We start from the raw sequence: 279862 nt of genomic DNA on the forward strand, positions 1-279862 counted from the left end.
AACAATGATTGAGAAAGTAATTGGTCTATGAATTTGCGAACCAAAAAGTTTTTGTAAATGTCAAAAGTGAGTTCGTGGAATAGATGGATGCTGATGTGTTTACAAATATATTTTTTAGTTAATTTTTGTTTTTTTAAACGCGATATACCCCTATTGATCACAAAGATCCAATATTACTTATTTATACATACTGTTAGCATTATATACCTTCTTTATGTGTCATCATGTTACAATAGGATATGTTACATAATTATTGTCTGAAATACCACAAGAAAAATTTTGAGTTTTTTTATTTGAAAATTATTTAAAATTAGATAATATTAATTTGGTTCTTAATATTTTATAAAAATTAATAAATAAATCATCAAAAAACAATCGATTAAGGAAGCGACATCATAATAGGGAGCCTAATCTTTAAAAATTTGAATGTATTAATCCTATTTTAAGAGAGAAGTCGAGATCCGAAGTTTAAAGATTATACTATATTTTTTTAATAAAAAAAAAAAACTCCTGAAGCAGAAATCCGTCTCCTGCCGTCAACTTATTCTACACGTGTCAATCATTCATTGGCTCCAAAATATTCCACCTCAAGAATTCCAGCTACGACTCTATAAATATACACCCCCACAATGCCATTTGTACGAACCGTAATCTTCCGTATAAAGAGTAAGAGAGAGAGAGAGAGCAATGAGTGAAGCGCTAAAAAGGAACTACAGAGTAGGGGAGGAGATAGGGAGGGGAAGATTCGGTGTCGTATTCAGGTGCCACTCCGTCGATACGGGAGACTGCGTCGCCTTGAAGTCCATAGAGAAGCGGATCATCCAAAACGACGCTGCCGATAGCCGGTGCATACCCAATGAGGCCAAGTTTATGAGCCTCGTCTCCGATCATCAAAATGTGTTGGGGATTTTTGATGTTTACGAAGATGATGAGTTTCTTCATTTGGTGGTGGAGTACTGCGGGTCTACGGATCTGTACCAAAGGATCACTGCCCGACCCGATTTCACTGAACTTGAAGCCCACCTAGTCATGGTGAGTTTCGTTTCTCGTTTATGACGGGTAGTTCAGGACAATAACTGTTCTAGGATACATTCTTAGAGAACGCAAAAAGAGTGTTTATGGACACAAATTTATTAATTTAGTCAAGAATGGGTTGGAATTCGCAGTTTTTCTGTGAATTTCGAGTTGGATCATTGCGTTTTGTTTGGGGTGCTGGACTGAAAATAACAATTTATAAATTATCCAGGTTGACTATTCGATGAAAATAAGAATTGGTGATATGTATTCAAATTATGCTTTTGCCCTTTGATTTTATTTATTTCTTGTATGTATGTTTGGTCTCGTGAGTCGAAGTTCTCGTGCTGTTTGTTTTGCTTCCTTTTGTTTTCGGTTTTTTGTTAAATTTTGTAATTAATATCTGTTTCCCGAGTGAAAAAAGTGTGCAAGAATATTGATTAAACCGAAACATTTAGATATATCATAGCTAGATTTGGCTAGGAATGAGATACCTAAAAATCTGAGGTGGTTTTTCTTTTTATTTTTCCTACTTATTCAGTCAATTTAATTCTTGAATGGTTGATTGTTTTCTTTAGAGGGCTAAAATGATGCAGTTTTTCTTATCGACGATCTTTTGATATATATATTCATGTTTACCAAGTTGTCACCAGGCTGTTAAAAAAATTTAACGATCCGTGTTTGTTATGTACTTTTAGAGCAACTAAAAAGTACTTGACATAACTCGTTCAAATTAGTCACAATTTGGTATTTTCAGGTACCACTAATGGAAGCCATATCTCACTGCCACAGCCGCGGTGTAGCCCACCGAGATATCAAGCCAGATAACATCCTCTTCAACAGCGATAACGTGCTCAAGCTGGCGGACTTTGGCTCTGCTGAATACTTCCATAGCGGGGAACTAATGTCTGGCATTGTCGGGACACCATACTATGTCGCCCCTGAGGTGTTGGCTGCGCGTGAGTACAATGAAAAGGTCGATATATGGAGTGCAGGTATCATATTGTACATACTGATAACCGGGATCCCTCCTTTTTACGGGGATTCTGTGACAGAGATCTTTGAGTCTGTGTTAAGGGCGAATTTGAGATTTCCTAAGACTATTTTGAGCTCACCTTCTTGTGAAGTGAAGGATTTGTTGAGACAGATGCTCTGCAAGGATGTGTTTCGAAGGTTTTCGGCTGAACAAGTGCTAGGTTTGTGATTCATGTTTTCTTGTATATTCTTGAATTGTTGTTTCAACGTTGCCTCTTAGTTTGTAGGGTTTCATAAAAGAATGTTATTTCTCATTGCAAGCGGCATGTTTGCAAAATTTGAGCAAGTTATGAAATTGAATATAAATTCTTATGCACCAACGTGTAATCAGTTTCAACAGTATTTAAAATAACATAAGTTTAGTCTTCACCATTTAGGCTTCTAGGAACGCATTGCTTCCAATGAGTTGGGACGTCCCTTGGCTTGTGTTCTTTTATGCTTCATAAAATCCTTTAATACTGAGAGCCATTGGTGATTTGTGGCGAGCATTTATTTTTTAGGCCAAACGGAGCAAAATTCAGCTAGCCCCCTTGATCCACTATGCCCCGTCTCTAATCATTTCAAGAGCTTGTTAAACGTGATTGTTCGTCTTCTATCCACTGCTGAAGATCAAATATCAAATGTTTTGCAGTCTTTCAAAATCTTGTTTTCATATTCTTTAGCATCGAAACTATGATTAAATTTACAAATCTTTTGCAGCACATCCATGGATAATAAGAGGTAAAGTCTCCAGAACAGAGAGCTGCTATCTAGCTCGAGAAGATGTTTTCAGTTCTTCCAAATATTAGACAACATATCTTTACACTTTACTATAGCAGGCAGGAGCCTTTGTTAATAGATAGGTACGTAGATGTTGATAGTCTTAATCTCTGCTCAAGCGTCGGCACAAGTTCTTGCATACCGGCAGGAGTAACCTCGATATTTTCACTTGCTGCGAATCTCTCTCTTTCCATCGAGTTATGTTAGTTTCTGAACTATTGCAGTATCGATGGAATGAACGACTTTTTTAAAAAGTATTTTTTTGGGTAGATGGAATGAATGACTTTGAACAATTCAACCTTCTTTGATTTGCTTTCATTTTTACTTTAGATGATTTTTAAGAAAAAATGTCTAATATATAATGCAAGATTTGATAGTTAAAAATTCAGACCATAATTTGTCATTCCTTAATAAATTAAACATCTTAATCCTCATTTAAATGTAATTACATATATGGTTGTAAAACTAAGGGGGGTTTATTCAATCTAAACTTTTAATGATTTTTATGGAATTTTAAAATCTAGAGGTATTCAATCTAAACTTTTAATGACTCTATATTCCTCTCTGGCCTCGAAATATATTTTAGTGCAAGTTTTGCATTAAAATAGTGTAAGTTTTACATCAAACACAACTTCTATTTTCAACTCAGATTTAAAAAAAAAAAAACCGAATATTCTCGAAATGTTTTTATTTTATTTTACATACATTATTTTCATCATATATTTATAAATTTACGGTGTGTTTGGAGACGTATAATTGAGCTTGGAATTGGATTTGAAAATATATGGATCTATAATTTTATTTTGTATTTGGTTTAAAATTTAAAAATAGTATTTAGAAATTCATTTTTTATTTGAAAACAAAATCGGAATTTGAATTTCAAAGTTTAAAATTTTAAAAAATTAAAAATTAAAAATAATCTTAACTTATATTTCCTTATATAATTTCAACTATATATTTGTATTATATAAACTACATAAACTCTTATATAATTAAATAACTATGGTTAGTGAACACAAAATAAATTATGAAAATAAATAATCAAAAATAAAATCTAAATATTCAAATTTAAATTCTACGAAATAAATTGTTTCAAAATTAAATATTCAACCACTTCTTAATTTTATAAATAAAAAACAAATTATTAATGAATAAAAAATTGTTCTATCTTCATGACAAGAGTATATCTCAAGAATCAACTATGCAAATATAAAATAAATAAATTTATTATTGAATCCAATAAGGAAATATAAAAATGTGAAAAGATAATAATGAAAAATATTTGTTATGGATATTTTTTTGAGATTTATTCAAATTTAAATCTAGTCAGTTTTGAAAGATTTGTTTACACAATGAAATCCAACAAATCCACTAAATTTCTTAAAATCCAATATCATTTATAAAATCCAAGTAACCAAACGGTTAAAACTAAGATTCACAATCAAAATCTCCATAAATCACTCAAATCTTTTCTCCCAAACATAGTGTTAATGAGTACTATTAATATGATATGAAAGTATTATATTATAAAAAAATAATTATTGTAAAATTTAAATAGTTCTGTTAATTAAATATAATCATCTATTATATGAATTAATACACATAAATTATTAAAATGATAAATGTCTTAATACATAAAATTCAATTAAATAACACGATATATATTATATTTGTACATTTTATTTTGCATTATTATCTATTAAATTAAATTATTTATCAATTATTTATAATAATAAACAAATAAAAATAATAATTTTTTTGCACCAAATTTGGCAGAGGAAATTTGGTGCCTCCGCAGTCAACCTTACACCAAAATGACATTTCACGCCATTTTGGTGGGTTAATAATATATGATATAAAATATAATTATTACATTCTCAATATACATACATACACATATATATACATATAAATATAAATAAATATATATATATATATATATATATAATAATAATAATAATTATTACGCCTTCCCTTATAATCTTATTTGTTATATATTAACCCAAAAAAACAACTTACAGGTACAATAATCAAACGGGAACAGTCCTATTCTCACCATAATTCTGTGCCATCGTCTCTTCTCCGCTCTCTTCGTTCTCTCCGGACATATCCTCTAACGATCTTCCCTTCGATTCCGGTACCAACAGAGTGAACAACATCCCCAAAGCATTCACACAACCCAGCACAATCAGTGAGTACTTCACGCCAATGCCAGCCGGGTACCCAGCATCCCTCTTGCTTGGATCCTTTGGCTGAGCTGCATATAAGAACCCGAACGCTCCGACAATCGCCCCCGCCTTTCCAGCTGCTGCCGATATCCCGTGGCATGTCGACCGCAACCGCGCTGGGAAAATCTCAGCAGGCACGACGAAAGTCGTGGCATTTGGTCCGAAATTTGCGAAGAAAAACGTTAGCGAGTACATGATCACGAACCCGATTCGGTTGTCCTTGTGAGTCCAGTGGTTGTAAGGAATGGCTAAGGCGAACATGAACACTGTCATGAAGAAGAATCCCATTAACTGGATCACGAATCGCCCGATCCTGTCAATGAGAAAGACAGTAAACCAGTAACCTGGAACTGTGCTGCAGAGGGCGATCAGTGTTTGGGCTCTCGCAATTCTGAACACCTCGTCAAGAGCATTCATACTGTTGGCCGGTGGGATCCATCCAATGGCGCTGAAAATGTCTTTCTGGAACAGGTTCTGGCTGTAGAATGCGATGTCGAGTAGGAACCAAGTAGTCGTCGTGCCGAGCAAGTGGAGGCCATGTCGTTTAAGGAATTTACGTGAAAACAACCCAAAACTGTTCCCTCTGTCCTGAGAAATCTGCTCAGTCTTCTCCTGCTCTGCTTCGATTTCAACTTGCAGCACTTTGGACATATCAGCAGCCGCTTGTTTCGCGTTCTTGGCTATCAATGCCGTGTAACGTGCAGTTTCAGGCATTTTCATACGCCAGTAGTAAGTGAGGGCAGCCGGGAGTGCACCAAACATTACTATTAAACGCCACACAAAATCAGCCTGGGATACGGTAGAAGCAGCAGCATTTTGTTCATATGTCGGGGCCGGATACGCACTCCTAAAGGCTGCTGAAATAATGATCCCCACCATCCCGCCAGCCAAGATCCCGAACCCCTGCATCGCAAACACTGCGGCAATAAACGCCCCACGGGTCTTTTTATTTGCATACTCAGACATGATCGTGGCAGATAATGGGTAGTCGCCCCCTATTCCGAAACCCAACCAGAACCTAAAGAAGCAAAGGGTCGCCATAACGGCTTTTGGCTTGTCCCCGAAGGAAAGGCCAGAAGCAACCGAACAAATAACCATCAGCATGAGTGTCATCCCGTACACCTTTTTTCTGCCTAATTTGTCACCGAGCCACCCGAAAAAGAGCTGCCCTGCTAAAGTTCCGCAGAAGGCGACGCCATTAACAGCAGCGGCCACGTTTGGGGGCAGAGTTCCGGGCTTCAACGCCCCTTCTTGGTGGTAGTATATTCGGCCTAGGAGCTTGGTAACCAGAGAGATGCAGAAGAGATCGTAAGCATCGGTAAAAAAGCCCATTCCGGCGATTATTATTGCGGTGAAATGGTACCATTGGGTTTTGGCCGCATCGAGAGCGTCAAGAACATGAAGGTGTTCCCTGGCCATTTCTTGGTTATGTTTTGGTGGTACTTATTAATGCTTGCTCAAATCCTGAAACATAGAAAGAAAGTAGGAAATGGTGACAACTTGATCACTTGATTATTTACATTAAATTCAAGATACAAACATACCATCCAGTTTTAATTAATTCATTGCATCTTCATGTGTATTCCGAATGAAAGCATACCCAACTGTGTTTTTTATCCCACTAACTTATTTAATTTTTTGTTATAATTAACTTTATTTTGATTTATACATTAATATTCGATTTTCGGTTATTTTGGTTCGATTAATCATGACCGAAAACCAAAAGTCAATACACTAAAATAAAAAACTGAAAACTCAATGCACCAAAAACCAAAATTTTTAAATTTAATGGACTAAAAAAATCAATTTTTTTCTTTTTTAAAAAAACAAACATACTAAAAACTTTAGTCCGCCAGTTTGATCTCACGGGTCAACCCTATGGTTTATATAATTTCACACTGAGACTTGTTTCAAATCATTAATGCGAGGACGGTAATATAGATTGTAAATTAAGGATTAGTAAAATGAATAAGAATAAATATTCATTGAATAATTGGGACAATGTCTTAAAATAACAATTTGCTTCATGTGGGGGGTCAAGCCCAACCTCGGGATTGGAGGACATCATTGAATAAAGTATTAATCGTATGATGCTAAGCGTTGGAAGTTGTTGAACTAAGCAATGCACTGAACGGAATCGAAAAAGTCAAGGAAGAGAAATTGGGTCCACTTATATTAATAATAAAAAAAAAAAAAAAAGCAAAGATGATTCAATAAGGTCACCCAACACGCATACAAAGTTGGGGAATCCTGAATAGATTAATAAGTAACATTTTACTAAATCTGTCATATTCAATTTGCTGTGACACTTAGTCAAACAGATTTAATTACTCGTAATAAAAAATTATGTGACACTAATTAGTCATACCAGATCTAAATTTGAGACCATACACCGATACCCTCCCCAAATTCAAATAAATAAATAAAACCGAACAAAGGTCAACATTTTGGCAGGTACATATATATATACAGTCAAAACAACCAGCTTATTACGGCGTGTTCGATTTGCAAACTCATTAACTAAATATCTTCCTACATGTGGATATATATACATATATAGCTGTCTATATAAGCAAACAAATTAACTCACTAATTTCGTTTCTTACTGGTCTGTGTGTTCCACAATTTGATTTTGTGGTTGACGTTCCATTATCATTACGTTTATTACGACGACGGACGATCCATTTTTATATTTTTGGAAAAGAAAAAAAATCCGGTCATGATTATATATTCTTTTAAAAGCTAGTCAGAAATTTCTTTTACGGAGCAAGAACAGATTAATAATCTGTACTTTTTGTCTGTACTTAACAAATACAGGAGAGAGTCTATATTCATCCTTAAAATTCACGGGGGGCTGACAAACTAGTCAACACATATTTGGATACGAAACTACGAGAATAAGTACATACGTACGAAACATGAAATATTTCTAGTTCTCTGCACCAAACCTTTTCAATATGCTGCTGGTATTATAAATCTCCTATATAATATATACACATGTGTATGTGTGTGTTTGTCTGTGTTTAAAAGGATAAAATGATATGGATTACATACCTAGATATGTGATTACAGAGCAACAGAAAATTCAGAAGTAAACCACAAACTCAGACTCTGCATGGGATTCGTCGTGTGAGGAAAAGGGATGGGAGAAAAATGGAGAGGGTGGTCTTCCTATTTAAATGCAACGAAAGGAATTTTTAAGAAGCATATTCCGATTCCTGCCGCACGGAAGTGGGCTTCTTCGCCCTTACGATTTCGCCACGTGTACGGTGGGCCCCATGAAATCCGAGATGGCAAGATCGAGGACGTTCGTATCGGGGTAGTTTATTATTACTGGGTTTTAGACTCGTCCTAAATTGGTCCAACTCTTGCTTGGTCAACTGTTTTGCTTAATGACACGTGTTTAAATGTATATTATTTCTTGATTGATCTGTTAATATGAATTAAATATTTTTCTCAGAAAATATATATATAGTTTAATACCAGAAGTTGAAACTGTAAATAAAATAGTTCTAAAAGTATTCTAATCAATCGGCGTTGTGTGAATACAGCAAAGCAAGTTTAAGCAATATTATATTGGAAAATAAATAATTATGTAATGATCACAAATAATAAATCATGTTACTTTAGATATTTGAATTAGGTTGTGCGTTTGAATTTTTATATTTTTGAGATTCATGTATAGAACTTTAAAATACGAGCTATAATCCTCCAAAATTCTTGTGTATTTTCAGATACTCGTAATCGTATTATGTTTTTTTTAAGGGAAAAACATAAACATTTTATATATGATTTTTAATACTTATTTATTTAGTTTTTAATTAATATTCCGCTACTGCAATTATTATTTCAACGGTGATGGTGAACCTCTTGCGCATGGAAAAATAAATTCCGACCGCCTCACTATATTTAATGGAACACTGCCAAAATGTATCGGCCATGTTTGGTTTCTCATTTCACCGACGGACGACGACCCATTCTGAAATCAGAAGTCAACTTCGTTTTCACAAAACGAGTTTTTATAAATAATAAAAAAAAAAGACAACTTAAAAAAAGAAATATAAATTTCGATAAAAAAGAAAAAGAAAAAGAAAAAGAAATATAAATTCCCTTGGAAGAAAAAAAAAAGATAATCATTTGAGATGATGGACGAGCTAGCCTCAAGTACTTCAAACCATTTTCCACAAGAACATTAAAACGCCCCTATATATATACATATAATATATTTTAAATGTAAATCCCTATACTTCCACGCAGATGACTGGAAACATTTTGTTATTGTTTTTGAAAGATTTTGTAATTTATAGTAATTAGAAAATAGGTGCTCTGATAATAATAAATGCTGACATAAGACACTTGGCTGCGTGAAGTCAACCAGACAGACCTAGTTTGTAGCACTAATTGCTATGCGATATATGGAAGGAAAAATTGGGCATTGAATTGAAATCTTCGACGGAGGACTGATATATCAGTGAATGAATGAACACAGAACTATATAATTTATTTATATTATTCATATATCACCTCTGGTAAATAATTAAATTCCCTTATAATTTGATTAATAAGCGATACAGTACCAGTTGCCAACAAATTTTTATGCTATACACGTTGGCTTTTCTTCTTCCATAACTGAAGTAAATGGCCATACATCAATACGGTAGTCCAAATTATTTTGCTCATCAAGCAAAAGTTAACCTTCCATTTGCCAATACTTTTTAATTTCGAGTACCTTAATTAATTATATACGTATGTACATATACATACCTGTGTGTGTTTCTGTGTAAACGTGTTTAAAAACGAAGTGTGTGTCGTATAAAAAGTTTTATTCCATTCCTGAATTTCGTAGTACTTTTGAAAAGCTCTAAAACATGTGAGTTCAAACTTCAAAGCAAATTAAAGGCATTGACAGATTATATTCTCCTATTTATGTTCACGAATCACGCCTATTGAAAGACTTTTAGGGTAATTGGCAATTTTTAGCCCCACTTATGGAAGGTAAACAAGATAAAGGGGGAAAGAATCTATAATTTAAAGATGACATTAGCGTGTATAATAATATGACAAAAACTTGTGTGAGACGGTCTCACGGGTTGTAGTTGTGAGAATGATCTCTTATTTGAGTCATCCATGAATAAGTATTATTTTTTATGCTAAGAGTATTACTTTTTATTGTGAATATGGGTAGGGTTGAGCCGTCTCATAGATTAGGATCCGTGAGACGATCTCACATGAGATCCACTCTAATAACATAACTACATTCACTTTAATATTTTTCGAAATGGAAAAGCATATGCTACAGATGAACATATGGGAATGTAATTGCTAGTTCCAACTGTGAAATTTAATATTCTTCAAAGAATCACATCACAACTCGAATTCGAGCAAAAAAAAAAAAAAAAATTAACTTAAATTCAGTTACGTATATGATCAGAGTACTCATGCTAAAACATCTTTAAGTTAGATGTTATTGTACTCAAAATAGTTTCTTGGAACTTATTCGCTTTTTGCTTTTGGAGATTAGCACTCGATCGGAAACAACAAAATATTTAATTTCTCACGTCAAACAAACAAATTATTAAGCAATCATTTTTTAGCTGTTACTTTTATTTTAATCATGACCCCCTTATTATAATACCACGAGGTCCCTTTCATTGTTTCATACAACCATATTATAAAGTTTATATGTTGGCGATTTCTCAAATTTCACACTTTATAAATTTTATTATATTACTGTTGTTTTTCAAGAATCAAACAATTGAAAATAAGTCCACGATTACGGAGCAGGCGACCCCTATTTCCCACTTGATGCCGCATTCTATAAATCGATCACATTTGACTCTCTATTATGTAATTTGAAGTGCACTCTTTTCTAAAACAAAGTAGACAAAAAGAAAAAAAAGGTGTGATTGAATCGAAATTAATATTTTAGTTGTCACCACCACAATAAAGTTGAAAAAGACTTTTTGGATTTGTGTTGACTTTGTTAGGATTTTTATTTTTTAAAAAATATGTTTTATATGCATTTAAATTAAATGTAACGTGCACGAATTGAATCCTCCGAACGACTTCGGGATTTGACAAATATCGTGTATCAGTCAATTTTTTTTTTTTGAAAAAAAAATATCAACAATTAATTTTAAATGACCCAACTATAATAAGAATGAGTGGCCTAGTAGACGTGATGAGATGTGTTACTACTTACTTGTATCACATTGGTCAGATAAAATCTTTTGGAGTTGCATATATAAATTTGGACAATCCTCCCCTCTTGAGATATCTTTTGAGATTGAGTTATGTCAAAGTCTCAATCTTAATATGATATCAGAGCTCATGTTCCACCATTATGTGTTGAGTCACTCGTTGTCTTGAAAGTGCACTCTCTAAATGTTCATTTTTGGTCATGAAGAAGTGTGTTAGTTGTCTCAAATCGGTTATATAAAATGTTCGAGAGTTGCAAATATGTACTTGATCGATATGTGGGAAACTAATTCTGAGATTGATTAAACGTCAACTCTCAATCTTAACAAAATATAATGCATTTCTATCTATTTATATTGTCCATTTTTTTTAAAATTTAAATGAATTCGGGATATCAACATCCCAACAACAGGCTTGATTAAATTATCATTAGTTCAAAAGTATAGTACCTATTTTCCTCGAGAGCACGGTCCATTAGGCTACATGGCGTGCTTAACTTTCAACTACATATATTCTCGTCATGCGTGAAGAATTGGTTCTATAATTTTTTGAGAGATTATAACGCATACAATATGCTCGAAATACGACCACTTTTTAAAATTATCCTTTTTATTTTGTTTTTTAAAAAGTCAAAGTTAATTTTAGTGTTGAAAGAGTGTATATAAATATATATTAAGATTACTTCTGAATTATACACTTAGTCCAGAAATGTGACTGTGAAGTATTTTCTTTATATCTATACGCCACCTCGCATATGAGCGTGATACGTGGATATGCATTTAATTTTATTATAAATTATAAGTTGAAGTATGTAAATTTGTCCTTTAAAGTGTAAATATGTGGGAAATGGTTAATTTTATTTTGTGAAATTTCAGTTTTATTTTTTATTTTTTATAATTTTATATCTTTTATTTTGGTGCTGATGTGACACACTGATATGATGTTGAAATGACGTTTTTATGTTCATGGTCACGTAAATACTTTAATGAAAAATAATTATATAAATAAAAGATTAGAACATAATTTTGCCAACATAATGGATCAAAATTTAGAAAAATTATGAATTATAAATTTTTTTTTACATGGCGTATATATGATTACATTGGATTAAAATTTTCTCCACGATATGTTTGAGTGTATATTTCATTGAATTTAATTGGCATGTGAATTACGCGTTATTTATAAATGTGCGTATTATAAATATACAAGGTTTTATTTCATCATGTTTATTTTTTCACAAAATTAAAAAAAGGTATTAAGTAAATGAACATTTTGAGCAAAAAAATTAATATATTTTAGATTCCACAAATAGTTAATTTAAGAATCTCACCCTTGACAAGATAACATAGACAGATATGTAATAAAACCTGGCTTAAAAACATGGAAGCCCATTTATATCACAGGCTGGGCCTGTTACATATCTGTGCATGCCTGTTTGGATAAGAGTTCTTGCAGAATGGATTGGATAATATTATTAAAAATCCGACCAAACATTAGATAAATCGGTTTAACTAACCAAATCCAAACCAATTCTTTTTACCAATTGGGTCCTAGCTAGAAGTGTATGTTATGCTCCTTTGTATTTCACCTTTGTTTTTTGAGATTTGGCCATGACGATGGAGGAATTCTTTTGAAAACAAGCCATATTTTGATTTGTTGGGTTTCTTGAGATTCTTTTCAGTTTCCCCTCTTCCGCATCAAGCTCCACATTCAGCACTTTAGCCATGTCTTTAGCTGCCTGCATCGCGTTTTTGGCTACAAGGGCTGTGTACCGAGCGGTCTCCGGCATCTTCATCCGCCAGTAAAAAGTCAGTGCGGCCGGCGCAGCACCAAACATGAGAATTATACGCCAAATATAGTCTGCCTGTGACACGGTTGAAGCCGATGCTAGCTCCTCATATGTAGGCGCTCTTTAGGCACGATCAAATGCCCAAGAGACAATTAGCGCAACAATCCCACTGGTAAGAATCCCAAATCCCTGCATAGCAAAGACCGCAGCTATAAATGCCCCACGAGTCCGTTTATTAGCATACTCAGACATGATTGTGGCAGAGAGAGGGTAGTTCCGATCCCGAAACCCAGCCAGAATCTAAGGAAGCACAAAGTAGCCATGTACACCTTGTGGAGAATCCCCGAACGAAAGACCGGAGGCAAGCGAGCAAACAATCATGAGGACTAATGTCAGTCCGTAAACTTTTTTACGGCCCCATTAATGTCCCGACTAGGGCGACACCCGTGACCGAGGAAGCGACATCCAGAGCATTGAGCACCTGCAATTGCTCTTTAGCCATGTTGCAGTTAACTTGGAAAGTCCATGCAAAACAAGCGGAAATAGAATCATTAATTAAAATGAGAGAATTAGGACCAAGAAAATGAAGTCCTACTTTTGAATTTAGGACTAAATAATTTGTTTTGCCTTGGATATATACATGACTATACCTGTCTGCAACACGAGGAAAAAATTATCCGAAAATGCAGGCTTGAGAGACACTTTATTAATAAGCTTGGAGATGGAATATATATGATATTAAAGGGATTTTAAGTAGGGAAAAAGGTATTATTTTGGAATATTATGGTATATACTCCCAAATATCGATTCTTTAGTCTAGAAATTTGCATCCTTGATTCATCTCTTTAACGTGAACACTAACCACAAAACTTTCCCATTATTGTGACAGTATCATTTATTAGGTACACTTGCAAGATATTTCGTTGTAAATACATATATGTTTTTGTTCTTTTATGTAGAATTTCATACTTCATTTTCATGAAAAAGAGTAATTGATATCTCGATCAAAAGCAAAGCCCACATTCGTTAATATCCAGACCAAGCATGTTTACCCGAAGTTTTTTCTTTTTCTTTTTGAAATACCACGTGGACAAAAAAATCCACAGCTTCGGACAGAGTTAATTATCAACAGCAATTCAGATATCATCCTCTGCGACTGCACTAATATTCTATCACAAGGTCAATAAAATCAGAGCATCGGGATCCAGTACTTCCCTACTAAGAAACTTTATATTCTATATGAGTAATTAAAGAATGATATTGATGCTAATGGATCAAAGTCACGGTCAACAAGATTCCACCAAAATTTTGATATTATATTACAATATAAAACTATAAAAATAGTTTTTTAAAAATAATTAATTGAGTAGGTCTCCTCTGCAACGGTCTCACATATCTATATTCGTGAAACGGTTCAATCATGCCTATGTTTGAGTGAACTATAATACTTTTGATATAAAAAATAATATTTTTTATGGGTGGGTCATATAGGAGATCTGTATCACAAAATTTACCAATAAGACGATCTCATGAAAGTTTTCATGTAATTTTTTATATTATAAATGATATGGTCGTTTAAAATTACAAAATATAGATAAATATTAAAAAAAAATAAGATATTAGATACAGATGAGATACATATTTAAAAAATAAATTTAATGATTTTTAAATTAAATTCTTATTATTATTATTATTATTATTATTATTATTATTATTATTATTATTATTATTATTTGAGAAGAAGTGTATTTTTGGTTTATTAAAAATCATATCATGCCACATAAATTATTTATTAAAAGCGTCTCAACTTTAATAAGACAATATGTAGATAGTATAAAGCAGTTAATTAAGTTAGAAAAAAATATTTTGTAATTTGGTTTTCGAATAATTGAATTTAATTAGTTTGAAGACATCATGATTGCATTGCTATTTTATTTTCTGTTTTGTTTGGAAAATTAATATATTAGTAAATTTAGTTAAAATAAAATTTCCATGATGTCGAAATTTGTGATAAAAGTAATCTTTTACGTCAATTTCCTTCTTCCCAATCAAATATATTTAAATTTATAATAATTTGACTCGATTCGATTCGGTTTGTATATATACTCCATATAATTATATACCTTAATGGTCATCCACATTTTGAATAATGATGCTATTGGATATATGGCAAGCTAGCATTTATGAAACTAGCTAAGCGCGCCTGCATGTATCCGTCTCACTAACCAATTTACAACCCTTCACTCCTCTATAAAAATGGAACACCTCTTCACTTCACTTCACACATCACATTACCATCTCCAAGCCACACCAATTTCAGCAATGTCAACTCCAAGCTTGCTTTTGTTCATCCTCGGAACACTAATGCTTCTGGCTACTGCCACTTCCACCGAGCGAACTGGCAGGAAATTTCTGATCGGCAGCATTCCATCGGAAAACACAGCAGAAGGAACGGCTTTCGAGCCTGATTGCCTTGGATTCGGAGATAAAGTTAGTGTAAAGAATTGCGGAACTCCACCGGCGCCAGCACCCAAACTTCACGAGACGGCCGTTTTCGAGCCTGATTGCATTGGAGTCGTCGGAGATAATAAACTTGTAAAGAACTGCAAGCCCAGACCCTCGCCCGCACCCGCACCCAAACATCACCATGCATGATTAATAATATATTTTATAATAATGCCAGTGAATGTTTTATGGATGTTAATTATATTACTACAAAAATTTTATATTTCATTGGAATGAATAAACATTATTGTTGTTCCAGAGAAATTAATTAATTCCCTTGTGTTGGTTAAGCAATTTTATTTATCTATTTGCATGTGTGTATTAAGTGGCGGAGCCGGGGTTTAAGTATCATCACCATTTATTATTATTATTTTATTTACACCGTGATTAATTATTCATATGCTTATCTGTTCATGGCCTAACTGATGATCAAATTGACATGCTTCAATTAAAAATATTCGCATCTTAAATAATATATTATGTCTAACTGAGTAAAAAATTTAAAATAATTTTTCCCCAGCAATCTTGTCTTTCTCTGTTTTTCTTTTCTTTTTTTTTCCTTCTTCCCTTTTCAAAGAGGGTTAACTGCAAAGAAATTATTGCACATTCTCCTCCATGTTTGAGATGAACATGCATGCATGTTTCTAACCTATTGATCATGGAAGATTCAATAATCTCGTTGTGACGACGATGGAGTTAATATTTAGTGTCCTTTTTTATCTTTTCAGGAAAAATGATTTCTTTATGTCTTGTCTAATTTTGACTTTTGGTCAACTGAATTTTCTATTTTTACTTTTTGATATACTAACTTTTAATTTTTGGCATTTTTGATCAAATTACTGACATGACACCGGACAAAGTCAATAATTTCTTGATATTTTATTGTGTCAAATCAACAACTTTTGGTGTCACATAAGAGTTAGTGCATCAAAACTAAAATTTGAAATTTAATAAACCTCAACTAAAAATTGGCAAAATTAGGTACCGATTTTTTTTTTTCAATTTCTTTTGAATCAACTGTTTTACATAAAAGTAAAAATAAAATGAATTTGGCTCAGCTGAGAAATGTCAATAAATATTTGGAGCTAGGAGTGGTTCTGTCATAATTAAAATATTAAACTCTAATATTAAATTGAAATATCTGAACTAATATCATATTAATCTAAAATTATAAAAAAATGTACATATAATTTTTTTTTTTAAAACAATAGTGCCACGCCGCCACTGACTGTAAGAAAATAGCAATGTGTCCTCATAGATGGCGTTTTCGGTTTTTAATTATTTTTGTTCATTTCTATATCCATCGTTAAATATGTTTTCCAATGAATATGCCAGAGAAATCAAATACATATGATTAGAACTTTTCAACTTGAACAAACTTGAAAAGCAACTAAAAGCGAATGCATGGTTTTATTGAGAGATAGGCGTTATATCTGCAACTCAAGAACAATTCATGAAAACTCGATAGTATTAAATTTATCTCAGAAATTAAAATTCAAATAAATTGGTTCTAGAAGGCGTTGGAGCAATTTTTGGTGGCTTGGATGGTGCAGGCGCCCGTTTGTGCTTAAGCACTTCATCCGCCTCGTTTAATGTCCAGAAATTGTGGGGGAGATGTCTTCTTCGGTGATGATGCAGGTGCAGGGGAAGGCGAATGGGTCGGTTTCTGCTTTGGCTTGTGTTTCGTTACCTCTTCTAACGTATCTTCTCCATCGAACATTTTGGAATGTGGTGCTGGTGCAGGTGATGGTGTATGACAGGGTTTGTGCTTTGGCGATGGTGCTGTAGCGTGTGTGGGAGGATGGGATAGTTTGTGCTTCAATTCCTCGTCTAACATGCTAAAGGTCTCCGAGTAGCGTGAGGGCGGGTGCTTTGGCGATGGTGATGGAGCGTGTGAGGGAGGATGGTATGGTTTGTGCTTCAATTCCTGGTCAAACGTCTCGCGGAAGTGGTGCTTTGGCGATGGTGCTGGAGCGTGCGAGGGAGGATGGGATGGTATGTGCTTCAATCCCTCGGCCAAAATGTCATCTACACCGAATGTTTCATGGCCAACGGATTCGATGGCGAGTGTCGAAGCAGCGAGGAGAAGAACCAACAAATTTGCAGCAGACATGATTGATTATCAATAGGAATTCTACTTTGTTGGTGAGAAAATTGGAGAGATTAGTGGATTATTTATAGGGAAAATGAGACCCTTGCATGCGAACAAGTGTCGAGCGAAATTTAGTGTAACATTTGGAGAGGCGCTTTTGCTACAAACTATTTAGGCAGAATCATTCACCAACCATATATTATAATATTTAATAATATTTAATGTCATTAACTAGCTACAACTTACTAAGCCTTTATAAAAACCTACTTTAATAAATTAGTTTATTACCCAGTTATAACTATCATTTTTTTAAAATTCTAAAAATAATTAATTAATTAATTTACCTTTGAATATAAAATATATTAATTTTAATGAATCATGGCTAACAACTTAACTATTTTTCAAATAATTAGGCGCATGAATTATCGTGTGTGTTGATTTTGAGTGTACATGTATGCTGATAATTAAACTTGTGGTGTTTACCGAGAACAACAAATTCTTTCGCCGAAATACGGTTAAGTCGATGTTATATGTGGGGCACTGTCCCCACATGGTTTGGATGGACAAGATTCACAAGCATGTGATTTTAAAAAAATTAGTGGACCCCATATATGTGTGACTAAATTTGGATCTTTGATTCTATTATAGAGTAGTGTCCCTACATGTAGGATGTAATCAACCCAAAATACATAGTTGTTAGCTACCAACCTCATGGGCTATTCTGAGCTTCATCCTGGGCTAGACCATGGGCTTTATTCATATATAGACACACAGTTTGGTCTTTGTTATGTATGTTTAAATTTTTTTATTGGGTTAGCTTGATCCAAATATTAAATAATATTATTATTGGGCTTAACTTGAATTCATGTGTTAATAGTTTGGGCCATAATTCCAATATACATTGGCCTCCCAAATATTTTCTACTCAAATGTTGATCAATCGTGTGTTATAGAACTATTATTATAAATTCATCTGATAAGTTAAATTCACATAATATTTTTTAAACAATACATATAGATGAGTTACAGAAGAAATCTTTGAAGAAAAATATAATACCTAAAATTATTTGATTATACAATCTACTTTATATTTTAAATTTTTTACTTATTCATTTGGGTATGTATTGAAATATTACGGGTTTTTTTTAAAAAATAATGTAATTTTTTTTTTTTTCAAAATTAATGTAAAAAAAAATTGTTTGCAGAAATACGGCAAACCGTGCTTACGAAGCACGGACGCTGCTTATGTGGAGCAACGTCCGTTTTTTGTAACCACGGATTGAGATCCACGTTGGATTTTTAGCGACGGGTTTCACAAGCCGTCGCTATTAACGACGCATTTAGCGACGGTTTATAAAGTCCGTCGCCTATTTGCGACGGTTTTATTAAAACCGTCGCTATATAACAAAACACCATAAATAATAATATTGACTGCATGCGATTTATGTACGCCGTTATTGTCCAAACATGATGTTTTCAAAAATATTTTAATATTAACAGCGCACATAAACATGCATGTCGTTAATAATACTATAAACGGCGTGTCTTTATTTTACTCTACGAAAATTGCATATTTATTAACAGCACACATAAATATATGCTGCAGATATTACTATCCATAGCGTGCTATTAACCGATTTAATAAATATATTAATTTAAATTATGTGCACTGTTAATTGTAAAATATTTTTAAAAACGTGCATGTTTATGTGCGCTGTTAATTGTAAAATATTTTTAAACCGTTGTTATTACCGACGGTTGTTAAATTGTCGCTATTTATGTGTGATGTTAATAACATATGCAATTTTCGTGTAACCGATTTAATAAATATATTAATTTAAATTATGTGCACTGTTAATTGTAAAATATTTTTAAAAACCTTATATAGCGACGATGTATTATTAAGGACGTGCATGTTTATGTGCGCTGTTAATTGTAAAATATTTTTAAACCGTTGTTATTCCCGACGGTTGTTAAACTGTCGCTATTTATGTGTGCTGTTAATAACATATGCAATTTTCGTGTGCTGTGCATTAAAAGCACACTGCGGATAGTAATATCTGCAGCATATATTTATGTGTGCTGTTAATAACATATGCAATTTTCGTAGCGTAAAATAAAGACACGCCGTTTATAGTATTATTAACGACGTGCATATTTATGTGCGCTGTTAATACTAAAATATTTTTAAAAATATTATCTCTGGACATTAACGGCGTACATAAATCGCACGCCGTCAATATTATTATTTATGACAAATATAGAGACGTTTTGTTATAGAGCGACGGTTTTAGCAGATGTTTTGTTATTTATGGCAAATATAGAGACGTTTTGTTATTTATGGCAAATATAGAGACGGTTTTGTTGAATCGGCGACGGATTTTAAAAACCGTCGCTAAATCCGTCTCTAATAGCGACGGAGTTTGAAACCCGTCGCTAAAAAGCCAACTGGATCTCAATCCGAGCTTACAAAGCACGGACGCTGTTTCACATAAGCAGCGTCTGTGCTTCGTAAACACGGTTTGCTGTATTTCTGCAAACAATTTTTTTTTTTTTTACATTAATTTTGAAAAAAAAAAATAAATAAATAAATATTTTTTAAAAAAACCCAAATATTACCGATTACGATATGTTAAAATTTATTCTAACCTTGATATATTGAATTTTTAGCTTTGAACTTTTTCATACAAAAAATCTAAAATGACAAATCTTAGAAGAATTCTGAAGTATGATCAGAGCTGGTACACACCTATGATCATTTTTGTTTATTTTAATACCGATTTGATAAATATCTTGCAAGTCTTGAACACAATATAATTATAAGGAATCCAGTATAATTGTTTCTTATTGAATACTTCAAATGAAATACACGAAGAAATCTCATTATTATCTTGTTTCCGGTGTTTCCTTGCAAATAATTAGGATAAAGTGACTGTACATACCCTACCTCTCATAACTTCTATGACACGTCAAATCCATGTAGTTCTAACAGACAAGATATAACATACTTCTACACTTGAGTGCGGCGCTGTTTTCGAGGTAGTCCGTAGAAATCATCCGAGAGCTCGTATGAGAGCCCGGGTTTTTGGTAGTTCGGAGAGAAGATGTCCTGGATATTCACCTGCCCGACTTCTAAAGAATTCATCCTACAGATTTACATTGATTTAGATTATCCATATAATATCCCATGTCGACCATGACCCGTGCTCTCATGGAGTATCACTGTCGATCAAGAAAGTGGATACCATGAAAATGAATCCAACTTCGTTGAATCAAATGTTGTTGGCCGCTCACAACCTGTGCAAGGTCATCGACAAGGACAATCACCTCCTCGACAATCGATGCGGTTCGGTAAACCGAAATTTTTAACCTGACCTCGGAGAAGGTCACCACCGCCATCGGGAGTACATGGCTCAGCCCCACCATCACACCATCAACGGGTCCCGAGGAAGAGGACACCACCACTATCTCCAACACATCGCCGCAGTGCTACTCCACCACCGCACCACCCATCGTCGCACTCGCAGTGGAAGAGGACACACCATTGTCTCGGACGCGCCGCCATGTTTCAACTCCACCACTACACTACTTCAGGTTCCCCTGGAAGAAGACAGCCCCAACATCTCCGACACACCACCGCGGTTCTGCTCCACCGCCACGCCGCTCCTGGATCTCATGAAAAAGAACACACTCGGTGATTCAGTTAAATTCCAATAATAATGTATGACTTATGCACATTTGCTCATACCAAATGAGAAGTAGCCATAAAGGAATAATAAAAGTGATCGATATAAAAAAGTTCTATTTATCTTGATGAATGCATATTTATTAACTTAAACTAATTATCATAAAAAATATATCGAGGGATAATAATATTAATATAACTTGTTTTTTTTACTATGTACGCCACCATTGGGTTCTGAAGTCCGTATGCATATATCCCTTCATCTGATATGGTCATGATTCCAGTTATACTGATGCTAATTTGGATCATAACGTGTCCCATGAATGGAAGATCTCAATGGGATTAGTAAAGATCTTAATTGACCAACAGAGTGCAATCGTTAGCTTGTGGTTGAGTTAAGTAGTTTCTGTCCGCTAGTTAATAACCAGAGAATTGTAGTGATCTGATGTCGAATTAATACTGGAAAATTCATGACCATCTGCATGTAGCTAGCTGGTGTTGTTTGATCATATATCTGTGCGTACCTGGGAGGATTTGTAATTTGGAGTTAGCACAACTCTTCTACTATATGATCGTGGGTGGTGTTGGGGTGTCGTTTAAGGATTTGTAATTTGGAACTACAAATTCATATAGATAATTGGAAACCGGATGCATTTTTCCCCTTGGAGAATAATTATGTTGAATTGTGCACAGATTTGTGTAAGCTCCAGTGATGAATCAATCAAATAATAGCGAAGAAATTGAAAGATCTCATTTTCCATTGATGAATGAATACCAACAATACAACCCAATCAGGGAATATTTCTGTCTGTACATTTTCTGAAAGTGAACTGACTTGTATTCACAAATCGTCCCTAATTGTATCAATGACTAAGCATCAATAAGCTCAAATCATGACACACTTGAAGTACACGTGTGAAGATTCTAACATCCCCCTCGAACGGAGAGTATGTCAAGCATACAGAGCTTGGAAACCAAAATATTATGCTGCTCAGAACACAACGCTTTTGTCAAAACATCAGCAGGTTGCTGACGGGTATAAATATGTGAAGTAGCAATAATGTTGTCCCAATTTTTTCCTCAACAAAGTGGCAATAGATCTCAATCAATGTGCTTTGTGCATTCATTGAAAAGGGATTCGCAGCACACTTTCAGCTGCGGGTATAACCAGAAACAGATTTGCGAGACATAGGACATGACACCAGATCCGAATCACAGTAGGCACTCATACAGAAATCATTTGTAGCGAACAAAAATAAACCCAAGGCAGGAGACTTTTTGGCATAGCCCAGCACACGGAGCGATCATGTGAGATTTCTTCCTTGAATGCATGAATTGGCTTTGATGTTGAACAGCAAAGAAAATATCCGGACGTGTGATGGTGAGGTAAATAAGGCGGCCCAACCAAACGTTGATACATTATAAGTAGAAGCATTAAGGAGAAGTGGATCATTGGCAGAGTCTACGGTGGCAGTATGATCAAAATCAAGGGTTGTAACCTTGAGATGTTCCATAGGAGTATGAAATGGTCTGTGCATGCCAGCATCAGTCAAGAGTTGGTTTAAGCAAATGCCATGTTGTGAGCGTGCCACTTCAATGCCCAAGAAATACTTAAAAGAAGCCAAGATCCTTGATAGAAAAATGTGCGTGCAAATAATGTTTCCACTCATCAATAGACGCAGCATGCAGTAATCCCGGTGATTACGATATCATCAACACAAACGAGAAGAAAAACGTTCAATAGTTTCCTTAAGAAGAATATATATATACTGTTTGACTGCACTGTTAATATCTTCTCATTTTCCTTCACCGTCATTCCATTTCTTGTTTCTTATTTACTTCTTTTGTAGTCGACGACATACAAATTTCCATATCTATCTTACATCTGGCCAAAAATTACACCAAACACCTTTAATTTGGTTAATAAAAAAAGAGCACACAAATTACAACTTTTCTTCCTGATGCATGTATATTTTAAACAATCAATTTGAGTTCTGTGGGTGAACAATATAATATTTTATGAGTCGATCATAGACTATCTTTATGCATGTCGAAAGATTATCTTCACTTACAAGATTTAAAGACGTTTTGTATCAGATATTTTGATTCTATAAGGCAAACTCAATTCCTATTTTCCTTTCAAAATACACGGCCAAGAAAATCTCAATATTTTGTTATTCAGGCTGATCAGTCAATTTATATGCATATATATCCTCCCAAATGTATTGAATAGTCACAATAAATAATTTTGTCACTTATAGATTTTCTCCTCTCACCAGTTACTTCTCTCTAATCAGTAATCACACGTACAACTTTCGTCATATTTATTAATTTGAAAATTATTTTCCTTTATACTTCAAAAATTCTAAATTCGCGTCCAATTTTTTTTACTACATATTAGTGACCAAAGTTGATCTACATAGAAGTTTTATATCATAGACACACTTTACGATTCGAAATTTTTAACTGATACAAAACATATATCGGCATCGGATAAGCAGTAACTAGACACATGGGTCATACACAAATATAAATAATATTTTTTTTCAGAATTAAATATTTAACAGAATATAAGTATTTTTCTAATCAATTATTACTCCAATATCAATTATATCTCATAGGGCCTCGTTATAGGTCATAGAGCATATCAATGTGATTAAGTGGTCCTCGGGTGGCAAGTGGACATTAAACAAGGATTTGAGTAATTAATTAAGTGCGATTAGGTAATGTAATGATGATATATGTCGTACGCATAGATGAATTATATTAATTAAATTATTAATTAATAGAAAAGATGAGTTTTATTGATCATTTAAATTTGAAGAATAAGAATCCATGTATGAATCTTAGATTATTAGTCATCAAAAGTCGTTTAGTTTTTCTTTTCTTTTGATAAAATTGATGATGAGAACAGCAATCAAAAAGAGAGAGAAGTCAATTATTAATTATTGCGAAATTGTTGAAAATTTTTGTGAAGGAAAAACTCCCAAATTGAAATAATATTCCTGAATTAATTATTTTCAAGAAACCTCTTGGTGTAGTGAACAGTGGATTTATGTTGAGATTATTAGCATATCTCTTTTTTGAAAGTTCAAATGAATTCTAATCACTCTTACACATTTTATAGGGGATTGTTATTGGCCATAAATTGTACCATTTTATTAAAAAAAAACATTTCACATACCAAAATATCACCCTTTTTTTGTCATTCAAGACATACATTTGTTATATATATATATATATATATATATATATATATATATATATCCAGCGTTTACATTATCATGACTTTGCAGTTCTTTGAGCCATCGGAGAGCTTCACGGATTCCTAGCGCACGCCTCTGCTACTGATGGAGAATGTTATCCAAAGATACTAACATATGCTGCATGCCGCTATCAACAAACCTTGATAATCTTTGAGATATGGAATAATAGAAGATTAAAAAAGCAGACAATAAAAATCAAATAGTATATAGGTTAAAAAATAGTATCAACAAACCTTGATAATCTTTGAGATATGGAATAATAGAAGATTAAAAAAGCAGACAATAAAAATCAAATAGTATATAGGTTAAAAAATAGTTATCAACGCGTAGAGATACGTACCTAGCATGGAGAAACTATAATTATCCGGTATTCTTTAAAAAATCCTTAAATTTCATAAACCTGTAATTGGATTTTCAATAATTTATTTAATTTACAATTGGTATTCATTGACCTGTTTCATAATTAACATCGCATTCATCAAGATTAGATGTAACTTCTATGTATAAATACTAGGATTCATAAGAAGTTTTAAGGAAACATTATACGAGAATACATCCAGATGAAAGCTAAGGGAAAAATAAGAAAAGATGAGCCCTATACAACATATATACACGCTCAAAACTCAAAAAAAGAAGAAGTTTGTCAGAACCAAAAACCCGAAAACGCAAACGAAATACATAATTCGAACTTGGAGGCGAAAATCTCGGCCTGTCTCTTGGATGTTCAGAAAAATATAAGGAATAATAATATACATATTTTGAAGAAAACTGCAGTAAGTACTCATTCAGATAGGAGCCATAGAAATTTCATTTGAAATATCCAAAAGCTGTTCTAAATATTCTCCACCCAAATCCTCAAACACCAGCATATTCTCAACCTTTATTTCCCTTGCTTTCCCTTTTCTTTGGCAACCTCCTCCTCCGCCGCCGCCACGACGCCGCCTCATTGAGTGCTTCTTTTTCAGCACCATCAACGGAGAAATCCCCTCCTCCTCTTCCTGCTTGATAGAACGCCTAATATCTCTCAAAGAATCACTCACCCTCTCCACCGGAAAGTTGAGCACTGCTGCCTGCCCTCTCATCGCGAACGCCGCCTGATCATACGCCAGTGCCGCTTCCTCTGCCGTTTCGAAAGTTCCAAGCCAGACCCTTACTCCATTCCTAGTCGAATCTCTTATCTCCGCAGCGAACTTCCCCCACGGCCGCCGCCTCACCCCTCTGTATGCCTTCTCGTTGACATGATCTCCTCCGTTATCCGGCAATGAATTCACTTCCTCGTTATCCCTCGTTTGGCCGTGGTCGTAAGATGAGTTGGATTCTGACTGTTCTTGAGCTGCTTCTGTCAAAACGCCAAACAGGAGCATTTCTTGGGAATCATCTTCGTTGAAAGGAAGGGAATTTGCTAAGGTTTTGGAATCCCAATCCCATGGCTTGACTGATGTATCAAAGGAGAAATCATTAGGGATTGAGTGGGAAAATTTTGAGGATTCCATTTGAAGTTGTAAACGGGGTTTTATGTTCTTTGCTTGTGGGTTCTTTTTGGTAGAAATTTCGATGTTTCTAGCATTAAAATGATGCGAGAGTTTCTGCTTGCAGAGTAAATAATGTTGGGGCAATGGTTATATATATATATATATATATATATGATTCTTTTACGGGTAATCTGCTTCAAAGCTTGAAAACGAAGAAATTTAATAACGAGATTGAAAATTTATTTGTTAAAATGGAACATCTTAATTAAATATGGCTTCTGATATCAATGAGTTTCTACGGGCTTGTTTACACTTTGGAATTTAAAATATATTATTTAATATATTATATTATTATTTTGTATAATTTAATTTTTTTTGTTTCGACTATTTGTGTTGAACAATCTAGTCAGTTGAACAATATTTATAAGATAGTCTATTTCAATCATCCATCCTGTTATAAAAACATTGGTTATAAAAATGAAAAAAAAAAATTATAGACTTAAATATTAGCAGTTACAGCTTTTAAAGTAAATAGTAAATGTGATGGAAAAATTAATGTGTGTTCCTCTTATCATAACTTTTTTTTGGTGGATAAACGAATATATTTCAGTTGCTTGAGTAAACAAAATTTATATGATGAAAAAGATATAATCCATTAACTATATTTAAAAATATCATTTTCAATATATATATATATATATATATATATATAACAAAAGATTCTTTGAGATGGTATCATGAGTAATTTTTATAAGACAAATATTCAATCTAATTTGATTAATAAAAAATATATATTACTTATCATTTTAAGCATGAACTCTCTTAAAAAATATGCGAGATATGTCATATAATATATATATATATATATATATATATATATATATATATATATATATATATATATATATATATAATTGCAAGTGTAACGAACAAATGTTACACGTGGTTAATTCAAAAGATACGAGGAGGCCATGTCAGATGAAAACATTGGACTCATTCCCTACCGTCGATCGATATTCCATCTCTTTTACACACACAAATAATACAAGCATAAATTTATTTCATTTCTTCGTTTTCTTTTTATAATAATTAAATAAAAGTAGTTCGCGTGTACTTATTTAATTATGATACATAAACATAAAGATAAGTATAAGATTTTGAATGAAAAGTTTAGATTGTAACAATTGGTCCAATGATTATTGGAAAATTTTTCATTTAGTCAATCAAAATCCAAAATATAATATAATAAAGTGTTATATATCGTGGATGAAATATTCGGGAATTCCTTGAAATGCATGCATTTCCTTTGTACTTTTCGTTTGTGTAACAAAATGAGCATCTACTGCGATGCTGATAGATATCGTCATTGCGTGTTTATTCTTAATTACTAATTTTATAATAATTTGGGATTCATGTGAACTAATTTAACTGTAAATCTTTACTAGCATCTTTAATTCACGTCCATGACTATTATTTGGGAAAATTAAATATTATAAATAAACTGATCACGATGAATACTAAATATGTCACATACTACGTATTTTGATAATTAAATAAAAAAAAATAGCATGTCATTAATTGATATTAATGATCACTTGCTCCACATGATCCTAAGTACAATTATGGCGTTAATTATCGTTCTAGACTAGTACACTCGAGATATTGACAATATCGTGACAAGTGAATTGGATGGGTGGAAATGTCTAAATACATACGATCATGAAAACTAATAATTCAAAATCATCGAAACCAAGGAGAGACAACAATTCAAGTTTGATTTCTCCCAAAATAAAGAAAAGTTATAAGTAGGTAAATGAGTTGGAGAGGGACTTTTCATTGGGTTCGTGACCCCGATGGGTATCTTTGAAATTTAAGTAGCATAGAAATTTCTTGTGGGTCTTGGCATATATATATATCTCAGTAAACGACCAGCTTGTGAACTGAATAATTAAGAAACAACTACTTCCTTTTTATAATAATATATTTGTTTTCCAATAGTACTCTTGAAAATTCTTCGACGCATCCTATTTTTGGATTAGGAGGAGGTTTCTTGTGCAACTTTTTACAATCATAGTTCATGCACGAACTATAATAATATTAATATTAATAATAATATTAATATTAATAATAATAATAATAAAATGCCGTTTAAGTCATTTGAAAACATACGTGACATTTTTTAAAATTTATTTATCAAACAACACCGTGAAAAGTCCATAGGAATAATTAATATGTGGTTTTTAATACCAAATTGATATATGCTTTAATTGTATTTAAAGATTGATGTTTAAGAAGCAAGTTCGTGAATCTTGGGATTAATTTAGGCGAAACTTAAATGCCACATGTCATCATCAAAATTTGGATAAATCAATCAGATAGTTATGTTTTGTGTTAGGCCAGAAATGTGACCGATACATAGTACTTGGTCCACGTTTGAATTATGGTCCCAAATTTACACTACTTTGCTCTTATTTTATTATTATTATTATTATTATTATTATTATTATTATTATTATTATTATTATTATTATTATTTTCTAGCTACTTAGTTTTAAAGGTCGAATTATCTATGGATGCCGTATTCGTGTTTGTTGCATGTTACGTCGCAACGCCTTTTTTATGACGTTTGATTTTTTTAAGAAAAAATGTTTATTATTATTATTATTATTATTTTTGGTAGCGTGTTATGATTTTTAATTGATTGAAATTTTAGCTTAAATGGTTTGCGTGAGCAAATCAGTTAATTTGTGGTTCGGGCCAACTTGTATATATGAGAATTGGGCCGTGACAACATGATGGATCTAGTAGTCCAGGATTTTGGCCCAATTGATCATTGAATTTTGTTTGTTCGTAGCCGGTGTTCTAAAAAGTCCGTTTAAGCTCCGCTTAATCGCGATTAAGCTTGAAGCTCGTTACAAACGTCCCGCTCCGGAGAAAAGCAGAAAAAACGGTTAAATTCCAATTTGACCGAATTAAACGTAATTAAGACGTTTAATTAAATGTACTTAATCACAATTAATCTTATCTATTATTTTTAAATTTTTTATTTTGAAGTTATGTATTTTTTTTAAAAGTAACAAATTAGGTTTATAATTTATATGTTTATTTTTTAATTTTAATAATGATTAAGCATTTATGTCTGATAATGATTTGACAAATATTTATCATTTTTTAATGTGGTCTAGTTGCAAGAAAAAAAAATAAAGATTGTAATTTTGATATTTTTATGCTTTTATAAATATGAGAATTATGCATCATAATTAAATTTATCATATTTATGTATTATTTTATCTATTTATTAGTTTGAGATAATTACAATTACATTAAAAATAAAAAACGATTTTTCACGCTTAAGCTTATGTTAATCTCGCTTAAACTTGAAAAGATTAGAGCTTGACATTCGCGCTTCGGGGCGCTTATCTTGTTCGTAGCTCATCTTCTGTTGACCACTTTCAACCGCCCGTGACTTCTTGAGATAAGTATCCTACTCTAATTAAAATTTGGATATATACATTAAGATTTCACAAATTTAATATATACTGGTGTATTTTGAACTCGTTGCATGTATATATAAGTATTTTTCTAAAAAAAATTATTTATAATTAAATAAAACTCAGTATCATAATTTTAAAAAATTAGGGAGAGATCATAATACAATATGAGATAGGTCATATATAAAATAAATTGTAATGACAATTTTTTATTGGTACGAGAGTATTTAATTTAGAAAAAAATGATAATCTCTTTTTTTTTTTTGTCTCTAGTTGAGATATTCTTTATAATATGATGAATGCTTAAATTTCATGCATCTCTAATATGGCCATGCAGATGCAAATCCAAACACCACATTTTCAGGCGTAGGTTATACATGGTTCGTACGTCTAATATGATTACTTGATTAACCTAGTGTGTATGATATTACGTTAATTTAGTGATTTATCCTTTGTACATTGAAATATAGTGATTATGGGTTCTTGTGTCATAAAAAAAAATTGCATTTGAATTATAATTATCCCACTTGGAATTTAAATTTACACTGGAACCTTTAATCCATTAACAATGAAGACAAGATCGCCTTACAGGAAAATAGAATCCCACTTGTGAAAACAGGGGAAATGATTTTTTTTTTTAAAAAAAAAGAAGAAGAAGAAAGAAAAGTCAAAATATTGCGTAAGTAGCAAGATCCCACTATTGAATTTCAACAATCTATATATGTTCTTACAAAAGTTTAATATGTAAAATCAACCCGTACTTATTTGACATCAATTTTTAGAATTGAATACATGAAAATATTTATATATAATGCATATATGTAACGAAATGAGGCCGTAAATGAATTTATTACTAGTATCTTCTCTTCTCCTGATCATTGTAATCAAGAAGCTCCTCCAACAACTTATCGTCAAAATACTCGAACTCGAACACTTGTCGGTTATTCTCGTCCTCCCTCCTCTGAATGGAGCTCGAACCCGGACTCGGAACAAAATGTGATGAGCTACTGGGCAAATTATACTCTTCGGGGAAGTTAAGGATCGCCAAATGACCTCTCATAGTGTAAGCCGCCCTGTCATAGGCTCTGGCGGCCTCTTCTGCAGTGTTGAACGTCCCTAGCCAGACTCGCGCCCCTTGCCTCGCTGAGTCGCGTATCTCCGCAGCGTACTTCCCCCACGGCCGCTTACGGACACCTCTGTACTTGATTTCTCCGCCACTACTCTTGCCTCTGTTGCTGGGCTCTTCGTCCATATTGTTTACCAAAATGTTCTGTTGTGGGGTGTGTCCAAAATGTTGAGGTGAGGTGGCACTTATATTACTTGGGAAAAATTCGTGTTGGAGAAAAGAGTGGCGTAAGATTTGCCACGTGGATGATCAAGTGGTGAAAAATTGATAGGACATGGATAGAACCTTCCATGCAGACCAAAGTTTTGCATGCAGTGTATCGGGGCTGGTCAACCGTCAATGTGGTGGCTTTTGAATTCTTTCTTACTTTTGGAAGTTGGGGGATTTAATTCCCGTCAAATATTTTCTTTTCTCTGGTCCTTTTTTTTTTTTTTTTCGTTTTTATCAAATTAATTCATAGTTATATAATTATATTGGGTTTTTATTTACAGTTTTTAATTATAACTAACTCGAAAAGTTCATATTCGGTACACATGTTGTATATTAGAAATATTGAATAAAATATAAAGCTATATATTTTAATTCATGTTCTTTTTACAATCTAAACTAAATTAAAAAAATCAAATTACTAATTTATACTCCTCAGAGTACGAATGAAAGCTTAAAAGAAAATAAAAATATTTCAGATAAAACAAAATAGGCTTCCCTACTACTCACATCAGTAAAATAAATAAAAGTATAGAGTGCACCTGAGATGTTAAAGATTAATGTCAGTGCATAAATTCTATTTTTTTATATTATTAAAATAGATATATCACCATTCTTATTATTTTTTTATTGTTTCAGTATCTATTTCTTATTATTTAGTAAGAAATAGATTTTATATTACGGTAAATTGGAGAAAAATAATCAAAATTAATTTTTTTTTAAGTTTAGTCTCTAATAAATGTATTTTAATTCTGCACTCCCAAGTGAGATAATATATCATATTTTCACCTCCTTAAGTAAATACTATTTTTTATTTTAAAAGAAAAATATATAAACCCAAAATCTAGCTTATAAAGTACCACGTTTTGTTTCAAAATATATCATACTATCGAAGATCTAGTACCATAAATTCATGCAGATTAAATACTAACTTATATTTAAATATCATTATTCTATCAAATAACAGTAATTATATCATGTATTATATGTAAATTTAATGCAACAATATGAAATAAGATAAAAAATTATGTTTTAGTTTCACCACTTATCATAAATTACTAAACAATCCGTAACTATTTTATCACCTTGTGATGTCTTGTTGTCACAATTCAAATATTTCTATCGACTTTTTCACAAGGAGAACATGTAAAAGTTGTGTACATATTAGTATGAACCTTTTTTTTTAATATAAGTATTATGGTATCGTACGTTTGTAACAGATGATATACATGAAATGATATTATCGTTGTATGTGTTAAGGTGGTATCACATGTTCATATTCATTATACCACAATCTAACTTATAAAGTACCACGTTTTGTGTCCAAGTATATCATATGAAATCTAATACCACAAATTCATGGAGACTATATACCAATTAACTTAACTATATCGTGAAAATCGATGGAGATGAGTTAGGGATTTACATGAGAAATTATCAAGAAATAGAAGAAAAGTGATGCAACGGAGGAAATAAAATAAAGAACTGAAATAAAATTGAATTAAAGGAGAAAATGAGATAAAATATGAAATAGGGAGTGGATTCAAAAAAAAGTTATGCACCAGGAAGCGAAAATGACAATTTTATGACATAGAGACGGAATGTGAAGTTGAGTTTATGATTATGGATTTATCTCTATTTCTCCTTCATATTAACTGTTTATTATCCTTATTTAAATTTTATTATTTTATTTATTTATATTAAATTTTATACGATTCTTAATGTTACTTAAATATGTACTTCATAAATTATATTTTATTTTTATTTTATGACTAAAATAATAATTTCCAAATATATCAATCTGATTCATCTAAATTTATTAATTTAACAGAGTAACGTTTGTGTACATTTAATTAATTTAAGAATATTGTATAAACTTGGTCTTAATTCCTTTGTAATTGTTGATACATGTATCGTGGTAATTATACTAAAACATACAAAATTAATACATCATTTTAAAATCATATTAAACACTATATAATTTTCACAATATTTTATTTACCCTCAATTTTGATATTATTATCATATTTATTAGGACACCCACATTGGTGCATTAATGGGTGTTATTAACGCCCATTAATGTTCATGCACCAATATGGGTGCATGAATTATTAATCTTGGCTAACATGATAGCCAAAAAATTCATTAGAATGAATGACATTATTTCGCAATTTGCGCTGGTTTTTGAATAACCGTCGCAACATCAAAAGCGTCGCTACTTTCGATTTTTTTTTTAAAAAAAGTCGCTATTTGCGACCTTTTTAAAAACCGTCGCAAATAGCGACCGTTTTTGAAAAACCGTCGCTAACATAATTTTTCGAAATTAATGAATATTGAAATTAAGTTATTTTTAAAATAATAATACTATTTATTTTTAGTAATATTTGTTGTAAAATTTTAAAAATATTAGAAAGATATTGAAATAATTAAAAATAAAAAAAAATTAGTAAGTGGACAGTGGGATCCATAAATAATGAAAGTTGATATTAAATGAATGTGGGTGTGTGTTAATAATGAGAAAGTGTTAATGTAATGAATATGTGGCTCGTGGACCCCATAATTTTTTATGAGATGAAGAGTTATTAACATGGATTAATTCGAACGGATGCAGATGCCCCTACACATTCTTGTCTCGGTTCGCCATTAATATAGTGGGTAACAGTACACGTTCTTCCGAATTTGGGTCAAAACTGTCGTAGTTCTTCAACACCGGAAGTTTCCACCTTCTTGCATCACTAATAAAAGTATATTTCTAAAAATAAAAATAAAGCATCTCAATTATTAAGGAAATGAAATTGACGGTTGATGACATGTTAGCATTACCGTAATATCGCATCAAAATATCCTTATTTATTTTTGTATGTGCGATTCACACAAAAAATCATAGAATAATATATAAAAATAAACGTGAATTGTTTGATACGTGACATTATACTAATTACCTTATACATGACATGATTTTTGAAAATAGTAGTGATGCAATTATGTCCAGATGAAGTAAACATGTGGGTTCATGGTGGTTATTGGATTACTTATACATAAAAATAAATAAATAAATAAATACAATTCAATTTCCACTATGGTTCTAGGCATTTAAATTTGGACTGCTTCATTTGATGCATCTATACGGTGCCATTAATATCGGGCAGATTTAAAGTAAAGTTGTATTTATATCTGTGCAACAGATTTTGTAACGAGGGAGTTGATTATTAAATAACCTTGTTTCCTCTTTTAAAAAACAGCTAATCCAATTTAATTTTTTAAAAAAAAAAAACAGTACGAGCATGGATCCTCTAAATATGAAAATGTAAATTTTGATGTTTTAAAATGTGTCAAGTTTGGATAAAATTATTGAGTAGCTAGTATGTCTTTCATCGGAAAATTTCAGTCTACTCATAGGATAATATCGTAATATTATATTTAAAGATGACTCGGGAAAGTAAATGAACATTTTTCATATATAGCATTGATACCCCATGACCTGGGACAGTAAATAGACAACTTGGAAAGTACTCGGGACGTCATTTACCCGGACAACCAGAGGCCCGAGTTCTCGGGCGTATTCGCGGGTGATAACTCTCTACTCGAGATGCCTCGATAAATATCGCACTCGAGTGCGGGAGCAGGTGATATCTTGTCTCGATAAGCGTTTCTTGACATAATCTTATTGATTGGACATAATGGAAAAGTCAAGACGTCGTGACATGAACTTTACGTATGTGGTTATAAGTGGTAAGTTTCTTCTTATAAATAGCAGTTTTGCTTTGCATTTAATTCATTCACATATATTGACATATATACACACCAGTGGCATTTATTACTCTGTAAAAGCCACACTGATTTTCTAAATTTTTACCTGTTAACTTAAGCATCAGAGTGGTCACACTGAACACCCTCCGACACCCATTTACGTGTTATTTTTCCTATGTTCAGCAAATCATTACAGCTCATTTTTCCTTATCAACTTTATATCAAGATTCAGTGGATTATCCGATCCAACTCTCTCCGTTCATCCGCATCTCATCAACTATTATGAAATAATTGATAAACGTCAACTGGAAACTACAAATTTTATAACAATAAATATAAAATATTAGAAATGCCATACGAATACTGTTGTATGAAATAAATAATAGCAAAGCGCAACGAATTTGAACCAACACAAAATTACATTCATTTAATTTGTCAGCGACCTTGGTTAATTTGGAGAGTGGACGGTGGACCCTTTGTCCACTCATTCGTATATCCTAGTGGTTGAATTCGGACACATTGCACGAAATTGTCTAGCCTTCTTATGGAGAAATATTATGATGTTTTCTTATATTTGAAAAAATAAATTCAATCCAAATATAAAATAAATGAACAAACATTCTGAAATAATAAGTTATAATTTTTTTTTTAATTTTTCATAAACAAATTGTTCTTACTGATAATAACATAATGAATTTCTTACCAACCAAATATTTTCTTATTAGATACCATGCTATATTCACGGAATATTTCATCCTGTCCTGCAGGCAGTTGGGTGTGGGGGCACTGCCCCCACGGATCGACCAAACCTATATTCACCTACTACATAGAAACTTTCTTTAGTAAAATTTCTGCCCCTGCCCTCATTTCTCAACATAAAAAAAGGTCCACCCAACCCCAAATTACATGCATTATTCACATCCAAATTTCTTCTGCCTGCCCTTCTCCCATTGCATTAAATCCCACCTAAATTTTCTCAAATCGGTCCCTCGCCCAACCTTCTAACTCCATCAATCTTGCGCTTTGTTTGAATATTTTCTATGCTCATAATTAAACAGTCCTCATAGTCATAGTACCATATTCTTAAATTCAATCCCGCCTTTCTTAATTAGCTTCTCCACGCTTGAAAGGGGACAACCTTAACTTCACCCATTCATTAATGTTAAAGACGCCGTGTTCTTAAGTTGATCTAGCTAGATTTCAAGTTTTTCTCCAATGGAGACTCCATCTCTGCATCCATCACACCCTAGTTTCCCTATTATAGCGGTCGCCATTATCGGCATTTTAGCCACCGCTTTCTTGCTGGTTAGCTACTACATCTTTGTGATCAAATGTTGCTTGAATTGGCACCGGATCGATCTGTTTACCCGATTTTCGGTCTCCAGAAGACGTCTTGTTGAAGACCCTTTGATGGTCTACTCTCCTTTGGCCGAGAATCGGGGACTCGACCAGGCTACAATAAGATCAATCCCAACCTTCCAGTTCAAGATATTAGGTGATACAAAAGATGGATCAGAAAGGTCAAGCTCTTTCGAATGTGTGGTTTGTTTGAATCAGTTTCAAGAAAACGAGAAACTAAGAATTATCCCCAACTGTGGCCATCTCTTTCACATAGATTGTATAGATGTTTGGCTTCAAAACAATGCTAATTGTCCGCTTTGCAGAACCAGCATCTCCGTCACAACAAACCCTGACATCAAGTTCCATGTAAACCAAGTTCTTGCTTCAAATCCAGCTCAAGATCCAAATCCCTATACAAATGAATCCCTTTTCAGAGATGAGGATTATGTGGTGATTGAAATAGGATTCGAAACACAAACCCGTTCAAGTAGTACTCCATTACATTTCAGCTCTGGCGAGTTCCTATCCATAATCCCTTCACCGAGAAAGACAGAACCCGGGATTTTGCGCAAGAAAAGTAAAAAGTTCAGCCATACATCGAGCATGGGAGATGAATGTATTGACAGCAGGAAGAAAGATGAACAATTTGCAGTTCAGCCCATTAGAAGGTCTTTTTCCATGGATTCAGCAGACGATAGGCAGTTGTATTTAGCTGTTCAAGAGATAATATCACATCAGCAAACGCAGATAAATAGTGAGGTAAATGATTCCGTAGAGGGTTGCACTGGCGGCGGCAGTAGGGTTAAAAGATCATTCTTTTCTTTCAGGCATGGAAGGAGTACTTCGAGAAATGCAGTTCAACCACTTTCATCAGAATCACAAGGCTAGATTTTTTATTCAATAATAATAATAATAAATAATTATTGTTGTTTTTCTAAGGTGTAAAATATATGTAGATTATACATACATCTTTAGAGATTTCATACTTTCTTTTATTTCTTGTTAATGCATAAAACTCGTAGTGAAAAATTAAATTTATGACATCTTGCTGAGTTGTCTACAGTTGCAAAAAATTAAAATAAAAAATATATTTCTTTAATATTTTTGGTGGCTTGGAGGCATCTATGTTATTTTCAAAATATAGATAGAATTAAATATGTTATATGTGTTTTGAAAAAAAATTCATATTAAAAATTATTTTTATTAGAAAAGAGGATTAATATATAAAAATCTATGATTTTAATCTCGGTCTGTGATTATAAGACATTATGGAATGAGACGATCGATGAAAATAACTTTAATTTATTTGTAAAAACAAAAATTTATATTCAATTAATATGTCATTTTTTTTTTGTAGAACGGTGCTTAATTAGTGATGTAGATTAAATTAACTTTAATAAAGCGAACATAAGAAAAGACTAGAATATTCAATTTATTTTACACATTAAAAAACCAATTTAACAAAAGATGTGACAGAAAGTGGAAATTGCAATTCGATGGCATTTAGTGGTGCTAAAATTTTGTATTATCATACGTTATAGAAAGCTGTAATTGATGGACAATATGTGTCTAATTTTGACTTAGAATTATAATTGCAATCATCATCATCATCTTAACAACTCTTCCCCCTTTTTCTTTTATTTAAATTTGAACTCTTTTTAATTTATCTTATATTATTATTATTTTTACTTCTTTTAGGAAACCTTTTGTTTGCTACTAACTTGTTTTTTCGATTTTAGAATAACTAATTATAATGCCAGGATATGAAATATTCGGTATACATATGCATATATCGCAACAGAGAGACACATAAGAAACATGTTTTGTTCTCGATATTTTTTGATAGATATGATTCGTATATAATTTTTAATTATTATTTCAGCTTTGTAAAAATGGCCTAAATTAATAAATATTTATGAATAATGCGGCGAATTAAGTTCAAAACAATAAATAGTCGGGGCTTTATTTGTGATGGGTAGATGCAGGGGGTCCCCACCTAACCCTGTATTCTTATTGGCAACAGAATGCCAAACTTAGGGAGATGGTGGCTGAATATTTTCCAGACTGGACCGGAGAATCCTGCATTATACATATGGTTACGAATTAAAAAATAAATTCCAGGTCCATTTGTTGCATTTTACAGCTGTCCAATTGAATATAGAATAAAAATTTTCTCATACAAAAGGTTGGATACCAAGCATGAAAGATTCAATCATTTTAATGAGGAAAACTAGCTAGCTAGAACATTGGATTTAGGACCCCAAACAATAAAATGTTGTTTTTACATCCAATTCATTTCATATTTTGAAACGATTTGGATCCATATTTCTCAAGATTTAGAAGTTGCGAACACTTCTTAATTAAGTCGTGATTAATTAAGTTCCTTCCAATATTTGTTGGGCAACATGAACAAGTGATTTTAGTTTATGATTGGCCATTTTTGTAAGTTCGTTGCACTATCGATGGGTTAATGATCCTAAAATTGAGCCTGATGCCGGTTCTAGTTAATTTAATGGTTGAAATTTGGCCTGAGTAGGTTTAAAATAAATTGTTAAACGTGAACATGTTCGAATTAGCACACGGACTTGACTTTCTTCCATTTTGTTGAACTTGACGATTAGCTTAATTTATCGAGTAAGAACTAAGGTTATGTTTAGGTGGACTCATAAGGATTGAATTGTTTAATAATCCAATCCAATAATTAGTTATTTTTTTATTTAATTTATTAATTATTTTAAATGACAAAACTGGAATTTATTGTCTTATTCCAAATTTAATAAAAAAAAAACTTATCATATTATTATTTATACAAAAAAACGTTATGCAATATCGTCACACATATCAACTTTGTGAGACGGTTATCTGATTTGATCTGACCAATGAAAATCATTAATTTTTATATTCAAATAATATATTACGTTATTTTATATGACCTGACTCTAATGATCACAAAACAAATAAACATTCTCTTGTTCGTGTCTGATTTCCTCTAATAACCTTTTAATTCATATTGACTTCTTTCAAGCTCGAGTAATAGTCATATATTCTACATTTATTGTAGATAACGCCATAACTCTTTGCACATTTGAAACTCAGCTTACTAATCCCCTGCAAATGTAAACACATAACTAGTAGTAAATTTCTTTTTATTGAGATCACCTGCATAATCTGAACCGACATAACCTCTAAATGTGAAATCCAATCCTCCAAAACATAATACAACATTTGAGGTAGCCTTAATTTATCCAAGGATTTCAAATCCAACTTTGATCTTTCTTCCTCATTGTACAGAACATGTACACATGAATTCCAACTGTATATAAATGATAATAATTAGCTTCTTTCTCAGCCCACATCTCTATTGGAATCTTCGTATCAATCACCACTGAATGAAAATGAATGATGATGTAACAACCAGTTTTAACTGCTTCATGTAAAAATAAATTTACTAGACCTGCAGTCCTCAATATGGCTCTTGTTTTGTCCATCAAAGTTTTGTTCCTCCGCTCTGACACTTCATTCTATTGATGTATGTAAGCCATCATGAACTGCGTTTTGATGCCTTCATGTTGACAAAATGCATTAATTTCATCACTGATATATTCTATTTCACTTTCAGTCCTCGAAAACTTGATCTTTTTATCAGAATCAAGTTCAATTCGCGCTTTGAAATCTTTAAAGACCAAAACAGATATGATTTCTTCTTTATTGGACACATTCAACATCTTCTAGAGAAACCATCAACAATAAATGAGACAAATTATCTTGTTTATCTTATGGATGCAATATGTTATTGCCAAATGTCAGAATGATATTGGTTCGCATTGATCGAACCGTTGTCACCGAGACGTCATATGCTACGTTGGCCATCTGTTGTTCCTGAACAGGTTAACAAATGGCATACGAGAGAAAATGCCATTCCTAGTAGCATTCATACGTTGAGTACCATTCTGGCTCATAGCATCATTGTTCTCTGCAACTTTTGCAGTGTCTTCTTTCTGACCCATATGATCAGATTCAGCGACTTTTGAACCAGAATCACATTTAGGATCATCAGTAGCATCCCCATTCTGGTCCAAGATAGACTCAACCTCATCTTCGAACAACTTTTGACTCATTGTGCACTATACCAGGACGAGCTCAGACCAGAACGCCTCTGAGATTTAAGAACAATCGCGCAAGAACCCTAGCTCGGATGAACGCAAACACTGAAGATAGAAACCAGCGGAAGCAGCTAAAACAGGAAACTATCGAATCGATTTAAAAGCTAGAAGCTAAAAAAAACGATGCAAAACCAACCTTGAACCATAGCAGCCATGTCGCCCAAATATAGAGAGTGGTCAGAGATTATCTTTTTAGACATAACTGACATTGCCCTTATGAACGATTGTATGAATCGTTCTTTCCTTCTATTGCCACCAACCCTTACTTTATTCACATGAAGTTGCTCAAGTGACAGAACCACCCAAAACAAAAGCAGGGCTCATACTTTCTACAGTAGCTGAACTGTTGGACAAGTTAAAAACGAGGCTCATACGCCCGACATGCATTTCTCATCTATGACTGACAAACAATAAAGGGGTTTTTTTACACTCCCATCGTAGTAAATTAAATTCATCGTATGAGTGAAATGTTCTAACTTTCTTCATCAAATAAATTAATTGATAATGAATGAAAGCACAACTGTATTTAACCTGTATGTATTTCTTTTTTCATTTGAACAAAGATAGAACTTAGTACTCAAACATAAAATAATATTTTGATACAACATGATGCAAGTGTCAAGAATATCATTTCAGATAACACAATTTCAGCTCAAGCAATCGTACGATCTTCAGACCGTATAATAATCTAGTGCCTGATACTTGTCGAGTCCAGTAGTCAGGACCTTATGAAAATAGTCACTTAACACTATCTGTGTGTAAATCGGGGGATTTTCTTCGGTTATCAGATCGTCGATAGGGCCATAAATCTTACAGGCTTCGTTTATAGGTCCAGAGAAAAAGCATGCCACTGAAATTCTTGGTCCAATGTCATTGGAAATTGCTCTATGCTTAATGCTTTTGAAGCTTCCATTTGAGACCAACTATGCCAAATTAGCACAGGAATCAGCAAAAAATAGAAAAGAACAAAAAACGCACGAAATTTTTCTCAAGCCCTACGGTTATTGGAATCGACTATTGCAAAACTATAGAATGGCAATTTAGATCGTTTACCGTATACTTCTTGGTACATTCATACTATAGTGAATTGGCTGAATGTTTGGCACATGTTTAGAAACTATGATATAGATGTTCAACGACATGTTTAATCCTATGATCAGGTGTTTGCCACATGTTTTATAATAGGATGCAATATTTGCAGAGTGAAGTGACCAAGGATGAAAATTGGATACCCAACAATGCACTTTAGAATATCACCTAAAACTTAAGAATTGCAACATTTTTATTTATAGATAAGAAATTACCTGGAGAAGATCTCCAATATTTACGACCAAACTGGCAGAAACAGGTTCGATATCAATCCACTGGCTTTCATGCATAACCTGGAGTCCACTCACAATGTGGTTTTGCAGAAGAATTGTGAGAAACCCAGCATCAGAATGCTTGGCTGTTCCAATGGTCAGGTCTGGCTCAGGGCATGCTGGATAATAATGACCATGCAACCGATGACCCTTCGAGCATTCCATACTTCTTAAGCGATCAGTTTCGAGTCCCAGACCCTCGGACAACAATCCAAATATAATATTTCCCAAAGTTTCTATATGTTTCGAGTATTCAATAGCTGAGTCCCTGGAAATACGTGCAAAAGCATTTAACAGTTGATGTATTCTTGCCAGAAAACCACAAAACTTATAAAGTGCAACATGAATTTCTACCATAGATAGAATAAAACCGAAAGTCTTATTACCAAAGCTGATTCCTAACCACAGTCAAAGCTATAAGTTCAAATTTTCATTTCAGCAGCAACGGCCTTCAAACGTATGCTATTGTTAGGTAAGTAATATTCTCGAAATCATGATACAGATCAAGCCGACCCAAATTTTCATTGATAGCAGCATTGAGACCTGCTCTGATAGTGTATGTTACGGAAACAGGAGCAGGGCCCTAAGACACGATAATTACAACGTGCGTCTATTTTTAAGTAAACAATGAGTCGAGAGGCACAAAAGTGCCACATGACACTTATCTTCCGGAAAAGTATTTATTTCACGGGGCCAAGGGAGTGTGACAGTTGCATCTTGAGAATTAGTTCATACACAAAATCTAAACCAAATGGTCCGCGAATATCAGAATTACCACTCAGTCCTCTCGCCATAGAATCCATGCTTTGCTACGAGGAAGCATTAAGCAGAACAAGGAATAATAAATTAGTTTAATTTCACTAGAAAAGTGGGTAATCACACCTGCAAGAATCGGGTAATTCCTTGGGGTCAACAGGACGATCAGGGTCTGAAAATGAAATGGTCAAAGAATCCCTCCAGCTAGCTGTTCTTGCTGCAAAAATATCATTACCACCGTTAAATCTCACACTTTTCGTGCTATCCCGCGTGTAATATTTTTTTTTCTCCTCCACATCTTGTTCATGAAACTTGCGAAAGCCATCTATCATCCCATCAAGAACAGATAACGGAATCCCATGATTCACCACCAGGAAAAAACCCCATGTCTCTGATGCAATTTTCACTTCTTCCACAACCTGTTTTCGCCTGTCAGCTTCGTGAACTTCACTGAGATCTATCACAGGAACCTTGATTTGAGCCTTTTTACAAGTTAAATCTTGGTTCAGATCCATGGATTTTGGCTTGTCGGGTTCCTGAACTTCGTCAAGATCAATTACAGGAACCTGGGTTTGCGTCCTCTTGTGAGAATATTCTTGAGTTAGCTCCTCAAATGGCCTGACAAAAATCTTAGGAACTTTCGATAGTCCAGAATCTACCAGGCCTTTGACACCAGCTTCTGTTTCATCAAAAGATTTCAGCATTTTCATTCTGTCAGATTCTTGGTCACCTGAAAGAAAATCTGTTTGTCCTGCCATCAGATCAATGTAACAGAGTCTAGCGGTTGTTTTGTGAAGAATTCTGTAAGAGAACGCGAGACATTATTGTTTTGTACTGTGTCACGGGCCAGGATATGCTCGCAATAGATAATTGATATCCTCACGTGTTAAATTTGGATAATTGTAATGTCATCTAGTTTTTATTTTTCTCGCTAGGATAATTGATACCCTCACGTGTTAAATAACATTGAAAATGAAATAGTAGTTCCGCTAGAGCCAAAACACTTGGTATCATGACTAAATTTTTTTTAAAATATTTTGTACAAAGAATTCAACTAATACATAATATACGTAAAATGATAACACATATTACCTTATAGCTTACATACAATTTTATCTTTTTACACATACGTTTTCCAAGTCCTCCACTTGAAATCTTAAGGTGAAATCCCTTTATCCTCTAATGTATTAATTCGTTTCTTTATTTGATTATTGGCAGACAATATTAATCAAATGAGAAGGAATGGTGACAGACAATATCCGTAGCAACAATGTACATATATGGTTACGCTACATCATCATATCTATCTAAGTTTATTGTTTTGCTGCAAATTGGGTCCTAGAATTGCATCCCTGCAAGATATGAGTGAGAAATATGCTCAACTAAATATTCTTTGCAGGCGAACGAGAAAATAAAAAACCTCTCAACTATATAATTCTAAAGTAATTTTATTTTCAATTTCTGACCCATATCACACATCCATACAATCCCATTTGATCCACACGAGATGAAAAGATTTGTAAATGCGGAGCCGCCGAAGATAATCAACATTTCTAGCACAAAATGTATTGTAGTTTTTGTTGGATCCGAGTTTTCTACACGCCCAAACGCAGCGGAAGTTTTAAAATTTTATTTTTATTTTGACAATCAAAATATGTTTGGACGCTCGTATGATTTTAACTAAAACATTCATAGGGTGTTAAAAGTTATACCTTTGGTGAATAAATCACGTGGCTCCAACTACTCCGGTATTAGCGGACGTAGCTCTTGTTGTAAATCCCTACGAACATTCTTCGATCTCCGAATTAGGTCCACGACCAGATTATTTGTTCCTCTTCTAACTTGCACTAGAAAATTAGAAGAATTTTGCGTAGAGTTAGAACACGAAAAATCGACTCAACACCCAAGCCGAATTTTTCTTTTCCTTTTTTTTTGAAAGAATTTTCGAGAGGAGCCCCTTGTTTGATATTAGAAGAGCCGAAAGTTTACATGAATCTTGCCAAAAGAATTTTTGGATGCATTCACGTAAAATAAGGATCAAATCCTTATAATTATGTCTAATCTTCAATTTAATTAATTAATGAGATAATTAAATCAATTTAAAGATTCTACAAATATTTTCATGACAAATCATGAAACTCTCGGATGCAATCTTCGTGAACCACAAAATAGGAATAGTGGAGGCTAGGTCAATATATATATTTATTTCCTTAAACACAATAATCTTGACCTAAATTTCATAATTAACCTTAATAGGCTTGATTAATTAATTAGGCTAGTCACACTAGTTTAATCCATTAATCAAGGCCTATTAATAACTTTAATTATTTAATATGTTGGACTTGTACTCCTACAAGCCCATTAAACATATTATCTACCATATTTAATTTATTAATTAATCAACTCAACTCTTGAGCTTAATGAATTAAATACATTATAAATTCAACATTTGAATTTATTATTTAAATTATAAATTCAACTCCTTGAATTTCTATCACCTCCAAAATTTAATATTTAATAAACCCAACATTTGAGTTTAATAAATTAAGTTCTCAAATTTCATAAATTCAACTCCTTGAATTTATTCTCTCCAAATTTCATAAACTCAACTTCTTGAATTTACTATCTTATAAATTCAACTCCTTGAATTTATTTTCTCAAAATTCAATTATCATAAATTCAACTCCTTGAATTTACTATATCATAATATAAATTCAACTCTTTGAATTTATTCTCTCAACGGGAACAAACAATCCAGTGCTTGTGTGACCCTCAATGGTTCAGGGATACAGCTAGCCGTGGGTTCACAACTCTTTGTGATTCAGGACATAATCCTTTATTCGGGCTTACCCTAGTTAGCCCCATTCTTTTCACCAACACCTTGATCAAGAATGCCAGAACTCATTTCTGATTACACCCATCGGATCATGGTAAGAGCGTCTAGTAGCATCGCCCCATGATCCCCTAGGTATCACTGATAGTGCCTGCAAGAACCAGTAGATTATGATTAACGTACAGTACGGTCCCTTCATCTCATATATCCCGATCGAATCTGCAACCATTGGTTCATCGAGGGTTGCATATTAATTCGATAACTATGTGATAACTATAATAGTGGCATCGCGTGTACTATTTGGAGAACTCCTTCTCCAACGTACATCTCGTACTCTGGCCAGAGATTCCATGCACTATTATTTCATTAGATCACATAGAATATCCACACCCGTAGGTGAGCGGTGAATCCCCGACTACAATGCACTGGCTCCTATATGTGTCGCAATTGTACCCAACCTCGCCACCTGATGACTCTCCTGGAGCCGGTAAACGAGTCAAAGCACAGCCCTAGCATATAGAGCCTCAGTGTTGTCCCGGGTCGTAAGGACTAATGGTGTACAATCATAACCACGGACTTATCCTCTCGATGAATGATAACCACTTGAAAAGTCCGAGGGAGGGTTGTTCGGTATAATCATCATATGACTACCCATCTGTATGTTTGGACATCTCTATGCCCTTACCAAGAAACGCAGTACACAACATCACAGATGCTAGTCTCGAGCTCAAGCGACCTTTATCCATGTTTTAGGCGGCTGAATCGACTAGGAACGAATTTAGAATATGCAGTGTTTACAAATGAGTTTCAACATCGAATTACGATTCATTTGTATTAAAGCATAATCAAGGACTTTATCTATGCTGCTTGCATGGGTATACAGATAAAGTATTACGAAACCATTAAGAGTTAAATTATATTAAAATAAAGATTGTTTATTTCACTTGAGTCAATAAAATCCCTAGCCAACCGTTGGCATGCAGGGCATCTACTCTAACAATCTCCCACTTGCCCTAGAGCCAACTACCCTTAACTCCATTGCTTCGCGATGCTTTTCAAACAATGGTCCTGGCAAGGGCTTTGTAAGTGGATCAGCAACATTATCTGCAGAGGAGACTCTTTCGACTGATGTCTCCTCTTCCCACAATCTCCCGTATGATGTGGAATTTCCTCAGTATATGTTTGGATCGCTCATGAGACCTTGGTTCCTTTGCTTGCGCAACGACATCAGTGTTGTCACAGTACAACGGGACTGGATCAACTCTATTAGGAATAATGCCCAACTCTTGGACAAAATTCCTCATCCAAACTACCACTTTGGGCTGCATCAGATGCAGCAATGTGTTCAGCTTCAGTGGTGGAATCCGCAACGGTGTCTTGCTTGGAACCTTTCCAAGAGACAGCCGCATCATAGAGCATGAATACAAAACTAGAGGTCGATTTCGAATCATCTACGTCACATTGGAAGCTAGAATCAGTGTAGCCTTCCAATTTCAATTCTCCACCCCATAGACCATGAACAAGTTCTTAGTCCTTCTCAAGTACTTAAGAATATCTTTCACGGCCTTCCAATGCATTGGATCAGGGTTTGCCTGATATCTGCTTGTAACACTCAGAGCGCAAACAACATCAGGACGTGTCTATATCACACCATACATGATACTACCAATGGCTGACGCATATGGAATACGTGTCATCATCTCTATCTCTTCATCAGTTTTGGGACACATAGCTTTAGATAGAGTAATACCATGACAAATTGGTAAGTATCTTCTCTTGGACTCTTCCATAGAGAATCGTTTAATAATGGTATCGATATAGGTGGCTCGGGTGAGTCCGAGCATCCTCTTTGATCTAACTCTATAGATTTGTATTCTCAATACGTAGGATGCTTCACCCATGTCTTTCATGGAGAATATACTTGCTAATTATACTTTAGTTGATTGCAATAATCCTACATCATTCCTAATGAGCAGGATATCATCAACATAAAGTACCAGGAATGTCACTGCACTCCCACTAACTTTCTTGTACACGCATGGTTCCTCAGGATTCTTAGCAAAACCAAACTCTTTGATAGTGCTATCAAATCTGAGGTTCCAACTCCTTGACATCTGCTTGAGACCATATATTGATCTCTGAAGTTTGCATACCTTATGCTCACTTCCTACTGATAATACCTTCCCATCCGCCCCAAGCTTTCTTTTGCAGATCCATTTGCATCCTATGGGAACAATTCCCTGAGGTTGATCCATCAATGTCTAGACTTGGTTTGAATACATAGAGTACATTTCTGACTGCATGGCTTCAAGCCATTTGGTTGAATCAGTATCAGATATTTCTTCTTTGAAATTCACTGGATCACATCCAACACAAGGCTCATCATGGCCTTGTTAATGAAGAAGTGTATATCTGGCAGGTGGTCTAATAACCCTATCAGACCTTCTAGGAGCTTGTACTTCAACTACTGGTTCTAGGGGATTAGTTTCAACTTCTAAAGTTGAGGGAGTATCTTGAATTTCTTCAAGTTCTATCATATTGCCTTTTCTATCTAATAGAAACTCCCTTTCTAAAAAGGTGGCATTTCTTGAAACAAACATTTTTGCTTCATTTGGATGATAGAAATAGTATCCAACAGAATTCTTTGGATATCCTACAAAGTAACACAAAGTGGATCTACTATCCAATTTGTCTCCCATTGTCTGCTTCACATAAGCAGGACATCCCCATATTCTCATGTAAGAATACTTGGGAGGTTTCCCCATCCATATCTCATATGGTGTTGTATCCACTGCTTTAGTTTAAACATTATTCAACAACATTGCCGCAGTTTCAAGCGCAAAGCCTCAAAACGATGTAAGCAATTCAGTGAATCTCATCATTGATCGAACCATGTCCAACAAGGTTCGCTTACAATATTCAGAAACACCATTCAATTTTGGTGTTGCTGGTGGAGTCCACTGTAAGAGAATCACATTCTCTTTTAGATAACCCAAAAATTCAGCACTCAAGTATTCTCTACTTCGATCAGATCGAAATGCCTTAATACTTCTTTCTAGCTGATTTTCTACTTCAGATCTGAATTCTTTGAACCTTTCAAATGCTTCAGATTTGTATTTTATCAAATAAACACACCCATACCTCGAATGGTCATCAGTAAAGGTAATGAAGTAGGATTGCCCATATTTTGTGCTAACACTTAGCGGGCCACAAACGTCTGTGTGGATCAAATCCAATAGACCATGCGCACGTTCCACGTTTCCATCGAATGGAGTCTTGGTCATTTTTCTTTTCAGACAGGACTCACGGGTAAGTATAGAATTTATGTCTGACAAGTCAAACATGCATTCTCCCACTAGCTTGTGCATCCTTCTTTGAGAAATGTGACCTAGTCTAGCGTGCCATATTTGTGCGGGATTTGGATCATCTAACTTTCTTTTGTTTGTTGTTGAAATCCTGTTTACTTGGACATTCATTCATCATTTCCAGAACATTTCTAGCGCATATAACTTCTTATGTCCGGACTTCTTGCAGTGAAATATGTTCTGACTTATCGGGCTTTGTAGGCCTTTTAAGTGTCTTTCGGAGTTTGTCTCTTATTGGGTTTTTCTTGTGAGGGGCAGAACATTTCTTTCCCTTACATTGCGGGCCACTTTTGTTCATGTCAACAAGCCCAACTAGGAAACAACATTTTCCTATTTTATTATGACTTCATAAGTCATAAGCATGTTGAATAGCTCTTCAAGGCTATCATCAATTTTATTCAAATTGAAGTTCAACATAAACCCGTCAAATGAGAAAGAGAATGACAACAAATTGATTGTCATGAAGTAACTTGTTAGGAATCACCTATTCCAGGCCCACCACTTTCTCATTAAACCCAATCATATATACACCACGCTCATGGACCAAAGCCCCATCTTGCATTTGTGTAGTAATGAGCTTTTAAAAGTGGTGTGCATCACTGTACGAGTTTCATGCACCATGCAACTCTTGCACGTGCATTCGAATGGCAACAGCAATCAAAATTTCCTCAAACTGTCCCTACAGTTCATTTGACATAGAAGCGAGCACATCACACTTTAGCTTGCACACTATGGTCCCACCATCTTGCATGCATTGTCAGTTCAACAAGACTGACATTAATGTGTATGTCATTTTCTCCGAATTTAGAACAAATTTTCCAACCAGTCTTGAAAATTAGATTCGGTTAGCTTGTTAATAACAGAAACGTATTACGTGACGAAATCGAAAATATACTGATACGGAAACAGAATAATGATTGCTGATTATTTTAAAATAATTTTAAGATATAAAATATGGATTTCATTTTATAAATCTCCCTCCCACTATTTTGACATTTCCACCACCCTCTGATGAAAAAGGGAAATCGTATTTCCTTAGTGGGCACGTAGAGTCCAATTAGCCAATTATAATCCCGAATAATATCAGCCAATTATAATTTCTAAAAGGTGGAATCCAATTGCATCCCTATGCAACCTCCGCGCGTTTTGCCTCACGTTTAATAAGGACCCAATAATATGACGCCGTTTATTTTTGCGTGTCAAACCAACCCATCAATATTGAATTGTAGTAGACGGTCGCCATGAGTTCCCCCAATAATATGAGCCGAAGTCATGAGAGTTCCACTCAATTCACATCATATGTCCGGTGGAAGTCACAGCTTTCCGGCGTACAGGCCTCCCCAATAATATGAGCCAGACATTGTCCGCGGGTAGCGATCAACATGCAACCACGGTTGATGGAAGGCAAGAAAAAAATTAAACTCTTTTAATTTTTACTTTTTCGGTTTGATATAAATTTTGAATCATATTCAAAATGAGGGATTTTAATTTTAAAATTGTCTCATCATTTTAATTTAAAAATCGCGTGCCACGAGTTTGTAAGTTTGCCGGATTCATGCAACTATATTATATAATAATATACATACATGCATACTACTATATATCACATATATCATAATATGACATTCAACAATAAATAAGGATGATCGATCGCCAACACTATTAGATCCATGTGAGCCATACATGGATCCAGGTCCAAACCTAGGTGAATGCAGGGATGCAAATGCAACTATTACAAGAGCTTCCAATATTTTACATGTCTTCATCTCGTTCATCGGGCCCACCATCTTCCAGTCTTGATCTCCCACTATTTCTAATAATTACATTTAAATAGCCATGGCACATAAGGGATACATCTCATGGGGGTGGGAACGGGCCATAAACCAGGTCCACTTTAATAATATCAAATATTAAAAACGATAAAAACAGTAAAATATCCTAACATACACCTAACACATTGGTCAAGGCTCTCGATCATCCTTCATGCATTTAATATCGAATATTAACATCAATTTAATTAAACGATTTAATTAATTGATAAATCATATATCTAATAATTATATTACTAACCACCACAATTATTAAAGAATTTAATAAATTAAATAAACTCATTTATTTAATTTCCAATTAAATCAATAATAATTGATTTCTTGTAAAAACTCATTTTTACCATAAATAATTAAAATCATATTCTAATTATTTATTTCACAAGAAAATTATTAATTTTCCAAAAATTAAATTTTCAAAATAAAAATTGAACCAATTTTCAAAAATATCAATTTTGCCCAAAAATTTGAAAAATCAGAAAATCGCACCCTAGGCCCAAACAATTCAAGCCCATTATTCAGCGCGCTTCCCGAGACGCTCCCGGGCAGCCGCCCGCGCTCCCCGCCAGCTGCCCGAACGTTTCGGGCAGTGGCGGCAGCCTCCAGCGCACAGGCGCGCGCGGCGCCGCGCGCAGCGTGCGGACGCTCCGCACGCTGCGCTGCGCAGTGCGCCGCGCACGGCGTGCGGACGCTCCGCACGCCGCGCGGCGCTGCGCGCGTACGCTGCGCGGCGCTGCGCCTCTGCGCGCAGGGCGCTGCGCGTCTCTGCGCGCCGCCCTGCGCGCGATCTGCCCGGAACTGTTCCGGGCAGATCCGAAAAATAAATTTTTTTTTTTTTAATTTCGAAAATCTGAAAATAAATTTTCGTGGTGCAAAATTTTCTGAAAAATTTTCTTGTGTGGTTAGAAATAAATTATTCAATATCTCAACCATACGATTTAGAAAAAATCTGGCTCTGATACCACTGTTGGATCCGAGTTTTCTACACGCCCAAACGCAGCGGAAGTTTTAAAATTTTATTTTTATTTTGACAATCAAAATATGTTTGGACGCTCGTATGATTTTAACTAAAACATTCATAGGGTGTTAAAAGTTATACCTTTGGTGAATAAATCACGTGGCTCCAACTACTCCGGTATTAGCGGACGTAGCTCTTGTTGTAAATCCCTACGAACATTCTTCGATCTCCGAATTAGGTCCACGACCAGATTATTTGTTCCTCTTCTAACTTGCACTAGAAAATTAGAAGAATTTTGCGTAGAGTTAGAACACGAAAAATCGACTCAACACCCAAGCCGAATTTTTCTTTTCCTTTTTTTTTGAAAGAATTTTCGAGAGGAGCCCCTTGTTTGATATTAGAAGAGCCGAAAGTTTACATGAATCTTGCCAAAAGAATTTTTGGATGCATTCACGTAAAATAAGGATCAAATCCTTATAATTATGTCTAATCTTCAATTTAATTAATTAATGAGATAATTAAATCAATTTAAAGATTCTACAAATATTTTCATGACAAATCATGAAACTCTCGGATGCAATCTTCGTGAACCACAAAATAGGAATAGTGGAGGCTAGGTCAATATATATATTTATTTCCTTAAACACAATAATCTTGACCTAAATTTCATAATTAACCTTAATAGGCTTGATTAATTAATTAGGCTAGTCACACTAGTTTAATCCATTAATCAAGGCCTATTAATAACTTTAATTATTTAATATGTTGGACTTGTACTCCTACAAGCCCATTAAACATATTATCTACCATATTTAATTTATTAATTAATCAACTCAACTCTTGAGCTTAATGAATTAAATACATTATAAATTCAACATTTGAATTTATTATTTAAATTATAAATTCAACTCCTTGAATTTCTATCACCTCCAAAATTTAATATTTAATAAACCCAACATTTGAGTTTAATAAATTAAGTTCTCAAATTTCATAAATTCAACTCCTTGAATTTATTCTCTCCAAATTTCATAAACTCAACTTCTTGAATTTACTATCTTATAAATTCAACTCCTTGAATTTATTTTCTCAAAATTCAATTATCATAAATTCAACTCCTTGAATTTACTATATCATAATATAAATTCAACTCTTTGAATTTATTCTCTCAACGGGAACAAACAATCCAGTGCTTGTGTGACCCTCAATGGTTCAGGGATACAGCTAGCCGTGGGTTCACAACTCTTTGTGATTCAGGACATAATCCTTTATTCGGGCTTACCCTAGTTAGCCCCATTCTTTTCACCAACACCTTGATCAAGAATGCCAGAACTCATTTCTGATTACACCCATCGGATCATGGTAAGAGCGTCTAGTAGCATCGCCCCATGATCCCCTAGGTATCACTGATAGTGCCTGCAAGAACCAGTAGATTATGATTAACGTACAGTACGGTCCCTTCATCTCATATATCCCGATCGAATCTGCAACCATTGGTTCATCGAGGGTTGCATATTAATTCGATAACTATGTGATAACTATAATAGTGGCATCGCGTGTACTATTTGGAGAACTCCTTCTCCAACGTACATCTCGTACTCTGGCCAGAGATTCCATGCACTATTATTTCATTAGATCACATAGGATATCCACACCCGTAGGTGAGCGGTGAATCCCCGACTACAATGCACTGGCTCCTATATGTGTCGCAATTGTACCCAACCTCGCCACCTGATGACTCTCCTGGAGCCGGTAAACGAGTCAAAGCACAGCCCTAGCATATAGAGCCTCAGTGTTGTCCCGGGTCGTAAGGACTAATGGTGTACAATCATAACCACGGACTTATCCTCTCGATGAATGATAACCACTTGAAAAGTCCGAGGGAGGGTTGTTCGGTATAATCATCATATGACTACCCATCTGTATGTTTGGACATCTCTATGCCCTTACCAAGAAACGCAGTACACAACATCACAGATGCTAGTCTCGAGCTCAAGCGACCTTTATCCATGTTTTAGGCGGCTGAATCGACTAGGAACGAATTTAGAATATGCAGTGTTTACAAATGAGTTTCAACATCGAATTACGATTCATTTGTATTAAAGCATAATCAAGGACTTTATCTATGCTGCTTGCATGGGTATACAGATAAAGTATTACGAAACCATTAAGAGTTAAATTATATTAAAATAAAGATTGTTTATTTCACTTGAGTCAATAAAATCCCTAGCCAACCGTTGGCATGCAGGGCATCTACTCTAACAGTTTTTTAAATCAATTTCTATTTCTCAAACCCCCCAAAGATATCCAGTCCCAAGTGTTTTTTCATACCAAAGTTCAATAAAATTGATATACATGCAAGCAATCTGAAATTGGTTATTACAACCTGAATTCTTCAAGACCAGACCTGTCAATAGGCCTCAAGAAAAACTTAGATATATACTCCCTTACGGTAAACTCTTTGTATTTTTTGGGATTTTCTTCTGATAACAGCTCTCTTATCGGCCCATAAATTCTTTCGGGAATTGTGGCACCAGTAAAGAACCCCGCCACTGAAATTCTTGGCCCCACCTGGTTGGCAACAACTCGATGATCTGGGCTTATGAACTTATCATTTGATATTATCTGAAAATATAGTAATAATATGTGATATCTGAAAATACTGCAACAAAAATGAACAATTATCCTTTATCGGGATACATGGCATTTAATTTATTACCGGTTCTGTGAAACAAGACTGATCTAATGTCATGTAAAATATGTCAAAGATGTTAGAAAAACATCAAATTTAGTATATAACTTGTTCATCTTCAATTTTTGTCTAATAACTTGGTTTTTATTTGTTTTGTTGTTTTTATGTCACAAACCACAAAACTCATCAAACATTATTTATCAGACATTGATATTCTCCTACGTAACTTTTAATTTATTGGATTTACGGTTTCGGACTTGCCCAATTGGACAAAAGAAAAAAAATCCAACGATGGATGGCAAATTTGCCCAACTAAAATTTCAATTTTTACCAACGATGATTGGAGCCTTTTTAGCTTTTTATACATTTCACATGTGCCTTTTTAACGAAGCAAGATTTTTTTGGGCCTGGGTCTAAGGTATTAGACACGCGAGTCGCAACTAACCTGCAACATGTCCCCAATGTTGACAACCAAACTTCCAGGCAGGGGATTCACATCAACATACTGATTTTTATGCAGGACTTGGAGGCCTCCGATCTGGTCTTGCAGAAGAATTGTCAAGATTGACGGATCCGTGTGTTTGCTTGTGCCTAACGTTAGCTCGGGCTCAGGGCAGGGCGGGTAGTAGTGACCGATGAAAGTTCGTCCTTTGGCGCATTCCATGTCACCTAGGCGATGTGGTTCCACATCAAGAGCTTCGGATAATAACTCAAATAGAGTTTGTGCCAATTTTGTAACTCGATCAATGTACTCCAAAGTTGATTCCCTGATGAACGTGATCGAACAAGTTATCACCCGAGTCAAAATGGCCAAAATTTCTTTAAAAAATCCATCTTTTGAACCACATATCGTATCAAACCTACCAAATTCAAGATCAAAAAAGAAAAAAGCTCACCTACAAATCTTGGGCAACTCATCAGGCTGAATCCGATCAGAAATCTGCAGGGAAATGGTCAACGAATCACGCCAATTAGCAGCCTTTGATCTGTACAAGTCAACGTTACTTCCATACTTCACCTTCTTCATCCTATCATCCGTATAGAAATCTCTCTTCACCTCAACATCCTGCTCATGAAACATCCTCGTCCCATCCAACATCGAATCCAAAACCCCCACAGGAATCCCATGATTCACCACGTGGAAAAGACCCCATTCTTCGGATGCCCGTTTGATTTCAGAAACAATGGTCTTGCGTTGATCACGACCTGATTCGGCTCCTCCTAGATCGATAACCGGAACTTGTAACGAATCCGAGGGGATGTGCTGCGATTCCTCGGCAAGCTCATCGGTTGGTCGAACGAAAATCTTGGGAATTTTCAGAACTCCGCTGTCAACTATCCCTTTGACGCCTGCTTTGCTTTCTTCAAAAGATTTCAGATCTTTTGTACGTTCGTAGGCTTCTGATAAAGAATTTCCGATAGTAGACAGGTTATCCATTTTTTATGGTTAATTTACTAAGAGAATTGGGGGAGAAGTCGAAGTTTGGGAGAGGATTGATCCATACGAGGATCGGCGGTGCTTATGTACGGGGAAGGTTGGTTAGTAGACGTAGGTTAAATTGAATTAATCGATCGAATCGAGTCAATTCGGAAATTCGATTCGGTTATTCGAAAATTCGATTTTCAAATTAAAAAAAATTTGATTATATTGATTAATTCAGTTCGATTATGATTTCAAAATTTTGAAATCGGTTAATCGAATTAACCGATATAATAAATATTATTATTTAATTAATTTGTTTATTTATCAATTTTTATAAATATTTTAGTTTTTATTTTAAAATCGATATAATATGTATTAATTGTTTCAAATAAAACTTGTACATTTGTGATGTGTGTGATTTTATATTTTTATGCATTTGTGTAAACTTTAGTGTTAAAAAAAATTACATATGTAATTAAATTTAAATCACAAATTTTTTTAGACTAATCGACCGACCGAATTAACCGATTTTAATTCGGTTCGGTTTTCATCGGTTATGAAAATTAATTCAGTCGGTTCGGTTATGGTTAAATATTTCGGTTCGGTTCGGTTATGGCTAACTCGGTTCGGTCGGTAATCGAATTAACCGAATGCTCACCCCTAAATAGATGTCAGTTTTTTTCATCGATGGTAAAAAAAAATTCAATATAGTTTGGCTTAACCTTGAATTAATTTTAAAATAAACCCTTAATTATATTAACTTCTAATTATATCCTTTAGCCCACGTTAAATTAGTCAAATAATTTTAAATTAAGATAAGTAATCAAATTAGACTATTAATTATTATAATTAATTTTGGTCTTAAATTAAGATAATTAATAAAAATATCCTATTAATTATGTGAAATTCCAAATATGTTAATTAACTTTTTACATTCTTTACATTATTTTGTACCAACACATACATAACTATAAGATTGTAGTTTAATTAAAATAACAAAATATTATAACGCATTAATTCATACTAAAATTTATTAAAATATAAAATTAAGGTATTAAAAATAAATGATTTGTATATATCTTAGTCATGGTTTATTAAATTAAAATTTTATAATTATTGGCAAAAGGACATCTAAATATTTATAGATCATGACATTTGCTTAACTCATATACTTAGTGAAATGACATTGATAGTAATCTGCAATGCTCATAAAAAGAATCAAGTAGAAACTAGTAATTAACACATATGCATATATAAATATAAAAAATTTAGAATAGAAAAATAATTTAAATAATCATTTTTCTCAATTTATTTTCAAAATTAGTCTGTAAAATTTTTAAATAAATTTATGGAGTAAAATATATTTATCATTAAACTTATTACTTCGTATATAATGCATTTTTTAGATTAAAGCTCATATTTTGATATATGAATAATTTATAAAATGTAAAATAAAAAATATATGATTTGGTACTATCATTAAATTAAAATATCTGACTCAAATTATAAAACAAATGTAAAAGATAAATGCATAGAAAATTTTTAAGAATTTAATAATTTTAATAAATTTACATATTTTTATTATTATTGAAATTATTCTTATGGTAAACTAAAAACTGAGTAATATTTAATATTTATTTCAATTATTATCTGAGGAATTTTGGAAAGTAATTTGGGTCAATTTTTTTTTTTTGGGACATAATAATTCACTAAGTTGTAGTCATGGATCTCCTCTCACATTTCTTCTCATTTGGGTGGCCTAGCTTCTATAATAAAAATAAAAAATTACAAACAACATTTGTTTATTTATTTATTAGTAAAATAAAATAACTTTATAAATCTTAGAACAAGTTGAAGCATTTTGAGAAATCATGCCGTGAAGATCCTATCGCGTAGATGAGCTTGATGAAGAGACACTGACGTATGGACACACATTGATCGAAGGAGATTCACTGGTACTGGAGATTTTACTCTGAAAGAAGAAGTTAAGGCAGGAAAAAAAAAGGTTCTTGCAATGTATAATGCTGTGGAGGCCTACCTTATTCAGAATCCTAATGCTTATATATGTTTAATTTCATGTTGCTCTCAACTTTCAAACGTTGTTCTTTGTGTCGTTGCTTTTCTTGACCTTTCTTATGGAAAAAGGATCTTGTAATATATGTATAACCTAATAATGAACTTGTCAAATGAAGTTTTATGGCCTTGATCTGGTTGACAAATTAAGGGTAAAATTAAGTTTTTCATTGCATAATCCCTACCTACTACCTACCTTACACTAAAACCATTAACATTTTATAACTAACATTAATGTTGCTAACTCATTTTAATTAAAATGATTACAAAATTTATTATTTGTCTACTCAAATGGCAATTCATGTAATGAAAATAACATATTTAATGACGAAAACAAAGATATTTTATATTTAAACAATTACATAATTTTTATTAAACTTGTTGACGCGATGATAAGTAAATTAATACACAGAATAAAAGTTCACTTTTTCAACCAAAACAAATACATGCATGCATTAATGAAACAAAAGAAACCTCCAAACCTTAAGATCTGTACAGCCTGTATAATTTTTCTGGGAAAACATATTTATGGTCAAGGCCTTCCATTTCCCAGATTATAATTTTCAGCTGTAAGCGACCCCATAACTTCTTCAAAGGGCTGGCCACACACCAAAGTATGTAGTAAAAAACCCTCCATAATACCAACAATACAAATTTAATCAAATTTATAACTACGCTCTTCAAATTCTTGAATTCCATTTTTTTTTTTTTTGGCTTTGTTTCTTTAGACTAAACTGGGCACACTTGCACCGAGTCTTGCCATTAAATAAGCAAAAATAATTTGTTAGTTTAAGTGGTGACATTGATTTGTGATAATGAAAATGGCAAGAATTGAAACAAGGGCCACAAATTGAAGGAGTGGAGATGATTTGTACCGTGAACCCGATGATGATGAATACGTAGATAAGACATCGATATAGAGCCAGGGGCGGACGTTTTTTTTTTTTACAAGATTCTCGAAAGCCAATATATATCTATTAACCTTGAAACGAACATAGGGAGAATTTATATATAACTCGACTGGGATTAATTACCACGACTTGGTGAGGTGAAAAATCTGCCATTTTACATCAGGCCAAGGACCGAGCCTGTGTCAAGCCACCTGGGGACTGTTTAGCCACATCTTTTCATAAATTTTTTAAACAAGGTTGGAGTGTTTTGATTTAATCTGTATTTTTTTATGTGGTTGTCCCATTTTAGCTATAATCAGTTGCATTTACGTGATTATCATGCAAGTGTGGGGACATTGGTGAATTTTTTTAAAATAAATTAATTAAAGAAATTACAATTTTATCCTTATAAATTGACATGTTTTGTATTTTAATCATTTAATTTTGTAAATATTTAATTTTCATCAAAAATTTTGGATTTTTTGATTTGGTATTTTTTCAAACTAAACTAATCGAATATTATTTATTTTTTCGCATTAATGTTCTCCTACTAACTCATAGATAGCGAGAATAAACATACACTATTCATATTAAAATAAATATAAACAAAAATAAAAAGAGAAATAAAGTAAAACAACTATTAATATTTTAAAATGAGAGAAAAAAATATATCAATTTTCTTTATTTTTGCTCAGATAGATTTCAATGTGTATAATATAAGTTTTATTTTTGCCACATGAGACAATCACAAGAACATCGTTATCAAACAAACAATATTTAGTAGATTTAGTGGCTTCAGGGGAAAAAAGACAAAAAAATTTCACACAAATGAATGATATATATAGTTTATCGAGAAAATCACTGCAAAAACTCATCCACCTAATCTACATGTTTAATGGTTAAAATTGCTCATTTTTTTAAACCATCCAACTTTAGGCCTCGATTTCCTTTCGTATTGCAGTACAACAAAGTTTAATTAGGGTCACAGTTGATGATACCCTTTTAGTTTTAGGTATATCCCTATGTGAATACTTGGATATTTAAGGTGTACTACTGCACAAAAAATCAAACTTTTCATGTCGAAAATTCAATTTTTTCATTTGAGTTCCACAAAAGTAACAAGGTTTAAATCCGCAACCAAAGAGCAAGTGGTGAGCTTTCCAATGTTTTAAAGGGAATCCACCCCATCGCAACGGGAGTGAATCATTCCACAAATTTCGACGGTGCTACAATCAGACACTAGTGAAAAAAATGCTACTGGTACTCTTGGACCAGCACCATTTTGTTATATAGCCCTTTTGTTTGGACTTGTCGTCTGGAATTAAAAGGAAACTTGGACAACCCCACAAGTGATTTCTTTAAGGCAAAAACTTGTGTGAGACGGTCTTACGGGTCGTATTTGTAAGACGGATATCTTATTTGGGTTACCGATGAAAAAGTATTATTTTGTATGCTAATAGTATTACTTTTTATTGTGAATATGAGTAAGGTTGACCCGTCTCACAGATTAAGATCCGTGAGACAGTCTCACATGAGACCCACTATTTCTTTAATTTATAACAATATTGGATGTTACGTTATTTCAGAATTTGATTTAGTTTCGAGCATGAATAGACTGTCATTAAGGTAATATTCTCCCACCATGTTCGATCTATATTATATAAGACCACAGACTTTATATTTATAATATATATACAACCTTTAAGAAATGATGAGACTTTCTAGATAGACCTCACATTCAGATTAGCTAGACAGTTTTTCATTCAAATCATTTATGAACATACACTTGTTCAATTGGAAAAGTTGTACTAATTAATTCAGAATTCTTACGACACAATTTATTATTTTAATTACTAAAATAATAATCAAAACTCTAAATCCGAATTAATTTTGATTTAGTCCCTAATGTCCTAAATGCCCAAGTACTATATTTTGACAATTAAATTATATAATTTTGAGGTTCCTCCAAATATTTCACCAATGTAATTTAAACTTATTTGGAGAACATCAATTTATTAACTCTTCATCTTCTTCTTTCCGTGAGTTTAGTTTTACATAGTATTACTATGTAATATTTATCGTTAAAAATGCATAAATTTAAAGCCAAGAAACACGATATTCCCAAATTTTTCAGATATGTAGCTCCAAGTGTCAAATTTAGATAAAGGAGCAAGGGAGAAATTCCGTCAAGACCTTAGGAAAAAGAGGAGGAAACATACTCCTGCACCGTAGTTTCCCTATACTTCGGTGGATCATCTTCGGATACCAAATCCTGGATTGGTCCGTACACATTAGAGGAAGGCCTGAAAGAAGTGCTACAGATACACGGGGACCTTGTCGCTCGCTTCGACTTTATGCTCAACGCTTTTGAATTTGTCATTTGATATAATCAGTGTAAAGAAAAGTTCAAGAACCATTAATCTAGTTAGTATATGCAATGTAGGAACTGAGTCGGGTGCACTCGGGGTTAAGTATTGATGATATGCTGGTGTTCAAGTACTCCATCACCTATTGCAATATCTTGATTCGTGCATATATTGAGTTACTGTGGTAGAACTCAAAAAACTCGAAGTTCAGCGCTGATACTTCGCAACAATGATTTACCTAATAAGTAGAGCTTACCTGCAACAGATCTCCAATATTAATCGCTAGTGCACCGGGAACATCAGGAATATCAATCCATTGGTTCTCAACCAAAACCTGAAGGCCACCGATTACGTCTTGCAAAAGCACCCATCATCTGTATGTTTGCTTGCTCCCAAGATCAGTTATGGCTGTGGACAAGCTGTACAGTAATGGCCATAAATGCGAGAACATCTGCACATTCCGTTTCTGTTAAAAAAACTTATTTGAGACCTAGAGACTCGGAAACTAGCGTGAATAACCAGAATCCTAGGCCCATCACATGTTTCGAGTACTCGATTTGTATGTTTCTGTACATTAATGCGGCTATTACCTTGTCAAGAGGATTGAAAGGAGCGCGAACAATAGGATTAACTATTTCTTCACCATTAATGTTTGACAAATAGGATTCGAATTTTTGATAATAGGTGCATGTTAAATCGATTGAGGTTGAATTTTTGCCTTTAGTAAATGTTGTGACTAGATTTTCTTATCGAAAAGAAGATATCCCTTCCACATAACTGCACGTAGCCGGTAGTTCTTCCTCCTGCAGATTTGGAGCCATGAAACAGAAAAATGTATCCTTCCAGTTCGCCGCTGCTGCAGTATACAGGTCAAATTACTGTTATAGACGAATGTTCTCGTCCCGTCACGCGTATAAAAGGGTTTCTTAGTTTCTGTATCTTGCTCATAAAACTCCTCACCCCAGAAAGTAACTCAGCCGGTACATCCACGGGGATCCCACGATTCACTATTTGAAAAAACCCGCAAGTTTCCGATGCACGTCAGATAATTCCTACGACATCCTCGTGCAAGTTTTGATCGTTTTCGATTCCTCCAAGATCTCTAACAGGAATGCTGAAATCCATCTTCTTATGTGATCTTTTGAGTTGTCGTCGATGGTATTATCGTTTGGAAGAACAAATATTTGAGGGAATGTAACGAGTCCTTCATCGACTGGTCCCTTGACATAGGAACAGTCGGTATGGATACTCATCTTATTTATTATATTATTAACATCGTCGCAGGATAATCAATTTCATCAGCATCCACGTATCCGTCGGAAGATTAGATATTCAAATTATACCCAAAATCTTATTACGCATGTATTGTATTTTCTCAAATTTGAATTATTTAGAGTAAAATATGAATATTTACTAAATTGTTGATCATAATATAAACAAAAAATAAATATAAAAATTAAAAAATTAAACATTATAGAAGAAATAACAAAATTATATAAACAAATTATTATAACATCAGTATCATACAAAAAATAATACCAACATGTACTAATAAACGCAAATTTATTACCTTGTTCATCATCTTCATTAAATCTAACGGATCTACGATATGATAGACCACTCCAAATGATTGTGGGGAATCGCATCTTACCAACTACCCCGCCTACTCAAATAGTACTGCCAACAATTTTTCTCGATCCGTTTTCCTTTTAATTCAATTTTTTTCCACGATTCTCGGTGTGGAACATCTCCCTGCCTCCCTCACATCGAGAGGGGATTCGAAGAGCAAAAGGCAGTGAGAAACATGGGTTTCTTTTCATTTCTTGGAAGAGTGCTCTTTGCTTCGATCTTCATCTTATCTGCATGGCAAATGTTAGTTCTCTTTTTCCGATTTTTTCTTTTGTTTTTTTCCTCTGCTTGTTAATTGGATTTGTTCTCTACTTAGATATGAATGCTTATTTTAGTGCATATCTATTGATTTGAAACTCTATATGGAGAATTTTCTTGTGGTTTCTGACCTAAATCTTTTTGTGTAGGTAATTTTTTTAAAATAACTTTTGAATGCGAGAAGATGAAAAAATTATATCTTTCTTGAGTTAGTTCTTTTTGCTAGGAGATTGGTCTTGCTGTTAATTTTTACATTGGTAGATTGAAGTAGTGCGAAGGATTGGAAAAGACGTGACTTTTAAATGGATCTTGTGTTTTGGAGAGTGCTGAGGTACCATGTTTGAAGTTTTCGCTAGTAGCTTATCTTGCTTCTTGATGGGCCATACGTTTTTGTAAATTTCTTTTGGGCAATAGGGATTGAGGTTTTACTTCAGAGGATCCATGTAGAGTATCTTATCTCATGAAAAAGGGGAAGGAAGAAGTGTAGAAAGTTGTTTTCCGATAGAAGCTATGCATTTAGTTGAAGTTATTATGAGCTTAAGATATGTGGACCGAGGATAGATCCTGCGCACCCCGTATCTGTTCCAAATCTATAGATGTAGGAGCTCTTTGGATGAGGTCAACTTGTAGTTTAGTATTTTCTTCGTTAGATAACTCTTTTCTATCTAGTGCCTATTGACCCCCCATCCCCTCCTTTCTCCTTTCAAGGAATAGAATATATTTTGGATTCACCACTGAACAAACTTGGCATTATATACCAAATATCTCTTTGAAAGTTTTTACATTTGAAGTGCTATGATGTTTTGGTGAAGTTAGGAATTAGCATTTGTTGAGCATATGACATCAATTGGATGGACTCGTTCTTTCAGAAATTTTGTCCTGGTATAAGTTGAAGGCAGTGGTGTTCATGAGAAGTTATTAAATAGAATTTCAATATTTACTATTTAATTGCTTTAATTTGTTCGTCCTGATCAGTGAGTTTTTTTTCCAAACCATCCTACTAAAATGTTTGTTTTACATTAAAAATTGTCAAGAATACTAGTGAACAGAAGGTGGGAAACCAATGGTAACACAGTAGAATCCTGAAAGACCCAAGTAATGGAAGATGTTCTTTGCTGCTGGTGTCAAGTGTGAAACATGGTTCCAAGAAAAGCCAATGTAGACTGGCAAGAAAAGGCAATCTAACAATTACTAAATTGTGACTTTTGGAATCATAATGTCAGAATTAAGCAAAAATTATATCTTGGATCTGCTGTTTAGGCTAATTATGTTTCATTGATAAGATCGTCAAACATTTACACCCTTCAGTTTTTGGTTTTTTTATGTGTTGTGTATGATGTACATCCTCATAATTTTCCAGTTTGCGTACATCTTTTTTATGTTGCTTTCTACCAATGTGGCTCGCATTTTTTAGGTTCAACGAATTTGGAGAGGATGGTGGACCTGCGGCAAAAGAATGGGCTCCAAAGCTCGGGCTTGTCAAGAAATCCATCGAGGGAACAATCGGGAAAAACAATTTGTACTCTGATGTAAAGCCTCTAGTATTCTTGATCCTCAATCCATTCATTAATAGTGTTGCTCCAACAAAAAGGAAAAAGAAACTATTGTTCTTTCATCATTCTGTGGATGTTGATTGTGGTTATGTACGTTTTGCAGGCTAGGACTTTTGTTGCTACCTGTATTTTTTTGAAGGGATTTGGAGGTCTTCTATTTGTTCTAGGCAGCAGTTTTGGTGCTTTTCTTTTGGTAAGATCTTCTGATCCTACGTTGATTTTGATTTGAAGGAGTTCCATTTTTACCCAATGTGTTTACTTACTTTCTTATCGATGATGCAGATGGTCTACTTGATTTTGACGACTCCCATCTTGTATGACTATTATAACTATAGTATTGGCGAGCCAAAATTTTTCACACTCTTGCACGAGTTCCTCCAGGTAATGTTGAAACCATCGTACCCATAACAAAAAACCAGATACTAATTTTGGTACCATCTCCCCTATGATGGCTTTTTGCCTCAACTGTCTGTCGCAAGTTCCTGTCATATTAAGGTGGGTTCCCATGCACAGAGAAGAGAAAAAAATAGACCACTTCATAAAGAATCAGCCCCTGGATTCAAGTATACAGAAAGATCAAACGCACTATAAAATCACTTCGTAATTTTTTTTGTATCATTTGTGATATCTGGCTCTGAGTGATTTGATTTGGCTTTTATTGGCAGTGTGTGGCATTTCTTGGTGCATTACTTTTTTTCTTGGGAATGAAGAACTCAATTTTGAGGAAGCAACAGAAGAAAAAGGCCCCAAAACCGAAGGCATCTTGATAGTGAGATAAGAAAAACAGACTTAGGATTGGAATGAAGTGCAGTTAGTTCACAAATCGACTTTTTTGATGTTGGCTTCTGTGCTTTTTTTCTATTCATCATTCGAAGTCGATTTTGATCATTGTTTATCCCTTGATGGAAAAGTGTTCATATACATGGATATCATCAACCTTACGATTCTTCTTTTCATGTTTCTTTTCAATACACTGTCCATCATTGGATGGCATCTATGCCTGTTGCGAGGTTGAATGTGAGATTGAGTATTCAAGTGATTATCATGCTTCACATTTTTTTGTTTTATTTTAATTGTTAAGTTTTAGGGGCAAAAACATCTATAACCAGCATGTCAATGAAGGGGTGAATTCACAAGAAATTTCGAACTTAATATTGAAAATTTTAATATTCTTTTGGGATTGCTCGCCCCTATGTCCCTTTTTAAGCCCGACCCATTAAATACCTGTTCAAAATTCAAAGGGTATCAACCATTAGAGTCTAATTATATTGATGATTGTTTTCGATATCTATTAAAAAGTAACACAGGTAGGGCCCGTTAGGGTATGCTCGGCTCCGGCTCCGGCTCCGGCTCGTACCCGAATCCATTGCCGTTCCCTAAGTCACTTAATTATTTTTTCCCAATTAACACGATTTAAATTCAGCCGGCCGAGGCAGGTGATGAATGAAGCAATTGCTTTACGTTCTTCTTCTTCTTCTTCTTCTTCTTCCACTTCGCCAACTGATCACCGTCCCATGGTAAGCACTAAAAATCCTCTCACGAAATTATTTTGGAGTTTATTGACCGGAATTTTCTTCTGATGCACCCAGGATTACGTTAAAACGGTTATTCCCTCTCAACTCCTCGCCGAGCGGGGCTCCAACCTTGTTGTAATAAAAATCATTGTTTGCTTTCGATTCTTAGTTTTCATTCTTCTAAAAAAATTATGATTTTTTTGTGTGGTTGATTTAGGTTCAGCTAATGTAAGAGTAGATCTACCACAACAGGATGCGCTGTTTACTATTCCGCATTCCATTGCTAGACGCACATCGCAAGTGCCTAACAAACGTTCAGGTAACCATGCAAGAGGTTTGTTCTATTCTACTTGGAAGTTTTTTCTTTTTTATGGCTAGCATATGCAAAAAAGCTAAAAATAGAGCATACATACAAAGATCCTCGAATTTGTTTCAGGTTCCCTTGCCGATACGGTTTTCTCATACATCTTTCAATTTAAGGCTATACAATATTGTCATATTACTTGCCTGCACTTATCATTTAGCTCTATGCTTTCTCTCCCAGGGTATTGCATGCTATTCCTTCTCATGAAGCTATTGATACAGTGGAGGTCGGTAGTTCTTGTCTCAGAAATTAGCTACTATAAAATGCACGTTGAACTCGAATTAGGAAGGCCTGGAAATCTTGAAAAAATGTAAGCAAATTCCCGTCGAAGGCATTGTCTCTGATGTTATATATTAACCTAAACCACAAACAAAGACTACTAGAAACATGCTATGTAAATCCTTTTTATGTTTATAGAATCTGGGTGTTGATTAATTATAGAAGTGCAGAGCACTGTCGAGGGAGAATCAATTGTGATGTGTTTTATTTGAATTTATTTCGCTCTTCCCTTATGACGATGGGTTTCTACGAAATGCTCAACTACTGTCATAAATTTGATTTATGCAACACTGACAGGGTTTTGCAACCAAGAACAAATCCTGCCTTTGTGTTATGGAAAGGTGGAGTGATAAGAGTTCTTGCTATACATCATGTACTTTGTTTCTCCAAAATAACTCGCAAGTTCTTTTGTAAACATGATATAAGACTAGTTTTGTGCCCTTGTATTCATTAGTACAAAAATGATACGACTTGGATGCTCACATTTGCTCAAGAGTAAGTGCTGCCATTAACTTGCCATGTCATCCTGGTGCAGATACTGGGCGTCCTGGATTTCAAGCGAGATGCCTGGATACGTCGCGATGACCTGATCAAGAATGGGAAGCGGTAGAAAGTACAAGGATTCTTATCTTCTTCCAGTCCATGTGTTACATAAATTCTTGACCTTGTGATGCACATATTATTACCCTATTTCTAGTTTAGTTCAGAGAGAAGTATTCATGGCTTTTTAAGAATTGCGAGTTTTCTTTACAATCCAAATTAATCGTAACCGTTGGTAGTTTGAGAAGGTTCTAGTTCAAGTAAACATGAGAATGGCTAGGCATGAGCCAGTCACATCATTACATGCGTACAACAATATTTGTATTCATATTATTTTCAACACCCTCTCTCTTCTTTAACGACCTTTGACTGAAAAAAATTTGATTCTGCCCTTGACTATTTTCTCCCACGCGTGTAATCCACATGCCCCATAGCTATATTCCACCACCAATCTCTATTCCTCCTCATATTCTCTCATTTGATTGCTCCCCAAAAATAAAATCAAAAGATATATGGCGGACATGGGGAATAGAGATCTGGCATCGAGGCGCCAATCGAGCAGGCTGCAGAGGAAGGCTCCGGCTTCAATACAGATTAGTCCGGCGAAGGAATGGAAAGTGGCGATACCTCTCTTATCGCCGACGTTGGTCCAGTCGCCCATTTTGAATAATGTGACGGATGAGACAAAGGCTTGTTATGTTAACGGTCAGACGACGGTGGCAACGGTGGCAGAGAAGCCAGTGGTGGTTGTGAAGCTATGGCAGCACCCGGCCCAACCTTTTGGTTACGAGGTCGCTCCCATTTTGCCTTTTGGCTGTACGGGAAATTTAGATAGATAGTCGGATCACATTTTCCATTTTTTGTTTTTTGTTTTTACGTACAGAGTCCAATGATAACTGGATTTTCTTTGAAGATTTCATTTTGCTTGTGAAATGATTCAGCACTTCCTTCGAACATAATTCAAAAAGCTAATCAACGATTAGAATATATCTCATCCCTGCAATTCAACTCCTCCACGAAAATATTGTTAAGAGTTTGAATGTTTGATAGAGTCAAATTCCATATATTTAAAAGACAAAAAAGCTAAAATGATCTGATCCTCTAAGATTATCTATTATGAATTTTTGTCTTTGAATTAGTTAAAATTGCGTCTTGTCCTGTAACTTAGGTATTTGTTTTGATTTGGTCCTATTTCGACATAATTTGACATTGCATAAAAAAACTGATATAACATAGAAAAATATTAGCATGCAGTGATAGAGCTATTGGATTTTGGATATATGGCAGGTGGTTGCTCCCACCACACCTCCAACTTTCTAATATTTTTTTATTAATAAACAAAACAAAACAAAATAATAATTTATTTTTCTTATTTTTAATATTTTTTACATTTAATTTTCTCACAATATATGCTAAATATTATTCATTACTATTATGATCATTGTTATTTTTAGATTAATTGTTAAATACTATATTAAATATTCTTTTTTTAATTTTGACTAATTATTATTTAACCATGTTAAATAATTCGATTTTGCCCCCAACCAAGAGAATCTAGCTCTGTCGTTGCTAACATGGTATCAAAATGAAATGTGTGGTGCTACGTTATCACTAGGGTGAAATAAGACCAAAAACTAAATAAAATAACTAACTTACATGATGATCAAGAGTTAATTCTGATTAATTAATTAATTAATTAATTAATAGGTCTCCTTTGACACTAGCTCACATATCTTTATACGTGAGACGCGTCAACCATGCTCATATTTATAATAATAAGTAATATTTTAGACATAAAAATAATATTTTCCACGAGTGATCCAACCATAATATATGTCTCAAAAAATTGACTAATAAAACCGTAAAAAAAAGTTTTTGTGTTAATTAAATGTCAAGACACAATATAGATAAACTTAGAGGACCATTTTAACAATTTTCCAATTTAAAAATATTCTATTTGGTACAATGCGTGGTTACTCCTACATTCATTTCGGCGAGGGACAATTTAAATATGATAATTAATGTCTTAAAATCTTAATATTAATTTATTTTTATCCAATGCATTTACTTCCATATTTCAAAACTAAGTTACGCATAATATAATATATTGCTTTTGAACTAGTGATGCAAATTGATTGATCCATCACAAAAGAACATTTAAATAAAAGACTATTAAAATTATACACCATAAGTGAAGTACGAACTTGTTGTGTTGTGCTTGTGTTCTGTTTTAAAGACACTTACGTTATATAATATATAAATGAAACCCCTCTCGGCTAACCAAAGATTAGCCAAAAATTATAATCATGAAACAAATTGAATAATATTTCTATCACACATATGGACCTCTATGAAAATGGCTAATTAAACGTGTATGTTAAACTCATATGCATTATTTATATTTACGCGCGTATTTTTTTTATTCACTTGCAAATTTATGCGATTGATTCGGAAATTTAGTTCAACAAAATCAAATCATTAATTTAGGGGAAATTAAATTTCTGATAATCTAATATGCAGTTTTTCATTTTTGTCATGTTGTTGTGTCAATTCAGTCTTATTTAGTTTAATAATTTTGATTTTTTTTTTCAATTTTACTCTCATGCCACCACATCATTGTTCTTCCATGTAATGTCATTATTTTTCAGTTTCACGTTAGCATTGCTGTGAAAAAATAATATAAAAATTAAATTAGTGAACTAACTCGTTAATTGAGCGACAACATAAAAAAAGACTTGCAAGTTACAGAGATCGATAAGTTTCACTTTTAACTACCCAAAAACCTTAATTTTTAGTCACTAGCTGACCAAAAATAACAATTAAACACATATTGATACAAAGACCAGTCAATGATTTCTCTATAATAGAATAAACGTAATAATCATACAATGACAGAGAAAAAGATAGCATACAATATACATTTTTGTTCTTTTTTTGGGTGTAAAACATTCAATATTGTTGTTCTTGATTCTCTTCAAGGGTCTTCTTTCTAAAGCCACTTATATAATCATGACTATATATCCTCAGATTTCTATAGATATTTTTATTTAAATTATATATGCATCTTTATTATAACACCCTTTCCTTTATGCCTTCTCCTGATCCACGAACTTCCTTATCCATATTTTTATTTGTTTTTGCTTCTTAATTTAAAATCAGGGTTTTTTAGCTGAATTCTATAGAAGAAAACAGAATCTAGGGTTTCATCCTTTGAATTTAGCTCATATGTAAAGAGAGGAAAACGATCGAAAACCAGAGATCAGTAGGGAACAATATTAATATATCTTCTTCGTAATTTAATAGGTAACAGATTGATCAAATCTTGCAAGTCTGGCAAACCGGTGGTGGTCCCGTGCTCCCGTAGGCTTTCCAGGGGTTGAACCAGTAAACTTGGTTAGCGATAAGCTAGAAATGGATCTCTCCGGCAATGAAAAGAGTGGAGGAGGAGGAGGAGGAGGACGCAGCCAAGATGATGACAAAGAGGAGATGAGGGAAGGCGCTGTTGAGGTAGTCAACCGCCGTCCGCGTGGCAGGCCCACCGGTTCAAAGAACAAGCCGAAGCCCCCGATTTTCGTGACCCGGGACAGCCCCAACGCTTTGCGTAGCCATGTTATGGAAATCACAAGCGGAACTGACGTAGCCGAGAGCATAGCTCAGTTCTCACGGCGCCGCCAACGTGGAGTCTGCGTGGTTAGCGGCAGCGGCTCAGTTGCAAACGTCACTATACGCCAGCCTGCGGCACCAGGAGCCGCAGTCGCACTGCAGGGCCGGTTTGAGATTCTTTCTTTAACCGGAACTTTTCTCCCTGGCCCATCTCCTCCGGGAGCCACTGGTTTGACCGTTTACTTGTCCGGCGGACAAGGACAGGTGGTGGGAGGAAGCGTGGTGGGGCCACTGGTGGCTGTAGGGCCTGTAATGATAATTGCAGCTACCTTTGCGAACGCAACTTACGAAAGATTGCCTCTTGAAGAGGAAGAGCGCAGCGGTGGTGCAGGTCCGGTGAGTGGCAGAGGAGCAGGGTCACCTCCGGGGATGGGACAGCATGGGATTTCTGACCCTTCAACCTTACCTGTTTATAATTTAACCCCAAACCTATTGCCAAATGGAGGGCAGCTGAATCATGATGCATATGCTTGGTCTAATCCACGACCACCGTACTAAGGGCCGGGCAAGGTAATTTTTCGGAAGAAAAATCCAAAAACTAAGCAATTAAATTTATATCTGGTGTGCCAACGATACCATGTCATAAAATGCTTACATCGAGTAGACAGTGTTTGCAACCTTGAAAAGATTATTAATATTACATTTTTCTTTACAAATTTGTAAAGGAAAATATAAAAATCGCTTATTTTGGAGGTGGCAAACACTCTCTGAATATTACTTTGTGTGTATAATTTTGTGTTCAATTATCTAGTCATATACGATATGAAAAATTAGTCAATATTGAAGAGAATGAAGCAAGGAAAAAAATTGAAGGTTAATCTCTAGAGAAAAGATTTTATGCTTTTATTATTACTATATGTCTTTGTAATGTGCATGTATATATATTAATCTTTGAGTCAAATGTAGCAGAGGAGTTTGTAATAATAAAAATATGGTTTGCATAAACTTTTCTTGTCATTTTTGCGTTCTTCTCCTTTCATATCTTATCGACTTAGCATGTGTGTTGTAGTTCTAAAGATTGTTATATTTTATACTATGGATCAGACATGTGATAATAATTAACTATTGAATTTCTTTCCTCTTCTGCTTGGTTAATTTCTCGTCAAAAGTCTCTTGTCTTGATGGTAAGTTCTGCTATATTTATCAGTTATTAAGCTCTTGTTATCATTGAAACAGAAATTGTAAGATAATATGTTTTTTTTTAATCTATATAAGAGAAATTGTAGATAGTTCAAAGCAGAAGTATAATTAAGCAGAATGCAGAAAGAAAATATTCAAACCTACACAAAACTTCGAGACACTCGATATGTTTCAGGAATTTGAATGATAATGTTTCATATATTATCTAAAAGATTAATCATTTTTCCTACATTTAAATTAAATTCGACATTATATTTATATCTTAAAATACACAACCCTACAACTAAAATTTACAATATAGATGACAAAAAATGCAATGAAACAAGATCAAAATTACAATCTACCAAAAAGATAATATGAATAATATAAAAAGAAGTGCGTATAACACAATAAACCTATGTCAAATAACAAATTAGATTTATATCTGAAAATACATAAAGATGCAAAACCGTTAGCAGAAATACATATTATACGCTTCTAAATAAGAATAAGAATGAAGATAAGTGAAGGAATGGTAATTAATTAAAGGTGACATGAAGGGCCATCCTCACATGAATTCACGTGTTATGCTTTATTAATCTTAAATAAACAATGATTAACGACGATATGGGCACAACGTTCCGATGCTAAAGTCCAATAGAGATGGGCCCTTTCGCTGCAATAATTACCATTTTCCGATTAAATTAATCTTGATTTGTGCCCAAATATTAAACAAGTCGATTCTCGCTTTTGTTAGGACAAAGAACCAGATATTTTGGAAAATGACAAATTAAATACTTTTAAAAAAAATTTAAGGTATATTATCTAAAAAATTGGAGTGGAGGCAAGAACGTGAAAATTACCAAACTGGCAGAAATGATCAAACTATATTGCTTATGAAAATTACCAAACTTGCTTATGAATATGGTCAAACTAACCCTGTGCCAATTTATTTACACAATTATAATATATATTATACCAAGTGTACATATTAATTATAAAACAATCTCTAAATTTTGAAACTAATATATTTATTAGAATTCTCCACCTTTACTTTTGTTACAAGTGTTGTCACCCCACCATTTGCAGATTTTGCACTTTGACACACTAAAAATAACCATGAAAAGAGCCCACCACACTTTGTATCTATACCTATATATATATATTAATGAAATATATACCACCCATTACCGCCGAAGCAATTATTATTTTGTTCAGGACAATTTAATATTCTTGTTTTTGTGGGCACTATAGTTTTTATATTGGATTGGTTTAGACAATTTCCTAGTATTGGTCTTCCCTTGAAGCCCGTTGTTTTTCAGCTTAAATATATGACCATGTTTTTAGCAAAATAGTTGGTTCTTTTTAAAGAGTTATTATAAGTTGGAATCAGTTTATTATATATGGGGCTGAGGAATTCCTAATTTTGAAATTAGTTTTAAAATGATTCAAAGCTATATTACGTAGCACATGAAGCAAATGTATTGACTACAAATTCCATTGCCATTCTCATGAATTGTTAATTAAAAGCAAAGGCTACTTCCAAAAAACCTATCATCCGCCTGAGGAAAAATCATAGATATATACTTATAAAGAGTGCGACAAAACATTTAATTTGTTGTGGTATCTCACATGCACGTTCCTTAAAAGTTAAAACCTAATCCAATTGACTTTGTTTAAAGTATATCAACAAATTAATAATACATCATTGAATATTATCAAAGCTATTTTAAATTAATTAAAATGCATCGACATCATTTTTCGCACGCAAATCATAACGTCGCAAATAATTATTTCAAAGATTTAACTCAATATAAATATAGTCGAGAAAAAAGAATATGAACTTGCCCAAGATTTCAAATTTCAGTATAATGCTTATAAAGTTTCATGTTATAAAATTTAAGTCGCATTTTTTAAAAACTTTCGAGGCAGATTATTGAGGTTGGATCCTGGTCCATGGTTAATTGATCATAAGAATATTTAGATTGGGTAGGCCAAAAACTTAATCAGCCCAGTTGAGAATAATTAAACCGCAACATTTTTTTCACCAAAAAACAACCAATTTTCGCATACTATTATGTATTATATTCCAAATTTTTGGATAATTTAATTATAAATAAACGGATCTCAAATCTCTTAACTTCAATTTCAAATCCTTAGTTAAATAAATAATTTCAAATTTATTTTTAAAAATCCACTTATTAAATAAAATATTTTAATCCAAATATATAGAATTATATAATATGACTTCACGTTTTAAACTATAGTAAAGAAAAATATTAAACAAATCCAACTTCTACATTTATATATATATAACAGGGCAACGAGATACCTCACGCCATTCTTATCGACAATATTTAGAATCAAACTTTTACATGTACAAAGTAATGAAGATTGCTTTCCTTAAAAATAATTTATTACTTAAAGAATCAAGTGGGTAAGTGGTGGAAATCTTGAAGGGCAATAAACTAGCCATAATATTTAAATATTACAGAAAATTTTATTATATTATATTATATCATGCCAAAGTTGAGAACAATTTTTTGCGATATTTATGTGGTTTCTTGCCCTTCATTGAGGTGTTTAATGTAATTTTACTGTCAAATGCAGAACATTATGTTTAATTAATTCAAAAAACCCATTTTTCGAGCAAAGCCAAACGATGTCATGTCACAAATATAAATTTATAATATCGATGTCTTTGCAAGGGGAACTTATTCATATTTTTTAAATTGAATTTTCCTCCGAAACTTTAGATGCATTATATATCATAAAAGATCATCTATTGTGCACATGACCGGAGTGTGCACATAGAGTCGTTGGATCATAAGATTCATATTATATAATGATTTTTTTTCTGAACATTTTTTCTTCATTATATTATATATTAACGAATCATTTGGTATGACTGATAGGATAAATAAATGATTTTTTATTGAATAATGAATAGTTTGATCTTGTAGGATAAAAAATGAAATAAGATAATTTATAAAGTGATTGGTTATAACAATTTAAGTTTTATTTTTAATTGATATTTTTGCCTTTATTTTTATTTTCCACTCTTTTCTCCTCTCACTCGTCCACCTTCCACACTTTTTTCGTCTTCTTGCTCACGGCCCCGCCCTCGTCAGCAGTCACTCTCCAGCTCCAAATATTTCTTTCGAAACCTTTAGTACTTTCTTCTCTGTAATTCCTAGATATATTGTCACATCTCTACAATTTTGTGCGATTCTTCATGGAATAAAAGAATTTGGTATTAATAAAAAAAACAGAGAATGAAATGGAAGACGATGGTTGTAGCTTACACGGTGAGTCGGTGACCCACCTGATTCTTATAGCCCTAGTCATTTAAGGAAAAATCGCATATCAGAAAACAGCGTTTCTAAGGTTTTTCCCTTCACTTCACGCTAATATACACTTTTTGCAGATGAATAATCACATCATGTTAATATAATGAAAATGGTGTTTACGTCGGACTTAAGGATCGAGTCGGGGCTGAACATGGGATAAAGCAAAAGATACTTTAATCAATCGTACCGAAAACTGCCTAATGCTATAATATTTATATATTTTTGCATAATAACTAAAATCACATCCCACCAATAAAACCTTTAAGTCATGGCACGTCAATTCAATTCGTGCACTTAAATGATATCGTGTCTAAAATAATATTTTTCTTTAAAAATTTATATAACTTTTAAGTAACAGGATTTTAAATGTTCCAGGGTTCCGTTTGGGTAAAACATTTACGTGGATTGTAACCGGTATAATAATTTAAATAGAAACGAAGAAAAATATGAGAAAATGATATTTGAAGAGTTCAAGTACGTAGTTAGATTCATGGATCGTCCATGCATGGCTTCGCAATTTCACATATCATTTGCACTGCCCCCAAACACCAACGAGTAACACTATTCCTTCAAATAGGTGTACTCCAATTGAAAGGCCACCCAGATGATATATTTTTCAAGATCAAAGTTTTTGTTCACACGTCCGCTTAGTCTTGCTCTGGGATAGGTGCTGACTTTTCATCAATAGTCTTTTGATTTCGATTGTATAGCCTGGGTTTACGCGGTGTTTTTTTTTTTTAACTGATCGTGCAGCCCGGAGTATTATATGTATGTTTCAACTATTTTTTTTTTTAATCTATGAAATTTAGATTTAACAATAAAAAAAAAATGTAACGAGACAGAAGATGCTTCAAAATTCAAAGATTTTTTTGTGCCATACTAATTATAGGGGCATGATCGACTTAGGATGTATAGACAACGAAATGTGATCAAAGAAGATTAACTTTGTATACCACTTTGGACTGTCATAGATGTGTATCTTTGTGTTGAATTACGGATACCACGAGGCATCAGAAAACATCTCTTATTATTCTATCAAGGCAACGATATACCATAATCGTCTGCACCAGGACTGACTCACAAATTTCTATTAGCCTGCACCAAAATATGCTTAAGCTCGTTGGCTATCTCTTGAAACGAACCTGGTTTTTGAATCACACCGTTCATCCCAATCTGGCAACATTTATCCATCATTTGTCCAACGTCACTTGCTGTCAAGGCAATGATCAATGGCCAGCTACGGCTACGAAATTTACGAATCCTCATAGTAACTTCAAAGCCATCTAAATCCGGTAGCTCAAGATCAAGGAGCACTATTTGACAGGACGATGTAGAAGGTCCAAGAGCACTGAGGCATTCGTATCCCGATGAAACAGCAGAAACCGTGCATCCCAATTTCTCCAGCAATTTACGTGTGACTGCTCGATTTACGTCATCCGCATCAGCTAAAAGAATTTTCAATCCTCTAAAAAGGGTGTTCGAATGGACTCGATCTGAAGATTCACCGAGTTCTAATAGGCCTGTTACAGCGGAAGACCGGACTTGAAACCGTAAGCCAAGAGCCATGCCTTCATCAAAACCTTCAGGATTTGATATGATCCAGATATCTCCTTGCATCAACTGCCAATAAACAAGTAAGCTATTCAGTTAGTTGCCGAACTTTTTGAATCAGCTCAAATATATCCGATCCATATCCGAATTAATTATTTAAGCTGAGCTTGAACATTTTTTAATACATTTAAGCTCGAATTTGGCATTACTTATTTTGTTCGATCGAAATTTAGTTTAAGCCATACTTCGAGCAAATTTTGATAATTAAATCCAAAATAAATTGAACTCAAATTCAAACTGAACTCAAGTCCAAAATAATTAGTTTTTAAAGTTTCCAGTTGAGTTTCAAGTCAGTTTAATAAACTTTGAATTCAAAATCGAAGTCGAATATAAAAATATGAATAGCGCTCAACTAGATTCAATTCGTTTGTACCATATCAAACTCATACCTGAACTAGTTTCCTGCAAGCGCTAAAGCTCATTCCTCCCTCCTCTCCATCATAGTATCTCTGGTAACCATGTGGAATCATGGGAAGCGTGTTGTCCGCTGACCGGGAGCTGATATGATGAATTCCAACTTCAAGCATTATATAAACATAGCCATCAGACGAGTTAGTTCGTCCGTGGCCTCTTTTTCGCTCCTTCCATCCCTGACTGCCACTGACTGGATATACCCGTAACATAAGCGAACCTCCTCGTTTACTTCCCTTCAACAGACTCCGAACCATATGCAAAACGACCTGAAATACTCGACGCTCGTCGCCCAATACATGATTTGGCAACGACTTATCGATTTCGATCACAAATTCGTAACCCCTATAAACACTAAGGCATTTGGAGAGGCAAGAAGCTTCTTTTATCATAGAATGCAATGGAAAAGGCCTCATTTGCAAAGGGAATTTTCCATTATCTTTGGCCGAAGTATCCACCACATCAGTTACTACGGCTGAGAGAACATTGCTCGTCTTAGCCATGGTGTTGACAAGAAGCTGTTGTTGGGTACTTAGTTTTTCGTCTTGTAAAATGGAAAGAAGTCCAAGAATTGAATGCATTGGACTTCTTAATCCTTTACTCATAACCATTTGAAATGAATTTCGGGCTTGACTTGCCATTAATGCATCTTGTTTCGCTTGTTGTAGTGCACGATTTTGGTCCACTAATTTGTCTCTCATAAGTTGAGATTCTTCGAGAAGTGAAGCATGAGAAAGAGCAACAGCAACCTGGTCAGCTACAACCTCGACTATCTCAAGTTCCTCATTGCTCCAAGACCGACCCTGCTCATCAGGAAGAACCAAAACAAGAATTGCATAGCATGCCGGAATCATCTCTGGGGTGCCACCTTTGAAATTGGAAACCTTAAGCATCGGCATTCGAATTGCAGCCACAGCACCAGGCTCATCAGTTCCTCCACTGCTTGCCACAGCAAGAACCGACATAGGATTCAGTATTTTCACTCCATCGCTTCCCTTGATCTTTCTCACATCTGGATCACTGGTTGGGACAGGCGAGTTTCCCATAATTGAAAAGTTTCCTCCTTTCAATTCATGTGTAAGATTAACTTCCGTTCTACCTGCATCTGGCATCCAAATAGCACAATTCTGCAAATCCAATGTCTTTGACAGCTCAACCAAAGTTGAGTACAATATCGTGTGCCGATCAAGAGATTTTCGAATTTCTTGAGTTAACATCCTAACATGCCAGCTAGCTTCTTTCTGCTTCTTAATAATTCCTACCTCCCGATCAAGATCCCATGTCTTCTTCTTCAACATATGCTCTCTCACCTTGATTTTGAGCAACAAGGGAATAAGGGTGACGAGGGTTATGGCAGTGGCAAATGAAACTAAAGCTGTCAGGAATTTGAAAATTGTGAGAGCGAGCATCAGCTGAAAGGGGTGAGGACCGTAAGTCCATCCGTTTAGCAAATGAGTCATGCCACAGAGGACAATGAAGGATATGAACTGGAAAAGCACCCATTTAAATGGAACATTCGAACAACTAACAAAACAAAGTAGCTCTATCGGAATGGAAAAGTAGGCCACTGCGATGAAAAAATCGCTAACTTTTTGGCAATCCAACAAAGTCTCGATGCTCCAAGATCCCTCGTCGTCACAATTGCAACGGGAGAATCCATTTTCAGCATCAGCTACCAAAATAAATATGGATAAAATCAAGAAACCAGACGTCTTTAACATGGCATCCAAGGCATAGATAAGCTAATCTATTTTTTCCAGTTCATTTAATTTATCCAATTTAGTCTCCAATGCAGCTCAATGCACAGGTGCAAGATTGACCAATTCTATCACGAAGAACAGCTAGCTTTCATTTTCCTGCCGGCAGATGTTTAATCAAATCAAAACCCATCAAATAGCAAATATATAATCCTTGCTTCATGATACCAAATATAAAACTGGGCGTACATTGAATAAAAAATCAAACATAAGAATAAATAAACATATGATATTGAGCAATTTTGAAATGCAATTTACTAATAGTGTTTATTTATGTACTTATTGAGATAACAATAACCTATTGGACATAATTAAACATATATACCCGCCACCAGTGAGGTGGGCATGCTCGGCGGGCACCATGTCAAAAATTGTGATATTGAGTTATACATCCATTGCCCATACTTAGGTACAGATTAGGAAGAAAGGAACGTCAGACCCAAGAAAAAAATCCCATTTAAATATACTCAAATGGGTGCTTTTCACAGCTGTGGTAGAGTTAATTATGCAACAAATTAATTCCCACTATGCTTAATTTAACAATATAAAACAGAAAAACTTTCCAAAAGACCAGACTTTAAACACAAACAATGGAACCAGTAAAATCAAAACTATGCAACATCGCCCTAATACTCTACTTTTTGGGCGAAGGGCGGGTGTCAGCTGACCAACCTCAGTCAATCGTCAATCTCCATCACAACCATGTGTCACCCCGAAAGAATTCGTTATTTTTTTTTTTTACCTTTCTCGGGGTTTTAAGAACAGAATTGCAATAACTAAATGATGGCTCTGAGAGCTATTGGCCCGATTGACTTCACAACCTAGCTTACTCAGCAACTCAAAGTGCGCCTTCGTCCCATCCAAGAAACAAATTAAGGCATAATGTTTACCCAAAGCACACTCTGAACATTGAAAAGAAGCGAAAAGAACCCAAAAAAAAGATTTTTTTTTACCTGATGAAACGCAGGTTACCAAACCTCAGATAAAAAATCTCTGTCTTTCATGCAGATAAACTTTCCATCATCCACTGATCTGTAAACTACATTCATATCATCGGCCAATGCAAAAGTTCAATCCACTGCTCCAAGACACCAAAAGCCAGTGATAAACCCATTAACGAATCCCCCACCAAAACAAAAAACAAAAAACAAAAAACAAAAAAGGAAGAAGAAACAGGAATGAAAAAAGCCAAGAAATTTAAACGTCTTCCTCAGACCAAACTGTTGGTTCGTCGCATAAACACGGTCGTTACTCCTTTTTTCCTAAACAAAAGCAAATGAAATCAAGCTTCAACACCTATAAATACATATGGATCACTAGACAGTTTTTACAACCAATAACTCAAATGGGCTCTAGTGAAAAAGTATCTTCGTTTAATTTCCAAAAAAATCAGTTCCCACAAAACTACTATTCGTGATCTAGTTTGCCAAACAGGTAGACAAGGCAAAAAATTCAATCTCGTAAAGTTTTAGAGAAGGAATATGTGTGTTATATAGATTAAAAAAAAAGATAGATCAGCGAGTGCTGCTGTTTGCATTGCGAAAATAGAAAGAAAGCAAGGCAGGTTCAATGGTTAAAGAAGAAATTATTATATGAATGAATAAAATCAAGAATGAAATGTAGGGAAAGAGAAGAAATCTCGCAGTAGGTGGGGTTGAATATGGGACCCCCAAAGGCATACACATGAAGAGAACTTAGACGCACTTTTGATAGAAAACGTCAGCCAATCAAAACCTCTCTCGCCCCATTAAAAAAGTGACATTTATTTGCATTTATATTTATTTATTGCAATCGCTCATATCCACGAATGATATAACCAATACTTTTTGGTGTTATTACTTCATTTTTATATAAAAAAAAATAGTTAAAAATTAATTTAAAGAAAATTAATAGGATTATGTCCGTTTAGATCTACATGATAAATACATACGTATAATTTCTGAATGAAAATGAATTTTTGGAAAAAACAAGAGTTTTAATATTAAATGTCATCTGTGTTTTGTACATGAGTTCTAAATAAAATAAAATATATGTATTAGCAATGATCACGACAAACTATTCGTTTTCCTATAATTTGAGATACCCTTTATTTTGGGCGACAATCATTCACCTTAACCCCCTTAATTTTTTTTAATTACTCGTTATAATTTTAATTTAAAAAAAAACGTGATAGATATCAAATACGGTAAGCAATTGAGCAGTACATTTGCAAAAAGCCGCCAACAGTATCTTGTATTGTAATGGAGCTTAACCAGATTTTATTCAATAATAATTAATGTAGCATTAAAGAAATTCAAATGGGGAGATATTTTATTTTTGACTTTTATAATTATCATACCCCCCCTTTTTTACGAATGAATGAATCGAGACTTATTCAAAGACTATATGTCACACTCATTTATGTCGCACTAAAATCTCAAGTTGGGACGAGATTTCAATTTTAAAAAAAAACGTTTTTTTCAAAATTTGTCTTGCTTTAAATTTTGTAACTTTTGGCATGAAAGCAAAATTTTATATAAATCCGTTAAATTGTTTTAACTAAAATATGGGAGAGAGCAAAGTTTTATCTTATGATCGTAATATATATAAAAATTTATTGTTTTCTATTTAAGTACAGGCGAGCTATGTTTTAAAGACAAATATTTTTATAATAGGTTCCAGCAACCGACTCTGCACCCTCCGTAAGATTTTATGTATATACATAAAATTGGAAAAGGGAAAAAAAAAAAAGTAGAGTTGGCCCCATAATAAGCCTCTAGACGCCTGCCCATTAAAAATGGAGATTTTTTTTTATTTTATTTTCACTTGTGAAATATCTTGACTCACTAATTAAAGCATCTTGATCGCAAGATTGGGTTAATAATTTTTTTTTTTTTGATTTATTCGTATAATTTTATATTATTTAATTAAAATTTTAATTTAATATAATAAAGCTTAAATTGTTAATATTGAACTTGGACCTAACACAATCCAAAGTTAGCTCAAAGGGGAGGATTGCCTAAGACCATATATACAACTCCCAGTTATTAAATACCACCAATGTGGGACAACTAACACACCACCTCACGCCTAGGAATGAACATCTGGAGCGTGAAGTTTATAAATGACTCAATTATGGGCAGAACGGGTGTCACGCCTCGAGCCCGGGCCCACGCCTGCATGACTGTACAATGAGCTCCTATAGCAACTAATTTGTATTCGTCCTTGCTTTACGAAAATGATTAATTCAAATAATGATTTTCCATTTTACAATCACTCAAATTTTATATATATATATATATATATATATATATATATATATATAGACACACACACATGACACACATATTCAAATAGTCACGTGGCATTTGAACTATATAATATAATTTAATTGAAACCTCTCTCGAGGTCTGGATTCATGCGCAAAAATGTGTTGAAAAATAATAATTCAAACCTAAAATTCTCCATATTAGCAGGAAAAAAAAGACAAGCCTGCCAAAATCAGAGGCAGTGATAATGTTATTGATACCACAATAATTCAATCGAACTTTAATAATAATAAAAAAAAGTTTCGAAATTCTTAATGAATTGTTAGTGGCAAGTGCTATCGCAAAGAAAATGACGTACTTGAGCTTAGCGCATTTTGCAAAGAATAATTTTTTGCGATTTTTTTTATCACCTACACTAGGTGGGGGAGACTTGAACTCGAGTCCTCACAAAAAGAAAAAGATGAGATACCAATTGATTTAGAAGTTCGGTTTCTTTTTTTTTTCAGCTATAATTAGGCGCATAAAGCAATTGCTTATAAGATATGATTCTATTTTAAATTAAATCCAAGGCAGCTGATCAACATTCATGAATCTCCAGGAGACGCATCAATGTATTTTACTGTATTTAATTAAAAATCATAAAATTCAAAACTATGGGTTTGAAAATGGGAATGATAATTCTTTTGAATATATCACATCATTAATTTGTATGGAGTAATATAGTTTTGCTCGTTTTTTCACTCCACATATCGGGTACACCTCTCTTTCTGAACATGACGACCTCATCGCAACTTGTCTTTCGACCCACTAACACTGAAAATCTACAGATAATTCCTATATATTAAAGAGCTTGCTCTTATGATGTACCACTTTGTCCCACAAGTTCAAAAGGTGAGTCCCACCCATGTAGCCGCTTCCGAGATGTACCACTTTTCTCTACAAGTTCAAGATGCGACTTTCATCCATGTAGCATTTTGCTCTGCATAACACATATTTCTCGGTGTTCCTGCTGGTGATCGTCGCTGATATCATTTTGTCACGTCTCAGACATAGGCCCGTGACTAGGTGACTACATAATAAGCTCATATAGAAACTACTTTGTATTCGTCATCATTTTACGAAAATGGTTGACCTAAGTGTTAGGTGAGTTTATTTAATGGGGTGGGGCCCACACATTAAATAAAATAATATAAATCTCTTATCCCACATCGAATTTTTTTGAAAAATGATTGAAGGTTTTAGTTATAAATAGAGCTCAATTCCTTGAGTTATTGTATCCCAAAATCATAAGCTTTTCAGCTTTGATAAAAAGAGAGTGCATAGAAAAAAAGAGTGTATTTTTTTCTTGAGTGCGGGAATTCTCTTTTGTGAGTTAGAGAAAATATTTTCTCGGTATACTCGGGGTTGGGATCGTGAGATAATGAGTGTATTGGTGTATACACTTGTTGTAATATTTCTTCCGATTATAAAAGTTGCAGTGCTCCGTGGATGTAGCCTATATTGGGTGAACCACGTAAATCTTTGTGTTCTTGTTGGTTGTTTTATTCCGCAATTTTTGGGTACTATATTATCATCGTGATCGGCATCGCTTCGGGGTAATCCCCAACAACTGGTATCAGAGCCTTGTTGTGAAAATTCTTAAGAATCCTGAGTATGCTCTGTGGTTGCAGCATTGTCTGATCTTCCACATCAGAAAAGATTTTTTAGATTTTTTTGCTAAGGCTAGAGAAGTGATGGTCGGAGATGATGGATCGGGACCGGGAATCAACAAGTTCGACGGAACAGATTTTTCGTTCTGGCGGTTACAGATTAGAGATTATCTGTATAGCAGGAAGTTGCATCAACCTCTATCTGGAAAGAAGCCGGAAAAGATGGAGGATGATGACTGGAAGCTTTTTGACCGACAAGTGTTAGGTGTAATACGATTGACCCTAACGAAAAACGTGGCACATAACGTGGCGGAGGCAAAAACAACGGAGGAGATGATGTCCATTTTATCGGACATGTACGAGAAGCCATCAGCAAGCAATAAAGTCCATCTCATGAAGAAGTTATTTAACTTGAAGATGAGAGAAGGTGCTTCGGTGGCTAAACACATCAATGAGTTCAACACGATTGTTTCTCAGCTAACATCGGTTGAAATTAATTTTGATGATGAGATTCGTGCACTTATTATTTTGGCGTCTTTACCAAATGTTTGGGAACCAATGCGCGCAGCGGTTAGCAACTCTGTTGGAAAAAGAAAGCTACAATTTAATGATGTCAGATATCAAATTCTTGCCGAGAAAGTTCGCAAGATGGATTCTGGTGAAGGAACATCATCAAGTTCTGTTCTAAATCTCGAGAATAGAGGGAGAGGCAGGAGTGACGAAAAGAGTTTTAACCAATGGCATAGTGGGTCCAAGTCAAGAAATGGAAAAGACAAAAGCAACTTTGAAAAGAATGTGAAGTGCTGGAGCTGTGGTGAGACTGGTCACTTGAAAAGGAATTGCAAATCAACAAGGAACAACGCTAATGTTGTTACTGAGGAGGTACATGATGCTCTATTATTATCCATGGAAAGCCCGGTTGATTCTTGGGTTATGGACTCGGGAGCTTCGTTTCATACCACTGGTAATCGTGATGTATTCGATAATTACATTGCGGGAGATTACGGAAAAGTTTTCCTGGCTGATGGAAAACCTTTGGAAATAATTGGTATGGGTGATATCCGGATGAAGATGACAAATGGATCTGTCTGGAAAATCAACAAAGTAAGGCATGTACCAAAGTTGACACACAATCTGATTTCAGTGGGACAGCTTGACGACGAAGGTCATAAGGTGACCTTTGGTGATGGTTCTTGGAAAGTGAAAAAATGAGCAATGATTGTTGCTCGAGGAAAGAAAACTGGAACACTTTATATGACTTCCAGTTTGAGAAATAAATTAGCGGCTGTGGATGCTGGAGCTAATTCAAGTCTATGGCATATTAGGCTTGGGGATACGAGTGAGAAGGGAATGAAGATACTTGTTTCAAACGGAAAGCTACCGGGATTAAAGATCGTTGAACACAAGCTGTGTGAAGCTGTATTTTTTGGAAAGCAGAAAAAGGTGAGCTTTTCAAAAGAGGTTAGAGAACCGATATCGGCGGATTTGGAGCTGGTACATACTGATGTATGTGGACCATCTCCTGTGACATCCCTTGGAGATCATTCAAGATATTATGGCACTACTGTTGACGATTCGAGCAGGAAATTTTGGGTTTATTTTGCGAAAAATAAATCGGATGTTTATGAGACCTTTAAACATTGGGAGTTAGCCATGGAAGATGTGATGGATTTGCTATCATCCAATCACATGTGGAGGTTGTCAGAACTTCCTGAAGGTAAAAAAGTTTTACATAGCAAGTGGGAGTACCGGTTAGAACATGACGGTAGCAAGTGGTACAAAGAAATACTTGTTGTAAAAGGTGAAAAGAAAGTCATTGATTACACTGATATTTTCTCTCTGGTGGTAAATTAACTACTATCAGGACTGTACTTGGATTGATGGTAAAAGAAGATTTACCTCTGGAACAGTTAGATGTAAAGACGACGGTTCTTCATGGTGAGCTAGATGAAGAAATGAATCAATCACAGGGATTTGAAGTACGAGGGAAAGAGAAAATGGTGTGCAAACTTCAGAAGAGCTTGTATGGTCTCAAACAAGGTCCAAGACAGTGATACAAGAAGTTTGATGGTGTAATGAATAATGATGGTTTTCTGAGGTATCAGGCTGATCACTGTTGTCATGTGAAGCTTGATGGTTTTTATATCATACTACTGATATATGTAGATGATATGTTGATAGCAGGAGCTTGTCTGGAGGAGATTGATAAACTCGAGAAAGAGTTATCAAAAGAATTTGCTTTGAAGGATTTGGGTGCTACAAAACAAATCCTTGGAAAGAGGATCCTTAGAGATCGGGTGAATGTAATCTTGAAGCTTGAGAAGATTCCTGGAAGCAAGAATCCAGCTGATATGCTCATGAAGGCTGTTATCATTGAAAAACTAAAGTTGTGTTTGACTTCAGTTGGTCTCCTGGACTAACAAATGAGGTATGAGCTGCTGCACTGATGGTGTGAAGACATGATTGAAATCAAGTCTTCAAGTGGGAGAATTGTTAGGTGAGTTTATTTAATGGGGTGGGGCTCACACATTAAATAAAATAATATAAATCTCTTATCCCACATCGAATTTTTTTGAAAAATGATTGAAGGTTTTAGTTATAAATAGAGCTCAATTCCTTCAGTTATTGTATCCCAAAATCAAAAGCTTTTCAGCTTTGATAAAAAGAGAGTGCATAGAAAAAAAGAGTGTATTTTTTTCTTGAGTGCGGGAATTCTCTTTTGTGAGTTAGAGAAAATATTTTCTCGGTATACTCGGGGTTGGAATCGTGAGATATTGAGTGTATTGGTGTGTACACTTGTTGTAATATTTCTTCCGGTTATAAAAGTTGCAGTGCTCCGTGGATGTAGCCTATATTGTGTGAACCACGTAAATCTTTGTGTTCTTGTTGGTTGTTTTATTCCGCAATTTTTGGGTACTATATTATCATTGTGATCGGCATCGCTTCGGGGTAATCACCAACACTAAGTTGTTATATGAGTATATTATAAGTCATTATAAAACATTTTAAATTTTCATTTTCAACCAATGTGTGACAAGATATCACATATAATGAATTATTAATTGCCAAAGTTGTTTTAATAAAGAAAAAAAAATGATCAACCACAAATGGAATATCGATTGGTTTTTTAAAATTTAAATGACACGTAAAGATTTATTATAATATTAATTATATATTTATGATGGAGTGATCTTGAATATTAATTGTGAGATTGGTTATTTTTCCTTGACAATTGAATAATTATTAATTATTATAAACTTCCTTTTCAATGCATTCAACAAGAAATTGCCATCGTTCTAGAAACCGAGAATCGTTGTTTGTTCATAAAGAGCGTCGTGGTCCGACATATAAATTTGGACAGAATTAAAAAATAAACTATGAAACATCACCTTTAGTTCAAATTTAAGTAAGTTTCTCCACTGTTAATCTAGACCTATATTCAGTCAAAGGACTTATAAATAGAGATTTGGGAACAAATTTTTTTATAAATCACTACAAAAAAACGGAACGATTAGCGACGCTTTTATAAAAACCGTCGCTCATTTAGCGACGGTTTTTATAAAAGCGTCGCTATATAGCGACAGTTTTTAAATAAACCGTCGCCTTTTAAATTATAGCCACGGTTTTATATTACCGTCGCTACAATAGCCACGGTTTTATAAAAATCGTCGCTACAATAGCCACGGTTTTATAAAACCCGTCGCTATATAGCCACGATTTCTAAAAAACAGTCGCTATTATTGCGACTGTTCCACACACCCGTCGCTATTTTATTCAACGGGTAAAACAAAAGCGACGGTCTTGTATCAAACCGTCGCTAATATAGCGACAAATTTTCATAAACCGTCGCTCAATTAAACAGACGACGGTGTAATTAAAACACGTCGTTATATAGCGACCGTGTAAAAACCGTCGCTTAATTTAATAAGCGACTGTTTTGCCACAGTCGTCGCTATATAGCGACATTAAAGAAAAACCATCGCTATACTAGTAACGGGACCACAAAACCCGTCGCCGATCTAATCAGCAAAGGTTATGCAAAATCCGTCGCCGATCTAGATCGGCGACGGTATTTCTAAAACCGTCGCTATATAGCGACGGTTTTAATGTAACCGTTGCTATATAGCGACGGTTTGTTCCAAAAACCGTCGCTATAATTCTATATATACGATGGTTCGCGAAAATTTTCTTAACGATTGTTCACGGTAGTAGCGAAACTTTATCTATTTTTTCAAAGTTTCGATTTTTTTGTTTTGTACTAACATTTTCTCGTATTTATTTTGTAGATTTCTTCGTCGGTGCGATCTTCCGTTATGTAAAACTACATGTCTTCGCTCAAATTAGGTATTAAAGTTTTTGTTTAACAGAAAATTTTTTAGTAGTTTTTTTACAGAAATTTTTCGGTACGATATTTCGTTCCCAAACTATTCAGTAGTTTTTGTATACGAATTTTCTCGATAAAAACTGTCGCTAATTAAGCGGCGGTTTTTTTAAAAAACCGCCGATTAATATAGCGACGGATTTTTTAGGACCGTCGCTTAATATAGCGACGGTTTATTAAAAAACCGACGCTTAAAGTAGCGACGGTGTTTATATAAACACCGTCGCTATATTTGCGACGGTTCTTAAAACCGTCGCAAATATAGAGACGGTGTTCTTCATAAAAACCGTCGCTATATAACGACGGGAGTTTTAAACCGTGACTTTTTTTTGGCGACGCATCATCAGGTCACGGGTTGACTGACCGTCGTTAGTACCGTCGCCTTAGGGATTAGCGACGGTTTTAGCGACGGTTTTGACCGTCGCTAATCCCGTTTTTTTTTTGTAGTGAATATAAAAATTTAATTTACATTTTTTAAATATAAATTTCATTTTGAATGAAACGATGTGTATATTGTGCATTATTTGATCTGAAGTTGACTACTTTTATGATCCACGATGGTAAGTAGTCACATTCAATTTAGTGTTAGCGCGCAAAAGCCACTACACCATGCAAATGGTACACATATTCTCACTATAACTTTAGAAAATTACGCAACATTTCAAGAGACTTAAATTTTTTTTGAACCATTTTTATGATGACGAAATTCACAATGGCGATTTTTTGAATGGCGATTAAATTTTTTTTATGATGACGAAATTCACAATCGCAAAACTTACCATTTTATTTTACTTTCGCGTTGGTTCAAGTTCAAAAAATTCCACCAAGAAACTGTATAGAAAACAGAAGCCATCCTTATTTATTTATTTTACTCTATTAAATATTTTTTAGAGCTAGAAAAGGTCTCATTCATGAAATTCTTGATAAAAAGGATACCCAATATTTTTTAACAGATTATTAATTTGGGGAAAAAAATTAGATTAAACGAATATGTACATAAAAATTTGGATTATGATAGAGTTTTTTTTCGTCCCTCTCATATATTCTAATGAGCTTCTTCTTCTATTATTTTCTGAGCTCCAATACTAAAATATTCTATCTATAACTAATACACATAGTTCAATAAATTTTAGAAATTAAAATACATATAATTAATTACATGAGAAAATAAAATTAATAGTAAATTATGAAATAGAAAATCTCAGTGTCCTCTTAAAGCAATAATTATGAGCTGGGTTTTTTTTTCCCGACAAATTTTAATCCTAAGCTTTCTCTTGGACCATCCCGTTAACTCGTTCGAATTAATTTGGATCACTCATTATTTGTTATTAATTTTGCACGACATAAATTACGTATTCTTTTTCATCCATTCAATGGTTTTTGTTTTCAAAGTCAGTACCTAATTGATTATTTGGAATTTGCATTTTTTAATTGCTAGAATTAATAAAAAAAATTCTAATTCCATAGCCGTTGGAGTTCCTATACATATGTTAAATGTATTTATTTATAACATAATACGAAAGTTGTTTGAGAAAGTCTTAGTGAGACAATCGTATAACATTCAAATTAATAAAACAAGACCTTGTATTTTTTGGAGTTTTGGTTTTTAATCATGTTGCATCGAGGTATCGTCTCTGCAGTTTGACGAAAATGCTCTTAGTACTCCGATATATACCTAAATTTAGAAATTTATATATTGTTATACTCCAAGACCTCAATCAAATTCTTACATAAAGTTTCGGAAGAAATTAATTATCAAAAAAGTTGTGGCTGATTTTTCATGGAAAAGGATTTCATATCACAAGATGATAACACAAATATTGAAACATTAATTATAATAAATAGACTACGTATATTATTTAATAGTGATTCGATAGATTTTCTTGAAAATTTGTTTTAGCAAATTAATTAAATAACTCTTCTTCTAAAATACAAATAAAAAGGAGATATTAGAAATGCCACGATCATACAAAGTTCACAAATAATGGAATTCAAGTAAAAACATAAAATCCTGTCATGCCATTTAAATCGTTTACCATGTATACAATTGGTATTGTGAACATATATTTATATATCATCTATAATATATGATTCCGCTTGATTCGGAGGATGAGACTTCCTTGTTTATACGATGTTTGGCTCAAGTTCAGCAAAAGATTAGTTTCAAGCATTATTATTTTATCCAAATATATTGATTTATCTTCCTTATAAGTTATGATTATAGTTTAGCAAAGTAAGTAATAACATCTGCATAGATATTATCATTATATGAACACAGGGTAATTTTGATCAAGTCCCTCCAAATGTTTATAATATCAATACGTCCTTCATTAAATTCCTTGAAAAAATGGATAAATATTATATGAACTCGCTATTTTTACACCATGGGTACGTAGCCGATCGCAAATTTATTTTGCCGAATTTGAAAACTTGATAGATCACAGGTCGTGACCCAATCGGAGCTCCAAATCCACTTCATTTCCCTCCAAGATCCTATCTCTATAACCCTCTTCCTCATCCACAAGTGAGGGCAATCCGATTCTCATACTTAAGTTTACCTTCATATAATCGATGAATTGCTCTTCTGGCCTCCAAACAGGAATAATATTTCTTTGATAATTTTGAGTTAGAATACTAGGGTTTGATGATGGCAAGTAAACTTTATAACTCACCTGGTGCCCTTCATGACCTGATGAAACGCGAGAAAAACACCTCGAATTCAAGTATTTTTCGACCGGTTTGATGCTTTGATTTGAGGGTTCCTCTCCTTTTCTTTTCTTGACTTTGGCTTTGTCTTTCCTATGTATGTTCATGTGACCTCCTAAAGCTTGCGCGTTAGTGAAGCCCCGTTTACAGAAAGTGCACTCATACGCTCTTCCAACGCCGGTGTTGTCTTCATTAATCAATTTCTCCGATTGATGATCAGTTTCTGCACTTGGAATTACATCGCACTTGATGTGTTTCCAGGCTTCCATCAACTCACACTTTCGGAAATTTTTTTGGAGAAATTCTTGATTGGAAAAAGTATATGTAGGCTCTTTGGGAAACAATAATCTTGGGAGCTAGGGTTGGGATCGGGAGAGAAATTAAACTCAAGACTAAGCTCTTGATCTTGACTGTTGTTCTATTTATTTCTTTTGTGATAGTGTTTTTTATTATTTTATTTTCTGTGACATATTTCTTGGTTGTTTTAGCCGGCTTCAAATGTCTGGTGTTTTTTTTTTTTTATTAAAGTCTTTGGTGTCTCCTCTCCTTCATCATCAAACAGGCACAGGCATGAACTAATTATAAGTCTTTTTGAATTTAATTAGGATTATTAACAGTCACCTTTCAGATAATTTTTTTTATATATTTAAACAATTATTTTTAAAACTTTATGATGAATTATTTATACTATATATATTTATATTTATTATTATTATTATTATTATTATTATTATTATTATTATTATTTATTATTATTATTAATGTAACTAATCTCTTCGGCATCTTTACCGAAATGACATTTTTCTTTTCTATGATGAACCATATATTAAGGTAAAAAAAGACTTGTGAGAGTTCAAATTTTGGTGTTGTATTGTTATTAAATTACTCAAATTATATTATTTTTTATATTAAGTGAGAGTTTAAATTTTGGTGGTATATTGTTATTGTTATTATTATTGTTGTTATTATTATTATTAAATTACTCAAACATACATATTTTTTACGAAATTTTACAATTTAGTTGTTCAACTTCTGAATTTTTTCACTACTTTTGATCTAATCCGATTACTATGTTCATATGTTACAACAAATCTATCATATATGATTATACAATACACTTGATTTATATCTAGGCAAGAATATTTAGCAGGTGTACGTAGAACCATATTGAGTATATATAATATTTTAGGAACATTTAATTTCAGCAGAATTAAGATCATATTTTTTCGTATTTATGAAAAGTTATAATTATAAAATTATTTTTAATTAAACAAAATTAAAAGATATATTTTTCTTATACATCAAATATTTTTCTTGTTATTGGAAAAGGACATCCGTAAAAAAATCAGACAATTTCTACGTACGTGCAGCAATAATTTTTCCTTTATAAAATTAGGATAGATTTTCATGTAATTTTGGGTATTTCATTAACGTATACAGTTAATCATTTTGTATTTAATTTTCTGGCCCACCAAATAAATCAAACTTCCTCGAGTTGAACTTATACTGTATATTTCCACGTATCTCATAAATCCCAACATTTATTTAGTAAATAAAAGAATAAATAGACGTAACACATGGATTTTTCTCAACTTCGATTCGGCATTTAACATTTGTCCTCTTTTTAAGAGAAAAATCAATAGACGGCCAAATTACGCGTTTATCTTAACAAACGACAAGACTATGAACTTTTTTGACCATTTCTTGTGACAAAAAATTAATAAAACCGCTATTGATTTGCAAATTTTAAGCTCTTTTTAAAATTAAATTAGTTGAAAAGTGCACGTAAACTTCGCATGTAAGCTACTAACGACTTGATTATTAAATTTCGTAAGACCGGATCACATTATCGAATCATGTTCACATTTGATAACATTTCAAATTAATATTCAATTTTCGTATTGAGTATCTAGGTGTGAGTTTGTTCAACATAGAATATTAATATAAGTACTGGGTGGTTTCAAAAGTGTTCATGTTTCGTAAATTAAGGTACGTAATGAATTATACATATCCGAGTAATGTGAATGATTAAATTTCTAAACGTCTTGTTTTGCAGGAATAAACTCCTATTTCAGATATTATATAACTAATGAGGTGTTTCATAAATCGTCTTTGTAAATGAGTAAAATTCATAATTTTATTTTTTTTCATCTATATGTCGTGTAAGCTAATGTAATCATATTTTGAATTATACAATAGACAAACCTCTTGCAATTATTCATAACCTAACAAAGTATACGTAAAGAGGCAAATTTAATCTTAAATTAGCTAATTCAAACCCATACATATGTCTAATTGATCTTACGTTAATGTGAAATAGATTCTTTGACAGATGAACAACATTCTTGTAGTTGAAGACCAACTTTTTCAGCCTCGTCTTTGGTCAAAGCTGCTATCACAGTTGAAGGGATGGCTAGCTAGTGTGACATGACTTAATTATGCCCTATTCAATTTAATGCAATTCTCTGATTTGGCATCTTGCAGCAGAGAATACAATATCACTCATTTGCCTCATGCATTGTTATAAAATATAAATATGACAATAAATCAAAGTATGTATAATTTCAGTATTTCTAATGTATATACCATGAATGAATAATTCTATAGTTCTAAACAGCATTCTTTACTCAAGTACTAGCTAGCTAACATGTGTAGTACTGAATTAATGCAACATGTACCTGTACTGACAATGTGGCTTTTATGATGTTAAGATATAACATGATTACATGCGCGTTTGATTATTGAACTTGTAATTTGTAAGGGCTTGTTTGGAAGTATTCCAATGAGGTGCTTCCTATTTTGGCAAAGAAAGAAGAACAGTTCCTTCTCTTTCAATTCTCTTTAATGCTTTTTGAAACTGACCAAAACATTTCATTTCATTCTATTCCGTTTTGGGAAATGTCATCATGCCATTTAACACCACCAACTTGTCGGGAACTTGCATGCTATCGCATTTTTGGGATTTCATCAATCCAGTGGCCCATGATGCATATTAAAGTGATCACATATACTACAAAATAATTAGGTCTATTGAATGATTTTTCGAAAAAAAAAATTGACAAATATTTGATTTTTTTTTTCGTGTTTATGACCACGATAGAGTTTGAGTGGCTCTTGGAGACTGATCCCGCACGTAGAAAAATGTTTCAAATTTATTTTTTATTATAACTTTTAAACCGTAACCCTTGTATTTTCAGTAAATAATATACTCAACCATCACCTCGACAAAATTGTGTTGGTAACTAGTGCGTGCAGCATGGTTAATTACCAACGCACCACAGTACTGGAGTTGGTGTACCTCGTTGGCGCATGTATTTTGGTGCGTGTGCGATATTGGAGACAGTAGACATATGAGTGATAGAAACTGATTGTAGGGTGGATGACTTGTAACTAAAATTAAGATTTCAAATTTGAGACGAGATTTTACCTTCAATATTCGTTGTAACATTTCTCGCCTACTACTAAAATAAAAAGATTTTTTTATGCATATTAATATAATGTAGGCATCATTAATATCGTCTTTTTTTTAAAGATACCTCCGAAGTTCAGGGTGAGAAATTTTTTATGTAGGGTGTAATGTGATATCCCAGCTGGTACGTATAACTTCTTGTGGTTTGACATGGCATCCATATACGGACCTCAGACACGCTTGCAACGCTTTTGTGTGTTTGAATATTGAAAAGAGATCTCGGTGTTTTCAGTAATATCAACTATGTTTTGGGATTGAAACAGGATATACGGACACCTCAATGTATATGTTAAAGAATTAACTTCTCCTGGTAATTTTTGAACTAGAGAGTGGCGGCAGAACTTATCTTAGCAAATGTTTCGTGATCTCTTTATAAGTTTCGTAAAGGAAAAACAATCATAAAGCTAACAATATGCTTAAGAAATCATATGATTTATCAAAGAGAATTTCTTTAAGTGTACCCTAGTCGAAGTTCCAAATCCAGTTCCCCTTGAGAGTATTGGCTAATCAAACCAATTTCCAGCTGGTCCAATATCACCAAATCTTTCTTCACAATATTTTCACACCCTTTTTCACAAACAAATGAACCCAGCTTTTCGACACTATTAAAGGATTTCTGAGACTCCATCTTCATCAAATCCCCTGCACTCGGCTTCAAGTTCTCAAACAAAGCACCTTCCTCCCTCGATCTCTCGAAACTAGCATGGTTACTGTCTAAACATGAAGACAAATGGGAATGAGAAGAAGGGAACAATGGAGGCAACGGAGAAGTGTGATGAGGGAATCTTGTCCAGTGAGATGACATAAAACTAGGGTTAGGATCAAAATTTTGGTTAATCTTCGGCGGAGAAAATTGCCTCAATCTTGCTCTATCCCTTCTGTGAACGTTCATGTGTCCCCCTAGAGCTTGAGCAGATCTAAATTCCCTTCTGCAGAAACTGCATGAATAGCATCTTGGAAGCCATGAAAATCCAGCTCCAACTTGGTTGTCCTCTGCATTTTTATTGTTGTTTTTGAACTCGTGGAAAAAATCCCATTTTCCCTTGAACTTGTAAACGTTCATTTCTTGAATGCTTCCTGTACTATTGTCGCTCTGTTGCTGCTTTGTATTTCTGCCCGAACAGATTCTTGATCGCTCCATTTTCTGTGTACGTAGAATTGTGAATGCGTGAAGTGTCAAAAGGCCACACAGACAATACAAGGAAGAATAACTGGGCAGGGCTTATATAAATAGAGATAGGTAGCGGGTCACGAGTTTGGGAGATACGTCTTGTTACATGGAAGCGCCGGAAATTAAGTTGCTTATTTTATTAGTTTGAGGGATTACAATAACTTATTTTTATAGCACTGACCCTTAAAAGCACTGTCATTATGTATGTGAATATAGGTTGGAATATTCTTTAAATTAAAATATAATGCTTTTAAAAAAATTAAATTAAATAATTAGAGGGCTTGTACCAGTAGTGAATAAGGGGTGAGCATTCGGTCGGTTCGATTACCGATCGAACCGAATTAGCCATAACCGAACCGAACCGAACCGAAATTTTTTTCCCGAACCGAATCGACCGAATTATTTTTCATAAACGATGATAACCGAATCGGTTACCGAATTAACCGATTAGTTTTTTTAAAAAAAATTGTGATATAACTTTAATTATATATGTAATTTTTCTTGAATACTACAATCTACACAAATGTATAAAAACACAAAATCATACATATCACAAATATATAAGTTTTGTTTGAACACAATTAATACATATTATATCGATTTTAAAATTAAAAATTAAAACATATATAAAAATTTATTAAATAATAATATTTATTATATCGGTTAATTCGGTTAACCGATTTCAATATTTTGAAAATCGTAACCGAATCGGAATAACCGATATAATCGATTTTTTTTAATTTGAAAACCGAATTTCCGAAATAACCGAACTAAATTTTTAAATTGGCTCGATTCGATCGATTAATTCGATTTAACCGAAATTTGATGCATTGATGAGTGATTTGTAGAGGTCATCAAATTCTAAGCCAGCAAACGAGAATCTGATTGGATGGAATTATGCAGTGCATGTTCCCTATGTTTGGCCACTACTGATCACTAATTGTACAACCTCGTCCTCCAAAGTTATGCCATTTTGGGAAACACATCTAGTGGATGTTCCTTATTCGTCGTTACGTTTTTATCTTAGTTTTCATCGGATTATTTCACCCTACCTCTGCAGGCAGTGTCACCAAGAATACATCCAAGGGCCAGAATTTTTTCTGGCCCAATTTTTTTTTTTTTTTAATTTTTTTATTCCTCATGATATGAATCTCAACCCTTGATCCTGGGTGTGGGCACTGCCCCCACACCCAGGATCGAACCTTCCGTTTTCATCTATAGCATCGAATTTTAGACAACGATTAATCTCATGCTTAATTAGAATCATGTCAATATATATATATATATATATATATATATATATATATATATATATATATATATATAATTATATATATATATATATAGTTGTTTGACGTTTTGAATTGTGACACTTTTTTAGTACCCAAAAAAAAATACCCAAACGTCGTTGCTAAACTTTCAGATGGGAAACTCCATCATACACCGAATAATGCTACGATCTGAATTCATGAATCTATGGGAGAATAATTAAATGACAAAAAATACTGAAGAAATATTGATACATGCAATAAGTGCGGTGGATTTGTTTGAGCGATAATTAATATCCACGTTGTTTTATGTTAGGTATGAGTTATATATACTTGTACCTGTAGAGTGATGTGCAAAGAATGAACCCCTGATCACCCCGTCACACACACACACACACACACATATATATATATATATATCTATATCACATCATTTATTGTAGGTGTTGAGTGGAATGGTCCTCAGTGCACCTTAAATAGAAATAAAGGCATATTGCTTGTAACGTATATTATCAGCTGGGTCAGAGCTTTTCCTGTCAATTTGTATGTTCTCAGGATTGACATTTCAAAACAAGCATTTATTTCTATTGGCATGTATGGGTTAGATTTAATTAAGGGTTTTAGGCGCATGGCCAAGATATAATTATATGATATGTTGACGAAGATTATATCTACACACGTATATATATGTCAAGCACACGATCGAGTACTTACTTTTTTTTTGCAATTTAAGGACTTGACAAGTAGCTGTATTCTGAATGCATGAGCTAGCCAAACTGCGAATTACATGAATCGCAATGATTACTAATAAGTAGATATTCACGTTGTTCCCTGACACCCAAAAAAATCTTTATCGTTGGAGAATATTAGCAAAACAAACACCTTAGCTAGATCACAAATAAAAGTATATCTCAGTGACCGAGATTTGCTTACCATTTTCTCCCTGAAAAGAGAGCAAGCTTTTCTCAGAACCCAGAACCATACAAAAGATTGTGCCCTATTTAGGTCAGATTTAGTGAATGACTGGTGGCCAATGAACTGATTCCATCCTCGGCTACTTCTATTTTCAATTTTTAAGGTAACACTGCCCCTACTGCAGGTATAATTGCCTTCATGCATGGTTTTAATTTTGGAAAATATATATATATGAATTTGAACCTTTTTATTTTATATCTATGATTAGATGTCATTTACAATATGTTACATAAGAAGGGCCACAAAAATAATTATGTCGGATAAAAACTTTACGTGGGTAGTTAAAAATTAATCCCGAGCATGACAAAAGCAATTAGAGATTTTAATTTTATATTATTAACAAATTTGAGAAGAAAGATTTATTAGTCAACCCTAACTAAATATAGTGGAAGACTTTTGCAAATATAAAAAGAGAATTTTATTTATTTTATTTTTTTTTTAAAAAAAAAAGCACAATTAGCTTGATGGTGAATGTGAAGTTTCTGCTCTCTTTTAGTCAGCAAAAAGACGCACACAAAATTTAAATATCATGGGCTAAGCTAAAGAAAAAGGCCCAGTTTAACTCAATCGGGTTATAGCCCAAATTAGTTCCACCCAAATCATAGGGACATTAAAAATGAAGAAATTGCATTAACCTAATAGCTACATTGCTGTCTAAAATTTACACACAGCATATGTTTTAATTCTTACGTTTATTTTGATAGCCCAAAGGAACAACTACTTCCTTAGCTTGTAAGCTGCAATTTAAGAAACTCCAATTCCATCTCCACAGCAAACCTCTTCTTCTTCTCATTCTCCACCTCCATTCTCAGCTCCTCAATCACCTGTATCATCTGCTCTTCCCTGCTGATCCCCATCGTCTCTACGCTTTCAGCTTCCAGGCACATCGACGTGATCATCTGCACAACCTGTTGCCTTTGACAATCCAAACTCTTCTTCAAAACCAACAAACTGTCCATCACAACTCCCTTATCAACACCTGCCACCATTTTGTACATCGACATTCGATCTATTTTCTTGAAGCATTGTTTCAACTCCGAAACTCACCTGTTTCAAACCTCTTTGATCACCTCCTATACAGTTTTTGAAAACAGGCTCCAATTCGAAACCCTTCTTCATTAAAGTTCCACCCACTGATCCTTCTCTGCTTCCCATTTTCAGGCAGAAACTCACACACGTTTTCATCATCAGCATCGGCGTCATCACTTCTATTCAATGACAAAGCCCTCTGAATCTTTTCCCCTTTGTACCTTTTTTCAACACTTGCCAATCTCTGCAACACATTCTTCACCAAGTAATCACTCCCCTTACAGTTCTTAAAAAAAGAATGCTTCAATAACTTATCAGCTGATGGCCTCTTTGAAGGATCCTGGTCAAGGCACAAACCAACCATATCTTTAAAAGATTTCGAAAATTTCTTTCCCTTTCCATCTTTACCCTTCTCATAATGATCAGAGAACCGAAACCTCTTAGTAATCTTCATGATCAACGATTTGAAAGGAGGTAGATGAGACAAAGGAGGCCTCCCATGTGCCAACTCCATCGCGGTGATACCGAACGACCATATATCAGCCTTAAAACTGTACCCTGTGTGTGAATGTATAACCTCAGGTGCCATCCAGTACGGCGTCCCGGCCACATCAGTAAGAATCATAGACGAAGAATTCCACTCGTAAACCGAGGCCGAAACCCCGAAATCCGCTAACTTAACCGATCCATTCGAATCGACAAGGATGTTTCCTGCCTTAATATCTCTATGCAAATGGCCTTGCCCGTGTAGATATGACAAGGCGCTTAAAGTTTCTTTAAGAACCGTCGCGATGTAGGGTTCTGCCAATCCGTCAGGGAATGAAGAAGAAATAATCGACTGCAGAGAACCGCAGGAAATGAACGGCATCACCACCCAAAGCTGGCTTTCTACAGTGAAGGAACAGTGAGCTCTGAGGATATTGGGGTGGCACAGAAGTGTCATGATCTTGGACTCGCGTCTTACGCCATCCAAATCTGCTCTCGTTTTTTCCAAATCAATGGCTTTGATTGCGACAACTGAAGAGTTTAATGGAATGCATATTGCTTTGTACACAATTGCACTAACTCCTCTCCCGATTTCATCAAGGATTTCGTAGCACCTTGAGTCAAGAGGATACTGATTATTTCGGGTTGAATCATCTTCTTCTTTCTGATCTTTGTTGTACATCTTCGTACGTGTTCTTGATTATCTTCTCTGTATATTGGTGATTTTCTTGATATAACTTGTACGTACTCGATTTCTTAAGTAAAAAGGAACAATGTGAGGTTCTCGGTGTGAATTTGCTAACTCGATAGGTTTATATCATGAGGAAGAAGGAAGAAACGGATAGAAAAGGAAGATGGATTACGCGGATTTCTTGTGAAATTCTTTTATGTGTACACACTGAAAATGAATGCTTGATTCATGTGACTTTCTCAACTGTTTAATAAGAAACAGGAAGAGAAAATTGTACAGAAACGTTCTGTCTATATAACATGATGCGTATTTATTATTCATGTTATATATAATTATCAACATTTTGTGATATCTTTAAAATTTATCATACTTTTATATAAAATAAATTTGAAATTAATAACTTCGTTAAGGTAATTTAATGATTAATATAATTGATAATATGTTATTGTTATATATTTATTCTGAATTGCATTACTTTAGTGTGTTGATATTAGTAGTAAATTTGTGATGATTGTAATAGTTTGATAAGATGGTGATTGTACTATAAAAAAGTAAATAAATATAGATTACAATGATTTGAATCGGATTATTAATCCTGGGCACTTCGATGCATCACTTCTCTTGGCTAACGCACACACACACACATCAATATATATGCATAAAGCAAAACAAACAGATAAATTGTTCCAAATTATGTTTAGTCAAATATGGATAAGCGTGGAAGAATTGCCATGCAATAAATGCTAATTAATATTAATGTACATCCGCAGTTTACTTTTTTACACAATATTGATAATAGTATGATGCACTTTTTTTATCAAGTCCTACATTTAAGACAATGAGACATACTTATAAAACAATATCTCATTATTAACATGACAAAAATTTGTGTGAGACGATCTTACGGGTCGTATTTTGTTAGACAGATCTCTTAATTGGGTCATCAATGAAAAATATTATTCTTTATGCTAAGAGTATTATTTTTTATTGTGAATATCGGTAGAGTTGACCCGTCTCATAGATAAAGATTCGCGAGATCGAGAGACTTATTCTACTAAGAATGATTAAATTAGATGAACTTCTATGTTGCGTACACTAAAGTGGTTAGAACAATTGATAAACTTCATATGAACAATTGACCAAATATCATAATATGGTTTTTTGGTTGAGAAACATAGCAATCTTGATTTTGATGATAACAAAATTTGTCATTATGTTTCTAACGTATTTATTTAACTGTAGAGTTGTTATCTCAAGTTGGAAGCTGAAACTCAATAGAACATTTCAACTTGATAAGTTTGACTTAGTTCAGCTCAATTAAGACCTAACATATCAGACCAAGTTGATCTGATGGTAGATCATATCAGATCCAATCAAATCCGATGGCAGAGTAGATCAGACCATCAAAAACCCAGTTTCGCAAAATGGTTAGAAATACGAATTTGACCGTTTCAATGTTAGAATCCACACACAACCTTTTCAAACGATCATATTTTGTATCTAATGTCTAAATCATTTTTGGAGATCATAAATATAACATATTGAAGATCAAATATACGATTTGAAATGAGATTCAAAGCATGAGCAACCTACATAAAAAAATTAGCTAGAATGAGAGCAAGTCCAATTGTGATTATACATTTGATATATACATACACTGTAAAATTCCTCATACACGATCACTCACATATATACATGATAGTTGAACTTCAAAATTTTATTGATTGAGTCTTCACACAAATACATTAAAGATTGTGTTTGTAGTCTAGGCATAAGAGACATTAAATATTATGCTGATTGTGAGGTTGCGTTATACAATCGAGTGTGCTGAGAGTTTCAATTAGGGAATATAGATAAGTCCTAAGTTGATATTAGTTTGTACAAGGAGTTGTATAAATCAAATTCTTCAGATAGAGTCTTCTTAAGTAGAAAAAGGGTGACGTAAGAGTGTCCGTTTATTTATTGCATTTAGTTATTTTTACTGTTTTTTAAGATATATTGTTGAATATTTTATGTGTTCTTCAAAAGCTCAAATATTGCATATCAAGTGTTTGATAAAAATTTTCAACCAAAAACGTTTTTACATATTCAAATTTCATATCTATTAAATGCTTTTCAAAAAGTTTAATACGAGATATTACTTTGAGTTTTTAAACTCGATTTAATTTTTCGATGTTCAATATTCAAGAATTAAGCTATTGTAGCTCAACGATTATCCTTCAATAGATCCTATCATGGTTATACGCTTATTTATAATAAAACTTTATGTAGTTATTAAATATTGTTGTTATTATTATTATTATGAATTGACGTAATATGTAAATTAAATAAAAAAATAATAGCATTTAGAAAAAATTTGAAAATTGCTCTAATTTATTTTTCAAGCAAAAAACCAAGTGTGATCCTCGATATTAATAATATTAGATGCCAAAGAGAAATTTTGATTTGGTACCATCATTAAATTAAATATATTTAGTTCAAAAAAAAAAAACAATCATATTGTAAAAAATCGTTTAATCATAAATTTATTGACTTAATAATTAAAAAAATAACATTTAAATGTAATTGTTAAAGAAAGTTTGCGCATCAAAATGAAAAATGTACAATGGGCTAAATTAATAAATTGAAATGGAGAAAATGAGTACTAAAAAGAATGGTATTTCACTAACTTTGGGTGGGTGGGTGGGTGGGTGGGGGGGGGGGGGGGGGGGGTGGTTTGTTCATTCAACCATTTCATTAAATATTTTTTAGGACAATAGTGATAACCGCGTGGGCATCATTCGAGTCTAAGTTGTTGCGGGTTTAGTTAGTATTATATTATCCCATCTTAATATATGGAAAAAAGGAGCCCGTACACAAGATTCAAGCCCTCGAACAAACATGTAAATCTTGACCATATTTGTGAACTTGTTTAATTCTGTTTTGTTGACAAATCAAACTGGTACGGAAAAATTAGTCGATTTTTAACAGCTATAAAGATAAATTTACTTGGGCGCCGAAGAGGCAGGAGACTTATCCACAAACTCCCATTCAGGCCTCACACTATCAGAAAAAGAAACCCCGTGTCCTAAAATTTTCTTGATCCATTTAACCTTACAAACAAGTTCTTCCAAGTCCATTATTGTTGCCTCTAATGTGTTGGTCTCCACGGAGTTAAGGGCGACCCTGCCACCAGCTCCATGCTCCTTATGGGGATCATCGGATTGTTCTGACGTTCTTCTGTCTTCAGAACTTCGTCTCTGAGTATTTGATGTTTCTGACATTCTTCTGTCTTCAGAACCTTGAGTCTGAATATTTGGTGTTCTCTTGTCCTTCGATTCATCTTTTTCACGATCAGACATGGTTTCTTGACCTGCTTTGTGGGCTTTAGAAAATGGAAGCACTGAAATCCATAACGCAAATGAAGCAGATATATCATATTTGATTCCACAAACATAGGAAAGTAAGATCAAATGTTTCCTGCAAAAAAAATTGAGCCAAGTGCGTGCATGTATACATATTTTTTTTGAGCGCAAGCACGTCAAGAACCTCCGCTGTTACCCATAGTAATCTTTCGAACAAAAACATGCAACGGAAGAAACAAGAAGTTCCAATAATTGGCATGACAAAAGGGCAATGATGCAAGGCAGGATTTCATAGAGTAGCGTGAATGTGATATTTTCACGTTGATGGCACTGTTAGGTGAGAAAAAAATTGGTTTAGACAAATTAGGCGCCAAACAGAACAAAATGGAATTCATTATTTTGGTAATTTATCATTAATTTTAAAATTATGCCTACCGGCCGGAATGCAAGTATGAACTATAACATAAGTAAATTAGCTCATCACCTACCGGATACAGAATCACCAACCAGAAAAAAACTTCAACTAGGCCCTAGAAACTACTCTTGTAATGCACCAGAGAGACATAACCAAAGAGACATAGAGTTAAAAGAGAGAATGATAGATGCTTCTCTGTTCATATGATCAAACAAAATATTGAAGTTCTGTTTTCAAACATAATAATGTACGCCTCATACAGATGAGAGTTATAACAACCTTATCAGCATAGGTGACTCCCAAATATTCTTTACACATTCTCAAGACTTGAGTATATAAAACAGATGACTTCCATATATCATATTCGTGCATCAACATTGTAATCTACTATTATTATAGTCTTCAAAGAAGAGAATACGTGGTTTTTAGTAACATCAGGTGGGTTACAAAGCGAATGACAAGTCAACAGACAAATCTTGACCAAAACCATCTTCTAAAATTTTGGTTAAACATTTTACTTGAAAATGATTCTGGATGGATGATCTTACTTTGATTTAGAGGTTCAATAATCCGAGCACAAACACGACCATGTTTTCCACCCTGCAATGTTTAGACAAGAAATACATACTTCAAATATAGAAAGCTACGAAGGGGTAAACTGAGCACGATGACATAATATAACACATGCGCTCTTCCCTCGACTTAAATTCTGGTTGTTGTCACTCAATTTACGCTTCAATAAAAATCAGGTAGTCCAAAAGTAACAAACCTGAGTGGGCACAGTCCAACCACGTTGTGGAGACCAATCTAGAGATGGGCGTAAATCCTTATAAAGAACTTCATAGGTTTTGCCTTCACCATGTGGCGGTCTTCTTAGTTTAAGCTAAAGTTACAGTGACCAGAATAGAAACACTAGTTAGTGATTAGTGTATTGACAAATAAATATAGCCACAATAAGAGCCAAAATCTTAATGAAAAAATATTTTAGCCTTAACATCATTTAAAATGCTTTTATACGTTCCCGAGAAATTATTGGATCAGTTGGTAATGGAAATAAAAACTTTATCATAAGCCAAGCCCAGGAAACAAATCAGCAATTATTACTGTGGCTTTGCAATCGCCCAATAACGCCTCAATTCTCCCGGACCAATAACAGTCAGTAGTCCACCAGTCCACTAAATCCCCGACCTTCCATGCTTCATCAACAATCACAGTCACCTCTGAAATCTCACTGACAAGAGGCATTTGGCTTTTACTGTAGAAGGGTGGGTAGGGTGGACGTAACATCAATTCTTTTCTTTCTCTTGTTCTCCCCACACGATAAGGATTCGTCTGATAGAACTCAGTCCATTCCAGTTCTGCATTGGTAATTGAAAAGTAGTCATGTATATTTATCTCCTGATCAGAGCAAAACCAATGGTTTACTCAAATGAGTTCATATTAAAAATACTTCTCATTCAACATATCTTGTGATTCATCTCTACAGACACATAAGCATGCATCGTCACTTCAGGACTTGATGCTTAACATAGATCTGAAGTAGCTGAATTTCCAAAATGACAGCTCCAATGACAAAAATAGAAATTGATAAATTCTTCACCACGTGATAATGAAACACTACAATAATGGCACATTTATCACCATCAAATTACTCCTCCAGTAGGCGAAGACACTAATGACGCATATTACATAAATTCTGCTCCAAGGAAAAAACATATGCCAGCAAAATACACTGCAGATACTAACTTTCATCAGGGAAGTCATAATATTCTGAGATATGTCCAGCATTCCCTTCTCTCGTGGAGATCTCTATAATCTGGTAAAAAAAATTGAAACGTACGTTAATAGCAGAAAAGAATGGTGTGGCTTTGCAAACTAGAACTTCTTCCATGTGGTCCACATTGCTCAAAAGAAAAAAAAATGGAAACGAAATTCAGACCAAACACAACCAGAAGAGGAAAACTGCAAGCATCATCCAATCTTTGAAGACTTTTCAAACTTTTACAGACGCAACCACTCAAAATCTTAAATAAACTTAATTTTAGGATTTGTTATGCTGGAGTTGGACAAGTTTCTACTATTGAATGTATTCAACTAGTATAAAAGTCATAAGATCCTAAGGAAAACATCCTAGAGTAAGATGATGCATAAGAGGAGCAGAGAAGACCTACCTACATTTGAATTGGGGACAAAATAACATCAGATATCTTCAGAATAAGAAAACCTTAACTATTAATCTGTGGCTCCATAATATTTATGAGGTCAAATAATGATCATGTAACTCATCTCAGTTGTAGTTCCAGTTACATTAAGGGGATAAAGCATAAGCAATAACAATCAATTGAATTTTTTTTATACAAACAGACAGCTTCTGGAAACAAAAACCTCTCGATCACTCTGTCTTAAAAGATAGAATATACATTTCTCGTAGACGATAAAGCTAACAAGAGAGAAAATCTAAACAGATACATAAAAAGAACCATATATTAGCAACAAAGAGAAGATAAGCAAACAGAAAGTCACATTATTTCCAATGTTCAAAGGAGCGGATAGTATTTTATGCTTGAAGCGATGAACCAGAAACATAACTCATAAGATCAAAAATAGGTTAGTTTTTAGATGGTATTTGAAACTAAGAGGTTCAAGAGGTGATATATCTGCAATCATAAAAATGGATGGATTCCATTTTCAAGAGGTGATATATCTGCAATCATAAAATAGTTGCATCCTATGCAACTATCAAAATATGTGTATGAACAAGCTAATCATTAGATCTAACCTTGAAGGTATTAAACAAACTACTCAAAGACAGGAGACCCCATAAGCATCAGAACAGAACATTTTGAGAATCCCGTTCAATACCATACCTTGCATCGAAACCATGCACCGCGATAACCATGCTCGAAAGTCCTTGCTTCAGCCAGGTCTCCGATTTTAAAAGGTAGATTGTTGTCCATGAGAATGTAGCAAAGAAATTTTCTGTTCATCCATCCATAAATACAACAAATTCAAATAATAATACAATGAAACAAGTAACACATTCTAGAATCAAATTCAATATTATTAAGATAATAATATATCTTTGATATGATTTAACTGTGATTAACTTATTCCTACTGCTCATCCAATAATACCTTCATTTTTATTTAAAGTTGATGATTGTTTTCTAACTTCAGATAGAGAAATGATTACAAATAATATGTTATAGAATCAGTCAATCAGATTTGATATTATTTAAACTATGACATCTTTGATGTGATTGAATATTGCTTTGGATGTATAGTTCATGTCGGAACACATAAATCTTGTGTTATGTCACAATTTCTTTTCACTTTATTTCTACTATAAAACTCAACATACTATTAGAGCGGAAATCCCATTCTAAATTTTTCCCTGCATTCTATTGTCTGAAAATATGTAACAAAAAATATCATTTAGTTAATATTCATGTCCAACAACAATGGCATGGGGTTAATAGCAAAAATATTTATGAGGATCTATGCTTGCTGCCAGCTTGACAGTTAAGTCAGAGGTAGGGCCTCGGGATTTTATTATCTACCTATCTGCAGTGTTTATCTACCTCTTGTGGGCACAGCCATGAAACCCATTTTTTGTTGCTTGACAAAAGATGATACAATAATACATCGTATTTTGTTGGTGTGCTGTCTCTGGTTGTTAGTACAAACTATTATCAAGGCACTTCATTGTCCTATTTTCCTATTTCCCGAGGATACTTTTCCACTCCCGAAAAATATTATCACTATCATCTGTTTCCATTCTCTTCCTCCAAAACATATTTTCCCTAATTCTCACCACAACATGTTTATTACTTATTAGTTTATTACTTTCAAAAACATTTTTCAACGCTTTCCATAAATACTCGTTTATTGTATCATATTATAACTCAAAATATAATATCGACAAAATTCAAAAAAATTTACCCATCCATTTCTAATCTGGCTCGACATCAACAACATATTTATTGAAGGAGCGTGCCTGGATAGGTTAGGCACTGGGGTGCAACCAAGCGCAGCACATGCACCCCTGGTGCAAGTCATGCTTGTTGTCTTTACCTGAAAAAAATCCAATGCGATACTTCTAGTTCAAGTTAAAAGAAAAAAAAGGACCCAAGGTCCATCCCAACTAAACCCAACCCAGAGTACCCCTAAACCTCCCTATTCAACTGTGCTAAGATCCCATCGCATAATCATCCTCCACACTGTAGTTGATCCCCATCTCTTTCTTTGTTACAATGAATTCCTCCTCTCTTCCTTCCCAAAGGTTCACGGCTGCAATTATTTGCATACAGGGTTTGGAAAACATTAAAACCAGCCTCCAATGCATAAAACATAAAATTCCAACCACAAAATCACTTCAAATCCTATCCCACTAGTTTCTCTTTTTTCGAAGAAAATCCCACTACTTTCTCTTGCTGCTAATAAATAACAAGTTCGGAAATTTAAGTCCTTCGAAAGATCCAGCATGGAAGTATAGGACAATAATAGATCTAAAAGTCCTTCAAGGATCCCTTGGCCTAGTGGTAAGGATGAGGTCTCTTTGGTTCAAATGAAACTTGTGCAGGCAGTAGTTAGATTAGATAAAAATTTCCCCAACCACGTTGTATAAAAAAATAAAATTCCAAAGGTATGTATGCAATTTCTGTGGCAAAACAATGGAGGGATTTATCGACACAGGCAGCATCTTACATCTTACTGGAGGACATCCGCCATAGAATTGCAAACGTTTGTTAGAAAGGTCTCGAACATGTCAAAGAATAAATGAGAGCTTTTATGACAAAGAATAAATAGGTACAAAATCAAATGACTATCATATCTCACTTTGATGAAATCGCTAACCACAAGACTAAAACGAAATTTAAATCAATCCCATCAGTTCAAAGTTTTAGCAACCCACCACTTAAAATTTAACAAATCGGCTTCCAACGTGTGCCAAATCATGATATGGAAACTTCTTCAAACATTTTTTCTGACAATCAAATAAAGAAATATTCTATCATGTTTTAAACTCGAATCCAAATAAGATTGCAAAATAAAACAAAGAAAAACATTTTCTATAATTGTTCTTAATGCTTTTTCCAACAAATTTTAGAGCAAAACATATTTTGAAAAACAAAAATGAAACTATTTCAAATACTTTTTTTCTTCTACAAAAACTGAAGCAATGATGCATAGTTGAATAATTAACGTCTAAATTTCCAAAAACCAACCTAACTTCCAACGAAGGATTCACTCCAGTTGCCCTTATTCACACCAGAAATCTCCACAGAAACAGATTTATTGCGTCCGCTCTGGGTTCGATTGAAATGAGGCTTAGAAAAACACTGAATGGCAAGAGGAGAGGAGGAGATGGGCCCGACTTTTCATTTTATTTTATTTGTGTTGGGCTTTTTAAAAATAATTGACAGTGGGCCTGAACAACACCCAAAAAATTAGGCCATCAACGAGACAAGACAACAATACCTACGCTCACGGCCTGAATTGCAGGAAAATATTTCTAGTTTGATTTTATTTTTTTATGTTTATATTATCTTCGTTATGTTATAATGATAAAATTAATTTTTCTACTAATATTGAACTATAAATAAATGATTTCAAATAATTATCAAAATTAATCATTATATATAAACTATATACGCCTCATCAAAATTCGGATATTTTAATTTTAGAATCTCTAAAATATTTCTTTTTTTCTTTTTTTTAGCTTCCTATTCTTTATTTTTATGAAAAACTAAATGTATGTAAAAGAAATATAGAAAAAATTTAAAATAAAAAAATTAAATTTTATTTCGGTTTTTAAAAGAGTACTTATAATAAAAAAAAAAAAAAAAAAGAGGCATTAGTCACGAAGGACTCAACATCCAACATCCGAGGAAAAAAAAACCCATTTGTTTTTTAAACATGATGGCTTATAACAACAACACAATCAAGTCACCGTGCACGGATAACCCTGTACCATTAACCTACTTTTTTTTATTATGAGTGGGTCTCATGTGAGACTGTCTTACGGATCTTAATCTGTGAGACGGGTCAACCACTCAACCCTACCCATATTCACAATAAAAAGTAATACTTTTAGCATAATAATATTTTTTCATGGATGACCCAAATAAGAGATCCGTATCAGAAATACGACCCGTGAGACCGTCTCCCACAAGTTTTTGCTTTTTATTATATTACTAGTGCCCTTGGCGCTATATTTTTTCATCAAATAATTTTTGTGTGAAAATTTTAGATATTATATTGAAATTAATTTTTTTTAAAAGGGACTTTTTATAATAATATTTAATGTTATGAGTACAGATAAAAATTAAAAAAATTCTTTTATTAAGATATGTTAGTTATAAATGGGATACAAATTTACTGAAATAAGTTTTGATGACATTTTATTGAATAAAATTGAATATTTTTGTAATTCAAGAACATGAATATATATTTTTATTAAAAAAAAACACACACCATGATAACAAAATTAACTTGATATATCAAAATATGGTGATTTAGTTTATTTAAACCCCTCGAATTTAATAATATATAATATATTTAGTATAGATATGCTAATCAAATTTCTGGTGAAATTGATGCATCATATTTATTAATTCACCAAAAAAATGAACAAAGTAATAGAATAGTCAATAGTTAAAATAATGTAAACTATTTTATACAATTTAATACTTTCATCACCAATATTTTTTAAAATTTATAACTAATTTATCTTGATATAAGTAGAGCATAAAAGATTGAAGTATTTATAGATTTTAGGTAGGTACGTACATTTGAATCACTGAACTTTGGGGTGAATGAGATATAGTGTGGGTAATGCCCAGGATCGATTGTTGAAAGACGTCTTTAATTAGAGAATAATAATTTCAAATAACTTATAAGCATATATAATATGTGTGTATATAATATATAGAAAATATATGTTGCACATCTCTTGACATGCATGCATTCATAGACGCCGCTGAAATGTTATAAAATTCAAATGTTTGATATTCAAGCAACCACTACAAAAAAATAGTTGTTGTAGAACCGGTTATTTTGAGGCGGTTTGTTAACCGCATCGAATGCATAAGGTTTTAGAAGCGGTTGTTCTTTATCCGATTCAATAGAGATTCTGTAGAAGCGGTATCATATGACCGCTTCCATTTACGGGATTCAGAAGCGGTTTATTAGATGCGGTTTGTAAACCGCAGCAAAAAAGGAAGGGTTAGAAGCGGTTAATAATTAACGTTCGTAAAGTTTTATTTTGAAGCGGGTGAAACCGCTCCTAAAACTAATACATAAGCAGAATTTCGTGCTAATTTAAACAAAACGTAAGTAGAATTTCATTTTATTCAAAACATGAGCAGAGTTTTATTTTGAAGCGGTTGAGAAGCGATCGAATCATTTTAAAAAACGTAAGCAAAATTTCATGCTAATTTAAACATTACCTCACTGTTTGGGCTAAAAATAATTAATCATGAAGCCCACATTAATCACAAGCCCAATTAAATTGTATAGGCCCGTTAAGTGTGACGGATGGATTTAATCGATTCAAAATCTGGTCAAGAGCGCTAAAGGAGAGAAGAACGTGGGAGGTTAAGATCGTGGCGTAGAAAGCGTGAACATGGATCATGGGGGAGTGGAGTGGAACGCACAGCCAGGGGGAGAAAAGAGATCGGCAGAAGGAAGGCTACACACACACAACTCTACACAGACAAAAATCTGCAAAAAAGAAGCTCTCTGCTTCAAGCACTTTTTTTAAGTTTTCTAGCAATTTACGTCTTCTCATTTTAGATTTCAGCAACAAATTATTATATTTTTCATGTCTTTGATGAATTCCTACATTTTTGTAAATGCAAAACATGTCAGGGGTTTATTTCCGTCACTTTCCAATAGTTTTCTTAATTTTGGCATCGCATATGTTTTAGGAGATTAGAACCAACGATCAAATTTAGAATTCACCGTCGTTTGATTTTAGAAGTTAGATTTTTATCGTTTTCACACAAATCGGTGCACTTCGCACCTGGCACGCCCGCAACACCAAATATTGTGCAAACATATTTTTGGCACGCCCGGTGGGACCATCACTATGCCGCCAAGAAGAAAGGAAAACGTGAATCAGGAGGGTGGGGAGTCTCTGGCGAATCAAGAGGGAACTCAAGCGCCTCAGCCAGAACAACACGTTGTTGAACCACAGGTTGAAGAAATGGATCTACAGATTTCTACTACTAATGACCAAGTCTCAAACAGGGTGATTGGAGAACTGACTGATACAAAGATTGAGGAAATCTCACTGGCATTATCTAAGGCGATGGCTGACTGTTTGAAATCCATTTTGTGTAAGCCGAGTAAGTCCCTTCGAGGAGAGCAAAATACTACTGGCAAAGAGGCTGACCAGGGAAGCAACCAAGTTCATGAATCCGATCAGGGAGTTGGAGACTCAAGGGCTGGCGATCCCCGCCGCCCAGAGTGTACTCTCCCAAATCAGCCCGAAAGAAGGTACACACCACCTCACAAGAGAGAAGAAACCTTAGGAGGGAGAGCTCAGCCATATCCACGTACTCATGGAGTGGGGAGCTCGAAGCAACCAGTTGCTCAAGTGTTCAGCGTGACCAATCCTCTGTACCAACCGGGAGCTTATGATGACATATCGCACATGGATTATCCAGGAGGAGATGGAGGCTTCCCAGGGGGTAATTTTGGTTTAAATGCAGGGTTTCAAGCTCGGGGGGCAAATTACCATCACCAACTCCCCGCTCGGAATTTGCACGGGATTGATCCAGAAATGGTGAGAGAAGCTGTTCAAGAGTTATATGGGCCGGCCTTGAAACAGATTGGCCGCCCAGAGTTCCACAAACCATATCCAGACTACATTGACGTGAATAACCCGTACCCAAGGGGTTATAGAGTGCATGAGTTCAGTTTATTCTCCGGGGAGGATGGCCAGTCCAGCATGGAACACATAGCCAGATTCACCATCCAGTGCGGGGAATTAGCCAACTTGGAGAACTTCAACAATCTAAAGTTGCGGCTATTCCCAAATTCCCTCACTGGAACTGCATTCGCTTGGTATGCCTCGCTCCCCAGAAATTCAGTGATGAGTTGGCAAGAAATGGAAAGACAATTTCACATTCAATTCTATAGAACAGAGCCTGAAGTGTGCATTGCCGACTTATCCAGAGTCACTCAAAAGAAAGGAGAGTCTGTGGAATATTTCATAGACAGGTTCAAGAAGATGAAGAATAGGTGCAAGGTGTTCCTACCCGAGACTGAGTTCGTGAAGATGGCACAAAAGGGGCTAGATTTTGAATTAAGGAAGAAATTCCAGGGAATGGAGTTCAGGGATTTCTTTGAGCTAGCCGCCAAAGTGGCTGAATACGAAGAGCTTTTGAGGGAAGAGTCGTACAAGAAGAAAACTGCTATGGGGTCGTATTATCAAGAGGTGGAAGATGTGGCATTAGCGGAGATTCGGTCAGCTGGTTCTTGCACCGTTCCCCTGCTAAAAAAGAAGCCAGCAGAACCTGAAAAGAATAATAGCTCCCAACTCCCCAAAGACATGCACTATACTTTTGACACGTCAAAGACCGAGGAAATCTTCGATTTCTTGGTAAAGGAAAAATTCATCACATTCCCGCCTGATCATAAGATGCCACCTACAGAAGAGCTGAAGGGAAGAGAGTATTGTAAGTACCACAACTCTTACAATCATGCTACGAAGTCTTGTTGGGCGTTCAAGAATATCTTGCAGGACAGAATTAACAAGGGAGTTGTGAAGTTCCCTAACAAACAAGAGTCTATGGCGGTGGATGACGATCCTTTTCCCCCCGTTGCTTTGGTTAATGTGAATATGACAGATTTGAGAGATCTTCTCAATGAGAAGAGAAGGCGATCTTTTGCAGTGAAAGACCGAGTGATCAAGAAATACTGGATTCCAAAGGGTCAATTGTTTGAAGCTCATGGAAGGCACAGTGTCGATGGAATGCCAATAGCCCAGCAGCGTTTCCCTAGAAGTGTTGGTGAATCCGCGGCCTTTAGGCCGAGGGATCAACATTTTCTTGAAAGACCAGTGATGGAGAAGCAATGGTTCAGAGGGGAGTCATCTCACAGTCATCACCAAAGGTATTCAAACAGGAGAAATGCATGTGAATTTGAGTCAAGGAGGGTGGAAACCAGAAAAGTATCAGCTGATCACGGCAGAGAACGGCGTTCATACGAAATCACAAAAGGAAAAATGATTGAGAACAGTGGAGTAAAGCCAAGATACGTTCTTCCAGCCAGAGGGGAGTTCAGTGAGTCTTGGAGAGTGGCCCAACACAAAAAGTTCCCTAGGCCACCGACTAGGACACAAAAGAGACGACTGTTGAGAGAAAGAGCTATTGCAAGAAGAGAGGAGTTCGCTAAGCTGAAGAATGAATCCAAAACTGATGTTCCAGTCTCCAATGAGCCAGTGGGGAGTAAATCTAAGTTTGGAAGATCGGCTACTGAGGACAAGTTTGTTGAAGACGATGATGATTTATTAAGCGAAGAGGATGATCAAGCAAGGAAATCAATTAATTTTCGCGTTGGGGAATTTCACATCACTGTGGATTGTGCCACTGGAGTGGTGATACTACCCGAGATATTTAAAATGGTAGAAGAAGGGAACGGGGAGTTGATACCCCATGAATCGTCGCAAAAAGAAGATCAGGCAATTAAACTCCCCGAAGGGAGTTCAAAAGTGATTATCAAGGAGGATCACCGAAACAAGCCTCAGCAGGTGATACTTGAAAAGCCTACACCGGCCATGACCAAGCACATAAGGCCGTTGTACATCAAAGCCCACTTGAATGGGAAGCCAGTGTCTAGAGTGTTGATTGACAATGGCTCAGCAGTGAACGTTCTCCCAGTAAGAATGTTGAAAAATCTAGGCAAAAATGAAGAAGACTTGATCCCTTCAGAAGTTTCGGTTGCTGCATTTACAGGGGAAACTACCAAGACCATTGGGGTACTCCCCGCCGATGTTACTGTGGGGAGTATGTCATCTTTATGTGCATTCTTCGTGGTAAACTCCTCCGCCAACTTCCAAGCGTTGTTAGGCAGAGATTGGATCCATGCAAACCAGTGCATACCATCCTCAATGCACCAACTGTTGTTATTTTGGAAGGGGGATGACGTGGAGGTCGTAGAAGCGGATGGACAACCGTTCCAAACAAGTGCAAGTGCAGTAGAAGCCAGATATTATAATGGGGATTTTGGGCCCATCAAAATCCGTAGCAATAGCAAGAAAGAAAATCCACTGTACATGCAAACACCAACTCCAAGCTCGGTGTTGGAAAGAATCCTCAAACCTACCGTTATCGTGCCATCGAGGCCGATAATTCAGCCACTGATTGAGGAGATTGATGATTGATTCGAACCAACGAGGAAAGGAGGTAGCTGCAACCTCTATATGGAAGGCACATGTGCAGCAAGTACTGGAAAAACTAAAGGAAGAGGAAGCATGGGACACTTATGGAACTGAAGTGGTCCAAGAAGAAGAATACGAAAATGATGAGCTCCAAGTCGATGAGTTGTTGATGGCGCCATCTCAACTGGAAGATGGCCAACATGAAGTTCAAGACCCATTGGAAGAGATTAACTTGGGGGAGCTTGAGAATCCAAAAGTTGTATATGTGAGTAAGTTACTGGAAGAGCAGTTGAAGCAAGACTTGATCAGCATGTTGAAGGAATACAAAGATTGTTTTGCATGGGGTTATGATGACATGCCAGGGTTGGACCGAAAATTGGTCGAACATCGACTTCCACTCAAAGAAGGTTTCAAACCATTTCAACAGTCATCTCGTCGCATGTCAAAAGAAGTTGAATTGAAAGTGAAAGAGGAAGTTGAGAAATTGTTGAAGGCCAAGTTTATAAAGCCAATCCGATATACCGAGTGGCTTTCAAACATTGTGCCAGTAATGAAGAAGAATGGCAAGGTCAGAATATGCATCGACTTCCGAGACTTGAACTGTGCAACTCCCAAAGATGTATATGTGATGCCGATACCTGATATGTTAATTGATTCAGTGGCTAAACATGAGTTGTTGTCTTTCATGGACGGATTCTCGGGCTACAACCAAATCAAAATAGCCGAGACTGACACTCACAAAACAGCATTCAGATGCCCGGGAGCTGTTGGTACGTTTGAATGGCTTGTTATGCCATTCGGGCTAAAGAACGCGGGAGCCACGTATCAAAGAGCCATGAACTCCATCTTTCATGACATGATAGGACATCATATTGAAGTATATATAGATGATATCGTTGTAAAGTCCAAACAAGCTACTGATCACATTGAGCACTTGAGGAAAAGTTTCCAAAGAATGAGGCAACATGAATTAAAGTTAAATCCATTGAAATGTGCATTTGGCGTGAAGGCAGGAAACTTTCTGGGATTTCTTGTGCACCAGAGGGGAGTTGAAGTGGATAAAAACAAAGCCAAAGCCATTATGGAAGCAAATCCACCTAGGAACAAGAAAGAGTTGCAACGCTTCCTTGGGCAAGTGAATTACTTGAGGCGTTTTATTTCTAACCTTGCAGGGAAGACAAAGGAGTTTTCACAGCTGTTGAAGCTCAAAGACAGCGGGGAGTTCAAATGGGAAGAGTCGCATCAGAGGGCTTTTGATGTGATCAAGAGATATTTAGCTAATCCACCTGTGCTTATGCCCCCCAGGTATGGAATGCCCCTTAAATTATACATCTCTGCTGCTCATGAATCAATTGGGTGTCTACTAGTTCAAAATAATCATGAAGGAAATGAACAAGCCATCTATTATTTGAGTAGATTCCTTACTCCAGTAGAGGTAAAATACTCTGTGATTGAAAAGCTATGCTTAACGCTGTATTATGCATGTACTAAGTTAAGACATTATTTGATTCAATCAAGAGTGTTTGTGGTGGCTAAAACCGATTTGATTAAATACATGCTTAATAGACCCATCCTCTCTGGGAGAATTGGCAAATGGTCTTTAGCGTTGGCCGAGTTTACATTGACATATTATCCCCAAAAATCAGTAAAAGGCCAAGCTATCGCCGATTTTTTAGCTGATCACCCTTCACTTGATGAGTTTATTGGAGAACAGGTTGGGTTTCCAGTTTGTGGAGTTGGAGTCCAACCCTGGGAGTTGAAGTTCGATGGATCAAGCACAGAAACAGCAGCTGGAGCTGGTATTGTGATCACCTCCCCAAGAGGTGTGAAAACCGCTCTATCCTTCAATTTGGATTTCCCATGCACCAACAATCAAGCAGAATACGAAGCACTGGTCATTGGATTGGAAATTCTGAAAGATCTAGGGGCAAGAGAATTATTGATATCAGGGGATTCTCAGCTGGTACTCAAACAGCTGTCAGGGGAGTTCAAATGCACAAGTTTGTCCTTGGCACCTTACTATACCGCCGCATCCCAACTTCTAGATGATTTCGAGGAAGTGTCATTAGTCCACGTCCCAAGACAAGAAAATTGGGAGGCAGACGAGTTGGCACAGGTTGCTTCGGGATTGAAGATGTCTCCAGAACTCACTCACAGACTAGTGTTGATTCAGAAGAAAAACCACCCTTCAATTCAGCAAAGAGGGATTCAGGTAGACACGCTCAACTTGGATGTAAATTTAGCTGGGGATTGGAGGGATGACATGAAAATGGTATTAGAATCAACCGGGAAAGATATTCCACATGGTTTAAAGATGAGAGCTCTTAATTACGTTTTAGTGGAGGGTGATTTGTACAGGAAAGGGTTAGATGGTCTGCTTCTCAGATGCATAGGCTTCCCAGAGGCTTTGGAGATCATGAAGCAAGTTCATGAGGGAGTGTGTGGAGCGCATCAATCTGGAATAAAGATGAGATGGTTGATAAGGAGGTATGGCTACTATTGGCCATCCATCCTGAAAGATTGCATCAAGTATGCTAGGGGATGCCAGCCATGTCAGAAACATGGGAACATCCAAAGAATTCCAGCGGATGAACTTCACAGCGTTGTCAAACCATGGCCATTCAAAGGCTGGGCCATGGACTTAATAGGGAAAATCTACCCTTCATCATCTAAAGGCCACTCGTTCATCCTTGTGGCTACAGATTTTTTCACCAAATGGGTAGAAGCAGTGCCCTTGAAGAAAGCGGAGCAAGGGGATGTTATTAACTTTGTGAAAGAGAATATTATTCATAGATTTGGAATTCCAGAGTCATTGACCACAGATCAGGGAACTATGTTCACAGGCTCAGATATGAGGGAGTTTGCAGAAGACTATGGAATTAAATTGATAAACTCATCCCCTCATTACCCACAGTCTAACGGGCAAGCCGAAGCGTCAAATAAAGTGTTGATAAAGATTCTACAAAAGATGATGGAAGAGAATCCTAGGGATTGGCCAAGGCTATTATCAGAAACTTTGTGGGCATACAGGACATCCAAGAGGACTGCCACTGGAGTGAGCCCTTTTTCCCTTACCTTTGGCCATGATGCAGTGCTCCCATTGGAGATTATGGTGCCATCAATGCGAGTGGCAAAGCAAAATGAACTTTCCCTCGAGCATTATAATGAAGCAATGATCATGGAGCTAGAAGAACTAGATGAGTTGAGAATCCAAGCGTACAATGCTTTGCTGTTACAGAAACAGAAAGTGGCAAGAATCTACAACAAAAGAGTTAACAAGAAAAGTTTCCATGAAGGAGAGATAGTGTGGAAGACCATACTACCACTAGGAACAAAGGATAGAGAGCTGGGTAAATGGTCTCCCAACTGGGAGGGACCATTCAAGGTACATAAGGTGTTAGACGGAAATGCATATTGGCTATCAAGCATAGATGGCCATCCACACAAAAGATGCATAAACGGCAAGTATCTCAAGCCGTATTTTCCAAGTATGAGGGAAGAAGTAGAAAAGTGAGCGAATAAAGAAAACTAAAAGACTGATATTCAGTGGGGAGTTGGCCTTCGGGGCCACTTTCGTATATTTTTAGTTTCTTATTTCAGTACGTAATATGACGTAGGCCTTAGGGCCACTGAGGTATCCGTTGTTTATGTTTCAAACAATAAGATTGTTTAGAGAAAATGAGACTTCATTATTTTGGAGGCACTTTGTTTCACTAGGGAGTTGACCTTGCGGCCACTTATTATTCATTCGGCCCATATTTCTAATGTTCCATTCTGTCATTATATAAATCGGTGGCTTGCATGTGCAGTGACAGACCATGAAGTAGGCTTTCAGGCCACTTGGAATATGGCAGGCAAGAAACACACCGAGCGAGGAGTTGAGCTTGCCAAGCGGAATAGCGGGGAGTAAAAGAAGAACAGAAAAGAACAAGGACGCTATGCAAGCCACAAGAGACCCAGAAGTTAATTTTAGTATAGAAATAGGCTACTCAGCCATTTTTATACTGTTTTTAGCTTCATGTTGTAAGAATTTTATTTGAAGTAGGCTGTATGGCCACTGATGTAAATATTTGTTATGATTCAGAAAACGAATGATTAATAAAAGTCGGCCAATAGGCCACTTTCATCATATTGGATTCATTGTGTATGGATAATGGATCAAGGGAGAGAATAATCTTGAGTGGGGAGTTTTAAGTCAACCTATGGTTTTGATTTGAAGCTATTGAAGTGAGTTGTGTTAAGTTGATTAAGAACGAATGTGAACTCCTTCCAATACATAACACCCCGTACAAATCCACCGTCACCAAACCAACAATCAATAGATAAGAAGCGGAGCCACCGCATGCAAGAACAGTAAGTAAACGTGTATGCGGGAAAGGGGTCCAACTGAAGTGCAAATACGTGTATGCGGGAAAGGGGTCCAACTGAAGTGCAAATGCATATACGTGTATGCGGGAAAGGGGTCCGACTGAAGTGCAAATGCATATACGTGTATGCGGGAAAGGGATCCGACTGAAGTGCAATGCATAATGTTAGGGGCGAGGGAATCGTCTTGAGTGGATGCAGCACATAGGAGCACATAAGAGCACATAAGAGCACATAAGAGCATGTAAGGGCAAGACTTACCGGTGTTTCAAAGAGCCCCAAACGACACCAAGGTTTAGGTATCGAATACACCAGAAAATTAAGGCCAACCCATGGCCAATCCATGCTACCTGCTGAAAATAAACATGCCAATGTGCACGAAAAGAATGAACCAGCAAAAGAAGAGATATAGGAATATAAAAGCCCAAAAGCAAGAGTGTGTTCGTAAAGTGTCCTCAAAACAAGTTGCCCTGAACACGACAATCGCTCACATTCATTGCATACTAAGAAACTGAACAAATGAGGAGTCATGGAAATAAAGTGCGGAGCTGCTCCCACTTGGCCAGACACTCGGACTGGGTAATCTCGGCCTCGTGAAGTCTACTGGTCCACATGTGATAATCATTCTTGAGGCCGAAAAGTTGATGGCCGATGGTATGCGAGTTTTTCCTTGTTTCTAACAGAGCTGCTTCCAAATTTTCTGCCTCGTCCAACAAAGTGACCATCCTAGCTCTGCGCCTGTGAATCTCCTCTTCCAATCGCTTGACTTCAGCTTCTTCCACATCATAACTAGCTGTCACTGCGGCGATTTGCTCACGGACCACCTTATCATGCTTGTCCAACTCTTCCTTCTTTTCGCGCTTACTCTGGAATGACGTGCGTTGGGATATCATATCCGAACTAGTAGCAAAGGCAGCGTCTGACTTAGAGAATATAGTAGGAAGATCGTCAAGTATACCAAACTCTGAAGTGGCGAATTCCGAGGAAGTCTTGAGAATAGAGACAGATGACAGCATAGCTAGTCGTTGGGACTCCCCAAGTTGATGCAAGCCAAGGCCAAGGAAATTTCGAATGGCCATCTTTGCATGAGCGAGCGCTTCCACAGACGGTGTACACCTTTCAAGATTGGAAGGCATTGATGAGATATCGTCCGAGAAGCTCAAATCAACCTGGATCTCGGGTTCCCCTATAAGCTTGAGTCGAGCCCTCCGAGATGTCAAATCCTGTCAAATAAACAAAGTCAAGGTTGAGCATAGCAAATACACGGAGGTATTCAAAACGAAGAGAAAAGTTGAGAGAAATTACCATAGAAAGGGTGACCGCAACGGGCAATGAATTGGGAGAATTTGGACTGAATCCAGCAGTAGAGGGGAAGTCCCTCAAGATAGAAGGGTTATCAGTGGCTCTTTCCTCAGAAACATCAGGATTGGTATCAAATTTAACACCAGATATTCCAGCTTGAAGGACTCTCTGTTCAGATGTGGCTGGACTGAAGTCAGTGTCAAAAGCTTCATTAATGTCTGAAACCTCGGGGCTAGAATTCTTGGGGCTCGGTCGCTCAGAGACAAGAGGTGGATCATCTTCACCAAGGATGATGGGGTCATCAACGGTGTTGCTAGGGCCAGAAACCAGTTTAGTTGAATGGCGAGTATGATATCGCCGACCCACCGTCTGGAGCCTACGAGTGATATTTCCTGTCGGAGCAGCTTTAGGAGCGGCTTTAGTCTTCAAGGATTGAGATTTCGGAGGCACTGTGACCTGCTCCTGTTTGAGTTTCAAACTCCCTTGAGTATCCATTTTTGGGAGCTTGACAGACACAGGACTGTCTTCACTCGGAGCCACATCTCGCTTGCGAGCATCTACAAGAAATCACAGAAACAATGCTGGAATAACAGATATCGACAACAAAGCGTTATGTAAACATAAAGAAGGATACCAGACCATACCAGGGTGTCGAATTACTGATGGAATGAGGTCTAGATAGCGTGACTTCCACCAAATAGCAAATGACTCGGCCATCTTTCGGTCAAGTGGCACCATCGGGCTGAGAAACCTCCCGGATAAAGTGGATAGGAGCTGTACGGTTGCCTTGGAAAGTCTCCTAGAGGCGATCTCTGAGACAATATGAGTCAAATCCACCGGGAAAGATAGCGAGGTGTGAGGAACTGCCGGTGAGAGCCAGAATTGGTACGCATATAAAGAAGGATTGTAAAATTCGAACGACCAACTCGACTTGTCATTATATGGCGGGCGTGTGGAAGAACAATCAACTACCAATAATCTGGGATGGATATATCGAGTCAAGATTAGAGCAGCAATCTCATCGGGAGAACGACCATTAAAGTCCGGAAAAGCACCAACCCAGAAAGGCCGGGTAAGGCAAGAAACGCTCGGTCGTGCTGGAAGATTGAGTGTATCAAGCTTCAGCCGCTGCAAGTAATCCATCAGATCAGAGGCGGAAAGAGTAAGGTGGCTCCCCATCAGTGAAGTAATGCGCAACATGGTAGGAGGGCCAGCAAGAAAGTCCATCACGCCAGGAAAATAAGAGAAGGCCCATATTTGCAGAAACCATGATACTCCCCCCAGCTTGGAAATAGGATCGTGCCGAACACACTGATTCAAACTGCGGTATACGGACCCTAGAAGCATCACCGCCAAATTATACACTCTACCGGTGCTGAGGGAGCATGCAAGGGGCAGGTATTCGGATGATGGCTTGCCGGACGAAGGGCAGAAAATGTAATGGCAAATCAAGACCCATAGAAACATGACGTGTTCAACCACAGAAGGAACACCTGTATGCGAGGACCATTCCTTGACCACTGCCCGATAGGAGGGATAGCAGTAACGGGTATGAGCTAAAGTCGGGGCAGCGGGATCATCAATGAAATAGGGGGAGTCAGGCCCAACCACAGGCAACCCGAGGAACAAAGAGATGTCATACAAAGTTATAGACATTGGGCCAAAGGGGAAGATGAAAACATTGCTGGAAGGGGACCAAAACCGGAGAAGACAATCAAATAAAACGGATTGCTTGTTTATTTTCATCTTGGAAGTCACAACCAGTGGCCACAAGCCCTGATGGCGCCACTGCTGCCCAAAATGAGGGGTCAAACGATCTATCCACTCAACCCAACCCTCAGGAACCCGTGGCCAAGATTTGAACTGGGAAGGCTCACTGTGGGGCAATAAACGTCTGGAGAGCAACAAATCCCTCGAGTGTAGTGAAGGCAGGGGAAAGAACAACTGATGGACTGATGGAGGGAATTGATTCTCATGATAGGTAGGATGCCGCACAGGGCCAATAGTAGCAAGAGCCAGAGAAGCAAAGGTCGAGCTCCTACAGTGGAACAAGAGATAAGTTAGAAACATTGCAATACACAAAGGAGACAGATAACCATGAAAGATGCAATTCATACCTAGCTTCAACTTCAGATTTGTGTAAAGCTCCTGGCTCGGATGCAAATGGATTAATAGCTGGTGCACCTACAAGAAATGAGTGGATACTTCAAACATCTCTACCAAACAAATAAACCACAACCCAAGGGCATACCAGATGCATTCGAAGAGGGAATCAAGGGAGTGGCCATCACCGAAGTAATAATCGAAGCAGAAATAATAGCAGGGACAGATGGGACAACTTCCATCGAAGATGGGGTCACCATATTGAGAGCAGTCAGAGGTGGGGATGACGTTGCAGCTGGCAACCTGAAAACCAACAAGGGAGTGAGCAAAAGCAAATTCACATTCTATTTAGTAAACAAATACCACACATACCCGGTGTGTGCGGCCTCAATTTGGGTGGCAACAGGGACATAATTAGAGTCAATGGACTGTTTGGGGTCAAAAACCACTGCATAAAGCAAGAAATGTTCAGAAAAATCAATTGTCACTGATGTACAACACAGGGCCAAATAATGGCCGCTTTACCACACATACAAAACAACGGCTAATGAATGGTCTAACAATAATCCATCACTCCCCACAGAAACCTGACGTCCAAAGAGGTAACTCAGTTACACAGATAAACCCAGTGTCCATCATTTGTTTTCTCAGATGCAAAATCAATACAAAACAGTAAAGAGAATTGTAAGTCAATCGCGACGACAAGCAATATTCAAGGAATCAAGAAACGCTGAGTAATGATTCAAGAAAATGAATGAAGAAATACCCATGGCCATCGTTGAGTTCTGACCGGAGCCGAGAGGAACACTCGCTCTTGCGGAAGGAGGCTGGCCGAAACGCGAAGGTACGCCTGTAAATAACCCAGAGACAACGGCGAATGGATTGGGACCAGGATTGGAGCCGGCGAACGCCACGGGCAATGTGGCAGCGGCGGCGTGAACTTGAGACGTTGGAGAATCCACAGTGCCAGAGTCACGGAGAGGCGCTGAAAGGGAACCTAGAACCATTGGGAAGCCCTCAACAATCGCGGCAGAATCAGCAAGCGCAGCGAGCGGGGAGGCCGAGATGTTGGCTGGAGCAGAAAGGGTACCCTTCGCGTTTGGTTCGGAGGAACTCGCCGGAGAGAAATCTTGAACCATGGTTAAACCCTCAAGCAGCAACAGCGACGGCGGAGGAGCGAGCGGGGAGGGCTTCAGAGCGCAAGAACGCGACTGAGAAACGCCGCAGCGGAGCAATCGGACAGAACGCCGGCACAGAAAAATCGAAGTGCTTAAGGGCGGTGATCTCCCGATGGCAGAGGGGAGCGAAGAGCGGGAACGCGTGAAGAGGAAAGAGGGCCGAAAATTTCTGCTTTGGATTTGAATCTGAATTGGATTTGAAGCTGGGAGGGGAAAGTCGATAGTGAGAAGCCTACCAAGAATTGGGCTAGGCCCAAGACACTACAAAATCATTTTAAGAAGTGCTCGCGGGCCGCATAGACAAATTAAACTTGGATCCTTACAAGCATTTTGGCCCACGGGCCAATGCTTGCGGGGGGCAATTGTTTGGGCTAAAAATAATTAATCATGAAGCCCACATTAATCACAAGCCCAATTAAATTGTATAGGCCCGTTAAGTGTGACGGATGGATTTAATCGATTCAAAATCTGGTCAAGAGCGCTAAAGGAGAGAAGAACGTGGGAGGTTAAGATCGTGGCGTAGAAAGCGTGAACATGGATCATGGGGGAGTGGAGTGGAACGCACAGCCAGGGGGAGAAAAGAGATCGGCAGAAGGAAGGCTACACACACACAACTCTACACAGACAAAAATCTGCAAAAAAGAAGCTCTCTGCTTCAAGCACTTTTTTTTAAGTTTTCTAGCAATTTACGTCTTCTCATTTTAGATTTCAGCAACAAATTATTATATTTTTCATGTCTTTGATGAATTCCTACATTTTTGTAAATGCAAAACATGTCAGGGGTTTATTTCCGTCACTTTCCAATAGTTTTCTTAATTTTGGCATCGCATATGTTTTAGGAGATTAGAACCAACGATCAAATTTAGAATTCACCGTCGTTTGATTTTAGAAGTTAGATTTTTATCGTTTTCACACAAATCGGTGCACTTCGCACCTGGCACGCCCGCAACACCAAATATTGTGCAAACACTCACATATTTCATTGATTCGATCGGCGGCCACCAAGTCCACATCGGAACCGTGCTTGTCATTTTTAGGTAATTTCTCAACTTATTTAGAAAAATTAATCTATTTTTTCTTGAAATCATGATTTTTTAGATTATATTGTGTTCCATTGCTAGATTAATCAAGAATGAGGTTGATAGATATACTGTCAGTTTTGGCCCATATTTTAATTTTCGGTTTTTTAGATTATTAAATTTTTTATATAAATGATTTTTGAATACATTCAAATCAAGTTTAAAGATTTGTATCTAATATGTTTGTTGAAATGACTAAAAGAAAAGGTGTTCGAAATTTTATTTCCTCACATACCTATATGTTGAACTATTTTAGTGTTTTAGGATTGTACAATAGTGAAATTGAATATATTTGTGTTATATTATAGGTTCAAACAATGAAGGCATGGATGGATTATCCTCGTGGCAGTCTTGAGTATCAGGTGGGAATCCGAAATTTTTTACGTTATGCATTTGCTAACACGACTGATGAAGTCACGAAACCGTGTCCTTGTCGTAAATGCATCAACTCATTGAATCATGATCGTGAGACAATATATGAACATTTGATGATAAACGGCATTTTGCAAGATTATCGTATTTGGAATTTTCATGGTGAAAAGTTGATTGTGCAATCTCATGATAACATGATAGATGAGATTCATGCCTCAGGAGAAGTTTATGATACAGTTAACCATGAATCAATGGGACAAGAAACATTGCATGATGTATTTGGGATGTCTGAGGGATCACCCATGACGAATGAAAATTACACTACTGCATCAACAAGTCGTACACCGATGCAGTCTAATGTGGAAGAATTCTATAAATTGGTAGAAGAAGGGAAACAACCGTTATATACTGGATGCACTGATTTTTCTAAACTGACATTTCTTGTTGAGTTATTTCAGTTGAAAGTGAGTGGAAAATGGAGTGATAAGTCCTTTACAACATTATTGGAATTTCTTCGACGAGTACTACCACCTGAAGCACAAGTACCAAATTCATTTTATGAAGCGAAGAAATTAATTTCTAATTTGGGACTTCACTACGAAAAAATACATGCTTGTCCGAACGATTGCATGATTTATTGGGGCAATGATGCTAATGAACAATCTTGCAGAATATGTAACCTTTCAAGGTGGAAAAACATACACAAACAACCGAAGAAGTCACGCAAAGTCGGAAAGAAAAATCTGCAGGTGAAAACTCCAGCCAAGGTTTTTTGGTATTTTCCATTGAAACCAAGATTACAACGATTATTCATGTCATCTAAGACATCTGAAAATATGCAATGGCATTCTAAAAAACGGGTTTCAGATGGAATTTTAAGGCATCCGGCTGATTCACCAGCGTGGAAGGCATTTGATGAGCGACACGTTGATTTTGGTGCAGATCCTAGAAACGTTCGTTTGGGACTCGCCACCGATGGGTTTAATCCATTTAAAAATCAAAGTACGTCACACAGTACATGGCCTGTTGTTCTAATGCCTTACAATTTGCCACCTTGGGAATCCATGAAACCTCATTCAATTATATTATCCACCTTAATTCCAGGACCCAAAGCACCTGGAAATGATATTGATGTATATTTACGTCCTTTGTTTGCTGAATTGAAAGACTTATGGGAAAATGGGATTAACACTTATGATGCTTCCAACAAAGAAATGTTTCAGATGCGGGCTGCATTGCTTTGGACAATTAGTGATTTTCCAGGTTTGGGATGTTTATCTGGTTGGAACACATATGCCAAGAATGCTTGTCCAACATGTGCTGATAAGACAGATGCGGTATATTTGAATAATGGAAGAAAATGGTCGTTTAGAGGGCATCGCCGCTTCTTGCCGGCAGATGCAAAAATCCGAACTATGACGAGTTATGGCAAGCCAGAGCAACGTGAATTAGATTTGAAACCATTGTCAGGATCTGATGTTATACAAATGACCCAAAATCGGAATGTGGTATTTGGTAAGAGTAACATATCGAAACCATCTGTGCGAGCGAAAACAGGTTCCACTGAACAAATGTGGAGGAAACGAAGCATTTTTTTCACTTTGCCTTATTGGGAGTTTAATTTGATAAGACATAATTTAGATCCTATGCATATTGAGAAAATGTTTGTGATAATATCCTTGGAACACTTTTAGATGATTCTAGCAAGAGTAAAGATAACGCTGCCGCACGTAGAGATTTGAAAATATTGGGTATTATGAAACAATTATGGCCACAACCACAACCAGATGGCACAGAATATTTACCCCCTGCATGTTATTGTATGAGCAAAGCCGAAAAAAAGTTGTTTTGTTCAGTGTTGAAAGATATTCGTGTCCCTGATGGTATGTCATCCGATATTTCAAAATGTGTTGATGTTGGACGTTGTAAGATTATGGGTCTAAAAAGCCATGACTGTCATGTCATAATGGAACAGTTTCTTCCAATAGCTCTTTGTCGTGTGTTATCAAAAAAGGTAACTGCACCATTAATTGTTTTGTGTGAGTATTTCAGAGCAGTGTGTGCAAAGTCTTTACGAGAAGATGAGTTAAAAAAGGCTGAAGAAGGGGTTGTATTGGTTTTATGTCAGTTAGAAAGAATTTTTCCACCATCATTTTTCACAATAATGGTGCATTTGGTGGTGCATTTGGCATATGAAGCAAGAGTAGCTGGGCCTGTACCTTATCGATGGATGTATCCAATAGAAAGATATCTTGGAAAACTAAAAAATTTTGTTAGAAACAAAGCACGACCCGAGGCCAATATTGCAGAGGCATACTTAGCAGATGAATGCATTGTGTTTTGTTCTCGTTATTTAGAGTGTACAGACTCGTTTGGCAATAAAGACGCAAGACACCAGGAGACCCCCGATAATGAGTATCCTTTACTACCATTGTTTCCACAAATAGGACGAGCTACAAAAAAGCGTGAAATAGTTACTTTGGACAGCAAAACTCTGAGCCAAGCTCACAGATATATCCTTTCTAATTGCACAGCTCTACAATCATATCGTGAGTAAGTATTATTTTGGAAATGTAATTTCAATTTTATTGTTTTTTCAATATTACAAGTTTCTAATCATCAATGTTGTGGTGGAATAGAGAATTAAGAGACGAATTGAAGAGAAAGCATAGATATGGTCATCGTCCAACTAACTTTCAGTTGGATTCTATGGTTCGAATGCAATTTCCAGAATGGTTTGCTAAAAGAGTAAGTAACATATCGATTGATTGATTTGTAAATAGATTGATTATTATTTTAAAAATATTAATATCAAAATTGTGATTGTGTATGTATTATAGGTTGATCGGGCAAATGAACGAATTGATGACTTAACTCTAAGGGCACTTGCACGTGGTCCGAATCCTGTAGCATTTAGTTATCATGGGTTCAATGTGAATGGTTTTGCATTTCGCACTGTAGAATCCGAAAGAAACAAAAAAATGCAGAATAGTGGAGTCATGGTGCCGTCGATGCATGATAATGACGATAATGAGTCAACCTATTATGGACGGTTAACTGATGTTATCTCACTTGATTACAGTGGTCATGGACGAATAGTTTTGTTCCGATGCAATTGGGTTGATACTACTGTTGGAATGAAAATTGATCCTTTAGGATTTACGATGCTGAATTTTTCGCGTTTGATACATACAGGAGAACGAGAAGAGCATGAACCTTTTATTTTGGCTTCTCAAGCTCAAATGATTTATTATGTTCGTGATCCAAAAGAAGAAGATTGGCATTCTGTTATTCGCTACACACCAAGAGACACATACAACATGGGCAATGAAGATGATATTGATACAATGCAATTCATTCCTAACAATTTTTCAGATGTCGATTTTTTGTTGGATGACGTAAACACTATAGACATTGAGTTAACAAGAAATGATGTAGATGGCTCAATCGTTGATGGCATGCCTATTGTGAACCATGAAACTGATGAAGAATAAGGGGAGGTTAGTTTACATGTCTTCTGGTAAATCGGCCTCTGTTTTAATTATTATTATAATATTCTTTAATTATAACTCCCTGACCTTGTCTGTTTGAGTTTCAGATAAGCTTGATTTCAGATACAGAGACAACTTAACACCGGGGGTTATGCTTTTATTGAGTATATATTTTTGGTTATCAATAAGGAATGTGATTATTCAACCACTTAAGGCTGATTTATGTTTTTTTCTTTAATAATTTGGTTTGTTTCCTTTTATTTTGTGATCACTTCTTCTAGTTGTCTGTTTTATCTTTCAAATCTCTTAATTGAACTGCATATTCGTATTTGCTACATAGATACTGTATTCATGACAGGACCACATTTCTCTTTTTTGAGTATCGAAATTGTTTTTCTCCCCTGTAATCTGACGTTTAGTAATATATGTGCTTATGATGCAACTGGTGAAGAGTTTGGTGGTGGGCTTGGAACAACTCGTGGTAAAACTGTTCCAAATTTGTAGCGGACAGTTGATTAGTGATGTGCATCCATTTTTATATTTTCATTTTTTGTATCACATAATTGATCCGTAAGATATCTTATTGATTTTTTTTGGAATAAAATGGACAAAGCCTATACTTTTCGACCAAATATTTAAAATAATAAAGGGATTACCTACGTCACTTCGAATCGATTATATTATTTGTTTTTAAATCATATTTTTACGAGAATTTGTTTTTAAATCATATTACTATTTAAATTTGGTAATAATTAGATTCTTCTAGTGTCCGAAAGAAACTTGGTAAATTAAATTAAATTACCTGAGATTTTTAGTTAGGCCTATAATATATAGTATTTATTTATTTATTTATTTATTTATTATTATTATTATTATTATTATTATTATTATTATTATTATTATTAAAAGTGGAGAAGACCAAGAAAGAGCTAGGTGTTCGTTTAGACTATAAATAATAAGTGAAAATAGATGGGAATTTGGTTAAGGGTCACTGTTGTCGTTTATGTGGAAAGACCCGAAGGAAATCTTAGACAAAAACACGTATTACTGGTTTAATTAGAAAGAAAATTAGGAGGCTTAAATAAAAATAAAACAAAGCGTGCGAACCGATAGCTTTTTCAGACTCCCGCAATTTTTTTTTCATTCCCGCCCCCACCATCGATTTTTCCCCATCTGGTGACCCGACGATCGATTTTTTCCCATCTTGTGTCGAAGAAAATCTATGCCCTATACCGAGTTGCAATCGTTTAGAAAATCTTGTTCTGGAGGTAAATTCTCTTCCCGTTGCCGTAAAATTTCTTTTATTTTGCTAAGGATTTTGATGGTGGTTATTTTAATATTGTTTTTGTTCTTTGTTTTGATTATTTAATGGAAACGTTCTTCAGACCGAGCATACGGGAAGAATTTTATGAATTTCAGTTGTGCCATTCTTGGTTTAGGGTCACCGAGTAAAAAAGATGGATTTATTTGCTTTTACCATTCTCTCATTTGTTTGTTTGCAATAACTGGTATTTTGGGGATTGTAGCAGAAAGCTAAGTCTAAAGAGGGAAATACTTTGTAGCAAGTGTGATTTGTGAAAGGAAATTGTTCGGTGGTTATTAACTTGCTCGATTTAAGTGATAAGTCATCATGAACTTGCAAAGTGTAAACTCTATATTGTCTCTTTGATTTCAGCATTGTACTACTCTTTTGTGATTATAACTGTATGTTCAATCTGAACACAACATATTATACTTTCATAAATATTAATTTATTTCTATTTGTTTCCAAGAATCAGGGTGTGCAAAAATATTTGTTTTGTGTATACTTTCATAAATATTTGTTTTGTGTATTTGTGTGTGCATTGAAGATGGACAAGGAAAACGAGGACTGTTTTAAAGATTAAGAATTCCAGCAAGTCTCATGTTGCTTTAAGGTATTTTTGTTGCTGTTTTTGGTGATTTTGTTAATCTAATTGTTAATTCTGATATCTTTTGAATTAATATTTCCCATAGTATCATATTTTATATGTTTGTCAACTTTATATATGCAGATAGGGTAAACCTTCAGTCATTTCTTATGTAAAAATAATCTTTCTTTTATTAATATTTTATTGTTATATCCAATTGTGACATTTACTTTATCTTTATACACATGCAAGCTATATACATAAATCCTTTAAACTCATACTAGTGCAAATTATGGTCTTCTTTATATTTTAACCATCTTCTCGACTGTTGTAATTTTATATTATTATTATTCTCAGGTACATATGAAAAATGGCAAGCAAAAGACTTCAGAAGTTGATTAAGAATATCAGAAAGCGGTCTACGGGACAAGAATCAAATAACAAGTGTGATGATGAAGTTGGATCACAAGACATAACATCACATTCACCACCGGAGACCCAAAACAATGCACTGGAATCACAACAAGATGACGAGGAGTTCCATGAGCAAGGTTGGAAATATATTTTTAATATATATGATTAAGTTTAAAGCACCAAATAACAATCATAATTTGCATATATATATATATATATATATATATATAGATATATATATTGCATATATATATATATATATATATATATATATCTATATATATATATATCTATATATATATATATATATCAGGTGAAAATGAAGTGTTGCCTTCGCAGAGGCAGTCGAATAGACGTGGGAGAACTGTAATGAAGGATGTTCATGCATTGCATCATGATGATTTGTTACATGTAACGTTTAATGAAAGAGGCCAACCTTATGGAGATTTACAACCGGTACTGGCAAATTATGTGGGGACAATAGCTCGGAATGGAGTTTTGTTGCCCCTTGATTATTTAGACTGGAGAAAAGTTCCAAAGCATCGGTTGGAGGAGGCATGGAAACTTGTTATTGTAAGTTGAGAAGTACTTAATATCCCACATGAGCTTCAAACATTAACATATTTATGTTTATGTTTATAGGCACGATTCATAATCTCCGATCAACATCAAGATTTTGTGATGCAAATGATGGGGGTTGCATGGAGGCGATGGAGGACCGAAGTTAAAGCTACATCTTATGACTCCAATATCCCATTAGAGGAGCTTGTGTCCATTCGTCCTATTCCTCATGGGTTGACAACAGAAGTTTGGGAAAGATTATGTGCGTACTGGAAGGCTACTGAGGTAATCATGAGTATTTATTATTAAATATATGTATGTATATATATTTTTATGGATATTCATAGTAAAACATAATTTTTTTTTTTCCAGAAAAGTTCTAAAATAAATCGAGAGAATGGAAAAAATAAAAAAGGAACTCATGCACAGGGACGAACGAGTATCCCTTCTCTGGAAGACAAATTTGTAAGCACTAACCTGTATTTTTCTTTCCAAAAAGTCTCATATTACCTATTTGTTGTTTGAACTTTGATGTTATAGATAACTAGTGTTATATGCTTTTATGGTGTTGTAAATATAGATTAATAATTATATATGATGTAGTCAAAATTTAAAGATATGTTGTTAATGATCGATTCTAGTTTTTCTTATCATTTATTTTGTTGTTTGTGAATGTGTGAATTAAGAGTATAAGTTTTGTTGTTTGTAAAATTTCAGCAGTCATATTTTTTGTATATATGATATTGTTCTTCTATTAGTTGAAAGAGAATGGTAGGAAGCCGACTCGCATCGAAATAATGCATTTGAGTCGGAGAAGTAAAAAGAAAGGAGGTGCTCCAGTTGATGATGAAGCCATACGCTATGAGGTGCTGATTGTTTACAATTTTATATAATGACTTTTGAATAAATTTTTCATTTACTTGACGTTTTGTTTGTTAGAATTTGTTGGATGAGGCTATTCAAACTCGCTTACAAGACATGCCTGAGGGGACACAAGCAATAGAAGTGCACGAGGATGCATTTCGGTTATATTTTCTTTAAAATTTCATATTATTTTTGTTAATGTTATTACAAAATATATATGTATTAATTACAAGTTTTATGCAGTGATGTATTTGGAACCGAGCATTCTGGCCGAGTTCGATGTCTTGGAGCAGGAGCACTGCCTAGCCAAGTCTTCCCTGAACAATGCAGGCGAAGCTCATTCTACAATAGGCAAAACTATCATTCTACTTTGGAGATGACAAATAAATTCAAAGAAATGCAAGAACAAATGAAGAAAGATATGGAGATGCGTGAATCGCAGTTGCGAGCAGAAATGGAGGCGCAAAAAGCACAACTCCAGACAGAAATGGAGAAAATGAGACAAATGCAAGATCAATTCGAAAGTTTTACACGGGTTATGCAGAGTATGATACCTGGAGGGTCTAGTGGGCATGAATTGTTACCAACACAGGTATTTTACATGTTATAAGATATCAAATGAAAAAATTGTTTGCTTGTTCTATTATATGATAATTTCGATTTATTTTTACAGATGACAACTGTAATGACAAACATCATTCAGAAACCCATTTATGCCACATCCAATGAAAGAGAAAATGATGGCAGAACTCCTCCAGAAGAATCATCTGGTGATTAGATATTTAAGAAAAAACATACTTTAGTTTTGGCCTTCTTTTGCAATCATCAGTATGTTTTTTTTTTTAGAATTTCATGTTTCTGCAAATTTAGATATTCATTTGTGGATTTTGTTTGGTTTCCCAGTAAATGACAAATGTTTTTGTTGATTTCGAGTTATTTATTTTATATGTATCATGTTTTTTTTTTCATTTTCTATTTTCTTGTGTAAAAGGAAATGAATATAATAATTTGGAATTGTTATTTTAAAAGACTTATGAATCGGTTTTCAACCGCTCCTATAAATAATAATAGCGTTACTTAACCGCTCCTATATCGCCTCGAGAGTAAAGTAACCAAAGCGGGTCTTTTAATTCGGTTTCAACCGCTGCAAAAGAAATGGAGCACTAGTGGTTAATACCCGCTTGTGTTGCTACTTTTAGGAGCGTTTAGTAACCGCTTCAAAATAAATGGACCACAAACGGTTACAGCCATTTGTGTTACCACTTGTAAGAGCGGTTACACACCGCTTGTGTTGATGCTTACCGAAGCGGTGTTGAACCGCTTCAATAATTTTCTTTAGCATCGGTTGTTATTGCTTCACCACCGGCTGTGGTTACAGTGCAATAGATGCTAAGAGCGGAAGAAATGGAGTCAGTTCAAAAACCGCTTCAAATAAATTAGAAGCGGTTACAGACCGCTGTAGATAGTCCCAAAAACCGGTTCTAAAACACGTTTTTTTTGTAGTGAACCTCCTTAGCAGCCAAGAAACTTCAATTTCAATCCCACAAGTCTACAAACCTAAAAATAAATATAATTCCATGGTTTTATATTGTTTATATTTAATCAAAATTCTTCAATTGACTCTAAGATTAGTACTACATTATTTGTTCGCCGAGCCCTCCATTTCTGATTGGGGTCAACAAAGGAGTAAGCCGACTTCAAATTTGTGGAAATTAAACCTTATAATTTTGACTAGTTAAGATACATATATGTTCATGAACACATCACAATTGAGAAAAGTAGAGTACTCTACCTAACTTTTTTTATTTCTATTTGAACGTATTGAACAATTTCGATTATTCAATCAAAAACATCAAAATAAATTTTTTTTTTCGTAACAATCGAAACCAACAAACGTAACATATAGGATCAAGTGGTGCATTTTATGATTTTATCTCATAAAATTTCTTGTTCGAAAAAAGTTATCATGATTTTATTTGATAGACATCATGCATTAAATTTCAAGAATTTTTTTCCGAACCCCACCCCCACCTATCCCCATATAAATACGCGCGGCTAGATGATGTGGAATCCCACATATTTGCATACAAAATGAGACACTCTTACATTTTGCTTCTTACGGTACTTACCATTGTAATTTTGCGTATCGAACCAAGCCAGAGTAGTAGATTATTGCAAGAAAACCATTGGGAAGTTTTAAAGTTGAAGCGTATATATATTAACTCACTTGAAAGGGGTCCAGTCCCTCCCTCCGGCGCATCAGGTTGCACCAACATTCCTGGTGGTGGTGGAGGCTGCCCATTAATCAATTCAAAGAACTTTGCCAGCTTTGCACTGCCTCGTTCTGGAGGCCGGCAGTAGTGGCGGCAGTCACGGTGAAGATGGCAATGGAGCAGGTCTCACTAATTTGATGACCACTTGAGATGAATGAAAGCTTCATAATATCAAATTTTGGGCATGGAAAAACTCCTTACAGTCTGATTGTTTAATTTCATTATGAATTTTTTAATTGGATTGTTATATTATCATTTTCTCTACTCTATTGTATAATTCAACATGTATATATGTACTATAAGCCTGGAATTGGACTATGATTATTATATTCGTTTTGTAAGAAATTCATATGGTATGAATTTTCGGTTGATCATTTGTATGTACGATCGAGCAATAAAGGATAGATCCTTGAAGCGTTGTGTACACTGTAAACCCTAGAAAGCACTGACGATGTTCCAAGATAACCAAGAAAACATAAAACGAGAGAATCTCGTGTGTTCTGATTTCTTTTGTTATATTTTTTGTCTAAAACAATTGTCCTTGACTTTCTCAAATATGAATGTATATTGGGCTATGTGGGCACCAAGATCAACCCACTCAAACTTACAATATTTATTTTTCATTTCCCCTTAAAATTTGAGTTAATCTAATCTTTTAATTGCAGATCAATTGAGCAAACAAGTGACTACATCTTTTTATCATAATAATTCTTAAAATTAATTTACATGTGGAATTTAAAATTTAAGTTTTTCTCTAAATCTGATTGTATTCATTTTGGGAAAAATTATATTTTGCATCTTTTTATTTTTTGTCATGTTGTCGGATTATTTACTATTTTAGCCTACTAATTTTAATTTTTCAATTTTATTTCTCTCTCCGAAATATTGATGTAGCACTGAAAAATGATGACGTGACATTGAAAATTGTCGAAATGACATTGCACAATACCCAAATATCTGATACCTTTACACTCTTGTAAAAAAAAAAACTAAAATTGATAGAATACAAATTTATATATATATATATATTAAAATCATGGATTAAATAATAACTTGATAAAAATAGAAAATACACAATAAGACAACTATTTTTTTTAAAGTCCTGTTTGACTCCGTTGCTGTTATTTTGACGAGGAAAAAAACTAGACTATTTATGCATTTATATTAACAATTCATGCAATGTTAGTAATACATGTCGCATGCTAATTAGGCGAAATTGCGTGTTCGTTCTGACAATGTTTTGGACTTAGGATCCAACAAAGAAATATTGCACGATGTGAATCATTTGTCAATTAGGCCTACTGTATATATCAATTAGTCAGTATAATGCACGTGTTAAACGGCCCCGGCACACCGCTCCAGGGTCTATGCAAAAAAATGTATATTCAATAAACTATAAAAAAATCCGTGGATCAAACATATATTAATGTCATATGTATTTTATACGAGGCTTATTTTATTTGAGATCAATTTATTTCATAATTATTCTACAGAAATAAATTTCAATTTGGCGCATTAAAATATTTAGTTTGATTTAAATTTCAAAGTTTTGATATAATATAATAAACACGACAATTTCAAGATAGTAATTTTTCAAAGTCAATAAACAGGTGGTCGATGCACACACGTTAGTTTATTTGTATTAAAAATAATATATGAAAGGTATGAAGAAATTTAATTATGTAAAACTTTTTTCATATTTGGTAAAGGAATAAGTGTAAAAAAAATCTCCCTTCTGAATGTTTTAAATTAGTTAAAAAAAAGAGTATAATCAACCACCACAAATTTGCACATTTTATAATATCTATTTCACACCTTAACACTAAACCAAATTGAATCATTAAATCCCAAATATTCACTATTTCTAAAAATCGGTTACAACAAATTTCTATAGTCAACCTTTTTTGCACAAAATGGCGTTTGCTTGTGTCATGCAATATAAATCGAAATTATTTAGTCAGAAATTTCAAAATCGACTAAAAAACAAAAGAAAAATGAAAAACTAAATTGAAAACAACTAAACAAGGGATTAACGTTTGACTTTGACCCACTATGTATACTTCCTGCGACGAAATCATAATGACTTGACCCGATCGAAAAAACTAATGGAATATATATGAACAAGGAACCATTCAAACTCCATTCTTGACCGCCAACTTCAGCTTGCTTGAGAGGAAACATTATATATAGGCACACGTGTGTTGCGTGTGTCCTGAATACATGTGGCTAATATATTAAATATTCATGATATTATTACATAATGACGTCACAACATAAAGAAGAGAGTTTATTTTTCACGGTGGCTAGTTTGGAGAAGAAATAATATTATTTTTCATGTGAGTAGTTCCTTATGACGGTGAATATAATATTATTTGTTAAGAAAAAATATAACATAAAAAATGAGAAAGGGTAAAATAGAAAAGAAAGTTGGTGTCCTCATAGAACAGTTATTATTAGGGGCTCAACTATAATAAAATAGTAAATAGTAAATATAAAAAAATAAAAAGGGTAAAACATGAAAGAAAGTTGGTGTCCTCGTAGAGTGGTTATTATTAAGGCCTCATACTTAAAATAATAGTGTGTATATATATATATATATATATATATATATATATATATATATATATATATATACACATATATACGCACCTTGTATGAGCAAAATATCTTTAAATATGAAATGATCGATTAATGCTTTTATCATATTAATTTAATCTTAATGAAAGGAAGATAACATCGATATATAAAAAAATTATAACTGCATTAAGTATTAATAATTTATGTTTTTATCTTAAAAATATTTTTTTGTTTATCGACTTGTTCAGTTTTGGGTCGTAGGCTTGTCCATTTGTTTTGATGCATTAACTATTAATTTCAGGTTATTTTGGAATATTTTTTCAATGCTACGTCGACACTCGACACTCAGACAAAATAGAACCAAAACAAAAATAAAATAAAATGAAAATTATTACATCAAAACCAAACTTTGAGAAACCATTATGTACAGATAATTTTTAGGATAAATTGTCCTTAAAAATTGCACGGGTAATATGAAAGCACCGGATCGAGCACATCACAGCGACATCATGAATATGTATAACTGGAAACATACTTTAGTTGTTTCGATACTTCAGATATAAAATTATTATATTATTTGCATGTTTTATTGGGAAGAAATCAATTAGCTGAATTGGAAATCGAATATATATATATATATATATATATATATATATATATATATATATATATATATATATATATATATATATGGCAATACAATTTATTAAAATATATAATAGATCATTTACATTGGAATTTTGTTACTTTAACATTTACTTTTGATGATCACTTCAAAAGTTCAACTAACTAATATCTCTTTATTAACAAGAAACCAAAAAGTTGTCGGTTTGCATGCTACAAACTAAAGACAAATGAAAAAATTAAATGAAAAAATTAAAAAGAATCATAAAACAAAAATAAAATCTTGTCGACGGAATTAGCTTAATCTGGCAACCACAAAACCCTCTGTTTGTCAAGCTTCGCCATTTGTTAAATTCAAAAAGATCTCAACCCAAGATTTACGGAAGCCCAAGCTGGCCACGCACGGACGGCACGGCCACCAGCAAAGTGTTTTTCATTCAAAGGGCAACTGCCGCCGTTACCCTGACCAGGGATGTAAGTGCACGGAGAACCCGCAGATGGTGGCACCGGACCTCGTGGAAGAGACGCGAGTAAGGTAGCTTGTTTCCTTAGCCTTTCCTCCAAGCCCAAAGGTCTCCCAGCATCTACTTGGTGTAAAGATGCCGCTATACAGAATAATATTTGAAGGATTACAAACACTTTTGTTTTGAATGAAACCATTTTTCTTGTGAATTTTGATCGCCACACCAAGCAGTTTTCTATGTTTGTCGCAGCAAGAATAAGGGAGTTGTTGGTTTGGTGGATATATTTATACCCGAATTCGAAGTTCAAACTTTATTTTTTGTTGAATCAATTTTCTATATATTTTTAAAAATTCTTATTGACTTCGTCACTTGGACGAGGTAGTATTGGTTTGGTTGGCTACGCGTTACCAATTATATATAACTGGTAGCGATTTGAACATTGTCAAAGACAATTAATGCTTTTGTGAGTCATAATCTATATCTTTAGAATAAAAAGTTTATGGAGGATTAATATTATCGATCAATATTTACACCATAAATCATAGCTCCGATCCGAAGTTACAAACCAATTGATAAGAGTGTAGAAATTATGTTTACCAAGACATACAATAGAAGACATTCAATGTACAGTTTGAATTCTTACTTAGCTGACATCATGCTAATTAATAGTTTGATTAACATGATCGTCATGCCTGACCTTATATATCTATCTATTACGACCGGGGAAAATATTTGATGTGGTCTGGATATCTATAATTTTTTATTTTATTTCTTTCTAATACATAAAATTTTTAGTAATAATTTTTTTTTCCGATTGTGAATTGTAGATAAATTCCGATGATATTTTTTTTAATTTTTTTCCGATTGTGAATTATAGATAAATTCCGATGTGGTATGGATATATATAAATTTACATTATTCATTATTTTTCACACACCATGTGTGTGCAAAATTACTAATAATCAAGAAACACATGTTGGTGCTTTGGACTCGGAACGTAGAAATCAAAGCTTTGGTATATAACAAAGTCTTTAGTCCAATTCAAAGACACGGAATGTTTGAATATTGGATCGTTATTATTATTTAATTAAATGGAGAGGAAAACATTGGAAAATAATTATAAAATTAATTAATCGTAAATTTTAACCACTTTGAATTTTTCTAGTAGGAACCTGCCCATTTCATCATTCAGGTAATATCATATGTTATTATATTTTATATAATACGTATCTTGGAGAACATTTGACTAGCGAAAACAAGACCAAGGAATTTCATAAACATGTACAAAATTTAAATATTAAAAAACCCAATCTTAATAAAATTCACTAAGATATTAAACAATTTTTATTTTATCAAAATTTATGTGCAAAAAAAAATTATTTTAATCAGATGAATTCACTTATAATTCAGAAAAGTAAAAATAAAAAAAATTATCTTATTCGAATAAATTTATCTAAAAAGTAGTACAAAATATTGGGAAACATGCCTTATAACAGTAACCATGTATATATACTATATAGCAATGTGTCTAAATTACTCTTTTTATTTTGGAAAACATAAAAGTTAATAGTTCTTTAAACATTATTTATTTATAAAATATTTTTTTTTGATCAAAGGGGAGGGGGACACCCAAAAGAAAGTGCCTAACTAATTGGCACTCTCCTACCGACACTCACACCGAGCTTGTCTTCTTCTATTATCTCTTTCAATCTTGTCGAAGGGACTTCAATTTCTTTCCAGCCTCTGTCATAATTGTGTGATGTGATGTCGAAGCCAAGAAATCTGCTGCTCTGTTTTGTTCCCTGTAGATATGCAATGCTTTGACTTCCCACTCCCTATCTAGTAGATTTTTACATTTGAAGATCAAATTATAAAGTGAAGAGCATGGCATCCCTTCTCCATGTAGCCACTTTACAGCAACCTCTGAGTCTATTCCAAGCTCTACTTTTTTATATCCCAGCTTCCAAGTTAGTTCCAAGCCTTTATAAATTGCCCATAATTCTGCTTCCTCAATGGTACAGATGCCTATATTGTAAATGAATCCCGTAATCCATTCCCCGTTTGACTTCCTTAAGATCCCACCTCCACCTGCCTGTTTACCCTGAAATTTGACACTTCCATCAACATTTAAAGCACACCAATCATTTGGTGGAGGTATCCACCTGATTCTTCGATATTCATGTGCAATTTTGTTATGAGGTATAACTCTTTTTGTTAAAAAGGCTGCTTGCACTTCCAGATACTGGTCCTTTATCCACTTTGTCTTCATCTTGACATCCATCTTCTTATTCTTAAACACATAGTCATTCCTCCATTTCCAAATCCACCAAATTGCAATTGCAAACATACTGTTCCAGTGGAAATCAGTATCTTTCTGTGTGGCTTTAGCTAGGTTCGACCACATCCAATCATCAAAAGGGAGTCTTAAATTATCTTTATTCTTGCTTTTGGCAAGTAGCTCTCTCCAAATCCCTTTTGCCTCTTTGCATTTTCTGAAAATGTGGTCTACATCTTCAATTTCTTCTGTACATAAAGGACAGTGACCCTCTGTAGTAAATCCTCGTTTGACTCGTTCTTCATTGCTCATGATCTTTCTGAGAACAACTAGCCATACAAAAGCTCGAACTCGGTTTGGGACCTGAAGGTTCCATATGGTTTTCCACTTGTTTTCTTGTCTGTTGTCAACGGAATCAGCAACCATCTCATAAGCTGACTTTACTGTGAATAAGCCATTGCTAGTTCTTCCCCAGCAGCTAATGTCCTCAGCATTATCATCGTCCAAAAGGATGTAAGCCGCCAATTTGTTTTGGACATCAATTGGCAAGAGTCCTTCTATTGCTTTCCAGTCCCACCCTTCACCACTTATCCAATAAGCATTTATTTTCTTGGTCTGATCCATTTCTGCAATGTTCTTGAGCAATACATTTTGCAAAGGTTCCTGAATTAGCCATCTATCCGTCCAGAAACAAGTAGACTTCCCATTTCTAGCAGCCATTTTTCTACCGTTTTCCAGCACTGTACTAATTTTGGATATCCCTTGCCAGGCATTTGATGCGCCATGTTTTGCTATGATATTGTTCGGATTATTTCCATTGCGCATATATTTACCTTTCAAAACTTTCGTCCAAAGGCTGTCTTTTTCCTCTAAAAGTCTCCAGCCCAGCTTAGTCATGAATGCTAAATTCATGTTGGTTAATTTTCTTATACCCAAACCACCATTACTCTTTGATTTAGTCACTTGATCCCATTTCACCATATGGCATTTCCTTTCTCCAATTTTTCCCCCCCATAGAAAACTTCTGATGATTTTCTCTAATTCCGAACAAATGCCTTTTGGTAAAAAGCATGTTTGCATAGTGAAAACTGGAATAGCATTTAGCACTGATTGTATAAGAACTTGTCTCCCTGCTAGGCTTAGGTATTTTGTTTTCCAGCCCTCTAATCTCGCCTTTACTTTTTCCAAAACTTGCTTGAAAAGGCTTCCTTTCACTCTCTCATGAATCGATGGAACACCAAGATACCTGTCCAAGTCATTTGTTAGAGGAATACCAGCAAAGGTTGATATAGAATTTGCCAAGGTGATATCGACATTTCTAGAAACGTAGATTTGTGATTTCTGACGGTTTATTCTTTGTCCTGATCCTGTGCAGAACTTATTCATGCATTCAAGAATAACTTGTATCTGTTCATTTGAAGCCTCCGCAAATAGCACCATATCATCCGCAAAGAAAAGATGCGAAAGAGGCGGCCCGTTTCTTGAAAGTTTGATTGGTTTCCACTTCCCTGAGTTCACTGCTTGACAAATTATATGACTTAGCCTCTCAATACACAAAACAAAAATGTATGGAGACATTGAATCACCTTGTCTAATTCCCCTTGTAGGTCTGAACCAATCAAGTTGCTCCCCGTTCCAATTTATTGAAAATCTGCTCGATTCGATACAGCTCATGATATTTCTTGTCCAATCTTGGTTTAGGCCTACGTCCATGAGTGTTTCTCGGATGAAATCCCAGGAAAGTCTATCATACGCTTTTTCGAGATCTATTTTTATTGCCATATACCCTTTTTTCCCATTCTTCTTCCTCATTGAGTGCAAGATCTCTTGGTATATCAATATATTGTCTGTGATTTGTCTTCCTGGTACAAAGCTGCTCTGAAAGTGGCCAATGATATCAGGCATAATTCCTTTGAGCCTATTCGTCATTGCTTTGGTGAGAATTTTATAGCTAACATTACATAAGCTAATTGGTCGGAATTGTGTTATCATCTCTGGATGCTGGACCTTTGGAATCAACGTTAATATGGTATCATTTATGCCTTGGGGAATACATCCTGTCTCAAAGAACCTGAAAGCCAAATCACATATGGAAGGACCCACCACAGACCACATGTTTTGGTAAAAGCCAGCATGTAGGCCATCCGGGCCCGGTGCTTTAAATGGAGACATATCAAAGAGTGCTTGCTTTATTTCATCAGTAGAGAACTTACCATGGATATAATTCAGCTTTGATTCTTCCACCGTAGGGAAAAGTCCTCTTTGCAAAGAGAAAGGATCTTCGCTCGGACTTGCTTGAAATAGGGATGTAAAGTACGTTTGTGCAAGCATTCTAACATTCTCTTCCTCTGTAATCCATTGACCATTCTCATCCTTAAGTGCGCCAATCTTATTATTACTGCGTCTTACAACGGTGGAGGCATGATAGTATTTAGTGTTTCTATCTCTTGATACAATCCAATCTTCCCTGGATTTTTGGTACCAGAGCAGTTCTTCCTGTTCTAGTACCACGTCAAGCTCTTTTTTAAGTTTATTCTCAAGCTTGAGCAGCCCTCCCCTCGGAGAAATAGCTAAAATTCTCTGGATGCCCATGATCCTTGAAATTAGCTTCCTCTTTTTAATATGAATGTTGCCAAAAGTAGATCTATTCCAGTCTGACATAACCTGTGCCATTTTACTATATTATCTTCAAGATTTTTCTTGTCGTCCCACTCTTTCGCAATAGTTGTCGAGAAATCCTCATGAGTGAGCCAAGCTGATTGAAATCTGAATAGTCCCCTGTTTTGTGAGCTTTTCTCTGCCTTAAGCTTAATAAGTAAAGGAGCATGATCTGATTGAATAATTGGAAGGTGCTCAATCTTGGCTTCAGGGAACATCTCCTTCCACTCCATATTACAAACACCTCTGTCTAACCTGGATCCCTTATAATTTGCAGGGGTTAAACCCTGTCTCCAGGTGAATTTCGCTCCCTCAAACCCCATGTCTATCATTGCTTGGTTAAAGATCCAGTTGGAAAAGTCTGTGCTTCTATGGTGTGCTGATCTTTTTCTTGAGGAAACCTCATCATCGGAGATCACTGAGTTGTAGTCTCCTACTGAGCACCAAGGTCCTTCAATGTTCAAATTTTCAGCAGTAAGGTCCTGCCATAATTTCTTTCTAAGGATGGCGTTGGGGCTGCCGTACACGATTGATAGGAGCCACGGATATTGATCGTCAACCATTACCTGGAATAAGATGAATTGAGGGTGGGTGTAAACTATATTCACACATATATTTGCTTCCCAGAACACCCAAATACCACCGCTAAAACCAACAGATTCCACTCTAGCCCAATTCTCGAAACCCATTTTCTTACAAATTTCATCAGCTTGTAAGCCAGAAACACGGGGTTCGAGCAGGCCTAACACACTCGGCTTGAATTTTCTTCTCAAATCCTTAATGACTCTCCTGGTAGGTTTCGAGGCTGCGCCTTGACAATTCCAAACCATAATATTCATAAGGACTATTAAAAGAAAGACACCACAGGTGGTGTAATGATACCTCAATACAAATTTGATCATTGTGACCATCTATGGTCTTGGAGACCATCCAAAGGAGTCTCCATGACCACTTCATCCATACAATTTAAAGACTTTTCTTCCATTCTCGTATCCTTGTCTCCATTGAAATCTGGAGGGTCTTGATGGTGCTCTTTCCCAACTGATGTCTCAAAAATGCTACAGTTTTCCATAGCATCTGGTGTTTGTGTATTTTTAATCACTCTTCTTTCTATAATTTTCCCACCTTGAGTGCCCCTGATGAGTGTATGTTCTTCTGCTGCCGCCGCTTGTTTCGATTTTGTTCTGTCATGGAGCTTTTCTCTGTCAACGTAGCTTGTATGGCTCTGATTCACCACCTCTTTCGAGTTTGCCATGTCAAATTCCATATTGTCCAGATCTTTATAATTTACTTGCACGTTGGGCCTTCTCCCTTTACCCTCTAATCCTTTATGCTTCGTTGGGCCCATTTTTGTTTGCTCCCCCTCTTCTAAAAGTGGGTCCATTGCTGTGTCATCCCCCACCTCCAAAGGCAAGGAATCAAAACCAGATTTATGCTCTTTTGGTGTAATTTCTCCTTTATTCGCCCATATCTTTCTATTATCGAGATTTCCGAAATTCGTATATTTTTTATCATATTTTTTTCCAAAACTGCGCGTATTTCGCCTGACCACCATCCATGCACCAAATTTCTCCTTAATTTCCGCTGTGTGAGCATTCGTTTCCGTCAGCTTTTCACCGGAGTCTTTCCTCTTCTGTTCCGGCAACTCGCCATGTTCTTCGTCGCCAAATAAATCTGGGCATTTTTCTTTGTGGTGGCCATGGATTCCACAATTAAAGCAAATCAAGTGCAGACCCTCATATTCGATTTTCATGATTCTTCTTCTAATTTTGAATTTAGCCAATAGAGGCTTAGTTATGTCAACTTCAACGCAAATTCTAGCGAACTTACCCCTTGAGATTAGACTAGTGGCCTGGTCTATTTTGATCGGTCTGCCGATTTTGCTTCCCACTTTCATCAGAAATTCTTGATCATAATACTCGATAGGAAGGCATGGAAATCGTACCCATGCAAGTAATTTCTCTGTGTTGTCAGCAAGGGGATTGAAATTGGGAGACCATTCCTTTGTAATCAAGTAGTGATCCATTATCATCCACGGTCCTTCATACTTTGCAAATTCATAATCATCAACCGAGGCAAACCTGACTATGTAGTAGTCATTCTCAATAGCGACCATCTCAATAGCAGCCTTAGGTCTCCATAATGCTTTAATCCTTCGAAACAAATAATTGTATCCGATTGTTCTTCCCAGCACTTTGACTATTAATGTTTTGCGCCATGGCCTACGTAGTCGAGCTTTCTCCTCCCTTGAGACTTTAATCTTTGGGCACCCTTCATCTTCCACTTCCTCTTCACTGTCATCGTCATCTGAGACGACGCCTTCTTCCTCACGATAAATGGCCATGTCCCTGGTTTTATCCTTTCCCAGGAGAGTATCCTTAAATGAGATTCTGGCTCTCGTATCATTGCTAATTGGATTCTCTTGGTTTATCATATGGATATTTGGCTGGACATTTTCCATTATCGCATCTTCGTACGATCTCTGCATTTGGTTCTCCTCCAAAGAATGCTTCGATTTCTTGGTGCTTCGTTCAAGGAGGTCCGCCTCCTCTTGAGAGAGCATTTTTCCGTTTTTTAATTTTTAGAAACCAAATTTATTATTTATTTATAAAATATTATACACAAGTATTGCATATATATGTGTATTGTATACATAGACATAAATTATGCTTATATATTTAAAAGAGTACATGAGGTGAAATACAACAATGTTTGCTTATATTCCAGGAAAACATTATTAGAAAATGAAAATTCTCGAGTCTATTTTTCAATTTTTTTATAAAATATATTTTTTCCAGATCATTTTTTTTCTTACACCTCAGTTTTTTCTATTTTCATTTTTTCGAACTACCAAAAAAAACCGATTTTTATTCACAGCAGATTTCATTTTTAAAAAAATATAACCAGGCAGTTAAATAAAATTTAACGAAATATCCCGGAAGCCAATATTTATCGGGCTTTTGACAAAACATTCGGCCCTTTAGCCCTCTTCGTTTTGGGCTCAGGACCAATTAGATAACTCCCTCTACTAATCGATTCTCATCCTCCATCCTGCTTGCAAAACCCTAGCGGCGGAGCTTCTTCTCAATTCAACAGCATCACGCCAATTCAATCAACAACCATGGTAACTAGTTTGTTCCATCTTCTACACTCTCGGAACTCCCAATGTGCGTGATTCTATTATTATGTGTATATGTTGTGTGTTGTGCAGGCTGACGTCGAGACAGAAGTGGCGGCCGGGCAGCCGAAGAAGAGGACGTTCAAGAAGTTTAGCTTCAGAGGTGTGGATCTGGATGCCCTCCTTGATATGTCCACTGATGAGCTCGTCAAACTCTTCAATGCTCGTGCCAGAAGAAGGTATTATGGTTTTTCTTTTATTTTCGTTATCCTATTGAGGTTTGATTATCTGTCTTTTATGATTTAGTGAATCGTTGATTAATTGAAGAACATGAATCGTACGGTATAACAGCTAAGGAATCTGTAATATCTTTTGTTGTCGTTAGTGGATGCTTAGTGTTTTTCTCGTTCGTGGTTTAACTTTGTCTATTAGTGCGAAGATACAATTAGGCTGCTCCTGCATGCTGCTCATGTATTTTTTTATCTTGTCAGTTTTTGATTTATGAAGCTTTGTTCTTGTGAGCTGGTCCCTTTCATGACATTTTTTATGTTGTAACCACGAACAGTGTCCGACTAACCACGTTTGAGGTGTGTTATAATATGATACTGCATTGATTTGTTGTGGATGATTTCAACTGAAAAGTGTGTTTCCCTTGAAAATTTGTTTCTTTATCACCGCTTGTGTTTGGATGCATGTATTGTGAAATGATACTTTGGTTATGTTTGTTTCAGCACATTTTATTTGCCATTTAAGATTTGATCCTATCCTTACCTGAATGATGAAATGGGCAGGTTCCAGAGGGGTCTGAAGAGGAAGCCAATGGCTTTGATCAAGAAGCTGCGCAAGGCTGTAAGTATTCCAAATTTTCAACTCATCATTATAATTCACCTTTTTATGCAATTTCTCGAGGTACGTTTTTCACTCAAGTTGTTAATGTTGTTTCACTCAAGTGTGTTTATACATAAGTTTTCCACTTGATCCACTCACATAGTCACATCACTGAATTTTTGTGCCTCTAGCAGTTTCTGGATTGCAAAATTTATTTATTTTTGATTAAATTGGAATAAATAGTTTTCCTATCATTCATTCTGTGCTTGCATACTCGTGGTTATGTTGAACTGATGTGAGCATATGGTATTTGTTTAGAAACGTGAGGCCCCACCAGGTGAGAAACCAGCTCTTGTTCGAACCCACCTGCGAAACATGATCATCGTTCCTGAGATGATTGGAAGTGTCCTTGGTGTCTACAATGGCAAAACCTTTAACCCAGTTGAAATCAAACCCGAAATGATTGGCCACTATCTTGCTGAGTTCTCGATCTCATACAAGCCAGTCAAGCACGGAAGACCTGGTATTGGTGCTACACACTCTTCAAGGTTTATTCCTCTCAAGTAAAAAAATTCTGCCCTCAAACCAAGAAGACATATTATGTTGGGGCCAACTCTTCCTCATTCCCGCCACTTGATTATTCTAACCTGCAATCCAAGGAGGGATATGAAGGGGAACGAATGTGGTTGTTTCTGAATTTTTGTTTCTCTTTAGTGTTTTATCGAAGCTGTTCGAGTGTTTGTTGAGACTTGTGACTTCTACATCTTGACTCCCGTCTGTTGAAAATTGGTTTCGGATAATTTGGAAAAGGAGTTTTGAATTCGATTTTTTTTTCTAAAAGAAAATTCGATTATCTTTTGCATGTTATTTTACATTTCTAATATTTCAGGAGGATTCCTGATATTTTTGGCATTCGTTATATCTTCTTTTAAAAGAAATATATAAGCAAACTAGAAAAGAAGCAAGTGTTCTGTTTGTGATCGCGGTTTTTGTTTATAACTTGTCGCATACTTGCATATCTGTTATGATTAATCTTTTGTATGTTATTATTGTTTCACCCTTTATCCTAAATCATTTATTCCAAATCGATCTATTTATTATTTGATTTTTTTGGTTATAATCGAAAATTTTGAAAAGTATTGTTCTTTTAAATATAGTTTAAAAGTATGCTGGTACGTGAAAAGTCATTGTTTTTGTTTATTTATATTTTATTACTATATTTACCCATTTTAATTTTATAAATAATATAATGTAATTTATTTTAAAAATTAACGTGTATTGCATTAATTTTAATTTTAATAAAATTTCTCCCATGTTTCTAAGTTCTAACCAAAACCGTTTCAATTTCGAAATTTATATCTTTTGTTGAAACAAATAGGAAAACAAAATTATTTCTACACAAGGAGAAATGAGATACATGAACAAGCATAAATATTATATTTACATTGGACCCACACATAATTGATTTTGAAAATTTATTATCTGAGAGTACCCTCAAAACGTAATTCAGTTAATAAAATTTTAATCCCAATTAGGCTAATATTTTGTTTTCGGATTAATTTAATTAAATGCTCGCGAAAATCAGAAGTTGAATTGCAAGGACCAAATGGGATTATTTCATCCTACCCCTGCAGACACTGCCTGTAGGGTACATCCAAGGGCCAGAATTTTTTCTGGCCCAATTTTATTTTTTTTTAATTTTTTTTTCCCTATGAGATGGAATCTCAATCACTCATATAGGGTGTGGGCACTGCCCACACACCCATAATCGAACTAACCGACAAAATGTCTTTCACCTAAATCATATGAGTTTTTCATAGTTTCCGAACTTTCCGGCACAAATTGGTAATTTGGGGGGAAAAAAAGCAGAGCGACCTTCTCTGTTTGCACACACCAAAGAACCTCGAGCGCACTTAGGGTATCTCCAACCCTGCGCCAAAATGGCGTTTTACGCCATTTTGGCGCAGGGTTTCTTCCCCAATGGAGCTGCGCTATTTTGCCAAAATAGCGCAGCTCCATCTCCTCTGCGCCAAATTTGGCGCAGAGGAGAGCTCTGCGTCAATTTGGCGCAGAGCTCTTTAATTTTTTTTATTTTTTTTGTTTTTATTTATTATAAATATTTATATTAAAAATTATAAATATTATTTAAATAATAATTTAATATTAATATATTATTTTAATAATTAGATATAATGATTTATAAATAATAATTAAAGAATAATTTGATTTAATAAATAATAAGAAAAAATTAAATAAATAAATAAAAAATAAAGAATAATTTGATTTAATATTTTTTTTAATTTTTTTTTATATATTCTAATATGTATTTAAATATTTTAAAATCAAATTAATGTCAAACATTAAATGTTTTGTAAATATCATTCTAAATAAACCAAAACACCAAAATTTAAATTTAATACTAATATTCAATTACAATTAATTGTTATTTGTACTAATCATCACAAAGACTATTTAGGCAATATATTTTTAGTGTAAGATTTGAGTAATGGGTTAGAATGTTACTGGCCACAAACTTTGTATTTTGGGGTGCAAAAACTACCACCAACATCGTCACACCACAAAGATTATGGTGAGATGACCTACCCAGCAAGTGTTTAAGGGTTTAAAGAGAAGACTTGCAAAGATGCTAGCTGCGTTATATATTTAACCAGTTTTTGTTGCGTCAAGTCTTTGGATCTATCTTAACTTATAATGCATATGTATCTATTTTCAGTTTTATGGAGCTAAATTTTCTGTCATCAGTTACTACGAATAAATTTCTGCTGCCTTCGTGTGATTGCTTCAGAAATAGAGCAAGACTGAATCTTTCTTATATTCCTTTTTTTTACATAGAATTGGGTTTGTTGTTTTTGTCATCTTCTGGATTTCACCTGTCTATATTTACTTCATTTAGCTGGCCTTCATTTTGTGTGTGTGTGTGTGTGTGTTTTGTACCCTTATTTTTTCTGATTGTGCGCTCGCCACTGTGTTTGTGTGTGTTTTCTGGGGTTTTATGCCCCTTTATTTAGGCTTTTTCTCTGCTCTTCATCTTTATGTTTCATTATAATTATTGATATCATTATATTTTATTTTCTCCATTTTCTATTTCTTTCTTGTTTTGTTGTTTTTTGGTATTTAAAAAGTTTTAATATGACTTTTGCTCCGTTTTCTTATTTCCACTAGCACACTAAATATCTTTTCTCTTTGTTTTTTCAGGGAGCACATTTCACCCATACGAAACATACCCTTCATGCATTGGCCAAGATTCTTGAAAAATCGGTCAAACAGGCCAACTTCGAGCATTGGTTGATGCTATGAATTCAGGAAAGTTCGTTAACGTGTTTCCCATCAGTTTCACTGGATCGCATGAGATGGTATGCGGCTTCAGGTAATCTTGATGAGGTGTGTGGGAGGAGTGGAGAGCCACCTTAGATAAGCAATCCTTGTACTGAGTCATATAATCTTGTAATTAAACTTTTGTTGAGAAGGGTTTGGATTCAGAGGCTGTGATGCTGTTATGTAGGATGGTTGAGGAAGGGGCGCTTCCTAATTGCAGAACATAAGCAGTTATCGTAGAGCATCTAGTTAGGTTTGGGTATTTAGATTCAGCATTTAAGATTTTTCAGATACTGCTGCCAATGAGGCCTACTTTAAAGCAGTATTCTACTCTGGTGGAGGTTTTCACTCGCACTGACCAGTTAGAAACTGCCAAGATTTTGCTTCACGAGATGCAAGCTGATGGCATATTGCCTAGCCGAGCAATGGTATCGTCTTTGCAGAAAATGAAGGAGTCTGGCTATGTTGATGACAAGGAGGAATAACTTCTGGAAATGATTCCAGATGAGAGGATTAAAAGCATAGGTTATTCAGTAATTAGTCATGAGGATGATATTGATGATGAGGATGAGGGTTCTGGTAGTGTTAATCAGGACAAGATGGCTGAATTTCAATTGAAACCGTGGTTGGACCTAGCTGCTTTGGCAAGTGCCTTGTAGCAACGGGGCTCTGAAGAGGTGTCTGTATTGCAAGATGCAAACTTTGTGTGGACTAATCGATTAGTCTGCAAGGTAATCAGAAATTTTAGTTCACCTGAAACAGCGTGGCCATTCTTCTGTTGGGATGCTCATCAGCCTGGATATGTTCACGAGGTTTACACGATATCGAGGATGATTACAAAGTTGGCTCGCCATGGTTGTGTCCAACCGGTTGATCAACTCTTGTTTAAGATGAAAAAGGAGGGTATGAGATTGTCGTTCAGCACAATTAGATTAGTTATTGATTTCTATGGGTTTTCCAGAAAGGGTGATGCTGGTTAAACATTTTCCACAATGCTGAGACCATTTGTGTTCCTTTGTCACAAAACAGTCAGCTGGTTCTTTGTTCATCTCTCTTGAGGACATTGGCAAAGTATCAGATGAACACTGAAGCCATGGATGTAATTGAGGAGATGATTATGCATGGGATATTCCCAGATTTACAGACCTTTTCTGGGTTGATGCATCATTATGCACTTGAAGGAGACATTAAGACAGTGCAACGACTTTTTGGGATGGTACGTACAGAGTGACTTGGAGCCTGAAGCTTACATGTACAAGATATTCATATTCGCTTATTGCAATGTGGAAGAGCTATTCTCGCTTTGAGGGCTTTTGGGGACATGAGGAATACCGGATTTATGACTGATGCTGCTGCCGAAGAAATGCTTGTAAAGAGTTTACAGAAGGAAGGAAAGCTCATGAGACGTTTTTCTTGGTTCTAAAAGATGACGGGAGAATTAGTCCACAATCTTTTAACTGGGTAGCACCATTCTCTGCTCCATATAAATGCTATGAAAATTTCTTAATCTGTGAAAGACCATTTTTGTTGTAAAGATAAGTGATGTTCTCCCTGCCATTGTTAATGAATAATGGATGACACCAAAATATATCATAAGTTATGTTCGTTTTGATCCTCTGGCAAGAAAACAAACTTGATGTCGAATATTAACAATTTCACCATGACCTTGCACAATAATATCATCTAATGAGTTGTTTTAGGTACGAAATTTCTGTTTCTTGAACACACCATGCCGTCTGCACCTGGTTTTTTATATTCAACTAATCTTGCAGGCTTCCAAATAAGAAGTGAAGGCAGTTGTGTCAAGTTTGGTGTGTGCTATCAAGTCATCAGGTAAAGAAACAGGGAGAATATTTGCAGCCAAATGGTAGGTAAGGAGTCGATTTAGGGGAAATTCGTTGGTATGAGGAAAGGAATGCTTCCTGCCTCGTCATCTTATTTTGTAATTGAAAATTGAGTTGGTTCTTCTAGCTTAATTCAACTAATATATTCTTAAACCTAAAGTGGCATAAGTTTTTAACATATAGTGAGTTTTTTTTTTTTTGAAATTATTTGATTAAACTTTCTTTCAAATTAAATGCTATCAAAATAGTCGAAATTAAACAGAACCCTTTCAATGTTGGTTTGAACTTCCAACACATGGAAAAACAGTGAGGGCAGGGTTCAAAGAGGGGTCTTGCAGAGATTACATTGATAGGCATAGCTCGCTATATTCTTCTTCTAACCAGGTTTGTTTGACACATTAAGAAACTTCTTTCTCATGTATATATGGAGCTGAAATTTGTTTTCATCATTTTTTCATTCTCTATTTATTTTTTCTTTTATCATCTCTTCATCTTTATTATTCTGTAGTTTGTTGGGCATTCAAAACCCTTTAGTTTGAATTCTTACGTTGATTTGGTAGAATTACAAAATGGATAACAACGTATACTATTATGTAGCCATATGGCTTGATGACAATTCTGAATTTTCTCCAACATGTTCTACACATGGTATGTGATATCCGTATCTAAAATCTCAATTGTCATGGAATGTCGTGATTCGGGCTGAGATCTGGACTTTAAAGGAATGATGCATGCTTCAAAGGGCCATTCTGATTCAGTTCATGAATGACTTTTCCATCAAGAAGGCGTCTAAAGACCTCAGTTATTTCATTGCTCTGACAACTATAAGACCAAATCAGACATGGAATTGCTAGGCAGCACTCTGGTGATTTCATATTTCCACTTCAGCTGCATAACCTTCAAGATTTTCCCCGGAGAGGTCTTGGAAGGCACTATGCACAAAATCATGAAACACGGTGTTTACTTGCAGTGCGAACTGACCGAGAAAGTTTACACGTCTCACCAAAAAATGGGTGGTTTCGAGTACATCCCTGGGAAGAATCCTTTCTTCAGAAACGAGGAGTCGATCAAGCTTGACAAAGGCATGGTGGTCTGATTTGTGGTGCTGTTGTTACCTCGTATGGTGATTATCTTGGACCCATTTCTTAGGATGCCACTTCTCTTCTATACACCTACTAGGCGAGCATTTTTTTTTGTTTCTTTTGATAAATTTTGTAAATGTGAGTGCAAACAATTATTCGCAGAATACATATCGCAAACCGGATCCTCCATTGTGCACATCACTGGATTCATTTTGATCCTTCCCACCCCTCCAAGTCTTGGTTCCGCCGCTTGTCGTTGCCATTAAATGTGTTCTGGTTAACATTGTTTATTCTGAAGGTCGAACTCTTTAATTTCTCTCGTTTGTCTGCTGAAATTGATAACTCCTAATTTAATAGAGATTCAGAATATAAAGTTTCACACAAGCTGCATCCAATTATTCTATATGTAGATTGAAAAAGCTAAGATGCTCACTCTCGGTCTCCGCTGTCTTTTTCCACTTTACGCCCTTTACCTTTTCTACCTTAGATTCTCCAGCTATAAAGGTGTTCCCAAACCATCCTAATTCCTATATATCAGTTTTCATATTAATATAAGTTAATATATGTGTATCAAATACGATATTTGGGAAAAAATATACAATGAATGGTTTTGTTTTTTCTTATTTTATTTTATTGCCTATGGTTTAAGAGTGATAATAAATGAGTGTTTGACATGCCGGAGCACACAGTGCGGTTTGTGCGACGAATAGCGAATGAGTTATCTCATACTTTAGCTAAGAATGCAGTGTATTATGCTAATCTTTGTCTTTGGGATGAGGCACCAAACTTTGTGGATGCCCTTCACACCCCGATATGGACTTGTTCTGATCATATTTCTATAATAGATTGAGTATGTTTCTCTCAAAAAAAAAAAAGATAATAAATGAGTGTTTGACAATTAAATTTAATATGATTGGTTCCAATAATCCACTACAGTACACATCTAAATTGTGCCACATAGAAAATTAAAATTTTAATTAGCCCATCACTTTAACCCCGATATTTTCTTTGGACTGAATCGGGAGAAATTAAATGGTAATAATCCCGATACCCTTTTGACCTCAAATCTTTTAAAAAATCGAACCAAAGCGAACTTCGAATCCCAACACACTACACACTGAGCAAAGGCCAGATCTCTCTCGCTCTTTTCATCTATCATTGACGCATGTCGCCTTAATATTGGAGTATCTTCGTTCTCGGTTGGTTTTCTCGTACGGTTTTTTTTTACATATAATGCATGCTCCTCGATTCCTATTGGCCTCTGGTGAATTCTTTTTCACAGGTTTTGTGAATTGTTGTTTCTTTATTGTGGATTTGGTTCAACTTTGAATTTTTCTTACCAAGATGCCATTTTTCAGCTGTTTTAATTCTTAATTGCTACACGATTGCTGTAAAGAAATTAATTTTGTGTGTATGCCGTATTCGAATCATGTTTATGTGTGAATATATGTTTCATTAGTATTGTTTTTAAGAATTTTTTTTCCATCATTATTTTTGGTACTTGAAGAGTTGATAGGCAATATCTATCATATTTCATTTTGTTTTTTTTTTGTTAGCGTTGATGTTCTATGTATGGCTAAGAATATGTTTTGAAGTTTATGACTTTTTTTGGAGCTTCTCCTGTATTTTTTGTTTTTGTTCCTAAACTTAATATTCAGTATTTGTTTGATTTTATGGTTGCCTGAATATGATAGGAGTTAAGAATTAAGAAGTGAAGGAAAATTATGAAAATGAACATCAGAATAAATGTCACTAGAAGTTTATATTTGCGATTGTTTGCTGATCTTCCTTATTTTTTTATGTTATTCTTTGAATTCAAGTGTTTAAGGTGAGATAAATAAGGGTGAGGACCATTTTCTCACATGACTTTGGTTATTTTTATTGCAGCTGCTCAACGTTCAAGTGGGGCTAAATTTTGTGGTGGTTGGTTTTGATTTCTCATATGGTTCATCAGGATCAATATATTTATGTGAATTTTTAGTGGAGTTCAAATCTTAGAGAGAAGATGCAAAAGGATTCCGGTTCTGGTGGCCCCTCAACAACTAGCATGTCTACGGCAAGACGTCGGCGAAGAGGTTCAAATGAGGTTGGTGATCTTTTTGGGAATCAGCTTTTTGTATCGTGCTGAATTATGTTAAATAGATATGGTGAGAGAGTTGTTTTTTTAATTTTATCCTCTTCTTGAATCTGGTAAGATTACCTGTATTTGAAACATATAAATTTCAAATTTCTTATTTCTTTGTCTTCTCCTTTCTAAAATTCCAGGTCCCTCCAGAAGTCGATAAAGAAAATGGAAGCCATTTACTTGTTAATGATAATAACAAGTACAAGTCGATGTTAATCCGCACATACTCTTCTGTCTGGATGATTGGAGGATTTGTCTTTGTAATATATATGGGCCACCTTTATATCTGGGCCATGGTCGTGGTTATACAATAGTTATGGCAAAGGAGCTGTTCCATTTACTTAGAAGAGCACATGAAGACAGACGCCTTCCTGGTTTCAGGCTCTTAAATTGGTGGGTTGTTCCAGATCTGTTTGTCTTCAAGATCTTCTTTCTTCCTCGTGATATCATTTCATTATTAAAACCGTGCAAGTTAATGTTTCCATAACTTGGAGTTATTGACACCATTTTGGTAGTTCTTCTTAAATTTATTGCTTCAAGAAGGATTCTCCACATTTAATTCTGTAAGCTTTTTATCAAAGAATGAAAATCCTGAAGGTTTTGCTGTATATTTTTTCAATTCCAGTCCAGGCACCTTATTAGTGCCCATGCTTTTAATTACCTCAAATTCTCTTAATGTGTTTGGCTCCACTTTCATCACTTGCTAAATCAGTATCTTTATTTTCCTCGTGGACTGACATTTATTTTGTAATTAACAAAGATTTTCTGCAGTTTTATTATGGATTTTCCTAGTGTTTAACGTTCCTCTGTTTTCAGGTACTTCTTCTTCACTGCAATGCTATATTTTTATGGCCGGATTCTGAGTCAAAGGCTTGTGAATACTGTCACTACAGACAAAGTTTTGTATAAGCTCGTCAGCAGATTTATTAAGTATCATATGGTCACCTGCTATTTTTTGTATATTGCTGGTTGGTACAAACTTGACCTTGCACTCTACTGTTGTATGATCTGATATATCTAATTTTTCGTTTATTCTTCTAATATATTATATTTTGCTTGTGTGCATCAAATTGATTTTTTTTTGTCATTATATTCAGAACATGTGTCATTTCAGCCGTGATGACAGACTGTTTTAGCTGTCAATACGAAACTAAATTTTTTTTCTTTTGTGACATCAGGTTTCATGTGGTTCATTCTTACTCTAAAGAAAAAGATGTACAAGTATCAATTTGGCCAATATGCTTGGACACACATGATTTTGATTGTGGTTTTCACTCAGTCGGCTTTTACAGTGGCGAATATTTTTGAAGGGATTTTCTGGTAACACAACTTCAGTTTTCATATAATCTTGTTTACAGTTGAACGCCATGGGTGATAATTAGTGGTCGATGGTTTTCTCTCATTAGACATAATGATTTGTGTTGTTATAATGACTCCGATAGATTTCAGCCAGATCATGTATTATGTACTTTACTATATTTCAGTTGTCTCGCTCAGTTAACAGAATTTTTTAGAAACGTCTTGTTTTATGACCGTTTAGTACGCACTCATTTTTTGTATGCTTGATCTTTTACATCTTGAGGACTTCAATATTTTAGTAGCTCAGATACTTGGATTCCGAGCCTTATAAATACCCTATACTAATTAACAGACACAATTTTGCTGATTAAATTAACTTCTATAAAATTTCCAACACAATTGGCATCAATGCAGGTTCCTTCTTCCAGCATCCCTTATTGTTATCAACGATATCGGTGCTTACTTTTTTGGGTTCTTCTTCGGGAGAACTCCTTTGATCAAGTTGTCACCAAAGAAAACGTGGGAGGGCTTCATTGGGGCATCTATTACCACCATGATCTCTGCTTTTGTGGTAGGAAATCATCCAGTTATTTGGAGACAATTGAGATTATGGAAAATCTTTGATATAGTGATGGAGGTTTTATGGAGTATTTTGCTTTACGGGTCAATCTTGGCCTGTCATTTTTAAAATTTTGTGGTTATATATTTAGTTAAATTTGAAATTGTTTTCAGCTTGCAAACTTATTGGGCCGCTTTCAGTGGTTGACGTGCCCTAGAAAGGTTGTTTCTAGCTTACATTCGATCTTCTGTATTTTCAAACTTTACTTATCAGTTTTCTAGAAGTTTAAACTTTGTATTGACTGAATGGTGTAGGATTTATCAACTGGCTGGCTTCATTGCGATCCAGGTTCATTGTTTACACCTGAAGATTTTACTATCCCGGAGTGGTTTCCTGAATGGGTAAGTTTATGTCTGATTTTGGTATAAATCTAGTGACCTGGGAGAAATTGTCCCTCTTGCAGTTAACAATGGCTCATGTCAAACTTCTTGTAAATTGCTGGCTGCCAGTGTTTTTTAATTGAATCAGTTAGCTATCTTTTACCATTTTGTTTTTATTTTATGTTCTATCCTTCCAATTTTAGACGTGAAAGGTGAATATGATACTAATGAGCTGCTACACACGTCAATTATTTCCAGTTTCCTTGGAGAGAGATTTCAATTTTTCCTGTACAGTGGCATGCACTTTGTCTCGGTCTTTTTGCGTCGATTATAGCACCATTTGGTGGATTTTTTGCCAGTGGCTTTAAAAGGGCTTTCAAGATCAAGGTTTGATAAATGCGGAACATTCCTTTTCTAAATGCTAAAATTTGTAATGTACCCGATCTTTATATATATATTTTCTGTGTCACAGGATTTTGGTGATAGCATTCCTGGCCATGGTGGGATCACAGATAGGATGGATTGCCAGGTAAGCTTAAGACAAATTACTGATATTATCACAAAAACTGACGGTTGCTTTACATAATCTCAATTTAGGCTTGCTTTTACTGTTGCATTGGTACTTTTATTTTCCCTTGTACCAAGGGGAATGTATTAGAGCTTAAGTTTGATCCATTTCCCTATCCTTTTTATCTCATGTATTCACCTTTGGAAACCTTATCCATCCTTTTCTAAAATTTATAGGAAGTTTTCTACCAGATTTTACGCACACTTAGTCATGCATGTTTACATTCTACCTGGCCTGGAACTTTGATGTGTTTATGTGTTCATGTATTCATTTAATTATTTTGACCATCTTACGAGATAGGAGGGGACAAAATGATTATAGTAACAATTAAAAGCCAGTTCAGTCACATACATCTGTTTCTTTGCCTTTAGATGTAAAAATGTTTCATACTTATCTCTTATGATGGGCTGGAAAGTTCTTAATGCCCTGTAACTTAGGAAGATGGCAACTTCTTGTTCACCTTTTCCTTGATATGGTACCTCTTTATGGAACTAGGATTTGTAGCGCTGCATTTTTTATCACTTCTTGGCTTCTTGCCATGTCATTGTATTGCTTTGTCAGAAACTAACGACGATGGTCCTATCACACCGCACCTTGGTTTCATGTGCCCATGCAAGCAAGATTTAGACTCTGCTAGCATCCACTGGTGCATTCTTTCCTGCTTCATAAAAATAATTAGCCTAAGTTAGTAGAACTCATTGTGTAACATTTTCAATTTCTTCTCATAAATTGATGTCGGACAGTGGTGCTACTAAATGAGAAATAGTTCAACATTTTACTTACTCTTCTGGCCCGTAATTCACTGAATCATAGTATTTTACCAAATTTTGTTTGTTCTGTGGTTAATATACTCACCTACGTGCAGATGGTGATGGCTGTCTTTGCATATATTTATCTCCACTCATTTGTTGTGCCTCAAAGTCTATCAATTGAGATGATCATGGACCAGGTAAAAATATCAGCAACCATTCATCATGTGATCTAATAATTTATGTATTATGATTATGAGAAATGTTTTTGATTTGGTGTAGATATTGATGAACCTTACGTTCGAGGAACAGCAAGCTCTGTACACAAAGCTTGGGTGCATCATCATGGAGAAGCAGTATGGAGAATCCTGAATATGATTAAACAAGGGAACCAATGCAAACTGTGGTGTTGTTTCTTGTGCTGGCCCTGTACATTTTCTATCCTTTCCTTTTATTATTATGATAAGTTTTGATACTACTTTGCTGCAGGGATTTACAAGTGTTGTTTCTTAATCGCCTCTGTAAAGTGGGTGAGGGAGTGAGTTAGAAATACCACATTCTCACTTTTTATAATTAGAGGTATTTTTCCATTTATCTATGGAATTGGGGATATCTGAAATTAAATCATTGAATAAAGATTGAGCCGGTTCATTTTTAATCAGGGGACACGAGAGTGTGTCAGCTCTCAACAAAAAGTGAAATTTATCAAATCCATGGAAGAATACTTTGGAATTTGTTTTCTTCAGAAAATATATGTGATCTGATAATCTATGAAACTTAAGCTAATTATTAGAAGGTCATTATTTCTAATTCAACAGTTTATTATTTATAGTTACTTCAGGAACTGTGTCATTATCATGGTGGTTGTGATATATGGTCAGCAGTTTTATATATAATATCCTTACATAATTTGAAACATATTTTTAGAAACACTCCAAAAGTCTTGTCATGTGTTTTAAGTTGAAGCCCGGTGTTAAAAAAAATTGGCAATTAAAAAAAAGTCAAATTTTATGTACAATTATTGGGACCCGAATGAAATTTGATACACAGATCAAATTACAGTTTAAATCAAAATTTTCTCATATTCTATTTAATTTATTTATTGTTCGAATTCCATTTTCCAGTGTCACCGTACTCTCCCCAGATTTTACCAACGAAATTTCCAATAATTCCAGATGTCATCCCCGCCTGGCGCCACCACCTCTGCCGCCGGGTTACGCCCATGGAGACAAATCCTAGACCCATCTTCTCTCAGCATCCCCATCTCCCTCTCCGAATCCTCCTATCGCCTCACTCAAAATCTCCGTATCTTCCTTCCGAACTACGCTCTCCTCACTCTCGTCATCTTCCTCCTGGCCCTCATCACCCACCCCCTCAACCTGATTCTCTTCCTGTGCATCTTTGCCGCCTGGACATACTTGGTTATCTTTCGCGACGAGTCTTTAACTCTTCTTGGATACGATATTGACCAAAAAATAGTTGTGGGTTTTCTTGCCGTACTGACATTAGGTGCTTTGTTCTGGACTAAAGCTTGGTTAAGTCTGTTCCTTGCTTTGATAATTGGGGCTTTGGTGATTTTTATTCACGCTATATTGAAGGCGCCTGAGGATTCTTTGGAGGATTCGCCATATGGGTCGTTGCTTAATGTTGTGGATAGTCCAAGGGGACAATATGCCAGAGTCTGAAATGGTGTATTTTTGCTTTGGATTTCAGTTTGGAATTGTGTATTCAAGTCTGCTGTTATCATTTTTCTCTGATTCGAAAGCTTTAATAAGGGAACGTTCTTTTACTCCCTTGGCCCATACTTTACTTTATGGCGTAATATTGAATCAAAGGTGTCATCTCATGTTGATGAATTCATTCACATATTGTCTTCATGTTTCTTAATAGTGTTGTCCGATGGAAATTTGGGGAACCATTGGCTCTGACCTGCTCTTTATGACTTGTGAACTTATTATTTTGAATTGAATCAGCGGTTCAACTGGAATTTAGCTTGTTTTTTATTCGTTATACTCCTTTTCCCGATCATTCGGCTTGAGTTACATCTACAGGATTCCTTATGTTTATGAGATGAAATTAGCTCACGACATTCCGAAACACGCAAAGAACTGCATGGCTGTATCCCTGATAAAGTTGTATGAAATAAATAGAACTGATGAGCGAGGATTGAACAGATGAATATTTGCTATGCTGACGAGTCAAAGAATAGCCGAAAATCTCAAGGTAACACGACACTACTAAAAATTGAAGAAAGCTGTTAGCTTAGCTATCTTTTGAGTTAAGAGAAATCTTGAAACTGATTTATTTCTAGCTATTCCTTTTACTATATTTTTTGCCACTGGGAGAGCGAGATGGCATCATCATCATCATCGTGCCCAATTATAAACACCCAAAGTACATAAAATTTGAAATGATTAGAAGCAAATATTGAATTAGGTAGATCATATAACAATATTTTCTAGTGGAAATACAATGTGGCTCCATTTGGTTTGTTCATATTGTCATATCGATCTTCTTGGTCGAAACAACGTAACCAACAACTTGGTTCATAGACAGGAGAGAAACCAAAAATAGCTTCCATGACCAGGTTATCAACCTTACCTGTAAGTTGCCACTTATCTGCTCCTCCAAACTCCCACATATATAACTCATAGTCATGGTGCAGGTATTGATCATTACACCTTGGTTCTGTCATTGCATACCAAGATAACCTTGTTGCTGACCGATCGATTGATGTCCCTGAATGAGTATGTAACTAGGAAACACAGTAGCATCTAAAAATCCCATGAAAAATACAATGTAACTTCCGGTTTGAACTGTTGATTGTTGACATATGTACTAAAATCTATCAGGAGGTGACTAAAATCTATCAGGAGGTGGATATGAGTACTGAAGCTACATCTTATCCATGACTTGCTACTAGACGAGTATTCTGTAAATCTTAAATCATCTTTTTAAGTATTCTTTGAACCTTTTCATAGGACACTCCAACCAATTGGTAATATCGACGACATGGAAATCCCCTCACCAAAGATGACAGAAGTACTGATACTTCAGGGCCATTAAACCTCGATTCTTCAACTCGTTTGCAGGACTTGATATCATGCTTGAATTCAAGAATCGAAAAAACTTAATAGGACACTTGATCTGTGTTGTATATCTGCTGTTTCAACCTGAAAACATAAGCCTCCAGACTGAATCGTCACACAAATGATCAGTATCTGCAAACGTCTCTCCAGATTTCTTAGTCATGAAATTATCTCAGTGATTGAATCGTTGCACGATTAGTTATGGGATTAAACTGAGATTCATGTTTTACTTGGTTCTTGATTATTATACCGTTCATTTACCTCTTATCAAAATTCAACCACGTCAGTTTGACCCCTATGTAGACTTGTTTTAATTTAATTTTTGTTAAAATTTTGTTGTCGTTTCAAATGAAAATAATGGGGGTGAGGTCACTTTATGTAACGTTATGCTACATTACCATTGAATTGCCATTCTATTTGGTAAATGGTGCAAATATATTTTAAAGTTTACTCTAATTTGTTGCAGCTTTATAAACCCGTTTTTCATTCATGCGTTCTCGCTAGGAATTTTGGAAGCTAAAAGACATTGGCTATGAAATAATAACAACATTATCCAAGAACACTTGAAAAAAAAACGATTCTTTCAAACTATTGAGCTCGAAATAGCTGACACAACATCGAGATATGTTAAAATTTCTGCTTGCAATTGAAGCAACGATCAATATAATCGAACATACAAAAATCCCAAAACTAAGCAAGTTTAAAATCACATCAAAATCTCTTCATAAAAGTAACTAAACCTCAAAACACGTTCAAGCCCTTAATAAAAGAAGCCAAGAACCTTGCCACCGACATTTTTTCTTCTGGCCTCTTCATGGTCCATGATGCCTGCAGATGTCGTCAATACAATGTAGCCAAACTGCAAGATACATTGGAAGTTGGGGTAACCCACATATTAAAGATAGAGCAGAACCAAATGACTGTAAGTAACACAGAACATAGTTTATGCGCCGCTAATGTAGCGGCTTGTCGAGCATTTGACAAACTCACACCATGAACGAAATACGAACAGTTAACATAATATGGTCAGAGATCTCTAGCACCTTTGATCAGGGTTGTGAATAAGGATCATCATCAACACTAACTACAAACTCATTAATCAAACGAGAAAATATTTTAGATAATGAAGTATCCTATAAAATGTATAGTTAGTGTCAGACAATCTTAGGGCCATAATCTTTCAAGTCAATTTTTAATCCAAACATAAATTTCCCATAAAAAGTACCCATCGCCATTATATTCCCAATTTCCCATAGATGAATCTCACTCTCAGCCATTAATCCATGACAACTCTTTTCATTTTTTTTTGGAGTCCTCCTGCAGATAAAACACCAATCTATGACGCCCACAACATAACCATAAAGTGAAATCAACACTCAAGATTAATCTATAACCACAAACTAGTTAAAACAAATAAATATAATACTTACTAAACTTTTATACATATCATGGTGTTTCATCTTGGCACTGTAAATGAACAAAATTAAACCTCCAGAGCAACAAATCCTACTATAATGACAGAAAGCCACATACATCAGCACAGAGAAATCCAAAGATTATAATTTTCATGGTCTAAAAATTATAGTTTCTAAAGAATGAATAAAAAAAATTTAATGCCTACCTGTCTGGAAGGAAGCAACCTTGCAGTCCATCCCTCGATATCCTTGACACCGATATCAAAACGAGGGCTGATCACACCACATTTGTTCAACCTTCCATTAAGTTCGACAACAATTTTACCGGACCGGTGATCATCTACAAACTCAAACTCCCCAATATATCCTGCATGACGAATCAAAATGATGAAAGCATTAAGACATGTCTCGCACAATATCAGGAAAAGAAACAAAAAATAGTTTAGTGAATTGCTAGCATACCATGCTTCTGCATCACCAAGAGAAACTTGATGATGACTTTGGACGAAGGCCTTATCATTACTTGGCGCTTCCCCCGCTTCTCCGCATTGTACATGCTCTTGAGGGCATCATTAAGCACACTAACTCTCACCATCTTAACTTACTGAGAAGACTGTACATAGAACAAACTACAGTCAAGTTAATAGCCTAAATCATACCAAACAGGGTTCAACACGCAAATAAAAAAAAACAATAATGTCATTAGTAAATTCTTGAAAAGAATTCGATTTTCGCAGTCAAAATACAGTAAGTCGGACCAAAAAAATCGAGGGGTTTGCCCTGCTTACAACAAACACAAAACGCAAATGATGTAGCTTCAAAACTCAAGCCCAATGACTCAGATTAATGGCATACGTAAACATCAATTAGATTCAACCAAGTAAGGCGAGAAGGCCAATGACCTAATACTTATACAGTTCAACATTCCACTGGCGCTATAAAATTCAAATCGCTGCAACACACACACACACACACAAAAACAGAATGTAAAAGCTTCCCGGATTCTAACGGTACACGTCTTCCAGAAATGATAAACAAGCAAAAGACATTGATCAAAGAAAAGGACAAATTCGTTGTCAAAATCATAAGTTTGAAAATAAATTGATCAAATAATTCACGCACAGAAGAAGTAGCAAAATGAAGAAAGAAATAAAATTGAGGTCTGGTGAGTTGAGGCGTTAGGATTTCAGCTTACCAGACGGCCAAGAATCAGTAGGAAGCGGGTGCCAAAGTCGTCTTCTGTGTGGATTCTCGAAACCCTAGAACCTATTTTACTTGCGCTTAATGGGCCAATTAATATATTAGGTATCGTAATGGGTCGTTAAATTTTTATTGGGCCAATTGATATATGGGCATAATTTGTAATGGGCCAATTATTGTATTGGGAATGAATACTAGCCCATTTATTTTTATGAGTAAAAATAATGGCCCATTTATTTTAATGGGCCTATTGATATAGTGGGTATACGTACTGGCCGATTGGGTTTTAATGGGTCAATTTTTATATTGGGTATAAGTAGCGGCCCTCTAATTCTTTTAATGAGCAAGTTGATGTTGGGATACGTACTGGCCCATTTTTCGTTTACTGGGGTATACATACTGTCCCATTAGTTTTAATATACATCAGTTTTTTATGGGCCAATAACTATATTGGGTATGGGTACTTGTTTTTATGTTTATAAGTACTGGCCCATTCGTTGTTTTAATTGGCCCATTTATATATCGGGTATACGTACTAGACCATTAGTTTTTTTAATGGACAAACTGAATTAAAATGTTTGGTGTAGCTAACGGCCCATCATTTTAATGGCCCAATTGATATACTCATTAAAAATAGCCCAATAGGTTTAAATGGGCCAATGACTATATCGGGTATACGTACTGGACCTTTGTTTTCATGGGTATAAGTACAGGCCCATTAGTTATTTTAATGGCTAATAGGCTAGTTACTATATCGGGTATACGTACTGGACCATCAATTTTTAATGGGCCAATTGATATGTACTGGTTCATTAAATCTTTAGTTCTGACCCATTAGTTTTTAATGAATATGCATAATAGCCCATTAGTATTTTAATGGGCCACTGGTATCTTATGTATACGCTTAAATGGGCCAGTTTATAAATTGGGAGTACATATTGGCCATTAGTTGTTACGGGCCAAAATATAAATCGGATAAACACACTGGCCCATTATGTTTTGATGGATACGTACTGGACCATTAGTTTTTTAACGCATTAATGGCCAATTAATAATAGCCCATTAGTATTTTAATGGGCCAGTGGTATCTTATGTATACGCTTAAATGGGCCAGTTTATAAATTGTGAGTACATATTGGCCATTAGTTGTTACGGGCCAACATATAAATCGGATAAACACACTGGCCCATTAACGGCCAATTAAAAATGGCCCATTAGTTTTAATGGGCCAAAGACTATATTGGGTCTTCGTACTGGACCATTTGTTATATCGATATAAATACTGGCCCATTAGTTCTTTTAATGGGCCCAAACTGTACCATTAGTTTTTTAATGGACCATTGATATGTAATGGTTCATTAATTCTTTTAGTTCTGACCCATTAGTTTTTAATGGGTATACAATAGCCCATTAGTTTTATAATGGTCCAATTTATATCTCATGCATGCGATGCCCGTTTATATGTTGGGTGTACGTATTGGCCCACTATTTTTAAAGGCCGTCTTATATATTGATTAAACAGACTGGCCCATTAGTTTTTAATCGATAAACTGGCTCATTAGTTTTTGATGGATACGGACTGGCCCATTAAAAATATCCCATTAGTTTTTAATGGGCCAACTAATTTGTACTGGTTCGTTAATTCTTTTAGTTCTTTTAACCCATTATTTTTTAATGGGTATACATAATAGCCCATTAAAACATTCTCGTTAATGCTCGTGGTCCACTGATATATTGGGTTACTTATTGGCCCATTGATTGTTAATTGCTAATGGGTATACGTTAGTGGCCTACGTAAATACTCCCGACTCCTAATTAAATTAAAAGAAGAAATTCGAGAGCAATTTCTTTGTTTTTAGAGTTTTCTCAGTTGAAATTTTATGAAAGAGGGATTTAATAATTCATAATTATTTAAATTTAATATATAAAAGTAATATTTTTTATTTAATAGAAATAGAAACATATTGTTAATTTCTTATTGAACCAGATTCATTTCTCAGAAACTTCATTAAATTAATAATCTAAATACCTAAGTTCAGTCTTGATTGAAGCATGTAACATGCATGTGCTCCCAACCACCATCACATTTTATAAAATTCCAACCCACAATAGACTCTCCAAAATTGACCAACGTATATTACCACCAACATAATCAAATAATTGTTCAATCATTCAGATTTTATAAATAAATTTATTATTATATTGATGATAATAATTCAATATTTGATTATCGAGATAAGAAATTATATTCAAGTTTGTTAAAACTTCACGTGCATGCATCGCATATTTTTCCTACTTACTATTCAAATAGAGCATTCGTAAAAAAACAAATCGGAATGGAAGGAATAATAACCACATGGCCTTGTTCCCTCGAGTACTCGATTCGGGGGACTAGAATAATCAATAAATAGAAATTTAATTTTTAAAAAATGATATGGTTAAGATAAAAATAATCATTGTAGTTAATTGTGGGGGGTCATTATTAAATACAAAGCAAGCCAATTAATTGATACTATAATAGCAACAAGCCATACGACACAATACAAATGTTCGACGAGATGTTTCATGTGTATTTAGAATTTAGAATATTGATTAAAATACAGACAACGCCAAAACTCGAGAACATGAATATATATATATATATATATATATATAAGTATACATTCACGATATATATGTATAAACAACTTTCTTTTCTTCGATCAAACCAGAAGATGGACAGTGTTTAGTTAACACCTGCTCTTGCATTTCTCCATTGCCCTTGGAGCTGATTTTGACAAGAAAATAAATAAATAAATTATTAAAAACTAAAATCAAGAGTGAGCTCAAATCGATTCTTTATTCACAGCAAGTGTACGTATATCATGGAATCTTAATTCAAGAAGCTAAAAGTAATTTTTATCAAACCATTAACTTATATATATAAAAATAAAATTCAAAGGTGTTTTCACTTCTTTGGTCGATAATTTCATATATTATTATGTATACTAGTAACTCCAACTAAATAACATAACACGTATGTACATATTTTTGCCCCCCAGATATATCGTAAATAAAGGTGACATACATACCCAGTCCAATTGCTTCTGATCCTTTCATAATACGAAGGCGCTTGCATGAATCAATAAACATCCTGCGCATGCATAAACACTCCAGAAATTCTTAAAAAAGAAACTTTATAATGTTGAGAACTGGCCATTTAAAGTTATCACATGCATTTAATAGTTTTACAACGAGGAATTATACTTTTCTAAAAACATTTTTTTAAAAATAAAATAAAATAAAATTTAGCTTAATTAAGAAGAATGGCATTATCATAGCTAGAACCACATAAATCAAGAAACAGTCGCAATAAAATATTAAACACAAAAACTCATATGACATAGGTCAACTTTGTGAGCGGAATCTCTACCCGACCCATGATATTTTTCATGCCCAAAGTATCATTTTTCATTACTAAAATATCACTTTTTGTTAATTATGTCATGATGAAATATTATGTAGTACTGTTGATTTGAGTGAAAATTATTATTTTTATGTCAAAAAATATTGCTTTCCAATGCATGTATGGATCGATTTGACCCGTGAGACTGTTATCATAGTAGACAATCAAATTAAATCGAATTTTCGTAACATTATTTCAAAACACCGATGATTAAAAAAAATTAACTTGGAATCGGGGATGATACTTACTCCCATGGTACGTCGCCCACGAGCATCCAGTCACCATCCTTATCTTCGTATGTGGGAACATATTCCGAACTATTCAGCAAATCCATTAATTTCCTCTCATTCATAAAATCTATCATTCCTTGGGTCCCATAATTACCTGTATGTAATATAATCACAAAAATTAACCATACATTAATAAACACCTTTCACATTCATTTCATTTTATTTTTTTTTTTGAAAAAAAGTAACTTCAGTACACAAGAATTACGTCCAGATCAACTTTGTTCTTGATTCAAATCAAACATGAACTTATTTTTAGACTCTACATGAATTGGAGCGGTAGATCCAAGATTATTTTACTCTATATACGGTGATATATAAATTCATACCAGCCAGCCAGATCTGTCTAAACACACTCACTAATATATATTAATTACTCAATACCTACATTTATATATGCATACAGTTGATATCGCAGAAAACTAATTAATTTAGATCTTATATATAATATGTGTGTGTGTGTGTGTGTGTGTGTGAACTTAAGATATGTAGCCAAGGATAGACGTAGCCCTCCTTCAAAAAAAGAGTAACAATAATTCACGATTGTTTTTTTCTTTATTTACGTGCAAATGAATATGGAAAAATTTCATGCAAAAATAAAAGGGGCTTGCACGGTACTTACCCATGGTGAAGGAGCTAAACATTTTAGCGAGGGCGTCGGAGAGCTGTGGGTAACTCTCGTACATCTTCAAGTCCACTTTGCGAAGATACGGTGCCCCATCCATCGACACCTTCACGAAGGCTGGTTTCTCCGCCGACTCCTCGCAGCTGTTCTTCTGGTGAGCCATAACGTTCTTGCGGAAGGACCGGACTGGTGGCCACCCCACCACTTGGGCCCTATTGCATGCCAAATCAAACGAAGACATATTGATTTGTTAAGAACAAGAAAACATACAACTCCGAAAATTTACACACAACTTTTGCACAGCATAGGTAAATAAACTAATGATTGATTACTTCGCCTGTGGCTTGACGGGATCTTTGGGAGGAAGCACGCCGCCCGTCTTCACCATAGCTGAATTTTTCATGATTTCCTTTAGATCTATAGCATCTAATTCATTGTCTTGTACGTTGAGCTTCAGATCAACTGTTTCAGAGTAGCTTCTTTTCCCGGTTATCTTCATAAGCTCACCAATTTCCCCTCCGCCGCCCGGAAGCCCCAGGCAAAGTTCAGTATCCTTAAGATTCAGGCCACGCTCCTCCCCGAAAAAAACAGACATTTTCCGGCCAACTTCCTTAAAGTGATCTTGTCCTTTTTTCTTCTGAATTTAGTTTCAATATCCTTCGTCTATTTGATTATTTTAAAAAGAAAAGTGTGGGTATGAATATGCAAGCACCAGATATTAATTATTATACGAATCACATGTGCGCTTAGCATATTAGGCCATCAAGTTCTCTCGTATTGTGGGTGGACAAGTGGACAACATTAAACTTACCTTGTAAATATGTTTGTTTTGGTATTTTTTTATATTATATAAATAAGAATAGATTTGAAATAAAACAATGGTTAATTATATATAAAGTAAAATAATTAAGTACACTATAATCATTTACTTACATAATGCATATGAACCGTGAAATAAATTAAAATAAAAATATAGTATGGGATTTAATATTTGTAATATGTTGATTGGTTTTTCGCTTTTCGCATCAAGATCTAGCATGCCCTTAAAATATGAAATGACTTTAAAAATAAAAAAAAAAAATTAAGGATAGAAAAATCCTTGAATTTATGGCATTAATTCGCTTCTGCGGGCAATTATGTGCAATTTGATGTTTCAATAATTCGGTTTAATCTATGATATATTCAGAGTGATTACCCTTCTATTATAATATCACTAGGCAGAGACGGAGCCAAAAATGTTTAATTTGGTGGGGGAAAAATTTGTATCGAAGTCTGTGTGTGTAAATATAAAATAAATATTAATTATCAAGGATGTTGATAGAAAAATGAGATCCTAAAAAAATATAAATTGACATTTTACATACTTGGGATTTTCATATTACTCGGGAAAAAAATTTCTCACACGTGAAATCAATCTTATCATAAATTATTCCTTCGATTAATTAAAGCTTCAGCAGCTTAAATTTTTTTTACTGAATTAACAATAGTTTATTCAATGATAGAAATAATAATTTCAAAGAAGTTTAAATTTAATTTGTCATTATATTTAGCAATAAATTAAAAATGCATTGTTTAACTGGTATTTTCAATTAATATATTATTTTAAACTTTGCTCTCGATTTTTATATTCCAACCGAATTCAAATGTTACGAATGCTGCAATTAAATTCTAATTTGTATTCACACTTATTTATTTGTGTTATAAAACTTTAATTAAAAATGAACAAATTGCTTGTAATTAATTACATGGTCAACTCAGCCAGCACCAGAAAATTAAAGCAAAATTTGAAGACGGAAGGTGTAGTAAAAAAATCTAAACTATTGGCCAATGTATATTATAAATTTTGGGCAGAATCTGCTGGGCGATTATCCAGCTTTTCCCGTATAATCCATCCATCAGCTCCTCCATTAGGTCACATAAATCTTTTAAATTTTATTGAACTTGACATATATATTAATTATCCTTTTTTTTATAACAACATATATATTAATTATCTAAAAATTAACATTTAACCATATCAAAAAAACAAAAACATTCTAAATATATACATAAAATAATCTATTTAATTCACATATTTGTTCATCAATTTAATCAAGCTGATGATTTCATCCATGGCATTGATTAATTTAAATAAATAAAGTAATGTGATTGACATGATTTACGGAACAGAGCCTGTACGTGGTCTAGAAAAGAGACACGATGAATTAACAGTATCCTCTAATTAATGGCATTATATATATAATTCAAGAATTATTGTATATGATAATGCAATGTATTTAAAATGAATTGACTTATCATAGATTTTGTCTGTTTGATTTTCTGTTTGATTTCATGTCTTTTCCCGTTTATTTATCTTTGGAGAAGTCATTATTGGACACGGAGTATTATATAAATGCAAGAACATTGCCTAGGGTTTTTTTAAAAATAATTTAATTTTAAATTTGTTTTCAAAAATAATTTTTAAAAAAATATTTTCAGAACTAATGTAATCCGCGCTTAAGAGTGCGGATGCTGTACACGTGGAGCAGCGTCCGCGCTTCGTAAGCACGGACGATAGTCCATATAAGCAACAGATTATTTTAGCAACGAAATCTATAGCAAAACCGTCGCTAATTTCTGACGGTTCATACAAACGTCGCTAAACCGTCGCTATTTTAGCGACAATTTATAAACCGTCGCTGTAATGGAATCAGCGACGGTTTAACAACCGTCGCATATTTAGCTACGGTTGTTTAACCGTCGTTAAATACGCATAAAACCATCGCTAAATGGGCATAATTTTATAAGAGAATTGTGCGCTGCGAAAAGCCATTTTTGTTGTAGTGAAGAAATTAGAGACAATTAATAAACCGTCGCTAATGGAATACCTACCTCTTCGCACGCTACGCATAATTGTATCAACAGCGTGCACATATACGCCGCGGATAATCTTGAACTTCAACGGCTTGCAATTTTGCAGCGTGCAATATACGCTGCGGAAAGAGAATTTGTGCGCTGCGAAAAGCCATTTTTGTTGTAGTGAAGATTATGGGTGTTCAAACTTCGGATAAAAACAAAAATCCAAACCGGAACACTGAACCGAACCGAAAATCAAATTTTGTAATTCGGATATAAATATTAAAACCGAAATTTATTTGGTTCGATTTCGGATTATATATATCAAAACCGAAAAAACTGAAATTTCATTAAATTAATAAATTTTTTATATTTTTATTTATATTATATATTTTGATATGATATTTAGTGAATGAAGAACTATTTTGAACAATTTTTAGTTGACTGTTGTTTTCTTAATTAATTTAGACCTTATCTTTAAAGATTTTACTAAGAAAACATGTAGAAAGTTAACATATTATATTTTACAACATATTTATATTATTAATTTAAATAATTATATCAAAATCGAATTAAACGATCGAAATAACCGAACCATTTTGGTAGAAAACCGAACCGAATTGAAGAAAAATGGTTCGGATATCGGATTATATATTTTTAAAATCGAAAACCGAAATAAAAACCGAACCAAATCGACCGATGAACACCCCTAGTGCCTAGTGAAGATAGAGAAAAAAACCGACCGATGAACACCCTTATTTCTTGATGAATTTCTTGTCTGTTTTTTTCTCCGTCTTCACTACAACAAAAATGACTTTTTGCAGCGTGCAAATTCTCTTATAAAATTATGCGCATTTAGCGACGATTTTATGCGCATTTAGCGAAGGTTGTAAACCGTCGCTGATTCCATTACAGCGATGGTTTTATAAACCGTCGGAAATGAGCGACGATTTTGATATAGATTCCATCGCGAAAATAATATGTTGCTTACATGGACCATCCTCCATGCTTACAAAGCGCGGACGCTGCTCCACGTGAGCAGCCTCCGCACTCCGGAAGCGCGGATTGCATTAGTTTTGAAAATGTTTTTTAAAAATTATTTTGATTTTTTTTTAAAATTAAATTATTTATAAAAAACACCCCATTGCCTAAAATAATTACATGGAAAAATTATGATTTTTTTTAATAGTAAGAAACTTACAAACACATTTTAAATTTACTTTCATTTGAGATAAACGATGACCTCTACTTTCTCCTTCCAGTTTGAATTTGGCGGAGGACTTGATATTAATACTTAATAAATCATGCAAATAAACATTGAGGAGTTCATTATTTTGATAAGATGAACATTCAATAAATCTTATAATGCTTGAGTTGGTGGAGTTGATGATCAGCGTTTGACTAATGATCAAGACTTTGATTCCTCAAACCAACATTTTTCAGACGAGCCAGTCGTATAAGTTTTGCATAGTGTGGTTTACCTAGCTATCGTGATTCGAAAACTACTACATTAGTAAGAAAGTTTATCCAATGTGATTTACTTAGCTATCGTGTTTGAAAACTACTACCAGCGTAAAAGTGTTTGATTATTTTTAATCAAAATAGTGATTAGCGCTGATTGTTTTATTGATATCGAAGCAAATGTCTTTATGATATTGGACATGGTAAAACATCAAGCTGACAATGCAACGAAACTGTCCTAAAAACCATGTTTAATTTTATGATATTCTCCTGCCCCCACCCAAGCAAAAATTCGTGTTTTGATCAGGTCAAAATAAAATTAATGTTTATGCTAACATTATAACAAATATGACATGATTAATATACATTAAAAGGTTGTAAACTAGTAAATAATTAAATTTAATTATTGCTAAACAATAAACATGCTTTTAAATTAATCAATGGTGATGACTTTGAGACAAGTCACATCCTTAAGAAAAGGAAACATCCCTAACCCTAGTTGTGTTGTGTCCTTGCTCCATCACTATTCTTTATAAACTACAATATTTTATTTAATTAATCGCCTTAATTTCTAATTTAGTATATATCGAACTAGAAAATTTGATTGAAAGCAACGTACTAAAAATATGATAAATTTGAAGAAGTTAATGTCATACAAGAAATAATGCCCGAATATGAAATTAAATAGAAAGGACAAATTTTGAATTTTTCAAAAATTATATAAATGAGAAAATTTGTGGATAATTTAAATGTAAGTGATAACTACTCTCACCGGCTTGATTACGATATACATCTCTCGTTTTCCAACGTTGGAATTATCGTTGTTTTGATTTGACGTAAAAATTTAAAAATTAGTAATTGAAATATTAAAACCTAGATTATATATCTAGCTCTATTATTTAATAGCAATAGATTAAGATAAATTTTCAATTAATAATTAGACCTAATTCATGGGAATTATTTTCACTTGATATATGATACCTCGGGATGTCCCGGGTCATGGATGGTTCTCGAGACGTCCCGGGCCATGGAGTATATCCATGGGGGTGCCCGGGTCAGGAGGATTGAAAGCTCCCGAGGCAATCAAATGACAAGATGGCTTAACACCCGAGTGGGCAGCCGATTAATAGGTCGGGCTTTTGGAATATCCGGAACATAATTCCCCCGGGATGTTGCATGCCCGGGCCCTCGTAAGAGGTCCCGAGAAGTATTTCCCCAAGCCACCTCGATATGAGTGAAGCATTTAATGGCGCCGACTTGATAAAGTATACACAGCCGACATATCTCTGACAGTAACATAAATGATTGACAAAATCAAGTGGGCTGGACGTGACTAGTATGAGAATTTACATGTCAAAACAATAGGGTATAATCAGCCACCTTACTGCAATAAATGCCCAAACACAAAAAACGAGGTCATCATTGCATCCTCTACTATAAATACCAGGTTCTTTACTTGCATTTACTCTATATTCATATATTAACTCACGCATTGAATATTCTCATTTATTGCTCATTTACTCTCCACTCTTCACACCAATCACACAGCCATCACTTGGCTACATTGGTTTCCCGATTGAGTACCCCTGCTGACTTAAGTATCGGAGTGGTCACGCCGGACACCTCTCTGGCGCCCATTCACGTGGTTATTTTCTTGTTCGCAGATCTCTTGAATCGTTCAAGGAGTCACGAAGTTCAAGCCAAGCTTCCAACTCATATTCCCTTCAATATTTTGATAGCAAACACGGCGGAGTTTCCGACCCGACTCGTCAATTTCGTCCGGATTGCATCAATATAATTAAGAGTATATATCGATCGTTTAAGTGTGATATTTTTTTGAACCAAAAGTAATTGATTATTAATTTGATCCTTGTGTTTAATATCTCACATGAGCCCTTAATTAATTAAATAAACTGCTCTAGTTTTTTAGAATATAGACACCTTAAATTAAATCTTGATCTGAAAGGGATTCCAAAATATAAAAGGACTATATTTTCACCTTTTTGAACTTGGTGGAGTCAAAATCATATAAGATAAAACAAAAGACTGTTTTTTCCTTGGCGACATCCACAAATTGAAAACCTAGAAAATAAAATAAATTGATTTCACTTGTGATTGCTTTTGGATTATCGTTTCTTTTACAATAACACACACACACATAATATATATATATATATATTTCATGTGGGAAGTTTGTTAGAGATTTCAAATTTAATTAAGTATAAATTTTCTTTTTATAAAAATCTATTCAAGGATTTTGTAAATTTTATGAATAATTGTTTGTTTATTTAAATAATAATGATCAAGTTGTTATTCGTGGGATCATAGTGGTCACATTTATTCGTGTTATATGGGAAAAAAATCATTGCCACATGGCTATTTTGTGTGTGTGTGTGTGTGTGAATATAAGGAATTCATGATAAAAGCTTTGTAGAAATAGTAAATAAAAGTGATTTACTATCATTGCCACAACAAAAAGAAACAATATTTTTAAGATAAAACAAGTATACATGTTAGTTGAACACTTGAACGTTTTATCAATTTTATTTCGATATAAATTATAATAGTTAAAGTAGGAATATAGAAAGATCGACCCAGTGGTAAAAATAAAATACATGATAATTAATTGACGACCATGTTATATTTTGTTTGAAAAGAGCGTGTGTATTTCTTTTTCTAAATACATGAAAAAGTGAGCATATACACACATATATATATATATATATATATATATATATATATATATAGGTAAAATATTTATTCGAAGGAGAAAACATATAATTTAAAAAAATGTATAAAAAAATAATGAACCATACATACATATATATATATATTCGAAGGAGAAAACATATAATTTAAAAAATGTGTAAAAAATAATGAACCATGTACATATATATATATATATATAGCTGGAAAAGGTAAAAATTATATAAATAAATAATGAAACAAACGGAATTCTTCATCTCTCACTTTCTCAGAAAATAAAAAAATAAAGTGTATAATTTATTTCAACATCCCATTCAAATAATAATAAGAGTGGCAATGATGAATCGTACGTGGTGTAGATCTTAAAAGTTACAAGAGTTATAAATTAGATTAAATAGACTGACGCATATGATTCCTTCTTTTATATCTAAAAAAGAAATTTAGATATTTTGAAATATCGATAATCCTAATTAAAAAAGTATGCCGACTATGATTTGTTTGTGTGGCCCATAAATGCATTTTATGAGAGTCCTTGGGCAAAATAATAATAAATATTCCATATGTTGGTTGAAGTTGGGACAACGGATCCCCATGACGGGGATTCATCATCCCACTAATTGCTTGCATTGTCTAAGCTTATTCCACCACCCGAGTAATTTCCATCTCATCCCCTCTTATTTAATTTTCCCATCTAACACGCGCTTTTCTCCTTAAATTAAATTATATATGATCATTTGCTCTACATTAACTTTACCATATAATATATGACACTAATAGAACAAATATTTTGAGCTCAAACTTGCTAATTGTATCTGTTTATCAGCTGATCAAAAACTCAAAAAATATATATCTTTTTACTTTTATGCTGCTATAAATTTAAATTTTAAGTTTCATAAATTGATGAAAAAGAATCACACTTCCTAACATTTGGCCTTGGGGTATTGACTTCTCCCCTTGGCACAACTGGAGGAGAAAGTTGGTCACTGCATCATGTTATCAGTAGTCTTTAATTATGACGCAATGGAAATAGATCGAAGTACAACTATAAGAGCAAATCGAGATGTATATACAAATGTTCGAGTGCATATTATGCTCCATCTTCTCTCTGTGCATCTAATCTATATAATTTAGAAATTAAATATGCACATGCAGTGGTGGATACTGTGTTTTGCATATTTAATATTTATAAATTTTTGAGCTATATTTATTTTTTTATTTATAATTTATTGGCAATGCATAAATTCTTCGTGATGTTTTTGGGCCTTATAGTGAGAATTGAGAATGGCTCTGGTGGTCCTAAATGAATTTAAACCTGTTAGATCTGTACCGACCATGAAATCTAAGCATCTTATTTATTGTATGATCCTCTCTTGCCATAGCAGAGAACAACTTTTGGCGTAACATTCCTTCCCCCATCACACTCATTCCCTGTTAGGAATTTAATACATATATGGACAGTAATTAACAAAAAAGGTAAGGAACACTTATATTATTTTTAAGACATATGTCTCCACAAAAGTTTTATTACAATATTAGATAATTAATGGTATGAGAAATAAATCAACACATCATGAACTTTTATTAAAAAAATGCGAATTGGAATGTATGCTGATAAATTATCCATGTATATATATATTTCTTTTTTCATTTGAGAAAAAATAACTGTCTCACACAGGTTGATCCATCCATTAATTCCTCCTTATGATTGCTTTTGTTCGGACGAGGACAGTTAATGGTCCATACTGTTGGGATGCAACCAAATTCCCACATTGGAAGATCTAGAGAAAGATCATGGGTTTATAAAGATGGAATGATATGTCCATTAGTATGAGGCCTTTTGGGTGGTTCCAAAAGCAAAACCATGAGGGTTAAAACCCAAAGTGGACAATATCATACCTGTGTGGAGATATCCGGATTCCATTGGTCCTAACAAGCTTTTAAGTTTTAAGTATTTTGTGCGTTTAGCCCAATCCAAGTCGATTTCCCAAGTGCCTTTGAAAAAGATCTCTCCATATATGATTCTTCTCTCTCGGATATTTTTGTTAAAAAATACTTGTCATTCGTAAACACGTACAAAAACCAACTATGTACGTACAAAATGTGAAAGATGTTTTTGTTTGAATAATTGATAGCACATTTTTCACGTACATATGGTTTTGGCATCATTCTCTCGATCGAAAATTTGAAATAATTATTATATATCGCCACAAATATATAGGATCATGTAAAAGTTCTTGTAAATGTTGATGATAGGATCATATAAAAGTTCTTGTAAATGTTGATGATATGCCCGTCGCTCTCCGTACGAATGAAATTTGTCGATTCATATATCGAAACTCATCGCACTTGAATGGTGACCATATGGATCGTCATGCGACGATGCATTGGTAATGCCCCCACTGTATTGTCAAATGTGGACCTTCATAGACACATTCAGACTCGTATATTTGCTGGTTTTCTCCCAAAATGGTCCATGTTATATCACATTATTGATAGTCCTTCAGTTAACCCTAACATCTATATATTATGAATTTCATGTACAGTAGGAAAGAACTACCTATCACATGCGCAGTTGATGGGCTCATTCAATTTGAAACTCCACTCTCGGGGAAAATTCGACCCTGCCCCTGCCTGCCTGCAGGGGCAGATCCAAGGGGTTTTTTTTTGTTTAAAAAAATTCCCCCCCCCCATGAAATGATCTGGACCGTTGATTGGGTGTGGGGCAGTTGCGTATATGGCGTTTGTTTTGCAACGTGGAAGCACATTTGGCAACTTGCACGTCGCAAACAAAATATGGCTGTATTTGGGATTGTTTACAGCTAGCTATAGCCATGCATGACCACAGACGCGCCTAGGTAACTTATTATTCACATCTTACGTTTCCCACGTTACTTATGACATTTTATATATATATATTTTTTGACGTAATAATATATGACATTGTACATATAAATAGACGTAATTTTATAATTTTAAAAATATTCTTTTAATATACTAAATTTTAAAATTTTGATTTTGATATTTTAACTTTGATTATTTTTTCTTTTAATTTTATTTTATTGTAGTGCTGATAATGTTGATTTAATTTGACGTTTATAGGCTAGATTAAGATTTAGTGTACTCAAATAAAAATTTAAAATATCAAAATCTAACATTATAACTCAATAACTAAAAAAATCATTTTCCTTTTTAAGATATGTAGAATATTGTGTAAGAGGTAATCCAAATTATGTAGAGATTGTTTCGAGAATTATTTTCATTTCAAATGATATTTTAACATCACATAATTCATGCTTCAGATTTCCGATGGCTTTATAAGAATTTATTCGAAATTTTACTACAAAACATGGGTAGAATATTCAGATATTAATCGGTACGTGGAGTTCAATCCGCGTCAGTAGCTTACAAATTGTTTTAATTTGAGCATATCTCAACTTGCGGATTTGATGTGTTGAGCAAACAATAATGGACCCTTCTGTGATATTTGCGTGTGGAATTAATGAACGAGAACGCCAGTGGATTTATATATTGCCACAAAACGGACCCTATCCTTCATGATCTGGCGAGGCCATCCAGAGACTGCATTGTATAGTATCAATATCATTCCAAATTATTTTTTTACTTGACTTAGTTGAACGGCATACATTCTCTTATAACCCACGTTATTTGTTCAGGCATACACACTTTTTAAGAGAGAACATTCAATCGAGAGTGTGTCTCATGTGAGACTGTCTCACGCATCATAATCTGTGAGACGGATCAATCATACCCATATTCATAGCATAAAAAGTAATACTCTTAGCATAAAAAGTAATATTTTTTTCATGGGTGACTACGACCCGTGAGACCGTCTCACACAAGTTTTTGCCTTCATTAATCGAATGGGGACTTTTATTTCTCGATTCGATCTTTCAGTACGTAGAATATCAAAGAATAGTTTCCTGTGTGTCAATACAATATTTAACACAAACGAATCAACACTACATGGGAGGAAAGTTCGTGTTTTCCGATTTCGTTAAACACTTCGTATTCATTCGATTAAAACAAAAAAAAAAAATTTTGACGTGTTAAAAGATATTGTGTAATGCCCTAGATGTTATATCCTGTTAAGTGGAGATTATTGAGTATAAACTAATGTGATTATAACCGGGCCATTACGAGATCGAATTAAGCCAAACTTATGAATTACATACTGTGGGGACAGAACTAGTGGCGCCCGAGCGGTAGAAAACAACTGCCCGAGCGCCAATGTTTCGGTAATTCACGTCACGAGCAGAAGGTTCGGCGCCCGGGCGGTAGATTTTGACCGCCCGAGCGCCAAGGATGCGCTTCGAAATTATTCGGACAGAGAAGGCCGCGCCCGAGCGGTAAATTATTACCGCCCGAGCGCGAGACATGCAGACGGGAAAAATGACATTTGGCTTGTCGCATGTTCGTGTATGTATATATATATATACAGCAACGAAAATCCCTCAGAATATTAGAGGAGTTGGGGAAACTTTGTTGAAAATCCTTACGCCTTTATATTTCAATCCGTCCGTTAGATTTTAAATCCGACTTCGGTGTTGTGTTCCTAGCAACGCAGGCTTCAACTGGACGTAAGTTTTACTACGTTTTGACATGTTTGAAATTATGATGTTGTTAGAATTGAATACACGTCATATATGTAGTTCTTGACATGTTAGAAAGCGTAAAATTGAAGTCAGATTAAGAAACAGACTGAATATGGAATTGTTATGAATTTCAGAATGAAATTGACTAGAGTTGACATCAGATTTGGATGGTGGTTGATTGTAAACGTTTGGAATTGATATAGACTGATATAGTATTATCAGTATCGCAAGATTGTACTGTTGCACTGTCAGAATTTGATAAAACAGAGATGTTGTGATTTGATTAGATTATTGATACAGAATATATTGATATTGTCATTGCCAGATTGAACAGTGACAGACTTTGAATCGAGACTTCGATTGTATTAGAGCGACATCAAGAAAGGTATAAATTAATGTTGAGTTGGGATGGTACAGCTCAAGTTAGGTTTGACTTGAGTTTCCCTAAATCACATACTTTATTTTATTGCATTGATATTTGCAGATTAACAGATTGATATTGCATTGATAGTTGTAGATTATCAGATTGATATGTGCATGTATTGACTTAGAACAAAGTCAAAGTCCGAGTCTAGGGCAGACAGCCTAGCTAGGGCAGAACCGCCGAATCTTTCTCGGAACCGATAAGACTCTAGACTTACGGTGTATCGACGAGCTTCAGATGTAGATCGACGTCTATCTCAGACACACTCGATACAGCATACCAAAGTCTAAATTAGATTGGGATCCCTAGAATTGAGATAAGATAAGATTAGATCACGAGTCGTTGATTCATGTAGTCAGACTAGATACATGTTTTGATGTTTGTTTATGCTTTTATATATGTTTTATATGATTGCATTTAATACATTGTTTATACTGGGATATTCATATCTCACCGGAGTTATCCGGCTGTTGTCTTGTTTGTATGTGTGCATGACAACAGGTGGGACAGGTACAAGGTCACAGAGGTGAAGACAGACTGAGATTAGAGTGGTGATACCGGACGTGGACTAGAGCTAGGGTTTAAACACTTGATAGTAGTTGTGGAACCTGAGTATGTATGATTGTATATTTTGTCAGATTTGTACTTTTATACTGATATGTATAGGAGTTTGATTCCATTACCTTCCGCATTTTAAAAAAAAAATTTAGACCCTGTTTATTCTAATTGATTACTTACCTGAATATATAATTGAAATATTCCGAGTGAAGATATAATATATTTTAAATAATAATCTTCTTTCACTATTATTCCTGCAAAAGCGTCGTTCAAATAATTCCAAACAATCTATATCGCCAGGTGCATCGACAGATTGCCAGACAACTCAAGCATTTGCCAAGGCAACATTATAATGAATAATGTCATATTCGAATCTAACTAACTCATATTTTTTTTTTGGAAAACACGAAAACAATGAGCAGCCTAGACTTGACGGAATCTTTAATAGGTATATTGTATGTCACTATCTTCCATCACACAAATTACTTCCGATTCAACTATGTCAATTGTTTGTTTATTTTCTTCTTCTTTTTTTCCTAACACGGCTAAATAAATTTCATTTGCACAAGTTAATTAATCTCTAACATACATATAAATATACAATTTTTATTTGTGATTTCCTTATGTGTCCTTGTTCATTTATTTAATTTAATTTAAGTTAACAAACAAATTAATAGGTTATTCTAAAGGTTTTTTTGTAATTCATTGTCCATCTCTAACATACATATAAATATACCACTTTTATTTGTGAATTTCCTTATATGTCCTTGTTCATTTATTTAATTTAATTTAAGTTAACAAACAAATTAATAGGTTATCTTAAAGGTTTTTTTTTTGTAATACATTGTCCATCTTAAATGAATTTAGATATTAATACACACTATTCTTTCTTTCCTAACTTTTAGGTCAAAAAAATTATTTATTTAATTTTGCTTGATAATTTAAGTTAGCAAAATAAATTAATAGGGTTTTTTAGGAGTTTTTTTGTTATTTATTGTGCATCTTATATTCAGAGGCCCACTCCTTCAACAGAAGGCATTAATCATTTCTTCTTCTACTTAAAATCAGCTAGAGTAGTTCATTCCTTACTTTGACAGCATTTGTGCATAGAAGAAAAACAACATAAAAACATCAATTTATTCATCGATTTTTTTGTCCTCTGTTACAACACACATTTTTTTGCATACACAAATAAAACCAAGAGCGATTCATAGGAAAACTCACCTGGACTGTAAAAAAGTGAGTAGAGGTCACAATCAAAGGCAAAATACTTGAAAGAAAATCAGTTAACAGGATACGTTGTGGGCAGCAAAGTATACTTGTTAACTCCAATGTCTATCTCCGCCTCTTCCCCATGTTGCTTCTTGCAATGGAAATACAATACAGTATATGCCACCATTTGATAAATACTTACTAAGGTAGCTAATATTTCCAAAAGCAACACATAAACTATTGAACTTGAGGGTATTGTGTTACCAGGAATCTTTAGATAAACCAGAGCAATTATCAGATTAAGCAGAAAGAAGAAAAGAGACAGCATGTAACCATTTAATCTTTGCCCCTTGGCAAGTTCCGAAGCTTTTCCCATTGCCACCATCCCGTAACAACCTTCCTCGACGACTGAAACAACTATAGCTAACGCCCAAACAGCCACCAAGTAAAGGTAGAAAAGAAAAACGACTATCGCGAGAAAAATCGAAATAATAGCGGTGACGATGTTTGGATACAGGAACACAGGAACAGCAAAAATCACAAGAATCGGAAAAAAGCCCAGCGAATGAATCGAAACGTAAATGCTTGTAAGAAACGGCTTTGTCCATCTTACTATTATAAACACGTTATATTATTTTTTTACTAATTTAAGTTATTTTTACTAATTAATATCTATAAATTTGTGAAACTCTTGATATTTTTATATGGTAAAAATTTATGTGAGACGGTCTCACAAGTCATCTTTGTGAGACGGATCTCTTATTTGGGTCACCCATGAAAAATTATTACGTTTTATGCTAAGAGTATTACTTTTTATTGTGAATATGGGAAGGATTGACCCGTCTCACAGATTATGATCCGTGAGACGGTCTCACATGAGACCCACTCTTTTTATATAACTAATAATAAGAAATACGAAAAAATTTAAGATTCTAATAAAATGTTTAATATTTAAGATATAACTATAAAATATTTTTTTAGGAACTTAAATTTTTTTTATGTATTTAAATTAGATTTTTTAATAAATATCAATGAATTTATGAAATTCTTGATATTTTTATTTTTATGTAGATGATAAGAAATGCTAAATTTTTAACAAATTTCAATAAATTGATTTAAATAATAATTAAATAAATAGTTACTCAATAATTTAGTGATTCACTTATGATTCATTATATATTATGATAATATTTTAGATAAAAAAATATTTTTAAAATTAAAGTTTCTATTATTATATATTTTGTTATCAATTTTCAATTGCTTTCTAAACATAATACAAAGTATTTTTATATTAGTATTATTCTATTACGAAATCATCATATATAATATATTATTTGTTATATTGTTTGTTCTTTTCAACCTGTTAATTAATTTTCAATTGTATATGATGATATTACATATATAAAAAACAATTTTTTCTCTTTTCTATATATTAATTAATTTAACATTATATATAATGAATTTATATATATAAAAGCTATTTTTCACATTTCAAAATAACAAAATTGTTATTTAATATTATTCACTTATTTAATTAACTAAGTTATGTTTACCAATCCATTGTGCATTATTATTATGATTGCAACTTAATGAAGCATAGGTGAGGACATAGAGTGGTCACCCTAACAATTAATATTTGTGTTTAAATTATTATTAGTAATTAAAATTACTTTGTGTTCGATGAAATTATTTGATTAGTGAGAATAAATTTGGTTTAGGAAAATGATTTCTAGAATGTAAAATAACAACTATATCATATTTGTTAGGTGCAATAATTGTTTATGTAAGGTATGACATCGAAATATGACGTTTGAATTGTTTTATAATTTTAAAATATTTTAGTTAATATTGTATCGTTACCGTGGTTATAACTTTTGGTAAAGCAGCAAATACATGATCCTACAATTGGTATATATAAGAGTCAAAGTCATGCGATCGATTCTCGTATATTGCAATTAGTGTAATTATTGATATTGTTAGAGTGCAATAATTGTCCTTGTTGGATACATCGATCAAATCATGACGATTGAGCTACTATATAATTTAAAATATTTGAGTTGATGTGTAATATCTATTCTAAAAAAGGAAAAAGTTAAACAAAATTCGCAAGGAGTTAAAAGTTAGCAAAAACACAATTGATATTTAACTTAATTAATAAAAAATTTAGGGGGTTTATTTTAACATCATTATGATAATTTAGTTAATTAAGAGAATTTTATTTGACAATCACTATATGCACTCCATTTAAATATATTGTGATTTTGGTTTTAGAAAAATTTACTATTCTCTTAATTTTATTTTATTATTTTCCATTGTGAATGATATTTGGATGAAAAATATTTGTTAAATTGAGATAGCTGTCTTTATATTATAATCATGCAAATTGAAAAATGTATATAAATAAGTGAATATATTTGATTTATCGTTATGTTATATTTTTATTTATTATGTTTTTATATATTTAGATTAATAAATCTCATAAACAAGATGTTATTCAAACGATTTTAAAATTTATTTAAATCTCGTTAGATTCATTATTAATCATCTACGTGCATCGCACGTGATCATTCTTAATACATATAAAAAGAGACACGTATACTTACAAAAGACACTAGAATATATATTACGTCTCCTCCAAGAACCAATTTTCGTTCTGCAATTTTTAAATACCAATTTGATTGGCCATAATTCACTGCACCTCGAAAACATTGCCTGTTATGTTAATTGCAGAGAATATTTCAAATATAAAGCCAAGTGCATTGCCCCTATGGCCCTTCAAATCTTTAATATCATCATTGATATAATAATAGAAATAAAATTGTATTGATATGCAGAATATTTGACATAGATACCTAGAATCCTATTCGATGTTACATGAAATCAAAATCCTACAATCAGTTTTAAGGAATTGTAATTTTGTTTTTCATCGATTAACGAATCAGTCAGCCCGGATTATGATGTCTTCTTACTATTTTCTCATATGTTAACTATTGCTCTTGGTTTGGATCAATATAAAATAAAATAAATCTGGGCCCGCGAGCATGCTCCCACGTGGACCCTCTCTTTTCCAGGGATTATTTCATGCTAGCATTAGGGTAGTACCCTAATGCTAGATCCAAGGGCTCAAAATTGATTTGGACATGTAGGGTCTACATAAATTTATGGACCCCACATGTCCAAATCAATTTTGAGCCCTTGGATCTAGCATTAGGGTACTACCCTAATGCTAGCATCTCATCAACCCTTTTCCAGATGGGATGCACCTCCATCTCCAACCCAACGGACCCTATCTCTCTCGCATCCCCGCAACACGCATCTTGACTGTTCCTCTTCTGGCTCTTCATTTTTTGAATGTCTTCCAAAATGTCGGCTGAGATTGTTGCTCTCTTGTCCCCTAACCGAACGATCTTTTGCCGCAAGCCTGCTGCTACTCACGGAGACATCTTACGCTTCCTTGTCCAAATTTATTCATAGTTTTGAAGTTCTGAAATTCATTTATGTCAAGTTCGCGATATCACTTAATATTATTTGAGAATTTTAAAGTAAACTAACCCTATTGTTCAAAATTAGATATATATTGTTTGGATACAAATATTTGAAATGTCAAATCGACACCTTCAGGTACTTCAATCACAAAATGCAACACCTATATCACTGAGTGACACCAACGCTTAATTTCTACTACAACAAAACACACGCATTCCACATATAACTCAAGCAATCTAGTCTACAAAACCGAAGGAATCAATTTAGTTCAAGCAAATCATGATTTGCATGACGAAAATGAATCGTGGAATGATGGGTCAAGATCAAAGTGATATAAATTTGAAGGCAACTGAGCTGAGATTAGGGTTGCCAGGCTCTGACGAATGCCATCAAGATATGACGAGTGTTGTTGCCAAGAACAACAAACGAGCATTGCCTGAATTGACCGAGGACAGCAGGTCCAACGGCATCAATTTCTCTGCGAAATCCAGCGGGTAGTTTGAGCTAGCCATTTTCTGTATTTGAGTTCTCTTTGAATTGCGAGTGGTGGTTGTTTGTAAGTTAAGTGTTTGATTGTCATATGGTTCAGGGCGCATATAGTAGGGTGGCCACCAGTGTTGAAGGAGTTGGAAACACGTTGAGTGTAGGTCAAGTTGTATGGTCACCATCAACTGAAGGCCATCAATATTTGGTATTTGTTGGGTGGCTTTCATGTGATAGGAAACTTGGTATGAAATATTGCTACACTAGGCCTTGTTTCTCGTATGGAGTTAAAGCACCATCTTTCAAATCGAAAGACGACTTAACCAGGTGTGGCAACCTACTAGTAAATATCTTATTTTGTGTTGCACACTTTACTAATTTTTCATTGGCGATCAGCAATATGACTCACATACCTGGTTTGCTCTTTGTATGATTTCTTTAAGGCCATCTCCAACGCTGCACCATTTTGGTGCAAAAACACCAAAATGGTGCAGCTTTTCTTCTCCAACGGGGGCTGCGCTATTTTGGCTCCTCTGCGCCAAATTGGCGCAGAGGTATGTTTCTTTTTTTTTTGTATTTATTATAAATATTATTAAATAAAAGTATAATATTTATTTTAAAATTTAATAATTATGATTTATAATACATATAATTATAAATACAAATGTTTAATTAAATTATAAATTCAAATATTATTATTTAAGTTTATTAATAATAAATCTTAGTCATAATTATAAATATATTAAATGAAATAAAATAATTAATATATGTAAATTAAAAAGAATATTTCGAGAATATTTTTTTGATGTAAAATTTGAAGTAAATGGGTTGGAGATGAATGTTATATTTGGTACAGAAACGACACTATTTTGGTGCGTAAACTACACCAAAATAGATTTATGGGTTGGAGATGACCTTATGCTGTCCTTGGTAGAAATTCCGCTGAAGATTTATTGTCAATTTGACCCTTGACATCAGTAGTGCATTCTTTCCTCGGTTCAGGTATGCTTACATAGAATGGTCATTTTAAATAAATATACCTGTTGATATTCAAATGGATTATCTAGGATCGGGGATGTAGCCATATGTTATTGTTTTGTAAGAATTATTATCAAAAGTTGAATCTGGGGGAATAAATTATCAGATATTTTTTAAAATTGTATAGAATTTAAACAAAAAATGCTGTAGTGAATAGAGCATCTAATGGAGACTATTTAATCGGACGAGAAACATATTTTCCTCTAGTTAATCATTTCATATTTTAATCATTAAAACATGAAATCTATGTTACATATGTTGAGCCCACAACAATAGTTGATATTATCCAACTATATAATTAATTATCAACTCTTAGAACAATTTGTTTGTAAAACAAATAAACTTTTCTTCCCAAATATATGTATCCATAACACCCTCATTTTGATGGAAAAAATATATATTAAAGTAAAAACTCAGTATATGATTAGATAAAATTATTACAACATAATTAGAATTTATACAAAGCATTCTTGAAATAAATTATCAAAAGTTGAATTTGAGAATATGATGTATCTTCATATATATTTCCAGGAGGATACAAAGTTTAGTGTAAATGTTATGTCATGTCATGTTAGAACATTCTTTAATGGCAGGTTGGAAATTTATGATTTAATAATAATGATGATAATATATTTTGGATTTAAATATAATATAAAAATAGTTTCCTTTTAGAGTAATGAAAACTTGAATTAAAATGATATCTTCATAGGGTGTGTGAAAAGGTTACCAAAATGCATTTTGAGAGAGAATTATAAAATTATGAGAATATATTTGTTGGCGTTTCTCGAAATGAAAACATTCATAAAACACGAAAAAACATATATTTCCCCTCTTTGATATGGTATTAGTAGATTATTTCTTGATGTGGAGTTTCTGGTGCTAATGAGTAACCGGCAGTAAATTTTATTACAGAGAACAATAGTCACAGAAAAGATTTAGTATGCGTATTTTATCCTTTTTCACACGTCTTGGGTCATATCTTTTGTGGCTTCTTAGGTTCCTGTTGTGATGTGTCCTGAAGATGGCTGCTTTCCTAGGCTTTATTATTTTGTCTCTCAGTATTTGAATTTCATTATTGGGATGTATCTATTTTTTGAAATAACCATTACGTGTGAATGTATTTTTATATGTATGAAGGGCTGTCTGTTTGAGTTTGTACGACGAGCTGAAAGATACTATTTTGTTTTGTCTTGAAAAGTTTGCAGTAGCATTGTTGATGTTCCTCAATTAATTGTCCTCACTCTGTATCGTTGTCCAGCTTCTCAAAGTCTTTGGCTTTCCTCAGTTCACTGGGTTACAGCTTGTTAATTGTAAATTATAGGTGATCTCAGCATTTCTCTTTTCTTTTTACGTGTTTTTAGATGTCTAACCATTATTTTAGTATGCTATTGCGATAATGAATGTGCAGCCCACATAGTTTCCTTTACATGTCTTTTGAGGTGTACTACTCAAAGGTCATGGTGTTGCAACTTTAACCTCTCGACTAGTTGTATACATAAAATTAGGAGTAAACTCGTCACTTAAAATTTGTAGGCAGAGCAAGTTGTTTTGATAGACTCTTAGGATCCTCTTGCTCATGCTCTATCACTTTCTTCAGTTTGGTGGAAAGTGATAGAGCTACCTTCTGAGACAATCTTCAATTGTGGACATTTAATATTATTTTAAGTTGTGCAGTTTCCAATGAGAAAATGATTTCACCGACTAAGCAATTATGACTACAAAATAGTTCGTTGGATTGGTGAGAAGCATTGGCTCTCAGGAATGTGGGCAAAGACAATTGTTTCAGTTTCTTGTGCAATTAACAAAATCTGAGGTGTGTGGGCAATCAATTTCCGATGTCAGTGATGTACTCACTGCTATAGACTATGTTATGGATAAGGGAGTATAACTTATAAATACTTAAAGTGAAGCTATTGAGGATACTTCTTGAAAGAAACTGTATTTTAGGGAAACGAAGCAAAGTTTGAGGATGTCCCAAAATGATGAACAGGGAACATTCGAATCGCCGAGTCATCTTGTGGTTTAGCTTATGCTCAAATTTTGGCATTATTTCTTTCAGGCGCCAAACAGATTTGTTGCAGCAGCTGCTAGGAACCCTCTATGCAACATTGTTCTGATGGTTGGCAAATCTGATATTCCCGATTGGTGTTTCTTCGAGGCAGATGGAAGTGAGGGGAAAGCTCTCTTTGAGGAATCCGCTTCACCAGAACAGCTTGCTTTGTTTCACAGCAAGTCTCCGACTTCTCACATATCTCAGTTCCAATTTTTTTAGCTATTGCTGATGCTATTCTATTGCAAAGAAGTCGACTTGATACCAACTTTTTTTTTTTGGGTACTTTTTTAGAGGTCAAAACTCCCACTCTGTTCCTTCTTGGTGCTAAGGACCTTCGTGTGCCGATTTCTAATGGATTGCAGGTAAGATTTGATATTATCATTAGACCTTGAATTCACTGATTATGACTGTAGTTTAGACTGGGTACAAGCAAGCCAAGCAGTTTGTAGGTAGCTCATGAGCGATTCAGCTAAAATTCGACTTGGCTCCAGCCTCCAGGCTTCCAGCTACTTTGATATGAATGCCGAACAGAAGAGATGAGTCACTTAGGATCCTCGACTTCTGGAGCTACTTTTGGCCTAGAATGCAGAAAAGTTCGAGACCTCGATCTCTAGTAACTTGACACAGATTCCTGTTGAGTTCGAGCACAGCAAGTCAATATATGCCGAAGAGCTTGTTTGAGTAGCGAGACTGTACTTGAGTGTAACTGTAGTATAGCACGAGCTCGACTTAACTCTCATATTTGATGCACCCCTAGCCGGGGCCATATATTAATGAAGCAGTAAAGGCTGGAATTCCATTATTAGAATTTTCCCCGACTGACACATTCAGTTTCTATGATGGAGAGGCAATATACGTATGGGTGGCATCTAATTTCAGTTCCTCCTTTTTTTCTTGTACGCAGTATGCACGAGCATTAATGAAGAACAAAGGAGTGGAAACTAAGGTGATTGTGTTTCCTGAAGACGTGCATGGCATTGAACGGTCAGTCACCACATTGTATCTATAACTCGCCTTTGTTACCCATTCCGACTAACCATGAATTTTGTTGAGTCGGCCTGGTTTGGAGTCTGATGCGTGTTTTCTTGCAGACCACAGTCCGATTTCGAGTGCTTCCTTAATATTGGAGTCTGGTTCAAGAAGTACTGCAGATAGCATAAAAATCTTCTATTTCTGCAAGCATTTAAGTTGCACTTCTGAATGATTAATTTCATTATTATGATGTTAAATTTAGGAAAGAAAATATAGAATTTATTTCTTCAATAAGAATTCAATAGCTTACGAGACTCTTAGCTTGTTAATTTTTCACATAAGATTTCATCTTCACATTTGAAAACACAAGGCTGTTTAATGTAAGCAATTGATTTTTCACGGGGATTTGGCAAATCCTGATGAATTTTAACTATATCTGAAAGTGTAAAATGCAACACGACAATTGAGAAAATCCCTTCTAGGCTTTATTAAATTTTTTTCCTGTTTTTATAAATATCAATTTTAGTGTTTTCCAACACTTGAATCTTTCTTTTTCCTCAATTAGTTTCTAAATAACCAATACTAAATGCATCCTGAGTCTTTGAGAAGAAGTGGAACGTTTGAATTGGTCATTGTTTCATGAATCGACCGTGTGAAATAAAAAGTTTAGGTTGTATTTAGATCCATGAATTTTAAATTGGCAAAAACTCGTATAAGATGATCTTACATGTCATATTTTGTAAGACATATCTCTTATTTAAGTCACCCATGTTACTTTTTATTGTGAATATGAGTTGGGTTGGTCCATCTCACAGATAAAGATTCGTGAGACTGTCTCACAAAATACCTACTCTTTTAAATTTATGGATTTTAAATATATTAAAATATATTTTTGTATTGTTAGAGAAGTGAGATTACAAACTTTAAATTCACAACTTATATGTTTCATTTTATTTTGGGTATCAAATATGTAATAAATAATTTATGGATAGAAGATTTCGTCAATTATGGATCGAAGATTTCGTCAATTATTTATTGGTAACAATAAAAATATAATCGAAAATTATAGATTTCAAATCCATTCTCTCGATACAACATGTATTATTTTACTCGATTAAAGATGAAATATATATATATAATTTAAAGTTTGAATTAACTGAAGCACTTTCAAGAATTTCAAAGTCCACTATGTTAGTAGGAAAATAAAATAAAAATAAAAAAAATGTTTCTATATATTCACACAAAACAACAGCAGCAACAATGATAAATAAAATAATCATGGAAATTTCTTAGCATCGTCATTCTTTTATGACAATTTTCCCCATGCATGCTAACAAGCCAAAATAAAATATTTGGTTGAATTATTATTTTAAGTCTGAAATAATATCCTCGCAAATTCGAAATTGAAATATGAGGTTGATACTTGATATGGGGTGACTTCTTGTCATTTATTTTCTGAACCAAAAATCAAAAGTTTGAATATTCAACATTTAAAAGCATAAACATTTCATTTCTAGAATTTATTTAAACATATTAAAAATTTAAATTTAGTACTGCGGTGGTAATTTTCCACTAAATTTCGGTCCCTTGACGTGACCAAACATGGAAAACTCGATCCCATTACGATTCTATTTAATGTTGATCACGTTTCTTTCCAAGAAAATGAAGAGAAAAGATCGCCTGTCGTTGACTCCGGCAAGTCAATAACGTCTAAAGAATGTTGCTTTATTTGTAAACGAATGTGGCTTCTGCTGATCACTGGAGCTGCATATTTTTGTACTCTTCAGATTCTTGAAAAAGGGTAACCTTCTCTTCCATTCTTGAGTAATTTTAACTGAATGTCTGAATTGTTCATGTTTATACTCCATGTTTTGACAGCTTTGAAGCAGCATAAATTATCCTGGTACGGTTAATCTACCATTCGTGAATAATTTTTATGTGTACTTTTGCGAAGAACTCGGATTAAAGTTGAGAGGGGAAATAATTTTTTATCCTTTGGAAAATAACAGCATATCCCCTCTATTGTATTGGAAAAAGCTGTAGTGTGATCCTATTTGTTGAACAGAATAATCGCAGCAGTGATTTTAACCTTGATGGCGGAGTTGGTACCTATTGGAACAATTATAGCAGTTGTTTCCAACCAGATCATTAAAACAGCTCAGGCTGCCAAGGATGTGGTTTTCGAAAAGGAAAGTTTTAAGGTTTTAGCGAAACATCTTTTTGACATCGATCCCGTATTAAAGGAACTTCAGTTGAAGCAGCTTAGTGACTTACCTGCCACGAGGCAAGCTTTGGATTGCCTTGAAACAGATGTCAAGAAAGCAAATAACTTGGTGGAAAAGTACAAGAACCGGGCTCGTTTCTACTTGCTAGTGAAGTGTAGGCACATTGTAAAAGAAGTACAGGACGTTACCAGAGAGATAGGAAAGTCTTTGACTGCTCTCTCTCTCGCAAATGTTGAGGTATTATCAGGAATCTCGGACCAGGTGAATAGGTTACAGAACGAGATGCAACGAGCAGAATTTGAGGCGTCTAAATCTCAACTTCAAATAATTGATAAGCTAAACCAAGGTCTCTCAGATCATGTACTTGATAAAGAATTTGCAAATTATATGTTGAAGGAAATTGCTCGTGCTGTTGATGTTCCTGTTGAGCCCACTGAAATTAGCAGAGAATTAGCAAGCTTCAAAAGGGAAAAGGAGGAAGCTGAAAATCGGAAAGAAATGGCTGAAGTTTTGTTCTTAGAACAGGTAATTGAATTGCTATCGAGGGCAGATGCTGCCAAAGATTATGAACAAGTGAGAGATCAATATTTCCAAAGAGTTAAAGTTATTGGCCAGTACGATCCTCGAGAAGAATATATTCAGCCCTTTAAACCCTTTTTTTGTTGTATAACTGGAGATTTGATGGTTGATCCCGTTAGCCTCTGCACGGGAACTACCTGTGAAAGAGCAGCCCTTGAATCTTGGTTTGAATGTGGGGAAAAAACAGATCCAGAAACAGGTGAAATTCTCCATGATTTTTCATATAGATCAAACATCCAACTCAGGCATTCCATCCAGGAGTGGAGGGAACTCAACTATTGTGTCAAGATTAGGCGTTGCAAGGAAATTTTTATATCAGAGGATGATTCATCTGTTGAAGAAACGATAGAGCAGATACGAGAGCTCATTAGAGAGAATCATATCAATAAAGATTGGATTTCTATTTCAGGATTAACCGATATCGCTGTTGCTATGCTTGGTAGCACGGTTGATGGAGAGGTAAAGAAGGAATTATTAGTAACATTGAAGGACATTGTAGAAGGTCATGCTATAAACAAGGTTTGAACTTTACACATTGAACAAAGCCCTTGAAAACTATTATTTTCTTGATTAATTTTCTGCCTTTTATCTTATAGGTTATATTCATTGAGAATCAGGGAATTGAGAAACTAGTTCTGTGCTTAAGCTTGGATTCAAGAATATCAAAAGCTGCAGTTGAGTTGCTATACGAGGTTTTGCTTGATAGGTCAGGCTGGAATATGTCATACTGCAGGATGCTTTCTAATAACTGCGACGTGATCCATCTTCTTGTTTCCCTTCTTAAACATCCAATTGATGAAATAACTAAAACGGTGGAAGAAATTTTAGTTAAGCTTTGTGATGCAGATGAGAATGTTATTCGAGCTGCGAAAGTGAATTGGTTTAGACCTCTGGTAGATAAAGTTGTCCAAGGTTTGTCCTCATAATTATTCCTTTCTCTAATAAATACAAGGGTCTTTAGCATTTAGAATCTCATCTTTATCGTTTAAACGCCTTTTTCAGGATCAGCTTCTGTAAGGACATCAATGTTGAAAGAGCTTGTCAGCCTGGAATTTGATGAAGAGAAAATAAGGGTACTTGGTGAGGAGAGGATTATTCCACCGCTGCTTGAAATGGCATCTGGAAATATTGAGTCAAAAGATTTGTCTCTGCGAATACTTGTCAAGTTGTCGACTTTCCATCAAAACAAAAGGCTTATTGCTTCTTCCGGCGGAGTTTCTCTGATCTTGAATCTGTTATTTTCGTCCCACACTCACATTGCTATTATCAGTAAATGTGCTGAAATTCTTGCTAATCTCTCTTCAAATGGCGATGGAACTAAATTCTTGATTGATGAAACGGGAACTCAACTTGAGTTGGAGGCTGTGACAGCCAGATTACTTGCTTTTCAACAGAATCTTAATTCATGGGATGCTGTTCGAAGGCCTGCATTGCATGCCCTGTTAGGGATCTGTCAATCAGAAGCAGGACTTGTGAAATCTGCAGTTCTATCTTCAAGTGGAGTTTCTGTGGTCCTCTCTCTTCTCGATGACTCGAACCAAGAAATACGAGAACTGGCGATCAACCTTCTGTTTTTATTCTCTCATCACGAACCGCAGGGAGTTGTAGAGTATCTCCTCAAGCCAAGAAGATTGGAAGCTTTAGTCGGATTTCTTGAAAATTCTGAAAAATCTGATGTACAAATGGCTGCAGCTGGTTTACTAGCCAACCTTCCGAAATCAGAAACTTCACTGACAGAAAAGTTGATTGAACTCGGCGGGCTTAATGCGATGATCAACATTTTGAACTCGGGGACGATTCAAGCCAAGGAGAATGCTTTGAGTGCTCTTTTCAGATTCACAGATCCCACAAACCTTAAGTCTCAACGTATAGCAGTCGAACTTGGTGCATATCCTCTGCTCACAGGCCTTCTTAAGGCTGATTCATCGACAGCCAGAGCCAGAGCTGCAGCTTTATTAGGTGATCTCTCTATGAGAAGTCCAGAACTAACAGACAAAACCAAGAAACACAGATTCTGGTGCATTCCTAGAACCAGTTTTTCAATTTGTCCTGCACATGGAGGCATTTGCAGTGTGGAGACTACGTTTTGTCTGTTAAATACCAATGCTTTGTCTGATCTTGTTAGATTGGTGCAAGATAAAGTCCATGCTACAGCTTATGAAGCAATTCAGACACTGTCAACATTAGTTCAAGAAGAGTCTCCACAGAGAGGGGCCAAAGTTCTTCACGAAAACGGCGCGATAGGACCGGTAATAGAAGTTTTGAGCTGGGGATCAGAGTCACTAAAAGGAGAGGCTTTGGCCCTTTTGGAGAAAATTTTTGTGTCGAGGGAGATGGTGGAGTTTTACGGGTCGATTGCTAAATCACCTCTTATGTGCCTTACTGGCCGGAGGATTTACGAGGATGGTCATCTTCAGAAGAAAGCTGCTAGAATCCTACTTCTTCTTGAACGGTATTCTAGAGCATCCGCAGTTATTGTTGCTGGTGGTTTAAACAATTGATCATGGTTTTATTGTATCAAAAAGACAAGGCAAAAAAAGTTTATTTTTGAAATATATTTTTACGATGGTTCATCAACAATATTATCTTTAAACCAAAATGTTACGAAAGATTTCTTCTCATTTACCGCAATTAGATGCTGAACCTTTAATGCGATGCAGTGTAATCAAGAAGAACCCTTACAATACATTACAAAACAACCAATTCGATATATTGCGTTTCTTTAATTTTAACATATTCAATAAAAATTTAATTAAATATGATAGTAAGATTATTTCAATAAATTATTACAAAATATAACAACCGCAATATGGACATCAAATTTTTAAAAATGAGGCTAATGTTATTTCGTGTTCTCCTGTTTAATTTGACCTTGTATACAATACACATCCTTGTTTTTGTTTGAAATTTAATTAATTTCATTAATTAAAAATCTCAATTGTGTTTTTACTTTTATGTCCTTGTGATAATTTTGAAAATATGAGATTACACAACTTATCTAATCTCCATTTATCTTAAATCTTTATATTCTATTTTAATTTACTAATTTCAAAAGTACACCCATAAATTTCGAAATACACATGCATGTACATGTATGTATATATTCAATATCTTCCTATCTTAATTCTTGAATCTTATATAATATTGACCTATGTATATTTATATAGCAAAATCGAAAATGTAGGTCTATTTATCACTTAAAATTTGAATTCCTTGGATAGTTTGTACACAAATATTTAATTATCATATACCACTTTAGATAATCTTGACAGTTTAAAAAAATTTTGATAACATAGTACAAATTTCGAGTACAAAAATAATACACCGATTTTAAAATTCGCAGATTTTACATAAATTTTCGGTTATGTAGCCAATATCATCAATTGGAAACGGCTGAGCAACAAGATATCGGAGGAATATCTCTCGAGCCACCCAGGAGGTGAATCAGAGCGGAAAAAGGCGACCATTGTGCCCTAGGAGACCCTACGGTCTCGTACATTCCAATATTTTCTTCTAATCCATAAATAGTCCATAATACATCTTATAGCCCTATTCTTCACCTTTGCTTTGAGGGTATCTAAATATACAGTGATATCCTCGTTAGAGGATGATTTTTTAGTTAGCCCAGCGACTACCTTAGTTGAAGGTGGGAGAGCAGCAAAGTCTCTTATCTTCCCAAAGAAATCGATCTCTGGATTGATCAGAAGATCCTTTCTGCCGGAGAAGAAGCATCAGTGCTGGATGTGGTCCGTTGTGGAGTACATGCAACTACCAATGTATTATAGATCATGCTCATTTTCTTTATTATTTTTGATCGATCTATCTTTTATCTTTGTAGTTTGATATTCTATAGTCTATACATAGAATTGAATTGTTTTACTGTTATAATCATATTCATAAATAGTAAGAGATTCTTGAGCTGGACATAGCAGAATTTTTTTTTAAAAATAATAATAAATAAACATAGTAGAAATGGAGAAAGAAGCAAAGTGATGAAAAAGCAGAAAACCTCCTACGCAAACCACAAGTGGTCAAGGACGGAGCCAGAAATATGGATCCGTTCAGGTTAAAATTCTAAACTCTAGAATTTTTAAATATTTTAAATTGATATACCCGGACTAATATCATATTATTTTAAAATTATACAAAATTTATCTATAAATTTTTTCAAAAAAAATTGGACCACCCAGGCGTAAAGCACACATAGCTCCGCCCCAGCAAGTGACTGCATATACTAGATAAATTAGTTATGGTATATGGTGATTACTTTCTCAAATTCATATACTTTCTACAAAATATTTGATTTTAACTGGATAGCTAATGAATTAAATATGTGAATATCGACATATTATATGCTTTTTCTTATTTAAAATATTTCACATGTAGAAGCTGCGTGGTTTGCTTTCGATAGTTACGTTCGTTCTTTTCATTCACGTCATTTAGATGACAATTTGATTTGAAGCAAGGAAAATGTATGATTTTACAATTGGATGATACCACATTCATTAACGATTGTCGTAAATGAATGTGTGTACTTACTAAAATACGATCATATTCAAATTCAAATCTGCAAATTTTTATTTAATGTGTATTTTTTTAGAATATTAAGTTGAGAAATAATTTAAATAAAATTCATTAACTAGGTTTAATTCTTTACTTAAAACACAATAAAAAATATTATTCAAAATAAAGTAGTATTAGGCTAAATATATATAAGTAATAAAAAAAAATCAGGTAAATTACAAAGGGTGGTCATATTTAAAAAAGAATGTTTGACCAATATTAGATAAAACAAAAAAATTTACTCTTGATAAATTCCTCTTTTGCATGACAATAAATGATGTATTTCAAGAATATGAACCTATATAGAATGCATGAAAATATAATTAAAAAACATTAGATATCAATAGTGAATTGATATTATCTATTAATAGAATAACCAGATCCTTGAAATATTAAATATCAATGAATTGAATCGAATTCAAATAGAAAATATTCAAAATAATTTTTCATAGAAACTGATTAAATATTTTGATAAAAATTAATCGATATCATATAAATATCGAGAAAATTATATATTCACAACAATTTATTTTAGTCTCATACACTGCATTATTAAATTTACTTTGATGATTGTTGTGGATGATAATTAATAGTCTTACACGATAATTATATATTAATAAACAATAATTAATTAAATTAGATATTTATTTGATCACAAATAAAATGGTTTCGTGCGAAAAATCATTCGCTTTCTAGTTTAATAAAAAAGCATGAAAGAAATAGAAAACCCAAATGAAGCATCTAATAAAGGAAAGGAAAAAACAGCAGCGGCTTCTTCCTTCGCAGGTTCGCAATCGCATAAACCATTCGTCAAATCAAAATCTTAATCGTTTCTAGAAAAAAGGTCCCATTTTTCTGTCTTCGCACGATCTATATTAATAACCCATATCAAGAATTTGTTCTTGAGCGTCGTAATCTTCGAGATCTTAACACTGTTAAATTTGGTACGTACAGGGGATCTATGGGGGCACTCATGTCCAAATTCTGGTTCATGATGTTTCCGGCAAAGGAGTATAAGATTGTGGTGGTGGGTTTGGACAACGCTGGCAAAACGACGACGCTCTACAAGCTTCATTTGGGGGAGGTGGTCACCACCCACCCTACTGTTGGAAGCAACGTTGAGGAGGTTGTGTACAAGAATATCCGTTTCGAGGTATCTCACTTTCATTTCTATCTATTGGATTTCTTGACTATAAATTTGAGATTATTTATTGGTTTGATCAAATCGCAAAGTTTGTGATTTTGTCGAAATGTTGAAAAATTATAGTGCTTCGTGAGATGAATATGATGGAAAACCAACTGGGGAATCAGTATTGTTTTTGCATTTCTTGATCTTGAAAAAATCGTTGATGATTCGTGTGCAGCGATATCAAGGATTTAGCTAGTGGGGCGTTGTATTTTGGGAAGGAATTTTTTTTTTTGGAAAACTAAACATAAAATCTAACTTTTTTCAATTGGGAGTTCCCTGTTTGGAAGCTGAGTCCACCTCTCGTTCATGTGGGATATGTTACGTACAGTTAGAACTCATCTTTTTCTAGCAACACTTTCGTGAAAAGGTTAATTCTCTTGGTAAAGAAGTGTTAGAGGTTGTAGAATCGTACATACAGATCAAAGGAAAAACAAGAAGTTATGTCCATATGAAGAATGAGAATCACAATACAGGAGGAATAGAAATAATGGATAATAGAGTAGTAGAATAGAGATAGAGAAACTGTAATTATACTATATTGCAATTGAATTGATATACAGTTGAAGTCTCTGTTTATACAACATTCAGTTTATATTAGTTATACCAGCTGTTAGTGGCATGCCATAAATCCAAGTGACGACTTTACTCTGCTATATTCTTGGATGAATGTATTCTGCTCGTCTTTATTCTCTTCAAGAAACTTGTTTTTACATGTTCTGTGGAAGTTTGTTTAAATTGGAGATTTTGGCTTTCAAGATTGATTACATTTGTCCCAGACATAAATTTAGATTCTGAGGAACTGCTTAAAGAACGGGAATCTTGCTTCAAAAGATAAGAAAATAAAAGGAGGGAAGTGAGTTGAGTATATTTATCCGGGTAAAACCCTAGACATAATTTTACTTCGTTGAGTTCACAAAAGTTAATGCCGTGCTTAATTTATAATGGCTTTAGGGAACTTTGGAGATGATTGGTATGAAAATGGTTTTCATAATTTTTTCCCCACTCACTGAATAGGTTTTGTGTGTGTGGGGTCGGTAACTGTGCGATGGAAGGGAATATGAAGTGGTTTTGCCTGGTCTTTCTGTTTGCTTTTACTCTCCAGTCTCCACATCTCAAATACTATGTTTTGAGATTCATCATACTTTTGAAAATGGATCAGTATGTGGTGACCATGTATTAACGGATGTGAGTCCAGTTTTGTCTTGTTAAATTTAATGAACACGTGATTGTGTGTTATCGAACTTTGGCTTCTTAAATGAGGAATGGCGGAAGAGAACGTGTAGTTACCTTATGGAGCACCTCACGATGTTGTGTAAATGCTTTGAGTAATGTGCATTGCTTCTTTGGCACGTAGTGTGTTGATATATAGACGAGTTTAAAAATAGAAACACTTGTTCTTAAAAAAATAATTCAAGTTATTGGAGATCCTTATTATGGACTTGCAGTTGGCTCCAAATACCAGTTGGTTTCATCACCAGGTCATTTAGATCTAAAGCCGTTTGACTGCGGAATTTATTTAAAAATTCTTGTCAACGGTTTGTTTTCAGCACATACCTGACTACGACTAAATTGTTTCTCGAAATCGCAGATATGGATTACGTGGATTCTTCAAACTATGCATTCTGACTATTCATAGAACTTTTGAGTGATATTTCTGCTTTTCTGTAATCAGGTATGGGATCTTGGTGGGCAAGAACGACTCAGGACATCGTGGGCAACATACTATCGTGGGACTCATGCTGTCATCGTGGTAATAGACAGCACAGACAGAGCCAGGATTTCTATCGTGAAGGACGAATTATTTAGTCTCCTTCCACACGAAGATCTACAAAATGCTGTTGTTCTCATATTTGCAAACAAGCAGGATATCAAGGATTGCATGACACCTGCTGAAATAACCGATGCACTCTCCCTTCACAGTATCAAGAACCATGATTGGCATATTCAAGCTAGCTGTGCTCTTACCGGTGAAGGTTTATATGATGGCTTGGGATGGATAGCGCAGAAAGTAACCGGGAAAGCAACTAGCTGAAAATCTGAAACCATATGTCGAAAATATTGGGAACATTTGTAATTTGACGAGTCTGCCATAATTGGATTCTTAGATTCTACTAGTACATTATATTCGTGTTTTTCAATGAAAGTGTCGTTTTGGACATTGTTTTACCTGTCTGCCGGTGACATGTTTGGTTCCACGAGCATACTTTATTTTTCTGAACAGCCACGAGCAGTTTCCGATTAATTTGAAGTTGGCTTTTTCAGAAGAAAAGCTTAGTTCGAAGGATAAATTTCGGCGGGTGATTTTATGTCTACTTTTTCTGAAAATATAAATTTGTTCTATGAAATTTCTCAGTTCATCCCAACATAGAAAAAAAATAGCTCAACACTCTGTTATATGTGTAGCTAGTTAATACACTGTAGATGCTTGTATCATTATACAAAGAGCAAAAAAGAAATACCAAGAAAGTTAATGCCAGGAAAGAGCAGGGCAAAAAAAAAACAAGAACTGCAGAAATTGTGATAGAAGCTCTCAATCATTCACAAGATATACTTAAAACCGAAAATTGGGTAGAGAATTGGAATCATTATATCAACACCGCACCATTCAGCATCTGATGTACATGTAACATGGGTGACAAAAAATTTTAATTTTCTGACAATGCAAACATTAGCTAGTTTAACATGAAACACAGTTGTGTCCAACTATCTTTGATGCCTGCTGTAAGAGAGGTTTTCACGAAAACACCTATGGAAGAATAATAATCCCAGAAATCAGATGCAGCCATCATAGTATCCGGCACCTGCATCCAGAAGAATCTTGGGGCCCTTCAAACCATCGATCCCAGATTGGATTTATCGGACCATTCGTTCTGAAAAGACACGGAAAATATCATATGACCGACTAAATGGTCGAATAGTACAGCTATTGGTTATGCATGATACGGGTCATGGGATCAAGTCAGATTGGATGAAAAATTCGTTATCAGTACCATGTTCAATTATGGAGAGAGGGAGGCCAGCAAGGCCGTTGCTCCTCCCTTCTAATTTTTCCTATATATTTGTACATTTTTCCCAAATCGTTGTTTGGATAGCCGACTCCGCAACTAACGGGAATGTAAATTTAGCACGTTAGGTTTCTGGCTTAGCTAGTCACCACTGACCATACTGATGGTACTCGTGAACAAGGACACAAGTTAGAGTTCTTACACAGGAAGAAGAGGGTCTGGTCTTCTCTCGATATTACTCAGCATCCTGTTAATAATAAAAGTACTATCAGGCATTTATATCATGTTAAAAACAGAAAAGTAGCACGTCTTTTAAAGATCTTCTCACTTACTCCTTACAAGCAGCTGATGCTTTCTCCATTTTCTCGAGCTGTTCCAATTCTTCCTGTGCACGTTGTCTTGCATAAGAAATTATTTATGGTAGAAAAAATCCATTTGGTATTTAGTAATGTGATAATCACACTGAAAATTATCTTATTGCCAACGGTTGGATTATAATGCGGCATATTTCTTCCGTGGAATTACAATTAACACAGACACCACAGGCTGGAAGATTTGGTGATCCAAAGTGCTCAAAATAGAAAGGTGGAGATGGATCACTATTCACTATTACATATTCTCTTATATATAGAAGGCTAACGACTATCATGTGTAGGATTCCGAACATTCAGGAAAGTGAAGCAGAAAAGCCGTTGGGAAAAAAGAATCACAAGTACTTGCAGTTTACAATGTAACACTTCGACTTTTGTAAGTACTTGCAGTTTACGGTAAATCAATTTGACTTGTGCAATGTCGTGACAATAAAATGATAGAAAATTCATCCTCGATTGGAAAATTTAAAAGTACAGATTCGCCAAAAATAACATATTACAGCAATCAGGTTTGAATTTTACAATTTAAAACCAACAAATTTAGAAGTATACGAACCAAAGCACTATAATTGCATTCTAAATGCTAATTATTCTACAGTATGGACGTACAAGTAAATATATGCACACGCGAAAATCAAATTACCATTAAGAAATCTATATGTGAAGATTGTGATCTATATAAAAGTGAAATAAATCAAAGTTCATTCTTTTTAAATTAGCTGACAGTTATGAGCACACTTTCACCAATTATTCTTTAAAATGTGTATAGGGATTACAAAGAATACTCAGATAGATATCTTTTTAAAGACAAACAAGTAGATATTTTTTTAATTCCTTGGCAAGCATCATAAAAGATAATCAAGCATCCAAACACATGCATAAGCTCATCTTGTGTCAGGTCCTGGGTCCACTAGGTGAGGATATGTACAAGCGAGATTGTGCATATGGAGTTACACAAGAAATTAATTCGCATGCATTCCCACATTGAAAAAATAACTAATTCAACTTGCCCGAATAATACATTATACAACCTTATATCCTTATTAATACAGCCTCAACATTCTAATTTGGGATAGAGTATTACAATTTTCACCCACTGGACATGCGATGTACTCATCGTGTTCTTTCACATTCTAAAACTTTCACAAGTATATAGCTGGATTTTCCAGACTTATAGTATCCTCAGGATTGCCCTTGATACAATTCTATCACTCTCCGAACCCACGAGAGGGGCCCATGCAAGCGACAACATACATGATGGGCTCCACGAACAACTAGTTCGCATTTGTCATCACTCAACAAAATGATTAAACCATGTCGCTAAAATTGTTCGTTGTCGATCTCGTAAGTCCAATATGTTCCTTCAGCATTCATATGTGGAACAAGATATTATGTTGCTATTGAGAATCATTATGTATTTGGCGAAATTAGCAAAGTTTAATTCTTAACTAATTGATTAACAACAATATACCTAAATTTTCTTTCAACATATTTACAATGTGGGCTAGTTGGTCAAGATAATTCAAAAACACATTGGATCAAGCTACGGGCTTGTCACCAATGTTCCATATTTTAGTTGTATTTCTATTGCCATGTTTGAGGTGGGTAATACACAAATTCTCAAGTTTCTTCAGGCATAGCTTCAACAATCACACTAGTGAACCAAGATGTTCAACAATGTAATATAACTCAATCTAACTGCAGATTCAGTTTACTATACAGTATGCGCTTTTGGCTGAAGAATTATGTTGTACTTACTAGTTCTAGTAAAATTTAAGTGCTCATAAGAAGCATTATTTTGCATTGATCACATTCACATCAATAGGCATGTTTTTTTTCCAAAAAAATGTTCTACACCATTTCCGAGAAACATGCCAGTAACAGAACACATGTATCCAACCAATGAACGGTCAAGTGAAAAACGATGGATGTCTGCATCTGCCCCTTGATTGTAAATTTATAAGGAGGGTTTGAATGTTTGAAGCTGAGTAATGGTAAATTATACTAAATAACACAAGTTGTATGAACCTATTGAGTCGAATTCCATTTTCTCACTTTGTAAAAGAAAGTTTATACTTCACCTTATACGTGAAGTCTACATACTTCATAAGGTCGACTTAACCATACTAAGCCCAAAAAAATTCTCAATTTTTTTAGTACTGATTGCGAAAAATGAAAATAAATATGGTTCCAACTACTACAGCGGATCATTGAACAATATTAAGAAAGCACAAGGTAAAAAGCTTAATTCTCTAAAACTTCAATTTCTTTTGTCACTGAAATGAAACAGAATTAGAAAAAAAAAGGAAAGAAAGAAAGAATCATCTTTCACCAGTAAAATAACATGTGCAGTGAAATTACAGCATCCCAGACACAAGACAACATGAAAAAAATATGTGATAACAAAAACAGATAAAGGGCCAAGTCAAGAAAACAATAGAAGAAAAAACAACCTCCAAGAATCGAGTTTCTTGCTCAAGTCTCTTCAACTCAGCAGAAACCCTGTGTTTCCCTCTCGTATCCGCTGCTCCCACAGGCGATCGAAGCTCACCTGAACTCCCAGTTTGCATTTTCAATATACTTCAGACGTATAAATAAGAACTAAACGCACAATCAAAAAACAAAGCAGACCCATACACAAAAAAAAAAAATTGAATTAAACAAGAAACATAGGAAGAAGGAAACTTTTTCGGTTTGGTCTATGAAGTTCGATTTCGTCCAGGATCAACAAATGTGGCGAAAAGTTGGACTTTTTTGTCGCTTTTCTCACAAAGAATCGCATTGTGTTTTATATATTTCTTTTCATGTTCTCCTTTATTTGGTTATAGGCGAAAGTAGGTTAAACGATTTTCTTATAATGATTGATTTTGTTTATCTTTTTGTACTTTACTCCAAACGCATTAAAAATACAATATAATTATATATTTTTTTTCCTTTTTTGAAGTTAAAAATACGATAGAAATTGAGGTTGAAAATACAGCAAAAAATTTAGTCAAGTTTTATTTGGATAAAGACCTAGATTCTTCGAATAATATACTGCAAAGACTGAATAAACGTATATATACACAAATTATTTTTCAAATTTAGGATATATATATATATATATATATATATATATATATATATATATATATATATATATTATACAGCAGATCGAGCTAAATATGGACTGAAGCCCAGCAAAGTAAATATGGGCTTGTAAAAATGAAGCCGAGTTTTCAGTCCAATTTGATTATAACCATATATTTTTCAATGACATGAATTGGATACTTTGACTTTTTCTTTTCATTTCTGCTGAAAGCCGCTTATTCTCCAGATCAAAGTTTTCCTTACTGTTTAATGAAATGTTTTCTTCAAATAGTTAGTAATGCGAGGAGCATGACATTATAGTTTTCAGCCAGACCTCTCCTAATTGAAAAAACCAAAACTTCTTAATTCCAAAAACCGTTGTCGAAACTTCACTGTGTGCACAAATTTTTTTTTTTAAAAAAAAGTATCAACTTCATATTTCTGGCTATGTCCTTGTTTTCATGTATTTATATGCCTCCTAGATAAAGAAATAAATAAATATATATATATATATATATATATTTATAGTTGTCAGATTTAAACGTTGCGTGTGAAATTTAGATCAAATTTTAAAATTTAATTTGAAGATGATATATACATTTTTCATATATGAAAAATACTTCCATTATATTTAATTTAATAAATAAATAAAAAGAAGAAAAAGATAGTTTATTTTAATGAGAAATTACAGTTGTCAATCAGGAGCAAAACGCGTCGACAGCAAAGAACATTTATGTCGTTTTGATTTAATTGTCAAAAGTCGCACACTTCCCACAGTCATAGGCTGTTTATGTTTATGCCTAACCATGTTTAGTCGTGCTGTTAATTAATGAGTAAAAAAAATAAAAAAGGATTTGCAGTATATATGTACATCATATGAATGAATGAAGTAAAACATGCTAAATATTCAACGGCGATTGCCCGTCCATATGTAGAAAATTAAACATTAAATTAATAATCTCCTTTTTTTGACAAGAATCTCAAAATTCGAGAAGAGCCAGCCACAAGTAGAAAACTAAAAGAATATATATAATATTGGATGAGAAAGAATTTAACTCGTATGAACGTAGAATTAGGTGGAGAAATTCCAAGAGAGAGTTTGAAAGGTCAAAGACGTTGAAATGGAAGTTGGTGAGTAAAAGAAACCGAGTATGGGACTATTTTGTCAAGGCCGGAGGAGGGAGATTCGGTCGTCTTCTTGAAGGGAAAACATACAATTAATACATATTTCTTCATTTTTGACCTATTCACTTTTTAATTTGATCAGCATGTTTTTCGTTGAATCTTGTCTCACATGTATGTCTACATTACTGTGTGTTACGTTTACCCATGACCATTTCTATTTTCACGTGCATTTTATCGATATATAAGTCATTCCAAGAAATGATATTACGATTTTCCTAGGCTTGCTTTTAATCAAGTGAGAAATGTATCCTGGTCTAATTCAAAATTTCGGAAAATTTATACATACTCCCACTAGTACAACATTGACCTACTCAATCCTTGACTAATCCTCGTTTTCTTTTATAATAATAATATTTTTTTGTAAACTTTCAAGAAAACTTGATGCGTTTACTACGGCTTTGTTTGTCCCATTTCTCGCTACTACATAAAGCCAGCCAGGATTGAGCTAGCTATACACAAAACAAAATAATACAGCCTCTCTCTCTCTCTCTCTCTCTCTGCGCAACCAGTTCGAGTATTGTTATTTACCTGTAGAGGACCTCCATGGCGGATGCAGTACTTAACGAAGAACAGATTGTTGAGTTCAAAGAAGCCTTCAGTCTATTTGACAAAGATGGTGATGGTTAGTGCATTTTCTTGGTCATTTTTCTGATGAGCTGAGAGGGATTAACTCGATGAAATTAGTTTTTTTTTTGTACCTTAGAGTTATCGTGGGTTTGTCCTAATTCATCCTGAAATGAAAATTTACATACGCTGCAGGTTGTATTACCATTGAAGAATTGGCAACAGTGATAAGATCTTTGGATCAGAACCCAAGTGAGGAGGAGCTTCAAGATATGATTAATGAAGTTGATTCTGACGGGAATGGCACCATCGAATTTGCTGAGTTCTTGACTCTCATGGCCAAGAAAGTCAAGGTACATAACGGTTTTAGTACCAATATTGTGATGTATACTCTTCTCCGCATTTTGCGTGCGTGCATGAACAAACAATTCTGATTTTGCAGGACACTGATTCGGAGGTGGAGCTCAAGGAAGCATTCAAAGTGTTCGACAAAGATCAAAATGGTTACATTTCTGCTACTGAGGTATGACCAAAGCTAAAATTTAGTTAAATCTTGTAAGAGTTCTTTTAATATTAGTTTAGGATCTTTTTTTTATGGAAGATTTTTAGGTGTAGATAGATTAATTTCCAACGCCATTTCTACTTATTACATTATCATATCCTTGATTATTTTTTAATGGCATTTTGTGGCAGCTTCGTCATGTAATGATCAATTTAGGGGAAAAATTAAGCGATGATGAGGTTGAGCAGATGATTAGAGAAGCCGATTTGGATGGCGACGGACAAGTTAACTACGATGAATTTGTGAAGATGATGATGACTATTGGTTGAAAACTAGCTTCATGTTAACTTTCTTTTAAGTTGAGTCTTTTTCCAATTGTTTTATTATTGCTGGTTTGTTTTTCCAATTAAATTGAAGATAGAGATTGGATTTCTATTTTTTTTTACCGAGTTAATTGATTATAAATGTTGACTTCCTGTTCCAATAAAAATCGTGAAGATGTTCGAATATTTCGATATGATCTCAAACTCAAGACATAATTCAAATCGAATTAAATAACTTTACTTTTTTTTTTATATATATATATATTTGATTCGTTTAAGCGACATTTGACTAAATTCAGCTCATTTACGCCCTAATTCAACTTATTTACACCCCTACCGTAAGCCAACCATGAAAATTATGGCTACTTCATTTCTCATCTCAAGTCAACTTCTCTGGCGTTTAAACGAATTTTCAGTCAAAATATAAAATTTATCACCATAAATTTTACAATTAAAATACACTTAAATTTTGGCCAGTAAATTAATGTAATTTAAAAATATTGAAAACGAACAAAATTCATCGATGCAAAAGCAACAACAATAAGACTGAGTAGGGAAAAAATATAAATGATAAGAATGAAAGTAACATTGAAACGTGGTCTTGGCAAAGGTGCGGATTACGAAAGCATTATCGACCAAACAAAATTAACATCCAAAGTCACATTATCAGACTTCCCCTGGACCACTCCCCTAGTGCATTCAAAGGAACAAAAGAAAACTTGAGTGGTCTCAGCAAAATCTAAATAAGCACCAATAACTTCACTCACCTCAGCCACGGTCTACAAGTTATGCAAATGCAGACAATGTATGATACCATAAAAAAAGGATTAATTTACAAAGATGTTCTAATGACGATCAGTGCAGTCATCGCATTTTTTTGACTCACGAACAAAAATATAAAAGATAACATCTTATTGCTTCAAGATGGTGAAGGTTAAATTATTAACAGTGACTTGCCTCCATTAACTTGCCAAGGTCGAACTTGGGAGTTTTTACGATCTTAATCTTCCTAATGTACACATTTTGCAGAGGGTAATTGCTAGAAGTAGCCTTCTCTGTCTCTTTTCCAATTCACTCAGGAATGAACTTCTGAACCAAATCCTTGAGATCACAATATTGTGCCTGGTTAACCATGATTTCCCGCATCTTCCTTCGGATCTGAAGGAATAACAATAATCCACATGAAATTGATATATTACTAAAATAGAACATTTACTCCAACATAAGCTGCACCAAGTTGAGGATGAAGGCACATATACAAGTGTATAAATTTGAAACAAGTCTGTAATAATACAAATATTTACTTGACGAATTTGACTGGACTGTGCGTAACAAGTCCTCTTCTGCTGATTCACACACTTCATGGTGAAACCAATGCAAAACATCCTCAGAGTATAACTGTCAGTTGCCTTGACATCAACATGAGCCTCAACTTATCAGTAGTAAAGTCCATACCCTGCAGGTCACCCAGAAAATGGAAGGCATTAGATATACAGAATGCACGTATCACAAAAGTGTGCAGCATCTTTGGCTCCTTCATACCCAGAAGTTTGTGAGAACATTCTTTCCGAATATCTTCAACTCTCAAGCGGATCTTTCTGAAGGCATTGTCTTCATCACCTTGAAGGTCAGCCAAAGACACCTCAACGACACAATGCTTGAGTCCCTCTGAAGCAATCTGATAAAAAGAATAACAGTTGAACATGATAAGTGTAAACTAGAAAACTGTCAACAAAATATTTTGGAATAGATTATCGGAAAGCATAAAAAACATTTAACTCAATTAGTACAAGCTCTGAATTTCATAATTTCAAAATGCACGCAAAAAACTATCAAATAAAAATGAAAAAGGCCATTTTCTCTTTATTCCAGCATTTTCTTATCTACCTAGCATCTCCTCCTGAGTAACATTAGTTAAAACATCAACACCAGTCATGCAACAACGCCCTCAAACATATTCATAACCTAAACAACCAAAAAAACTTTCGTTGAGAAGCACAGGTCTTGGTATGCTTTAGAGGTTGAAGGCACCATTTAACGCATTTTTAATGTAGGGATGGATGAATACACGTCACTTTCATTTTTGTATGGAGTCGTAAATATTTTTTATATTGTCTTGCATAAAGATTGTAAGAGATTGCTTAGGTTGTAAATTATCTATATTATGGAATCTCATTTTAATAAAGTATGCTTCTCATTTTGCGCCTTGCCCTTAAACTCTATAATACACAAATGCTTTAGTGAAAAATCCACTTGTATAACCATGGATTTTACCTTAATTTAGACAATAAAATCGTGAAAGAGTTCAAAAGCATGTAAAACCAGACTCCAACATCCACCAAAAGATTTAAATAAAATATTAATGTATCAATGAAACAGTAATGACATGCAACAAGATCCTTTGCAAAATGTTTACTTCACATATATAAATGTAACACGATGAATACATTTCTTCGAAATAAGTAAATTAACAATTGTTTGGACCCAAGATCCAAACAGATGAGAAAGAGAAACACTAAAATATCAGACAATACAAAGCAAGACTACAGAAAGAACGGTTGAGATTTTCACAGAAAAAAGATGCAAATAAAATCCAACACAGATCAGCCAACAGGTGCAACAAAGTATACAAAATTCGGGGAATAAACATTATTCTGATAACCAAAAAGTGAACAGCAACAGCAAGCTGGTGAAACACTCCCATCAAAGATTTGAGAAAATCACAGAAAGGTATATCCGAATTTCACAAGCAATAGTTCCTTCGATATTAACCCGCAGGATGAATAAAAACGAAATCTTTGATCTGAAACATGATACAAAAAAGCAATAGTTCCTTCGATATTAACCCGCAGGATGAATAAAAACGAAATCTTTATCTGAAACATGATACAATAATTATTATACCTTTGTACCCTGAGTACGAGTAACAAGGGTTTTGCCAACATTTCTGGTATTGAATATTGAAGGCGCTTTAATATCATACCAATCTTTTTTTAGTAAACGGATCGGTCCTATCATCACTCAAAAACGCAAATTTAGCCAAAAACTGGCAATTTATTGAAATTAGCACCATAACAGAATACGCACGCTTTCTTCTTGCCTCCCTTCTTACCCTTTGAAATCTCTTGTTCTTGCTGAAAATAAACGATAAGAATCAAATGTACTCCGAGTGTGGCCAAGAACCCTAGTAATTTTTTATTGATTAATGTACTCGTTTTGGACTACAAGTGTTTCGATTGTTTTTGGGTTTATTGGGCTACCCACCCCTTCTCAACTCATACATGGGACCTGGGAAAGATACTATTTTTAATCCGTATATGTGTAACAATTTCTGGAAATTAATTTCCTCAAGTAGGTGTGATCCTCCAAATTTTTTATAAAAAAAGGCCAATATTTGTTATAATTTATTCTGAAACTTCATATTCATCCGAAGAAATGATTGATAAAGTAAGAAATCTCATATCCAGAAATTTCAAAATGTTTAATTTGACGATTTCAAATTCACAGCAAATTCTACCGCTACAGTATTATTATTATTATTGCCATGAGCAAATATAAATAAACAATTTAATAAGTTACGGTGCTATTTTATATGAGTTGACCTAATAATGAACTATTTTATAGTATCATATATTACGTTGTTAATTGGTTGTGTGTAACTTGTTCATGAGCTGGGTTAAACGAAAATACTGTAGAAGTTTTCTCGAAAACAAAATGTGAAGTAATAAATCTTACTGATGACCACTACTTTCTTCGACTATATACAGACTTGTATTTTTTTTTATTATTATTATTTATGATATGAAAATTTACAATTGTTATCTTTTAATACATACTGATTAAACTTATACTTACAAATCATGTCAATCAAATAATTCACGACAAACAAATCATGTGAAGCAAGCTCATCCAAAAAAATATGGCAAGAAAATGTAATTTACATCTCTCACCTACTTCACCTGGTCATAATCCTTAAACACATTATTATTATTATTATTATTATTATTGTTGTTATTATTATGTACAGTGTTTTCTTCGAAGTTCAACCTTCCCTTTCTTGTAACAACCAGAGCCGAAAAATATTAAAGAAAAGCAACAAAAAACATAACAAAATAGAAGTCAAGAAAAGTACAAACAATCACATCTAGAAAAAAGTAAAAACGTGAACTTGATCAAGGCAATCAATAATGATACGGCGGCGGCGGCGGCGGCAGAGAAGGCGGAGGCGGTGATGGAGGTGGAGCCGGCCGAGACGCACAGCCGAAAGCGCTACAAGCAACTGGATGTGAATAAAAAGCACGGCATTCTTCATCAGAACGCTGTTTAGGCTTGTATGGTATACAATTCATGGAATCATCCTTAGCTTTGATTTTCCGACACGAACTTGGCTCTGTACAGAAGTAATTATCAGCAAAAGTGAAATTCTCCAGCCTCGGCAACGAACAGATGCTCTCAGGAATCGCCCCGGAGAGCTTGTTATGAGCAACATTCAGCTGTTCCAGGGACTTCATGTTGCCAATAGATTCCGGCAAACTCCCGACAAGCTTGTTAGAACTCACATCAAACACTGTCAATTTAGTCAAAAGCCCGATTTCCTGAGGCAAGCACCCTACCAGTTCAGCGTTACTGATGATAATTTCGTTCAGGGTTTTTGCCATTTTGCCTATACTTGAAGGCAAGCAACCCTGGAGCTTGTTATTGGCAAGAACTAAAACAGAAACTGTTGAGTTCCCGATGTTTTTAGGAAGAGTGAACCGAAAATCATTGTTGTTTATGAAAATCGCGTCGAATTTTTTGTCAAATAAGCCTGGTGGAACCTTTCCCTGGAATTTGTTAAATCGAATATCCAGGAATTTGAGCGAAGGCAGACAAAGAACGACAGAAGGGAATTTTCCAGACAGAAGATTATTACTAACATCAAGTTCATATAAGAGATGGAGATTACGAAAACTATCTGGGATTGTGCCTTTGAATCGGTTCGAGTTCAAATGGAACAAAGCAAGATCAGTTAACTGGCCAAGTTCTTCTGGCAATGAACCTGAAATCCCACCATGATTTAAATCGACCCCAGCTACCGTGATTACGAGTGGATCATCGGGGGCCGGGGCGCAGAAAATTCCATTATATTTGCAAACATCAGGGCCATACCAGTTTGAAGTGAAGTTCTTGGGATCATCTGTGATGGCATGTTTCCAGGCTTGGAGGGCTAAGAATGCATTGAAAAGTCTAGGATTTGGAAGTGGGGTGGAATAGTTTGATGCTTGCAGAGATGGTTTCGAGAAGAGGAATACAAGGGAGAGGAATTTGAAAATGGCTAATGGATTAATTATCTTCATTTTTCGTTTGCTTTAGAACATTTTTGGAGTTTTTATGAAAGTGTGTAGGACGAGGTTTTGGGTAAGTTTTTTGTGTGAAAATTGTCAATGGATGTAGGCTCTACTTATTTCTCATATATATAGTTCTCTTTCTCTATATATATATATATATATATATATAATGTGGTATGATTAATATGTATATATATAATGTGGTTATGACTTTAAAATTTTAATATGCAATACCATAGTAAATCATTTCATGTTTTACTATATTTAATTATAATAAAAAATATAGTTTTGTTTATATACACCATAGAAAAATGCTGCATGTATAATTCATTATTTGTTTACAAACATATATTTTTATCATAAAATTTAAATTTTGATAATGAGTTATGTAATAGAGTATAACATTTTTATATACAAGAAAACACGTGGTATGAAAAGTAGAGATAAAATTAAAATGAAAGAGGAAGAGAAATTGTTGCAATTGATTGTTTGAAATTTGTTAGATAAATCAATGAATCTATGCTATATACACTATCATACGTTTTTAAGAGATTATTAGAGATGTAAAGTAGATGAGCGTTTGATCAATAGTCAAGAGTTTGATTCCTCCTACAAACACTTTTTCAGGCCAGCTTGTCATACAGGACTTTCTCAATGTGATTTATCTGACTAACATGGTCTGCAAGATTTGCGTTAGTCTAAAGATTTATCTAGCAGACACCGAAAAATAGTAACAACGCATTCTCATTGGTATGCACACAATGCACGGGGAGGGAATAGCATGAATAATTTTTCATTATAATTTTTGTTGTAAAAGGTGGAGATAGTGTTTTTTGACACTTAAAAATACAAGTGTGTTATTCTAAAATACTCTCCGAATACTACTAGTATTGATAGAAGCACCCTAGCACTTAAAGCCTTTTATTTACCCTGTATATAAATAATTACGAAAATGTATTACCATTAAAAATAAACAGCTGCAATAAAAAAGACATAAAATAGAATAAATCTGTAAAAAAATAATTGTTCGATCGATTATAATTCGGTAGGGTTGTTGAGAGATATCAGGTTGAAATTAATTAAATTAAATTACACCAAAAACACGGTTATTAGTTTTGGTGCTGAATTTAAAATATAAATAAATATTGCATATCGGTCATTTTCACAATTACAAAAATGCTTTGACAAAACCCACAAGGTTTCGGAGACCTAGTCTTTCAAGATATCTATGGGCCCATTGCGTTTATTATTATTATTTTTTTTTCCTACTCTTATAATTTACATATAAAAATATTAATTATAAGCTAAGAATATACGTTTTGTACTCCTCTATTTTCTATCCGTAGACTAAGTGTGTGTGATTAATCAATTCCTTTAACAAATTTATTTTAATTGGCAACAAATTTATTGACAAGGAATGGCCTCAATTGTACGTTTGTTGGGAAAATTGGACTTGTCAAATTCCTACCGATTAGGTTTTCGTCTCGTCGTGTCCATTCTATTTTATTTATTATTAAAAATTATACACTGAATTCTTTTTTGTTTTTTCCAAGCAACCATTCTTGCATGTATGGACTAGGTAAATGATTTGAAATTTCCATGATCATTCCGCAACACCTTTCCAATTTTTTTCCCCCTTTTTCTCTCCTTTTTTTTTTTGTCATTTGGTTGTGTGTGTATATATATATATATATAATCAATATATATATATATATATATATATATATATATATATATATATATATATTGACTTTGAATGGATGGAGGGAAAAATTAAAGTAACGGGGTTCTTTTAAGATAATCATCTCCATTTATATTTAAATCGTAATAAATACATAAAAAGCACTTATTGATCAATGCCTAATTATGTATCTAATTGGGCGGAACAGCAAAAAGCATGTTTGAGAATTTTATGATATGAGGAGCAACCGGGGAATATTCGCTGAGTTAATCGACAGAGGTTCAAACTTTTAAATTTTTATCACGGGCATAACCAGGTTGGACCAAAATTTAAATAAAATCTGTGATGGGCAAATAATTTTTTAGATTTTTTCACGAAAATTTAAATAAAATATTGTATACACATTTTATATTATTTTCAAAATAATTTGCCCGACAAAATTTCTGCCCTTTACTTCACCAACCATGATTAAAGATTTGCTTTTTTTTTTGTTTTTAATAGACTAAGATTTGCTTTTAAGACACGGTCTTAGAATGAAACTTATTCAAATTATAAGAATTCCTCCTGCATGGAGAGGCGAGTAAGCTAGAAATAGTTAACTACCATGGTTAAATAGTTATTTTATACTAGCTGTCATCCACATTAATGGAACCCCGGATTCTAATAATTAATGGAGATATAATTAAAGATTACCTACCATTCATGAAAATCAAATTTGTTTTTTTTTTTAAAAAAAAAAATATAATTAAAGTTCGTCACCGACAATGCCAAAAATACTCAAGTGTTATATGGAAAGAATCTCTTGGTATAGTAAGAAAAGTGATATCTCAAAATCTAAGAGGTTTGAGTTAGAGATAAATCTTCACATCGGTTGTATTAAAAAATACATTTCCTAAAAGAAATACATAATTGATATGATTCCGACCTCAGAGATTTGAAAATACATATTTTTAATCCGTCATAATCTTATCTTAATTTTAAATGCATGGTTGTTTTCTTAAATTCAATATTATAGTATACGAACATAAACACGCATATTTGTGGTGTATGGATTAAGGAGATGATGCTGTGCTCAAACTTGATTGCTTGTGTTTTAAATTAATCCCCACTTGTATATGAAAGTCAGACTTCAAAACTTAGGTTGGAACATGTTGACAGTCCCTCCATTTTCTATAGACATTCCATGGTTTCATCTCAACAGGTAATTTTGAGCTACCGCTTGGATTGATTAAAACCCGGAAAGACACATTTGACAAATTAATTGAAGTGAATTATATCAAATTTAAATCAAGGAATTCAATGGTTAATTGTTGGAATATTCAATCTTAGCCCTTTTTTTCATTCGAAAGGGCGGGCAGCATTTTGAGGGCCAATTCAGAGGCATGAATTAAGGAACTTTGATGTAATGATCCTTCTATATTTTTATGTCCATATAATGCTTAGAGTGAGTCTCATGTGAGACCGTCTCACGAATCTTAATTTGTGAGACGGGTCAACTCTACCCATATTCACAATAAAAAGTAATACTCTTAGCATAAAAAGTAATACTTTTTCATTGATATCCCAAATAAGAGATCCGTCTCACAAATACGACCCGTGAGACCGTCTCACACAAGTTTTTGCTTAATGCTTAATATTGAAAATAATAACTCAATTATGGAAAATTACTAAAATACAAAAAATATCTCAATCATATCCCAAATTTAACGGTAAGATTTAATTTAATCTCATCTTATCAAAATTTAACGATTATTAATAATATAATATAGAGATTGCTGTTAATAAAAAAAAAATTATTATAAAACATCGAAATTACAAAAACAACTAATTTTATCACGATTATTTTTTATTTTAATTAATTATGCTAAAATTGTTAATTTGAATATGATCATTAGATTTTTTACACAAAAAGTATGTAATACCAAATATTATTATATACATGCACGTTGGATATGATCGAAGTCCATTATTCATTAAATTCTAAATTTAGAAATAAATGATTTATTACATTTTATTCGAAATAGCATCTGACTTTTGAAGTCCAGTAAATAGGTATATTAAACGTGATAAAAAAAAATACAGCATAGTAGACTACAACGGCTAGAAACTGCCTTCTCGGGAGTCTTGAGATAATCGAGCCATGGATCAATTCATAAAATCGTTGCTTTTAAAATCCATCATAGTACGCTATATATTTTGGCAAAAGGTGATAGATGTTATCAACATTCCAGCTCATTCAATTTTTTATGTAATAATAAGTTTTTTGAGGACCAATTTACTTGATATGGATGCTGACCTGAAAATGAGAGGATATATATATATATGTATGTGACCCACCTCATCTGTTTTTTTCCTTTTTTTTTCTTGAGTAACATCCTTGTCTGTTTAATCTGCAAGAACATTTTATATGGCTGCAACATGTTTATATCTACCCTGAATGAAACTTACACATTGAAAGTAGCAACACTGCAATTGAATCCTCTCTAAAAACACGGAAAAAAGTGGCTGGCATGCAGTGGTAAATCAAACTGAAACAACCCATGGAAACAAGATTATTCTGTTTTTGCCAAATTTCTACTCAAGCCCTCGCCTTTGGTGCTAGGCCAGTCTCTACTTTCTTGATCTCAAAGATGAGCATTCTCCACATCTTTAGCACAAACATTTCGGCTTCATCGTCCAGAATAGATTGGAGACGTTCAAACATCTCACCAGCATTTATGTGTTCCTGAGTGCTGGAAACTATGTAATCCACAAGTGTAACCTCCTCTTCTCCCAGAAAGTCAGTGATCTTCTTTGATATCCATGGTCTCATTCTCTCGTGCAATGCGTTCTGTAAATGAAAAAACGAAACTAATAAGCAGCACACAAAATGGTACCTGTTTATTTCAGGAGAACAAAAGAGAGAGAGAGAGACAACATTTCGAACTCAGGGTCTGGTCACTACTATATTTAATAGACGGCAGATATTCAAATAAAATTAATGTACAGCAGTAGTATAGTCAGGAAGGTTTTACGGTAAACTAACTTTCAAAAAATCTTCACGGTTAAATATTTAGTTGAGTAAAATAAAACTTTAGACAAAGTGGGTTGCTTGATCAGTTGATCGGTAAAATGAAGATGGTTCTCTATTCATTCATCATGCAGCGCCATCTTTTTCCAACACAAAGAATCGGATGATGTTGGATCATTTCACAGAAAAAAGCTAAGTCAAAATATATCAAACAAAATATTTTTTTAGACATCAGCAATTTAAGTCACCTGTTCGTAAATAACCCAGTTTATCTCATATGAGAACAATTCATCTTTGGTCTTTGGAATTGCGTCAATCAACTGCTTAGCATCCAAGAGCTTTTGGTTTTCCGGGGTCTTCAACTTATTTGCTCTCTCTCTCCCCGAATGATCCTTTCTGCTATCTTCACGAGTGCTATTAGTCTCTTCTTCGTATCTACCTCGATCGCGCTGACTAGATTTCTCATGATAACGCCTGCCTTTTTCTTTTTCTATTCCATGTTTCTCTTCTTTAGGATTCACAGTTGAAATACGCTTTACATATTCTGCTGCCGCAACCATATTGGTAGATGGACCTTCCGATATGGAAGACTGAACTGCTTGTTGTTCCTCGGTTGAGTAATCAATCGGGACCAGTGGCTTCATCTTCTTTTCCTTGTGTGCATCCTCGTCCTCATCCTCGTAAAATACAGATGGGATTGCAGCTCGTTTTCCAGACCCTGAAAGACCAAAACCCAACTTTTTGGTAGGTGCCTGTCGCTCATCTGTTGTAGCATTAACAGTTTCATCATTGATGCCATTCCGTAATACCCCTTCACCTGCAATCAACCAAGGTGATCTAAGACACGATATGTGGAAGGTAAATCAGCAACACATAATAAAGTTAAAAATATTACTTTCATATATTCCACCGCTTGGTAGGAGGCCAGAGGTCTGATCAACTGCTTCACCACGATCTTCAAGATATGAAGCATCATTGGGTAAAATCGTACTCTCATGCTCATTAGCTGGTCCAGCAGATATAATTTTCTGAGCCTCCTGCAGTTTCTTTAGCAGTTCTTCCTCAGCCTTCACTTTAGCTTCTGCGATCTCTTCTTCCTCTCTCAATCTATCAGCCAAGTCCTCTTCCTTCTCCCTTTGTCTCCTTTTCCTCTCTTCATCGCTAGTCTTGTATTTCCTCTTTTTTCCATAGCCATCATCACTATCACGCTCTTGGTCCATTATTTCCCACTTTCTTTCTTGAAACTTCTCTTTCTCTTTTTCACGCTCTCTCTTCCGCCAATGCTCTCTCTCTCTTTCCCTAGTTTCCCAATCTTTTTCACGCACTTTGTACCTGCGTTCTTCTTCCCTGCTCTTATATTCTCTATCTTTCTCTCTCTTAGCTCGTTCTTGCTCTCGCTCCCTCTCATACCTTTCAAATTCCTTTTCTTTGTCTTGCCTTGATTCACGGTCTCGGTCTCTTCTCTTATCATGCCTTCTACTCCTATCGGGAGAACCAGTTTCAGTCCTGTCATGATCGCTCGAAAGCTTACTTTCACCAGTCTTCTCATCTTCATTTTTGTCTTCAGCGTCTGCACAACAAAGTCGCAACATGTCAGGAGTGCTTATGGAGAACCCAAGCTTCAGGGACAAAAGTGTCTACATGGGATAAAAATGTCATAACCCTTAAAAAATGAATTCCAATCGAGGAAGCGAAAAAAGGAACACCTTTTCCATTCACAGATAAAAGTGAAACTCACCATGCTTTGCAATATCTGTTTCGGATTCTCCATCCCTTGACCCAGAAGGCTGTTCAGAGTTTGAGTTGCCCGGACCATCAACAGCTATTTGTAGAGGTGGGGGTGGGGGTGGCAGAGGTTTGTTCTTCAATCTCTCATCCAGCATGCTAGTAAGCTTATCAAAAGCCTCACGGTCTGCTTCCATGTCTAAATCAGTTACAATACCAAAATTGGAATCATCAGGATTTTCCTTATTCAGTTTTTCACCGTCGTCTTTCTTCTCTTCCTCTAAAGAGGGCTTCACAGACTCATCGGAGGACTTCACTGCTTCATTTTTATCAAAACCTGATCCAGTCGGTTCCCCTATCCCAGAAACTTCTGTTTCTGATCCTTGGATAGTCTTCGAACTTTCAATTTTGTTCTTCACATAATGTTCAAGATAAACACGAGTTGCTTGATTAACTTTTAACTGCAAATTCATCAAATCAACTAAAGATAAGCCAAAAAGAAGTCCAAATTTTTTACTAGAAAATTAATAATTCAGAAGTAATCAGCAAAACTTTTTTACATTATGAGAATGAATCCAAGATTATTGAAAAAAGGCACACTATCAAGACAGAGATATGAACCATGAGAAGGAAACACTTAGCATGTGATTCCAGTTTATATTTAAAAAATCACAAAGATTTGTGTTTGGTGAGTACTTTGTGGGCTAGGATATTTATTTCAACCATCAAAGCCCAATGCTTAGCAAGAAATATGATTTTCTGGCAATCCAGTGTCTTAAGTGAAGACATCTAGCTTGAAAAAATATAGGAAAATTATTGAGTTAGTGTCAAATACCATTAACTCCTGTCCATCGACATTCAATTTATTGAGAAGTCGCATTGCACGAAGAACTCCTTCAGCAAACTCAAACTCGCAAAATCCAAAGCCTTTCAGAGTACCATTAGTTGGATCTTGCACTCGTTTCCAACTCTTTACAGGTCCACAAAGCTTTAGAAAAAATGAAAAGATTTCATTGAAGTGAGCATCATTAAGTTTTCCAAGCAAACAGCATACTCATAAAGCAGGGACATACAGTAGATTAAACTCAATAAGTTGAAAAAAAATGGTAGCCAAGTAAAATGTACGAGTCTTATACTTGCAACAGAGAAAGCATGAAATCATTTTCCACGGTTGACGATATCTTCCCAACGTAAACAGTTGTCTGCGGCTTCTCCGTTATTCCAGCATTTGAGATAACAGGCTGCCTAACAACAGGAGAAATTAATGGACCGCGAATTCCCATGATTGGCGGACGTGCCAGAGGCGGCATAACACCAACCAGGAGTCTTGGAGGAAATCCTGGACGCATCATTGGGGCATAAGGAGAGGGATAACGAACAGCGCCTGCACAAGGAGACAAAGATCTAGGCTAATGTGTAAGAATGAGTTCACGAAAATACAACGTTCCTTCATATTGCTGGAAATCATGAGTATAAAATAACCAATAAGACAAATAATCTTTTGTTACCAAAAAAACTAAACAGGGACGAGAACATTCACCAGCAGAATATAGAACCTGAAGAGAAATCAAACAATATAACTCGAATTCATGAATCAGGAATGCGTGAACAGATCATACCTCATGTATCCACTTGTAAAACAGAATGCGTGTCAAAAACTATCCAATTCCAGGCACCATATGTGAAGGTTTAATTTGAGTTGTAAGATGAGAAAATCAACTTCTCACTCTCACTAGAGTGATAAAAAAACAGAACAAAGATATAGGTCTAAAAAACATTTAATTACATCACCCATAACAATGGTTTTAGGGTCATTTTAATAAAATGTATAGAAACTAAAATCAAATTGGGAATGAGAAGATTGTGATACCTTGATTGACATAGGCATAGCTGCACTCAACTTTATTAAGAGTCTGCTGTCGGCAATTCAAAAATTAAAATCCCACAAGAGGGATAAACATTCTTATAACTACAACAAGTATCCTCATGATTAGAATACGAGTACCAGAAATGTGTTGTATTTCATTAGAGGAAAATCACATTTTGTTCAGCCTATTACCTGGACTTCAGTTAGATGCTTGTTTTTCCTATTCCTTGTTTTCTATAAATTCCAATTACAGACATTACCATTCTAGTACTAAATTGGTACTTAAGCGAGATTAATCAAATAAACCAAACAAATAAATTGCGTTCATACCAACAAAAAAGGAGTTGAAGTGTTGGGGTACTCAGTAGTCTCTAATGAAGCCTTCCAACTTTTCCCAACGTAATCAATCATGAGTGCACTGTAGGAGAAAACATAGTCATCGATACCCCTAAATCGAACCAACATATATCTCTCCCCACACCTTAGTGGCACCCATTCTTCCTTTTTCATCAACATATCATATCATATTATATAAATGAAGCTCAAGTATGAATATGCATTATTGTCCTAGTTTCAACATGATGTTAATGCCTATGTGGCATACCTAGAATCAAGTCAATCCAATACCAAGTTCATCACAGCATAAAGCTTTTAGAAGTGCCAAGTCGTATGACCGTAAAAGTCAAAGTTACAGCAAACTTTTTATCTTAAAACTAGATAAAAACTAACAATATACTATAAACTCAAAAAAAAAAAAACCATAAGATGATGCATATAAAGTAGAAGACATCACACACAGTTAAATCAAGAAAGGGCGAGATAGTATCAGAAACGGAGAAAGGACCCACCCGGAGGAGGCATCGAACCTTGGGGAAAATTCTGAGGGATCGTGGGGTAGCCATTCGGCAGGTGCATTGGGTATCTCAAAGGCTGCGGGGCCATGCCATAAGGAGCCGTAAGAAGCTGCTGCACCGGAGCCACTAAAAGTTGAGGCGGCGCGCCACTCCCGACTGCCGAAGCTGAAGCCATCATCATATGCGTCATCCCGCTCACCCCCGGCGGCGGAACCCCGGGATTCTGAAATGGAGGAACAGGTGAGAACAGAGGCGTGGAGCCGGCGGATGGAACCGCAACAAGAGGAACAGCGGGGCGAAAGGATGGCATGATCGACGGCGGAGGAGGCGCGCTCAGATTAGGGCTAAGGTTCGGGAAAGGGGTTAGCGACGAGGAAGATAGATCGGATTGGATGGATGGTTTGGGGATCGAATTATCGGAATCTGGTTGGTTAGGTGTGAGAACGGAACCGGTGGTGGTTGTTTCCGGTACCGTGGCTGGCTCCGCCATTGCACTTCTAAGCCGGTTGTTACAACTACAAGTTAAATTCGAGCCCTAGTCTATTGTGGCAAAACTCACGTCGATAATGATATATAATGACAAAGCTCGATTTATGTAAAAAAAAAAAAAAATATTTATTTGCTGTTAAAAATATAAAATTGAGATTGAGCTTGTAGTCCAATGATCTCATTTCTATCTGATTAATTGGTTTCACGAGTTCGAATTCCTAGTGTTGTAAAAAAAAAAGTAAGAAATCATTAAGTAGAAGGAGAAATTGATTTTGACAACTGTTTTAAAAAAAAATTTAAAAATCAACTTTCTCTTCATTTATTAGAAGAATGATTTGATAAATTATTTATTAAGATGTATAATATAACACTCAAAAGAAGATAATAATTTTTTATCCTGATATTAATTTTTATCATTGTATTCGACATTTTGTATGAGTGTAACTATTACTAATAAAAAAAAATATTTATAAAATATTATACTGTTTTGTGGATCAAAATTTTAAAAAGTAAATAAGTGTTTTCAAAAACCAGAATTATCATCATTTATTAGATAAAATAATTTGATTAAAAATTGGATAATATCATTTTAACCGTGTAATTAAAAGGTAACTACATACTAAATTGACAATAAGTAATGTATTTAATGTGAAAAAAATTATAACAAATAATGAAAATTTAGTTAAATACAATATTTGTAGTTCAGTTTCTTTCTTCTTCTTTTTTTTTTTGTTATGGTTTACATGACATATTAAAAATTTTACTTTTAACATTTGTAATTATGGAAATAACTAATAACAACTAAATATCAAATAAACATCACATGAGATATATATTAAATAATAGATATTAATGTATGTATAATTAATAAATGTCGATTGTGTAATCAATTAAATCATACAATTTATTATATCACTCGAAGAAGATATTATCGTCGATATAAGCATACTTCTATCAATAGCGTATACACTATTTTCCTGGGAAATTTTCTGTTTAACAATTCAAAATATAAGATTTTTGTAACCACATAAATTTACAATATTAAATAATTAAAATCAAACGACAAAAACTTGTGTTAGACGACCGCATGAGTCATAATTTGTATGACAGATCTCTTATTTGGGTCATCCATGAAAAAATATCACTTTTTGTACTAAGAATATTACTTTTTATTATAAATTCTTGAGACTGTCTCATGAGACCTACTAAAATCTAATATACTTCTTCCACCATTTTTTTCCTTTTCATGTAAAAAATATGCTATCAAATATCGAGTCTGAGTTTACAATATATCCCCGAATCATATGTGGTTTGAAATTTGATATTCACCATGGAACATATTACAATCATCTCTTGTAGTAGAACAGACACAAGAGACTTTGCCGCGATAAATCCTGTAGTTCAACCCCCTAAACCAGACTTTTATTTATCCTTGCATCAGACAATCTCAAATGCACACCTAAAATAGTACTAAGTTTTTCCTCACTGAATTGGGTATATCACCACCTTACCCGTAGCCCGGTTCGTTTCCAGGTACGAGAAAGCTTCGTTAACCTTGTCGAATGGGAAGGGTCCCTTAGGGTCGAGTATCGGCTTCACCTTGCCACTCTCCAGGTATGGATTCAGATGCTTTAAATATTCTCCTTTTGAAGTGACCAGGAATCTGAAACCGGGCGGGGTGACAGCACCGGATAGGACAACTACACTCCCGCCTTCTTTCACTGCCTTGGCCGCCCTGTCGCTTTGTCCTGTCATGTTCGAAACAGAAAAATAATGGATACTTGCAATTCATCAAGCCATGATATAGTAAAGATTGAATGAAGATTATGACGAACTCACCGACTGCATCGTAAACTACATCATATTTCTCCGGCCTGTCTTCAAAGTTCTCTTTAGTGTAGTCAATAGTCAAGTCCGCACCCAAGCTTTTCAGAAATTCATGTTTTGCTTCGGTGGAAGTGGCAGCTACCTTTGATGCGCCAAACACATGTTTTGCAACCTGCACAAAAATGTACTAACTTTTGAATGAATGATCCAACCAAACAAAAAAAAAACTTTTCCGCTTGAAGAAATAGGCATAATTCAAGAACATCTTTCAGTTCATATGGAATTCATTAAGCTACGAATCGGAAATCACAATAACCAGACTCACCATATGAACTACAACTAGAAAGACAAGAATCAAGTAGAGTTTTATATTTTTATTTACCTGAATCGCAAGCGATCCAACGCCACCAGCTCCACCAAGAACAAGAATGGATTGACCCTCAGAAAAGCCAGCCTTGAGAAGGCCTTCGTATGCCGTCTCAATGGCAAGAGGGAGACTGGCCGCCTGCACGAAATCAAGATTCTGAGGCTTCAGGGCCAATAATTTCTCCTCAACGGCAGTGTATTCCGCTAATGACCCGAACTCTTTTGGTCCAGTCAGTGGTTTCTCGTTGATGTTCCCGTACACTTCGTCCCCTTCCTTCAGACCATTCACCTGACTTCCAACTTTAACCACTACGCCGGCAACATCATAGCCTGGAACCGTCTGTCCGGAAAACAAAAGTCGAATAACAGTTCAATAAATTGTCACTTTAGTAACATGTAGCATAAACGCTGTTGAGAAGCAATTACTCTGTACATATCATATCTCCAAATTAAACAAAAGACACAGCCAGATTTGACCCAATTATAGTACTCAATAATAGCATAGCATAGAAAGAACGAAACAACATCAAGAAACAAAAAGGTCGAGATAAAAATTACAGGAAGAGGTGAATCGGTGGCCTGAAACTTCCCTAATCTCCTCTTGAAATCAACGGGGTTTAGCGCAGCAGCAGCCACTTTAATCAGAACCTGATCTTCCTTGACCTCAGGCACGGCAACACTCGACTCGAACTTCAACACATCGACACCGCCATACTCGCTGTATGTCCAGGCCTTCATTTCAGAGGGAATTGAAGCAGCAGCACCAGCAGCAGTTGAGGTTTCTGCAGATGGACAAGCTGCAAGTATTCTGAGGTTTCGAGGAGTAGCAATGGACTTTTGGACGGAATGGGTTAGTTTGGGACAGCCTTTAATACTTATTTGGGAGGTTAAAAATGGAAATGGATGTTTGGTTGGGGAAGAGTGTTGGGGTGGCATCCATCGGAAAGTGGTGGGAGAGGGAATAGAGTCCATGACTTCTTTTAAGCTTATCAATTACTTCAACACTGCATGCTTGTTTACGTGGTATGCACGAGTGGCGTAGTAAAAAATATGACTAGTCCGAGTTAAAATTTTAAAATCTATAATTTTTTAATATTTTAAATTGTTACTGATACGAGAAAATAAACACTCACCATACTGTGAATGTACAATGCCCTAATTTTGTTTTATTGGAGCAATACTTCAAATTTGATAACTCGTCCCGAAATTGAATTTTGGTATCGAAAGTTTTGAAAAATGAACAATCTTAATTTTCTTTTTTGCAAGTGTTTATTCAAACAACAATGATGGATTGAACAGTACCTATCTGGTTTTGCTTTCAAGTCACTCGCCGTGCTCAATTTTGGTAGGTAAGTTACGAGTATCAAGATTCAATGTATGTGGACATAATTTTAAATCATTTGATTTTTTTATTTTTTTGCTCGCTGAAAATTTTGGATCGTTCAAGATCCTTCTTGGTATTTTCTGATGCGGAGGTTATGATAATATTTATGGTTACTCTTATTTTTAGAAAATCCTTTTTCGAGCTCTACAAATAAAAATGATATTATATTATATCTTCTTTGTTAAAACTCATTTCTATAACAATAAATATAAAATTTAAACATCAGTGTTAGTTATTATTCTAATAATGTTATAACAAAATATAATCATTTAAATATCAATCGTCGGATAATTGAAGTAGAATCAAACACGCACTTAGTTTTAAAATTTTAAAATATACATTCATGATTGAAGGTATCTGGACGTATTCCTGGATCAGATCACATCTAAGGCTTCTGAATCTACATGTCCTTTGTCAATAAGAGACTAAGCTAGGTGGAACGTTTAGACCATTTATAGCATCTTATCCGAAACAAACGTTTAATTTTAAGATAAAATCGTAGTTAAATATATATGTTTCTTCCATATTTGATAAAATTGAATGATGCACAATACCAAAAAATCTCATACCATAATACATGCAATCAACAATTAGGCACATATTTATCCAGCGGCATTAATATATGCGAGACCTGAATTTTGGCTCTCAAAAGCTCAACAAGTTCGAGTCAAGCTCTCGTGAAATCGGACTTTAGTTTCTTAAGTTCGAATCAATTGCTCAACCCGAAGAAATTCCAATACTTTTAGCTCACGAAGCAACAAAACCCTCAACTCAACGACCCTTGAGTTTAGCTCCATCAAGCTCAAAATTCATCTGAGCAAAAAATTCATGAACACAATTAATGTGAGAAATTACTTTTTAGTTCATGCATGTTGTTTCTTTTTGGTTTTAGAAAAATTTGACCACATTAAAGATGATATTGAGCTCTAAGAAATGGAGTAAATAACAGCCTATTCAGATGTCTTTCATGGCTTATAATTACCCACACAAAAGCCTTAAAAAACTCTCCAAGAAATCGAGTCATGCATCGACTGTTGTCAAACTCGTGCTATCTTAAGCCGATTTTGGGCAGCAGCAATGTCATTTTCTAATAGGTTATTCCGCTCAAATTTCTACTTGAAGTCGAATAATAATTAAGGTGTCCAAAGTTTTCCAAGTTCTGACCAAGTTCCGTTCACACATTCGAATCACGTGTGTGAGCTAACTAATGCATGTTTTAAAAAATATGTATACGTGTTAAAACTCGATCGAATCACTACATGTTTTATTATGTTTCGTTTCTTTTGCTTATAAGCTCTGTTTCGATTTCTTACGTTCATTTAATCATGCTCCGAATTTGAAAAGCTCGATGTAAATCAATTCTATAAAGTAAAATTTTTCAAACACGCCACTTGATAATTATGCTAAAACATTTAGTCTTCGATGTTCAAATATTGCGACGTGAGTGTGTACAATTTTCCAATCCTACAATAAAGCTAAAGGCACATACATATTTGGTCTATTTGTATTTGCAGGCAGAGAATATTTCTTATGTTAGTGCACCGAACAAAATTTGAATTTTTTTATAATATTAATTTGCTAGCATGATAATAAGATAAGAGTTTAAATAATGTGAGAAGTTTTGAACAATTTAATTTTTTGCACCTTAATTATTAAATATATAAGAATAATGGTAAATTAAATTATTCGACATCCATTAATATTATAAAATATAGTTACTCAAAGTGGTTTTCATATTATAATATAATGAAGATATATAACATTATAATATAGTAAAGATAACGGACGGGATAAGAAGTTGATCCTAATTAAATTACATGTATTATTCACATAATTAAAATTTGAATCCAAGATTTCGTGAACCCTTGGCGCAAGCAAGAGGATCCATCAGTTTGTAAATTAAATAATCAATCCTATGCTTTCTTTTATATTTTAATACGCGAATAGATTATATTCATTCTTAGAATAAATTTATAAATAATTTTTTAAAAAATACTTTTTATTTTATACGAATAAATTTATGAAGTAATTAAACTATTTAAATTTCATCAAACGATCGAGGCTATTTTTAGTGCAAACGCCTTATTTCTTCCTTATAAAGCAACATGCTATAAAAGACACAAAGAATATCTTTACTTGTATCTTTATTAAAGAAAAGCCACGCCTTTTGGGAAGGAAACCCCCAATTAATCATGTGTTAAAATAAAAGCACCCTTTTGTATAGATATAGAACCAAAAAAATTGCATAAACAAGCAACTAATTCTATCCTTTCGATCTTCACCTAGTCTTTGCCTTGTTTTCACTCAAAGAACATAAAATTCTAACCTGATTATATTCAAATATTGAACCTGTTTTCAATACTTTAACCCAACATAAGAAAAAGAGATATAAAATGTCTCAACCAGTTGAAGTGTACCCCAATAATCCAGTCCCAAGACAGTCAAGTTCTTCCCATTCTCATGGCTCGTTTGGTCCTGTTTTTGCCGTCTTGGCAGTGATCGTTGTCGTATCAGCGGTGGCTTGTGTGTTGGGACGGCTGTGCAACAGGCGGTACCACAGGGACGCTGCAAAGGAGGCGGCTGAACACCACCGCTCGAAGGCCAAGAAGCAAAGCCATGGACTTGGACCCAAAGAGTGGGAATCTAGGCAAGAATCTGGCTTCAATATGAGAGATGGAGACGTAGAATTCGGATTTGAGAAGAAAATTACTTCCGTGAAGATGGCTAAAAACGGAGGAGCGAAGGAAAAGCAAGCTCATCATACTAATGGTGGACACAAGCCAGAAGTAAGATATGCTGATCACAACGTGTAGGCTTGGTAATTAATTTTTTTTATATAAATAATAAAATAGTTTTATTCATGATAAGGAATTAAGCATGTAATATGCATAGTGGGAACTTCTGTAAATTAAACGCTAAAGTTAAATATAAATGTTTCCTCTTTTAACTAACCAAAGTTTAGACAAATCTTCTGTGGATTATGAAATATAATTGTGACTAACATATCACCGTTATTTTATCTGGAAAATTTATATCTGCATCAATTTGTTATTTTTAAGATATATTATACGTTTGTAGCTTTTAAATAATCAATCTAACATTAGGTTCGCGCGCGCACACAGAATCCAAACCTATCGATCGACCTTTCAATGTGTTTCTGATTATAAGCGACGCTTAATTGATATAATCTCATTTGTTTCAAATATTTCGTTTAATCAACCTCGATGTATTAAAATCTTGATATTGGTTAACTGAGTGCCATGAAAATATATGGATACTGTTTTCACTATTGGACGGAAATATGGAAGCCCGCAATGTCAACTGAATCTCAAAAGACCTAACCAGCTATTGAATTTATACATATAAACAAATATTTTCATGTCAAGCAAACCATACTATGATAATTACATTTTGTCCCCTTCTAATGTACTAAACAAATCCGATTGAGTTTGAACGGCTAATCGTTGAACAGCTAGGAAGGAAAATTCTACCCCCGGAAATTTTGATTTTATGACGAATGAGTCCCGGTCAAGATTTCATATCATATACTTATGTTTTTTTTTTTTTAACTAGCGAGGGGTTTAGGAAAATCCAAAAACTTCGAATCTCGATGCAAACACCAAGGAAGAGAAAACGTTACACTTATCTTAACTTCATATTCTAAAAATGATTTAATAATTTTAGAATATAATACAAAAACATTGATTTCAAAGTAGGAGAAGATACCGATAACATTGAGATTTCGAAGATTTTTAATAATATACGAGTTCATTAATACTTGATGTCATGTAATTTATATTGGAAATATATCTTGTATGCATCTTATCCCATCCTATTAAGGCTACGTTTGGTTTTAGGATAAAATAATAAAATGATTAAAAGATAAATGATAGAAAGAATGATTGGCGGCGGCGGCGGGCGGTGATCAGTCGGCGGTCGGTGGAGGGAAGTGGTGATGAGTTTGGATTTAAGATAAAAGGTAAAATTGAAAAAATACGATGAATTAAGAGTAGGATAAATAATTCTAGGGAGTGAGAAGTGATTATTTAATCCTAGTTAATATAACCTAATTATTTATAAGAGGGATTGACTTAATTAAATAAAAATCATACCAAACATGAGATTATGTGGGTTAAAAATTCATAAACTCACCTTCTCTTCCAACCAGGGGCAGAGGGACATGTGTTTGTGCCCGGGCTTTAGCCCGGATGGCCCAATTTTTTTTAAAAAAATTTATAGGTAAATTTTGTATAATTTTAGAATAATATGATAGTAGCCCGAGTATATCAATTTAAAATATTAAAAAATTTTAGAGATTAAAATTGTAGCTCGGACATAGCCATTTCCAACCAAACGCAACGTTAGAGTCTACACGAGATTTATATTGGTCAGGACTCGAGAGTAATGTTATATTGAAAATGAATGGACAACATTGTTTCTACTTTTTTTTCTAATTAAATAAAATTATTCAGTCCACAAGATATATCATTGCCGCCTTGCCTTCAATTATTAGCGTTATTTGTCATTATTTAATTAATGTATGTATAGGATATCTCACACTAACTGCTAGCTAACTAGCTACTTGTCTTCTTAGATATTAATTAATATTGATATTTTCATATCATAATTTTGCCAACCCCATTAAATGCATAATCACTATTTGAGCGAAAGATTTGGAATCAAGAGTGCATTCCAAAAGCCCATGAAAGGACAACACATTTTTATTGATATTTTATAATACAATTTACTTTCTTGAGAAATATAATTTTTGGTTTCTTCCCTAATATTGATTATTTTGCTATGAGATATCGTTCAGGTACATTGACTTATGCATATTTATCTTTATATAAAAAATAATTAAAATTTATTTGTGTGATATATCTTTACGTTGCATGTTGTGACAAAGTATTATAAATTCGAGACCGCACAATATTGACCATTATGTTAACAAAATAAATTTCAAACAGTATGTATAATGATGAAATATGACCCCACTTGTATTTTTAGATAAAATTCATCGAGAAAAACACTAGCCACTACCCTGATCCACACTGCAATAATGTAAGCACTAGATAGTACCTACGTGATTTGGTGCAGCCACGTAACACGAAGCATTCGATAGAAATCATTAAACCAAAAAAAGGTTAGATATTTCATATTTGGAATTATCTAGAAAATCTTACATTTCAACACCACACCTTAAATTTTAGGTACTACGTTAAAAGTAAAATTTTATTAAAAATAATGGTAATGTCAATTGGCCAGTTACATGCCAAATAAAATTTATAATCATTAAAAATGAATTTATGGTACACACTCAGTATACTGTATATTATCACGAACTTTGACAAAAACTCGTGCTCCCATTTTAGCTTTTAAAAAAACAACTAGAGTTGGTAGGCTCGCAACCCACAAATCGGTCAGATTGTTTTATTTTTAAAATTTTTTTTGATATAATATAATATCATATAAATACACTGCACCATTCAAGAAAAATGAATACATAGTAACGATGATTTTAATTTTGAAACAAGCTCACGTATCTTTGAAAATAAATTTTCGCTCCCTAGAAAATCCACTGTTAATTTCTTAAAATTTTATCGAAAGTTTTTATCACAATAAACTAATCAATACGATATCGAGCAAATGAATATCCAGATTGTCACTCGTAGGCAGCAATAGAACAAATTATTTGTTTATATTAATATTAGGGTGGGTCTCATGTGAGACCGTCTCACGGATCATAATCCGTGAGACCGGTCAACCATATCTATATTCACAATAGAAAGTAATACTCTTAACATAAAAAGTAATATTTTTATTACTTTTTATGGATGACTCAAATAAGAGATCCGTCTCACAAATACGACCCGTGAGACCATCTCACACAAATTTTTGCCTTAATATTATTCTTTCCGAAATTTACAAAAGGTCAAATTTTCTATGTATCAATGCTATACATATCTATAAAGAATGTCAACAAATCTTTACGTTTGCCAACATTATCTTTATATGATATAGATATTATATTTTTGTTTTTTCTAACATTTCAAATTGCAGTTTAATTTTTCTGTGTTTTTTTTAAAATTATGATATGATCATCGTATAAAAATAATCAATTCAAATAAATGAATAATAACACGAACATTCATTACATATTACAATTACGATATTATCTCGTACAAATAATTGATTAGAAAAATGTATATATATTAGTTTATTTTATTAATTTATGTGCAAGCAATTATTTTCATCTTTCTTACCCACCCTAATTTCCTCGCACTTTCCCATCTAATTATTTCCATACAAAGTAAAATAAAATAAAATAAAGTAGCACTACTAAAATTTTACACGTATTTCCCATTGAATTTTCATAAATATGTTCAATGTTTGACCACTACGACCAATATTAAAAATACTGCCACTCATATTAATAAGTTTTATGTATTATTACCTTCAAAAAAAATTATATGTAATATTCATAATTATAATAAAAATATAAAACGAGTCACATTTTTTTTAAAAAAAATAATAGATAAAAAAAATCATCGACTCAAATGTTGATAAACTTATATATATACTAACAGTTTACAAACACATGTTGTATGACCATTATAAAATGATATTTGTAATTATAATTTTATAAAATTGATTAAATTTGAAATTAAAGAAAAATAATATAAATAGAGAGATATATATTTATATGTTGAGTATTTATAGAAGAGTGAGATAAAATAAGAAAAATAGGAAGTTATATGAATATTTATAGAAGAAAATAATATTCAATACAAGGAGTATAACATTAATATAATATATAACACATTATTTTATAGTTGCTTGTGACAATTATTCAGCCAAAATTCTTAATTAATTAAATCATAAAGTAAATTTCTTACCCGAGGCATCAACCCACCAACCACGTCTACAATATTACTATAAATAAAGTGATACAAAGATCATTTAATCCATCTCTCGTCTAATGAAACTAGTCCATATCCAGCCAAAAATTTCAGAAATGCAGGGAAGCTTTGAAGAAAAGCGTATCCTAGGTCAAGATTCAGATTTGGAAACCAATTTAAGCCAAGATTTCTGTAAGCACATGAATTTCATCTATACTTCACAAGATTTTCACGAAGAGGAAATAGAGAAAGAAACTACAGCAAATCATGATGAAGAAGAGGAGGAAGAGTTTTCCTTCACATGCGGGGCAGCTGATATGTCACCAATAGCGGCGGAGGACGCATTCATCAACGGCCAGATCAAGGCGATCTCCCCCTTATTCGACCGGGATTTCTTCTCCACCCACGATGAGTTGGATTCTAATTTGCACGAAAACTTGCCCACGAAACCTCCGGTTAAGAAGATCTTCGTGGAAACAAAGGATAGCGGAGAGCTGACGTCATCGAACGCCGGAGTTGGCGCCAGGAAGGCGGTGGAGGTTTCTCCGGAGGTATGCAAGAAGAGCAACTCAACTGGGTTTTCGAAGATATGGCGGTTCAAAGATTTTTTGGGCAGGAGTAATAGCGATGGAAGGGACGCTTTTGTGTTCTTGAATGACAATTCCCACGCGCCGCCGATGATGGAGGCGAGTGAGAAAGGTGGCGAGGAGAGGGTTGAGAGAAAGTTACCTAAGGTGAAGAAGGGAAAAACGGCGTCGTTGTCAGCTCATGAAGTGTATTTGAGGAGTAAGGCTAAAGATGATGAGAAGCGGCGGTCGTATCTACCGTATCGACCGGAGCTGGTGGGTTTCTTTACTAATGTTAATAGTGGGTTGAGTAAAAACGTGCATCCTTATTAAGAAGAATCGTGTTTGTTTTATTATTATTTTTTAATCGTAGAAATTACAATCTTTACGAGAGCTAATTCTCTTGTATTAGTCAACTATAGCAAGGTGTTTAAATTAATAGATAGATGAAAAAATGTTGACATTGGATTTGAACTAGTTTCACACATTTACTTTGTTGCCTCGTTATCATATCGAGTGGTATATATTCTTAGGTATCGTTTGGTTCATGGTATGTGATATATAGTATGGAGATAAGTAATATTTTGTAATAATGAAATAAATAGAAAATGATAGTTAATATAATGTTGATTTAATTGATTTGATTGATTAAATTTGAGATAATATGATATTACCATTTTGTCATTGTTGAAAATATTAATAAAATATTAATAATATTATTTATTAATAGTAATATTGTCATTTTATATTATTGATTTGATTGATATTTGATAAACTATTACGAATTTGATTGATGTGAAATAAATAATTAATAATTTGATTGATCGAGATAAATAATACTTGTACAAAACAATATGACTATTTATATTAGTGCTTACAAGTACTTGAACCAAACAGTACATTAGGACATTATCCGACACACTATAACAAATTATATAGAAAGAATTTTTCCCGAATATAATCGATCTCGCGATTATCATGAGTCATAAAAGAGTCCATTTGGATTTAATAGTTTTTTTTTCGATTTTTTTTATAATTTTATATGTGTCTGAATAAGTATTGTATTGTTTTTAAAAACACTTAGTTAAATTAAGATAAGTCTTTTTTAAAAGTCCAAATTTGTATCTTTTAAGTGCTTTTTCAAAGAATTCGTATTAAAAAATACTTTTAGTTTATTTAAAATACAAAACTATTTAAACGTTTACTTGTAAAAACACTTTTAAAAAACCATTTGAAAAAACTTTTCTTTAAGCAAAATACTTTTAAATCCAAACGCTTTCGAATTCTTGAGTTCTATGTTAGATACATGTTGAATTAGATCAGTCTAAGGTTCAATTGAGTCGAGTCAAGTTTGGGTTTTGGCTCGAAAAAATTAAAATAAACGAATTCGAGTTTGATTCGACTCAAGTATTAATTTTGATATATATATATATATATATATATATTGATTAGTTTACGAGCTACTTGTTAATTTTCTCACATCGGTTGGATAAATAACCTGAGAGTTGTATATATGGGCTTGGACAATCCTCACCCATTGAGTTAGTTTTTGGGGTTGAGTTAGGTCCAAGTTCCATTCTTAACAGGTATCAGAGCCCGGGTTCCACTGTAATGTGTTGAACTGCCTATAATTAGGCCACCCGTTCTGCCCATAATTAGGTCATTTGTAAACTACACGCTCCAAATGTTCATTCCTGGGCGTGAGAGGGATGTGTTAATTGTCCAACATCGGTAGGATAAATAACCTGAGAGTTGTATATATGGTCTTAGACAATCCTCCCCTCTTGAGCTCGCTTTTGGAGCTGAGTTAGGTCCAAGTTACAATGTTAATACTACTCAAAAAATTCATCATATACTCGAGCTTGACTCGATTATATGCTGGAGCTACTCGAACTTTGATCGAGCTTCAGTCGAACTCAACTCATTTGCACCCGTATATTAGACAAGCAAGATCCTGATTTAATTGATACTGTTATCCGCTTATTTTCTATTTATTACGTATTGATGGAAATTATGCATTGTTAATTTGTAAAAAGTTATTTCTTTTTATATTAGGGAAGGGAACCTTCCGATGGCTTTCGTGAAGCGGCCAAGTTTCTTCAATAATAGCGTGCGGCAATTATTATAACTCCATTAAAATGGTGGTGGCGCACCAATTCTCCTCGTGTACGATTAACTAATTGGACACAAAACTTTGAACCGAACACTAAAGACCACGTGATGTTAATTAAGGTCATGAGTTGACCAAATCACCACCATCATGGTACCTCTGCTCAATCACGACTTTAAACTTTTAGCAGGTCAGGATTTAATCCGAAATCAACGGACCTAATTTCAGTATTCACGGTTCCATGTTAAACATTTAAGAAGTTTGATCAAACACTTTCACATGTTCTACTCAAAAAAAGAATTTTGCTCTTGATTTATTTCTCGGGAGATGATCCCAAATTTGATGGCGGCTTTGAATTGAATGGTGGGGGTGATGTTTTGAAAAGTAATTTGTCGATTCCTTCAAGTTCAACTGGGCCAGCATTCCTTTTCATTTATATAAACATTCGGCTAATGGGTTGTTAAGCCCGTTTCTTTAATTAATAGATATGGATATTGATACTAAATTTGATCCATGGATCAAATAAAGGCCAACAAAGTTGGTTGCTGAACTAAAAAAAGTGTGACACAGATAAAACACACAGTACCAAACTATACCCATATATATTGTTACATCACACACCAAAAATAGGCCAAGTGGCCTACAAAAACCCATATAGATATTATATTATGGCTACATCATAAGGTTAACACCGAACTTATTTTTAGGCAGCAGATGGTGCTGAGATATAAGATATAGCAGGTTCAGGCATGGCAGCCAAAAGCGAGGGTGGCTTGGAGAAGCTCTCTTCTTCCGTAACATCGTTCTCGGATTTGTTATCGAGGGATGGATCGTTGTAAATATCCCACCATTTCTTCACAAGCATTTTGATGTCTTCTCTGTCCATGTTGTTTTCTACACCAGTATACCTCCATGGTTTTGATCCCTAACGTGTGAAAAAAAGACTGTTAGCGTACAAGATTCTGGTTTCATATATGAGACAAGTGAGAACTACTATATCTTTCTATGTTTTGAAATTTTTTTCCTTTGAAACAGTGTTGCTAGCTACCGGCCCCTTTTTTTGTAGTAGTATAATAATTTTATTGTTTTATCAAGAAAAGAGACTGATGCTTACAGCAGCACAATAGTGAACGACTTTGACTTTTTCAAGCTCAACATTCTCAGGATGGCGCCACAGATTTGCTAGAACAAGATTGTAAACATTTCGAATGGGTTTGTAGACGCTGTTGAAGAACATGTTCAAGAAATCCTGTCGAGTACAAAATTTATAAATGTTAGCAACCTGCAAAATTTATTTTCTCTATAGAATGGAGATCGAGATTGTTAATTTGTATCCTATTAATAGTTACTAATGAGTGCGACCCAACTTTACAATTCAGATCTTCCAAATCGTGTGTTTAGGACGTCTGGGAAAAAGAAAACAAGATCACATGTATGTATACCTGTTCAGCAAATGGTGTTGGAGGAGTAATACGCAGGGTTTCGAGGAGGTTGTCGTAAGTAGTCTGGCTAGGCTCAAACACGAACATTCCAGCATTGAAATAGAGAGGCGGAGGGGACCCCATTTCAGCAGGCCAAGTCACCTTATTGGGAACCTGTTGGCAGTAACCAATAGAGTACTGCTTCGAGTGGCTCCACGTTTTCTCGCAGAAACAGTCCATTACCGCATAGAAGTAGCCGTCCGGTGCGTCGAAGAGGTGGTCGATGTTGTCGTAAACCTGAATGTCTGCATCTAGGTACACCATCTTGCTGTACTCCTTGAACTGTCATTTAGACATTAATTTATTTGTTCTTTAAAATGTGACATGCCACGGAAATACGTACGTGGAAAAAGCAAAATTAAGTTTGCTCCCGTATGTGTGTGTGTCTGATTTTGACATTAATGTTGAAAAAAATAATAATTTAATTTGGCCATGAAAAATGGCTAGACCAAAAAACACATCATGACCATATAACCCAATCATCACTAATGAAGTTAATTATATGGACATATTCCACAACGAGCATCACTCACCAGAATACAAATGAAAGGTGTAAATTTATGCATTTAAATTTAAGTTTGCATACGGTATACGTGAGTATGGGGCAGATTAATTAACTTGATAATTTTTAATTTTATGCCTGATATCAGAATTTCTTAACTTAATTTATTCCTATATTTAGTTCAACTGCCACTTCTCTGTTATTGGTATTTGTGATATACATTATACATGTGTGAGCATAACTTTTACACAAAAGAATTTAATTTCTAAAGTCTCCTGAACTTCGGACAAAATTTTTTAAAATTTATGACATTTCTCAAACATATATATATGATCCAAATAATTTTTTTTTACTAATATTCAGATTACAGAGTACTTTAGATAAGAAATTAATTAGCTAGGCCGCCTATATATATTTCCTATGCGCCGGTTGATAGACAACTAATTGTGTACGTAATATATTTGCATGATTGATGAGACGAACACATAAATATATAAAGAGATAAAATACTCACATTCCATATACGAAGCTTGGAGTAATTGATAACATAATAAGCCATGGCAAACTGAATCTGATTCTCTGGCGGGTGAATCGGCTCAATTTCCTTCACAATGCAGCCCTGTTCCTTCAATATCTCCCGATGCTCTTCTGGCACGTCAGGCAAGATCGCCACCACCAAAGGGTAAGAACTTTTCACCTTTCTCAAGCCCTTAGCCAATCCAACCACGCCTTTAACATAGTCACCATTTCCAGCCAAAAATGTCACGTATGCTCGCTTCATGTGGCTCGACTCCAGCCCTGGAATTTTCCCATTGAAAACGTGGTCGACAGGCGCTTGGGGTGCCATTTGCAGTAACCTTAAGGATTCACTTATTTTGTATGGTTTAAAGATAGAAACACTAGGAAAACCCTACTTAATTTGCCTCGTGCTCCTGAGCTTCAGGGGTACGATTGGTTCGCTTTAAATAGAACTCAAATGAGCCTGAAATGAAATTCAAATTGAAACGAGATTCTTTTTTAAATAATTGAATCTAGCTCTCTGACTTTTTTTTTTAACTTTATGTAAATATAAATTTTATTTTATTTGTATATTTATTTACGTGTGAATTTAAAACAATATGTGAGTTGTGTGGAAGGAGGGAACGAATGAATATTATTTGCTTTTTTCATCTCATCGTTCATTTAGCCTTATCACTTGAAGGAATGTTCAGATCCCAAAAAATAATAATAAAGAAAGAAAGAAAAAAAAAAAAAAGCAGAGGTCGTCGTATTCAATTTGAAATCGAACATCATGATGAAACAATTTAAATAATGAATATAACTTGGATATGATTATTTAATTTAGAGATTTTAAATTTTTTCATCAAGATTATATATGATAGTAAAACTAAGGACAAGCGTCACGTTCCACCGTCTACGATACATATCTATATATAATTAATTAGCACTATAGCAAAAAATAATATTTAGAAACACACAAATTACGCAATAAATGGTTTATTATATGAGTAACTAGGAACTTTAGCAAAATAAAAAATCGATCTTGACCAAATAAAACCCGTCCCCCGCATGTAATATGAGTCAATAGCACTCATAATAATAATAATAATAAAAAAAAAAGGAGAAAAATGATTCACCAAAACAAGCTAACCCTAAAAGACAGAATATACAACTTTATATCAGAACAAAATTCGAATATGACACCTTATCAAGTGGAAGCATAAGGACAATAACTGAGTAAAAGAGTAAAAAATTATTCAACAGAGAAATTATATTAGTTTGCAGGAGACTTTTGGCAAAAGAATCTTTCTTACATTTGGAATTCTATTTTTAAAAGCATACCTTTCATGCATATTCATGGCAAGGAGAAGTGGTCCTTTTAGGTTCTTGCAATTAGCCATGGATCGATATATATAATCTAATGCTTATTTGTTTAGCTTCTCACGTATCAATATTTTCTGGATACGTACGATTCTTGCCTTATTGTAATATGCATGCGTAAATAAATCAAATAGCGATCAATTTGTAATTAGCATTCCCGGCCGGGAAGATTAAGAAGCCGCACAAAAAATCATTGAATAATATATTATACATCATTCATCGTCTCATCTTTCAAAAAAATATAATTTATATAGTATATGTTGGCCCATTGTGACCATACAAATATAATTTATATAGTATATGTTGTCTCATCTTTCAAACAAATATGTTTGTTAAACTGTCGCACTATTAGCGACAGTTTATTAAAAACAGTCGCTAAAATAGCGACGGCAACCTTTATACTGTTGCTAAAAAAACGACGAGTTTTAGTAAACCGTCGCTTTTTATATTTAGCGACGGACGTATCAACAACCGTCGCTACATAGCGACGGTTAGTAAAAAATCGTCGCAACTGAAGCGACGGATTTAAAAAAACCGTCGCTATTCGATCCGTTTTTTTGCAGTGGTATGTTTTAATATACGTATGAAACTAGAAGTAATTAAAATGGGGAATGAAATTAATTTGAAAAATGTGATTAGGATTGAACTCACAAAAAGGTGTTGCATCACCTTACGTATTCCGTGTGTATAATCTTCTTGCCCATCGGGTTTATAAATAGTTTGATACGATGGCAATGAAACGTACAAAAAAGATCCGATAATGTTTCCAATAATGGCAGCTAATGCGCACAAAAGCTTTGGTTTTAAGCACTGCTGCAAGATCCATTATTGTTCTTTGATTGGACAAAAGCTTTTCTTCAATGCGCACAGCTGAATTCTATTGAATAAGCTTGTCGTGTTCTGTAAGCTGATTAATTCTTAACTGATTTTCTGAATTGGTTAGTTGAACTGATTCGATGAAATCAGTTGGCTTGTCAGCTGAGCTCTTTATCAGTTGAGCTCTTCATAAGCTGGCCGGGCTTTTAAAGTTCTTCTGCTGAACTGCCTATCAGTTAGACAATCAGTTGAACTGGTTCAGTTTGGGCAATCGGTTTGCTCTTTCAGTTTGCGTCTCGATAGCTTCAGTTTTGGCTCGATAACTGATCAGTTTGAATCCTGATTAGTTCCAGTTTATGCGCACTTATGTAAAATCATTATAAACAAAATATTAAATTTTGTTAACATCAAAATCAAGATTACAAACCTGAAATGTTTCAAACACATGTACACCATAAATTTATAGCTGAAAAAGTAAAAGAAATAAAAATACCATGCTTGTCATATTACATGATTTGAAGAAACAATATACTCGCAATCTAGATGTAATTACAGGATGTACATCTTTCAATCGAATTTTTGAAAAATTAAAGTTATATATATTAACGCACATTATATTTCACAATTTCAAGATTATAAAAACCTTTTGACCAAAAGGACGAAAACAAAAAGACTGATTTTATATTGATAAAGTAATCTTACTTTTTGAACTAAGAAAAACGTTTGGCAATGGCCAACAGATAAAACAAATTATTGTTTTCTCCTAAGCAAAGTACGAATTATCATCTACATACCACACAGAGCGGGGAAAAAAACACTCGAAAAAAACGTGTTGGATTGGACCCTTGGGCCATGTTCTTTCTGGTTTTGGGAAAGTACCGGACTCGATTATTTTTTCATGTCCACTTATAACTAACATGATATCTCACGAATCAATTTTGACAACGGAAAAGAGAAGATAATAATAAGCTTGTGGGACGAACCAGGAAAGATTAGTCGGATATCTAGATTGACCAATATATATATATATATATATATATATGTATATATATATTAGCATAACATAGTTAAAATAGACTAATATATAATACCTCCCGATTGTATATCCTAAAAAATTAGTCTATGATCAAGACCTTAATTTAATCTTGCCTTCATGTCTCCCATTATATATGTAAAAACATTGTATCTTATTTAATATGTACTCACACAAACCCATAATTATTCATCAAGTAATGATGTGATGAAATTGGGCCAGCAAACCATAACCCCAAAAAAAAAAATAATTACACCATATACATATATATAAGACAACATTATTAAATTTAGCAAGAATCTTCATCCCCCAGAATCCTACTGCTCAAAGGCTTCCCGACTAACAAACATTCGACGGGAGGAACCGTAGGAGTGAGAAGCTTCCCAAATGTTTGCCAACAATAAGGATCGTACATGTGGTATCGCTCTTGTTGAGGTTTCAGCTGTATGTCGGTGAGCGTCACGTCGGTGCAAGGTAAGATATCGCTGCAAGCAAAATGCACTGGTTTTACAGTATACGTTCCTCTTATGTTCTCGTAGTTTATGCCCGACAGAGCCACGGCTGTTGTCTGATTCTTGCAGCTTCTTTTATCACAGTAGTATTGGTCGATGACTATGGGAAGTTGGACCTCGTATACTTGAATGTTGGAGAATTGCACACCCTGAACTGACCCCAACCCGCCCTGTCGAACAAAATTTTTTGTTAGGATTAATTGTTGGTGTTTACATGCGAGGTTTCCACACCGTGATAAATTAGAGGGAAATTGAATTCACCTGCCATGTTTTTATTCTAACGCCGTTCATGGTATTTTGCAAAATGACATCTCGGACAGTGACATTTGATACGCAAGCTTTGGTGTTATCTTTTCCTAGACCTCCGATGCTGATGCCATGTCCTGGTCCGCAGTTGATGTTGTGCACGTATATATTGGTGCAACCAGTTTGTATTGACACGCAATCATCTCCTGCGACAAACAATATTTTAGTCCATTGTTACAAAAAATAATAATAATAATAATATGCCAAGTACTCAAACATGTGGAGGAAAATTGAAAATATCACCAAGAAATCTAAATCTCTAAATACCTTCAAAAAGACAAATTTTTCCATTTTGAACATAATAATATTTTTTTTAAAATTTCAGTTCTAAGAAAAGTTATTATTTTAAATATTAGTCTTTTAAGGGGAAGACTCACTCATGCACATACGGTCCCCGCATAGGCAAGAAATATGTCTCCTCTTAAGCAAGGATGGCGACAGCTCTGGGGATCTATTTTATTTGATAATACAAAGATTATGACAATTCTACGAGAGTGGGGTCAAAAGCTCGTGGCGATCAAGTTTATTCGACAAATCAATGGCTGAAACGTGTCCATTCACAGTGGCTTAATTTTGACTATGTGGTTGGCTTAGATCCCTCCCCACTAGGATAAGATTGTAGCAAAATGGATCACAAATTTGTCCTAGGTGGCTATGTTACACATTATTTATTAAATTAAAGTAGCTAGCTAGGGTTGTTTAAGTAACGCTGGTTGCATTGCATTGACTCGCAGAGATAAGTTGTTTATGGAGTCTAGCAGGTCGCAGGGAAAGTATATGAATAATATAATGTAGTCCGATTCATTTTTTTGTCTTGCCTCGTATGCAAAACTCCACTCAAAGGAATGGGAATACGTACCACAACCAATATTGGAACTGCGAATAAGCACTTCTTTGGAGTTCTGAAGGTGAATGCCGTCTGTGTTTGGGCTGTCGCCCGGCGACGAGACGCTCAAATTGTAGACAGCTACACCCATGCAGTTGTCGAACTTTAGATGACACTGAGGGCTGTTTTGAATTGTTATTCCCGTTACGGTTACATTGAAACTTCCGTAGAATCTAAGTGCCTGATTATCAAGAATTCAACTTTAATGTGACATATATATATAAATACCATTAATTTCCAAAATTGGTTAATTTTGTAAATGGTGGTGCTAATTACCGTTGGTTTTATGCTTGGCATCTTGGAACCAAGTGAGCTGCTTATCCACTGTCACATGGAAGAAAGAAGGAATGGGATAAGTTAATTAATATATATATATATATATATATATATATATATATATATATATATATATATATATATATATATATATATTTCGATCACGAGACAGTCAATGAGAGATACAAATAATTTTAATGTCTATTTATTTTTCTTCTCCCCCAAAAAACAAAATAATTAACCAATTCCTCAATTAAATTTATGAAAATTTCACTTTGTCTATTTACAATTTTGATATTTCATATTATCGAATTTCAATTTTAATACTCTATTTGTATTATTTTTTTTGACAATTTTAGTCAATTTCAATGCTTGGATGTGTAGTGACACATCAACACTCATAATGAAAAATGATTAAAATTTTAGTTATTTTTTTAATGCTTAGGTGTGTAGTGACACATCAACACTTATAATGAAAAAAGACTAAATTGTCATAATAGAAAGATATTCAGCTATAACTGAAATTTGATAAGATAAAATATTAAAATTAGAAATAAAAAATAAATATAAATAACTGAAATTGTGATTTTTCTATTTTTTGTTCTAACAGTAAAAAAGAGGAGTGAAGCAACATGATGTGGCCGAGGGCTGTAGTCTAGCATATATCCAAAAATATTTATAGAATTTCACATATATATAGTTTGAATGTAATTGTTATTTTATGACCTGGAAACCAGCATCTGTTACTCTTGTTTATTGTATGTTAAGTTGCTTGTGAATAGAGGATTAAATATGTTACCTGAGGCGGCGGATGGCTTTGTTCTAAGGTGCCATTTATTGGGATTATGAGTCTTGATTGATCATCCTCTAAGGGAGAATATTGCCACCAGGCAGCTCCGTTTCCATCTATCGTTCCACTTCCCTTTATTGTAATCCCAACCAATTTTGTGAATTCGAGCCATTGCAGAAGCCCCGATCCCCAAGCACTTGGCCTCGTGGGAGCAACAATTTTGCCATCTAACTATTCAATTTTAAATAAAATTCATTAAATTCGACATATATATATATATATATATATATATATATAATATATATATATATATATATATATATAATTTTCTTTTGTAGGAAAAAAGAAGCTTGACCCTTTTTTTTTATAATTTACCTGGAAAACAATGTTGTGTTGGCAGTATGGACCCGAAAATGAAATGGGCCCTACAAGGAATACATAGTCTGCTGGCACATTAATGACCGAGGCTTCGACCTTACAAGCCGCAGCCCAAGCAGCAACAAATGCCTGCATTCAGTTTTTCTCCTAATAAATTAGATTAAATATATATAGATATATATTATATTAACCTCAAGTTTCTAATTGATTATGTGTTACCAAAACGGGTACATAAAATATTTTGTGTGATTCAACATTTTAAGTCCAAAATCAATCGTTGATGTATGTTATTTAAAGTTTTGGTATAGTTGGAAGCATTAATGTAAACTGTCGTAACGAGATTCGTTCTTGTGGGTCCTTTGTGATTCTTCTATTGTCCATTCTCGTGACACTTTGATTGTGTCGAACAACTTTTCCCTTAAAAGTATTATTGGAATTTAGTTACGCTTTCCAAGTTTTTCTTATTATAATGTCACAAGCACCTAATTCTTGTCCTCATATTATGGAATTATGTTTTCACCAAAGTTCACCTTTAATGGTTGGCCTCATGTGACCACAAAACAAACAAGATAAAGTAATAAATAAATTAGAGATGAAAATAAAAAAAAAAATACATGAGTGGATGTGAGTTAGTAGAGCATCTCTAAATAAATAAAATAAAAATAAATGTTGGCGCATGCATATAATTTACTTATAGCTTCAATTATCAACATGTGATTCACTTATTTTATGGATCTTATGAGAAAAACTTGTCGACTTTCTGTATTACGATTCCTTGTGCACCTCCACAATGAAATATTTTTCCATTTATACAATTCTTGTGAACAGATGTGAGTAAAAGTGAAATTAATGAGAATATATATACCAACTAATCATCTTTTATATCGTCAACAAAAAAAATAATTATCTTTTATATTACTATCATTAGATTTCGTGTTACATTATTTCAAATGCCTGCCACGTATATGATTAATTTTTATAAAAACTCCAGAATATCAAGATTGAACAATGTGGAATTTCGTAAAGCCTTGATATTATGGAAATCTTAGGCATCGAATGCTTTAATTTATGATTCCAAATGCTAAATTTCCAGTCACATTTTGATATTTAAGAAAGTAAATTTAGATTTTCTCAAAAAAGTAAAGTATAGTTAATTAATTAAATCACGTGATCAGGTAATTATGAAGTTTATTACCTTAGTGTCATCTGAAGTTCCGTCGCCTTTGGCTCCAAAATCCAACACATCATACACTGTAGAACCAAGCGCATTTTCACCTTTCTTTGGTGGGGGACTTATGTTTGGAGGACTTTCTTTCGGTGCGCAGGATGGAGGTGGCAATGCTGGTGGTGATGCTTGGGGTGCTGGAGGAGGCAATGCTGGTGGTGATGCTGGGGGTGCTGCTGATGGTGGTAATGCTGGCGGTGGCGGCACTATTGATGGTGGTGGCGCTAGTGCTGGTGGTGGTGGTGGTACTGGTGGTGGTGGTGGTTTTGGAGAATAAGGTTTATGCGGCCACTTACCGGACTTGCCGTTATGGTGATAGGGGCCATGTTTTATCCCTTTCTTCTTGTAGAGAGAAGCAACGGCTGTACTTGTTCTTTGCCTCCAGTGCTTGCCTACTCTTCCTGCTTTGCATGTTTCCATAAGGGAACACCAAAATAGAAGAACGATTATAAGCAAGAATTTGAATTTGTTGAAGCGAAAACTAGCCATATTTATTTTATCTGGCGGCGGTTACGGCGGCAGTGGGATGGTGTGGCGCGGTATTATGGGCTGGGGAGGAGTGGAACAAATATATTTGTTTAAGAATGTGAAAAGAATTGTATAGCATTCCCCCTTTTTTTCTCTTGTATTTATTGCTGGGCTTTCCTTTATGTGAATTTTGGTTAGCATTTTATAAGGACATATTTAACCATACATCCCATTGTTCATGTGCAGCATTTTGTTAATAATTTCATTTATTTCATCGTGTCAAACATTCGATCCTGACTAATTCAAGGAGTTACAACAGTATATTTAAATTTTAAAAATCTGACATATATATTTCTTGAATTAAATACCGATTGCAATATGATTTTTATGTTTCTCTATCAAATCATATATATATATATATTAATAATAATTAGAATAAAGGACTGAAAGACATGTGAATATGTATGGGTCGATAAGTTACACAAACACAGTGATTATAACACCTCCTTTCGAAGGTCACATGCAGCTCGTCACGGGCCTCAATTTCGTACTTTGTCTTCTTAACCAGCAGGAATGATCTGAAATCAAAACACATCCACATGTCAAAGCCACCCAAAATGTGTAATAGGATTTTGTCTGTCTTTTATCGAAAATTGAATGCTCTTTTTTTTTAAAAATAAATTTATATTAAGTTAAAGTCGATTAAATTTATCAACCAACCGTCCAAAGCAATGGATTAATGTTAATGTTTGTGGATGCATGCATGTTATTAATTTCTTTTGTTATATTGTGTACAAATCAAATTCATTCATTTGGTCACAAATAATTTTTGCCACTTTTTGTTTGTTTGCAGTAGGTAGCTAGCTAGAGTCTATGATTTTGTGACCAATATTGGATTTAACCATGCATTCACGGATTGTTTCCCTTTCGCAGATTTTCATGATCGGGTCTCTGTATTTATTTGTTCTTTCTTCTTTTTGCCCTAGGCTAATACTATTGCCATGCATTGGGATGTATTATTGAACAGTGCAGCAATTTATACGGCTATTTTAATCTAAAACAAAATTTTCGAAAAACGTTTAAAATTACAAATAAGAAGAGAATAATAAAAGATAGAAGAGTACAGAGAAAAAGAAAAAAAGAAAGAAGAAATGGAAAAAAAAAGCACATTAATGACAAGATGACGTGTCTGTTCCATTTTTGGCTATTCTATTTTTTTTTTTACTTTATGCTATTCCAATTTTTGAATTCAAAAGTTGCGACCAATTTCAAGGGTTGCGGTGGTTATATTTTGATCAAAAGTTGTGCTGAAAAAGTGTTTGAATTTCAATCTATAAATAATAGATAGCACTTCGAAATTCCAAAACTAACAACATCAGCGATATAACAACCAACAATTCTCAAATTTCTGAAAAATACATTCTTCAATTTTTGTAGTATATATTCTTTGTTTTTGCTATACAAATAATACATAAGGCTTGGAAAATCCTACGAGTTATTTGCATTTGAGAACCCGGTTGTGATCTTATAGATGACGTAAACATCGCTCAATGACAACAAATCATTTTCGTGGTTCAAACCAGTACTATTTGATATTTTTTTCATTTTTCTTGTTTCATCTTCATTTTTTACAATAGAGTTTTTCCCCAACAATCTTAAGCGATATTTGTTGGGAAATGCAGACCGAAACTACACTGGCTGCAATGGAGTGAAGTGATTGTTAACAAGTTAAACGCAGTAAAAATTGAAGTACCAGAAACTTTTCAAGTTGTTTCAATCATTGCAAAATTACCATCATCTTGGAAATGATACACAAAAAGGATTCTTCACAATTCCAAAGAATTTTCTTGTCAGTGTCGTGAGTACTTCAAAGTCAAACAAAGGAAGTAGCAACTCTGAGATAATTTTCTTGAGAGTGCAGGGCTTGAAAAACAGTGTAGATCATATCTCCGCTAGCTTGGTTAAACACTTCGAATAAGGGACATTCGCCTCCTTTGACCAGCCATCCCAGAACACCCCCATTTGGCTGCTATTTTTGCACCATATTTCTTCTCGGCTTTTGGTGAACCAGTTCCCAGAGAGAAAACAAGAAATCATCCATTTTCTTTCGGGTTCAGCGGTAAAAAACACAGTTCCTTCTTTGGTGATTTCTTTTGTCACTTGGTTTATTTCTATCAAAGTCTGCATGGAAGATAAGAAACTTGTATCAGTATATAATCTTTGCATAGTCGAGTACGGTTCAAAAATAAACATAAAAAAACCTGCAAGATATGAATGATGATACCGGATTATTAGCAGCGACACCACCATCAACTAGACTGACTTTTGTTTCCCCATGAATCTTTTGTTTCAAAAAAATGTGCAGGAAAATAAGTTGGAACAGCTGAAGTTCCTAAGCATATATCTGATAATGAAGAATCCACAGATGGTTATTTTTCACCTAGATTCATCGACATAAAAAAATGGATATGTTAATGAACGTTAATACATAATAAATATTATTAACTTGAATAAATGAATACCTTAGAACTTGAAAAGATTACGGGTTGAAGACTTCTAATATCAAAGGTTGGAATCACATCTGTCAGTGTTTCGTGCAATTTGGTTTCACCAAGTTTTTCTTTTAGAAGTGAATGAAGATACTTGCCATTGTACGTTGGTCCTGAAATCGCCTTCGTCGGTTTTAAAGCACGAGCAAGTAGTTTTCTGTTGATTTTAGTGCAAGAAAAATCAGTATATGTACATATATCAAGTTTGAATAATTTTACTCTCTGTTTAGCAGGGATGGGTATGGATTTTTGGGAATTTGCTTTCTTCTTTTGTGGCAAGATTTTTGGGCAATGGCCAAGATAGAAATACTTGATATTTTTTTGCAGCAAAAAAAGGGGCGATGTTTTTCGTTTGGTGCAGTAAGCATTGCTGTAACGAGTCCACCGGTACTCGATCGTTTCCTGATCACATTGAAATAATATGCTATTCTTGCATCTTCACCATCCAATTTTGAGAGTAAAAAAAACATGCTGTTAAAATCTTGAAGTGTGCATGTTATGTGAGACGGTCCGTGATACAGATCCACTCTTACAAAATTAATCAGACCGCGTTCTCATGCGAATTTTTGTGAATTTCAAAATAAATGCATACCAAGACTTCAAAAACTTTAATGTAACATATATACACACGTAAATGAAGTTGGGATTCAAGAAATCCGAGGATAACTCATGGGATAATCCCTCTAACTCCACCACCTTTCATTAATGGATAGAATCCTGATTAAATTTCCAGAAACTGATAAATTGAAAAGGATGAAATGAATGTTCCATCCACGTAAATATTAAATCGCCAGTAAAAAAGAAGTATGTGTTTTAATATCGGATGATGAGTTACCCTAAAACCCATCCGTTCGATTATTTATACAATTTCTCGTCAAATTTAAAATATCTGTTGATGCTTTGGCAGTGAAAAAAATTAATATAAAATTAGCATTAATTAAAATAGAAAGAGTCAAACAAAATATTAATAATTATTATGTATAAAAAAAAAATTCCAAATAAATTGCACGTGTGCATGGAGCAACCGAAATCAGGAACCCAGAAGCGCAACTTCCCGCGAAAAGAAGTAATAATTCTCTTGCTATAAATAGATTTTGCATGTTCAGAAAATAACCATCTGTCTTCACACCAGAAATTCTTGCTGCCTCTTTTGGGTCTTCTTTCAACAGTAAAGATCTCAACTTTCTTTCTTTTTTTGCTGCAAATTTCGATCGATTTAATGCGCGGAACTTGATTCGATCTTTTTTTTTGTTTCATTTCTGTTTCGATCAGGTTGAATTGCGATGGCGAGAAAGAGGATTAGAGAATGTGATTCGAAGAGATTGCTGGAAGAATTTTCGAAGAAGATTTCTGGGTCTGAATCTGCGCGAGAGGGAAGCACGTTTTTTATTTTTTTCAATCTATAACTGACGTAATACGTGTCTTCCTCTATTCCTTCTCCATATCGTGGAAATCTCTCGCCATAAATCCCAAAACTCCAATTCTGGAAATGTCTGTCCATGTACTCCGCACCCGATTCAGCCTGAAAGAGATTCGTGATGTCAAGAACTGATCCGGATTCCTCAAATCCGCCTTTGGCTACGGCAGGAGAGAAGAATTCTTCGTCGACGAAGATCGTGAAGCTCCGAAAAATCCCGCAAATTCCCACTAGGTCGAGAGCGAATAGGGAAGAGAACGAGGATTTTGATTTTGGTCTTGATGGTAATGGCGATGCGAAAATAATCAAGGCCACGACGCTAGGATTGAATCAAATCAGGACGCGATCCTCGCCCTCACCCTTGACGCTGACACCGGTTAACTCACTGGGCAAGCCCGCTAATTTCGACTGTACGACTAAGGATGTGGCTGATTCGAGACCTCAATTATCCTCTGCCTCACAGCAACCGGCTTCCACGTCCGCGGCACATGGTGGATTTTTTTACGTTATTTGTTTTTCCACAATCAGTTCTCTGTGTTTTGCATTAATAATTATCATAGCTAGTGTTCACGGGAACTCTTCAATCTGCATGATTCAGTATTTCCTTGAAGTTGGTTAGCTAGCAAAAATTGCAGAGAGAAGAGTTTATGGATTGCCTTGGTGCAGGGATGGAAGGATCAGAGAAAATAAAATTTTAGTTTCATATCTGAAATCATAATTAAAATTCTAGTTATCGTAATCGATCGATCATTGTTGTCCCCGAATGTTCTGATGTGAAAATCCTGTGAAAAATATCAGTCCTAATTACGCACTTCCACCGTAGGTAAAAAGGGACACTGGAGTCAATCAAAATCTTTGAGGGTACCTTCACCCCGAACGTCATGTTTACCGGTAATCAGTTTGCTCTTCTTTGGTTTCTTCAATTCTTTTAGCTGTTTCGTAAGATTTTCTACTGATAGTAAGTTAGCTGAAATGAAATGGACAGTTCATATTCACGTAATTTTGCTCATTGTAGGGTTTTCATTCAACCTTTGCCAAAGAAATGCAATCTCCACGGTTCCAGTCTATCATCCGCTTAACCAGTGGTCGCTCTCCAGATATTAAGAGCTTTTCTCATGAACTCAACTCCAAAGGTGTCCGACCTCTGCCATTTTGGAAATCTCGTGCCCTTGGTCGCATGAGAGTATGTTCAGTCCAAATATTGCCTTCTGTTTCTGCTCGTGATGTTATATCTTCATGGCTTTCCTAACATCAGCTATTTTCATCAACACAAAAATATTTTTCCAGGAAATTATGGTTGTCATACGATCCAAATTTGATAAATTAAAGGAAGAAGTTAATGCTGACTTGGGTATTTTTGCCGGGGATTTGGTGAATATACTTGAAAATACTTCAGAATCTCACCCCGAGTGGAAAGAATGTTTGGAAGGTTTGTTGGTAAAAGCCAGGCAATGTGAAAAAATGCCACCCACTGAATTTTGGTTAAAGTGTGAAGGCATTGTACAGAATCTAGATGATCGGCGTCAAGAGCTACCTATGGGTACCTTGAAGCAAGTGCATATGCGCCTCTTATTTATCCTCACACGTTGCACTCGACTTGTTCACTTCCAAAGGGAAAATGGTTATGAAGAAGACCGCACACTGGCTTCACACCAGCAAAGTGATTTTGGTGTTTACTCAGAGCATATTATTGGCACATTGGATGGGAAGCAACTTGAGAACCAAACTCAGAAGGTCCACGACCAGGATAAAAGCAATCTGAGTTGCAAGCAAGACAATGTAACAGAAGATGTTGACAGTGCAAAGAGTTTTGCTTCATCTACCGGAAGCTTTAGAATGTCATCTTGGAAGAGACTTCCATCTGCGGCCAAAAGAAACAGGAGAGGATATGGTTTTTCTGACACCCCCTCCAAGGATAAATCTGATAAACTGCAACATGGAGAAGAAATTGATAACGTCGAAAGCACAGATTCTCCAACATGCCAGGCTGAACAAGTGGGAGAATCCTTGAAGGAGCGAAAAGTGATTTGGGGAGTTTGGGATCAAAATCATATGGCATATGAGAATTCGTTGATCTGCCGAATATGTGAAGTTGAAATACCAACAGCTCTTGTTGAGCAGCACTCGAGAATCTGTACGATTGCTGACAGGTGTGACTTAAAGGGTATAACTGTAAATGAACGACTAGAAAGAGTTTCCGAGGCTCTTGAAAGAATACTTGAATCCTGGACACCGATAAGCACGGAAACAGGGGCAGGAAGTCCTGAAGCTGTGAGAATGTGTGAGTCAAGTTTGGCAGAAGATTCATACGAGTTGTTATACAAACGGAACATTGTTACTGAGGCTGATAATTATTTTCTTATTGATGATGTTTCATGCGATGTCCGTTCTCTAACACCTGATCAAATTAAGAATACATCTTCCGCAGGGAGTTCAATCCCCCAGTCACCTTCAGCAACACCACGAATAACACAGATAGAGTTTCTACTCAGTGGACGGAGAACAATATCTGAGTTTGAAAGTTATCAGCAGGTAACGTTTAAATATTTTCCTTGGTGGTTGGCCCTCCTTGTTTTCAACTACTCCTGGTTTTTAAATGGAGTTCCTTTCCACTGTAGTATCTTCTGTTAGTATACTAGTCAATCCAGATTGATAATTTTGTTTCTTTTAATTTGATTTTTTTTTCTCTCGGCAAAATGTGGCTGATATATTTAACACTATAAGATTTCCTGTTACAGATTTCAATTTATGATACACCCGTGTCTGGATAATTTCATTTGAGGATACTTTATGCCAATTCCACTTATTCGTTGCTCCTTTGATTTTTTCAGTAATGCAGACAAATTATTGTGCCTTGTATAGCCTATTTGTTTGGAATTTATTTTTTGAATAATTTGCACGACTACCTGAACTGGTAATCACAGATACACAAGCTGCAGGATATTGCTCAGTCTGTGATCAACGTTAACACTTATGACTACAACACACTGGAATGTTTGATTGAGCGCTTAGAAGATCTCAAATATGCCATTCAAGATAGGAAGGTGGATGCTCTTGTTGTCGAAACATTCGGAAGGCGCATTGAGAAACTATTACAGTAAGTTCTATTACACCGAAATGGCATTTGCTGGTGTAGAACTGTAAGGGGATATGAGCAAAGTTAGCATTCATGGTTTAGCGTGGCTTAGCTTCTCTTAAGACTTGTGCAACTTTGACTAAGTTAGATGCCATAGTTAAGTTTATGGTATGAACTATCAGTCACAGTTCATTGAAACTCCACTCATTTACAATAACCACTCTATTTATCCCTTGATTTTGATGTAAACACTAGTGCTGAGAACATTTTTCCAGCAGCATAATTTATGCCAAAAGTAACTACAGAGGCCCTGTACCTAATACCTATTGAAGCATTACCTTGTTTTATAAATTAATGTCAGTATTTTCATGGGTGAAACATGTAACATAAAGGAGAGAATTATGCAAAAGATTGACTTTATAATTTATTGCAATGGAGTTTCTGGGCATGGGGTTTGATAGTTCAATGCAGTTGAAATTTCAACTCATCCAGAAATTTACGATTGTTGCTTCAAAATTCTTGTAATTAGTCATAATATAATTGTGCACATATCTTGTAAAATGTGCAATCTTATTAGTGTTTCATGATCAAGAGGCGTAAACTTTTGTGCTAGCATCCTGTTTATACTTCAAATTTTTGGTTTCTTCTGAATGTCGCTTCCGCTAATCTTATTTAAAATCTTCAGGGAGAAATATGTAATTATATGTGGGCAGATTGACGATGAAAAGGCAGATATAAATAGCATGGCTTATGAGGATAGCCCAACAGAGGAAGACACAGTTCGCAGTGTGCGTGCAAGCCCTATTAATACATCTACAAGGGATCGAACATCTATAAAAGATTTTGAAATCATCAAACCTATCAGCCGAGGAGCTTTTGGTCGAGTTTTTCTTGCAGCAAAAAGAGCAACTGGTGACTTGTTTGCGATAAAGGTCAGATTCTTTGTCATAATCTAAAGTATTAAAATGATTGTTCTTTTTAACTGGACTTTGAATACATTAATGTTATATTTTTCTAAAGAAAACCCCCCATGTTAACCAAATTTTATAGGTTTTGAAAAAAGCAGATATGATTCGAAAAAATGCAGTGGAAAGTATCTTAGCCGAGCGCGATATTTTAATTTCCGTTCGCAATCCTTTTGTGGTGAGCAGATGTTACGATTTAAAGCCAGTTCGTAGGCTATGTTACAGCCAAACGAAAACTTTCCTTTACTAATTTATAATCTAATGATGAACAGGTCCGATTTTTCTATTCTTTCACATGTAGGGACAATCTTTATCTGGTTATGGAGTACTTGAATGGAGGTGATCTTTTCTCACTGCTAAAGAATCTAGGTTGCTTAGAGGAAGATATGGCACGCATATATATTGCCGAAGTTGTAAGGACTTCTATTACTCCGTAACTTAGAGTTGCTTCTCCTATTTTTTCTTCTTTAGACACTAATTTATCTATTTTCTTTGTAGGTACTTGCTTTAGAGTATCTGCACTCCTTGCATGTCATTCATAGAGATTTAAAGCCAGATAACCTGCTGATAGGTCCAGATGGTCACATCAAGGTCAATATATATAACTGTATCAATGTCTCCTATAAGCATGAGATGTATATCTTCAAATTTAACTGTGAAATATTGCTGTCTAAAAACAAAAATGCATTTGCGTAAATTAAATAATGTAATGAGAAATTTGAATTGTATTCTATCATCCTATCCACTTTATTATCTTTAACATTTTTTTAGCAATCCATTGGGATGAAAGTAGCATGGATTACAAGCTCCTTCTACGTTCTGGAGAAAATGGGATTGCTTACTTTTAGTATAATAGAAACTGTATTTTACAATCTTGCTAAGTTATTGAAACAGGTAAATATGATCTAGTAGAGTAGATAAGCAAGAAAATTCTGCTCTTTTCCTTGAAGACATTAAATAGTGAACTTTATATCACATTTTTCGCAGATTTGCATTCTTAACTACTCCCTAGAGGTAAATATACAGTGCTTACAGTTATATTGAGCTATGTTTGAAGTATTTTACCAATATAGTTAGATTTAATTGCATAGCAGGAGCTGTCTGTATTCACATTACACAAGTTCTATTTTCATTGGAATAGATTCTCTAACTTAATTCATTGTTTTATGTATTTTTTTCATAAATCTAATTTCTACTGTTGCAGTTGACAGATTTTGGGCTCTCCAAAGTTGGTCTTATAAACAGTACAGATGATTTATCGAGACCATCTGCTTTTATGGGGAATGATAAAACAAAAGCAGCATTGCACTCATCACTAAAAAGAGAACATCGGAAAACTCTTTCAGTTGTTGGAACACCTGACTATTTAGCACCTGAGATACTTCTCGGCATGGAACATGGTTCAAAACATATGCAAACTTTTTCAATGTTAAAGGACAGATCTACTGAATTCTATATTCTGTCATGCTTGTCTTGACTCGGTTGTGATGTTTTTTTTTCAGGTGCAACAGCTGATTGGTGGTCTGTGGGCATCATCCTCTTTGAGCTCCTTGTTGGTATTCCACCTTTTAATGCAGACGATCCACAGGTATACCACCAACATATGTTGTTGTAGAGATGAGGTGTTCTTGTCATTGTAATACATTAGTTGTTTAACTTTAAGGTTTTATATCAAAGTCTATTGTCAGAGCTTGATTTGATTGAGGTGTATAATTGACATTTCTAGTTTGGTGATTAAATTAGCTTCTAAAACTGACAGGTAATAAGTGAAAACACTTCGCAAATGGAACAAAGAGACACCCACAACCTACTTCACAAACTCTGTAACATATAGCCGTCCTTTCTAGCTAGTCAAAGGTCTCATCATTTCAAGTGTTTCGATGGTAGCCATCGTGGTTTTTTAATTCTTCATCCAGTTAAATTTGTATCCCACAAAGTTTGATAATTGACGTAAGAATTGTTTGAAGACTAACATTTTTTTTCCATCTGCAAAATAAAGCAACCAATGTTTTGATTTTTTTATCAGTGTTTGTGTATCACGGGCATGTTGATCAATTACGGTGTTGATAGCTTCTTTGTTTCACGCAGCAAATCTTCAACAATATTTTGAACAGAGACATACCCTGGCCCAAGGTACCAGAAGAAATGAGTCATGAAGCCTATGATTTGATTAAGAAGTATGTTCTACATGAAACTTTTTGTTACCTTTTGTGTCGGAAACTTTATGTAGTTATTTTATGATTTTTATCTCTAGATTTGTGTAAATAGAGTTTTAAAATCTACCGGCCAAGTGTCAAGATTCATATTGTTGGATAGCAAATGAAATAGTAACATAGTTAAATTGAGATTCTGAAAGCAAATATAGTGCCATATTATTTGTGTCTTCAAACCACTGCATGTTAGAGCTTGAGATAGGATTTGTCACAGGAATATGTTCACCTTTTCACCATTTAAAGCGTGTCCAAAAAATAATGCATTCTTCAAGGCCAAACTGATCTGAGTTCATTCATCCCCTAAATGTGCGGTCAGTGCATTTAAAGATTTATGCTTTTCTTGACATGTACACAAGATATTTTGGCCTTGTCAACTTTAGCTATTGAAGACAAGGACTTCTATTACCATTACATTAGCAAATGATTTTGGTTGCTATAATGATTGGATTATTATTCAAATCAATTTGTTCTCCTGTCTTGCTTGTAATTTGTGCAACTGGATATTTAACATATTTGGCTACCTTTCAGGTTGCTGATTGAAAATCCTGTTCAGAGATTGGGTGCAACTGGGGCTGGAGAGGTAAGGATACTTGAACTGGGGTAGGGGGGATGCAATATAGGAGGGGCTTAGGAATACTACCTAATTCCTCGGTTGTTCTCAGGTGAAGAGACACTCATATTTTAAGGACATTAACTGGGACACACTAGCAAGGCAAAAGGTCTTTACCTATTTCTCACTCGCATACGCTGTCCTGTAACACATGCTGGATTTTTTCTATAACAAAGCTATATTTATCTCAGCAATTACCATATATTCTCCTTATCCACAGGCAGCGTTCATACCTTCAGCCGAGGCACACGATACAAGTTATTTTATGAGCCGATATATTTGGAATACAGAAGAGGAAAATGTTCTTGGAGGTAGTGATTTTGATGACATGGCTGAGACTGGCAGTGCTTCCAGCAGTTCATACAGCTACATAAGGGATGAAGATGTAAGTTTTCCAAAAGCTGGACTGCATTAATTTCCTAAGTCTTTTTTGGAGATGCACATGATCAAGAACTCAACCAAAAGTTGAATAACGTATTATGAGATAATATATAATCTGTAGGATCCTATTGACCCAAAAGATTCACTTTGGCCCTCATTGGATTTCGTATGGCGTGAGTCCCGTGTTACCTGCTGATAAGGAGAACACAAGAAGAAAAGAAAATAGTTATTTGGTTTAAGCTGATTTTATTAATATTCATTTATTATGTTAGTTGAGTTAGGATGTAATTCATTAAAGTGGACTAAGTGAAACATTGGTCACAACGTTCGGTCATCCAAAATTATTTACTCTTTGATACCTGCTTCACAGAGGTCTTAGGAAATAATATTAAACACCGTTCAACCTAATCAACTCTGGACAATCTAGAAACAAATGCAGCCCCTAAATGTTTGAATTTCCCATTTCTGCAGTGAAAACTGATAAAACATTTTATCTTGGACACAGGGGGATGAATGTGGAAATCTAGCAGAATTCAGTACTCCAACTCTTGACACGAAGTACTCGTTCAGTAACTTCTCATTCAAGGTGTGAATCTTTAGTGAATAGTATAATGCTAGTGAATGACGATCTGCAACAAATTTATATTCTTGGTACAGCATATCCTACCAACCCCTCCTAATCTTTGTTTTCTCTCATCAGAACTTGTCCCAGCTAGCTTCCATTAACTATGATTTAGTTACAAAGAGCATTAAAGACTCGGTACAGACTGAAAAACCATCCGGTCCATGAATAAGCCTGGCTTTAGCTTCTGCTGAACATGGAACCTGTCCAAGTATCGTTTATAGATAGCTATAAGGACGGTTGATGCCAGATTGAGTGAATTTGACGGCCAAGCTACTGAATTGTGTATCGACTGTAGTCTCTTAACGTGCATAGTGGGCTGTTGTGTTAAGAAAGACACGATCCTTGGGTGCAAGGATGACTCTGATATTACATATATAGAATGCATATATTTTATTTTGATCAATTGAAAGTTTCGTCTCATTTTTCCTGTATATAGGTAGGTGTTTGTTTTTCTGGTACGGTAGATTTGTAATGTAATTATACACTTTAAATGTGGTTCATATTACTGTGAAGATGACTCGAAATTAAGTTGTGTTCCTTTGATTGTCCGTCTCGTTCATTAGACGCATGCACTTCCCTCTATTTTGATTTTAACAGCATAAAGTGAAGAAAATATGTAGTGAGTTGTCTCTTTTTGTTTAGTAGATGATATTATTTAACTCAACATTATTTTTCTTCAGAATTTGATGACCAGTTAATGGCGTATTAACTCAATAAAGTGTCGATTTTCTTCGGCTTTTAGGATGTTTCTTAGTTCAAATTTTTCATGAATAAACGATGTCAACGTCCGGCTTCCGAATTAGACATGGTAAAACGGGCTGACGAAGTGGGTCAACCCACCACCGGCCGCAACCTGCCATTAGGCGGCCATTTTGGCTGGCCAGCCCGCCAAAATGCCCAACCCACCTTAGGCCACGGGTTATGCTGTTACACAATATTACAGTAAATATAGAAGAAAAATATATTTCAGTCAACTAGTTTCATAAAATACTTAAAAACATTGAAATAAGAAATTAAGAAAGCATACTTAAACCAAACATGAAGAAAATAAACAAATACTATATATCAATTCTCATTAAATTCCATTCAATATGAACTTCTACATTAGCACACAGATTCAGATTTTACCAGATGGAGACGAGGCGTGAGAGAAAAATAAGGAAGAAATAGATAAGAGAGTGATGACGGCGCAGGAGAATTATTCTAATTTTTATATAAAACTTAAAAATATAAAATTCTACTCTAATTTGACGGGCCAACCCGTCCCGTTTAGGTCCGTCCCGTCTTGGCCCGCAACCCAAACAAGTTCAACCCGTTGGCCCGTCTTCAAACGATCTGCTATTTTATCAACTCAACCCGCTCAATTTTTATAGCTGGACGGGCTGGTCCGACTAACCTGACCCAATATGACAAATCTATCCCATATAGACCTGGCCAAGGGTCAGACCTGGCCCGGACCCGGACCCGAACCTCGCCCATGGCCACGTCTACTCCCAAGTCACTGGTCTATATATAAGTTTATTTAAATTGGTCAAATTGAAGGGTAAAGGGTAGTTTAGACAAATAGATTCCTTCCTACTCTTGTGGCTGACTTTTATTGTTCCGCAATCGTTTTCCAAGAACTTCGTGTCACCATTTTTGCGCTGGTCCCCTAACAATCCTAACGGCTGCACCTAATCCCTTGCTCAAACGGGATTTGGGTGCCAGCGCAAGTATTGCCAAAGTTTGTTCTTTTTTCTTCTGGGATCCTCTGTTACTGTTCACGATACAGGAGAAACATCTTACAGGGTCTAAGAAAACAGAGGTACGATAATCTTCCTTCACAATCTCCCACTTTTATGTCGATATATGCGGAAATTTGACACATGTATATATTTGTTTGGCCCATATATGTGAGCGTTTTATTTTTGGGGGGAACATTTATTCAGTTTTTTGCCGGAAAATGTATATTTTGTGAAGGATCTTGATCCCCCTTTTCGTCCTTATATTTGAAACGGACGTTGGGGTCGAATCAAGGAAGATTGTTGATGATAATATAAAGTCTCGATCAACTGAAGAGGCAAAGCAAATGTCTTGCGTGATACTGGTACATCATGCATTGTGCATTGTATTTTTAACACACTACAGAAACTGTAGCATTCCCACGTTTATTTTGCTTTGTGAATCTGGTTTGGTCTCTCTACTGACACTGTCCTTTATAAAACAGTAAAATAAGGAACTCCTGTTCTTGGTCTTAGTTACTTGTATGGCGTTGCAGCTATTATTGTTTCTTCCCCTGATTTTTTTATGTTGGCCGCTATATATACATGTGCCAAGAGCCCTTTTTTCAATGTAATTGGTTGTGAATTTATAGTCTTATCCTAGTGAAACTGAATTATGATTAAAGATTTACCGTACGAAATAAGAATGGGATTTTTGACAGGACTTCATAATCTTTCTTGGTGGCCTGTCATGACACCGGACACGACAGCCTCAAGCTATTGGTTGAACTGGAGGTTTTTACTCTGTGCAACATGGATCCTAATTGCTATGGTGTGTTCTGCACTTTTGATATGGAGATATGAAGGCACTAAAAATTCGAAAAACAGAACAAGTGGTGAGACACAGGAAGCAGCAGGATGTTTGTACAAGGGTGAAGCTTGGGGAACGTGTTCGAAAATGATCCATCCCATTTGGCTACTTGGCTACCGAATTGTTGCTTTCTGCTCAATGCTTGCATTAATTCTTGCCGATTCCTTCATCAACAGTGCTCACATATTTTATTTTTATACTGAGTAAGGATTCTTTATTTGTTTGTTTGAACATGTTCTCTCACTGGGAACCCTGATTTTCAGTAGCATTCCATGTTTTTGGCTTGACTTCTATTGGTTAGTTGTCTCCTAGATTCCAATACTTGCATTAAGAAAATATAATTCCTCTCTGATTGAAGGAATCTTTGGATGAATTCATGCCAATGTGTTTCTTGACACAGCTCCTTATTATATCCTTCTTGCCTAGCTTCTTTTTCATCTTTTGATACCTTTGTTTTTTTGTGTTGCTATTTCACTCCTTTCTCATAAGAATGAACAAACTAAATGCTCCAATAAGGCGTGATATTGTGATGTGTGTGTGTGTGTGGTTGGAGCATATCTTGTCTCACTGCTTTTTTGTTAAACAGGTGGACTTTTACTCTAGTCACCATCTATTTTGGGGTATGCTACTCATTGCTGAAATCTGCATCTATACGCCTCTAAATTTTACACTCCATGTGGATATGTCGTCAGTATTGCTCTTTTAAATTTTCGACAAGTATCAAGAAAGTCATTGAATTCCATTATATATTTTTTTAATTGGTTGTGTCATTTCATTCTTATATGAAGATCAAAAACAGTTTTTTTATTTTTTCAGTTTGTATTTCTGTAGTTAGCATCATTACTCTCCCTTCATGGATGTCTCCATTACTGCCACAAAGTCGACCACGATAAAAATTGCTGTGTTGATTCAGAGGAGCGAGGCTCCTATATAGTACCAAAGCTTGGAGAATATGCAGATGTGCCCAGCATGACCATAAGCTTGAATCAGCACGACGAAGATCGTTGCCAAAGTGCATCTACTTGGGAATACACCTTACAAATAATTTTTCAGGCAAGTTTTCTCCTGCAGTAATATCATACTCCTAATTATTTATTAGAGATCTTATTCTATAATTGTTTTTTTATGTTTAATATTTTTTAGTGGGGGAATTTTGGAATTTAACATCATCTTTTTTTTCTTTTGTATTTTTATTTTTATTGTTCTTTGTTTTGTGAAGCTCTCAGCTTCTTTAATTTTTTTTCATATTTTTTTTTTCTAGTTATTCTAGATTGTTATCTAATTTTTTTTATTTAATTAGTTAGAAAAATATATTGTCTACTTATGTGGGCATTTTTCATTTTTGTTGGATAAGTTATCAAATAAATAATGAGTAAATTAATTTAAAATAAATGTGATAATTGCAATTTTGAAGTGGTCATACCAAATTAGTTATTCTAAGGTGCTCTCTCTTTATATTATACTAGTGTCCTTCGCATGCGATGCGTGTATACATATTGTATTTAAAAAAAATTGGCGTCGGATAATTTTTTTTTAATTCGAGAGATTATATTAAAATTTAAAACTTTTAAAAGTTTTTTATAATAAATATTTAACTTTAAGATTAAAAAATATTTTATTAGTATATGGTAGAGAAATAAGATGCAAATTTACTAAAATGAATGCCGTTTTTATTAAACAAAAAATAGAATGTTTTGTAATTTGAGAAAAAATGTATTTTTGGTTTAAAAAAAAGAACATGACACCAAAGTTAGTTATTGTAAGTGTCTCAAATTTAATAATATAATATAGATATAAAAAACAGACCATGATACCAAAATTAGTTACTCGAGGTATCTTAAACTTAATAATACAGTACATACTTAATAATATAGTATAGATATAAAAAAACAGATCATGACATCAAAGTTAGTTATTTTATGTGTTTCAGCCTTTTGGGTCATAACTCAATTTATGGTCATAGAAGCACTAACAAGAACTCAAGTCTTGGATAAGCACTGAATATTTAGCCATTGCAATCAAAGATTCATCGCCAAGTGTGACTGAAGACCTGTAATAGGTATATTAGGACATAAGACTGGACAAAACATGGATTAGTTGAGTGAACTGTTGAATTTTGTCATCACCGTGTTGTATATATTTTTTTCACTTGTTCTTATTATTCCTCATTTCACTTTTTTTTTATAGATGTGTGCTGGGGCTGTCGCACTAACAGATTCTGTCTTCTGGCTCTTACTTTTCCCATTTTTTACTGCCAAAGATTTCAGATTAAGTTTTGTAAGTATAAAGATTTCAATTTTATCGGCGCAGCTATAATATTGTTTGAATTTAGTGATTCTGTTACCTTCAAGTCTTCAACTATGCTACGGATGGTATTTTGCTAATTCCACTAAACTAATTCGCTAGGGCTCACATGAACTTATTCAAGCTGTAATATTGTATTAAAGTTCGGTCATATAGGTAGTCTGACTACTCAGTCGAATAGTCAATTGTGAGCCTGAACTTCGCTTGAATAAAAATTTCTGAGCTGCCATTTACATTTAAATGAAATCAATATTGATACTTAACATAAACATCACTTTAACTAAAACAGTTGAAGTGTCTTGAGATCAAACGGCTTCACAAGCGCTCGAGTTCCGCTTGGATCATGATTTGGGCAGTTCAAAGTCACTCTCCTCAAATTTACCTCTGTCTGCATTTGATTACAGAACACATGTTAAAGTTAAATGCATGCAACACATTATTCCTTCGATATCCTCATCGATTCAACACCTTAGTATTGCTTGATTTTGCAGCTGGTTTTTTGTATGCATTCTGTCAACGCTGTTTTCCTCCTTGGTGAAACAATTTTAAACAGCCTGGTAATCTATTAATTGCTAAATTCTCAAATATCTTTCAGTTAATCCTGAACTTACAGAATCATCGACCATTATTTTCCAGCGGTTCCCCTTCTTCCGAATGGCATATTTCCTTCTATGGACATGTGTATTCGTTGTTTTCCAGTGGACCATCCATGCTTTTGTTCCCATGAGGTATGCATATGATTCCTCCAAACTTCTCCGGGATTACACATGATTAATTTTTTCACTCATTGTGAATTACCGCCAACAGGTGGCCTTATCCTTTTCTTGAATTGTCATCTCCATATGCTCCCATATGGTAAGCTTTATAACTTTACTTGGTTATGCTTCTGGTAAGTGGAAGCTGTCGATCTAACAGAGCTATGAGTTTGTATTCTTGATCTCCTTTCTAACACATTTCACTTAAAATATCCTTCGCAGGTACTTGTCTGTGGGGCTGTTACATCTTCCTTGTTTTGGGATTTTTACTCTTATATTTAAGATAAAAAACTGCTGCTTATCGAGATAAAACAGGACCTTCTATCATATAAATAAGTGCAAGCTAACACGCTGTGCTTTCGACATGTTAGGAATAACAGGTTTGCTACGTTTTTATTGAATTTCCACGAGATACTGATTGTGATGGCCGGAATTATAAGTTTGTATATAATTTGAAACTGCTGAAAGTCGAATATAAACTAATTTTCTATAATGGGGTTGGCATGACATTCAAAGATGAGGGGACTGTTTGTACTGCATAGACACAAGTCTGAATTTTCTTTGAAAATGTAAATGGCTACATCACCATCTGTCTTTATATTAAAATGTAAACGAGGAGAAATGCCAACCATGGGAATTGGAGGAGCACTCCAAATTTTGTGCATGTGTTTTTAGTGGATTTGCTCAAGGTCAATGCAATAAATCCAAATCCAGGACTTTTTGTGTGGATGCCTTGCGCAAGTAATAATGAGATAAATGTTCACTTCGTGGCTCTCAGTTTGGTATATAAACCTTCAAAACTTTAGTGTATCTGTTGACTTTTGAAAGATTAGTGCAATGATAACGATAATTTCATTGTGATATGTGAGTATTGATGTGGGGTAATCAAGAAATAGTGCACGTCAAAATTTTAAAAGATTTGAGTTATATTATTGAAATTGTTATAGTTCTTGGTATTAAAATGAATATTACTTTAAATAATTTAAAATATTTGAATTATATTATTGAAATTATTTATAGCATTTGGTATAAATACAAACATTGTACGTTCCAGTCCATGTGTTATGTGAACAATAATTGAATATGGGTGTTCGAGTTGGTGAGTATCAGTTAATGGTCATGAGTTTGATTTTCTCTACCGATATTTTGTCAGTGTAGCTTGGAGGTTTTTCCATGTAGACCGAATGGGCGACTATTGGTTTTAATATAATGATAATATTAATTGAAGAAGGGTTGTTTGATCCATGTGAAGAATCTTTTGTTTCTTTGCATGAACTTGTATTTGTGATATAGTAATTAAAACAGGATATTGTAAGATGACTAAAAAATGTTAGTTTTGTTATGTTGGTATACTTGCAACTAAAATCATCCAAATTATTCAAATTTGATGTTTTTTATTTACAAATTATAGCCAACTAGCTGACATATTGTGATAAATTTGTTGACTGTTCCCATTTGTTTAACGATCTTTTGATTTTCCGGCAAAACGAGTTTCACATTCAATGGTGCGGTGGTGCCTGCTGACGGAACGCATAAGAATTTATGGGGAGAAAGAAGTATGATTTGGTAATTCGATTCAACAATTAAAAATAAATAAAAAAAAATGAAAGAAAGAAAAATTAGGCACGCAATAAACTTTTGACGAAGAAATTTGGTGAGAAAACAAAAGTTTCCAGTACGCAAAAAAAAATAATAATAATAATAATTAATTATACTGGAAAAAATGTTATATTAATTGAAGTGGAAGTAAGTTCGTACGAAATCCAACCACCGAATATGAATTTGCGAACATTTTTTAATCGATGAATCCACCAACGAGAAGTGTAGGTTGGTGGGTTCTGCACTACTTCCCGCTAAAATAAGACCCATTTTACCAAATTTATTAAATCACATGTGAATCGATCTCTCTAACTATAAGTATAGCTACACAATACCAAGATTTGGCCTGTGTTGTTAATTAGTAGTAACCATCTCTCTCCACACCAGAATTTCTTGCAGCCTATTTTGGATCTCTTTGAACGGTAAAGATCTCAACTTTCTCTGTATATCTGGCAGCTATTACGTTCTTGATTTACATTTAGTATTTGGTTTAACTGGTGGATCCTGATTCGATCTGTTTTTACCTTAAGTTTTTTTATTCTGATCTGGGAATGCGGCTCTGGGCTCGGTTCATTTTTTTGCTTTTTTAATTTGTGTTGAATGAGAAAATCAGATTGAGAAGCAATGGCAAGAAAGAAGATTAGAGAGTATGATTCCAAGAGGCTGTTGAAAGAACATTTCAAGAGGATTTCTGGGTCTGATTTGGACATCAAATCTGCTCAAGTCGGTTTCATTTTTTGTCTTCCTTTTTCTTTGATCTATTGTCATTCATTTTTGTAATTATCGGATGTCAAGTATTTGATGTTTCTGGCAAAATCGATTTGTTTGAGTTGAAGAAATAGTAAGGTCTTGTCTCATATTTGGAGGGACGTACCTAAATCTTCATTTTTTTTGCTGCTCAAATTGGATGATATTTATAGATTAGCTATCTGACTAATAGGCCAATCCGGGGTTCTACTATCGACCTTAAATGAAAATATCCGAAAACTTTGTGCATAATTTTATTGAAGTTCAAAATTTTGTCCCAAGTTTTCTACATTTTAGTGTATCTGGAAGCTGGATGGACGTTCCGATTGGTGGTGGTTCAGTCTGCGTTGAGGTGCAAAACTTTCATATAAAAAAACGCATCTTGAAATTTTCCATTTGAGTCGTCTATCTATTGATGATATACGTGGATTTTTATCCATTGCTTAAATTGTTCAGGATATACCTTGATTTAACTCAATTATGCTACTGAAATATTCAGATCCGTGAGTTTTATTGGCATCCGCTTAGTGTATATAATCTTGTGAGAACAGGTGCAGAACCATAATTTTTTTCAGTTGGGCGGAGATCTAAATTGCAAGGGATTCAAAATTCACCGTTAGTTTTGTGAATTTATGTTCCATGATCTAATTGCAATATTTGTTTGTGATGGTTTAGGTCACGGAATTTACTGATTTCAATGAACTGGTAAACAAGGAGCCATGGCTCTCATCAACAAAACTGGTTGTCAAACCAGATATGTTATTCGGGAAGCGTGGCAAAAGTGGTCTTGTCGCATTGAACCTGGATGTGGCTGGAGTTGCCGTATTTGTAAAAGAAAAGATTGGGAAAGAGGTACTTTCAATATGCTTTCACATTATTTCTTGTGTTATATCGAACACTCTTCTTTCACGCCATATCTTCCATGCCACGGAAAATTTATTCATATAATTATATAGTATACATACTTACCTATGCTTTGACACGTTTCATTTGAAAACAGGTAGAGATGGGAGGATGCAAAGGGCCAATTACAACATTTATTGTAGAACCGTTTGTTCCTCATAATGAGGAATTTTATGTGAATATAGTCTCCGAAAGGCTGGGTTGTAGTGTAAGCTTCTCTGAGTGTGGAGGAATTGAAATTGAAGAGAACTGGGACAAGGTACTGGGAATTCTTTTTTGTTACATGTTTTAGCAAAAAATGTTGTACCCATCCATTATTTTCAGTAGTTGAATTTCCTTTAAATCTAACCAACGTTTACGGTATATTTTGTACTCCAGGTGAAGACTATATTTGTTCCAACGGGCACGTCTTTCACATCAGAGTCATGTGCTCCACTTGTGGCAACTCTTCCCTTGGAGGTAATTTCTCTCTCTCTTTTATTTGAATTTATGTATCTATCTTCTCAGTTTTGGTGAAGTGCCATTTGCTCGTATTGGTAATTAGAAATTATGTATGTGATACAGATTAAAGGTGTGATTGAGGAGTTCATCAAAGTGGTCTATGCTTTATTTTTAGGTAATTTTAAGATTCTCGACAATAAATTTTCACGTAAAAGATATGAATTCATCAATATTCTCTTGGTTTCAAGCCTTGTGGCAATGATTTGAGATATTTTTTGGCTTAGATTTGGACTTCACTTTTCTTGAGATGAATCCTTTTACCTTGGTTGATGAAAAGCCTTATCCTTTGGATATGAGAGGGGAGCTTGATGATACAGCTGCTTTCAAGAACTTTAAAAAGTGAACTTATTTTTCTTTCATTAATCTTCTTCTATTTTTTAGGCTTAATATCACCTATAAGAATACCATGCTAATATTAGATGGTTTTTACAAAATCTTGACCTTACAGATGGGGAAATATTGAATTTCCGATGCCGTTTGGAAGAGTTATGAGCCCTACAGAAAGCTTTATTCATGGACTTGATGAAAAGGTGATTAAAAATGCATCTACTCTCCTTTTCAACCCCTTGTGAATCTTGTTAATTAAGGATACAATAGACATTGAGAATGCAACAAATTGTGTGATATAATGAATGCCGAGTCTGTATATTAATAATCTACGGTAAAGGCTTATTTATTTCTCTTATCATTTCTCCTTCAGACTAGTGCATCTCTGAAGTTCACAGTCTTGAACCCGAAAGGACGAATCTGGACTATGGTTGCTGGAGGAGGCGCTAGTGTTATCTATGCAGATACCGTATGTGTTCCTCATTCTTGGTCCTTTTTTATGCTCTTGAAACAGTTTGTCGTAAAATTAATCATATTCGGATTTAGGTTGGTGATCTTGGCTTCGCCTCTGAGCTCGGGAATTATGCAGAATACAGTGGTGCTCCCAATGAAGAGGAAGTATTGCAGTATGCCAGAGTTGTAATTGATGTGAGGATTGTACCTTGCCTATTTTCTTTCTTTAGTCCTCAAGATCTTGGTTGATGGAAGATCTGAGAAAATCCACGTAGAAAGCGCTGAAATACACTTTTTTCATATACTTCAGCCAACATATTGACTAGTGAATAATTTACAGTGTGCAACTGCCGATCCTGATGGTCAGAAACGAGCCCTTGTGATAGGTGGTGGGATCGCCAATTTCACTGATGTCGCTGCCACGTTTAATGGCATCATTCGAGCTCTGAAAGAAAAGGTACTGAAACTTCAGCATCCATTTGTTATTCTATCTCCACACCAGATGCTCAAGCCCTAACATTATTGCTCCTGTCATAGGAATCAAAACTTAAGGCGGCAAGGATGAGTCTGTATGTTCGAAGGGGTGGTCCGAATTACCAGAAAGGTCTTGCCAGGATGAGAACTCTTGGAGAAGAAATCGGGATCCCTATAGAGGTCTATGGACCTGAGGCAACCATGACCGGTATATGCAAACAGGCCATTGAATGTATCACTGCAGCTGCCTGAACTTTGAATTCATTGTTTATTGCTTTGATTGTAGGAATAAATATTTAAAATTGTGTTGTTTAAACGTGACATAAATGAGGCAGTAGCCCTTTTAATGAAGTCTCCGAGATTCCAAATTAATGAATCAGATTATTTAGGTGAAATTTTTTCTTTTATATTTTTTATGTCTTAGATATTAATGAATAGTTTATTGTGAGTTACAACCAGCAGAGATTGTGGTAGACTAGAGAATATACCGCTTTTCTAAGGCGACAACAATTCGCTGGGCATGGGGATTCGTTTTTTGAGTTAAGTTTCAAACATTCAAGAAAGTTATTTGGACAATCTTTGTTTTTATTTTTCTAAAAAGAATAATTGTTTTGCTTTTAATTTATTAAACCATTTACTTTTAATTCTAAGTTAAAAACTTATAAAAAAAATGTTAATATCAAACTTCATATTATCATGTTATTCTATACTTATCATGTTATTCTATTATTATATTTCTTATATCTTATTGTGATACTATAATTTATTACTTAATCAGAAATTGCACAAAAATTATAACAAAAAAATATATAGAGAGAAAATTTAAAAAGACAAAAATTTAAAGGTAGTATAACATTGAATTATTTGATTAATTAATATAGGTGTTACATTTTATTCTTGAAGTGATATAAATTACTATAATAAATGTATAATGTGATAATTCACTAATTATTAATTATATATTAGGTTGAATAAATATAAAATTTTGATATTTCTTTTATGTCCTTCCAACAATTAGAATTTTACATATATATCCTTATCGAGTTTTTAGATTTATACTGATAAAGAGATTATTTTTTTATCTTTTCACAGTTGAAAAACAAAGCCAATAATTCACAATTTTATAGATACTAGCAAGTAACACGTGCGTTGCACGTGGTGAATAAATGTTGTAACGAATAAGTGAACATAAAATACTTATATTGAGTGAAATCGAAAGAACCATTTTCTATTGAATATTCATGATATAAAAAAGCATTATCAATTTTTTTCCTTGTTTAATTTTCAGTTTTTGGGTCATCTCTGTGCGACTGTTTTGTCTAAGTTTCCTCATCATTTTACTGAAATCATCTATTTTTTCATTATCTTGAATTTTATGGTTTCTCCTTTGGAACATGATGATTTTTTTTTCTTTTTATGTGGTTTTGTCATTTCTTTAGTATTTCGTGTCTTCTTATTTTCATATTATACGTGTTTTGCCCTTTCCTTTGCATTCGTTCTTTTCTTAATATTTATTGATATTTCAGTTCTTTGTTTTCTTACCAGTATTTCTCTTGAGTTATCGTTTCTCCAATCCATCCACAATTATTGATGTTATTCTATTTTTAGTCGAGACAGACTTGTCTAATTTGAAAAGAAAATTGTGATCTTATTTTCTTTGTTGATCAAGTATTGTTACATGCTCCAAGTTACTTTTTTTATGCAATATAAAATTTGTAGTTATTGGGAATATGTAATAGATTATTATAATATTATTCAAATAAATATTTTAATTTGTCTTAGTATACATGTCAATTATTTTTTGATGGAGCAACCAATAAATGTATCAGGAATCTCTTCGAACAACGTCACTCTAGCTATTTCATTTTCATTTTGGACCAGCATTGTTATCTTGTACTTGAAAATTAATTGTGAGAAAGTTTAAAAAAATAATTAAATGTTTTTAAGCATGTAAAGTTAATTACAGTTGCAGTACCTTAGGACGATCTCGATATTCAGCTTCACACAATTGGTGCAATCAAACCCATTGGTAATTTTGGTAACATAATTGAAACAATTGCAGCAACACGCTTTTTATTGATTTATTTTCAATTTTTTAAAGCTTGCTTTGATGTAATAATAATTGCTCTACATGTAATGTTATAAGAGTGAACAAATTTAATTATGGATAAATCATCTCAGCCATCACAAAGCCATAAAGGAATATACAATATCATCAAAATGTTTTGGTTCAAAACAACAATTCATAAAAGACAAATCACAATTTAAATTAATGAAAGACTTAAAAGACAAATCACAATTCTAAAAATATTGACTCTTTAGATAATAATAATAATAATAATAATAATAATAATAATAATAATAATAATAGATATATAGATAATAATAGATTAATATTAATAATTAATAAAAATCTATAAATTAATGAATGAAATAAAGATAATTCACAATTCTAAAAACATTCACTCTTTTATATAGCTAATAATAATAATAATAATAATATTTGGCTCTTTTATATAGGTAATAGATAATTAAAGTTCATTAATATATAGGTAAAAGAAATAAATAGATTATATATATTTTAATTAATATCAATAATTAATTAAAATATATTAATTAATGAAATATTTAAAAGATAAATCACAATTCTAAAAACATTGAATCTTTTATATAGGTATAATATAATATAATATAATTATATATGTCATATAGATAATAGATAATTAAAGTTCATTAATATATAGTAATAGAGACAAATAGATTAATTAATGAAGGATTTAAAAGAGGGTGAGTCTCATGTGAGACCGTCTCACGGAACATAATCTGTGAGACGGGTCAACCCTACTCATATTCACAATAAAAAGTAATACTCTTAGCATAAAAAGTAATACTTTTTCATGGGTGATCCAAATATGAGATCCGTCTCACATATACGACCCGTGAGACCGTCTCACACAAGTTTTTGTCTTTAAAAGATAAATCATAATTTTAAAAAGATTGGCTCTTTTATATAGGTAATAGATAGGTAATAGATTATATAGGTAATAATAATAATAATAATAATAGATTAATATTAATAATTAATTAAAATCTATAAATTAATGAAAGACTTAAAAGACAAATCACAATTCTAAAAAGATTGGCTATTTATATATATATATAATATATATATATATATATAATATAATATAATATAATATAATAGATTTTCTATTTTTCCAGAAAAAAATGTCTATTACTATGTTATATTTTAAAAAATTCATAAAATTTCAATATACTGCATATTATATCTTCAAAAAAAAATCAATCATCAAACGAAAATAAATGTCATTTGAACTCTAAGCATTATTTGATTTCTCATTATATTTTAGAAAAATATATTTTCAAAACACACACGTCTTTTCAGTTCTAATCACTGAATGTAAATATAAAGTGAGTCTTTTGATTCACCCCAAAAAAATTGAACTATCTTTTAGTCATTTTTTATAACTCAATAATAATATTTAGTACCTAACTTTTATACATTTCATTTCATCTAACGCTGATGTGTGTCACAGCTATAGAGTGGATGCTTCTAATCTTTAGTGGATATGTTGTGATTTGTGAACAATAATCACATAGTTGAAGCTGATTTCTGAATAATAATCAGCATGGAATTCCCAAGCTAGGATTCCCAAATCTCAAGGCTCCTGAAATTTCAGGTCTGTTGTCTGTTTTTGCAGCTTCAAGAAAATTCCCTACATTTTATTGGTTTTACCCCGCCTTCTTCTAAACAAGGCCTTGCTTTATTGGTTCGGGTTATTGTGGGCTCCTTTTTGGCTGAGGTGTTTGGATAATAATTATTCAATGAGTGGAGGATGCGTATCATTAATGAAAATGGCTTATTCTTGAGGCCAAATCAAAAGTTTGCAGAGAAGGTGAAATCAGTGGAGATTATAGAGAAAGGAATAGTTGATTTATCTGTTACCGAGATTGGTGTTTTTTTATATTAATGGAGGGCTCTTACTCAATTCTATCTCCTTCTGGAGTAAGTTATGAAGGTACTTTGGAAATTTCATATTTTGCTTTTCACAAAATGGTAAAAGTTTGATCCTTTTCAACTTCTATATGCTTGATGGCTACTTGAAATTTTGTTTCTTTGAAAACTAACCACTGTGTATTTACTATAATTGTAATTGCTACTATTGTTTTAGCCAGATTCTGTCTCTTTTCTTCTTGCATATCACTTCAATTCTCATACTTTAGAGTAGTACTTTTATGTTGCAAATGCACATATTAGTACCATTTATCTTTATTGTTGAAAATGTATGGGTAATTACTGTGCTCTGCTTATGGGAAAGAACCGAAGGATGAATGCGTATTCATAATTACTGGCTATGTTGTGTATTTAACAAACTATTTGATTTCTTTAACGGGATGCAGTTGTAGCTCTGATAGCTATAAAGAGTGATTTACATGATCCATATAATGTGATGGAGTATTGGGATGCAACTTCTGTAGATCCTTGTAGCTGGAGGATGGTGACTTGTTCCTAGGATGGCTATGTTTCTGCTCTGTCAGTTGCTAATTGCTATCACCACTCCTCTTGCTGGAAAATGAGAGAAATTTTTCTATCTAGGTAGGTTTTTCCGTAATATTTTAAGCTCAGAATCCGGGCCGATCCGAGAATTCGCTGGAGGGGACTAGACGGGATAGACAGCGACTCAATGAATTTTTTTTTGGTTTTTTTTTTTTTTTGGAGTTGGGGGAGTCCTGATTTTTCAGACAACTACTTATAAAATTCGAAACCTGTTCATCTTATAGCCTGCTAGATCCGCTCTGCGTTTGATAACAAGTTTGGGAGCAAGATTTATCAAAATGAGTACCGGCAGTAATTAGTTTGTATTCTTTCTTGCTTTTACAGATCTCTTTTACGAAGTGGACGGAGACAATATGCGTGCCATCATACTTCGCCATTAGCTAAAATGGGATATACTCTGAAATGTGATTACAAAGTCATATGAAGTAATAATGTCTATAACTGATTCTTGATGGTAAATTTTACTTGTATCAGAGGGCTACCTAGCCTGAGCTTGTCTGGAACCTTGTCGTCTAGGATTGGAAATCTTACTAATCTGCAGTCTGTGTAAGTTATTCATGTCCACAATGTTCTCGTTTATGCTAAATGTTCCCTTAATGTGAAGTATTCAACTCACTGAAATGTTCTTTGAACCATTGTAACTAACGAGCTGATTATTTCTCCCATTTGGGCATACGTAGGTTGCTGCAAAACAATAATATTTCAGGTCCAATTCCGTATGTCATTGTAAAATTAGAAAAGCTTCAAACACGGTCTGTCCAGCAAAAAGCTGTTTGGTGAAATACCGGATTCTCTGGGCAATCTGAAGAACTTGAATTATCTGCGAGTTTTTAAGACTTTGCCCTAAAAATTTGGCGTTTGCATGTTCTTTACATTGATTCATATTCCACTATCCTTCGAGCAAGAGAGGCATCTTAACAACAACAGCCTCAGCGGACTGGTACCCGACTCTCTTGCCAAAGTCGAAAGCCTTACCCTTGTGTATGTTGCTCCTTTCGATTTCCCGTTTCCCGATCAATGTTGATTGTGTAAGTAAACCAATGTTGATTGTGTAAGTAAACCAATTAGTCCCAAACATTCTTGAATAATTAAATACTTGCATTATTTATGAATTCTTTCAGGGACGTTTCTTTCAATGATTTAAATGGTCCTTTGCCAAAATTTCTGCCCGAACATTTAAGTAGGTCATCTCTGTGTTTCTTTGACGGATCATCTCTTGCATTATACCTGTCTCATTGCTGGAATTTTCCATTTCGAAGTAGTCAGAAATTCCTTGATTTGTGGGCTAACTTCTCAGAACAATTGCTCTGTCTGTACTATATCCACAGTGGTGGTCCTTCCCACCAGATGCTGTTAAAGGTATATTTCACTTCCTCCCCGAGCATTTCATTGCTTCTATGGAGTCTAAATATCTATCTTTTTTCCAGAACAATCAAACATAAGAGCAAAACGCCGTGTTGCCATTGCTTTTGGAACGAGTTTTGTCGCCGTGTTTTCAATAATCATTATTGTTAGCTTGCTCAGTTTGTGGAGATGTAGACACAATCAGCATATTTTCTTCGATGTTAATGGTAAGTTCAACTTAACATGTTTGTTGCGTACCCGGAGCAGCTTACGAGAACTTACATTTTGTTGGCAGAACAATATGATCCTGAGGTATATTTCGGCCACTCAAGAAATTATACATTTAAGGAACTCCGAGCTGCAAAGAGCCATTTCAACTCAAAGAATATACTGGGGAAGGGAAGATTTGGTATTGTGTACAAAGGCCAGTTGCATGATGGAACTGTGGTGGCTGTCAAAAGGTTAAAAGATTACAATGCTGTGGGCGGTGAAATACAGTTCCAGACAGAAGTAGAGTTGATCAGTTTGGCTGTTCACATATATCTTCTTCTTGAAAATGAGCGATCGGTAAATTTTCATTGCTTATAAATTTGATCGATCAGTTTGGCTGTTCACATATATCTTCTTCTTGAAAATGAGCGATCGGTAAATTTTCATTGCTTATAAATTTGATCCTGGGCTTGCCGTGGTTAGTAGGAACAAAGGGTTTTAAATAGATGGTGATCTTGAGAATTTGTGGATACATAGTTGGAATAGAGCCAGATGCGTCTTTTCAGATTATGAAAATCATTCAAGATAAATATGATGTATTATAATAAATTATGCTCTCTCTTTTCTTTTCTTTTTGCCTTTTAACAATTTCTAAATCCTTTGAATATATATTAAATCATTATCCACTATGTCCTCTTTTCCACCATTCAAGTTGCTCACCTGGATCTACTCTGATTTGGACTGCCCCGTTAAATTTAAATGCAATAATTAAGCAGATGGAAAAAAAATAGAGAAGAAACTATTCTTAAGAAAGTTTTGCCTTGCTGGGAACATACAAATTAAAATTCAAGAATGATTACTTATCGTGTAGTTAAACAATATAAAGCATTCTATGGTTGACTACACGTTTATCATGTATATTGCATGCTTTTGATATCAGTGAATCCCACTAATTATTCACACGAATCACCAACTTTCCCCCCAAATCAATTAATCTTCCACTAATCACAATATATACAAATTGATTCAAACATCTCATAAGTTCACATACATTACTCTATAAAATTTAGTCAGTACCGATCCGAATTGAACAACTTTTAGATATGAATCTAACTTTTAAAAGAAACCCCATGAGTCACAACATACACGGTACATCCATATTATTTTAGACTCATAACGACTTTTTTGAATTAAATCACTATCTTGAAGACAGTATAAAAACTAGACATACACAATAATCAATACACACACACACACACGAATCTCAATCGTTTACACAATAAAAACCCAAAATGCTATATCCCCGATTAGGGTCAGCCCACTTAGACGGAGCTGTGTGCAATGTTATCCTCCACTCCAAATTCAACTATATAATTAATAAATATTTTGAGCTACATATTTATTTTATATTTTCAAAAAACATTACCCGATGTCACATTCTAAATTTCCCAACTCATTTTCCAATTGACGTGAGATAAATATAAATTTTACATGTTTCTTTCGGAATTCTAAATATATTTCATGATTTTATGATTCTTGCCATACAGAATTTACTATATCTTATATGCACCACACATCTCACGATTTTGTTTTTCATTTCCTGTCTAGGTTTAATATGTAAGGTTTTTTTATTTTATTTTTCACATTCAGATATTATAATTAATTGTAGAATTCATTTTTTTTTAAATATATAGAATATAATAAAAGATTTGATAAAACCATATATGAAATTTCACTCCCTATCAGCTACCGATCAATCCATATTTTGTTTAGCAATATAATAGAAAAGTAATCAAACACCATATATAAAATTATACATTCTAGCTGGTAGATTCAAATATTTAATTATATATTTGTTTTGGATATAAAATTTAAAGGATGAATAATGGGAATATAATTCCAAGCCTCCACGATTATGCTGAACAATTATCAATTGATACGATCCAAGTTGATTATTATTATTATTATTATTATTATTATTATTATTATCGTATATATAAATGACTACAATATAAAATAATATCACTTTCTCCTAAAATGGTTAAGAATCTTGTTCATCTTTTGACCACGAACTCGGAACATTCCCGACTAATTATTTTTTTAAATATATACCGATATAAAAAAATTATTATTATTTTTAGAGTCAAACAGTTGGGAAAAATTGGTTGAGCGCAACATTCAAATCATAAAGAAATTATTAATTAATTTGAGTAAGCTAGTTTCTGGGAAGTGACTTTATAATAATTTATATTATATACATAATCACTTTATTTTAATAGGCTATGCTTTTTAACAAAGCTTGTTTCCCTCTTAATTTCAGGGTCTGAGATTAAAGTGAGTGCTTAATTAAACAATTAAAGGAACGAGGTTTCGTTAATTAATTAATATTCTAAACACAACACTAATTTATTAAGATGTACTTTACACCTTGCAATGCTCTTTTTTGGTTGCATAGATAGATAGAGTAATTTTCTCTAAAATATTTAGACATTATGTTATAATTTAAAGATGGTTTTTATAAGATATAAATATAATTAATTAAAATCTTTGTTTAAATATGGAAATTTTAGATTTATAATATTTCATCGTATTTTTTTTATTAGTTGTTATTTGATCATTTAAATAAGATTAATCAGAACAGAATTTCCAGATAAGTATGTACGAGTAAACATTAAGGTAGCCTTGTATTACGCTGTGTGAAAATTTTGTCCGCCTCTGTACTCATGTATGGGTCTATATATATAAATAATATTATGCAATTATTGTGTATAAATAATTATTGTTGGAGTTAAGTCAATATTTATATTCCGAATAATTTTTATGAAAAATATTTGTTATTTTTTTATAATTTGTAAAATTATTATGTGGAAGATTGTATATAAATTTGTTATATAATAATATTTAATATATAAAGATAAATATATATAGTTAAGGGTGTATTTTGTTGGATACATTGGAGTAAATAATTAAATCTCATCGTCGTTTGGTTGTATTTTATATCTTAATTGTTTATCTCATATGAATTAAATTATTTAATCAAAAATTACAAAATTATCCTTGATATATTTTTTTATTTATTATATTCATCAATTATTAAAACAAACAAAGTAATAATTTATTATCTTATTTCAAATTCAATCAATCAAACCAAACGTATTACTATTTGTTAAATAATATTCCACATACCACTTAATATTTTAATAATTATTTATCATATCTCATCCTATCAACTCAAATAAACGCACCTTTAAAGTACAGATATCGTGACATTAAATTCTACAACTTATGATTTATCTAGAATATAGATAGTATAGCATGCATAGTATAAATAAATAAAACATACATCTAAAATTAAATTTATGACTTAAGTTGCACAATAAAATCATGATTTTCTTCACATAATTTATAATTTACAAGGAAGCCATAATAAATGTAAAAAATATGTTTACTGTAAAATGGAAAATAAAAATTAAATTCCATAAACTAAACGAGCTTTGATCCAAGTGTAGCCATTAATAAATAACATAAACTTGTTTTGACCATAAAAGCTGATATTATATATTAATATGGTAAATTTGAAAAAATAATGTATCAAAATGCAGTTTTAGAGCAATAAAACAAACGGAGATAAAATTGGTTTTGGGTAATGGAAAAATGAATGAATACTGTTCTCAGCTTTAACTGCAAACATATCAGATCACATCAAATCAATCCATCAATCAAACATTGCCCCCAACTTGTTTTTGCTTTGTTTATGCACTCTTTTCTACCCTTTTTTTTTGTTTTTAATTTTTGGATCATTGCGCTATAAAAGTTTT

At 34.3% G+C, this 279862-nt stretch overlaps 37 protein-coding genes, 3 long non-coding RNA genes and 7 pseudogenes across 66 annotated transcripts; 21 read left to right on the forward strand and 26 right to left on the reverse strand.

Annotated features, from left to right (window-relative positions):
* Positions 1 to 654: 654 nt before the first annotated feature.
* On the forward strand, positions 655 to 3122 carry LOC140829488 (phosphoenolpyruvate carboxylase kinase 1-like). The gene is made up of 3 exons (XM_073192752.1): positions 655 to 1032; positions 1772 to 2210; positions 2749 to 3122. Exons 1-3 carry the CDS (start codon positions 688 to 690, stop codon positions 2835 to 2837), a joined length of 873 nt encoding a protein of 290 aa, XP_073048853.1. The 5' UTR covers positions 655 to 687; the 3' UTR covers positions 2838 to 3122.
* Positions 3123 to 4778: 1656 nt separating this feature from the next.
* Positions 4779 to 8226, reverse strand: LOC140829489 (low affinity inorganic phosphate transporter 1). The gene is made up of 2 exons (XM_073192753.1): positions 8091 to 8226; positions 4779 to 6500 (listed from the first exon to the last, which is right to left on the reverse strand). Exon 2 carries the CDS (start codon positions 6453 to 6455, stop codon positions 4839 to 4841), a length of 1617 nt encoding a protein of 538 aa, XP_073048854.1. The 5' UTR covers positions 6456 to 6500; positions 8091 to 8226; the 3' UTR covers positions 4779 to 4838.
* A 4575-nt stretch (positions 8227 to 12801) lies between these two features.
* Positions 12802 to 13443, reverse strand: LOC140830353 (low affinity inorganic phosphate transporter 1-like; annotated as a pseudogene).
* Positions 13444 to 25123: 11680 nt separating this feature from the next.
* Positions 25124 to 26207, reverse strand: LOC140829490 (ethylene-response factor C3-like). The gene has a single exon (XM_073192754.1). It carries the CDS (start codon positions 26061 to 26063, stop codon positions 25356 to 25358), a length of 708 nt encoding a protein of 235 aa, XP_073048855.1. The 5' UTR covers positions 26064 to 26207; the 3' UTR covers positions 25124 to 25355.
* A 4179-nt stretch (positions 26208 to 30386) lies between these two features.
* On the reverse strand, positions 30387 to 30785 carry LOC140830354 (ethylene-responsive transcription factor ERF096-like). Its single transcript, XM_073193625.1, has one exon. It carries the CDS (start codon positions 30783 to 30785, stop codon positions 30387 to 30389), a length of 399 nt encoding a protein of 132 aa, XP_073049726.1.
* Positions 30786 to 35430: 4645 nt separating this feature from the next.
* On the forward strand, positions 35431 to 37027 carry LOC140830000 (RING-H2 finger protein ATL16-like). The gene has a single exon (XM_073193281.1). It carries the CDS (start codon positions 35832 to 35834, stop codon positions 36843 to 36845), a length of 1014 nt encoding a protein of 337 aa, XP_073049382.1. The 5' UTR covers positions 35431 to 35831; the 3' UTR covers positions 36846 to 37027.
* A 2268-nt stretch (positions 37028 to 39295) lies between these two features.
* On the reverse strand, positions 39296 to 43086 carry LOC140829492 (1-aminocyclopropane-1-carboxylate oxidase homolog 1-like). Of its 2 annotated transcripts, XR_012117473.1 has the most exons (4): positions 42364 to 43086; positions 41425 to 41749; positions 40257 to 41043; positions 39296 to 40165 (listed from the first exon to the last, which is right to left on the reverse strand). XR_012117473.1 is itself a non-coding variant. In XM_073192755.1 (3 exons), exons 1-3 carry the CDS (start codon positions 42993 to 42995, stop codon positions 40792 to 40794), a joined length of 1209 nt encoding a protein of 402 aa, XP_073048856.1. In that variant the 5' UTR covers positions 42996 to 43086; the 3' UTR covers positions 39296 to 40791. The 2 variants fall into 2 exon arrangements, 1 of the variants encoding a protein (XP_073048856.1); XM_073192755.1 differs by having other exon boundaries at positions 39296 to 41043.
* A 10393-nt stretch (positions 43087 to 53479) lies between these two features.
* LOC140829493 (1-aminocyclopropane-1-carboxylate oxidase homolog 1-like) lies at positions 53480 to 55566 on the reverse strand. The gene is made up of 3 exons (XM_073192756.1): positions 54805 to 55566; positions 54354 to 54675; positions 53480 to 53841 (listed from the first exon to the last, which is right to left on the reverse strand). Exons 1-3 carry the CDS (start codon positions 55344 to 55346, stop codon positions 53596 to 53598), a joined length of 1110 nt encoding a protein of 369 aa, XP_073048857.1. The 5' UTR covers positions 55347 to 55566; the 3' UTR covers positions 53480 to 53595.
* A 4563-nt stretch (positions 55567 to 60129) lies between these two features.
* On the reverse strand, positions 60130 to 61701 carry LOC140830355 (1-aminocyclopropane-1-carboxylate oxidase homolog 1-like; annotated as a pseudogene).
* Positions 61702 to 62216: 515 nt separating this feature from the next.
* LOC140829494 (uncharacterized) lies at positions 62217 to 65142 on the forward strand. Its single transcript, XM_073192757.1, has 5 exons — positions 62217 to 62532; positions 63962 to 64076; positions 64204 to 64293; positions 64383 to 64481; positions 64766 to 65142. The coding sequence occupies exons 1-5, from the start codon at positions 62465 to 62467 to the stop codon at positions 64865 to 64867; spliced, it is 474 nt and encodes a 157-aa protein (XP_073048858.1). The 5' UTR covers positions 62217 to 62464; the 3' UTR covers positions 64868 to 65142.
* Positions 65143 to 69622: 4480 nt separating this feature from the next.
* On the forward strand, positions 69623 to 71452 carry LOC140829495 (AT-hook motif nuclear-localized protein 20-like). Its single transcript, XM_073192758.1, has one exon. It carries the CDS (start codon positions 70209 to 70211, stop codon positions 70956 to 70958), a length of 750 nt encoding a protein of 249 aa, XP_073048859.1. The 5' UTR covers positions 69623 to 70208; the 3' UTR covers positions 70959 to 71452.
* A 4373-nt stretch (positions 71453 to 75825) lies between these two features.
* Positions 75826 to 80336, reverse strand: LOC140829496 (protein EIN4-like). Its single transcript, XM_073192759.1, has 3 exons — positions 79662 to 80336; positions 76930 to 78807; positions 75826 to 76549 (listed from the first exon to the last, which is right to left on the reverse strand). The coding sequence occupies exons 2-3, from the start codon at positions 78670 to 78672 to the stop codon at positions 76007 to 76009; spliced, it is 2286 nt and encodes a 761-aa protein (XP_073048860.1). The 5' UTR covers positions 78673 to 78807; positions 79662 to 80336; the 3' UTR covers positions 75826 to 76006.
* A 10088-nt stretch (positions 80337 to 90424) lies between these two features.
* LOC140830356 (uncharacterized) lies at positions 90425 to 90961 on the reverse strand. Its single transcript, XM_073193626.1, has one exon. The coding sequence runs from the start codon at positions 90959 to 90961 to the stop codon at positions 90425 to 90427; it is 537 nt and encodes a 178-aa protein (XP_073049727.1).
* Positions 90962 to 94501: 3540 nt separating this feature from the next.
* Positions 94502 to 95336, reverse strand: LOC140830001 (transcriptional regulator SUPERMAN-like). Its single transcript, XM_073193282.1, has one exon. The coding sequence runs from the start codon at positions 95300 to 95302 to the stop codon at positions 94613 to 94615; it is 690 nt and encodes a 229-aa protein (XP_073049383.1). The 5' UTR covers positions 95303 to 95336; the 3' UTR covers positions 94502 to 94612.
* Positions 95337 to 98138: 2802 nt separating this feature from the next.
* On the reverse strand, positions 98139 to 99980 carry LOC140830002 (serine/threonine-protein kinase BLUS1-like). The gene is given in 3 exon segments (XM_073193283.1): positions 98139 to 98558; positions 98560 to 98685; positions 98687 to 99980. Coding segments are annotated over 3 exon segments (1470 nt in total). The 5' UTR covers positions 99773 to 99980; the 3' UTR covers positions 98139 to 98300.
* A 2651-nt stretch (positions 99981 to 102631) lies between these two features.
* Positions 102632 to 108924, reverse strand: LOC140829497 (uncharacterized). 7 transcript variants are annotated; one of them, XM_073192767.1, is made up of 8 exons: positions 108768 to 108906; positions 108455 to 108526; positions 106408 to 106519; positions 105287 to 105356; positions 104645 to 104898; positions 104310 to 104423; positions 104089 to 104140; positions 102633 to 103163 (listed from the first exon to the last, which is right to left on the reverse strand). In XM_073192767.1, the coding sequence occupies exons 3-8, from the start codon at positions 106495 to 106497 to the stop codon at positions 102766 to 102768; spliced, it is 978 nt and encodes a 325-aa protein (XP_073048868.1). In that variant the 5' UTR covers positions 106498 to 106519; positions 108455 to 108526; positions 108768 to 108906; the 3' UTR covers positions 102633 to 102765. The 7 variants fall into 7 exon arrangements, with proteins under 7 accessions (XP_073048864.1, XP_073048865.1, XP_073048868.1 ...); XM_073192761.1 differs by lacking the exon at positions 108455 to 108526 and adding an exon at positions 107482 to 107613 and having other exon boundaries at positions 108768 to 108905; XM_073192763.1 differs by lacking the exons at positions 108455 to 108526; positions 108768 to 108906 and adding an exon at positions 108247 to 108445 and having other exon boundaries at positions 102632 to 103136.
* On the reverse strand, positions 107634 to 108240 carry LOC140829498 (uncharacterized). The gene is made up of 2 exons (XR_012117477.1): positions 107961 to 108240; positions 107634 to 107929 (listed from the first exon to the last, which is right to left on the reverse strand). It is a non-coding gene; the product is annotated as an uncharacterized lncRNA (long non-coding RNA).
* Positions 108925 to 119544: 10620 nt separating the features above from the next.
* On the reverse strand, positions 119545 to 123423 carry LOC140829499 (uncharacterized). 3 transcript variants are annotated; one of them, XM_073192769.1, is made up of 6 exons: positions 122847 to 123423; positions 122713 to 122779; positions 121240 to 122633; positions 120599 to 121152; positions 119798 to 120516; positions 119545 to 119643 (listed from the first exon to the last, which is right to left on the reverse strand). In XM_073192769.1, the coding sequence occupies exons 1-5, from the start codon at positions 122956 to 122958 to the stop codon at positions 119821 to 119823; spliced, it is 2823 nt and encodes a 940-aa protein (XP_073048870.1). In that variant the 5' UTR covers positions 122959 to 123423; the 3' UTR covers positions 119545 to 119643; positions 119798 to 119820. The 3 variants fall into 3 exon arrangements, with proteins under 3 accessions (XP_073048870.1, XP_073048871.1, XP_073048869.1); XM_073192770.1 differs by lacking the exon at positions 119545 to 119643 and having other exon boundaries at positions 119703 to 120516; positions 122847 to 123001; positions 123071 to 123423; XM_073192768.1 differs by lacking the exon at positions 119545 to 119643 and having other exon boundaries at positions 119703 to 120516.
* A 1849-nt stretch (positions 123424 to 125272) lies between these two features.
* On the forward strand, positions 125273 to 127021 carry LOC140830357 (uncharacterized). Its single transcript, XM_073193627.1, has one exon. It carries the CDS (start codon positions 125273 to 125275, stop codon positions 127019 to 127021), a length of 1749 nt encoding a protein of 582 aa, XP_073049728.1.
* Positions 127022 to 127083: 62 nt separating this feature from the next.
* On the forward strand, positions 127084 to 129027 carry LOC140830003 (uncharacterized). The gene is made up of 3 exons (XM_073193285.1): positions 127084 to 127880; positions 127967 to 128075; positions 128168 to 129027. Exons 1-3 carry the CDS (start codon positions 127084 to 127086, stop codon positions 128819 to 128821), a joined length of 1560 nt encoding a protein of 519 aa, XP_073049386.1. The 3' UTR covers positions 128822 to 129027.
* Positions 129028 to 129897: 870 nt separating this feature from the next.
* Positions 129898 to 133527, forward strand: LOC140830004 (uncharacterized). 2 transcript variants are annotated; one of them, XM_073193286.1, is made up of 10 exons: positions 129898 to 130086; positions 130669 to 130734; positions 131065 to 131258; positions 131435 to 131694; positions 131764 to 131967; positions 132055 to 132147; positions 132441 to 132548; positions 132622 to 132707; positions 132790 to 133138; positions 133220 to 133527. In XM_073193286.1, exons 3-10 carry the CDS (start codon positions 131078 to 131080, stop codon positions 133322 to 133324), a joined length of 1386 nt encoding a protein of 461 aa, XP_073049387.1. In that variant the 5' UTR covers positions 129898 to 130086; positions 130669 to 130734; positions 131065 to 131077; the 3' UTR covers positions 133325 to 133527. The 2 variants fall into 2 exon arrangements, with proteins under 2 accessions (XP_073049387.1, XP_073049388.1); XM_073193287.1 differs by lacking the exon at positions 130669 to 130734.
* A 9835-nt stretch (positions 133528 to 143362) lies between these two features.
* LOC140830358 (uncharacterized) lies at positions 143363 to 144247 on the reverse strand. Its single transcript, XM_073193629.1, has one exon. It carries the CDS (start codon positions 144245 to 144247, stop codon positions 143363 to 143365), a length of 885 nt encoding a protein of 294 aa, XP_073049730.1.
* Positions 144248 to 146389: 2142 nt separating this feature from the next.
* Positions 146390 to 148217, forward strand: LOC140829500 (small ribosomal subunit protein uS19-like). The gene is made up of 4 exons (XM_073192771.1): positions 146390 to 146541; positions 146629 to 146774; positions 147327 to 147384; positions 147682 to 148217. The coding sequence occupies exons 1-4, from the start codon at positions 146539 to 146541 to the stop codon at positions 147928 to 147930; spliced, it is 456 nt and encodes a 151-aa protein (XP_073048872.1). The 5' UTR covers positions 146390 to 146538; the 3' UTR covers positions 147931 to 148217.
* A 1086-nt stretch (positions 148218 to 149303) lies between these two features.
* LOC140830359 (pentatricopeptide repeat-containing protein At5g66631-like) lies at positions 149304 to 153906 on the forward strand (annotated as a pseudogene).
* Positions 153907 to 154621: 715 nt separating this feature from the next.
* Positions 154622 to 159903, forward strand: LOC140829501 (phosphatidate cytidylyltransferase 1-like; annotated as a pseudogene).
* A 289-nt stretch (positions 159904 to 160192) lies between these two features.
* LOC140829504 (PRA1 family protein D-like) lies at positions 160193 to 162713 on the forward strand. Of its 2 annotated transcripts, none has more exons than XM_073192773.1 (2): positions 160193 to 161528; positions 162287 to 162713. In XM_073192773.1, the coding sequence occupies exon 1, from the start codon at positions 160481 to 160483 to the stop codon at positions 160988 to 160990; it is 510 nt and encodes a 169-aa protein (XP_073048874.1). In that variant the 5' UTR covers positions 160193 to 160480; the 3' UTR covers positions 160991 to 161528; positions 162287 to 162713. The 2 variants fall into 2 exon arrangements, with proteins under 2 accessions (XP_073048874.1, XP_073048875.1); XM_073192774.1 differs by having other exon boundaries at positions 162398 to 162713.
* A 247-nt stretch (positions 162714 to 162960) lies between these two features.
* Positions 162961 to 165103, reverse strand: LOC140829505 (small ribosomal subunit protein uS8z/uS8w-like). Of its 2 annotated transcripts, none has more exons than XM_073192775.1 (4): positions 165005 to 165103; positions 164272 to 164422; positions 164016 to 164176; positions 162961 to 163253 (listed from the first exon to the last, which is right to left on the reverse strand). In XM_073192775.1, exons 2-4 carry the CDS (start codon positions 164402 to 164404, stop codon positions 163155 to 163157), a joined length of 393 nt encoding a protein of 130 aa, XP_073048876.1. In that variant the 5' UTR covers positions 164405 to 164422; positions 165005 to 165103; the 3' UTR covers positions 162961 to 163154. The 2 variants fall into 2 exon arrangements, with proteins under 2 accessions (XP_073048876.1, XP_073048878.1); XM_073192777.1 differs by having other exon boundaries at positions 164272 to 164438; positions 165005 to 165028.
* Positions 165104 to 167496: 2393 nt separating this feature from the next.
* LOC140829502 (auxin-responsive protein IAA14-like) lies at positions 167497 to 170143 on the reverse strand. Its single transcript, XM_073192772.1, has 5 exons — positions 169699 to 170143; positions 169364 to 169578; positions 168703 to 168838; positions 168081 to 168142; positions 167497 to 167776 (listed from the first exon to the last, which is right to left on the reverse strand). Exons 1-5 carry the CDS (start codon positions 169959 to 169961, stop codon positions 167739 to 167741), a joined length of 714 nt encoding a protein of 237 aa, XP_073048873.1. The 5' UTR covers positions 169962 to 170143; the 3' UTR covers positions 167497 to 167738.
* A 13102-nt stretch (positions 170144 to 183245) lies between these two features.
* On the reverse strand, positions 183246 to 183783 carry LOC140830360 (uncharacterized). The gene is made up of 2 exons (XM_073193630.1): positions 183717 to 183783; positions 183246 to 183598 (listed from the first exon to the last, which is right to left on the reverse strand). The coding sequence occupies exons 1-2, from the start codon at positions 183781 to 183783 to the stop codon at positions 183246 to 183248; spliced, it is 420 nt and encodes a 139-aa protein (XP_073049731.1).
* Positions 183784 to 186424: 2641 nt separating this feature from the next.
* LOC140830005 (uncharacterized) lies at positions 186425 to 187579 on the forward strand. The gene is made up of 3 exons (XR_012117591.1): positions 186425 to 186674; positions 186797 to 187155; positions 187251 to 187579. It is a non-coding gene; the product is annotated as an uncharacterized lncRNA (long non-coding RNA).
* A 2492-nt stretch (positions 187580 to 190071) lies between these two features.
* Positions 190072 to 191494, forward strand: LOC140830006 (uncharacterized). Its single transcript, XR_012117592.1, has 3 exons — positions 190072 to 190597; positions 191140 to 191219; positions 191327 to 191494. It is a non-coding gene; the product is annotated as an uncharacterized lncRNA (long non-coding RNA).
* Positions 191495 to 192818: 1324 nt separating this feature from the next.
* Positions 192819 to 196519, forward strand: LOC140829506 (U-box domain-containing protein 44-like). Of its 4 annotated transcripts, XM_073192781.1 has the most exons (5): positions 192825 to 193008; positions 193086 to 193110; positions 193273 to 194530; positions 194608 to 194923; positions 195014 to 196519. In XM_073192781.1, exons 3-5 carry the CDS (start codon positions 193301 to 193303, stop codon positions 196510 to 196512), a joined length of 3045 nt encoding a protein of 1014 aa, XP_073048882.1. In that variant the 5' UTR covers positions 192825 to 193008; positions 193086 to 193110; positions 193273 to 193300; the 3' UTR covers positions 196513 to 196519. The 4 variants fall into 4 exon arrangements, with proteins under 4 accessions (XP_073048879.1, XP_073048882.1, XP_073048881.1 ...); XM_073192778.1 differs by lacking the exon at positions 193086 to 193110 and having other exon boundaries at positions 192819 to 193008; XM_073192780.1 differs by having other exon boundaries at positions 192825 to 193110.
* Positions 196520 to 199276: 2757 nt separating this feature from the next.
* Positions 199277 to 201929, forward strand: LOC140829507 (uncharacterized). 3 transcript variants are annotated; one of them, XM_073192782.1, is made up of 3 exons: positions 199277 to 199418; positions 199529 to 199727; positions 201436 to 201929. In XM_073192782.1, exons 2-3 carry the CDS (start codon positions 199536 to 199538, stop codon positions 201793 to 201795), a joined length of 552 nt encoding a protein of 183 aa, XP_073048883.1. In that variant the 5' UTR covers positions 199277 to 199418; positions 199529 to 199535; the 3' UTR covers positions 201796 to 201929. The 3 variants fall into 3 exon arrangements, with proteins under 3 accessions (XP_073048883.1, XP_073048884.1, XP_073048885.1); XM_073192783.1 differs by having other exon boundaries at positions 199277 to 199415; positions 199527 to 199727; XM_073192784.1 differs by having other exon boundaries at positions 199287 to 199360.
* A 322-nt stretch (positions 201930 to 202251) lies between these two features.
* On the reverse strand, positions 202252 to 205956 carry LOC140829508 (guanine nucleotide-binding protein subunit gamma 2-like). Of its 2 annotated transcripts, XM_073192785.1 has the most exons (5): positions 205825 to 205956; positions 205593 to 205690; positions 203101 to 203153; positions 202971 to 203015; positions 202252 to 202633 (listed from the first exon to the last, which is right to left on the reverse strand). In XM_073192785.1, exons 1-5 carry the CDS (start codon positions 205919 to 205921, stop codon positions 202549 to 202551), a joined length of 378 nt encoding a protein of 125 aa, XP_073048886.1. In that variant the 5' UTR covers positions 205922 to 205956; the 3' UTR covers positions 202252 to 202548. The 2 variants fall into 2 exon arrangements, with proteins under 2 accessions (XP_073048886.1, XP_073048887.1); XM_073192786.1 differs by having other exon boundaries at positions 205593 to 205955.
* Positions 205957 to 207768: 1812 nt separating this feature from the next.
* On the forward strand, positions 207769 to 208968 carry LOC140830007 (calmodulin-1-like). The gene is made up of 4 exons (XM_073193288.1): positions 207769 to 208015; positions 208153 to 208310; positions 208400 to 208480; positions 208651 to 208968. The coding sequence occupies exons 1-4, from the start codon at positions 207937 to 207939 to the stop codon at positions 208786 to 208788; spliced, it is 456 nt and encodes a 151-aa protein (XP_073049389.1). The 5' UTR covers positions 207769 to 207936; the 3' UTR covers positions 208789 to 208968.
* Positions 208969 to 209258: 290 nt separating this feature from the next.
* On the reverse strand, positions 209259 to 212243 carry LOC140830361 (small ribosomal subunit protein eS1y-like; annotated as a pseudogene).
* A 399-nt stretch (positions 212244 to 212642) lies between these two features.
* On the reverse strand, positions 212643 to 214209 carry LOC140830008 (leucine-rich repeat extensin-like protein 6). The gene has a single exon (XM_073193289.1). It carries the CDS (start codon positions 214116 to 214118, stop codon positions 212964 to 212966), a length of 1155 nt encoding a protein of 384 aa, XP_073049390.1. The 5' UTR covers positions 214119 to 214209; the 3' UTR covers positions 212643 to 212963.
* Positions 214210 to 218174: 3965 nt separating this feature from the next.
* LOC140829510 (RNA-binding motif protein 25) lies at positions 218175 to 223799 on the reverse strand. Of its 5 annotated transcripts, none has more exons than XM_073192789.1 (9): positions 223241 to 223439; positions 222723 to 222810; positions 222396 to 222438; positions 221662 to 221909; positions 221361 to 221513; positions 220539 to 220986; positions 219696 to 220370; positions 219049 to 219617; positions 218175 to 218620 (listed from the first exon to the last, which is right to left on the reverse strand). In XM_073192789.1, exons 2-9 carry the CDS (start codon positions 222801 to 222803, stop codon positions 218369 to 218371), a joined length of 2469 nt encoding a protein of 822 aa, XP_073048890.1. In that variant the 5' UTR covers positions 222804 to 222810; positions 223241 to 223439; the 3' UTR covers positions 218175 to 218368. The 5 variants fall into 5 exon arrangements, with proteins under 5 accessions (XP_073048890.1, XP_073048892.1, XP_073048889.1 ...); XM_073192791.1 differs by having other exon boundaries at positions 223259 to 223435; XM_073192788.1 differs by lacking the exons at positions 222396 to 222438; positions 222723 to 222810 and having other exon boundaries at positions 223259 to 223799.
* A 1201-nt stretch (positions 223800 to 225000) lies between these two features.
* Positions 225001 to 226925, reverse strand: LOC140829511 (2-methylene-furan-3-one reductase-like). Its single transcript, XM_073192793.1, has 4 exons — positions 226487 to 226925; positions 225945 to 226268; positions 225575 to 225734; positions 225001 to 225483 (listed from the first exon to the last, which is right to left on the reverse strand). Exons 1-4 carry the CDS (start codon positions 226898 to 226900, stop codon positions 225218 to 225220), a joined length of 1164 nt encoding a protein of 387 aa, XP_073048894.1. The 5' UTR covers positions 226901 to 226925; the 3' UTR covers positions 225001 to 225217.
* A 7402-nt stretch (positions 226926 to 234327) lies between these two features.
* Positions 234328 to 235110, forward strand: LOC140830362 (uncharacterized). The gene has a single exon (XM_073193631.1). It carries the CDS (start codon positions 234328 to 234330, stop codon positions 235108 to 235110), a length of 783 nt encoding a protein of 260 aa, XP_073049732.1.
* Positions 235111 to 237460: 2350 nt separating this feature from the next.
* On the reverse strand, positions 237461 to 239810 carry LOC140829512 (galactinol synthase 1-like). Its single transcript, XM_073192794.1, has 4 exons — positions 239385 to 239810; positions 238330 to 238650; positions 238002 to 238136; positions 237461 to 237812 (listed from the first exon to the last, which is right to left on the reverse strand). Exons 1-4 carry the CDS (start codon positions 239715 to 239717, stop codon positions 237591 to 237593), a joined length of 1011 nt encoding a protein of 336 aa, XP_073048895.1. The 5' UTR covers positions 239718 to 239810; the 3' UTR covers positions 237461 to 237590.
* Positions 239811 to 242695: 2885 nt separating this feature from the next.
* Positions 242696 to 247624, reverse strand: LOC140829513 (polygalacturonase At1g48100-like). The gene is made up of 7 exons (XM_073192795.1): positions 246944 to 247624; positions 245746 to 245877; positions 245380 to 245601; positions 244581 to 244628; positions 244278 to 244485; positions 243374 to 243564; positions 242696 to 243282 (listed from the first exon to the last, which is right to left on the reverse strand). The coding sequence occupies exons 1-7, from the start codon at positions 247460 to 247462 to the stop codon at positions 242890 to 242892; spliced, it is 1713 nt and encodes a 570-aa protein (XP_073048896.1). The 5' UTR covers positions 247463 to 247624; the 3' UTR covers positions 242696 to 242889.
* A 1677-nt stretch (positions 247625 to 249301) lies between these two features.
* Positions 249302 to 250472, reverse strand: LOC140830363 (patatin-like protein 2; annotated as a pseudogene).
* Positions 250473 to 251046: 574 nt separating this feature from the next.
* On the forward strand, positions 251047 to 259812 carry LOC140829514 (probable serine/threonine protein kinase IRE). Of its 2 annotated transcripts, XM_073192796.1 has the most exons (18): positions 251047 to 251158; positions 251263 to 251898; positions 252231 to 252298; positions 252423 to 252590; positions 252695 to 253939; positions 254332 to 254504; positions 255169 to 255415; positions 255534 to 255626; positions 255721 to 255861; positions 255947 to 256039; positions 256653 to 256848; positions 256951 to 257036; positions 257537 to 257625; positions 258190 to 258241; positions 258324 to 258380; positions 258492 to 258656; positions 259158 to 259238; positions 259353 to 259812. In XM_073192796.1, exons 2-18 carry the CDS (start codon positions 251529 to 251531, stop codon positions 259440 to 259442), a joined length of 3414 nt encoding a protein of 1137 aa, XP_073048897.1. In that variant the 5' UTR covers positions 251047 to 251158; positions 251263 to 251528; the 3' UTR covers positions 259443 to 259812. The 2 variants fall into 2 exon arrangements, 1 of the variants encoding a protein (XP_073048897.1); XR_012117479.1 differs by lacking the exons at positions 259158 to 259238; positions 259353 to 259812 and having other exon boundaries at positions 257537 to 257581; positions 258492 to 258654.
* A 1020-nt stretch (positions 259813 to 260832) lies between these two features.
* LOC140829517 (uncharacterized) lies at positions 260833 to 265424 on the forward strand. 3 transcript variants are annotated; one of them, XM_073192800.1, is made up of 9 exons: positions 260833 to 261081; positions 261700 to 262051; positions 262435 to 262468; positions 262680 to 262901; positions 264036 to 264125; positions 264644 to 264709; positions 264789 to 264880; positions 264960 to 265007; positions 265130 to 265424. In XM_073192800.1, exons 2-9 carry the CDS (start codon positions 261729 to 261731, stop codon positions 265215 to 265217), a joined length of 963 nt encoding a protein of 320 aa, XP_073048901.1. In that variant the 5' UTR covers positions 260833 to 261081; positions 261700 to 261728; the 3' UTR covers positions 265218 to 265424. The 3 variants fall into 3 exon arrangements, with proteins under 3 accessions (XP_073048901.1, XP_073048902.1, XP_073048900.1); XM_073192801.1 differs by lacking the exon at positions 260833 to 261081 and adding an exon at positions 261101 to 261363; XM_073192799.1 differs by lacking the exon at positions 260833 to 261081 and having other exon boundaries at positions 261482 to 262051.
* Positions 265425 to 266667: 1243 nt separating this feature from the next.
* Positions 266668 to 270283, forward strand: LOC140829515 (ATP-citrate synthase alpha chain protein 1). 2 transcript variants are annotated; one of them, XM_073192798.1, is made up of 12 exons: positions 266668 to 266928; positions 267120 to 267229; positions 267929 to 268105; positions 268254 to 268415; positions 268535 to 268615; positions 268721 to 268772; positions 268882 to 268996; positions 269106 to 269187; positions 269358 to 269453; positions 269531 to 269632; positions 269778 to 269894; positions 269975 to 270283. In XM_073192798.1, exons 2-12 carry the CDS (start codon positions 267131 to 267133, stop codon positions 270161 to 270163), a joined length of 1272 nt encoding a protein of 423 aa, XP_073048899.1. In that variant the 5' UTR covers positions 266668 to 266928; positions 267120 to 267130; the 3' UTR covers positions 270164 to 270283. The 2 variants fall into 2 exon arrangements, with proteins under 2 accessions (XP_073048899.1, XP_073048898.1); XM_073192797.1 differs by lacking the exons at positions 266668 to 266928; positions 267120 to 267229 and adding an exon at positions 267261 to 267605.
* Positions 270284 to 273618: 3335 nt separating this feature from the next.
* On the forward strand, positions 273619 to 276661 carry LOC140829519 (protein NSP-INTERACTING KINASE 2-like; annotated as a pseudogene).
* Positions 276662 to 279862: the final 3201 nt, after the last annotated feature.

This window comes from Primulina eburnea, chromosome 4 (assembly GCF_022965805.1).
Source record: "Primulina eburnea isolate SZY01 chromosome 4, ASM2296580v1, whole genome shotgun sequence".
NCBI lineage: Eukaryota > Viridiplantae > Streptophyta > Magnoliopsida > Lamiales > Gesneriaceae > Primulina > Primulina eburnea.

Excerpts from the sequence above, each read along its gene's own strand:
- LOC140829488 (XM_073192752.1), top strand. The coding sequence starts at position 688 with ATGAGTGAAGCGCTAAAAAGGAACTACAGAGTAGGGGAGGAGATAGGG. Across the intron at positions 1,033-1,771 it reads TTGAAGCCCACCTAGTCATG|GTACCACTAATGGAAGCCAT; the intron begins GTGAGTTTCGTT and ends TGGTATTTTCAG. Across the intron at positions 2,211-2,748 it reads TTCGGCTGAACAAGTGCTAG|CACATCCATGGATAATAAGA; the intron begins GTTTGTGATTCA and ends AATCTTTTGCAG.
- LOC140829489 (XM_073192753.1), bottom strand. The coding sequence starts at position 6,455 with ATGGCCAGGGAACACCTTCATGTTCTTGACGCTCTCGATGCGGCCAAA.
- LOC140829490 (XM_073192754.1), bottom strand. The coding sequence starts at position 26,063 with ATGGAATCCTCAAAATTTTCCCACTCAATCCCTAATGATTTCTCCTTT.
- LOC140830354 (XM_073193625.1), bottom strand. The coding sequence starts at position 30,785 with ATGGACGAAGAGCCCAGCAACAGAGGCAAGAGTAGTGGCGGAGAAATC.
- LOC140830000 (XM_073193281.1), top strand. The coding sequence starts at position 35,832 with ATGGAGACTCCATCTCTGCATCCATCACACCCTAGTTTCCCTATTATA.
- LOC140829492 (XM_073192755.1), bottom strand. The coding sequence starts at position 42,995 with ATGGCAGGACAAACAGATTTTCTTTCAGGTGACCAAGAATCTGACAGA. Across the intron at positions 41,750-42,363 it reads GAATTACCCGATTCTTGCAG|GGACTCAGCTATTGAATACT; the intron begins GTGTGATTACCC and ends ACGTATTTCCAG. Across the intron at positions 41,044-41,424 it reads ATATTGGAGATCTTCTCCAG|TTGGTCTCAAATGGAAGCTT; the intron begins GTAATTTCTTAT and ends AATTTGGCATAG.
- LOC140829493 (XM_073192756.1), bottom strand. The coding sequence starts at position 55,346 with ATGGATAACCTGTCTACTATCGGAAATTCTTTATCAGAAGCCTACGAA. Across the intron at positions 54,676-54,804 it reads GAGTTGCCCAAGATTTGTAG|GGAATCAACTTTGGAGTACA; the intron begins GTGAGCTTTTTT and ends CACGTTCATCAG. Across the intron at positions 53,842-54,353 it reads ACATTGGGGACATGTTGCAG|ATAATATCAAATGATAAGTT; the intron begins GTTAGTTGCGAC and ends CTATATTTTCAG.
- LOC140829494 (XM_073192757.1), top strand. The coding sequence starts at position 62,465 with ATGGGTTTCTTTTCATTTCTTGGAAGAGTGCTCTTTGCTTCGATCTTC. Across the intron at positions 62,533-63,961 it reads ATCTTATCTGCATGGCAAAT|GTTCAACGAATTTGGAGAGG; the intron begins GTTAGTTCTCTT and ends CGCATTTTTTAG. Across the intron at positions 64,482-64,765 it reads TCTTGCACGAGTTCCTCCAG|TGTGTGGCATTTCTTGGTGC; the intron begins GTAATGTTGAAA and ends TTTTATTGGCAG.
- LOC140829495 (XM_073192758.1), top strand. The coding sequence starts at position 70,209 with ATGGATCTCTCCGGCAATGAAAAGAGTGGAGGAGGAGGAGGAGGAGGA.
- LOC140829496 (XM_073192759.1), bottom strand. The coding sequence starts at position 78,672 with ATGTTAAAGACGTCTGGTTTCTTGATTTTATCCATATTTATTTTGGTA. Across the intron at positions 76,550-76,929 it reads CTTGCAGGAAACTAGTTCAG|TTGATGCAAGGAGATATCTG; the intron begins GTATGAGTTTGA and ends GTTTATTGGCAG.
- LOC140830356 (XM_073193626.1), bottom strand. The coding sequence starts at position 90,961 with ATGGAAGCCTGGAAACACATCAAGTGCGATGTAATTCCAAGTGCAGAA.
- LOC140830001 (XM_073193282.1), bottom strand. The coding sequence starts at position 95,302 with ATGGAGCGATCAAGAATCTGTTCGGGCAGAAATACAAAGCAGCAACAG.
- LOC140829497 (XM_073192760.1), bottom strand. Across the intron at positions 104,899-105,286 it reads TTATGACTTCCCTGATGAAA|AACTGGAATGGACTGAGTTC; the intron begins GTTAGTATCTGC and ends TTACCAATGCAG. Across the intron at positions 103,164-104,088 it reads TATTGAACCTCTAAATCAAA|TGCTTCCATTTTCTAAAGCC; the intron begins GTAAGATCATCC and ends TATGGATTTCAG.
- LOC140829499 (XM_073192769.1), bottom strand. The coding sequence starts at position 122,958 with ATGGTGACCCCATCTTCGATGGAAGTTGTCCCATCTGTCCCTGCTATT. Across the intron at positions 122,634-122,712 it reads AAATCTGAAGTTGAAGCTAG|GAGCTCGACCTTTGCTTCTC; the intron begins GTATGAATTGCA and ends GTTCCACTGTAG. Across the intron at positions 121,153-121,239 it reads ATCAGTAATTCGACACCCTG|ATGCTCGCAAGCGAGATGTG; the intron begins GTATGGTCTGGT and ends GATTTCTTGTAG.
- LOC140830357 (XM_073193627.1), top strand. The coding sequence starts at position 125,273 with ATGAAGGCATGGATGGATTATCCTCGTGGCAGTCTTGAGTATCAGGTG.
- LOC140830003 (XM_073193285.1), top strand. The coding sequence starts at position 127,084 with ATGAAACAATTATGGCCACAACCACAACCAGATGGCACAGAATATTTA. Across the intron at positions 127,881-127,966 it reads GCTCTACAATCATATCGTGA|AGAATTAAGAGACGAATTGA; the intron begins GTAAGTATTATT and ends GTGGTGGAATAG. Across the intron at positions 128,076-128,167 it reads CAGAATGGTTTGCTAAAAGA|GTTGATCGGGCAAATGAACG; the intron begins GTAAGTAACATA and ends TATGTATTATAG.
- LOC140830004 (XM_073193286.1), top strand. The coding sequence starts at position 131,078 with ATGGCAAGCAAAAGACTTCAGAAGTTGATTAAGAATATCAGAAAGCGG. Across the intron at positions 132,549-132,621 it reads ATGAAGCCATACGCTATGAG|AATTTGTTGGATGAGGCTAT; the intron begins GTGCTGATTGTT and ends TTTGTTTGTTAG. Across the intron at positions 133,139-133,219 it reads ATGAATTGTTACCAACACAG|ATGACAACTGTAATGACAAA; the intron begins GTATTTTACATG and ends TTATTTTTACAG.
- LOC140830358 (XM_073193629.1), bottom strand. The coding sequence starts at position 144,247 with ATGGTTTGGAATTGTCAAGGCGCAGCCTCGAAACCTACCAGGAGAGTC.
- LOC140829500 (XM_073192771.1), top strand. Across the intron at positions 146,775-147,326 it reads AATGCTCGTGCCAGAAGAAG|GTTCCAGAGGGGTCTGAAGA; the intron begins GTATTATGGTTT and ends TGAAATGGGCAG. Across the intron at positions 147,385-147,681 it reads TCAAGAAGCTGCGCAAGGCT|AAACGTGAGGCCCCACCAGG; the intron begins GTAAGTATTCCA and ends GTATTTGTTTAG.
- LOC140829504 (XM_073192773.1), top strand. The coding sequence starts at position 160,481 with ATGTCATCCCCGCCTGGCGCCACCACCTCTGCCGCCGGGTTACGCCCA.
- LOC140829505 (XM_073192775.1), bottom strand. The coding sequence starts at position 164,404 with ATGGTGAGAGTTAGTGTGCTTAATGATGCCCTCAAGAGCATGTACAAT. Across the intron at positions 164,177-164,271 it reads CTTGGTGATGCAGAAGCATG|GATATATTGGGGAGTTTGAG; the intron begins GTATGCTAGCAA and ends TTCGTCATGCAG. Across the intron at positions 163,254-164,015 it reads GGTTGCTTCCTTCCAGACAG|TTTGGCTACATTGTATTGAC; the intron begins GTAGGCATTAAA and ends TGTATCTTGCAG.
- LOC140829502 (XM_073192772.1), bottom strand. The coding sequence starts at position 169,961 with ATGTCTGTTTTTTTCGGGGAGGAGCGTGGCCTGAATCTTAAGGATACT. Across the intron at positions 169,579-169,698 it reads CCCGTCAAGCCACAGGCGAA|GGCCCAAGTGGTGGGGTGGC; the intron begins GTAATCAATCAT and ends GGCATGCAATAG. Across the intron at positions 168,839-169,363 it reads GTTTAGCTCCTTCACCATGG|GTAATTATGGGACCCAAGGA; the intron begins GTAAGTACCGTG and ends TATTACATACAG.
- LOC140830360 (XM_073193630.1), bottom strand. The coding sequence starts at position 183,783 with ATGGACAAAGCCGTTTCTTACAAGCATTTACGTTTCGATTCATTCGCT. Across the intron at positions 183,599-183,716 it reads TGGGCTTTTTTCCGATTCTT|CTATAGTTGTTTCAGTCGTC; the intron begins GTGATTTTTGCT and ends TTTGGGCGTTAG.
- LOC140829506 (XM_073192778.1), top strand. The coding sequence starts at position 192,947 with ATGTGGCTTCTGCTGATCACTGGAGCTGCATATTTTTGTACTCTTCAG. Across the intron at positions 194,531-194,607 it reads AAGGTCATGCTATAAACAAG|GTTATATTCATTGAGAATCA; the intron begins GTTTGAACTTTA and ends TTTATCTTATAG. Across the intron at positions 194,924-195,013 it reads GGTAGATAAAGTTGTCCAAG|GATCAGCTTCTGTAAGGACA; the intron begins GTTTGTCCTCAT and ends CGCCTTTTTCAG.
- LOC140829507 (XM_073192782.1), top strand. The coding sequence starts at position 199,536 with ATGGGGGCACTCATGTCCAAATTCTGGTTCATGATGTTTCCGGCAAAG. Across the intron at positions 199,728-201,435 it reads ACAAGAATATCCGTTTCGAG|GTATGGGATCTTGGTGGGCA; the intron begins GTATCTCACTTT and ends TTCTGTAATCAG.
- LOC140829508 (XM_073192785.1), bottom strand. The coding sequence starts at position 205,921 with ATGCGATTCTTTGTGAGAAAAGCGACAAAAAAGTCCAACTTTTCGCCA. Across the intron at positions 205,691-205,824 it reads TCATAGACCAAACCGAAAAA|GTGAGCTTCGATCGCCTGTG; the intron begins GTTTCCTTCTTC and ends CTGGGAGTTCAG. Across the intron at positions 202,634-202,970 it reads CCAGACCCTCTTCTTCCTGT|AACGAATGGTCCGATAAATC; the intron begins GTAAGAACTCTA and ends GTGTCTTTTCAG.
- LOC140830007 (XM_073193288.1), top strand. The coding sequence starts at position 207,937 with ATGGCGGATGCAGTACTTAACGAAGAACAGATTGTTGAGTTCAAAGAA. Across the intron at positions 208,311-208,399 it reads TCATGGCCAAGAAAGTCAAG|GACACTGATTCGGAGGTGGA; the intron begins GTACATAACGGT and ends CTGATTTTGCAG. Across the intron at positions 208,481-208,650 it reads GTTACATTTCTGCTACTGAG|CTTCGTCATGTAATGATCAA; the intron begins GTATGACCAAAG and ends ATTTTGTGGCAG.
- LOC140830008 (XM_073193289.1), bottom strand. The coding sequence starts at position 214,118 with ATGAAGATAATTAATCCATTAGCCATTTTCAAATTCCTCTCCCTTGTA.
- LOC140829510 (XM_073192787.1), bottom strand. The coding sequence starts at position 223,736 with ATGGCGGAGCCAGCCACGGTACCGGAAACAACCACCACCGGTTCCGTT. Across the intron at positions 221,514-221,661 it reads TCATGCTTTCTCTGTTGCAA|CTTTGTGGACCTGTAAAGAG; the intron begins GTATAAGACTCG and ends TTTTTTCTAAAG. Across the intron at positions 220,371-220,538 it reads AACAGATATTGCAAAGCATG|ACGCTGAAGACAAAAATGAA; the intron begins GTGAGTTTCACT and ends TTTGTTGTGCAG.
- LOC140829511 (XM_073192793.1), bottom strand. The coding sequence starts at position 226,900 with ATGGACTCTATTCCCTCTCCCACCACTTTCCGATGGATGCCACCCCAA. Across the intron at positions 226,269-226,486 it reads CCACCGATTCACCTCTTCCT|ACGGTTCCAGGCTATGATGT; the intron begins GTAATTTTTATC and ends TTTTCCGGACAG. Across the intron at positions 225,484-225,574 it reads TGTAGTTTACGATGCAGTCG|GACAAAGCGACAGGGCGGCC; the intron begins GTGAGTTCGTCA and ends CGAACATGACAG.
- LOC140830362 (XM_073193631.1), top strand. The coding sequence starts at position 234,328 with ATGCAGGGAAGCTTTGAAGAAAAGCGTATCCTAGGTCAAGATTCAGAT.
- LOC140829512 (XM_073192794.1), bottom strand. The coding sequence starts at position 239,717 with ATGGCACCCCAAGCGCCTGTCGACCACGTTTTCAATGGGAAAATTCCA. Across the intron at positions 238,651-239,384 it reads CCAAGCTTCGTATATGGAAT|TTCAAGGAGTACAGCAAGAT; the intron begins GTGAGTATTTTA and ends TCTAAATGACAG. Across the intron at positions 238,137-238,329 it reads CAACACCATTTGCTGAACAG|GATTTCTTGAACATGTTCTT; the intron begins GTATACATACAT and ends TGTACTCGACAG.
- LOC140829513 (XM_073192795.1), bottom strand. The coding sequence starts at position 247,462 with ATGGCTAGTTTTCGCTTCAACAAATTCAAATTCTTGCTTATAATCGTT. Across the intron at positions 244,629-245,379 it reads AAAGCCATCCGCCGCCTCAG|TGGATAAGCAGCTCACTTGG; the intron begins GTAACATATTTA and ends TCCATGTGACAG. Across the intron at positions 244,486-244,580 it reads TGCCAAGCATAAAACCAACG|GCACTTAGATTCTACGGAAG; the intron begins GTAATTAGCACC and ends CTTGATAATCAG.
- LOC140829514 (XM_073192796.1), top strand. The coding sequence starts at position 251,529 with ATGTCAAGAACTGATCCGGATTCCTCAAATCCGCCTTTGGCTACGGCA. Across the intron at positions 257,037-257,536 it reads TTAATGCAGACGATCCACAG|CAAATCTTCAACAATATTTT; the intron begins GTATACCACCAA and ends TGTTTCACGCAG. Across the intron at positions 258,381-258,491 it reads ACACACTAGCAAGGCAAAAG|GCAGCGTTCATACCTTCAGC; the intron begins GTCTTTACCTAT and ends CCTTATCCACAG.
- LOC140829517 (XM_073192799.1), top strand. The coding sequence starts at position 261,654 with ATGATTAAAGATTTACCGTACGAAATAAGAATGGGATTTTTGACAGGA. Across the intron at positions 264,126-264,643 it reads AAGATTTCAGATTAAGTTTT|CTGGTTTTTTGTATGCATTC; the intron begins GTAAGTATAAAG and ends TTGATTTTGCAG. Across the intron at positions 265,008-265,129 it reads TCTCCATATGCTCCCATATG|GTACTTGTCTGTGGGGCTGT; the intron begins GTAAGCTTTATA and ends TATCCTTCGCAG.
- LOC140829515 (XM_073192797.1), top strand. The coding sequence starts at position 267,477 with ATGAAAATATCCGAAAACTTTGTGCATAATTTTATTGAAGTTCAAAAT. Across the intron at positions 267,606-267,928 it reads GTGGTTCAGTCTGCGTTGAG|GTCACGGAATTTACTGATTT; the intron begins GTGCAAAACTTT and ends GTGATGGTTTAG. Across the intron at positions 268,773-268,881 it reads GGTCTATGCTTTATTTTTAG|ATTTGGACTTCACTTTTCTT; the intron begins GTAATTTTAAGA and ends TTTTTGGCTTAG.